Here is a 288,358-nt window from a genome sequence, read left to right on the forward strand (position 1 = left end):
TTTGACAGGCAGGATATAAATATGATATGTTTTTTATCAAGTCATGAAGATATTGACACCTGCTTTTGAAAGGCATATCGTGTACGCTAGAGTGTGGAAAAAAAATGCTACTATTTCTGTCTCTCAAGTTTTCACTCTTACTTTATTCTCTCTCTCCTCTTTATATCCGGTGCGCAACGCTTGTCTAAAGCAGCCCTGTAAATCTTCAATACAGCAATAAAATTAATTCTTTTAAATGGTGTTCAACAATCAATCCAATCCACGCATTCAAGTCCTAAAAGATGACTATGTGAAGAGTTTTTTGTCATAGTGTTTGAGTGATTTTTGAGAGAGGATTCATGCATCTTTGTTCATTCTGTCATTCAATTCTGGGTTTCGCTGATCACAAATTAACTTTCAGTCATGACTTGTGAACGAAAAACCTTTCAAGAGGTTGACCAGGGAAAAAATTACTTTAAAAATTTTGGGGGCTACTTTTCAAGCTTGCTTGCATGAAAATAACACTCTTTAATTTGTTTTGCATTGAACTCTATGCAAAATTTTGGGGCTCTTTTATGACTTTTGGGGGCTCTTTTTGGCATTTTGGGGGCAAATTTGCCCTGAGCCCTGTGTATTTTTTTCCCTGTTCCAATCATGACTTGTGAATGAAAATCTTTCACGATCGAGGCTCGATCGGAGCACGAACGAATCCCACAACTTTCAACCGCCATCTGGTGGCATCCATCTCCCTCTCCTCCCCTTCCATGTACAACACCAAACAAACACCTCCTGGACGATTGTTAGGTGTCTCTCCTATTGATTCTGTGGCTTACCGTTTTCCTTTGTCTAGACCACATTGATTGGACTGCACAAACACTTTGAGATTTGACAAGGTTACCCCTTGTAAATTGCTTGGCTCTTTAACGACTTAGAGGAGATTCTTTAGCGTGAAAGGGATGGAACATGAATGATATATCTTGTTGGTATTGTGACAAACATTTTTTCGTAAATGCAGCCCAATTGGGTTATTGTGAGATCTTGTAGATTTTTCTCACTCGAGATGCTATTGACAGTGTTTAAACTGAAAGTGAAATCAATTGATTTTCATTTTATTGGGAAGGTAAGAGGAGAGCACCCCATCTGGTATTATACTCTTTGAATTACGACAATGTTTCTCTTTCTCTCTCTCCCTCTCTTTCTCTCTATTTTATTTGTTCTAGCCATGTTTTTCTCTTGCTGAAGTAAAAAACATTTTTTAGTGTCACCTGGTGACGTAGACACAAATACAAAGTGTATCGAGTTATCGAGTACATTAAATACATATCCACGTAGGACCATAATAAAGTGTTTACTTTTGGGGTTGAATCCATTTGTGCGGGCATATTTTCAAAATGTTTCATAACTGTCATTGCAAAGTGATATTTTTTTTTTGTCGTACTCATTTTTCCTGATATTTCTTCCAGCAACCACAAATATTTTACTCTGGTTTGAGAAGTCAAAAAATTGTAAGGAACAGCTGCATTTTACTTCTCTTATAATTGATAGATAATGTCAATTATAAATCATTTTCACTGCATTTTTTCTCCATTCAGCTTGTGCAATTGAGTTCATTTTTGCTTTCTTTTTCTTCTTTTCGAAGTACAATATGAATAAACACAAGTTATAGAATTATTTGAAATGTCCTGCACCTGCTTCACTCTATTTCCTGCCTATTTATCCTTTAATAGCGCTGAATGAATCGAGACCGAGGTCCAATAGTGTAACTCCAGACCTAGCCACTCGTCGTAAGTCTTCTGAAATGAAATTGCTTTATTTTGCTCATGCACTTCACCTTTTGCTTGCATTCTCTCACATTAAGTCTCATAGTAGCTGTAGATTTAATTTTCTTTCCTTCTACTTTTGATTTGATCCAGTGTAATTTCACTTCTTCTATTAACAGTAATAACATGTGTAACTACTTGTGTACTGATTCATGTCTTTGCTGTGAGAACATTTCCTTTTTTTAAATATTTGTATTTAGTAATTGTAGTATTGTAACCCTATTTCATTGGGTGAGGATATACTGCTCTAAAAACTCATTCTAAATACTAGTATGTATTATTTATACTTTGAAATGATCTGGTAGTGATAAATATTAACAAGCTACTATATTAAGTTCTTTGAGTAATTAGGCATAAAACTGCATGCAAAGAATTCTGCCTTTATGAATACCGTTATCAGGCAGGAATATGATTGGACCAAAATACATGAATTCATCCATAATCATGATTCCTTTAAAACTAACAATATTTTCACCCTAATTTAATATTGGATTATACAACTGATTTTTATGAGATACCGGTTTACCAATTGGGCATTACTGCCTTCAATCATACCTGAACATTGTTCAGAAATGTCACTTCAGCAAAGTTTGTGAGACAGATAAAAAGAGAGAGACAGAGAGACAGAGAGAGAGGGGAGAACCAAGAGAGCAAACTTAACACGCCTGCTCCTTTGTCAATATAGGCATTCATCCTAATGTATGATTAAAAGAACAGATTTATCACATACCAGTAATGACTTCCGTCATTGCTCCCTGCCATCATTAGGTTATGTCATGTACGGAAATGTCACTTATTTAAGCAAAGTTTGTAGAGAAAGAGAGAGAGAGAGAGAGACAAGAGAGCAAACTCCATAGGCATCCTGGCCATTATCAATATAGACATAACCTAATCGTCAATGGCAACCTGAATAAACAGTGGCTTATCGATTGTTTGTGATGCTGTGTACATATCATGAGCCTTGGGGCAGCTAGGAAGAATAAATTTGGTTGGATTGAGATTAATTAGTGATATCGAATTTGGAACCAATAGAGAAAAGTAACCCAGGCATCAATTTATTCATCAATTATTTCATTACAGCCTTTCACCATCTAATCAAGCTAATTGATAATAACAATCTTATTAATGCTAGATCGCTTCTATATAGGCAAGTAATGAGAGTAGCTATTTGGAGTGCATTGCTTACATATCTGTAGTTATGTATAGTGGTGTACAATTATTTCATATTTTTAATAGAAAGTGTACATACAGTAGGCCTATGATGAAATGAAGTTTTGCATCTCCGATATTTTTCTTCAAATTAATAACGTTTATTTTAAAACACTGGAAACAGGATGTATGTATGGAAATCACACACATGAGTCATAATGACAATAATTGAAATAACTATAAAATGGGCATCAAATCATCAATATATATACTCATGTACTTGTATATGAAATTTATCAATACAATGGTAATATTTGCTACTTTGACCAAGTACATGTATGTAATAACTTGTGTAAAGTTGAAAATGCTTTAAATGTAGATTTTGTAGAATACACTCGAGATCTACTTGTAGCTGAAACTTTGATTGATGTTGTAAGCTTAATTGCATTATAATTGGGATACCAACTCTGATGTGTGTTTTTCTCTGATAATTTTCTGACACTAAATATTTTGTTGTTGCTGTTTTTTATCCTATTTCTCTGTTTCAAAGGCATGCCAATGTATATATGTACATTCAAGTATATCTGAACTAACAATAATTTTCTGAGATATACACATGTAGCCTCATTTACCTGGTTTTGATGTGCCTTGTTTATGAAAACACATTGCATATTTTATTTCATTGCCTCTACGAAGAGTATAAGAAAACTGTTATTTTGAATGATTACTTGTATAAGGATCCAAGATATCTTTTCCTACATTTTCTCCTGTATGTACATGTATGTGGGTTTTAGTATCAAGGAGCTATATAGTATATGATCTGGTTTATGACATAACATCAGGGAAGATTTTGAGGCTTTTGTTTGAAGTGCCAAGTTTAGTAGTAATAAACTGTTAAACCCAGCCTTTATTAATTTATTGTATGACCATGCATGTACATGTACATGTACATATAAAAATTAAGAAGAAAAATCAATATAAGTCGCAAGAGAGATAGACATTGTTAGATATACATGTAGATACCAGATTCCAATCAGCCTTTAATGGTCCTTCAATATGATGCGTCAAACACGTTTCTAGACTTTCTCAATGTCATTTTACTGATATGTTATGAATACTCCAAAAGAGAACTTATATGAGATAGATTTTGACTACCGGTAGGTCAAATCTTTGGAAAGATGCCTAGCAAATACGACTAATCATAAGTATACTCTCTTTCCAGCTCTTATATCTTAAAGTACAAGTCCCCTCCAAAAATAACTTACTTTCAATAGAAGCAGAAAAGCAGACAAACCTATCGAAAAAAAGTTTGAGCAAAATTTGTCTGCTTCTATTGAAATTCAGTTAATTTTGTAGTGAACTTGCCCTTTTAATAAGTGGAAAGAAAAGCATTGGTTAGGAAAAAAGAGCTCATATTTAGGATAATTAAATGATCCCTCTAAAAAAAATTACCAGTAACTAAATTTTTTCTTGACTGTTCTTGTAGCTCGCGATTACTGGAAGAAGCGCTACTATGACGAGAAGAAGAAGACGGCACCGATGGAAGAGCAAGTCAGTCGTGTGAGGAACCAGCTAGACCAGATGCATCGTAAGCTACTCAGTCACATAGAGGGCAAGAAGAAAGGTGTCTCCGTCAAGGGCCCACCCTCCAAGAAGGTGCGATCTAGCTCATAAAATATCTTTTCAAGGGAATGGACCCTTTAACCACTTAACTGCTATTGGCTTAAGACGTGTTCATACCCCTGTGCTACAGCATTTTTGTACTGGTCAAAAACTGTACACTGTACACAAAAAGGCCAGATTTTTTTTTAAAAGAGCGCCAGCTACTGTTCAAGACCTGTATAACGTCACAGCAGGGCTAGGCATTATGCAGTACTACAGTCTTGAAAGTGCAATGCCCTAAGCACGTACATGTACAAGGAAAGCACAGGCATGCAAGAGCGAGAACATACGGTCCGCAGTCAAGTGGTTAAGGCTTTTTCAGATATGATGCGATAAACCGCCGCAAAAAAAAAATGCAGCATTTTTTTAAACGTGTAAATAAATAGTAACTGCATGCAACGAAGGACTTTCGCGTGGTCATTGAGCTGTGTTATAAGATATAGAAGTGTGACATTACCTCATAAAAACTTGCTGTGGTTTTGTCGCTTCATATCTGAACAAGGCCTTAGTCTGGTAATAGAATAGATATTTTGTACATTATATTGTGTGGGTAACATAATTTTGAATAATTCTCTCTTACTGTACTGCAGTGTGAATTACTCTACATTTATAGATATGGTGATATTAGAAGAGTGATGTGAAAGGACTTCCATATGGCAGAGTTGCCGCCCCAAAAATCTCAATCTTCATATTAAACCTGTGAACTGATTGTACAGCATGTTTTTACAAAAGTTTTGCAGTACCTTTGAATCAATATCATTCTCTCATATCTGATTGGCTCATGTGGAAGATCAAGATTTTAGTGTTTTGAATTAGTCCTATGGCACATCCATAGGACCTGTGACAGTGATGGTGTTAGTGGTATCCAAGCCTGGTGAAATCTGTTCAGAAACATAGTAAAAAAAAAATAGGACGAAATCTGGTGACAAAAAATCTAAGTCGAAAAGAATAGAGAAAAATAGCAAGAAATAGGTAAAAAATAGTTATCAAACCACCAATTCCTAGAAAATAGAAAAAAATAGGCAGTCATATGCTATTTTAAATCTATTTTTAATTTTAAAAAATAGTGTTTAAATAGGGTACATTCATATAAAAATAAATAGTAAAAAATAGCAATTTTTTTTTTTTTTTCCAGAGCCCATTTTGACTAGGGGGTCATACACCATCCTGAAGAAATTAATCAACAAGTGTTTTTATGTACCCATCATCGTTGTTTTTTCTTTCAGAATGACCATAAGATCAACATCTTGAAGATGCAGCATGAGCTGGAGGAAATCAAGAGAAAGGTGGACAAATCTAGGATGAAACTCACCTCAGAAATCAAGGTCAGTATATATACTCATCATCTGGTACTTACTGTAAACCAAAAAACTTTCTTTTCCATGTTATCTTTCATGAGTGGTACAGATTTGGAAAACAACTAATACCATGAGAAGGTGTTTCACAATTGATGCAACACTCAATTTTTGAGATTTGTGAGAAGGAAAAAATTTGCTGAGAAAATAGCCATTCTCTCTCCTCATTATATCTGTTTTACAGTAATTCTGTATGTGACACCAAGTTTAAGATAACTCATCACTGCTTGACCTTCAAGAGTCAAATGCTGGGTTTTAATGTTGTGTTTCATTGTTAGGTTAGGCATGGAATCACTTCCAAGTGAATACACTATACTGTGCACCTATTTTTGCTCAGGAAGGAAGAGAGAAAGAAAATTCTTAGTGCAAACATGTAATAGTTCATCCCTTGAAACCATGGGCAAGATCGCTGTCCGCAACACAAAAAAGGTTTGACAAGTGTCGATAGCCCACACTAGAGATGTTGTAGCTCTGAAAGAGATATTTCAAGTATTACCCTTTGACAGTCTATGTCAGAACAGGGATATGTATGAATAAGATGTGATAGAAAGCTAGAAGGCTACTTCACTGCATTGATTCATGACTCCCATCCTCCCTTTAGCCCTATGTGGATGTTGAATTTACGTTGTCACAATCATTGGCGTTGGTGTTGCTGCTGTTGTTGCTATTAGGCAGAACTAGGGAGAATATGGGGATTTTTTTGTTAATTTATAATTATTGTAGAGGATTATTCAAAGTAAATGAAATTCAGTTAAAGGTATAGACCAGTTCTGGTCATGCGATTGCATCGTGAAAGAAACGTTGTGGAATCAATCAGAAAAGGTTGATCATCTAGCATATAAGTATTGGTGTGTACTGCAAGTTCCTGGAATCATCAAAATGATAAGAAATTTGGCCCAGTCTTGATAAAGTTACAAGCACTGTACACATAAAGATGTATAAGGGACTACGCGATATCTATCCAGGCCTGATAGATAATTTACCAAATATATCAACTAATAGGCGGTTTCCTGCAAAATGTGTATCATAACATATTAATCAAAACATATCCTTTTACATGATTGGTAATAAGAGCTTCCATTTTTTTTTGAGAGAGGGGGCGTTTCCAAAACTGGTCTATACCTTCAACAAAACTATTTCATGATATTCCCTCTTCCTTTCACAGCTACGCAATCAAGCAGAGGAGGAGGTCAGAGGTCTAAAGAGCGAGGTCACGCAACGCAAGATCAACACGACCCTGATCAGGAATCAAAAACTAGCTGCACTGAAGATGGGGGATCACAAACTCCTCTCAAAGACCCCAATTCCAGCCCTGGGCAAGGGACCCCTGTCCTTGTCTGCCAAGCGATGATCGAGGTAGGGAGGGAGCAACATATCGGAAAGAAAAGCAAAACATCTCCAGGGGTTGTGTAAAACAGTTTACAGTAGGTACTTAAATTGGCCAGGGACCTCTTTCCATCATGTCTGCTAAGCGATGAGGAAGGGAGCAGCAGATTCTGAATGAAAGAAAAAGAAATAGGACTGTCCAGGGGACTGTTGCATTATACTTACCATTGATGGTAACTTTGCCAACAATGGCAACTACCATGGTAACAGGGCTCAACAGCCAATCAAAATCAAGCTAGGTTTCCATGGTAGTTAACATTGATGGCTAAGTTACCATCAATGGTAAGTTTTGTGCAACGGGCCCAAAACCGTTGACAGTGGGTATTTAGTAGTACTAGAAGTCATTATGGCGACTGCGTGTCAAGTCTATGGGGAAAAAATTCAGGAGCCAATGAAACAAATGTTCAGGAACATTTTTTTATTTTTATTGTGTACAAGATGAATGGAAGCGAAATTATGGAGATGATGCTCTTTTAACACGTATGTCCATGGTGGGACGTGGAGTACCATAGTAGTCACGGGGAATTCATTTTTGGGGGATTGTGTACAAAATGAATGGAAGTTATTTATGGAGCAGAAATTCTTTTTAAGGTGTATGTCAATGGTGGGACATCATCAAATTATTACCCCTCTCACTCTCCATCAAATATATACCTCTCTCCCTCTTCAGCAAATACATACCTCTCTTCATTCATTGAATTATTACCCCTCTCCCTCTCCATCAAATATATACCTCTCTCCCTCTTCAGCAAATACATACCTCTCTTCATTCATTGAATTATTACCCCTCTCCCTCTCCATCAAATATATACCTCTCTCCCTCTTCAGCGAATACATACCACTCTTCATTCATTGAATTATTACCCCTCTCCCTCTCCATCTCCATCAAATACATACCTCTCTTCATGTTTTATTTGATTTGAGACATGTGGAGGAACGATGAATAATTTGAATTGTATTTAACCTGTTGACTACTGAATTGTATAGGTCCCATAGGCTTAGCATGGGGACCACCAGGTTCCCGTAAGCAAAGGGTTAAGTCAAGGAGTTAACAAGGTAATCTTGTCATATTTTTGTAAATGAAGAAATTGTAGCGTTACAGTAAAAAGTGAAATACTAAAATTCAGTTCATTGGATTCAGATTAAAATTCACTTCAAATATAAACGTCAATTCATTCAAATGAAAACGTCAAGAAAATCAGGCAGGTAACACAAGGTTCATCTAATATACATGAAAGAAATGCCAAAATATTCACTCTGAGACACTTGAGTTGGTGGAAGGTTAGATTTTAATTGAAGACACAAAACAGCCTCTGTGGAAGCACAAGAGTGAAAACAATGTAAATTAAAACATCATAAAATTCAAATAACCAATTACATAATTTAATACTTCAAGATCTGAATCAACAAATAATCATCACTATTATTTCCATGATTTCAATGAATAGGTTAAAATAAATATATTATATATCTTTTCTACAATTACTGCCGAAGGACAGGTTACTTTTCATTTCACATATATAATGCCTTACATCACTTATAAGTAAATCCCAGATTTAAAATAAAAGACTACATACGTTATCACACACAGACACATAAAGGCACACACCCTCCCAGATACACTCACACACAAATGCCTGGGACTTCAATTTAAAATATATAATATATAAGTTTATACACTGTCTAGTAGAGATGAATAGTTGATTACACTTGCATTTCTACAGTTGAACACCTGAGATGGTTTAGGTTGAACATTCTCTCAAGGTACACTTCCATCAAACAACTTGAACCTAGCTGTATCACCATCTTGAAAGTTGGAGGCATTCTCTTTATGTTTGTTGTGAACTTGACAATCACATTGTCAATACGTGTACAGTCCGAAGGCCACCCACTAGATTCCTGCTTTAACCTAAGAAATAAGTTAACATTGTCTGTGAATAATCCACCTTTTGCCTTCTTTACATCGTACTCGCCCGATTTGTCAAAATGCCTAACCTCAAAGATCTTCTTTATTCTATAACCCAACAATAGGGGCTTTTCACTTCTTCAGTGCACCATGTGGCAAGGCACAAGTTCTTTAAAAGTCATGGATAGCATACATCTATTGTTGATCATGGTCAAAGAGCCTTTGATCTCAAGCTGCTCACTTCAGATAAAAGAATAAGGAGATCACTTGAGAGTTCACTTCTTGATCCAGAGATGGATGTGGTTGCCCCACCTCTTTGTTCCATCTGCTTTGGAAACCTTAAACAAAAATGTACTTTGAATGAACCATGTGCAGGCGAAACATATGTCTGCACCTTATGGTCGATGAATTGATCCCATTCTTTCACTTCGGAACTCATACCAACAGGTGTAGGATAGAAGAGAGAATCATATTGTTAAAAGTTCCTTATATGTACATAACGTTCCCCCTCAAATGAAGTACTGGTCAGGAACACTCAAGATGGTTTGGGTTGAACATTCTCTCAAGGTACACTTCCATCAGACAACTTGAACCTTGCTGTATCACCATCTTGAAAGTTGGAGGCATTCTCTTTATGTTTGTTGTGAACTTGAGTAAAGTTGGATAACAAATGAATGAGCTTTTCAAAAGTTTTCATAGTGAGGAATATGGAACTTGGTGTAATTATTATCACACCATCCTTTACATCAAATTGTTGAAAATAGACGAAGGGATGACCTTCTCACATCCTATCGTAGAAGACATGTGGTTCCTTGATATATTCTGTCTATGGTAGGTTACTTCTTTGACCGAATTTTCCATAGAAAGCATTCAGACAAATCTTTACCACTGCTCTTTAGACCTTTATTGATTTTAATGGAATCATGATCTAAACGAATGCCTTCATTTTCGTAGTAGACTAGATATTTCACATGACTTTTTCTGAATCCTGGAAGAATCAACGGTTGTATTGTCAATAGTTGTACAGTCCAAAGGCCATCCACTAGATTCCTGCTTTAACTTCAGAAATAAGTTAACATAGTCTGTGAACAATCCGCCCTTCTTCTTTACATCGTACTCAAGTTCAAGTTGAAATGAGGTTTTATTCAAGACTTGTCAAAAACTCCAAAGACTAAAAATGCAAGTTTACATCAAACATACAATCATATGAACAAAGCATTCAAAAACATATTTATATATATATATATATATATATATATATATATATATATATAAAGAAGACATAGCAAATGAGAACAAATATATACAAATGAATAAATGTTTACAACAAAACATCAAAGCAGTAACAAAACAAAACAACAACAAAATGGAAGAAAAAAAAAGATATAAAATATTGCTAGCAAAAATGAATAAATGTTTACATCAAAACAAATAAAATGTATACAGATATGTGAATTTAATTAACTGTAACTCAATTTGTCTAAGTGCCAAACCTCAAAGATCTTCCCTAGTCAACACCATGAGGCTGTATAGCCCTGACCTCCCCCCGGCCAGCTAGGAAGGTCTAATTCCGCTTCCAGACCTCTCTGGGCATTCTCGTTTCCAATGTCCTTTCTGGCCACAATAAAAACATGCTGAGGACAAACCTCGCCAGAGTCCACCAGTTTGGGATCGGCCCCTCCTTTTTTCCATCACCTCCCTGAGTAACTCTTGTAACCATTTGACCGATTCAGGGGTTGGCAGCATCCTCTCCTCGTGGGGGTTTTCGTTGGAGTTCCTTCCTTCCCGAAGAGCTCCTTTCAGAGCCCGGTCTTGAGTCTCCTCCCCAGCGGTACTGTGGCGTTCTGGACTGGGCTGTGTACCCTTTGTGAAGAGACCAGGGAAGGTCAGATCTGCTTCATGTTTGTACTCCGGGTGGTAGACTCTATAGTGGCTGATTATGTACCACCTCTTGGTGTAGGTGTAAGGACATCTTTTGCAGTAGAAAGTCAGACCAGAAGACATAGATGATGCCATTTTGTAACTGTAAGAGAATGAAAAAGTTTAGAATGTCCAGTTCAAAGTTTGAGGTAACTGATGAGGATCGTTAACGTCCTTGGTTTCAAAAAACAAATTGAAGTTTGTTAAGGCGTCACGCTTGGAGACTGAGAATTGGTCATGTGGTACAAGTCAACCAATAGTATACTGAAACAAAATCATAAGTTTGAATTGGATCCTTGTCCTATCATTGGTTTTAACAACAAATATAAAAGTTACCTGCAAGCCTAATAAAAGTTATTTTTAAAGCTTCATATGGTACATGTCATATGAGGCTGGACAACAGTATTATTCTAACTATGAAGGAAGATATTGATTCGAGAGAGAGAGAGATAGAGAGAGAGAGAGAGAGAGAGAGAGAGAAGGAGAGAGAGAGATCTTACCTGATCAAAACTGAAGCTTATGAGACTGTTCATTCATGAAACAAAAACTTCTGTCAGAATCTTTCTTCTCCACCTTACACTGTACCGGTACTCCCTGTAGAATGATAAGACTTGTTTCCAAATCATGCATTCGCTTCCAACTTTGCTAAACTGATATGTTTAGTGATATGTCTGGTAGCTGGTCGATGAATCGATCCCATTCTTTCACTTTGAAACTCATACCAACAGGTGTCATTATTATCACACCATCCTTTTCAGCAAGTTGTCAAAAATGGGAGAAGTGATGTCTCTCTATAAATAAACATTCATTTTGTGCAAACCCCAAATCAATGAATTCCACACGATTACAATGCTACCTCCACGGCCCACAATTGACATAAGTGTTAAAAGAACGTCAGCTCCATAATTTTGCTTCCGTCCATCATGTATACAATCCAAAAAACCATATGTTTCTGAGCATTTGATCTCATCGACCCCTGCAGTACTCAAGGATTTTTCTCCCACAGATAATAACACAAGGTCGCCATAATGACTTCTAGTGCTACTGTATTTGTAGATCAGGAAGGTTTTGTGTGTGTGTATATATAGGCAAGGGTCCCATGGAATATGTAAAAATGCAATTACCTTGATAGTATCATGTGTGTCGGTACCACCTTTGTGGACATTTAATTAAAGAGATCGATGCGCATATACCGGTATACTCAGCCTTTTTGTATGTTTACACAGATGGGGTTTATATTTTTATAATTTTGCAAACACATGGGAAACAATAATTAGAAATGATGTTACATGTCTTTCTTCTCACAAAGTTGAAATTATATGTTGAGATCACCTATACACATCTTGGATGTACTCGTATGAACCCAAACATCTATCAGAAACATAAATGGCAAAATAATTGGCAATCTAATTGAGTCCCTCTTTCCTGATTTTCCCATGTAATGAATTTTGAGTGGGATGGTATTGAACAAAAATGTTGATGATATCAAGCTTTTATAAAATATAAGAGAGTACCGGTAATGAATTATCACCTTGAAATATAATCATATTGTATGTACATTTTTATTATGGCTTACGTGTCAACTCGTGTATCATATTCTTACAATGTACGCATTTAATATACATTAATTCATGAAACCTTGTACAAAAGGTCACAATGCATAATGCAGAATAATGCACAATGTATAATGCAGAATATAAATCGTATTGAAGAATGTTTATTTGTTTGCAGTCTTTAGGATGTGACATGTATGAGTCTTTTAGTTCGAATATTATTAGGACTTTTTTAGGACTAATTTATATTATATGTAATAATCATATTCATGAATCTGTTAATAATTCATTTTATAGTGCATTTAAATGCCAAAAGCAATATGTTACTTGCGCTTTCATTGTAATTGTGTAATCTTTAATTAGCTATTGCGAAATATTTCTTATACTTTCATCAGTCACAAATTTCTGCAAGTTATCTTAAAAGTGCATTTTTCAATTTATCATTAGCATTTAATAAATTGTGTAATAGATTTCTGGCATTATATATTACCTAAGCAATGAACAGTGCCATATAAGACTAAAAAACTATTCTTTTTAATGTGGTATGGTTTTGATCTTGGTTCTCTTTAGCCTATGCTTCAAAAAATTATCACAGTCATTTTCTTTTTCACTAGTTTGATACATGAATAATATTATGTGTACGTCTTAATTGAATTACGTGGCATGAAGGAAACCGTTTGTTTTCATAGGACTCTAACCAAAGTGGAATACTCTTGGGAAATATTTAATACTAGAAAGCTTGCTGTAGCAAATTTAACAAGTATGTCCTAAATGTCATTCATACATTTATATACAGATCAATTGTATTATAGTACCATATACACCAATATTATGTATAGCCAAGTCATTATTTCTAAAATTATTATATCCAAATTGTTAGGTTGCTAATATTTCTGATGATTGTAGCATCTTTATGGGATTATACAAATGAATTTAATAGTTTAATGAATTTCAGAGTAGATAAGCATGGAAATTGAATGTGCCAAAGTTTGCAGAAAGGACAAGGAGAGCATGAATAAATTGATTTTTGGTTTGAGCTTTTTCATCAATTTCTTTATCACTGATAATATATTCTCATACTTAGGCCTACAATGCTTATTGATAATGAGCTATTGTTGATTAAGATTTTTTTTGGTTGTTGTTGCAAAATACAATTTATATTTGATGTGCTTGAATGAATGATGTCGAGTATTAGAATACGTAGATCAATCCCCTTCTCTCTCTTTTTTTCTTCTTTTTCCCTTTCTATCTTTATCTCTCTACCTCCCTCTCTCCTTCTCCCTCTCTTTCTCTTCTGTTCTTCCGATCATCTTACTCTCTTTCTCTCCTTCCCTCTTTCCCTCTCTCCTCCCTTTCCCCTCTCTCTCTCTGTCCCTCTCTATATCTTTCTTGTAGTAGCTTCTCTTCAACAAAGCATTTTTCAAAGAACATGCTGTTCCTACTTTTCTCATTTCCATGTATAATCAATACTTTGTGAAACCTATACTGTACGTGTCATAATGAAATGATTGATTTCGCACTTGTGTTGTTATGAATACTAAGAAAATATGTTGCTAGAATTTCTTGCCTGTCTGCCCTTTGTGTTTTCTTTTCTCTCTCTCTCTCTCTCTCTCTCTCTCTCTCTCTCTCTCTCTCCTCCCTGCTAAGTGCTGAATGCACATTTGCTATATAGCCTGGTATTTTCATTATTCTGCTTTAAAGAGTATGCATTCTAGCTGTTCCTCAAATTATCAAGTGATATGATATATTTCAAGTTTCAGTTAGCATATTTTACCTCTAATCGACATCTTAGGATCAAAGATCTTTATTAAATCTCAGATTAGTGCAGTGATATCACAGCAGCATATAGAAGTTGTGATAGAAATTACTGTTCCACAAAATGTATAAAAGCCATCTTATATTTGTGTTTCGTTGGTTTGTTTGCTAAGTCTTCAGTTTTCAATTTTATTTTCCCATTTCTTTGTACCTTTTTTCTTTATATTTACTGCTGTCAGCAATTTTGTAGCACTTTTATTTTTGTTGTGCCAATTGTAATTTCACAACCCTGTTGATGTATTCTGGGACATGACATGTAAACCATGATACTAATGGAGATCTATAAAAACCTTGATTTTATTTTGTGAGTAGAAAATTATTTATCTAAGAAGTTCATATGATCCACAAAATGAGTGGCAATATATTGATGTATATGAATGATTTGATGTTACAATGATTAATAAAATGATTTTATTTATTACATGAAGCAACTGAATCTGTATTAAGTGTGAGTTATTGATGAAAAAAAAGGGTTGAGAGAAGGAAGAGAGAGAGAGAGAGAGAGAGAGAGAGAGAGATAGACAGAGAGACAAGAGAGAGAGAGAGAGAGAGAGAGAGAGGAAGAGAGAGAAGAGAGGGGAGGGAGGGAATACAAATAGGAAGAGAGATACAGACAGACAGACTAGAGAGAGAGAGCAGGGGTGGAGGAAGAAAGCGACTCTAACTGAAACTGACAACTCGTAATATTATTCCTGTTACCCTTAGACAACTACTTCATGTATGGGGGGGGGGGGTAATAATAATATGAATAATGATGATTATAATAACTATGATGAAGATAATGCTATTGATGATGATGATAATAATAGTAATAAATGATAATAATAGTAATAAATGATAATGATAGTAATAATGGTAATAATATGATTTGTTTACCTAGTGTAGCCTCATCAGTATTTATACTGTTCTCCCTGAGGGTCCCTGCAATCGGATTATTAAATATTACCCCCGGATTCACTTATGTATTTTGGTATTTAATAGAGAGAGAAGGGTGAGCATATTCATGATTGTACATGTCTATCTTTTATTTAAATTATTGATTTGAAGAGGGAGTAAAGAAGAGGCGAGAGGCGAGAGGGAAATGATATTGCTACATATATTCTAAGATAAAAGAAAGAAGAAGAACAAAAATCAGGGAGTTTGCCGTTCATGGTTGTTTGGTGGCTGCTGTATTTTAGAAGTGATAGCTTTGTCTATCCTAGTAACTAGTAAGCAAACAAATTTACAGAGTTCAGAAGTTACTGGAAGTGAGTGTATTCCAGAGGCGGCGATCCCGGGGACAGGCCCCCCCCCCCCTCCCCCTCACTTTTTAGGGGGGATCGTTCCCCCCTGTAAATTTGAAAAAAAATGCAAACAAAAAATGTATAGCAAATACTGACTAAAGACTGCAACACACTTTTAAGCTCTGGAGGGCCCAATAGTGTAGCGTTTAGACTAATAAAACTGCCCAAATCTTCTAGCTCGATCTCTACGCTCCCTCGCATATTTGTATTCCGTTGGTACCACTGTGATACCAACGGAATACAGATTTTCCCTATAGCATTTCGTCCCCCCGGTCATGAAAAGAAATCGCCGCCCCTGGGTGACTAAGCCGAAATTGAAAACAGACAATTTTACATCATGATAGTGTGAGATCCCCTCCCTCTCTTCTCAATTTAATTCAAAACTTTATGTTGCCCGACTAACCACCCCCACCCCCTCAATATTTGAAAAGTAAGTTTTCAGCTTCTAAAGTTGGTTGAATACATTTTGGAAATACAGATACAACCTCTCTCAAGATATAATTCTGTAGGTCAATCGTGCAATTTTTCCATTGATAGCTAGTACAAGGGCCTTTTTAAATGATTTTTGTTTCTCTAAATGTAAAAAAGCATTTCGAAGACTTTTTCCCGAATTGCAATTCTTTTTTTGTTGAAAACTTAACCAAATTTAGATTTTCACTTTGAATTATATTTTCTAATTGTTTTTTTAAAATTCGTATTTTTCAATTGTCGGTGTATCTTCTTCCAACGCTATTAAATTCTTTTGTAATTCAAGTATTTCAGCTTCATCTAAACTCTTCTCGTTTTCTTTTTTTTTACGAATATGTAATAGTGGCTGTTCTCAACTCCATGAGAAATGTATCAAAAAAATTACTGTTCGTTAGTAGAAAGTAATATTCCTCTTTTCTTATCTCTCCGATCTCTTTACCTTGGATGTATTCTTCATCTACATAATGCAATACAATTTCTTTTATCTTTCATAACACTAATATATTCAACATCTTTCAACAAAAAATTGTTATACTTCCAGATTCTGAGGTGATTATATAGTGATTAGATCTATCCATACAGATGGTCACTTTTTGTAATCAAAGAAAAAAAATCTGAGACGGAAAATGATCCAGCCTATACTCTGTTTTAGAGATGTGGGTCGTTTTCACGTGTAACTACTTTTCTACGAACTCAAGGGCCCCATTTCACAAAGCTTGTCATCAGTGACAAATGACAGTTTTTGTTATAAGCTAGTAAGATCCTTGCTTCTGATTGGTTATCAGCAGATTTGTCACTGATTTTGTCATTGAAAAAAGGCTTTGTGAAATGGGTCCCAGGATTGAGTTCACGCCAGGTATCTAGTAAATTTAAATCGTTCTTCAGTTCTACATTGCGTATAAAAAGGAAGTGTATCCGACTTTGGTAGCTATTAATTGAGAAATCATAACCAATATTACTTTGAAATTGGTTTCATGATGAAGAGTAACCTACTTTATGTCTAATGATACCCCATTCATAATATTTCTGCCACGGGTGAATGGGGATGAATGAGAGCCTGGCCCTTTAAAAAGTGTTGTCAAAATCGCCTTGTTCCAAGTTTGGGCTTAAGGAACCAATGTGGGTCAGGCCATTATGCATGTGCTTCTTCGGTTTTCAATCATTTTAAAAGTTAAATTTTGCCTTGTGCTTGAGTGCTTTATTGTTTACAATTATGCAACGTATAGCTTTCACAGAACCTTGTTTCTATCCACATAAAAGCCTTTAATTATTTGAAACAGCCTACTAACTTCTTGTCTCATGATATCTCAGTTCTCCCTGCATGTCTTGTCATCAATGTCAGCATAAGGTGTTTATGATATCGAATAGCGTATGAAAACTCAAATGTTACTAATTCTATAAATGCAAGAAAGAGCACATGAATTATGATGATAAATATCAAAGAAATTGACAGCAGACTTTTATTAAAAAAAGATAACATTTCAAATAAACGCTATCCATTTTGTATCGCTCATTGCGAACGAAGTCAAGATTGTAACCATCATATTCATACAGCAAAGAGAATATCATAAATTATGCTTGTATTAAGCATTTCCTTGAGTATTTTTCTTCAACTGCCTAATATTCAATGTAAATAAAATAATGAGCAATTGTTTTGGAATGAAATAACACAAACACGATGGCTTTTGACCTACATTCATTGCTTCAGCCCAAACTTGGTATATACAAGAGGATTTTGACCAAAAAATTTGAAAAACCAGCTGTTCATTCATCCTTGGCAGCACAATATGAAAATGATATCATTAGACAGGTTATTATTTCTTCTTTACAATGAATGTTATTTAAGGTCACATAGGTTATAATTCTTTAATTAGAAACTACCAAAGTTGGGTACACTGTTCTTTATACACACTGTATAGTACCTATCTATAGGGGTCATCAAACTCAATATGATTAGTTTTAAATTCTTCATAGAAATCAGGAGAATCATCATTTGTTCCATGCAATGATATCAGAGTTATGTTCAATAATTCAATACGAATACTCAAGATAATGAAGTTATAAATCTCTAATCATAAACTAAAAGGTCTGGGCCCCGTTGCACAAAACCTACCACTGTAACTTTGCCATCAATGGCAACTACCATAGTAACAGGACTCAACAGCCAATCAAAATCAAACTTTCCATGGTAGTATATTACGATTGATGGCAAAGTTACCATCAATGTTAAGTTTTGTGCAACGGGGCCCTGATCAGATGAACTTTGCCCGGATCCAAGGCTTCCGACCACGTTTGCCAAATCACGAGTTATTTATGTTTGCATTTAACACACAATGCCATGTAGACCTAGTATACGGTTCAAGACCGGCATAGTAATATATCCGGATATAACAATCAGTTTATTACATGTATTTCACATGGTGTTCACAAAGAATGACACGAACCGTCTGCAGGCCGTGGTATAGATTATTTTCACCATATATAGAGACTGAAATTAGAGGGTTGTCTGGACTCTGGAACGTACACCAGTTGAACTCCTTTGACACCTTGCTATCAGTCATGTGTGATATACGTCATGGTATATATTTTGGTTTCTGTGATCGATAGATGGCAGGATAGTATTGTTGTTAACTCACCGTGTTATCTAAGTTTAAAGGTCCCTTGATCAAGGGATGTGCACACCTCGTCTACGTGTTTGCTTGTGTCCTAGCTGATTAGTGTCATCGATACGCTCTTAATATACAAGGAGAATGGATAATCATTTGAACTTGAATTAGCCTCCAAATATTTGCACCAAGATGATCAACACTCTTATCACGTGTAGTTTGAAGGCCCATGACCCCTGCTCAATTCACTGGGTGGGTATGTACAAATTATTATAAATGTTGATTGCCCGTTGATTTCATGCATTTTTAGCCACACTTTTAGTTAAAAGGGGTGAAAACCTCTGAAGGTGCATAATAAGGGTCTAAAGCAGACATGTCCACATCTTGAGTGACAAATGGAAAACCGTTTGGGATATTCCGTGATCAGAAACTTCGAATATTCTCAACCATTCGAAGAAGGCGTTGTCAACGAAGGTTGGAAAGAACATCAAAGTTGGCACATTACGAGCAAAACCTGTCTCGATTTATTCTTGCCATCGGCAAATAACTTCGCCAATGCTTCACATTCTGCAATTAATCTCATATATGGGAAAGAAGAAGTTTATGAATCTACACAGCTGCAGACGAACCATGAAGAATTGGGAAACGCCGCGACGTCGCAGGTCCTCTCTTACGGAGAAACAGACTCTGAGATGATATCATCGACGTCCAATCCCCTCACAAAATCAGTTACTACAGGAGGAGAGGATGCAAACCTTGGAAAGCGGGTCAGAGATGAAAGATCTACCAAGAAGGGCGGAAGACCACCGCCTCTTATTGTCTTCGCACATGGCGGTGGATGGAGACGCGGCGATAAGCAGATATGGCGTCATTACATCTCTCGCTGGGACATCAACTTGGGTGTGGCCTCCCTAGTTGGGCGTGACCGTATCAATAGCAACGTCGGGGAGAGCTTCGCGAGTCGAGGGTTTCCATGCGCTGTTCTGTCATACCCACTCGTACCGACCCCTTTCCCGATCAATCTACTGGAAATCGGGAGTTCATTTTTATTTTCCCTAGCATTCACCCTTTTTATCACCTCATTATTGGGTTTGGTGCTGGAAGCCTTGCTCTTCTTGATGTCATACCCATCACCTATGTACAACATTTGGAGCTTTTTACAAGATCATTCATATTGTCCGGCTCTATCTGTAACGGCAGCAGTCATCATTCTATCACAGCTGCTAACACTTGGGATCATAGTCTCTCGAGAGCTTTACCTCAAGAGTCGACATCAATCTGATACCAAGTGGTCTGTTTCGAGATCAGTAGTTGCTCTCACTGCTTTTATGACAATCATCGCGTCAGTATTAACGTTGGATATGTACTTCTTGGGTTCCTACTTAGCAAACAACAAAACTTGGGGCTTTCAATCCCGGGAGCAGTTGTCCTGTTTGTCCAGTATCTTGTCTACCGCTTTCAGCAGAAGACGACAATCGACCTGGAGTCCAAGAGATCCTCTCTTGTCGCCACCCCACAGGGTCAAGCAAAATGTGTAGCACTTGCCTTGAGATGGCTTGTGGACTATGGACGGTCAACTGGCCACTTTGATCCAGACTCTATCGTCTTGATGGGTCACTCAGCTGGTGGTCATCTGGTATCCCTTGTAGCCCTTGACCATCGCTATTTGACAGACGCCGGAATTTCCCCTGGAGTTGTTAAGGTAATAAAAGTCCCGTTTTACACTCCTATTCGATAGAGTCAATAAAATCTTACAATCTTACAATCGATTAAAATAAATTAAATATAGGAAATTTATCAATCATACTTGTATGACTGTTAACAAAAAATTAAAAAAAACTTCCAGTTTAATCTGAATTATTCATCATCGTCATACTGTTAAAACTGCTTATGCTCTCGTTTTGCACGAAGACCCATTCACCAGCTGTTTAGTTATTATTATTGTGTCCATTTTAAACTGAAACTTATCTCTTTCTATTTGTTCTTTTTGTTCTTGCTACCTTCTTTTTTGCGCATGCTTTCATTCAAACGTGCTATAAGCTTTGAATTCCATCTTGTGACTTCCAATTATTTTCAAACAGGGTGTCATCAGTTTGTCAGCTGTCCATGATCTTCGTACGATGAGCACAGGATTCACTTATCATATATACTTGAAGCCAGCATTTGGAACTGATCCTGAGTACTGGAAGAGCATGTCTCCTATCGAATATGTCAAACTGGGTGAGAATAACAAACTGGCTTCTGATTTCTGCCAGTCACCTTTGTCTCAGCTGCCTAGTCCTTCCGTCTTCTCCGCTTCATCGTCCTCAACAACCACTTCGACCACATTTTCTTCTCATCTTTCTGCTTCTTCTACTACTCTTACTCCTCCTCCTTCTTCTTCTTCTACGTCATCATCATCATCATCATCACCATCATCACCATCTTCGTCGTCGTCATCATCAACATCATGTCCACTATCAACAGATGCGTCACCACCACCATCACCTTCACCACCACAATCATCATTATCCTCTTCATCATCGTCGTCGTCTCATATTTCTTCTGCCTCTCATCGTCCACATTTCCTCCTCATCAGTGCTGTCAATGACTTTGGTTACATGATCGAAGACTCCGAAAGGATGCACTCTGTTCTTAAGAGCAGTGGATACCATACCCAAAGGAACTTTATGCAAAGGAGCAACCATTTCACAATAGTGAGGAAGTTTGGTTGCCCGTGGTACCAGTACTGGACCGGCCGGATTCTAAGAAAAAGTTGGAGCTGGGAACCAAGTGATGGGGAACTGATGTGTTGGGACTTTGTTCAACAATTTTGGGACAGTGAATAAATATTATACTTGATTTTTTTTTTATAGAGAATTGAAATCGTAACTATACATCAAATGTGATGAAAACAATTAATATAGTAAAAAAAAAAAGCACTGCAATTTAACAGAGGAAAAAAAGGGGAAAAGAAATATTTGCCCTGTGACGTCTCCGTAAATTTATAAACCAAAGGTGGCGTCCTCTTATAATGAGAACCAGAGCCATCTATACACAGAGTTTGGCCAACTTGGTTTCACTGCGTCACAACATGTCGTATATTCTTTTGTTTTGTGATTGCCCAACAAAGCAGTAGTCGCCATATTGTGTCCAACTCGAACCGGCTTGGCCAAACTCTGTGTATAGATGGCTCTGATGAAGACGTTTGTTAGCCCATGGTATTAATACCGGACTGATCAGGTTTTGGGGAAGAAAGAAGGAGACTTGGAGGCGAAAAATGGTCAACCATTTTGGAACAATTATTGATGGAGTAAATACAAGTCATGAAGTTCTTAAATCGGAAACATTTTGAAATAGAAATCATAATGTATACAATTATTTCTCACCAAAATATAAGTAAAAGACGCCCTGTGAACTGTTCGAACATCTGTAGGCTTAGTGGGTCCCATTATTATACTATCTTTCATTTCATTCCATAGAGTATATTCGGAATTAAAATATGTCATATTGGGAAAATTAGGTCTAGACAAAAATGGTATACATGTACTTTCATAAACTAAGATCCAGTCTTCTAACGAAAAGGAAAGAAAATGGGGGAAAAAGAATTAATTGCTGAAGGACCTTTGTGATGTATCATCAAATACAAAGCTTTCTCTAGCAGTTTGGTACATCTTGACTGTTGCAAATGACAAATTTTGTTAGTTTACTGTCATGTGTAACCTGCGTGTCATAATAATTATTTGGTCTATGTTGTGGGGGAGATGGGGTCCATTCGCATCATTTGGGATATTTACATTGTATTTATGATATAGGTAGTATTATATTTTTGATTAGTGAAATCCTGTTCAGTGATTGGTCAACATAGCATCATGTGACCAAACATAACATTGCTATGATGCTACCGATGACGTCATCCATAGTAAGTACACTATACCATGGCACTATACCATGGATGACGTCATAGATATGCGATCGATCAAGATCAATGTGATATTGGTCTCGGCCCGGTCGCGGTACGGTCGTCTGCGTTGCTCTCACTTCACTCTTCATTATATTTCAGTGACAGTTTACATTATTGTTATTATTATTATCATTCTTATGAAGGTTGGTTTGAAAAATATAAAACAAATATATCATGCACTATTTCAAGCCACTGGTGAAATTATGGATTCCTCGGCGACAGAAATAGCACTATTTTCTTCGAGGCTACGCCGCGCCCCCAGAAAATAGTGCTATTCCTGCCACCTCGATCCATAATTTCAACGAGAGCCTCTCAGTGCATGGTATATTTGTTTACTGCAGGCCTATGCTCTATTTTATCATTATTATTTTGATATCGAATCCAATTTTGCAATTATTTACATATAACTCGATTATTCTATTTTGTTTCAATTATCATCATTATTTCTATCACTTATAATATTATTTCATATGAACGAATATATAAGTTTTAGCTATGTTATTTCATTTTTATGTGGATGTTGTCGTACAATGTCCAGGTCGGGGTAGAAGGCCCGAGGACTATAGTGATCAGTTTTACTTTTTGTTTCCATATCCCAGGAATGCACGATCATTGTATGGTCTACATGCATTATTCATTTTCTCTATATAGTGTGTATTATATCCTGCATCAAAAATTTGTTGGCTTATAATTGGTTGAGAGATCGTCACATGACCAGAAATATTTGACCTATTTTTAGAAAGTACTATATGAGAGTACTATTTTGGTTTACTATTTGGGAGTTGGACAACAAAAAAAAATTAATCTTAATTTAATGAAAACAAAATTTTTCAAATCTTTTTAGATAAAAATTGACATTTTTTTGTCCTAAATTTTATTCTCCCAAAAATGTTTTTATTTTTTTGATTTTTTTTTTTTAAATTAATTTTTGATGCAGGATATAAAACAAATATACCATGCCTTCTATTTGAGGTACTGGTTAAACTATGGGCCTCGGTGACTCCAAAAGTACCATTTGCTTCGGGGCTGCGCCCCTCAGCAAATAGTACTATTGGAGTCACCTCTTGCCCATAGTTTTAACCAGAACATCTCAAGGCAGTGTATATTTGTATACTATCTTGCTGATTTTCTGTTATAACATGTTGAAATGCCGAATAGAATAATGATTTAAAGAATAATGATAATAATAATCACAATAATGATAATAATAGTGGTGTTATTAACAGTCTATTTTATTATTTTACAATCTGTTTTGTATATGTAAATATTATATATTGCAAAATCTCCTTTCAATGAAGCTTATATGATCATAATTCCCTATCGAATTTTATCGGCTGATTTACAAGCAGGAAGTACTTCATATAATAATACTAGTAATTTAGAATAACTAAGATCCAAAAATAATCCAATTGAAATGATTGTAATATACCATTACACGAAATTTCATGATGTGATGTCTCGGTGAGTATAATGACAAATAAATATTTTTGTATTATATAGAACTTGAAAAAAAATGAGTCTAATAAAATTCTTACAGTAAAATGAGTTGTTTGGAGAAAGGTCAAGAGAGTTTGCGATCAAATCACGTCGCTTTATAATCGGTAAGAAAACGAGGAGAAGGTGAGAGAAAGGGTGAGAGATAGAGATGACTGGCTTGAATAGGAAGAGACAAATTAAAGAAGGAAGTATGAATTATTATGAAGGTATAAACTGGCTTATAATAGCAAAAATGCTTAGGTAGACTCTTGAGGTTGCGAAGAGGAAGTGCTGTATGAAAAGCATATATTACAAAAATAGCAATAACGCATAGCAATATACGGCATGAACGTGGCACACAGAAGAATCGAAACCATTCAACAATAGACTATGCAAAGAAACCATCAATAACCACACAACTGTACAATGGTTTCCACATTTTTTTTTAACCATATGTCCATCGCACCGCTGCCAGCAAGATTGAACGACAGCATGAATAGGCATTCTTGCATATCATCATGTCTGACTGCCATTCACGGAATTTAATTAGTATCAAGTACTATTTGCGAACGTTGTTTGCCTGAGCTATTAATCTATAGAGTGGCTACATAGTTAGCCAACATATACTTTTAAGTGTCGTCTGTAGTATCTGCTCGTTATCATTGAGTTGTCTTTCTGCTTGGTCAATGTGTGCATGGAGAGCCAGTGGAGAGTACACGTGTCTCAGTAATGTACCGGAACATGTGCATTATACGATGGACCTACTCGGTATATATTATGTGCATGATTATACGCGGGGAGCCATGTTAATTATGGTTGTATGAAAGAGTACGTACATTGAGAAGTATATTTGGATGCGTTGCCCGAGGCAGAATACTATTAAAGTGCCTGGATGAATCGTCAAGTACAGCGTTGAAGTACCACTTTTGCATACCCAATTCTGAGGCCAAATCTGATTATAGACCTGATCTGATAATCGACGAATATATATAAAAGTGCCGGGCGATCGAACTCCTGAAATATTTATGTCTATATAGGCTATAGAAGATCAGGTAGAGCCTTCCGACGTCAAACATGGAAAACCGTTTGGGTTATTCAGTGCTCAGAAACTTCGACTACTCTCAACCATTTGAAGAAGGTGTTGCCAACAGAGGAAGAAAAGAACATCAAAGTGTGCACATCCTTAGCAAAACTTGCCTCGATTTATTCCTGCCATCTTCAGGTAATCCAATTTCTACTGTCGAGAGCAAGACAGTGTCTGATGATTTTATAAACGATGGCCGTAAATTAGAAGGACCTTCTCTGGACAGTGGAGGAACTTTAGGTGGAAACGTCGTTGTTAAATCTAAAATGCAGAAATCACAAAACAGCTGCAAGAGCACGGAAGACGCTGAGGTGGAATCGCCCATCTCTTCATGTACTAATGAATCAATTACCATTAAAAAAGAGGAACAATTTTCGGACAAAAATGTGAGAAAGCGTGACGCAAACGGTGAAATTGGAGGCAAAAGACCACGCCCACCACCACTGGTGGTGTTTGCGTATGGCGGGGGATGGCGACGCGGAGACAAGCAGACTTGGCGTCACTACATGTCTCGATGGGAATGTAACTTCAGTCTAGCAGCCATGGTCGGTCGTGACCGCTTGTACAGCAACATTGGAGAGAGTTTTGCTAGTCGGGGATTCCCCTGCGCCATCTTGTCCTACCCGATCGCGCCGACACCGTGGTTGATCAATCTAATCGAGATGGCGATCTCATTGTCGTATGCTTTTGCCTATTGGATGCTCGCAGCCCTTTTACTGTTTATCGTCCTGGAAGTCCTGCCTATAAGTTGTAGTTCTTTGGACAGTCACCTAAGAGTTCCTATCATCCCCCTAATGGCAGGAGTGATTATTATAGCGCAATGGATTACTCTCGCCATCATGATATCTCGCGAGCTATACTTAGAGAGACGACATCAATCGGGTACAAAGAAGAACATTTCAAGTAAAATGCCGATTGTTGTAGCACTTGTAGCGACAATCGCGACAGTTTCAACATTAGACATTTCCACCTTGGCAGAAAACAATACTCTAGCGCTTTCAATCTCAGGAATACTAGTCTTTACCGTTCAGTGTCTTATCTTTTACTTTCGACAGACAACGACCTTTGACCTTGGATCCAGTCTTGTTGCTGGCCCCAAGGATCAAGCAGAGTGTGTAACACTTGCCTTGAAATGGTTAGTTGACTATGGACAGTCAACTGGTCACTTTGATCCAGAATCTATTATCCTTGCTGGACATTCGGCCGGTGGTCATTTGGTATCCCTTGTAGCCCTAGATCATCATTATCTGACAGACGTCGGGATATCTCCACAAGTTATTAAGGTAAGGAAACTCCTTCAAAATGGCTGACAATTCTCTCTGTATTAGTGAGAAGAGATAGGGCTCTTTCTAACTCTCAACATATTGTCAAAGTGTTGTTATTAAAGTCTATCCTGTAATCTTTCCTTTTCATTTTTCAATTCTCTTTTTATGTAAAATCATTTGCCGAATGAATCAGAACAACCATTAAACCATAGAAAAAGTTAAATTACATTAAATTTAGTGTTCAGCTTTGGTCCTGACTATAATTTTAATTTATCCTGTAGCTTATTATATACTGACTGGTGATCACTTTAACCAAGCCATTTATGTGCTTTTCATGGTCCTCTTACTTCAGACACCTCATTAAATAATGTTGTATTGACGATTCTATAATTTTGTTTTTATCTTGACATGGAAATAAATAAATGAAATGAATTGCATGCCCATAGTACAGTATGATCCGATGGATCTGCTTTTATGTTGACAAATCCTGTTCCCTGTTCTTGTCTCTCTAGATTTAATTTTTCTTCAAATTTTTAAACAGGGTGTCATCAGTTTGTCAGCTGTCCATGATCTTCAAAGTATCAGTAAAGGATTCAACTACCATATCTATCTGAAACCAGCATTTGGAACAGATCCTACGTACTGGACGAGCATGTCTCCTATCGAATATGTCAAGCTGCTTGATGAAAATAAAAATCCAACTCCTACATCAACATCATCTGAAGAAGAAGAATCATCATCATTACCAACATCATCAGCAGCAGCATCATCATCTACCTCATCATTAATATTACCAACATCATCATCAACAGCAAAAGCAGCATCATCATCTTCGTCAATGCCATCATCACCACCACCATCACTCTCATCATCACAAACATTGTCAACACCACTACTACCCACATCTTCTTCAACTTCACTCCTACCAGTAAAATCATCACCACCATCTCCATCTCCATCACAACTCGAAGTCACATCATCATCCGAAATGACGCAAACTCCATCAGCCCCTCATCGACCCCACTTCCTCATCATCAGTCCTGCCCAAGACTTTGCTTTCATGATCAAGGATGGCGACAAGATGTGCTCGGTTCTATCCAAGAATGGATACATTACCCAGAGGAAATGGATGGAGGGATGCGGTCATTTCAACGTGGTGAGGAAGTTTGGTTGCCCCTGGTATCGGTTCTGGACTGGGGTTCTTCAAAAGAAAGGAGGATGGGTGCCTTGTGATGGTGAATTATTTTGTTGGGAGTTTGTCCGACAGTTTTGGAACAAGGATGAGAATTCTTCTCCACATTAATAGTCCGAGAGCAATAATTTGCAATGATTAATGGAATAGATTTCTTAATTACCTACCAGTATTTTATTATTTGAAAAAAGGAAGATGAGTCCCTAGTAACGGTGAACTGATATGTTGAGTTTGTTGAAACAGTTTTAGAGCAAGAAGTAGAATCCACATCCATAATAAAATCCATAGGTATTATCAATACAAATGACAGATAGAAGTGTAAACATTATTTCATTTTTCAATATATCTTTCATTTATTACACACATGATACATATCTTGTATAATATGTATCAAAAATAAAATTCCAATCACCACGATATATTGTGTAATTGAGAAGTTTCTCAAGAATACACGCCTGTAAGAGAATCCTATTTCAGAAATAAACTTAAAGTTAGGTGAAATAAAGATATAGAGAATACCAAGCAAGATTGAGCTCTTTCAAAAATCATCAAATGATATTGTGACATAATAAATCGATATGAAATATATTTGTGACATTTTTCTGAAAAGATGTTTAAATTGTTTTTGCCATTAAACCTTACCTAACTCCATTTACAAAGGGAATTCCTTTCATTGATTATTGCATTCAAACTGTTGACAAAGACAAAAGAAAATGGGCACAATTCCACTCGAGCACTTTGAGAAAAAAAAGATTGTTATTAAATATATTAGATGTTTGTAGCCTTCACTCACTTTTTATTCAAGATTTGTTTCTAGACTACAAGTACCATAACCATCTTGTATTGTTAAAACTTTGTTTTCAATAGTGTAGGAGTCTATTACAGAATGTTAAAAAGAAAACAATGTCGAACATTATCATTGTGATTTTATCAATTAGTATGATGAATATTAAAGGATTTGTCTTTCTATGCATTTTGTCAATAAGCATTGCAATATCAGCATTTAGTTTTAAATGCATTTGAAGATTAATTTTTAATTCTTTTTTCTTTTTCTGTTACCTTGATGTGTTGTTTGACTACATTAATTATACTGGATATAGCAAACTCATGAGTCCAGTATAAAATAATCAATGTTAATTATATGTTAACAATATTCTGATTAAATGATGCATTTAATGCTAAAGTTAAATATCTGCCATCTGTATTTTGTTATCTTTATACAAAGTTCAGTAATATACTCTACTTTATACAGACTGTGTGACCTTTTATTACTGTATTTACCATTCCTATCATCTTCTACAATAAAAGCCGCGCAGCCAAATTACCCCGCAGGAAGGCAAAACTTATTTCTGGACATTTTCTAAATCGGTTTTTTTTTAAAAAATGAATGCAAGGAGCCTCTCTAAGATTGCCCCAAAGGAAATCTAACTACAAGTATAACACTAACAACGCAAAATGGGTTTTCCAGAAAAGACCCCAAGGAAATGGATAAAAAAACATGAAACGTGATGCAATCTCCACAAAAACCATTCAATAATCTTAAAAGTGTAGGATCTATAGCGCTTATACATAATATTTATCAAACTATAATCAAAGAATTAGCTCAAGTTAAACCTAAAATAACCCTTGTGCCAAGAATTCCAGTTAATTTATCTTCATATAAATATCTAAAAAAGCTCCCCTGAGACCTGAGTAAAGAATTTAAAAAAAAACATCCAAATATTTGCAGAAGGTGACTAGAATGTTAATCTTTGACACAAGATTAAATGTTTCAATACTGTTCACATCTTTTTGTATATATGTTGTAGGGACTACTACAATTGTTCCTGTTTACAAGTACAGGTACATATCTTAAACTATATGTATTTACATTATTGCATACTTTCACCTTTTGATTCTACTGAACTGATTGGATAGTTAATTACTTCAAATAAAAAGTTACAATGAAAAATTATATATTTGCATTGTATTATATTATGCCTAATTATGTGAACTAATGTATGGACTTGGTACACAGAGAAAGGTGAATTTCATCTTACACATACACCTGAACTGACACAATTCATTGATTTTGCAGCAAAGCACACTTCAAACTTTGGTAAATTTCTGACAAAACAAAATTTTTAGAAATCAATCACATAATTCTACAATGATTAGTTTTTACAACTATCAAGCCATATTGGAAAAAAAAATCCTCCACACAAAGTTCAAGGGAAAACTCCATAATTCATACAAAAGCGCTGGCTTTGAACTAGTCTTAATCAAGCACAAGGGTGATTTAACAAAAACATCAAGATCTAGAAAAAGAAATCACACTAAAAACTATATATTTTTTGTTTTTAAATAAACTATATTTTGTTCATTAACAAAAAAGTCAAAGAAGGACCTACCTGAATAGAAAAAACTGGGTAATTGTGTTACTAAATCCCCCCAAAAAATTTATGTGACCATAATTAGTCAAAATGACCAATCCAATCCAATCCGAAACATATTTTACCTTGCAGTTACAAAGTGCGGCACGTATTGTTCCTCATATAAATATCATGATGTAGCATTGTTGACTTTTCACACAAATCTGACTGTAATCTTTACAAGAATACCAATCGCATACGGTTCGCTCAGAATGGCTTTTGGCTTTGTAGTGACATTCAATTCAATACTAGCAGTACCAGTCATATCTGTCAGTAGTCTCAAACTTCTTGCAGCGATAAAAAAACATAGACATGATTCTCTTAAGCCTCGTTCAGATATGCCGAGGTAAACTGTTCCGTTTTTTTTTAAATAATGAGGTAATTGTAATATGCTCCACATACCCATATCCTACACCACAACTTAGAGAATACACACAGGACCATTCTTGCACACAGTTACCATTCATTAAAAAGCATTTACCTCTGCATATCTGAACGAGCCTTGATAAGTTTCAGCAATTCCATTTCATTCAGTTCCAATTAATTCATGTAGCGATCAAACATAGACATGATTCTCTCGAGCCTTGTTCAGATATGCGATGGTAAACTGCTCTGGGCCCTGTTTCATAAAACTTGATATCAATAACAAGTTACAAGCTACTGTTATAAGCTACTGAAATCATGGCATTTGATTGGCTGAGAGCTAATTTGTCATATAAATTTACCATTTGTTATTGATAACAAGTTTTATGAAACAGGGCCCAGGTCTTTTTGAATAATGAGGTAATTGTAATACACTTCACATTCCTGTATCCTACACCACAGCTCAGTGAATACACACAGGTCCTTTATTAAAAAAAGGTTTACCTCTGCATATCTGAACGAGCCCCATAAGTTTCAGCAATTCCATTTCATTCAGTTCCAATTATTAACAAATGGGGTCACCTCAGACTTGTCCCATGGGCTTAAGATCTTCAGCAACTTCAAACTCGGCTTCGGTGTTCTCGATGATGTCCTCGATAGTCACACCGTCTGCGATCTCGATCAGGGTCATGCCTTTCTCACTGTCGAGGTCAAACACACCCTAAATGCAGAGAGGAAGAAAGAGAGTGTTTGGTCATACAAATTATTTTGAAACTGAAATTGCATGAATTGGGTACCTTACATACATATCTTAAATTTTGAAACTGATGAACTGATTAGTACACTGGTAATGAGGTAATAGCGAATAATATCGCTAGTGACATTCGTTTGCCTCGCAATGTATGGTCAACAAGGGATCTAAAAGATCATAACGTTTCGTGTGCCGCTGCTACACTTCGTCAGGTGATAAAATATCTTGTAAGCAAGCGTGTTTCATACTCTACCCGTAGAGTATAAAACATGCTTGCTTACTTTGCTTACGAAGATTAACAGACAGTGTTTCAGATTTTCTGTGATGTTTTAACCAATCTTAACTCTAAAAAAGAATAAGGTAAGAGTTCTTGGTAGATTTTTGTGTCAACTTGGTATATAAAAGATATATTGACTGCTTTAATGTTCAAGGTCTGGCTGTTTCTATACTGGCTCTCGGGACGTTGCATCCTGCCATGACCCGAGGCACGTAAAAAGGGGCCAGACCTCTCATAGCAGTTGATATATCTATATCATTATGCTTACCATTTCTGTGATGACTCTATCCACGCATCTCCTTCCTGTCAGCGGGAGGTTGCATTCTGAAAGCAGCTTTGGCTTGCCTCCCTTAGCAGCATGTTCCATGGTCACAACCACCTTGGTCCTAGGAGAGGAGACCAGGTCCATAGCTCCTCCCATGCCCTTCACCATCTTACCCTGCAAGTGCAAAGGGTGAATAATAATAATGAAATTAAAAATGGCTTCATATATAATGCTCTTATCTCTCACACTGTGATGCAAATAGTGCTTACACACACTTACACATTATTACCTCCAGTTATTGCGGAGTTGCCAAAGAAACTAGGAGCTCAAGCATATCAGGAACCCACTTACACTTACAATGTCTTACCAAAAGATGTTAGTGCCGGGCAGGGATATGAATGCTATCCCTTGTGTTCTACATTCTGGAGACGAATCCATGAGATCACAACACCTCTACAAAAAGAACTTTACAAGTTTTATCCTTGTCAGAGCCACAGACAGTTTCAATCATCCATATTTATATTGCATATAATAATCAGGAAAATTTCTTTTGTTGTGTACCGTAGTCAATTATCATGTAGCAATTTATCTAGAAGGACAATGAAAAAAGGAATAACAGTTGGAACCCTCCCACAAGCACGAAAAAAAAAGTTTTAGAACTATAACTAAACAGATCAAAAATTCAACTAGGCTTAGTATTCACATCCTTCTGCACAGCACACAACAATTTTTCTCTTGAGACTTGAGAGTTGACTTACCGGAATCATCCAGTTGGCAAGATCTCCATATTTAGATACCTGCATGGCACCAAGAATCGTCAGATCAACATGTCCTCTGCAAGAGAAAACACACAGACAATGAAATACAATGATTTCTTTTGCTGCATTTGGAAACTTGACAAAAATTGCTGTAGAAAAAGATCACTTTGGATTACATAATCAAAGTACACTTTTATTGCTAAATAGTATGCACACATGAGCACTCAAATTCTACCTCCAGAACCCCTCCCCCCTCCCCCTCAAATCATAAATTTCAACTAGGGGCTTATACACACAAAGCTTATCAGGTCAATTCAGCTGGTGTGTAGCCCAACTATAAGTATGATAACAGTTAAAGTTTGAACCAGGTGTGTGATAGAAATTGAAATGCTCATCTATTCCAAATTTTTGCCAAATAAAATACATTCAATATATGTAGTCAAACCTGTCTATTAAGGCCAACCAAGGGAATAGAGAAAAAAGTGGCCACTGCAGACAGGTGGCCTTTATATTTTAGGGCTAGTAGCATTTTAGTTGCCCTTGTAAGGCAATCAATTCTCTCACATAGGGGCATTTATTTGCCCAGGGTACCTATGGCATTTGCAGATTGTGTATCCTGCATTAACACTTTGACAACTGGATTCTCAGATCCCCATAGGCTTAATACATGAGATACCCGGTTCCAGTGGGCAACGGGTTAAAGCCCATCTGTACTAGTTTGGCCAGGGGGATTAGACCTCCCTGCAAGGTCACTGACAGGTGGTTATCTCATCAAATTAGCTCTCAATTAACATAAGAAACAGGGGATCATGGGGGACCAACAGGCACCAATTAGGCATTGTGTGCTATATAGAGGGCACAAATAGCTATAAGTAGTACAGTGGGGCTTTAAAAGGAAATGCTTCCTGTGAGTTCTCACCCTCTGATCATGGAGAAGGAGTCGTCGCTAGAGAAGTAACTGGAACCTGGAAGCACGGTGACTGTTTCTTTACCAGCATTGATCAAGTCTGGATCCTCTTCTCCCTTCCTTGGGAATGGACCCTACACAACAAAACAAATCACATATCATCACAATTCTTGAAAGTCATTCTTATGCCCTTTTTCCTAGGATTATTGCATATTCAAGAAAGAAATGTATCCCCTGAAATAGCTATTATAGATTTATATGATTATTTAATCAACTACTTGAAAATAAACTTGCTGATAAACCCACTTACTTACATGGCATGCTACAACATACAGCATCAATGCATACCTGGGCTCGCCTCACTTATACAAATACTATAGCAAGATTACTACCTTAAACTGGGAAATGAATCTAAACACAGAAATTTAACATATATTTATTATTCTCCTGCTCCAGAATAGAAATTCTATAATTTTTTAATCCAAAAAAAGTTGTACGCAATGCACCAAATGGAATTGTCTATCTTACCATCAGACTGTATTCTGCACCTTAAAACAAAGCAAATTTGTTCTTCTGTAATCTTCAAGATATAAACTAATAGTATTGATGTTGAATTTCTTACCAATCCAAGCACTCCATTCTCACTTTGTAGATAGACTTTCATATCTGGTGTGATGTAGTTACTGGCTAGCATGGGCATCCCAATACCAAGATTAGCTGAACACATTAGCATTAAGGATAAACATGGTTGATCTTGGTTGGAATCAGATTCATAAAAAATTAACTCTCTTCCATTGTAGAATCAATTCAACAGCTTACAAACTTCTTTTTTTTTAAAGAGAAGAAATGATCTTTGACCTTTTGACCTGAGTATTATGTCTTAGTGTTTGATATACTCATACAGACTTGAAGCAAGTTCAGTGAATCTAATCCTCTGGCTTTCAAAATCCATATTTAGCTCATTCTTTAAATCCTACACTAGATTGGAAAACCAAAGAAAATCAATTCAGAACTTAAGTAATATAATTGAAGCAATGGTTATTCATCTCGTGACCATCACCTTACGTCAAGTTTTTTAAATGATTCTTGGACCAAGGCGGAAAAAAAAATGAAGAAGGTAAAATAATGTAATTATTATAATGTGATTATTTAGAACAAAATCAAAGTCAACACAAGGTACACATCAGGAAATTTTTACACTGACATATTGAGAAAGCAAGCTAAATGACAAGAAATGGCACTATTTAACTAACAAAGTATGATCAGCTCTGATGAGGGTCATTATAACGACTGGGGTAATAGTATCAAAAGTCTTTTGGAAGTGCCTAGAGACGTTTATCTTGATGTGATATATGCCCTATACAAGAATGGCATATTCTAATTATTATTATTAAAGGATACCATACATTCCATTTTCAAATTCTAACGCAGCTCTCCTGATAATTCTTTCTCTCATAAGTGCAGCTGGACTTTTAGCTTCGTCGCCGGATTCAGATTCTTCTTTGGACAATGTCAGCCTCTGTGATAAGAACAAGAACACATACAAATGATCGATTGTAAAGAACACAGCGATTACTCCAAGATGATGTCTTCTGCATGGGTCCAGTCATTGTGGGGGGGGGGGCACTGGAATGTCTTATTGAATGGATGAAATACCAGCTGACAACGTCTTCCGATATGGGCAAAATTGTGGGAAAGGTTTTATAACTTTTAAAAAAAAATTCTTCACCCTCTTGCTCCTTCCCCCCACCCCTTTTTTTCTCTATTTATTTGGTTAAGTGGTACATGCCCCCACGCCCTGTGTATCTATGCCACTGATTTTCTGCATAAACATGTTTGTCAACCATTTATAGACCCCTAGAAGAAGATACTAAGATATGTACTCAAAACCTTTCCTTTTGCTTACTAAACCCTAAATATACCTTGATATGCCCACAAATCTTCATCCACAGCAGAACAAGATTTAGAGCCAGAACTTGTGGATGAAATATGTAGAAAACAAGAGCTCTTCCTCTTCTTCACACACACACACACACACACACACAATTTTCAAGAGTCGTATAAAAACCATAGAATTGGTCGTATTTTCACACACTACTACTTCTTTTGGTAAGACATGAATCTACATTTGCCACACTCTACCCAGGTGAGGTAAATTGGTACTCAGAAGAAAGAATTTTTTTGAAAGCTTGAGCGCTTTTTCATGGTAGGTCAGCTAAAGCCGGGGTAATAATATGATTGCAGGGCCCTCAGGGAGAATAGTATCAATACTAATGAGGCTACCCTGGGTAAACAAGACATATTATTATTAATATTATTATTATTACAACTCAACTGTACTTGATTTCTCATACCTCTATCCTCTTCTGGTAATTCTTTCCAAGGACGACCTTCTGAACATATATACTTGGTACATGAATATCCTCAGGTGCGAAGGCATCTACATTAACTATCTCTTCAACCTAAAGTAAACAAAATTAAAGAAAAAAGAAAAAAATATTAAATGAAAATGTTAGCATTACCTGGCTTTAAACAAAATACTATGGGTGGCGAAATTGTGCTTTTTTTTGTCATTAAAAAGAAATGGCATTGTCATAATGTTTAAAATCAGCAATAGTACTTATGTAATCATTTAAAAATATTTTAAAAAAGCATGAGGGTCTGTGGGAGTCAATAGTATTATTTGTTTGAAAAGGGGAAAGCTGAGTAATACTTTAGTTCTGGGGATGTTTAACAAAAACTAAGATCGACTTTAAGATGGAGTTAACTATGGCAGGCCGTTCATGCCACTGTTTGCTCTTACCATTTACTGGCATTGGTCTCTGAAAGGATGTATAAATCTTGGTCACAAATCTACAGAATTTACATTTTTTTAATTTAAATAATATCTAAAGATCATAATTGAGAGACCAATAGTGAGAGCAACCAGTAGCATGAATGGCCTGTCATAGTTAAGTCCAACTTAAAGTCGATCTTAGTATTTGTGATACACTCCCCAGGAAAGCTCCAAAAGAGCTCTAGTGAATATCAAATAAATCATATAAATTAATGCAATACTATACTACATGCTCTATACCAAGTCCAAAAAAAGTTCCCATACATCCAAAAACACATTTGTCTAAAAACAGTAGAATAAAATAATCATCATATTATCATTGATGTATCATAAAACAACTAAATATGGTCTGCTTACTTCAGCAATGGTGATCTTGGCAGCTCTAGCCATAGGTGGGTTGAAGTTTCTGGCTGTTTTTCTGAAGATGAGGTTGCCTGCTCTATCGGCCTTCCATGCCTTCACAAGGGCATAGTCCCCTACGATAGCATTCTCCATGATGTAGTCTACGCCATTGAACATCCTTGCCTACAAATAGGAGAGATAAAGGTCAAACCATTTTATTTCCCTTTCAAACACTACACCCACACATTTATCAACCTTTCAAGGCAAACAAAAAGAATACAGTCATTTTGTATACTTTTTACACAGAAGTTTTACAAAAGAAAGAAATCTAGGATCCATAACATTAGTTTGAAGGCCAAAAAGTAGGAATAATTCCTCCAAAACAGGAACGGTTGCCAGCTATGCACCAAGGTCTCTTATTGGACAGGAAAAGTATTGATCATCGATGGAAAAGAAAAACTGAACCTTGGGAGGTAGAGGAGGGTAATGACACTGTGAAAGTTTAAAGGGATTGGGCAACTTTGTCTCAGATTCTGAAAAAAAATCCTGGATTTAGCTCATGCTGCAATGATAATTATAAACCTTTAGGTCAGTCAGGAACTCCATGACTTTTACAAGCCGATCACCTGTCCGATTATCAAGATAGGATATTAATGATTGGAAATCGAAATTTCAAAATTGGTTTTCCTAACGGTTTTTATAACACTACAGTCTATTGGGGAAAATGAGTATGGTAAAATCGTTCACTCAAAGATTTTTACTTTTTGAGGCACTTCATGATCATTTTGAAGCACAATTTTTTAGGGCTTCAATATTACACCATATCACAGACACTGATCACACGTAGGGCCATGCATTTCAGATTTAATATTGTTAAACTTTAAAACTGTTGTAATACCTCTCTAGGGTCACTGGTGATGGCTACCGATCCATCGTCATTGTATTTGATAGGTGATCCACCAAGGTGTACCAGGGTACCGAAACCGGTAGGGGTGAAGAAGGCTGGCACCCCTGCCCCTCCTGCTCGTATCCTCTCTGCAAGTGTACCCTGTCAAAAAAGTAAGATGATTGATATCTTGTTCAGTGTTTGTGGCAAACAAATAGATATGGCTCCTCGGGTGTAAAAAAGCATGTTTTCAAAAATATATTAAATTTCAGAGACATATCAATGAGTAGAGTACTTTTTCTTCCTGAGATATCAATTCCAAAAGAGAATGTCTGCATTCAAGTTGATTGAAAATCTATAGAACTTAATTGCATGTAGTAACTCTACTCCATTAAAGTTGGCTTATAAAATGTCAAGTTGTCAACCAGCCACCCAGAAAAAAGAGAAAAAGGAGAGAGCGGGAGAAAATCTACTCTCTATGAGTGTAAGGTATCTTCAACAAAGATCCTTAAAATGAGGGGCAAGCCATTGCTCAAAAGTTTCTACAGTTTGGCTTTTCAGGTAAATAACATTATCTGTCAACAAAAAATTAATAAACCAGTTGAACAGCAATTTTGATTCTTTTGATTCTTTGTACATTTGTAAAATGTGAGCACAACAAATTTCCAATAATAAACAATAAATTGAAATTGATTGATTGAATTGAAATACATCTCTGAGAAGCACTTAATGATGTGCTGAGCAAAATCAATTTTATGGTAAATATTTGTCAGATATGATGACTTGTTTACATGAAAATCACCCGCTTATATGTACCACTAAAACTATGGACTCTCCACAAAGAGTGCACTATACCTGTGGTGTGAGCTCGACTTCCAGCTCTCCAGATAAATATTGCCTTTCAAACTCTGCATTCTCACCGACGTATGACGACACCATCCTCCTGATCTGCTTCGTCTTCAAGAGTAGACCAAGACCAAAATCATCCACACTGTCAGACGAGACATGTATACAAACTTCAAAATTGAATCAAATCTACATGTAATACCGTACATTCAATATACTTTTTTTTCTCAATCTTTTGAGGTTGAATCGTGAATGAATCTGTTCTAAAATGTTTCTCTTCATACTTTCAACTGATTTTAAATCTTTTCAATTCAGAAATGTATATCCTACATAGAAACAATTATTACTACTGGGCAGATGGACTAACTAAACATTTGACTCAATCTGTATAATTGCAGTGCAAAAAGAGATAACTATCTACTAATTACTATTCATTCAACTGACTCATAGTGAGATGTGACCCTGCCCCCCCCCCCCCCCCACTCCGGAACGGCTCGTAACAAAGAAAAAGATCTGCTCGTATTGACTTTACACACCGGACTTATGCTGAAAGGGCGGGGGGGGGGGGGGGGGGGGGGGGGGTGCTGGGAACACGCGTATGCGTACCCTGAATAACACTGAGTGGGGGGGGGGGGGGGGGGGGGGGGGATGTGACACACACCATGTTATACTCCAAGGAGTCCAGTCACATCAAGGAGACACAGAAAAACTGAAAAAGTGCATTATTTCTAATGGCCAATAGTTGGTGGACTTAGATTCGATCTAGTGGTGCGATTGAGTTACAATATGACAAACATATGTCAGGGTCAAAAACAGAACCTCGCGTCTCTAACAAGCAATAGATTTACTAAGATATTCAAATGTTATGCATACTTTTTAATCAAGGCTGTTCTTGAAAATCTGAAAGCTGGCCAGAGTCTTGCTTGCAATAGTAACAAGTATTGTATGCAGACTGTATTCCAAGTATTGCAGTTCATTCATTAATAATAGGTTAATGGAATAACTTGTCACTAGGTCCCCAGGTAAGAAACATCCATACATTTTAATATGTTATTAAACCAGTCCATTGGATCAGTGGGTCAAGAACAGCATATGACTTACCCTGCATTATTACTGACTGCTGTTATATCCTTTACTCCTGTATCCAGTAACCCTTGGATGAGGTTCTCTGGGATGCCACACAGTCCAAATCCTTGTGTTCAAATATAAAACAGAATGAAAGCATGCCATTACTGATCTCAGTGACTGGTCACGGAGATCAGTGATCAGTCACTGCTTAATGATGAGAGGCATCAGGGGTGGGAGGCAAGGCTGATACTGTCAATGTTGCATAGAGGAATATTCAAGACTATTCATTAGACATGAATAATGATTTTTTTTTTAGAACTTTGAATATAATATTTAGGATTCCATTATCGCTGAATTTTGTTTTCTTTGTGGAGTTTGAAATAAAAGAATTACAAAGTTTGAAACTAGAAATCCAACATAAGTTTGGCAAGTATCAGGCACACAAGAACAATGACATTAAACAAGTCTTTGACATAGCCTTCTCAAACAAGCATCCTGAAGAACCACCCTCTCCCCCCTAGGATTTCAAAACTGGGTGTCCAAATTGAAAAATTGACCCCAGGCAACAAAATAAGGGACATCGATTATTGACATGTATATTTGGATTCTCCCCCCCCCCCCCAAAAAAAAAAAAAAAAAAAAATTGGGCATCTTTTGGATACCTAGCCAACACCCTCCTTGCTAAAAAGCCCCCCCCCCCCCCATGACAGATTTGTATTCAGATGACTTACCTCCAACAAGAAGTGTTGCATTATCAGGTATCTCACTGACTGCTTCTAAAGGATTCTCACAAAACTCCACATTGAGACGTTGAGTTGTAGACAGGCATCTTGCTAATGGCTGTCAAACAAATAGAAAAAACAATTTAACAATCAATTTGAAAGTAATTAGTTTATTATTTATCTATCAAAATCAATTTTTCTGATTTTCTTGTACTCTTTGTCTAAATACGTATTTCAATCTCATTATCATAATCAGCAATATCATCATTCAAGAAAATATCATCATTGATTGTTCATCATCATCGTCATTTATCTTCATCATTGTCATCACCATTATCATCATCAACAACATTGTCATAATCATCATCAACATTCATTATCATCATCTTCAACATCGTCATCATCATCCCCATTCATCATACTGTCATCATTATTCATCACAATCATCTCCACCAGTACAACCATCATCACCAACATCATCATCCATCAGCTTCAGACTATAAATGAAAGTCTGCAATTCAAGTCTGTGCACCAGAACTATACAGCGTGGAGCTTAGTTAATCTGTAATATGATACCTGGATTTCACTTGAATTCATTTGTTTATCAGTTTTATTCATAGTAAAACTCACTTCAGCCTCAAGAGGTATGTCCTCATCAGCTCGATATTGCCAAATAGCCCGCTATTTCTGATTTCAGAAATAAGCCCAAAGCTACAATTCATGTCTTAATCAGCTCGAGACTCGACCTTGAACCTAAAGCTCAGGCAATTAGATTGAGATGTTTTGCTCAGCGTTCGCGCATATAGTGCTAGTCTTCGGGCTGGTGAAGATGCACCAGACAAATAGCAGGATATTTTGCAAATTAGCCCAAGACATCTTGGGATGAAATCTCAAAAAAATATCCCGCTAATCGCAACTGCGGGCTGATGAAGACGCAAATTATCCAGTTAATTTGCGATTGGGATATTAAGATAGCGGGTTATTTGGCAATCTCGAGCTGATGAAGACAGGCATAAGGGCAGTTTTTGTTTACAGCATAGGTCATTAGGTATACATTATATTTACAATTGTACATCCATATATATACCGCTAGGCCAATACAGTACATCTGACTTGGAAATGGATATCTGATTTCCAGTGTTATGTTTTGTCAAGAAGGGATTTAGTTATTTTAGTACCACTTGCTTATTATGCAATACATTTGCACATGAGCTTTTGACCCTTCAGTTCACTCTAATAGATTTTTTTTTGTAATGAGGGCAAGCTAATGAAGCTACCCTATAATAAACTGTGTACAACTCAACTGAGAAGCAGCGAACCGATCCATTGGCCTATTTGGGACTCTTCTTAAGTTACAGGGACTGCTGGTACATGTATGGCCAGATGTCAACAATCATGGATCTGATGAATCCTCAAGTGGCTATTGCTCCCAATTGCAAAATGTACATAAAATATTTAAAAAATAGAATATATGCATATGAATGAGACGGTTTCAATTAACTTCAATTCAAGGATAAGATTTTCAAGATTATGTAATAATTAGATGGTGGATAATTTGATATTTTTTTTTTTTAAAGTTAGTCATCAATATACATGTATGTATTCATCAATGTATTTATTTTTTTCACAAAGAATGATTAGAAAAACATGCTCAGTAAATAGATCAGTTAATATGAAAAAAGGTAATACAATAAATAGTAAAGAATATTTAAATTAACGTTAGGAAAGGATGATAATATAGAACATAATACAAGAGAAACATACGTATAGACTTACAGTATTCAATAAAAAATAGTATAAAATCATTTAAGTAATGCATATTACATCAAGTCATTTTATATCTTATTAAATAATAAATATCAAGTATTATAAGACATACGGTCAGCCAAAGTAACATCTCTTGAGGGCTACATTTACGGTAGTTAGAAAATAAAACTAGGATTAGGAAGCACATTTGGAAATGAGAGGCAAAATAAGTGAACCATCTTGCCTAAAATCAGAATTCCCTTTCAAAATATGGGTGTAATTACTTGGATGCCACTCTGAAAATACCTGCTCTCCCATTGAAAATCACCATCTTTAACGTTAATCCTCACTTCATCAAAATCATCATAAATATTCAACAAAAACATCTTCATCATCAAGACATCATTGAGAAAAAAATATAGGCCTAATCTCTAATCTCTAATCTAACTCTATGAATACACTTTGAAATGCATAGATTTTGAATCATCATTTTTAATCCAAAACGTGTAAAAATGAAAACCAACAATCAACATAACAATTAACATGACCAACGTCCAACCAAGGCAAAAAGTTACTTCATCTCATTTTTTAATAAAAAATTTAAGTTTAACACTCAAACAAACATAAACGCCTCTTTTAGGCTGATTATTCCAACAAATTTTCAACTCCATCCCTCCATCAAAGCATGTATTTAAATGTCACTTTGATACACTAACAGTAACACTTCTTTCACGTCAAACTCAGTCAGCTCAGAGCGATGGGCAAGACCAAAATCTTTTAACAACACACACAATTATTCAGGCATGGGACTGAAGACTTAAATACTAGATTCAATTACCCTGTCATTATCAAATCAAAAAGTAATCTATCAATCTAATTTTGTACAAAGATAGGAAATAGTAATGTCACCTGCACTTGAAACGCCTTGCTCACTTTGCTGGACAGGCCAGGGTGGAATTGCGAGATAGCTCTGTTGATATTGCGCAGAAAACTCGCCATGTTGATTGCCGACATGTTTTACAAAATGAACTGACACTGTGCATGCATGCGCATATGCATGCTACAGAGCTAGCTAGCTAACTGGATGATGCGGCACTGGAGGGAGAATCGTATATTTGTTTGATTGATTGATTGATTGATTGATTGTTAGTTTCGTTTTGCATTTGTTATGTGCCGTTATATTTAGTGTTTGGGTGGGGGTGGTGTTGGCTGTTATTTTTTTTATTTATTTATTTTTATTTTTTTTATTTTTATTTTTTTGTTTTGGGGGGGGGGGGGGGGGTGGGGGGGGGGGGGGGGGGGGGGGGGGGTAGGGGAGGGTATTTTTTATGTGTAGGACTATAGGTGTACCGCATCAAAAAATCTTTTGGCAGGTAGATTGAATATGCAGTATATTGTGAATTGAAGTAAATTGTCAACATCACAATGATGAGTAGTATTGGTGGGCCGAGAGGAGGCAGGCGCCCCCGCCCCCCCCCCCCCCCCCCAACAGCAAAAAAAAAAACGGTAAAAAAAAAGATGGTAACGTTAATTTGACCTCTTTTAAACAAAAAACTAAAGTTTAATATTGGGTTTATGAATATTCATATATCACTGGGTCAACGGGCTGACTCGTACGTGGTTATTGGACGCTTATTCACCGGCCGACTGAGTCGCTGGTTATTTTTCACAATTGAACGCCCCCCCCCCCCCAAAAAAAAAAATATATATATATATAATAAATAAATAAATAAATAAAAAATAAATTAAAAAAATGTGCTCGTACCCCTACCCCGCTTATTCACCGGCCGGCTTCCTTACAAATTGGAGACCCCCCCCCCCCCCCCCCCCAAACAACAACAACAACAATGTGGCGGCGGAGCGACTTCCAAAGTGGGATGATGAGCACCAACCAAAAAAAGGGGCACTTTGGGGGAAAAAAGGGCACCTACAAAAGGAAATCTCAAAGCGAATATGTTCAATTTGTAGACATTGGTATATACCCCTACATTGTGATTATATAATCAGGAATGATTTCAATATTTGTTTCTGTTTTTACAACAGACAAGACATTGCTTAATTGCATCATACTTCGCACTTATGTAATGGTCTAAAAAATAATTTGCGAGCGAAGAATTTATTTTTAAATTTGTGAGGTCGCAGTGCCAAAAATTATAAGCACATTCTCAGAAGACTGAAAGGACCTTTTTATAAACGCGAGCGAGCTTTGGGGGAAATTGCTCTTAGTCGCTTGAAATAAAGGGCGCGTTTAATGATGACAGGAAAAGGGGACACTTCGTATAGAACATTTATTAGAAAAGAAAAGGATCACTTCGTGTTAGGGTACAAAGGGTTATTATCAGTGTTAGGGTACAAAGGGTTATTATCAGAGGTGAAAATGGGGCACTTCTGACACTTTACCAGGGATTTAAATCGAGGCACTTATGATTATGGGAAATGGGCATTTGTCGACGGAAAAGAGGCACCCATCAGATTTTGATAGGGGCATTCATAAGAGGTGAAAAGGGGCATTTATGAAAAGGGGATAGGTCCCTTATATGAAAGGAAAAGGGCACGTATCATTATTTGAAGGGAAATTATCAGAGGTGAAAAGGGGCTCTTATCGCACCTGATATGAAAGGGGGCACTTATGAGAATAAAAAAGGGGACACCGATCAGATTTTAAATAGGGGCATTTATGGGAGGTGAAAGGGGGCTTTGATGAGAAAGGGTGGAGTGGCTGTTATTCAAACAAAATAAGAGGCACATGTTAAAATTAACGCGGCAGCAGAGATGAAAAGAGCGTAATTATGAAAAGGGGTACTTATAAGAAGGAAATATCATATATCAGATAGGAAAAGGGACACGTGCCAAAATAAAAGGGGCAGTAGGTGAAAAGGGACACTCATCAGAGATGAAAAGAGCACTTGTCAGGAGGGGAAGGGGCACATGTCAAAGTTAAACAAGTATCTCTCAGATTAAAATAGCGCAATTATCAGAGGTGAATGGGCAAGTTCTCGAACCTGAAAATGGCGCTTACTAATAAGAATGGAAAATGGGAACTTGTAGACGGAAGGGACACTTGTACAAATTAATAGGGGCACTTGCCTAAGTAAAAGGGGCACTTTTCCTATGTTAAAAGGGGTACTTGAAAAAGTGGGAACTGTGCCTCGCCCCCCCCCCTCTTTCTCTCTCTCTCTCTCTCTCTCTCTCTCTCTCTCTCTCTCCTTCTCTCTCTCTCCCTCTCTCGATCTTTCTCTCTTCACATCAGCATTTCCCATTCGATTAACACGCCCTCTCAATATGTATACCCCAATTTCTTTGGGCGAACTTTTTTCTCCATTTAATTGCATGCTATGAGGCTTGACGTGGAATTTACATCGTATATGCCTTACAATAGGATGTCCGATCAAAATTCTTTCAAGATTTATCAACATCAATGTCTTGTCTGACTTCCTTTTTACTAAAAAAGAAGAATAAGTAAATGAGGCAAATCTCCAAAAGAACTAGGCCTATAGTTTTGATGAGGGGGGGGGGGGGTCTAACTGATGAGAAATAGAAAGGATTATAACATCAGACCGATGCATGACTTGTAATTGGAGGATGCTTCATTAATGACTTCGCTCCCGATGAATAAATAAGTTTAGTGAACCCTGTTGGATTGCCCTGCTCGTAATTGGCATGCTTAACATATTTCTTGCTTTTCTGAAATAGACGCCTTTATCTTTTCAAACCCATTGTTTCCTACTGCCGAAAAGTTGCATTCCGATCAAAAGAAGAGAATACGTAATGCCTCATCGGGTATCCTACAAGAGTGTCAGTTTGACTCTTGAACTCGATCTGGAGAACCATTACAGGTACCGTACAATACTGGACAAGATCACTATCTCGTTGGTCCTCAAACTCTCAGACGACAGCATGATCAATGATACTTGACATTGAAGGAATTGATTTCATAGATGCCTGATCACTGATATTTGCTGATTTTTCAATCATCCAAGGAAAGGTAAAATATTATATTTTTTATTTCGAATGATCAAGATGGGATTGAATATGCTTAGATTTTTGCTTTTCCAATATGGTGATGTTTTTGTTCTTTTTCTTTTTGTTGATGATGATAATGTTATTGTTATTGCTGCTGTAGCTGTTGTTGTTGTTAGTATAGCTTAAAAACGAACATCTTCATCAACAACATCAGCAACCACAACCACAACAACAAACAACAATCAAACAAACAAAGAAAGAACGCAAGTGTTTGTAATTAAATTAGTCTATCGAAAAGATTAAACCATTATCATCATCAAAACGAATATTCATGACCACTATTATGATATATTTAAAGGCCTGAGATTTATATATTTTTATATAGCGATTTCACTTGTAAGAAAGGTTTGGTTTTAAAAGAAATTATTTTATTTTTAACAGAAAATTCGGAGTATGGGTCGTTCGGGCACAAAACGTCAGTTAAAATCTCGACGACCACGGTCTTGCCAGGCTTGCTTCGTGCCCTTGAAGCCAGTTTTATCAAGCGCTGACCGGTTCATTCCCCATCGCCATATCGATCTTTCGGGGTTTCTACTCAATTCCAGAGCGAGTCGGATTCAGACGGAACACAGACGATGGCAACTGTCATCATCGTCGTCGTCGTTGTCGCAAGCCGACGACTCGACGGGAGAAAGCTTTACGACGTCGTTGTCTGATGAAAGCATAATGTCTGCATCGACCTCCAGCTCCATGTCAACGTCGTTATCCGAAAACAGTTTTAATGACACGGTAAGGACGAAGTTATTAAGTTTTTGACGAATTCTTTTTCTTCTTTTTGTTATCATAGATTTACAGTCATTATCATTTTTTACATATATCTCTGTCCAAAAATTGTTATTATAAAGAGAATTGTTTATTCGTTACGGTGCACGTATCAGATTATGGAGAAATGGCTAATGGCTTATATAGCTGCAGTGTGCCATGATCTGAGCAAAATCAATGCAGGCACAGTGAAAGTTGGCGGCTCTGTTGTATTTAAAGTTATTTATATAGATACTGTAATCATTGAAGCAGATAATACTGAGTATTTCATGCAAATTCCCTTGTATATACTTTCAATTTTGATTATTTATTCGTTTACTTGTTTTGGGTTTTCGTTTTCTATGTTAATATGGTGCCTTTTCGAAGTCATTCTGATCCATCATAATTATATTCTCACTAATCATTTAGACTTGCCACGATGATGTGTTCAGTGGGCAAGTTGCATCTATTCTTTTCGAGGGTTACGAGAAGGAAAATGAAGACATATTAAATTTCAAGCACGACGAAAAGCAAAACAGGTAAGATATTGACACGCCAAATTTGAATCCGATTCAGAAATAGTTTAAGATTAGGAGGTGAGGGCCCCTCCCACCACCACCACCAGGGGCGGATCCATGATTTTCCAAAGGAGGGGGGGGGGGGGGCTGGGGTGAAACTAAATTTCGAGCGCGAAGCTTATACGGCGATAATGATAATGATAATACGAAATAAATATTATCTATCATCCATCAATATTTTATATTTGTATTATCATTTATATTTATTATTATCATAATTATTATTAATATCATTTTGATTTGTATTATATTATTATCATCGTCATCATCATCATTATCATTTTCATATTTTTCATCAAAAGGGGGCAGAGATTCCATATTCTCGTCTTCACGTCACAGAAATGGATCGGATAATGGTCGGACGATTACTGGCAGACTACAAGTTGACCAACGCAGCAGATTTTTAGATAATCTCGCACCAGAGACTATCCTTAGTGCAGATCATGCTGCAGAACGTAAGTTCTTTTTTCCTTTCTTCTGCATGTTTATGATATTGCTACTTTATATAAGTTTGAGGTCAATATCTGTTTCCTCCCCAAACCAATTACGAGACGGGGTTGGGAGCTGCACTGAGCCTCTCCCCTCTTCGTCTTGAGACTTTATAGATATATTATTTTAGGTACCTATCACATTATGGTCGGGTAATGTTGGCGCTCTTGTTGTTGTGATCTGTGGAGGTGTTGTAGTCCAGTGGACAGGTCACCTGAGTGTGGATCGAGTACAAGGTTCGAATCCCTGCCACGGTGCTAATAATTATGTCATTTGGCAGAGATTAATCTTATTTGCCACACTCGACCCTGTATGGCTACCGGTAGGATGAAATACCTTCAATTATTCAGCTCCTCCCGATAAGGGCAGCTATATAGGCTGAGCCCTAATAATAATCTGAAGCTCTTTGGAAGCCTATATTTGACGTTGTTCAATATGTATGCGATATATTATACAAAATTCGAATATTATCATCATCATTATAGAGGTGTCGTGGTCGAGTGGATATGTCACCGGACTGTGGATCACAAAGTCCCGCCGCGGCACTAATGTCCTTTGGCAAGACATTGATCTACATTTGCCACTCTCCACCCAGGTGTTAAATGGGTACCCGGTATGATGCGAACGTTAATGTGGTTGGATTAGCAAGTGCGCTCGTAAAATGGCGACTGGCTGGAATGCTCCACAGGGAGTTGAAAATGTGCATACATTGTGTTGCGTGTAAGCCTGAATCCGATGACAGGAGTATATGCTGCGCCTAGAAACAAAGTATTAGGCGCATTATAAATGTGAGCTATTATTATTATCACCAACCTCCTCTTTTGTCATCTCGAGAGCAGCATTAGATATTCTCGATGTCCACAGTGAAGGTGATGTCCTTCTCGTTAACGACGACGCCGTCTACACATGGAACCCTCTGGAGCCCTCAAAATTCTGCAACCTATACGAGCCGAACATTGACAATGTAAAAAGTGATTATGTCCAAATCAGCTGCGCGGGATGGCATGACAGTGCCAGGTTGATTGCCACTGGAACAACCATGACACAGACCGGGGCTTTGTTGTAAGTGCTGGGAGAAATTGAAAACATCAGTTGTTATAATTATTTGTATTGATATTGACTACATGTATTGATAGATAGATTTTTTAATAAAGACGACTAACAGTTTTAGGCCATTACTGTGACCTCCTTCATCATTTCTTTTTCGTTTTTTTTACCTTTATTTGAAATATAAAACAAGAAAGCATTTAATTCATCTTTCTCTTCTATATGAAGTAAAACTGGTAAAAATTAAGGATGAAGAAACTGGTAATGCGTTTCAAGTTTTATACATGCTTTATCTAAAGTAGTGGCGTATCTAACGGTGACTGTTTCTAAAGTGCGCGGAGGGTAGGGGTTGGGGGTTAGATGCACTTCGGCCTCCCGTCGGGGGAAAAAACCCACAACCTGAAAACAGGATTATGTACTGTGTTTACTTAGTTATACCTAAATTATGGCATTGGAAACAAAAACACGGATAATTTATTATATTTTCTTTCTACACAACAGACGCTGACGAACCTAGAATCGAGTCTTCAACGCAAGTACTATGATGAATTCGAACTTGAGTCATCTCCACTCTGTATCCAATGGAACAGAACCGGCGTTACATGGTGAGCTCCATCTGTATCTGTTACTGTAATCCACTAACAATGATTTTTGTTGGACTTATTTTCATAATCATCGTTGATACTGCTAGCATGACAATACAGATAATGACGGTGGTGGTGACGATTGAGATAAGGAGGAGATAAGGACGAAAAATGGTCTTCATCAGTGTTATCATCATCATCATCACCAATGTTATCAAAACCATCTCTTATTATCATTATTATCATCGTCACACCCGCCATCTATAGTGACGGGGTGACGATAATGGCAAGTGTTGGGAGGAGGAGGAGGAGTAGGAGAGAAATGAGGAAGAGGAGGAGGAGGAGGAGGAGGATCGAGGAGGAGGTGGATCAGCTTCACCACCGGTATCATCCACCAGTATAAGTCGCTAGAATTAGTCGTTACAACATCCGGTTTGTATAGGCTTATCAATAATAATTTATTGTTTTACACTCGTGAACCACGAAAACCGGGCATGGTGGCTCAGTGGTTAGAGCGCCCGCCTCATGAACGGGAGGTCGTGGGTTCGATCCCCGGCCGAGTCATATACCAAATACTTATAACACTGGGACCTTCTGCCTTCTAGCTAGGCGCTCAGCATATTAGATTGGTGAAGGGTAGTAATAACATATTATGTTATGCAGGGCCCGCTGGAAGAGCAGTTTTATAACTGAAGTGGCTACCCTGGGTAAATGAAACGTTATTATTATTATTATTATTAAAGCGGATGCGAGGATGGAGGCGTCTACCACTACGACGACCGGTGCAGATCGAACAAGCCTGTATTGATGTTCAATGGACACTGTATGCCAGTCATGTCCTGTCGTATAACAAAGCCGGAGACCTCCTTGCCACCGGGGACTTCATGGGTGACTTGTTGATCTGGACAAAAGACAGCCGAAGGAACCTGTCAACAGTTTCAGAGAGGCCCATGCAGGAATGATTGTGGCAAGTTATTCTTAAAAAGATTGATCAGGGGGGCGTTTCACAAAACTTGTCATCAGTGACAAATGACAGTTTTGTTGTAAGCTACTGAAATCCTTGCTTCTGATTGGTTATCAGCAGATTTGTCACTGTTTTTTGTAATTTGTCATTGAAAAAGGGCTTTGTAAAACGCCCCCTCCCCCAGGACCTTCATGTCTTGTCTCCGCCTTCTCTCTGTTATCTCTCAAAATGTCGTGAGACATGGCAGGGAACATTGAGACGGATACAAAGTTGAAAAGAGGGCAAGAGGACAGCGAATTGTTGTAGTGGTGGTGGACGAAAGTATAGGAGGCTTTAATCATAACTTGTTATAAAGAATATCTTAGATCCCAATAGTAAAAACTTACAACATTTCCAAGATATTCTGAGATCCGCCATGACATTGAGACATAATATAGTCAAAGTTCACTTTATTTCCGGCAAGATTTTATAATTCAAATATATTGGATGTATACCAATGACCTTCTGGGTAGCTACGTTTCACACGATCTATACTTCCCTGCTTTCTATATAATTCTCACATTGCCATCGGTCTCTATAATTATGTTGATCTCCTTACATTTCCAGGCGATGTCTTGGTGCCCATGGCAACAAGATCTCCTAGCAACCGGCAATGCACGGCAGCACCAACATTGAAGTCTGGAACCTCAACACTGGACTAAAGAGTAGGGAGCGACGAGTGCCACACGAGGTATTGCTTTTGAAAGACAAGGCTCTGTTCATTCAGACAGGCTTAAGCCTGATTAATTTCAACCCCGAATTTTTAGACCCTATATATGTTGGACTTCAGTGTAGAGAATGATGGGTGTAAGTGTCACACGATGTAAAATAAGATATTTGGTAAGATAAGAGACATTCACTTTCGAGTCTGATTTACTTTATTCCTCTACTTCTGCTTTCCTCAGTGAGTTATCACTTTTGTGGTTGAACTTTACTGGTGGCAGCGGTGGGATTGCATGGGGAACGACTGTCAAACGACGTAAATGATCAGGTTCTATGAGAGAAGAAAGTCCGACTCTGTTCTACCTTCAAGATCTTGGACCTACTCCAAGGCCTTAACGGTCGGGTGAATTCCAAATATAAGTTGATTCCTGTTGATGTGCAGGGCTGGATACAACTCATATTTTTTTCAAACATCTAAATATATTTCGTAGATTTTAAATATTTGTTAAAATTATTTTCTCAGGCTATAAGCTCCATCCTAAAAAATGCTCCAGATCTCATTCATCTTATGACATCATCTGTCAATCATTACTCATTTAATAGTGAGCTAACAAGATAACAGTGGTATGTAACTTCCCGCAGCTCAGCACACGCTCTCAAAGGAATTGCTTTCTTTCATACAATACCTCCACATTACCTTCCTTTTCCTGGTGATACAGCACAGAGCAGCTCCTATGTTGGTATTGTATGGTCTATTGTAAACTGTGGTTGCTATGCAGGTTGAAAAGTTGTCTTTATTGGTGGCAGCGGTGGGATTGCATAGGAAACGACGATTATGAAACGAGGTAAATACGTCGCTGTTTTCACGAAGTGACGGTAGTGAAAAAAAATTGCAATGCTCCCCAGGGAGTGGAGAAAGTGCATACATCGTGTGTGGGCAAGCCAGATCCGATGAGCGGGGTAATAATGTAAAGCGCTTAGAAACTAGGACATTCCCGACGTATTAAGCGCTATATAAGCAAAAATATTATTGTTATTATAATTATTCTGAATTTTCTTCAGAATTGAACAGCCCTTCTTATTATAATGCATTTATTTTTCAGATTACCCTCTGTTCAGTGGCTCGAGACTGAGCGGGAACTTATTCGAGTCACATGGGTACTTCAGAAGGCATCGTCATTTGGAAGTACCCTTCACTGAAGCGTCGAGGAACCCTCAGACGTAAAAATGACGGGTCCTTGAACATAGGAAAGATCAAGAAGTCAAGCAAATTGGGTAAGATTGGAATATGTACGTGAACTAGTATAGAAAAGGAAAGAGTTGATTTAACAAAATGAACTTTTTCCGTTTTCCCAATTTCGTTTCTTTAGGCACCACTTTCATGTGTAAGGAAAAGCTTAAGCTCAAGTTTCGTTAGATTTCTTTTGTTCTCTATTCCCCCCCCCCCCCCCAAAAAAAAAAAAATCTAGTCAGTTCAGAATTGATAAGTAGAATAAAATAAGATAAAAAGCAGCCTTTCATTAGGTGCACTGGCAGAACAAGAAAATGTTATCATGTCAACAAAGATAATCAAAGACAGCTTGTTTCCTCTTCACGACAGTCTCTATTTCTGAAGACCATTCCATGTACGTCTGGAATCTAGACCAGTCCGGGAGGTCCTCAGCCATGATGTCACAAAGAAGACGAACATCCACCGTTCTTACGGAGAGAAGATCGCCCTTTCAGCTGGGACTCATGCGATAAAAAGACATTCTCCTGTGGCATAGATACAGGGGATACGAGAGGGACCCTTCGATGGTCATGGTCTCTCGAATGGTTTGACCCACCCCCATGTCACCCTACTGCTTAATCTAAATTGATTAGATATTGAGACATATAATTTCAAGCACATTGTAATAAATTAAAACATTATCTTAATGATATCACCGGGTCATGCTAACAAGAAATTGAATGACCATGATGACAACTACGTTAAATCTTCATGTACTGAAACGATGATTCCATATTCATACTGAAATTTCGATAGACAAATTTACAAGGATAGGCGCATTTATACTGTCAAATACCTCATTTTGAAAAGTCGCGATGTTTCGTGCACCCGGTTACACTTGTGCTGAAACATCACCGACGGAGCTGTTCAGCGATGTTTTGGCGTGTTTCGGTTGGTAATGCGCATGTGCAGTCTTCCCGACCTTTGACCCCGGCCTGCTATAAGATTTTTAGCGCGCGCAATTTCCAGCTAGCGCTATAGCTAGCTAAATAGCGATACATCCCATGCGCATGCATGCGATATGTTTTGTTTATCTCGCGTGTAGTATTTGAGGCAAGAGTGGATAAGTTACGAAGTACGGACTACGGCTGCTGATTCAGTTTTCCCAAATTCAATCGAAATCTAGTAGTAAAACGATATGGGAAGGTTAAGAAAATCATCGTTGTTAATTGGAATTATGGGAATTCGCCGACGTCGTAGGGAAAGTGATCGTCGTGCTCGTTTTTTTAGGTACTTTATGAGGCGACAGCAAGAGCTCACCAACCTCATTTTGACCCTCGTTCTTCTGTACCCACTCATTTCTCTGAAGCCCTTTTCCCCACGTTTGCAGGGACGCTTGGAAGTCTGGTGGAGGAGCTCTCCCTGCCTCCACATCGAAATCAAGAACTTCATCTCATCATTATTTAGTCCAATGGGAATTGTTCACTTCCATATTAATTAATCTAACAAAACACTCAAATACTACTACTAGACAAATATGGCCAGACGGGAATAACGAAGATTGAATAAAGGATGAGTTAACGGAATTGGAACAAACGGAGCTGAATGAACGGATAACACGCGCGACGATGGAAATGCTATAAATATCACACGGGAAGAACGTGGTTTAAAAGAGCGCGGGTAACAATCCGGAAGTGCCGGAAGTCACGTGCCTAACATCGCGATGTTACAACTGCGAGCGGTTATACTTGCCAAACACGCCAAAACACGCCAAAACACGCCAAAAGATCACACTTCGTTTTGGAATGTTTGGGGCTTGGCATGTCTGCCGGTAAAGCGTAGTTGCCCTTGGTAACATCGCGGCCAGGCTCCGGTTTGGCATTTTTTTGGCGTGTTTGGATGACAGTGTAACTGCCCCTATTGTTGAGTTTGACATGGTTGGCGTATAACTTAAAGCTTATCTGCCATAGTTTACAGGAGGGATTAGAGCGCCCTGCAAGGTCACTGGACCGGTGGTTATCTCATCAACTCAGCTCTCAGTTAACATAAGAAAAAGAGGATCATGGGGGACCAATGGTCACCGATTAGGCATTGTTTGTTATATAGAGGGCGCAAGTAGCTACAAGTAGTGCAGTGGGCCTTTAAGTTGTCATCAGCGATCTGTTGACGACAGCATAGTAAAACCCTCATTCATGACTGAACTTTAGGACCTATGTGTGATACAAAATAAAATGTATTTCTTATCCATAGTATTAGAATGAGCCGCAACGCAACGTTGTATTGAATGCTGGAAAGTGAAAAAATGAAGCTCAAAGTCTAACATTACATTTACAATACATGACAATGGTTGGTTGAGCTCAATGTATTTAATTGTTCTGTACTACCTTAATTATTGGTCTGTTGCTCAATTGTCATTTTATACTATAAATTATCTTAAAGAAGAACGATTCTTTCTTCAACCTGTTCAAGGAATGAAAACTTGAGTTTGTGTAAAATTTAATTTTCGAGCGACTTTAAGTCGAAAATAATATTTAATTTTCGTTTTCCTTTCAAGAGAAAGAAAATATCAATTTCATTTCATTTATATTTGATTATTTTTTTAGAAAATGATGAATCAAATTCATTATTTGCTCATGAATGAATTATGAATCAATAACGACAAAGTCAATAAATTCATTGAAAACATGAAATGTCAAAACGAACCTGAATATTATAAATTGCTCATTTTTTCTTCTTCTGAACATTGTGTCGTTTGATTGTCAGGGTAAGAGGGATGATAGGTAAGGAGAGATTGGAGAGAGAGTGGGAGCGGTGAAGATAGAGGGAGGAGGTGGAGAGAGAGAGAGAGAGAGAGAGACAGAGAGAGACAGAGACAGAGAAAGAAGGATAGAGAGAGAGAGAAAGAGAGAGAGAGAGAGAGAGAGAGAGATGTGCAAAAAGAGGGAAGGGGGCGAAAAAATTTGCATGACGCCCTGACCAAAGTCTTCTTGCATACATTAACAATTGTGATAAGATAAACGCAAATTTTATTATTAGGGTTTAGTTTTGGAGTTTATTTCACTGCAATATTCATGCATTAAGATCCCAGGTCATAAAGAAAGGGTGAAAAGTAATTATAATTTAGCTTTTTTTTACGATTCTATATTCAGACTGATTACTACTATGTAAAGTGCATTCTCTTTTATACAATCCATTTGAGTGTGTGGAGTTGTGCGTGTGTGCGCGTGTGTAGGTATGTGTTGTGGTGGAGTTCATAAGTCGCCTTAAAAATCATGCCATGATTTCAATGGATAGAAAATGCAAATCGAATATTTCCCTACACGATGCCAGCAAAATAACCAACGTATAATTTAAAAAGGACACTAGTAGTACAGTGCTTCATTTGAACAACTTTATTCAGAAGTGAATTAAAGAAAATAGACCAAATAATTCCAAACGAAAATCAACACTTATCATTCTGTTAAATCTGTTAAATGAATTGAAACATAATTCGTGAACACAATTAAGAGAGATTTGCCTCTTACAAAAATAGAAAATCATATCAAATCAAATTTTAAGATTAATCACCAATAATATCAAACCGTTTTTTTTTCTCAAACAAATAGTACGATGAAATAGTTTCTATAAGGTAACAAGAGGTGACAGAAAAGGATAACCCCAGTCTTTACAGAAAACGAATTGTGTAAAGCCAAGTACTTTGAATTTAAAAAAAAAAGTATAACAACTCAGGAGAAATAAATAGAAGACATAAAATAACACTAACACAATTTAAAGAGAGGATTACGTTGAACATGATCGCAAAGAATTTCAAGAAATCAAGCTTTATAGGGCCATTTCAGTACCCCTATTATGGCGTCTGTGTATATAAACCATGTTCGGCTTGCGAAGTATGTCACTGTAATGTTCACACGTTTTAAACAGGTGGCTCACAAGGTTATTAGAATTGCTTTGCTTTGCAATCGTGAACTAATTTCTTATTCGTATACAGTGTTCAAACGAAACATAAAACGGGACGTGCAAGATCCAAGGTCCAAGAAAATATGACCATGATTACAATGAACGAAACTATCGCTTTAAACAAGAGATTAGAATTCTCTTATCGTGTAAAAGACAGTGTCAATAATAAAGAGAAACCGGCTATTTATGCCGTTGCGAAAGATCTCGTTATCCTGTCCACAATCTGGATACATTTTGCAATTTTTAACTAAAAAAATACACAATTGCAATTACTTTCGAAATATCAAATTAAGAAAGTTGCGATAGCCCCGTCTAGCTGTCATCTTTTGAAACGTACGAACATGACAATGATGTACATGACTTGTAATACGTAATCCGACATTACAAACATGATTTATTAGGACATACCACGGGTTATATATTGAAAAAGCTCTTGACTTGATTTTTCGAATGTAGTTGCGATTGTGTTTTTAATACCAGAACTCTTTTTTTAAATCGACAGTGCACAATAATTCCATCAAAATAAGTAGTGATTTTACGTGTAAACAGCTGTTTTCAACACACACACATATTTTTGCAGCATATTAGTAAAACTATGTCCATATTAACACATCGCTTAATTATATAAGCTCACCATCAGAAATCAGCACTATTTACAATATTCGTTATAATCATCATCAGTTCTGAACACGTTTCCGAAGTTTTCAAATCCGGATTTCATGTTAGAAAACCCGTACATATCATAATCATATAGCATGAAGAAAAAAAAGGAAAAAACAAATTATAATGAATTGAACACATGACTGTTTTTAGTAAAACTATGTCATATTAACACATCGCTTAATTATATAAGCTCACCATCAGAAAATCAGCACTATTTACAATATTCGTTATAATCATCATCAGTTCTGAACACGTTTCCGAAGTTTTCAAATCCGGATTTCATGTTAGAAAACCCGTACATATCATAATCATATAGCATGAAGAAAAAAAAGGAAAAAACAAATTATAATGAATTGAACACATGACTGTTTCAACTTTCAAACGTTAACGTTAACGCGTACTTTACGCATGGCAGGTTGCATATAAACTCATCCTACTATTAATCAACTTGTCGCTGCAAGATCAAAACAACCACCAATTGGTGAACAAGCATTCCATCAAACCAAGTTAAATGCACGTAAACGCACTTAAAAACGCACTTAAAACAGAAAGTAAATGCACTTAACGCAAAATTGTAAACAAAACAAGGATATGATAGTAACAAAAGCTCATCAACACATGAGGTGTTGTACATATTAATTGACGCAAACATTTAGCGTATAAAATAAGTGTCACACGGCGTTTGCTCCATCATGAACGATATAGCACTATACATATAATACATGTTTGCGAGTGCATTAGTGAATATGCACTGCACGTCAGTGGCGGATCTAGAGGGGAAAAAGCGTGTAAAAACACGTGAATTTTACTTTTTGGGGGAGTTGGGCCCCCTCCCCTGGCTCTCAAGGGGGGGGGGGGGTGCTATTTTTCAAATTTTTGAGGGCCAAAACAAAAAATTAGTGCTCACTACCCCCCCCCCCCCTCCCCCCCCCCCCCCCCCCCCCCCCCCCACCACTGAGCGAACTATCGGCTGTTTCGCCGCCAAATATTTTCTCACGAATTGACGAATTGGGCCCCCTCCCCTGCTTCCAGCTGGATCCACCCCTGCTGCACCTAGGTTAAGTCACTGTAGGACAATAAATGAGACTTTTCGAGTAACTAATCGAGTTCATCATCCTGACTTAACCAAGTGCAGTGCATATCACTAATGCACGAGCTAAAAACATGTATTATTTGTGTTATAAGATCGGTCTACAATACGAGTATAAATTCGAGAAATTGACGATCCCGGATGACGATTGTTATGACCAAAATGCACTCCCCATACATGCATATGGTAAAAAATTAATGCACGCTCACGTGATCCATTTCGACGCTTCTCATTGGCTACATTCTTGAACCCATTTTATAATGAGGCTCACTACATACATAAAGACTGATAACACAACAAATTACGTTCACGACGGCGAATCGAGCTGCAGCATCTTACAATTTTGCTTTATCAAAGCCAAACCAGAGAGGTATTTCGGCCATATTCATTCAGTAAACAATTATATACTGTTTAGTCATGCAGCTTGTAGAAGTACTGATGTAAGTGTACTGCTAAATACGATTATGTTAACACTGGATAAAGCAGCTTATATTGACGTAAAAACGTACTTTAATAGTCATCATTTGTAACTACAAAAAGTTGGTTGTTGTCAGTGAGAAAGTTCAAAATAAAATATTCGTGACATTATTATACGTGTATGTGCAATTTCTCGCTCGTGATTACATAAATATTAATTTTGCTGCATAATGGAGTTGAAATCTTCAATCAACTGCTTGGTTCTAATTATTTTATCGATAAGGCATTTCATTATTATTCCCGTCTAAGCGAAACGATAGTTCCATTTCCATGAAAGATTACCCCATTTTAAAGAGAAATGGCTTTTCTTGATGAAACACCATACGATTAATCCTCAAAATTTGCTAGTATTATCTATTTTTAGCTCCCTATATTAAAGAGCATCAACAGTAGTCATGAATAAACCAAAAATTTAAATGTACGGTCAGGCTATCCGATATTCGTTAATACTCAGGACTTAGACCTTTTTATCACCGATTACTGTGTGATTAATTAATACCACTGGTTTTAATAAATCAACCTTGGTCGAATAATCAGATTTAGGAGTTACGTTTATGGAAGGAAAACAAAATTACCTGTAAGATGCCCATGATAGAAAAAACAGATTAATCGCCAAGTACTCCCAGTCTTCCAGGTACAATTCCTACCAATACATGATCCATCTTTATCCGTTATTCTGATATCAGATTTGCAATTATACCAACTAAAAGCTACTGCCACTACTATTACGGTGTCGTTCTAGACGACGTACTCGACTTCCTAGGCGACTTAGCTTCCGTCTTTGGAGGTGTGACAACTGGTGCTGGAGTCGACATGTCTAACTGCGGGGCCGGGTCGGTGGGCGATGCTTTCGGTGTTGGTGTTGATTTCGCCTGCGAAGTGACCTTGGCGGACTGGGACTCAGTTTTGGGCGAGATGTCTTTGGCGCGAGTAGCAGTCTTCGGTGGCGATTGCTTTTTACCGGCTTCAGATGGCTTTTTGGGCGGCGGGATGGCTTCGCTGCAGGACCGGAAGCTTTTGTCTTGCTTGGTTTTCTTGACGGAGAAGGAGCCTTCGTTGATGAAGTGGACGGCTTGCTCTTTGTGGAAGACTGAGACAAAGACGACGACGACGACGAAGATTTTGATGTTGTTTGCAGCGATGATTTGGTCTTTGCTTTAATCGGAGAGTCTTTGGCTTGTACTAGCTGGAGCTTGCTAACGATTTCATAAATCTTGAGGGCGGGGCCAAGCTTGAATGACAGGCCAGTCAGGACGTCTGAACGTCGCAGCAAAAGAAGCGCATGGCCATCGATTTCCTAATGGTACATAATAATATAACAAACGAGAATGGAGAAACGTTAATCCATGAAACCAGTTATCTCAATATATGAACTTATAGCATGATCGTCATCGTCAATAAATAGATTTGGTAAATACATAAAATGGGTTATCGTACCCCCCACTAAATCTATAACTTATTTTCGGAAAATCCGTTTAAGCAGGCTTTAAAAGAATCTTAAACCCCATTCACAGTGGCCTCAAACACCGCGACAGCAGCGGGACTGTCCCGCTGCTGTCGCGGTGTTGTCTTCAGTGTGAAGGCTCGGACCCGTTATAAACTATCGCGGGATAACACCGCCTCGCGATAACGCCGCGACAAACTATCGCTAGGTTCGCCTAGCTACAGCAGCGGGACAGTCCCGCTGCTGTCGCGGTGTTTACTCAGTGTGAAGGCTCTCCGCTATAACACCGCGACAAACACATGTGATTTGTTTACTTACCTATCACTGACCTCTTTTCTCCAGCAATGGGGAACATAAAGTGAAATAGAAATAAAGTAACCAGTGGATTCAAATTGATTTTATTATTATGTAGATATTATAATTATCCAAATAAACATATTTCACACTTCAAAAAATTAAAATATTCTGACTGGAAGCAATAAAAATGCTAGTTTTTTAAAAAGTAATATGATCGAGGATACAAAAAGCAACTTGACATGTTTACCTTTTGCAAGCTTGCCTCAATCGAAAACCCCGCGCTGAAGTATTTCCGGTCATATCGGGGTCACTCGCGGGTCATGAGCCATGCATACACGTGTTTGTTACGGAGGTAATAAAAATCACCCGCTGCAGCGTGAATGGGTACATGATATTTATCCCGCTGCTGCAGCGGGATAACTTTTCTACTGTGAATGCATTTGTAGCGGTGTTATGGCGGTGTCGCCGCTCCGCTACAACGCCGCTACAAATTTCAAAACCACTGTGAATGGGGTATTATATTAACCCTTTTCGACAAACCTGTCGAACCCCCTAATCACCTATACAATTTAATTCGGCAAATCCGTTTTTAAGGGGTCTTGATTGATCTGAAATGGAATATTTTTCGGCTAACCAGGCTGTCGAACACCCACCGGCTTCTTTCCCATTTAAAATGATATGCCGACGATCCCGAACACATAATTTTTCAAAGTTTTCCTTGCATTCTGTCCGACCATAGACCCTATACGCATGGTCCGACTAACCGAAATCATAGGAACACATACATCGAAATATTGGCCGCACATCACTCTACATTGCATTGATAGAGTGGGTTTCCATGGTTTCCATGGTTTCCATGAAAAAATCTGATGTTTCGAATCGGCCGGCGCGTTCCAGTCGCACACACAGCACTTCCTTAAAATTTGCAGGTGTTTCAACTAAAATGGGAATATTGTGTAACGAATACAGTGTATTCAATATTGCAACAGCAGGGAATACGCGGAATTGTCGCTCTCATCAGCTGAGAAGTCATGAATCACAAGAATTTCATGTTTATACTTTAACAGCGGTCGTCTTAAATTCCTCCCGTGTTTATTCATTCGAAAAACTATAAACAAAATTCTAAGAACTGCAAGCAGCCTCGCACCTTCCGTTGATATACAGTGCTTTGATTTTTGTTACTCAAAATACCGCAATGAATCCTTAAAATCTAATCTAGTCTACCTGATCCCTAAAACTTTCTGCTTGCTCCTTAAACCCTTTCTCCTGAAGGAGTTTGACGACATCTTCGAGAGACCAGTGAGCTGGATGCTTTGGATGGCTGGTCCCAGGCGGTGAAGAGGATGAGGTATTAGCCTGAGCTGACTGTACGGGTAGGTTGGCTACTCTAGATTGGTTGGGAGTCGCGACGTCAGGAGTAACCTGACCCGATGTTTCAGAAGATCTGGTGAACAATCAAAGAAAAAAAAAGAATGGAAAATTTAGGATTATTGACATTTTTACGTAGCTGTATGATCATCATTCGGCCTATCCTCATCAGCTCGAGATTGCCCAATATAATAATCCCGAAGTAACAAATCGCGTGTTCATCAGCTCGAGACTTGTCCTCGAAACTTGAAACTCGAGCTCGAGAAATTAGCTGGAGATATTTTGCTCAGCGTTCGCGCATAGTGCGAGTCCTCGGGCTGGTGGAAACGCACCGGACAATTAGCGGGATATTTTGCAAACTAGCCCAAGATATCTTGGGATGACAATCTCGACCAAATATCTCGCTAATTGCAACTTCGGGCTGATGAAGACTCAAATTAACTGGATAATTTGCGATCGGGATAGTTCAAATAGCGGGATATATGGCAATCTTGAGCTGATGGAGACAGGCCTTCTATCATCAACATCAGCGTCATCACTATCTGCATCACCATCATCACCATCTTCATCGTCGGAATCTTGATAATCGTCATCAACATCATCATATTATCCTGGGTATATTCATAATCCTTCAAAGGGAGGGGGAGAAGAGCTTTAAGTGCGCAAAAAACACAACATTTTCCCGATTACTTTCTTTCGGAGAATCATTTTCCCCCATTAATCCTGCCGGACCTCCCGATTCTCAGAAATGATGGGTCGCCGGCCTTATAAGATACAAAAAGATTTTTAAGAATCTGGGCCCCATCTTGTAAGCTGGCGATTGATCGCGACTCATTTGCGATTGATATCAATCGCAACAATGTGCATAAGAGAAAAGGGACTACAACTTGCGATTGATTGGAGGACTTTTCATGAGACAGGGTCCTGGTCAAATTAACATTCAGCTGGGGGGGGGGGGGGTGCAGAGAGAGAAAGAGGGAGAGAGAGGGGCGGGAAAGAGAAAGAGAGAGAGAGAGAGAGAGAGAGCCGGGGGGGGGGGGGAGTAGAGGGGCAATCGAGGGATGCTTACTCTTTTTTCACTGAATCATTTTTTTCTTCTATATGAGAACCGGCGCTCCCTGAAGACGAGATAACCGAATCTTCATCTAGTAAAAAAAACAAAAAGTAGAACAATATATTTCTTTAAATTAAAGAATAACAATTAGCACCTAAAGCAGACACACTGCTGATGTTATTGTTGTCACTGATTAATAACAAATTATAAAACTAAAAAACAAACAAACGGAATTGCCGTGATAATTATTAGCAATAAACCAATCAACTCTCAATTATTTATTTTCATGTAAATTCAGACGAATTGATGATTTACCCAAAAGAGATCCTATTATCAAAAGTTGATTTATTTTTCAAACCACATTTGTATGTATTATTGCCAATGTAAATTGGCAATAATTCAGCCATTTTGGCTGCGAAGTGCAATCATAATAAAAACCTTTTCAATCAATCAAAATCAATCAATAGAGCGACGGAAAAGATATAATCACTCACCTGTAAAATTACTGCCGATTTCCATGTCTTCACTTGCACATAACTCACAAACCCACCTTCCTGTATGGTTAGATAGTTATAAAGCCAAGCAAGTGAGTCATGAAGAAAATTTACTGAGATTTTGTTCAAATTCAACTCGTCGGCAACAAAAAGTTCAAAGTTGGGTCAAGGGGCAAAAGATTCTAAAAGAGTTATCATTTTGTTTTGTTGTCTGTCAATTAATGCTTCTGTTATAAAGAATACAACATTCTAGTAAAAAATAGTCAACACATAACACTATGTCCTCCTCATCCCCCTCCCTCCACTTCGTATCTCCCCCTACTCTGTTCATCTCTTCCTTCAACCTCCCTCCTTCTCTCCCTCCTCCCCTCTCCATCTGCCCTCTCACCACCCCTCCCTATCCAATTTGTTAACACAGTCAAAGTTCAATCTAGAAACTAATCAACGTCGATGCCATTAACATACTGCCCTTCCTCCATCCCTTCATTTTTCCACCAATCCTTAAAGGGAGTATCTCACTGAGCGGCGATTGCTTGCTAATGTAGCGAATACGGGGTTTCGCCAGGGTTCGTAAAAGGTCCCAAATATTCACAAATAGTGGCAAAGGATTGGCAAATAGTTGCTAATCTTGGCTAATATACTGTCGCTAACATTTGCTTACAGTTGCTAATAGTCGCCAACTGCCAAAATTCGCAACGTTCGCAAGCATTCGCTGCTCAGTGAGATACCCCCTTTACCGACCCTGTTATCACGAAACCATCGACCATCCTTACCGAGTGGTTTCTCTTCCACTTTGGGGTTGTGGCATGCCATGTGGTAGCCCTTATCACACGAGTCGCAAAAGAGTAGAGTATCCTGCAGATCCAAAAAAAATCTATACATTGTCAACCGCCGATCGTACACAACTTTTTAATCTCTATCTACAATGTTAGCAGTTAATGTTTCTGAACTGAAAAGGAAATACATGTATGAAGTCTTATACTTGAAAATCGTTTTGACGGATCTATACATAATTATACGACAGTCCGATATTTGCAATCACCAGTTATTGCTTTCGATAATCATTTTGAAATTGGATTTTATTAAATTCCTTGTAATATCTGAGCCTCTCCGCCCCCTCCCCCAGTGCGCCTGTTGATGATATAACCATTGTACGTAAATCATAAAAACAAAGAATCACACTTAGTAGCATTATTATTGATTTTTAAAAAGCAAGCTAATACTCTTCACGCAGAAATAGAAAACGGCAGCACTGCAAAAAGGAAATAACTACTTGCTCCTGAAGTTGGAAACGTAATGGTTTTATATATACTGTTTATTATCTACCTTTTTCGATCACAAAAGTGCACGATTTTAATGCAAAACATATGTTATATACTTAATTACTTTTAGAGCCCACAAAAATGCGGTTACCCTTAGGTCTGTATTGGCAGCCCCAGGGGCGGATCCAGCCGGCGGCAAGAGGGGGGGGGGGGCCAAATATTTAGCGGTGAATCAGCAGCCGGCGAACGGCGAATGAGGGGGGGGGGGGGGGGGGAGGGGCCCAGTTTTTTGGGGACATTTTTGCGCCAGTGAATAAGCGGGGCGGGGGGGGGGGGGGATGCTGGAGTGGAGGACTACTATCTTATTTTTTTTTTGGGGGGGGAGGTGAAGCGCCATTTTTACATGACTTTCTTTTTAACTCTCACTTTCACCTATTCTAGATAACCCTAAGTTTTTTGTTGCTGCTTTCTATGTAGTTGATAATGCAAGATTAAAATAAATAGAGAGAGAGAAAGAGAGAGAACCACCATCATTATGCGATGGTTCAGGTTTTGTGTAATGTATATTTGAAACCATTTCTTAGCGTTAAACCCTGAAAAAAATAGCGAAACTATTTTTGAGGAAAAGCATTATACTGAACTGAATAAGGAATAATAACTTTATATTGGCTCATACTAATACTGATACGGGCTAAAGACAATGTGGTATCGGCACAGTAAGATCGGGTATTTTTATAAAGGTATTCCAAAATAACATTCTGATAATCAACATTTTGTTCTGTATTCATTATGTATATACGCATAATACAACCGATCTTTATGATTTCTTAACGTGACATAGCTTCTTCTCCCCCTGCAAATAAAAAAAGAAAACAAGGTTATTTGATAAAAGGATCATGCGACAAATAATCATTGCGATTCAAATTGATACAAAGATGTTGTTTTGAATAAGCAATGCTTTTCACCAGAATCTTCTTTGTAAAAACGACTTATACAAATCTCAGGCATGCAATTCTGCCACTGTGCTGTAAGATCACTTTCAGATTAGGAGAAGTGTATTCTTTAATGAGTATTTCAAATTGAATGGAACGTCTCAACTCAGTAAGCATGGCTGAGATTTGTAAAAGTTGTTTTTACAAAGAAGATTCTGGTGAATAGCAGTGCTTATTCAAACAAATATTTGCACAATTTGAATCACAATCATTACTTTTCACGACCTTGTTTTCTTTTTTCTTTCTCGTTTGCAAGGGGAGAAGAAGCTATATGTCACGTTAAAGACATGATAAAGATCAGTGTTATTTGCGTATATAATATACACAGGCCCCGCGGAACGTTTATCAAAGTGCGGGGCTAAAGTATTTACGATCAGGTAGAGGGTAGCGAGCGAAGCGAGCGGAGCGTAAATTGATGTGAGGGGTTCAGGGGACGGAGCCCCCGAAAGCTCGGGCGTTTTAGGCATTTAATTACGGTCAGAGAAGCACAAATATTTTGATGCCGCATTTGAGTCACTGGCAGGTCACAATATTTTTGTTGAATGAAGTAAATCATCGTCTGAAGCAATATTTACTCAAATGAGACACTTGCTAGATACTAAAAAATTCAATGTTGACCATTTAAGTACATTTTTATAGGTGAAAATAAAATTTCTGTTTAAAATATAATACAAGCGAGTACCGTCTCTTCTCTTCCTCTCACATTATTGGTAGATTTGTTTTTAGAGCAATATATACATGTCTAAGCAAGTGCCGCTGAAAGTTCCGTTATTGCGTCCTGGACTCAACAAATAACCAAATCTCACGCACGCACGCACAAAAGCAGTGAGTAATTGCGTCCCATAGGACGCAACAAAAATTCCCAGGTTGGTATCCGGAAGTTGGAGAAGAATCATTTTCGCATCGTATACTGGTTATAATTTCAATGATTTACACATCTATCCAATCTGTCCATATAGTGTAACAGTAACGACCCATCTGTGACCAGGGGCGGATCCAGCCGGCAGCAAGAGTTTTTTTTTTTCTTTGGGGGGGGGGGGGGGGGGGGGGGCGTGGTCAGGTTTTTTTTTTTTTTTTTTTAAGGTAAAATTTACATTACTATCCTATTTTTTAAAAACCGATTTTGGAGGCTAGGGGGGGGGGGGGGCCAGGCCGTTAGAATCGGCCCGTGGATCCGCGCCTGGGCAGCCCCCCCCCTCCCCCCTCCCCCTCATAATCCAATATTCCGGGTCCATCACATTCCACTGAACGTTATTTTGAGAAGAACCCTAGCTACATTTTCATCTCCTAAATGTGCTCCAATAGCGCTGCGCTCCCAAGTTTTCATGCGCTGATTGTTTTTATAAAAAAACGAAAATGAAATATTTTTTGGATATCGGTACGCGAGCACAAAGATATGAAACCACTAGAGCGCATTTGAAATTAACGAACTTGACATCGATATCGTTGATGAGTCAGACGACCGTTTATTTCTTCCTATTTCACTTACCGCGTCGCCTGCATCGTTACACACGTGACACGTCTTGCAATCGATGCATTGCCATGGTGATAATCGTGATCGTTCTGCGAGTTGGCGGGAATACTTCATGCACGACGGATGAACTGCAAGGGTGCGAAAATTAAGGAGAGATATGAAAATAAAAACGAATGGACTCAGGAATGCGTGCATAACGTAATGATTGAATTGAATAATTACAACGCGTGAAAACATGAATAGAGCGGTAACAATAGATTGATTATTATCATATTCAAAATGGACCACCAACTGCATTTGCGTCTTCACTATTCGACCAGCTGTTACAAGCTGATTCACAATAAACAATGGTGTTCCATAGTACTGCGCATATCTCTCTAAACGTTAATTGTACAATATCCATTTTTACGAATTAGTGACCATGTACACCTGCAAAGTCCAAAGTATTTAAAGTAGTTAATTATTGGCCTATGTGTACGACCGTACAAGAATGATGAAGATTAAACAAAAAGTTTTATATGAAAAATGTCTTTTCCCTCTGTATTTGGTCTGATCCGAACTCTAGTAGGCGTTCAATTCATTTTAATCATCAGGTAAAATGAAATCATTGATGACATCGGTAATGGTGTGTTTTTTTGTTTTCATTTTGTTGTTTTTTGGTAAATATTTATTTATTTATTTTGATATATTTTTTCCAATTTGCTATGTTTTCCGTATATGTTTTTGAATGTTTTTTTTAATATAATTTATGTATGATGTAACCTCGCATTTTTAGTCATTGGACTTTTTGACGAGATTGAATAAAACCTAATTTGAATTAAATTGAATTGAATTGAATGTATGGAAATGTGACGTGGACCTGCCCGTATATTTCCAGTTCAATTAAATGTAATGCAATGGTTTTCTTCATATTCTCACCGCGGCAATGCGTTGCCGAATTGTGAAGAAACATGTATTAAAAAATTAAAATTATACATAAAAACACATCAAATACATAAAAATACAATACTCAGCCAGAATAGGCATATGCAATAACAACGCAAGTAAGATGCAAGGTTGACATAACAATTTTAAACCAATAGATAAAATTAATTTTCAAATTGTACTATTTAAGGAGGTTGGATAGCAAGATGATTGGTCGGGTCTATTCGGCAAACAATATGATAGAGGGACATGGCGAAAAAGTGAAGAGAGAGAGAGGAAGGAGAGGGGTTGTGTGTGAGTGGGAGATAAGGATCGAGGATAAGAGAAGCAGGCAAACGAAAGGAGGAAAGTGGACAGAAAGAGTTTCAAGTATAGAAAATGGGTGAGAGAATGACGTCATCGCAACTTGTAGGGGTCACCTTTTATAGTGCAGTCCTTGCAGACGAGAAGTTCCTCTTTATCTCCGAACTTGTTGCAGCTAGCAGGTAAAGTGCAGTAGTCACATCTTTGGTCCCACATGGAGGTTTTTATCAGGGGCTCCTGCTCGAAGTCTGGGCCATGTGTCTTCCTGATGCGCTGTACGTTATACGAATAAAATATGGATGATACATTAAAAATGTGTTTATTTATCTAATTTCATTTCTGCTTATTTTCTTTATTTCATTAAAAAAGGTTAAGATAATCATATCAATATTAATCTATTAATTATACCTTAATAGTTGATAAACCATTTTTAAAATTGAAAAATGCACGAGACCTCCATCTTAAGCCCGAGCTTAAATCAAAATTGTTCAAAATATTGTTATGTAAAACTGGATAATAATGATTATCATCAGTTACACCATTATGTAGATCCATGGTTACACCATACAAAGTAAAAGACAGAGCCGGAAACACAGACAGCCCGTGAGATTAAAAATTGGACCCAGAGAAAGAAAGTATAATAGAGTGAGAGAGAGAGAGAGAGAGAGAGAGAGAGAGAGGGGGGGGGTAATGGGTGGAAGAACTCTATATATCAATTAAGGAAAACACATGGGAGACATAAAAACAAATGCATTTGACGTGGCGTGGCGTAGCCAAGAGGGGGGGGGGGGGACCCCACGTCAATTGTGAAAAAAGAGTACAGTCAGGATAATCCATAACACAATATAGCATTATTTATGCATTCTATATTACAGTATCACTGTCAAGTATTTTAATATTTTAAACTTCAATGCATATTAATTTTTCGCCGGAAAATATTATTCTAAGCTCCATCACCATGACCACTGAAAAACCGCGCGCCGCATACAAGAAATTTCCCCGCCACGCCGTTTAATATAGATCGTGTAAGTCGAAAGCCAAACGCACACCGTAATTATAATAATCCTACCTCGATCAGATTTTAAAAAAAAATGTTATTAAATAACATTAGATATTAAAATCTAAACCATTGCCATCTTCCGAAATGAGGTTCTGAATAATAATCTCGCTTAATAATCTCTACTATACCAAAGCAAGGCAGACAGCCCAGTTATATTCCACAATAATTAAAGTAAAGGGCACCTTAAATTTCGAAAATGGGGATGGGTACATGTATGGTCCAACGGGTACATAAGACAGGGAGTAACTAATCAGAATCTGTGTTTTTTTTCTCTCCGAAAGGGCACCATTTTCAAGCTATTAAAGGGCACTTTTTAATTAATCGAGAGATATTTATTGATTTTGGAAAAATCTTAGATTGTTTGCCCAAGGCCTCAGAAATTGGTATTCACCTCTATTCTTAGTAACTGTTAATTTACCCCCCCCCCCCCCCCCCCCAACTCCGGGGTCGGAATGACCGCATGCGTGTTATTAAAATGTCCGGTAAAGGGGTACTTTTCGTGCGACAAAGTCCGGCTCGAGAATTCTAAAAAAAAAAAGGGGTGTATTGACTTTTCACCCGGAGATTTCTTTTAAAAGAGATGTTTTTTTTTCTCTCTCTCTCTCATCTCTTTGGACTCCTGAGAAATTATTCCGAATTTAGGGGGGTACATTGAACATTTTCCCGTATTTAGGGGGGGGGGGGGTCTCCAAGGCAGGAAAAGCCCGCGAAAGGGGGGTTCGGAAATGTTGGCAGTCCTCAGATAGGGGGTGCTTTCAAAAAGAGGGAACGAGCATACGCGTACCCTAAATAACACTGAGTGGGGGCCCGGGTAATTTACATGCACATCATCACGTCCGGATCGAAATTCTGCATAAACATAGCTATACATTTCCCTAACAGTATGTTCGCGGTACTAACATTTTCACTGTGTTACCAAAAATGGATTTTGACATGCCATTTCAACACAATGCTACTCGGTGAAGCATGTATGGATTATTGCAACTATTGGATCATTTGAGAGCATATTATTTCTACAAGAAGGCATACGTTATTACGTACAGCTCATAGCTTTCTCGCAATTAGATTTTGTTTTCGTTTGTTATTCCTTTTTTTTTCAGGGACGCACTGTGAGCGATAGAGGGTAAACATGTATGGTGACCCTATCACGTGATTTAATGGTGACCTATACAGCTATAGCTGTGCAACTGCTACAAAACTATAAGCAAAATGCATTGAGAGTGAAAAATACCATAACCATTTTAAAAACTAGTAAAGCATTAAATTGCCTATATACAGCCTCAACAATGATCTGTATGTATTCTACATGACATGTATATTTATTCGAGTCAAAGGTGGACATTAATCATAGAAGTACTTGTGTAGCGATGTAAAGGGTAAAGTTGTGAAAATTCAATATAAAACACATTAAGATTGTATATGTTCGTCCACTTACTCCATTATGCATAGGTCTACATGTCAAAGTGGGCATATATCTGGTGCATTCACATTCACGAAGCTGCTAACGCTATATCAAGCAAGAGTTGGGATGAATGCGTAATGAAGTGCGTTATTTTGATTCGTTTCAAGCATTGGAACCTAGTCACGCGCGTCGATCGATCGGTGAGGCAGCTGCCCCCCCCCCCCAAACCCAACTTTATAATTACGTTGACACTATAATACGACGTACACAGTCCAGAGTTAATGCGTGTGTGCCCCTCGGACCCCATCCAAAGTAAACCCTGAAGATTATCGACGCCCTTTGGGCCTTTTCTATCAACCGCCCTCGCTTGTCGCCACCCCCCCCCCCCAATTTGAAAGACGAACAACAATATTGGTCTCTCTTCACATACACAGTTTTGCCAAATAACAGCGCACCCGGTATTCTAGTCCCCCCCCCCCCCCCCCCCCCATATCAATGATTCCCATAGCTTATTTGTGTAGGCCTACATGTGCATGTATTAATCATGAGGGTTTAGGCCTATTTTCAATTTTCAAAACACGAGTTAAGAGGAGTGCCAAAACATTAGAGGGGGTAATATAGGGGGAGAAGGAAAGAGAAAAAGGGAGAGAGAGAGAGAGAGAGAGAGAAAGAGAGCGGAAAAAGTGGAGAGAAGGGAAGAGTGGAGAGAAGGGAAGAGAAGTATAGAAGAAAGGGGAACGAACGAAACAGACTACGCAATGCAGAAATGCATGACTGCCATGAGAACTGTACCAAGAAAGCAATGGAAGGTGTAAGTTCAAAAAGGAAAAGGGCACGTCGGGTTTATTACATTTTCCGCATAAATATATGCTCTTTCCACTTCCCCTTTCATAATCATGTTGGCGAATTGACATAATCGTCCTTGTGAACTTGACCCCTTGCTCTTGAGTAATACAGTAGCACAGTCAATAAAAACGAGCAACCCCCCCCCCCCCCACACACACCCTGCCGGTCTTTTATAGGGTCATTTTTATTTAAAAAAATGCCTTCAGAGATCTCGTGATGTAGGCCTACATAGTACGTTTGCAAAAGTAGGCGTCTCTCATAGTTATCAAATTAAACATTATTACTAAAAACCAGGTAGTTGGTTAAAACCATGCGATGTATGTACTTCCGGGTCTAGTTTGGGTATTTCCACGAATTCAAAGTTAATGGTGCATTCACTTAACTGACGTAACTTCTGCATTTCATACAATTTCACATGTTTGTTTTCATTAGGAACAAATAACTGTATACATTATCATACAAGGTCGTGAAAAATTCATTCAAAAATTACAGAAAAAGTAAACATTGATTTTTTTAATTTTTTTTTTTTTTTTTGGGGGGGGGGGGGGGGGGGGGAATGCGAGCTAATTGCGGATGATCTAATCCGGTATCTACATCCGCTTTCATCATTGACCGAAAACTTGATCAGCTCCAAACGGGGACATTAGAGAATATATTCAGCAACTAATAAGACCTTCGTGTTTTCTTTTGATTTTTCTATTTGGTTTTGCTCATCCTCCTCCTCTTCCTCCTCCTCCTCCTCCTCCTCTTCCTCCTCCTCTTCCCCCCTCCCTTCCCTACGTCTACTTCTACGGCTTCTTCTTCTTCTTCAAAAACATTTTGTCAATATGAAAGTATATGCCTATACAAGCTTCCACATGAAAAACAAATTGGCCATAATGATGTATCTGCTATGTAACGTCAACCAACAAGCGTTAAACTACTCACAAGTTATATTGGCATTTGTTAATGTTTTTTACAATGGTTAGAATCTTGCTGAGCACATACCATGTTACGGTATGTGACCATCGCTTTTCATTGAATTATGCGCCATGACAAATTTTATATTGGTTCACAATCGTGCAGAGCCGGTCTGCTGAGCATTATTGATTCTATCTAAATACGCAGATGGCTTGTGCACTATCGAGAACCGATTGCTTATTATTTTGGGCAATAAATCGCACCCCAGTCGGGGTGACCCCCCCCCCCCCCCCCCCCCCCCCCCCCCCCCCCCCCCCCCATCCCTCCCTCCGACTACCACGGATATACCTAGATATTTTGTCCGGCGGGCATTTACTGTCGGCACATTCAATAATAATGTCGATAAATTTGTCAGCATACTGGGTCCCCCTATACCCATCGTCACCGACATAAAATAAATTATATAACATTATTATCTAATCAAATCAAATCGCTTATTAACATTCTGACATAATAATAATAATTTACGACTTATCAGAAGCAACAAAAAAAAGGAACATGGAGCCCAATCTATTTTCTACTTCATTGTTATTATTTATGGTATATCGGCCATTTCTTCATTTAAAAAAAAAAAGAGTAAAACTGGCTAAAAGATCTATCCGTAAAGATTGTCGTTTGTAACTAAGATAAAAGACATTGTATTTCTTTTCTTGTCTGAGCGTGTAATTTACGTGAGATGATACGACCCAGCATTACCATCCCCGCTCGGTCGCTTTGTTCGATCTCATATCATCTAGCTACAAGTTCCTTATGGTGCACCCCTTCACGACTATGGACACACGTTACGTCATCGGTCCCTATATACTACGATCCGGTCGACATTAATGTACATACATGTAGCTTTCTGTATAACCTGAATAATCATACTAGTCTTATTTTCTTAACTGAATAATATTGGATTTCTGATTTTTTTTTTTAAAAGATTGGAATAATATAAATTATGATCAATGAGACCGATTGAGAACGCCCCCCCCCCCCTCCCGAAAACATTTTTTTTTCTTCTTTTCAGTTTACACGGAACTTCTACATTAATGTGTAGGCCTATGCGTTTGCGTGTGCCCCGCCCCCTGTAATCGCCTTCTTTACATAATGATATATCTCCCGACATCAAAACTGTAATATCATGTTTAAGTAGATTACCCCATACGCATTAGTATTGACCACTATAAGCTTTGCTAGAGTGGATTTAATACCCTGGATTTGTGAATTCATTCATTTCTCCACACTCCAACCCACACCACTCGATCTCACTCAATCGCATTATCATTGTGCTTAAATCACCTTGTGAGGGCTCTACTTTATGGTAAAACTATGATGTTTATAGAGGCGATGAAGAAATATAACTCGAACTATCTTTTATTATACAGCATGTCACATGATATAATCTACGTAATTTCCATTTTCTAGGCCTTTATCTAATCATAACTTGGACAAATTACTCCCTTAAACGTTACATGTTTCAAGAATACGCAATCTGTTTATGGGTGGGACCGTCATACATAATGGTGCACGCTTGAACACATTCTGAATGATGAATCCGCCTATCTGCCTTGTGTTTTTACAAAGGACTGCTTACTGTTTACATAACACAAAAAAGAGAAGAAAAAACTAGAACGATCCTAACTTTAGTTGACCAATCTAGTTAATCATGAACCTACATGCCAACATCGCATGGACATGGTCTTGTTTACTTCCGCGCTGAACTTGTAGTACTAAACTTATAAGCCGTTATAATAAAACTAGAGAGAAAAACATGTCCGCCAGAGCACATACTGTAAAACGGTATAACTAGCTTTATCTTCAGTTCAAAGAATAACGCGCCTGGATTGCGCGAATTATGGGTACCGATTTGGCTTTCATGTTCTTTTGCGGAAGGGGTCTCCTCATTATTATAATTGTATTGGTCACGTAACTTACAGTTTGTTGAGTAAAGGTCGCATGCAGTATCCTGACATAAATTTAAAACCTGCTTCGTTTAATTTGAACTCTGATCACAATTTCCAAATCATGTCAAAGGAAAAAAGTGGCGCGCGATTATTATTATGGACACATTCGTGTGCGATTATAATACAAACCTTTCGTTTTGATGGCCGAGGGCCCCGTTTCAATTGAAACGACTCTTTATCTTCATAGGAAACGGCATATTTGGCCAGCACGTATTTGTTGGTGGGACTGATATAGAGCCTTCTTGCACCAACTTCTCTCTTGAGAGCCTCCTCCAAGTACCTCCTAGTGAACTTGGTGTCTGGATTCTCATCGGCAAACGACTTCTCAATGTCCTCCAAACTTGCGCCTCCAAGCGCGTTATTTCTTTTTGTCGGCTCGCCATTCAGGGTGCAATTATCATCCTCTAAAACTTGACCAGGCTCTTTCATTGACTCCGGGACGGTCAATTTCTCAATCGCTGCCAGAATGGACCTTGTAGCGTCATTTGAGTTGAGTTGGTACCCGCCCAAGCGACTTTTACACCACTTGGCAGCATTTCGGTAGCTCGTATTGCCTTTGTAATCCACTTTTATGACAATATCTTCGTCGACCAGTCGATCTAACTCTGTAATCACATCAACCCCGGTCAATCCATATTTGCGTTCCACCATGTGACAAATTCGCTCCAAATCTGGCCGAGCTTTACGCCTTCGCAACGAGTCAATTGAATCGAGAATCACAGCTTGACGATCTACTTCAGCCATTGGTACCTTTGTTTTTATCTAAAACTGCTTCTATGTTTATAAAAACGGTGTTAAAAATGCTTCTTCTTTTTCTCCAAAAGCGTGCACACTACTCATCGAGCGTTTGCCAGGCCGCTTGCGCTTTGCTAGATCACACGTATATACGCGACCATACTATTGAATAAATTACGACAGCGGCGCGGCGTGTATGTAGTAAACTGTATAGTTTGTGTTCAATGCTGAAAATATACATCAAAGTAAATCGAAGAAGATTAGTTGTGCGCATGCGTCATGGACCGCAGGCAATGAACTGTATGCGTGTAACGGAGGCCGCAATAAGTACACCAGTATAAAGTACACGGAATTTCTACATACAAAGGGCAATGCACGTTACTACGTTTCTCGTATTTACAAAAAACTTCTATACTGGCAAACTATAAACAAATTATAAATCATATAATTTCCACAGTACACTGGCATAATAAAGATTGAAACATAGGCCTGTACATGTTACTGAGCTGTGTTTTCTTGGTATAAAATATAAAATATACCCCAGACGCGAGTCGGGCATTATTGTGTCGATAATTCTTTCTCCATTTTAGGCCGACATAATATTCTACCCGAAACAATGCACACGTGAATCATTTAAGAAAATAAAAAAATTCACACGCAAGTAGTCTTATTGTATATGAAATGCGCATGCAGTCCTACTGGGGTGATATGGCGTCACTCATGATCAGCAAAATGGGACAAAAGTGATTAAACGCTGCACGCCGCGGGCAAAATAAAGCAGAAGTTCTAGATACACTGAGGCAACTGCCGCTTATAGACAGCTAGTAGCGGTTCTAAAGGTGGGGCTGGCGGACTCATGCTCGCCCCCCCCCCCCCCCTACGCAGTGTTTTTTTTTAGGGTACGCGTATGCATGTTCCAGCCGGGGCGGATCCATAGACCGACGGGAAGGGAGGGAGCCAGAGAGGAGGCCCAATTCGTGAACAAAATATTTAGCGGCGAAACAGCCAGGGGGGTGGGGGGGGGGGGGGGGCGTAGGTATAAGCTGAGCACAATTTTTTTTTTGCTCAACGGGGGGGGGGGGGGGGGTATGGGAGGGGGGGGGTAGAGACCACTATTGTTTTTACTCAAAACCCACCCTCACACCTTAACCAAAAAAAAAATAGTGCTCCTTTTTTGGGGTGCCTGGGGAGGGGGCCCGTTTTTTTTTTTTAAACAAAAAAAAGTTAAATTTACCTGTTCCCCCCCCCCCCCCCCCCCCCCTGGATCCGCCACTGGCATGTTCCCTCCCTTTGAAAGCACTGTCTCCGCGCGGTGCGTAAAGTCAATACGGGTCTGATTTTGTTGCGTGAATTTGGGGTACACGAATGCGGCCCCTCCGACCCCGAAGTGTGTGTGGGGGGGGGGGGGCTTCGCCCCCAGGCCGCCCCCTCCCCCCGGACCAAAAATATAAACAAATCGAGAAGTAAATGTAGAAAATGAATACAAGAACCGACGAGACCAACGCCACAAGCCTCCAAAGCTCCCCCCCCCCAAAAAAAAAAAAAAAAAAAATAATAATAATATATATATAAACATATGTAAGAACAAATAAGAACAAAATATATAAATAAATTAAGACTTCTAGAACCGCGCTCTTGTGTGACTGTATAGGCCTGATTTAAGCATATACAAATACAGTTATAGCCTTGGTATAGGCACAAAAGTAAAACATACGGGTTTGGTTTGGCCCGTAATATTTACTGTAGTCTTCATTTCTGTGTTTCTATTTATTATACTTTGTGCACATACTGTATGTGATTTATAAGTGCGCCTTGAGCATTTGTATTGCATGTGAAATTGGCGCCTTCAAAATCTTAAAAATAAGGCAAAATCAAGTGTGCATGACTAAAGACCGGATTACTCAACTCAGACCTGACTCCACTCAAAGGTTATGATTGGCTTTATAAACACCTTTTAAAAAGTAAGAAAGGAAAATTAGATTCCCTTCTGGTTTATTCGCTCGACTAAAATCGGTTCGGTCAGTTGTACGTGCTTGCGCCGTGTCAATACTTTTCTTACATACGGAGTGCAATTAAGAACCATACGTCCCCCCCCCCCCCCCATGGTACGGGAGGAAAGGTAAAGGCATCAGGGGCGGATCTAGCTTTTTGCTAAGGGGGGGGTTGACCATAATGACGATGCGGAGCATCGTCCACGAGCCGCGAAGCGGCGAGCCGATTTTTTTTTGGGTGTTTATTTGAACCCCGTAAGTGATGTTTTCCTGGCATCTATTAACACAATGGAGACCATAAAAAGCAGTGCATGATAACGTCTTTTTAAATCGAGTAACAGTTAAATACACAGTTATATCCAGAGTTATCATGTGTTTGGTTAAGTTACCAGATGAGTTGAATATCTTCTCACAATATTTGCACTTGAAAGGGTTTCTCTCCAGCGTGCGTTCTTTTTTCTTTCTTTTTTTCTTTTTTTTCTTCTTTTTTTTCCTTTTTTTTTTTTTTTTTTTTGGGGCCGCCCAATGGGGGGGGTTTAAACCCCCTAACCCCCCCCGTAGATCCGCGCCTGGGCATGGTGGTATAAACGAAAAGGGAGAGAGGATGAATATGAAGATGGGTGGGTTATTTGGGTTTGTATTTACTGACGTAGACTGACTCTGCAAGAGCAGAGGTCCATATAACATATTTACATGCAGATATAAACAATGAACTAGATAAGAGGCCCTCGGGGGGGGGGACATTGAATTAAAACTGACATATGTAGATAATTAACAGTCAACAAAAAAAAAGAGGGGAACACATACAGATATAAGAGAAACAAAACTGAACTACTTTAATCAACCTCTGCCGACTGTGACAACAAGCTACTAAACCAAAACTAAGTCTGAGGTGAATGAATGCAGTATCTCAATCAGATTTATGTATGGGAACCGACTTTTAACGTCACCATCCGAAAGACGTGACTCAGACTGGAACCGGGGTCCGCTGACTCAGAGAGAAAAGGTACCGTGAATATATCTGACCCGCTCAAACAGCATGCACCCCTTTACCCGCCTTTGTATCTACTTTGTAGTATAATAATGATCCGCGCCCTTCCATTCCTCGGATACCTTTACCCCATCAGTGACTAGATCCATATGCCACGTCTAGTGACAAAATAATTCACATTTTTATTTTATTGAAATATATTTAATCAGGATAACAAGAATCAGATATACATTAAAGATACAAATCTGTTTTTCATCCTGGTCCTGACAATATTGCACGATCGAAAGGTCGGTCGGTTTATTCCTTTTTCAATGGCGAACCAATGTGACGGAGTCACGCGCCCCTTCCCTTCCCTCCCTTCTGTACACAAAGTCCGTACTTTGGAGGTAATACCGTATTTTTGTTGTCGGTTATTTCTTTATTCTTTTTCATGGATTTCCCTACCAAGAAAAATCCGGATAATCGTTTCATTTTCCTTAAATATTTTATCTCAAATTATCAATAATATTGTCGAAAATAATGTCTGTAACAAGTAAAAATTAAACAAATTTACTTTATTAAATAAAGTTATCGTATCATCAAGGGCCATTATTTCTGTGGATTGGATGCGAAAGGATGGCCGCGCTTTTCTTTCACCATTGAATAATACTGTTTTGCCTGTTTTTCCCGGCGGATTGGTGGGGGGGGGGGGTGTTCCCCCACCCTGATTCTAATTATCCGTTTAGCCTGTTTGTTTGTTTTTATTTCCGAAACCCATAATTATACAAGTTTTAAAAACATACATTATTATAAAGCACATTTCCATATGATAAGAAGGTATAAATGTGGACAGTCAGTATATAGACAAATGGTTGGATAGCCCAGTTTAGGCCCATTTTTGAAATGGTTCTATTTTTATTGGGTCCATAATTATGTGACAGTACTTTAAACAACCAAAAAATTATCCCCGGGTCAGGATTTCACGAGGCCAGGAGGGCTGTAGCGTATACATCTTATGTGATAGAAAATGAACGTAATTCTGTACAATTCGTTGATATTCTATCTTTCATTTCATTCTATTGTTAGATTTTGGGAGCTATTTATAACATAAATCTATCACTTGCCCCCAAAACTTGTTCAAGTTACATCATTTGATCAGTCCATTTATAAACTCTTAGATAATTATTTTGTTCACTGTCTTATTTGTCATAATGTTATGTAGAAAGAAAGACAGACATATAACTTCTGGTATGTTGTATATAATGTATATTGAAAAGAATCGAATCGGTAGCATAATATATCTATAGCTAGAGCCGGTGTAATGGAATTGTAGTATTATCATCATTATTGTTATCAAATACATTATGTATTTAACTTCTTTTAACTGTGTCATACAGTCCGGTCATTTTAAAATATCTGAAAATGGTCCATGCATGTTACTCAATAACACTATCATCAACCACAGACAAAATAAATTCAATTTGATAATTGCTAGTGTGATTTATTCAGTACATAATGTCAGCCGCTCAGTGCCTATTTACTTTTGTCAATTCGAAACAATGGAATGGTTATTATTTCTCTAATCCGTTTCTTTGCTCAACATAATAGGCAACTTATTTCTGTTGATTTTTTTTAAAGGGTGTTTGAAAATTTTGGAAATCGCGCGGCCCGATATTTCGCTCAAGGGGGGGGGGGGGGGGGGAAAGAAATATTCATTGAAACAAAAATGAGGGGGGGGTGTTTAACCCCCCAAACACCCGCTGCGTACGCCCCTGCTGATAATGATATTTCATCCGTGTTCATGGTTCATGCCGAAAACTTTTTTTCCTTTTTTGACCCCCCCCCCACCCCCGAAATTTGAAAATCGCTCCGACCGATATTTCGCTCAAGGGGGGGGGGGGGGGGGGAGGGGGTAAGAAATAATCATTTTGTTTTCAAACAAAATTGAGGGGATGTTTAACCCCCAAAACAACCCCTGCGTACGCGCCTGCTGATGATGTTATATCTGTGTTCATACCGAATAAAAGAATGAAATATAATGATATCGAGTACACTGTTGTATGTATATTATTTAGGCCTATACCAGTTATTGTGACTAATTAAAAAGAAGCTATTATCTTTTTAAACCACGACCCTTCATATCCGCCTTGTCCGTCACATTCTATTTCCGTATTTGCCCTCTCTTATATATTGCTCTGCAGGAAACTGGTAATTTACTATTTGAACGTTTCTTGGTTAACAAAATATTTTAACGTAGTACAGTTATATTTCGCTTATATTTAAAAGAGGATGAATAGCCATGAGCATGGATCATTTATCGACGTCATATTAGCTTCAATATTATATACGGACCCCTCCTTTTTTCTTCTCTCTCTCTTTTTTCTTCTCTCTCTCTCACTCCCCTTCATCTCCCCCTCTCTCTCTCTCTTTCTCTTCCTCTCTCCCATCTCATAATTATATATTATATTTTCTCTCAAATTTCTCTCGCTGCGCCCATTATCTCTCTTCTCCATACCACATCATCATGGTTATTTCTATTTGCAGGCAAAACTATAATCCGTTTAAGGGCGTGTGACCAATTTTATCGACAAGCTTACTGAGAGAAAATCCAATTTTGTTAAATAGCAATGACAAAGAAGGTCAAGAAATACACATTTTGGCGGTAGCAATTTTAAGCGTCTCAGCTAGCTGTCACTATCACCAAGGAAACCTTTGCCGCAAGGAAGGACTTATTACAGTGTTTCTGCGGGGAAATTTCCGTCAAACTGGTCTGTTGGAGAGTCCCGAGCAGTTCATTATGGAACGATTAAGGGAAGTGTTAACAGTCTGACATAATTATGCATGATATAGAGTTGCACGAAATGAGCTCCTGTGACAATTGCGGGTCAATGTTTAACACTGTCCGAAACTCCGAATCCCTAACTTCAATCCTTGGCCAAACACTAATCTAACCCTAACGCCAAAAATGATCTCTGACCCGGATGCAACCCCGAACTCGAACCATATACTTTGATTTGACGTAATGAAAACCCGCCGAGAGAAATGTCTGATCACCAACAAGCATACACAAATAGCCAGATGAGCCTACAAAAATGAATGACGTATAAAATTAATTCTTGAGGAATCATGTAAAAGCTGCATCCGGAGAAAGTTCCGATGATACAACCGACCCGGGTTATCATTCTGACCTTGCGTCTAACCATTACCGAAAGTGACAACAAAGGGCACAACAGACAATTATTATTCGATTAATGTGATGTGTTCGAATTTGCGTCATCAATGAAGTCATCGTGGTGCCAAGGTTAGTCATTGAAACTTGGCGTCGTTGTCTGCGTCGTCATCAAGCGATGGAGAGAATTTTTTTCTTATACTTGTGTTTTTTATCAAAAATAAATTATGCAAATACATTATCGATTCCGTCAGAGAACGAGATGGAGAGAGAGAGAGAGAGAGAGAGAGAGAGAGAGAGAGGTAGATAGAAAAGGAGAGAGAGAGAGAGAGAGAGATAGTGTAAAGGGTGAGGGGTACATAGACAGTGGAGCTGGAAGAGGGGAAAAGGGAGAGAAAGATAAGGATATTATGACATTGTATATACACATTTTCAATATGGATCCAACTTCTTCTTTTTAATCTATATAGATGGAATCTAAAGGTTGAAATGCAAAGTAAATGCTAACTGTTTTGATCAATTACTCTAACCCCCTTTCTCGAATGTCTCTCTCTCTCTCTCTCTCTATCCATCTCTCATTTTATGGTTGTCTAGTCTTCTCTCTCACTCCCTTTCCACCTACATGTTTTGTTTTACATCATTTGAATCGTCCCCATCCCCACTTTATTCGTTCTCTATTTAATTCTCTCTCTTTCTCTCGCTCTCTCCCTCTCTCTATCCAGCATTCTACTATACACTGTACCAAAACTAAGACCTAGACGTGATATCTACTTTAACCTCTAACAACAATGAACAAAGTATAATCACTGATCAAAATACTTAAAAGTTTATTGACATAAAAATGATTCACATACATGACATTATATCATTCATAATTGAATGTTGTGGATTTGGCACAGATAGTTTCAACTTTGTGACATATTTGGGGAATTATACATCAGTCAAATTTGTTGGGAACGCAAAAACTAGTTTGACTTATAAATGCAAAATGCGACTTAGAAAGTGACAATTACACATTTTACATACGTTAGTTTGGTTTAAAAAAATGACTGGGAAAATTTGACCTCTGCAAGTTATGTAGAGTTAACTGTATATCAATGTAAGTATTACAATGAGTTAAACTATATTGAGAACATGAGCCAACTAACAAAACCTCATTGTTTTACCATAGCAAATCACAATAAACAAGATTATTATTCCTTGGAGTGAAAGACATACTGATTGCACCACACCCTTTCCTGCACTGACAAGCAAAAATGTTACCAGAATTTGGTACTTATGTTCTTTTGATGGAAGAATACTAGCACAAAGTTCAGTACAAATAAATACAAAGCAACGATGCCAAAGGCTGTCACGTCGGGCTGATGTATCGTGTCTATCGATAGATTAACAAGACCTGTCAGTACATTGGCCAGTAAGAAATACAGCAGCTGATTTCGACCAATCGCAGACACCAATAGAGAGAGCTGCCGTGATTTGTCTGTAGGTGAAACAAAAGAAAGCAAAAGGAAAAAGATCAAAACATGTCAGGGAGATTGACAGTTGCAAAAATTGACAGGCATTTTTTCTTGATGTAGTCCTACAGAACACTAATATAATTTGCAACATTACAAAAGGAGCTTGAACTCTATATTAAAGATTTTCAAGACTCATAGGGGTACATATTGAAGTCATTAACTTGTGCAAATATAGTACAAATCATATTCAAATGATGGAACATATTCTATTTGAAAATTAATTGTGCAGCAAATATCTTTGAGCTGAGAATGCTTATTTAGCATGTGTATAGTATATATAAAGATTTGAGCACTCACCTTTAGCTAAATAATGATGTCTAATGATGGTCATTATGATGTCAATGAGGAGAAAACCGCAAAGCACATGTAAACAGTATGCAACCTAGATGATAGAAATAGTGGAAACGGTACAAATATATCTTAGGGTACTTTCTAAAGTTTTCTTGTTTTTTATCTACAAATATGGGCATGAACAGGATTTAAAACAGAAAGTTGGAAGGTCCTTGGGCCCCCATTTCATATGCACTTTAAAGTAGTAGACCTTGGACGGAAATAATGTCATTTTTATATTGTTTTATTAATTTTTTTGATTTATTATTTTTTTAGATGCAACCCTCACAAATAACCCAATTTCACGTATACTTGTATATCCATATTGAAGATTGCTTCTTCTCTGCTATAAGACAAATCATTTTTTACAAATGCATCACATTCAACATCGATTAATTGGGTTAAACACTCCATAAGCAAGCCTTTTAAGTTGAAAAGAGTACTTTTTTATCCAAAAATACCAAAATATATGTGCAAAGTATTAATGGGTAAGCCCAAACTCTATATTCCATACATTACCAGCCATAATATATAATTTTCATAGGCCTACTAGAGCATAGATCAGGGCCCTGTTTTTTTAAATTTGTTTTCAAGAACAAGTTACAATGACTGTTATAACTTATAAGCTACTGGAATCATGGTATTTGATTGGCTGAGAGCAATTTATCATAGAAATTTAGCATTTGTTATTGATAACAAGTTTTATGAAACCTGGCCCAGAACAACTTTGCAGTGTATTGGACACCAAATGACCAAATAACATCCTAGAAGTCTCCAGAACCTGAACTACCCATTATGGGGATCGTGCATTCATGCATGTTGCACCAGTCCTCTGGAACAAGCTGCCAAGTGACATTTGAAACATTCAATGCCTAGAAACCTTTCAGAAACATGTTACAAAGGTTTTATTTACTCAGAGTTACTAATGATACTTTGTTGTTAACATTTTGGAGAGAGTTTGTGTATTTTGTTTTGTATAGCACCTTGAGTGAGTTAATAGATAATTGCACTTTATAAGTTATTATTATTATACAGTCAAACCTGCTTTAGTGACCACCTGTCTACAAAGACCACCTGTCTACAAAGGCCACATTTTTTGTTTCCCTTGAAAATGGTTTCTCATTGAACCATGTACTAAAAGAACCTGTCTACAAAGACCACCTATCTACAAAGGCCACTTTTGGTGTTTCCCTTGGGTGGTCGCTATAGACAGGTTTGACTGTATCATCATTACTTCACAAGTATAATATACAGGTATATTGCAAATAACATAACTTACATTCCAAATGACATATGGGAGGTTGGCCAGCCGTCTACTCGTCAATCCTTTGCGAGCTTCTACGTGTTTAAGGGTGATCCATAAGATAACATCGGCTAAAAGGAGATATGCCAACACTTTCAGCCACTCGCTAACAATTTTCCTACAAGGACAAAAACATACTGTACAAGATAATTATATCAACAAGAAACATAGTCTTGAAGACGTGAAGGTAATACAAAGTTTTGGGAAATTTGGAAAATTTGGAAAATTGGGTGGGTAGTGATTCTTTACAATTTTGATATATCTGGATGCCCCTGTAGATGTATTATAAGCACTAGAAAATTTATCCCCTAAAACACTTCTGCTTTCGAGAAAATTGAATATAAAAATTAACCGGTGCTCCCGGTAAATTTGATAAATTTCAAATACATGTAGCTCCTACGACCTTACAATAGTAGCTGCGACGATGAGAATTTCAGAATATGTAGTTGTGGTATATAATTTCCAAACGGGAATAGGTAATCGGTCGATTTTAGTCAAGACACATTGTTTTATAGCTTTATTGATATCTTGACCTTGAGAGGGAGCTATACAACATAAAGAGATAGTTATTCATAATTTCATAACTTCAGACTCGTTTTCAACCGCGACAACGATCACTGAATATTGTAGGATTGCATATGCTTCAAATATGTTCATTTGAACCAAATCCATGACCCCATACCAAAACTGTGTATTCCCTTTAAAGAAACTATAGAATACCCCACCATACATCAGTACCATGTATTAGAGATAGGGTTAAGATTACGATCAAGGGTAGGATTTTTTTTTCTTTATAGGGTTAGGATTATGGTTTACTTGTGTAATGGGGTTTTCTAAATAAAACATCTGCCGTGGTTCCAAAAATTCACCTCCATGTCTCCAGAACACCAATATTTTGAGAGAAATGACATCTATTCCTTACCTTGGCTGCAGCAGGTATTGGCCGAGCCTGACACCAGCAAAGTAGATAGCCACATACCCCAGACACGACACCAGACCCTCCCTGTTAGCGTTGAAGAACCCTTCCCTGGAGTCGTTGAGGTCTGTACCATGCAAGACCAGGTCCTCGAGGCCATGCTGGGTCAGGAGGACCTGGTAGCCTACGGCCAGGGAGAGAGATATGACCGCACTCCAGCTCACGGGGGTGAAGAGGAGAATCAAGGTGCATAGAATCTAGGATGGGAGAAAACATAAAGACATTTAAGTAGATCAGGGACCCATTTCACAAAGCCTTTTTCCAACTACAAATGACAAAAATCAGTGACAAATCTGCCGATTACCAATCAGAACCAAGGATTTCCCTAGCTTGTCACCAATGACAAGTTTTGTGAAATGGGGCCCAGGTTTGTAATTTAAAACCCATACAATTTTGTGCATGAAATGATGACAAATTTTGCAGGCTGTTCAGATGTGTGAAGTTTTCATGCTGTGAAATAATTGAATCACAATGGACTGAACTAGACTTATTACACCTCCCAAAGTTTTGTTGGCATGGTAATGACTGTCCTTGACAATATAGGGAAGTTTCTTCAGATCTTCTCTGTAAAGATGGCACATTTCTTTGCATTTTCAGGAGCCATGGATGTTTTCTGAGGAGGGGGAGGGGGTGGCATGCGAACAAGGATATTAGTCTCTTCCAACCCAGGTTCCTCGGTTCCTAATTTTTACTACAAATCCTAATGTACAAGTGCAACATAGTCCTTTTATCCCTTAACGCTTTCCTATCTCATTCCACAAAAAACATTGAGCATTCCTGGTAACAAAAAAGGAGAAAAATATGCTTTAAAGCCTGTCTGTACTAGTTTGGCCAGGAGGGATTAGACCATCCAGCATGGTCACTGACAGGTGGTTATCTCATCAACTCAGCTCTCAATTAACATAAGAAACAGAGGATCATGGGGGACCGACAGGCACCACTTAGGCATTGTTTCTATATAGAGGGAGCAAGTAGCTACAAGTAGTGCAGTGGGGCTTTAAAATCATTACCTTAGTAGCAGCCAGCGTGAAGAAGAAATTCCAGTGTAGCCCATACTCAGAGACATGCTCATGGTAGTCTATCCCTTTAACAGATACCAATCTACCAAGACCGATGACCAAGAGTGGTAAAGATGATGTGAGAGACTTCATTATAGGCTTCAAACCTGACCTGGACACAAAACAGTTCAATAACAGATTAGGCATCTTATTGTAGATACCATTCATCCTAGAAGGGAATTAGATACGTAACTACATCATAAAATTAGAATATTGTAAATAAAACGTTTCTCCTCAGAGTGCATTGGCAATCAAAAAGGGCACTATTTTTCTTCTTCAATCATTAAGTTCTCTCCGAGTAAATGATTTGACAATATCATTAATAAACTGTTTATCCTGGAATAGCCTTGGAATTGAAAAGAGCAATATTTTCCCCCACTTCAATTTCATAAAACAGGAAGTCCGTCTGAGTAAATTACTTGATAAAACAGTGTCAAACTAACCTCTGATACTGCCCCCTAGCTTCAGGTGAAACAATTGCATTCATCAGAACGTATGCACCAACTCCTCCATCCATGATACCAGTACCGAATGTCTCTGTCTTGGCGAATCTCCTAGGGAACACTACAAAGTCCACTGCCAGGATGCCGACAGCAACCCCGATATTATTCAACACTCGGAAGTTTGTGATGAAAGGGAGTCTGCCTTCCATAGGTGTCTGGCCGAGCTGCTTCAGAGGGATATATTTATGCTTTGTACTCTTGATTTGGATTGCCAGAAAGAGCAAGGAAAAGGAGAGGGCAACCTCGGTGAGGAGAATATGTAGAGCGCCATCGCTCAGGAGAGTGACCGACAGGCACAAGGGTAAGGTCAAGACTGCAAAGTCCAAGAAAACCTGAAGTCTGTGGGGAGAAATAGAGAGATATCTGTTAATAAACTTTGACTTTACTCGAAACAAACTAAATTATTATTAAAATGATCCATCTGGTTAAATTACAATCTATTTTGTCCTAACATTGAAAGGGATCAATGGCAGAACTGTTTTATCAGTTATTAAATGTGATGAGGCATTTGAACAATAACTTTTTATTTCCTATTGTTTTATTTTGCATTTAATGCAGGAAAGATAAAAAGGTATAGATTCTAATATAGTTGAATAATTTTAACATTGCCACAAATCTAACTACCCCCTCAGACACTTAACCACTACCGGTAAGCATATGACATAAAGGCAGTTGCAAATATTTTTTGTCAAATTCTGTTCATCCTCAAAAGAACGAAGAAACATACATGAGACCTTCAGTGAAGCCAAAGGAACACAAGAGAAGCTGTATGGAGGCCCTGAGAAAGACGGATGCTGGGTTGATGGAGAGTATAAGAGATATTTCGCCTTTGGAAGTCCCATTCAGATCACTGTAGAACGTTGCCTTGGAGAGAACTGGGGATTCAATATCGTCAGCCATTCTGCTGTTCTGGGGAGTTGTAAAAGGACCAAGAAAAAATAACGAGTTGAAGATTACAATTTTACCTTTTCTCTCTTTTCTAACAAGGAAGATAGATCTATGACTGACCTCCCCATCTTATCAGATTACAAACACCTAGAACTAAGCATAATTAATTGCTCAAACAAAATTATCTTTTAGTTTTGACTCAATGGGATGTAGACGTCCATGAGCTTTGAAGTTTGAATATAGACTATGACGGTTTTGAGAAACTATGTGATGTACAAGAAGTTGCTCTGAATTTATTTTTCCAGTCAATCTGCATGCGCAGATGAGGGAGTTTTTAATTTCTTTTCAATTTTGGTGTTAGTCTACTGTTAGTTAATTAATTGCTCAGTTTTGTATCAAAAAATGTTTTTGCAATAAAGATTTGCATGCCATGATGTACCGTCTGTGTATTTGGAAAGTTTGATAAATTTAGTTCCGGTGACAAACTTTTCCCATACCAGACGGTTATTTCTGAATTCTGCCCGACTCCAACACGATCATCGGCCTAGCCCGAGGTCTAGCGCCTCGAACTGGGCGAAGGCGAATTGGCGAAATCATGACAGTGTCAGTGACACACCCGGAACTTCCCGGGGCAAACTCAAGTGGATAGTCGATGGCAATGCCTATTTCACTTTTGCGAGCCTAGTTCATCTCTTTCCTTTCTGGCTATGGCTAATTTTCACGACAAAAGAATACTTAAGGAAGCAAATATTGCAAAATACCAGAAGTTAATACAAATTAGAGGTAAACAAATTAAAGAATCTTACAATTCTCATTCGAAATGCGGATTGCTTCGCGTCGCGTCGGTCTGCTGCAGATACGACTGAAATTGCGGAGAGAAAAGCATGATTTGGACTGCTATGGTATCGTAGAGTAAAAAAAAGGAAATAAACCCCTGGTGAAGCCGCTTTTAAAATCAAGGAGTTACCCCTTGTATTGCCTCATCAAATTGTGTGCCCTCCGGAGGAACTATGCAGGCGCGGATCCAGGATTTCTTAGGGGTAGGGGCCCAAGTTTGAAAATAATTTGAAATGTAGTGTGCTGAAATATGAAAATCGTGCCGACCAATATTTCGTTTTTTTTTGTTTTTTTGCTCCCAAAATTTTGAAAATTGCGTAGGCCGAAAATTCGCTCAGGGGGGGAGGGGGGGGGGGGGGGGGGGGGGGGGGGGGGGGGGTAGTGAGCACTTTTTTTTGGTTGGCCCCCTTGAACGCCAGGGGGGGGGGTCCATCTCCAAAAAAAGGTAACATTAACGTTAAAAAATGTTTAAATACTCATTTTTCCCAGGGGGGGGGGGGTCCAGGGCCTCCGACCCCCCCTGGATCCACCACTGTTCAACTATGTGCGTGATTTTCTATACTCGGGCAGTGGCGGATCCAGGGTGGGGGTATTGGGGGGGGGGCAGGGCAGGGCCCCATCCCAGGCAAAACCAAAGTTTTAAAAAAAGATGGTTACGACAATTTTACCTCTAAAAAAGACAAAAAAGGACAGGCCCCCACCCCTGGAAAAAAAGAAGTAAAAATAATAATGGTATTTAACATTTTTTGTTTGTTTTGCTCAAGAGGGGGGGGGGGGGGGGGTGTTGAGTACATTTTCCTGGATTGAGAGTGGATTCAACTTGAAGGAGACCAGACTGTCCCTAAAAATGATGACTCAATTTTTAATGGTGGTGGGGGGGGGGGGCGATGATGAGGGCCGCAAGCCAACATTTCGGGCAGTTCGGTGCCAGAATCATATTTGGGTAGCGGGGTCATGCCCGAATATCAATCTTTGGGCAGTGAGAATCCAGAATGGTCCTTTCTCTCTGGCATGGGCATGGAGTGCCCGAAAATGCAGTCAGTAGAGTACCGAAGCTGTGACATCATACAAATCTATTTTGGAATTCCTTAATTTTGTCTTCATTTCCTGAAAGAGCATAAAAAAATAATGTATAAATGTCGAAACCAATTGAATATGTATAGTAGTATAGTAGGGGGGGAAGAGGACAAATATATATATTTTTGGTCCCAAAATTTGAAAATTTGCCGGGGGGTTCCTTCAACCCCCCCCCCCCCTCCACCCCTGCGTACGCGCCTGGGCCCACGTTTATCTAGACTCACCAAACTGAGAAATAGCTTTTGGAAGAGGAGATCATGCAGGCCCTACTTTCAAAGTCTGAAAGAAATCATATTTATTTAACGAACGTTATACCAGGCAAATCTTCATAGGCCTATACGTTGGATTATGCCTTCCAACAACTTTTGGTTACAGATATCGGATGCAACCCTAGATGCATAAGCACCTCTCCCCTGAGCTCTCTCTCTCCCTCTCTCTCTCTCTCTCTCTCTCTCTCCGTCTCTCTCTCTCTCTCTCTCTCCTATTCCTCTTCTCTCTCTCTCTCCCTCTCTCTATCTCTCTTCTCTCTCTCTCTCTATATATATTCTCTCTCTTCTCTCTCTCTCTCTCCCTCTCTCTTTCTCTCTCTCTCTCTTGGCATTCGATTTATTGCAGAAAATAACACCCTCGGCGCTACGTCACTGTTGGTGGCTAAAAATGATGTGACAAATTAAATTTACACTTATATCAGTCTTTTAAGGATACCGTGGATGTTTTCGTTAAATTACGCAGATAGCTAGTTGGCTGTAAACTTCAGTTTCATCTATTACGCAATATTAACATTGACTTTTGTCTGCAGTAGAGACCGCGGTGAGGCAGAATCCTCGAAAAAACCAGCAAAATTTGATGAGCAGTGACCGAATTCACAATTGAATAATCAAAATGGTAACTATAACTCCCTGACTGTATTTAAAGTTTGCTGATGAAATTATGGCCGAAATTATTAGATTACGCGTTGAATTGTGCAGAGTGAGAGTGTGATTGAAAAGTGGCCGTGTAATTCTGCACCGTGATGCTCGCTAGTTACAGCCAGGCCGGTTGGCGCGGCCGGTTTGGGCTGGGCAGATCAGGGGCCCGTTCCTAGAAACCGTCATAAGTCTAACTTCTTGACTATTCCATTGAAACGTGTGTTATAGAATTAACACGCATTTCAATGGGATAGTCAAGAAGTTAGACTTATGACGGTTTCTAGGAACGGGTCCCTGAGTCGTATAATTTGACAATGATGGTCTGGCTGGCTGGTAGATGATCCTCTCTCACCAGGCCAGATGAAAATCTGAAATAGGATATTGATATACTTAACCTGAATTGGCATCCATACCCATGCGCAAAGAGTAGTGCAAACAAAAAACTTAATTATAAATCAATGACTTTGTAATTGCCCATTTGCATTCCCACACGTGACAAACCTTGGATTTTCTGTATACCACCTTCTGAGTGCGCTAGTGCACAGAGGCTGCTGAATTTAGCGAACTCCAAGTCCACCTCTTTTAAACTGACGTACATGTACATGCTGATTTTTTATACACCAGGCATAAGCATAGACAGTGAAATTAAAGAAAATAACAAAGCTTCAAAGACATTAGGTAACACAAAAAAAAATCATCATCTGACTATAGTATTGGACAACTACACATCGGTGGCAATGCCATACATCAAAACCAATCCAGTAAATCAATGAAATGCTGTAGGTAAAGTTTGATGGCGATCTTTGCTCGAGTTTAATATCTTACAATTGTCCTGTCTTTATATTTCCAGAAGGATGAAGGACCACAGACAATGCTACATGAGTTCTATTCTCTGCAGGAGGAGAGAGTCAAAGTCTACAAATTATTAGATGAGTAAGTGAAGAAGAGAGTGAAGAGATGATTGACAACTACCATTACTCAAGCAATGCTTAAAGTGACTCAGTAACATTGTCTCAGATTCTGTAACAACATCCTGGATTTAACTCATGCTGCAGTCATGATTATAAACATTTAGGTCAGTCAGGAACCCCATGACTTTTACAAGCCGATCGCCTGTCTGATTATCAAGATAGTTATGATTGGAAATCGAAATCAAATTTTCCATTTTCCTAATGGTTTTCATAACACCACATTCTATTGGGGGAAATGAGTATTGTAAAACCGGTCACTCAAAGATTTTTTACTTTTTTGAGGCACTTCATGATCATTTTGAAGCGCAATTTTGTTAGGGCTTCAATATTGCACCATCACACAGACACTGATTACACGTAGGGCCATGCATCTCAGATTTAACGTTGTTAAACAATGCCTTTAAACACTGAAATAAAAAAGACAATTACATTTACAGTATGCGCCTCACTTGAATATCATTAACTTGTATGTCTCTCTGTTTAATGTTTTATTATCATTTCTTTGATGTTTTTCCAATTACAAGATACAAGATACAATATATTTTATGTGGTCTTTGCAAACAAGTTACATAGAAAATTGTTTTCCACTGGGGTTACAGTGAGTCATACAGTCATAATTGTTTGTTTGCATTGGTCTCCAGGTAGAAATACTTTGCTTCTTTAAATCAGATGGAATTAAGAATCTGCAGATTTCTTAATGAATAATTCTTGGTAGTATGTTATCAGTTACATTTTGTTTTAATGTCAACATTTCTATTATTATTGTATTGGGTACACATTCAACAAAATTGTTATATTTTGTATTATGTTTGTATCAATAATCACTAAAATGTAATTTGATTAGTATGGTGCAAAAAACAACAACATTCAATTCAATGATAATTATACTTCAAATGTTTGCAATGTAATGTAACTGTTTGTTGCATTTGTAAATGTTTATTTGAAATGTACATTACTAAAAAGCAGCATGTATATTTTGACAAGGAATTTCCAAGCTTTATAAATGGTATTGAAAAATTGTGGAAATAAGTTGATTCATTTGCAATAACGGTATATCATTCCTGCCTATGAAATTAAATCTTAAATTTGCCAAGCAACGCAACAGCAGATTATGTCTTCCGGTATTAAATTTGACATTATTTTATATCCTTGCCTTACTTCCCAACAGAGGGCATAAAGCATACTTGAATACATCACCAGACTATGACTTTGAAGCATACCGTCAGGTAGTACATGACAGAACAGAGGATTTCAAGCGTATCTCCCAGAGAATCATCAGCATTGAGGCGGCGTTTCGAGAAGAGTACCAGAAAGTTGCCGTTGCTGATTGCTTGAAGAAGATACAGGAAGCAGAACAGGACAAACTTGAAAAGGTTTGAGGAATATTTCATGTTTTTCACCTAGAAAAACCCAACCCCTCATGCCTTATTTGACCCAAATAGACAAACTTTCTCTATCTTGTCAGCTTTTTGGAGACATTTCTGAAAACAGGATTCACTCTCTATTGGCTTACATCTTTACCAAAAACATGGTAATCAAAGCTTGGCCTGAGTTCTTAAATGGCTAGATCAATCAGATAAGTTGATGACAAAATCTAAATGAGTCTTTAGTTATCCATCAATTATTATTAAAAAATCAAATTATTTAATTATTTCCTCTTGGGTTGACTAATAATTCATTGCACTATTATTGTCAATTTTATTCCTTAATGTGTGTGTTATTATTATTATTATTTTTTTTTAGACTGCAGCCTTTCAACTGACAAAACAGAAATTGCAGGATGAGCCTGGTTGTGACGAGTTCAAGAGGGAGGTTTCTGATCTGAAAAACGGGTAAGTTGCACCGGCTGATCTGAAAGGTTTTGTGCAAATGGTTCTGCCCCCCTCCCGACACCTCTCTCTTTGAATGAAGAATAATTATGTTGTTCCTGCTACGTATAGATCTCTTACCGTCACATTTCCGTTATTTGATTAAAAGTGTTTCCAGCAATTTGATTTCAGTTTCATATGTTATGGATTGTGGTGGTTTTATATATATATATATATATATCTCCAATACCAATCAAGTTCATACACTTGGCGTGTAAACTGAAATAAATATAGATGGATAGGAATGTTAGGTAGACTGAAGATAGGCTGCATTCCTTTCTTCTCCTTCTTGTTCTCCTCCCTTCTCGTTATCCTCCTTCATCTCCTTCTCATTCTTTTTTCCCACCTCCTTCTATTTCTCTTTTCCAAAGAAGGCTTTTGGACTGAGACTTTTCACTCCTTGGTGATCTGTAATCCTACAAAACCTCTAAGTACTATTAAAATATATTTTGCTATGTACAGTTTCATAATTTTATTTATATTTTATAATGCATTAAAGTTAAAGAATGTTAAGTATTTAGCTTTCGTTTGATCCGTCTAACTTCTGGGTGTGCTGAGAATTTTATCCTTTTCATAATTTTTTATTTAATTTGTCAGATTGGCACAGGTAATGGAGAAGATAACGGATGCAATGGAAGATATGAAGTATGAAACTGAAGGCTTATGACAGCATCTCCTAGACAATGAACAGTCAAATCTACTGCAGTAACGACCTCTGCAGGAAAGACTGATCAGATTCCTTTGAGAAGTGATTCAGGGGGTCATCCTGCTTCTCTGGTGCAGGGTCTCGGCCAGGGGGTTCCCCCATTTGCTTCTCTTCAACTAATATGTAAATCCAATATTGGATTGAAGTTTCATCTAAACTAACTTTGAGTTGAACAAAAGAAGTTGGACCGTGGTCTAAGTCTTCTCTTTGTTTAAAAATGACTGGTTCCTAGCACCGGTTCAAATTGATAGAATACGATTATGGACCATTCAGATCATCAGGAGAACAGGGCTTTGGCAGGTGCAAACGGAGTTGGTGTTCCAGTATCGTTTCCACCTCAATGGGGACAGGGGTTGTTCAAATCTGTTGCAATTTCTTTTTTTAGTTTCAGCCTGCAGAAATAAAACAATGTCAGTTTTCTGATTTCTGGAGGTTAAAGGGATAGTTGAGTTCTGTTTTCAGAGTGCAAATGCCTTCAAAGTGCATGGTTATTGCTCTTATTCTTATCTATGACATTTCTAGTGCCCTTTTAGGACCTTAAATTGCTATGAAGGTAATTTTAGACCCCAAAATGTGTGAAATTTATCCAATACGATCATACCAATTCAGCTCCACTTAAAAAAAAAAAATATGGTGACCATTAATTAATTAAAAATAACAATACATGGGCCGGCTGGTTGTGCGTAATATAACCAACACGAAAAAGCCAACAGAAAAGCCAACATCGGCATTGGCTGAAACGTAACGTAAAAGGCGCCATTTCGTTTTTTTCAACGGCTTTCAAATTATTGAATATTTGTGGTGGTAAACAAGTATTAGAACTCATTATATTTATGGATATTTCAGCCGTCTCTGAACCGATTTTGATCAAACAAAGATGATTTTGTCATTTAAATTGTATGTTCTTTCAAATTTGACACTCAGTTTTTCATTATCTCACAACCAAATTATTTTGTGTAGTGCCCTATGCAACAGAACTCAACTATCCCTTTAAAGGGGAAATCTACCCCGATTTCAAGTTGGTTTTAATAAAAGCAGAAAACTAGTGAAAGTTTGAGCAATATCCGATTCAAAATAATTTATTGTTCAATAAAATGAAGCTTGTAAAAAAATTGATCCAATGACAATTCATTTTCTTCGAGATGTGAATCACACTCAGATGTGCAGTGAGCATAATTTGAGTGTTTAGAAAGGGGGAAATTCAGGTAGATTGAGCTGGACCTCTGGAAATAGACGCGTTTTGTTTTCCATTGGGATTTGTTTGACACTCCTATCGCAATCCATAAAGTACTTCAACTGTTTTACCTTTTGTATGAGAATGTGCATATATTATGTACAAAATAATTTGTTTATGTTATTGTTACGTGTATTTGTTGTGGAAGCAGGACTCCCAACTTCTATGGACCAAAGTCTCGAACGGCAAACCTAACCCTTGCCCTAAATCGAACTTAAAATCAATCCCAAACCTAATCTTTGGTGTAATTTTGTTGTCAGCTAGCTCACCGTATTCAGTCTATTCTGATGGAAAGATAGTACGTGTACAGAAAACCGTGTATTCATGTGTAACTAAAGAAGGAGGAATCCACTCGGCATGATATTGTAAGCTGAAAGTAGGACATGAATTTCTTCAAATAATAATTTAGGCAGCGTTGTTTAGGCCATGTTTAAAAAAAATTCTGGCCACAAAGATCTACACGACATACAAGTACAAAAGGAAAAGAGAAAGAGAAAAGTTGTGTTTACAATGTACAGTGTACAACTGTTTTGTACTTTTTATTGTACTGTTACTCACCAAAAAATGACTTAAATGCATGCTACATGTACATGTTTTTAGAAAAAATGTCTATTATACAATTTGATGAATAAATCATGAATCTTAGATCCATAAGCATAATTATTGTCTTTTTTATGTAAATCAGAGCAAACTTATTTCTCCCCTCATCTCATAGTCATTTGATAAATTACACTGCGACTGTCCCATTGGTTAGTAAAGAAAAATACCTTCAAAGCTCCCTTAGCAATGGTCGTATCCAAGATGAATTGAATTTGAAAGCATGCTTTTTGATGCATTAACAAGTCCTTTTAAAAAGAACATAGCTTCTCATGTGCAAGGTATGAAAAATTGTAATAAATAATCATTTTTAATATTCAATAATCTAGTTGTCATCACCAATTGTGCATTTCCCCCTTCTGCATTGGGTTATTCATTAGCTATTATCTTTACAAAAAGTAGAAGCTCCAATGAACTTTCTCCATACAAACATTGGCCAGCTTCAGAAAGATTAAATAGACCAGCCTAAAATCAGAAACTTGACCATGCAAGGGATGTTCACACACTTGAAGAACGGTTCAGATTCGCAAGTCTCTTGCGAGTTTCTTTAAGTGAAAGTGGCCATCCTTAATTTGCAAAAGTTTCTGGTTTTATATTAATGTAATCAAATAACATTCATACCCATAAAGGACTGAATGCATGCCATGGAATCAACAATACACACAGTATTTATTGTTAGAAATGCTCCTGATTTTCACCACTAATTATGTCTAAACATTTTGAATCATGTATACAATTCAAATTTGTAAACTTGTTAAACTAGTACTTATTGAAGCAGCGATTAGTCTCAATTTGCATCAATCCTTGCCAACATCGGAAGGAAATTAACTCAATTGCAGAGTTGAGACAAATATGTGTGCAACGCTTTCTACCAAGCACAACCACATTTTCACCACTAATTATGTCTAAACATTTTGAATCATGTATACAATTCAAATTTGTAAACTTGTTAAACTAGTACTTATTGAAGCAGCGATTAGTCTCAATTTGCATCAATCCTTGCCAACATCGGAAGGAAATTAACTCAATTGCAGAGTTGAGACAAATATGTGTGCAACGCTTTCTACCAAGCACAACCAAGTGGGTATGAATTTGAGATGCCATCAAGACAGTTAGTGTGCAAGCCATACTGCAATGTTCATACGAAGCAATTAAACGTTCAATTACATTAATAAATTGCATACAAAATTCTCAATGATCTCCTGCAAGTACAAGCTAGCTTCTTGTCGCAATGTTCCAACACAGTCTGTTTACACATAACTTTTGAGGTATGAGCAATGTTTAGAGTAAATATCTTGCGCAAATCTGGTAGGCAAATCATAACCATCCTCAATGAACACAAAAAAGGAAGTTATTTACATTGGATAAATGATGAAAGTGATCATTGGCTGGAGAGTTTGGTTTGAGAAGAACCCCTGGTCCCAAAAGAATTGGGAGAAAAAAAAGTCAACCTCCAAATATGTATATAGTAGGAGACCAGCTTATAGGTCCCGTGACCAAACTCGGGGAACAAAGGTTTGAAAGTGTTTTTGTGTTCCCTGATGAATACCGAACAATTTTGACTTGGGCTGCCCCCTTGAAAATCCCAGGCTTTTTCGTGAGGGGTCAACAAAGGTCACACAGGGATAGAAATTAAAATAGTTCCAATCGTATCAATATGCATATCAAATTACTCGTCTGGTCATGAGGATTCCAAAAATGTATAGTTTGCTATACCTCCGACCTTAAATAAGGGCGCTATGGTCAAAAACGTTGAAAGGTCAACACACTTTTGAATGGTAGTCAAATTCACCAACACAGTGAACCTTATCAAGTTGCATATCAAATTACTCGTCTGGTCATAAGGATTCCAAAAATGTATAGTTTGTTATACCTCCGACCTTAAATGAGGGCGCTATGGTCAAACATTTGTTCCAAGAGATTGGTCACGGGACCTACAGGCTGGTCTTCTACTAATATCCCATTACACTCTAACATCTTGACAATCACATGTAAAGAAAACATAGTAATATCATGCAATCATCTAATACCTACTCTCAAGTACAAAATATAATTAAAATAGAGGTGCCTCTTGAGGAAATTCTTAAAAAATTAAATACAAAAAGAGACATTTTCAGTTTAATACAAAAATTTTGCACACCCTTTTTTGCTTTCTGCACCATTCTGAAGGAACCTAAAGCTACGGTCACAAAGGTTTGTACGATCGATGCACTCGTATGAATCTCCGTTTTCCATGATCTTACCGAATCTCCGTTTTCCATGATCTTACCGAATTTCCTTGGTCTGAAAATTGTTCGTACGAAGTTCGTAGCAGTTCGTAATGGCATTTGTGACCGAGGCTTTAAAAGGCAACCATCAAACTTGAATAAATTGAAACCCAAGGGCCTATATTTAACCAAATTGCCAATAGGCCTGGCGCTGGGCCTCAGTCACGTTTAAAATCATTTGCAACATTCAGCTTTTGATACAAAAAATCCGCAGCAATGAAATCAATTATACATGTAGTCGAATGTGGGCTAGGGAATTTCAACTACTAATTGCCATCAGTGAACTATGACCAACTAACTGCCCAGGACAGTGGAATTTCATAGGGGGGATGGTGATGGGTTTGCTTCAATGATGATTTTTCAAAAGCTCCAAAAGAAGAGACCAATTTAACAAGTTCATAAAAACAGGTATTGGTGCTGATCTGGCAATAAAATTGCCTCACAAACTTATTCTTTTGAGCAATAAACTACCTCCAGTCCTTTACACTAAGACATTACACATACATGTAAATGGGAAAATTAGAATACAAACTAAATACCAAGGATTGGATGTAACATATTAAATACAATGTATTCTTAACTACAACTGAAACTAAACAAATCTTTGCATTGGAATTTATGGATTGTAATGCCAACTTCTTGAATTATTCACGATTTCAAGAACGTTATGAATCCACCTGATATTGCAAATGATACTAGATATAGGGGTTCGCACCAACCAATTGAAGACATGGCCTGTGAGGAGTGTTTCTCTTGAAACATATTCTTTGTAGTGGAGCGAATCCGAGGTATTTTCTCTCGTGAACAATTAAATTATATGCGTTAATGTATCCGATAACTGTATGAAGTTGATAAACACTATCATGGCTTGTATCGGGCCCAATATGAAAAAACTTATACTTCTCATTTTAATTATCAGTTTTATATTCCATGAACTTCTAGGGAAAAAATACCATGTACTTGCGAAGAACATGAACAAAATCTTGTATTGAGAGAAAAATATTCCATGTACGGAAAATCCATGGAGGCCGTCTACACAGAAAGAATGACGAGGTATCTCTCCCTCGACTAAGGGGGTCAAAAAAGAGCTCAAAACTTTGCTCCTCTTGATAAATGGGATGAAAACAAATGTCAGTTCTGTGCCTGACAGAAGTCCAAACTGGCCCAGGCTCTGGGCAACAGTAAGAAAGTCCGGTAATAGATCAAATTCTTGAGAATGTTTCCACGCTTGGCTGGTCTCACCGCAAAGCTGGTCTTGTTAAGTGTAGTCCGTGTTTTAGGGACTCTCTTAGGACTCCTGCTTGGACAGGGCATCAAAGTCTCCAACCAATTCTAAGGGTTAAAAAAAAGATGAAAATGGAAATCAATATTGAATATATATTTTTTTTAAACAAGATTTTGCAGGATTCTAAAAATATCATGCAAGATATTGTCACAGTGTAATGTACCGGCATGTACACAAAGCTGATTGATGCAAAGACTGGATTGTTTTACAACAATTTCACTACTCATTGAATATTCCAGTTGGTAAAGAAACATTCACACCAAAATGTACACTAACTTTTGTTGAAGACCTTTAACTCTCAAATTAAAGAAATAAGTTTTACAAGTTATTCATATGGGTCATTCCATGTCAAATCACCCAAAAAATCTGAAAATCTTAACCCGACCATTTTTGATTTTGATGAAACTTAGTGTACTTGTTGAGTGTGATCTCACAGCACCAAATCCAAAATTTTAGGTCAATCGGGTGAGGGGTTTGGGAGATACGGCCCACCAAATTTTGAGATTTTTTCAAAAATGGGGGTGGCGGGCCTACCTTTGAACCCTTGTATCTCGGGACCTGATGGGTCAATCTTCACAAAATTTGTATTGTTGGAAAGGGTATTCAATAAGGATTCCAATTCTGCCGCCATTTAGAAGATTTGTACATGTTGGGGTACTTTGACCTCTTGACCTCAGATTTGACCTTGAAATTGACCTTGTGGATCACGTAACTTTGACAACATTTTTTATGAAATGTAATCTCTGACATGTTCACTAAAACATATTAAAGTTTCAGAGATATAATATTTTTTGTTTAGGAGTAATAAGGATTGAAAGTATCCATGCTCACAGATATTCACAATAAACCCTATTATACTGTATACAATACATGCAATATGCACAGTACAACATACATCTTCCACATGCTTTTTTGTTTTAGTCACATCCATCCTAAATGTCAGCAGTACTTGAATAGAAATAAAATGACAAGTTCATATAGGCCTAAAGGGTTAACAGGATGTATGGCTTTAGACCTCTGAGTCGGTTCTAGGATAATTACCCCCTGGAAAATTTACCCCCGGAAAACTACCCTCTAAGGACAATTACCCCAGAGGTCAATTACCCCCCCCCCCCCCCCCCCCCCCCCCCCTATTCGTTAAAGTGGAAGTCCAACCTGATAATAAGGTGGTTTTAATCAAAGCAGATTTATTTTTTGGGGTATATTATTCTTGAGGGGTAATTTTCCCGGGGGGGGGGGGGGGGGGGGTAATTGTCCTAGGGGGAAATTGTCCAGATGTTGATTGTCCTCGGGAGGGGGGGGGGGGGGGGACAGATTGTCCTAGGAGGTAATTTTCTGGGGGGTAATAATCCTCTGGGTGTGATAGTCCTTGGGGGGTAATTGTCCTCAGAGGGGGGGGGGGGGGGGGGGGGAATTTCCTGAGGGTTAATTTTCCAGGGGGGTAATTATCCTAGAACCGACTCAGAGGCCTAAAGCCATACATCCTGTTAATCCTTTAGGCCTATATGAACTTGTCATTTTATTTCTATTCAAGTACTACTGACATTTGGGATGGATATGCCTAAAACAAAAAAGCATGTGGAAGATGTATGTTGTACTGTGCATATTGCATGTATTGTATACATTATAATAGGGTTTATTGTGAATATCTGTGAGCATGGATACTTTCAATCCTTATTGCTCCTAAACAAAAAATATTATATCTCTGAAACTTTTACATGTTTTAGTGAACATGTCAGAGATTACATTTCATGAAAAATGTTGTCAAAGTTACGTGATCCACAAGGTCAATTTCAAGGTCAAATCTGAGGTCAAGAGGTCAAAGTACCCCAACATGTACGAATCTTCAAAATGGCAGCAGAATTGGAATCCTTATTGAATACCCTTTCCAACAATACAAATTTTGTGAAGATTGACCCATTAGGTCCCGAGATACAAGGGTTCAAAGGTAGGCCCGCCACCCCCATTTTTGAAAAAATCTCAAAATTTGGTGGGCCGTATCTCCCAAACCCCTCACCCGATTGACCTAAAATTTTGGATTTGGTGCTGTGAGATCACACTCAACAAGTACACTAAGTTTCATCAAAATCAAAAATGGTAGGGTTAAAACCATTGGGTGATTTGACATGGAATGACCCATATATCTCTCCACTCCCCTGCATTCATCTTACTAAGAACAGAACCAAGTCTTGTCATTACAGCACAAAATTGCACATTTGTAATACAAAACAAAACACAGAAACATTTAAAAATTCCAGTGGGTGTAAAGAAGCAAAATAGATTATTTTTTAAGAACTTACCCGGTACATCCTCTTCCTCCTCATCAATAGTGTCTGGTTTAACTACGGTTCCCTTGCCTCCTGTCTCTTCTACGGGCATGCTATCTGGCATTTTACTTCCAAAAGTTGTACCATCCATGCCCTGTAAGGTAAGCATGTATAAAACAACAGATATATTACTAATTTAAGCATATTTAAAGAGATTAGTCACAAAAACAAAAAAAATTGTTAAATTACATTACAGGAGGAGTCCTCTTTTCTTTGACTGCATATTGCTGTATCATCATTCTTCCACAGATCCTCATGAGTGGAAATCGATGCAAAATAACAAACACCGTGAATACATAGAATCTTCATATTACGGGCCAAATGCTTTTGAAGCTGCACCTTAGAACAAACCTTGCCAAAGTCTGATTTGCTTCAAACTGAGCTTTCCATAACCGACCAGGACTTTGCAAAATGATACTTTTGTAAGTGGTTCATAGTAAGGACATCGCGAAAATCAAGGGGTTATATTTCACTCTTCTGCTCACATCTCAAAGAGCAATTCTTGGACACTGTTTGTTAGTTATTGCTGACACAATACCTACCCTCAGACCCCGGCCCGCCCACTCCGTGAACGGAGGGACACCATGCATGTTCCCAAAATGTCCGGTAAAGGGGTAATTTTCACCCACCAAAGTCTGGCTCGTAGTACACAAAAATCCAGCCCGTATTGACTTTACACACCGGACTTAGGGGGGTGTTTTCAAAAGGAGGGAACATGCATATGCGTACCCCAAATAACACTGAGTGGGGGGCCGGGCCTCGGACCAATCAGTGCAAGAAATGAGAGCAAAGTTGGTACTTCCTCAACTTACCAATTGGTTGATGATGCTAGGGAGCATCTCTGCTAGCTGCTTGTTCTCAGCATGCCCACTGATTGCAAACGTGTTGGCTGCTAATGATGCCTGAACTTTAGGGTTGTTGAAGTGAATCACAGTACCATCATCTTTGATCATATTTACCTGTTGGTATAAAATAAGAACATTTTCTTGATGTTACAGATGCAATATACCGTAAATCTCCTTGTATAAGGCGCACTTTTTTTCCGTCGGCAAAAATCAAAAGTCAGGGGGTGCACCGTATACACAGGTACAGGATATTTCGAGTTCTCAAAATGCTACTTTTTAATGGTTTCCGAAAAATCTGTGTGTCTCAACATGAACTACATAATGCAAATAAAGAATAGGATCTACTTAAGTTAAACTACGTTCCTAATTTGAAGGGAAGAGAGTTTTTTTTTTTTCAGTCTCAATAAATTATGCCCCTTCACAAAGCACTTTGCCGGCCGAAGCTCTCCCGTGTCTCCAACTCACTCACCTGTATCATGCAGCTCACTCACACTGGGGATATCGAATCACCACTCGAAAACTAGCCTGTCTAAATTTCGGTTTGGACTCGGGAGGACAATTTTTCTGTCACCTTTAGTTTTAAAAACATTGTTACTATTCTTTTTTACTTTGACTTTTTGACTGTAAAGTCGTAAAATAAATAAAAAGTCCTTCTCAATTTCCTGCATCATGGCTTTGGTTTCCGAACCGGGAACGCACGCTGAAATAAAATACGAGTCAGTTGGTGTCGGCAAAAAAGCAAACCCAAAAGGAGGAAAAAAAAGAAGAAGATTTTTTAATTTTTTTTTAAAATCTCAAAAATAGGGGTGCGCCTTATACACAGGTGCGCCTTATACACAGAGATTTACGGTAAAAATATCTATGGGTGAGTGCAAGGTATGCTCAATAGGTTCCAGAGTATGCAGTTAAATCTGCATACGTTGAATCTGTTAGGACCGCATAAAATAATTTGACTTGTGCCACTTCAACTTATATTATGGATATATATAATTTCAGACAAAAAATATATGGATATATTTTTTTTGAGGGGGGAGGGGGGGGGGGGGGCATCTATTCTATTTACAACCAATCCCATCCATCGGCAAAGTGAGAGAAAACATGAGGCGGTCTCGCCTGCATAACGCAATTCAATATGATAACCAGAACGTCAATGACGTAGCGCTCATCCGCATCTTGCAACAGCATGTATCGTAAATTTTATGTGGCATACTTTTGAACTGGTCAGAAAATAAAAATTTGATGCCCTGGAAGGGACATAATTTCATTTCATTTGCATAAAGTACCATAAATAATCAATGGACCAAAATCTCACAATTCTGTGTAGAAGTTTAGTGTTCCAAATTTAGCTCTACCAGATAAGGCAAACCAAATCAAAATCGGTCAAGAAATGAGGGAAAAGAAGCAATTTTTGTTATTTTTAGAATAAATTTGCATAAATTACCATAATTAATTAATGGGGAACAATTTCAAAATTCTGTGTAGAATTTTAGTGTACCAAAGTTAGTTCTACAATATAAAGCAAACCAAATCAAAATCGGTCGAGAAATGAAGGAGAAGCTTTTTTTGTGATTTCGAATAAATTTGCATAAATTAGCATAGATAATGAATTTCATGATTCTGAGTAGAAATTTTAAATCCCCCTCCTAGCCCTATCATATGAAACAATCAGAATCAAAATTGGTTGAAAAATAACGAAGAAGAAGCATTTTGAAAATCTTGATGTTGACGCCACAACAAAGTCTAAGTTTGTTGACCTTAAATGACCTTTGACCTTAACTTAATGACCTGAAATTCTACTCACATGATTGGGGAGACTTGATAACCTTAAAGTCCAAGTTTCATTGACTAAGAACTTATACTTTCAAAATAATATCAAAAATTCAAAAACTAAACCTTAGGTTAAGTTTTTGATGTTGACGCCGCTGCCGCCGCCGCCGTCACCGTCACCGTCACCGGAAAAGCGGCGCATATGTCTCGCTTTTTGCTACGAAGGCGAGACAAAAATCGGGAAACCGATTTAAATCAGGTTTTCATCAGGCCTGATATATCCAAGGAACATGTTTCAAACTATAAATAAAATGTCAAACAGTTTGCATACCAAGTCACAGAATACTGCCTATAGTCATACCCCAGTTTCAAACATAATTACTTCTCATGAAGAGAAAAAAAAACTTTGCAGAGTACGTTCTTCCTAAAAGATAAATCACTTGCTCATCTTTTAATTATGAAGTCGGAAAAGAAGACACCGCTTACCTCTTCAATACCTGGTATATTATTTACAGCTAATTTTTTTAACGATGTCTGTAATTTCTTGTCGTCTGTGGTTGCGGTTTTGTGGAGGACCTTCCTTTTTCTCCTGATAGTACCTTTACCACCTATTCTGACTTGCTTCTGGAGCTTTTGTAACTTATCGGGATTCATCTTGGCTAATGTGATGAGGTGCTAACAGCTGACTCCTAATATCTGACCTGTACAATACATTGGAGGACAGAAATATGAAAATCCTGGTAATAATTTGGAGGAATACAAATAATATTTAGCGGGATAACAGTAACAGTAATTACAAATCACTCAGAAAACAAGTACATGTATAAGTTGGTACATGTGCATATAATGGGGAGGGAGGGGGAGGGAGGGGGGAGGGGGGAGGGAGGGGGAGGGGTGGTGGGTATAATTATGACACTGTCTCAGGATTGAAGCCATCTTCAGAAAATATTTATTTAACCAGGTAAACTCTGGATTTTAAACATTTTTCACCATGGTTTTGATAGAAATGGTGTTCTCTTTCAGTTTTCCCTCTCACTTTGAGTAACTGTAGCTATCAGGCTCAAACCAAATTAAGATTGACACAAAAATTGTCTTCTATTAGGGTGTCTGATCGCGCACCCAATGTTGTGTGCTAAAACCCTTCCCATAGAGATTGTACGCTTCCCTATGTGGTCTACGTGCATTGCGCGACCATCCAAAATTGGTCAATGATTTTATGAAAAAATTTGAAATTCAAACCTTTATAACAAATGATCCTGAAGGTGAAACTCAATAAATGAGGTGTCATATGAAAGAGCAGGTTTTTCTCCATATTCCCCATCGGGGGCCACCCCCAGAATTCTAAAAATATCTTGGTCAAAACAGCGATTGAAATGTTGTTTGCATCCTAGCTCCAAAATTTGCCACTTTCCTGAGCTGCCGCCCCGCGGCTTAAGCAGGGCTAGACGTAAGGATAATATCCAGATGCTTTTTTTTTCGCTAGCCCCAAGGGATCATTTGTTATAACAGTTTGAAAATACCCTTCCCACATTTTTGGAATCAGCTAATTAGGGAGGCGTGAGCTCCGCTCAGTCCAAACCATGGTTACATCGTAACATGTGCGCTTATAGTGAATGAAAGTATGGGTGGCCGATTCTCGCCATAGAACCCGGAAGTGAATACACGTTGTAGTCAATGGCAATATCGCGGAGATTGTCTCCGCGATATTGCCATTGACTACAACGTGTATTCACTTCCGGGTTCTATAGCGGGAACGGCCACCCATACTAGTCAATGGCACATATCGCGGAGACAGCGTGGCTCAAGCTTGCAAGTCGCGCATTGGCTGAGCAACTTGCGTACGATATGCATACGCTTGCATATCGCGCGATACAGCTGTTTGGCTAAATTTAGCAAAACAACATAACTCTGCGTGTACGTCTTTTTCGTCGATTCTGAGCAAAATGCTATGAATATTTCAGCATTTTGAAGGGGCTGTATCTTTTGATAGAAACATCGGCGAGACTTGAAATTTGAAATGTATTATTCTGATTACATTTTTAATTCAAATATCAAACAAAAATGGTGAAAAACGATCCCAAATTGAAAATTGAAAAATCGTTCAGACACCCTACTTCTATCTTATCTATATTTTAATGTCCATTTCGTAAAAATCTGTATTTAAAAAGACATCTTTTTTGTTTATATTTTCAAGTGGCATTTTTTGTTAATCACTATCAAAAAGTTCTTAGACTGTAGTTAGATCCCATATTTCTAAGATCTACCTCTTTCGAATGAGAAGGATTTTAGTGACTCAGGTTTTATCGTCGTCGGTCTTGTCACTCACTTGTGTGGGCATCATATTCCTTCTGCTACAACAATTATTGCAAACCGCTGCACATTTACAATACAATTGCATACTGTAACCAGGTGTGCTGGTCCGAGAATAAGGATCGTCTTCATTTAAACGCGGACTGATGCGTTCTAAAAAAATGATAGTCTGCATTTTCGCAGACGTTTCAAACATTTTTGATTGGCACATTGGCGATGCAAAAAATGGATTTCGTAATGATTTTCTTGACGCATTTTACATTGTTTTTGTACAGAGATCTTCACATTATGAGCAATAAATCCTTGGGAGTTGGGAAGACTGACAACCCATGAAAGTAGATGGAGAAATAGGGTTATTTTCCCCCGGGGAATCCATTTTTGGCATCGCTAGCGGGCGGTTATGCAGAGCTACCAAGTATCACGCATTAGGCGTGACATCACGCATTTCGAGGGTCTGAAAATGCTCTTATGCACGACGCGCATGCTAGATTTTGAAAAACGTTATACCTTATACGTGTGTTATACCCTCCCACGCCAAATCATGAAAATGTCACGCATTGCCGATCTTTGAACTTGGCGTCTCTGGGTTATGTAACCCGAAACCCGCAGAGCGCCAATAAAAAAAGACGTCTGCAAAAATGCAGACAATCCTTAAATAATTGGAGGACGCATTTTGTCCACGTTTATGAGGACCAGCGCCCCTAATAGTAATGGCAAGTGTGCGTGAAGTTATGGTTGCTGTGACCTGTGAGAAAGTGCATTTTAAAATGTCTTCGTTTAGTCTAGACTATTCAAGGAAAAATACAGCAAAAACAACTTTAATCATGGCCAAGGCATAATCTGAACGATTCAATTGATCATGGAGATTAATTTGATTTTTAGATATATCTCCACGCCGGAGTTAACGGGTAAAAATGGATACGAAAGTACACTAGCCAGAATCATGGGCATCCGCTATCATGCGCATGCTGATATGGCATGGCGCGATGGCGCGGCACGACTACCATAACTGATATTGGCCCTGCTATCTACGCACTGAGAACATGCCGGGAGCTACGGCGGACCACCACGGTCACAAACCCACTCGAGTGTAGCTTCACGTGCACACAAATGCACACTTATTCACATACACACCCAGGTAAAGTAGTAAGTTTCAGTACTTTAGAATTGCTCAATTAAAACTTTGACATAACGTACAAGTTGCACTCAAGATAAATATTAAAACATGATAATGTTAGTGTTAGCAAAATAACAACAAAGATTGAAAACTAGACATTAACAAAAATATACCACTTACCGGTATGTGACCACGAGGCTTCGTGCAAATCCAAAATGGTAGAATGTGACGTCACGAGACTTTAACTATTTATCAATCTAAATTCTACATTTTTACAAATAATTTACTAAAATACTTACAGTTAAAAATAAAAATTTGAAGTAAATTAATATTTTTACATATTAAATATATTTATTTAATAAAATTTGTGCGTTATTGAATTAAAATAGAAATAAAATTCTTCTTTTGAATTTAAGGTTCTAGAAAGAGTCCTATGAATATTTATCAGATGAATATTCATATAATATTCAGACTTTGTGATATTCCTTCCCGGAAGTAGAAATTCATATAGTAAAGAGAAAGTCATTTGATTACTTCTACAGCTCAGTAAAATATCACTGAGCAGTGAAAATTCCCAATGAAAATCATTTTTTCAACATAGCTGACAGTTTTCCGTCACATTGTAGGAGTATAAGTGTTCATGGGTGACTTGAAAGCTGTAAGTTTTCTTAATGGAAGAGCTGGCGCGCCACAAATACAAAGTAACGCGCGAAATATATAAGCAGCTGATCCCGAGATCCCGTCTGTCAAAATCACCAACTACGCGACTCGCCCGAATAGCAGAATCCAAACAGAATCGTTCCCTTCCATCGAGTTAATATTACCGCTTTTCTCTGCATCTATATTTAGATATTATATCGGAATAACTTTATCATTCTTCCTTAGCAATTGGTATTAATGAGATATTTTGTTTTTCTTAAAACCAACAAAAAGATAGTTGGGTATCCAGGCGCGTACGCAGGGGGTTAGGGGTTAGGGGTTGGGGTTAAACCCCCCCTTTGACTTTTTTATGTGTGTGTTTTGTGGGAAAACCCCCCCTTTTTTTTATATAAAAAAAATAAAATTGGTGCCCTAAAAAATCAGACCTTACCCCCCCCCCCCCCCATGAAACGAAATATGGATCGGCCAAATTTTCAAATTTTGGGACACACAAAAAACAAAATGTGACTGGCTGAGTCTTTGCGAAATTTTCAGCGTGATTTTCAAATTTTAAAACCCCTCCCCCCCTCCTCAAAAAAATCCTGCGTACGCGTCGGGGGGTATCCATAAATAGCCCCGTCTCTTTAACAAACAAAATGATAAAAATAGTAGATGGGATCAAGCGAAGTATTTTTTCCCAATGCATCATGCATGTTATATTCTTGCGGGAATTTGGCTGATTCTCCGAGCCCTCGATGGGGGTGGAAGCAAGAGCAAGCTTTCCCATCATTGTTTAACAGATTTTTTCCAGGAATTTTGCAAGTTCTGGTCAGGATCTTCATGGGCCACCTTTTTCAAAAGTTGGGTCTGCAGCCGCTGGCAAATATGAGACATTATGTCATTAATAAGTTAATTTAGTCAACAAAACCACACCATTATGAGTGGAGGGTCAAGCCGGTCTGCTCCCCCCCCCCCCCCCCCACCACGCACACACACTCAATGTGGGCTCTGTGGAACTAGAAGCTGAAGAAATCAATCTCACTATTGAGGTACGAGTTTTTGATCTTTTGCAGAGTTATCTGGGGGCGAATCCTTTGTTATACATCTAGACGATTCAAACGTGTACAAGTAGTGTGCATAACATTCAAATTTTCTCGTGAGGCTTCATTGAATTTATTCTTGCATTGATACCTCTCCTCTCCATTTAAGCCGGGGTTACCATTGACATTGTACTGAATACTGAGGTCGGAATGTTATCTCTTTTCACAATTTTTTGATTAGAAGTAAATAGAAAAGGAACACTCTACTCGATATTGAGGATTAAAACGGAGTGAGACACTAGAGGTTAGACACAGGGTCAGAGACCGGCTTCAGCTTCAGCTTCCCTCATTCAATTCATGAATTACTAAACCGGATTGAGTTTTATTTCAGCTGAACTTCACTGTCCTCATTGATTCAGCTCAGAATCGTCGTTGACTTCCACAAGTGCGAGTGAAAGCATCAAGAGTCATTACACGCACGATTTTAGGCTTTAAAATACATCCAAGTCTCATTTAGTCTAGACAGGTTCATCCTGCTCATTTCACTCACACGCACGCACAGAGCTTTACAAAAACATGTTCGGAACGGAAGAAGACAAACCCGGATCGAGTTCAGCCGCCGACATGGCAGATTTAGAAGAAGACAGCGGGTAAGCAATTTTGATTTCTTGCTCCAAGTCTCTATAATCTAGTCAAATGATGAGGATCACTAAACTTTCTAAACACCAGCAGTGAAAAATAAGCAGGTTTACACTTTACAGCCCAGGATTAGGAAAGTGGAAACGATGTTGATTAAAAAAAAAGAATAAAATTAAAAACTGATTGGTTGCTTCTTCTTCTTCTTCTTCTTCTTCTTCTCCTTTTTCTTTTTCGGGGATACTCCTCAACGTTCCGTAAGGAACCAAGTGAGGAGGATGAGCGGGTGCGCACTGTGCTTGTTAATTAGTTCTTATTGCTTGCTGTCTCGGCTCATGTCCATTTCTTTTTGTTGATTACAATTTATACAGTCTAAACTTTGACAACTAGGGTCTAGACTACACACACTAATGCTCCAGGTCCAGGACCAAAAAAAAAGGGATGCCTTTGAAAGTTTGATGGTAACTTTGAAATATATTTCAAGTGAGATTTCTCTCAACAAATTTTTTTTTTAATAATCCAGTGACTTTTGCTTTTTGACACTTTTTCTCTTTTATTACAGGCCAGAAGAAGACGTTGATGCCGAAGCCTTGGAATTGATGGGTCAGGGCAAGAGGAATCTAGTGGTCGGTGACCCTCCAGCTGCAGTCCAGTGTTTTCAAGAAGCCTGTGAATTGCTGTACGATCACATTTTCAGTAGACTTTTTTTTTTTTTTTACTACCGACAGGTCCTTGACAAATTCTGAATAATGTCTAAAGTTGAACAATCTTCCATAGACCATATATATTAAATTAATGTCAGTAAAATAAGACTTTTCGGAAAAAGAAGGAAAATTGAGAAATGAGTAGATTGACCTAAATACAGATTAATTTTGGTCAAATATGGAAATGTAGGAGAAGTAAATTGATTTAATTGTAATTGAATCCCCTAGGTAAACATGCATTTATTATGACAGGTCTTTAAAAAAAACTTATTTGGAGTATCCCAAAATCAAGAAATTTATGAAAGTGAAGTTCACCAGTTTTATAAGCACCATGATGATTGCAGTAGATCACTAATCAGGTACATTCAACATTGTACCCTTACAACCTTGTACATTGCAGAGCCTCCAAATATGGTGAGACTGCTGAGGAGTGTGGTGATGCTTACTACCAGTACGGATGCTCGCTTCTTGAGCTGGCTAGCATGGAGAATGGTGTCCTTGGCAACGCCCTGCAGGGGGTCCCGGACGAATCCGCAGACTCCGCTGACTCGGACGACGAAGAGGGAGAACAGAAACCCAGTGGAAGCAATGTGGAAAGTGCAGACAAGTTAGAAGGTAAAGTTAACCCTTCAACATGGAACTTCTGCGAGAGAGGGAAACTCCCAATTCGGGGCTATAAAGATGGATGTGATTTTTCTAAGGGGATGAGTTAAAGTGGGTGCCAACATCAGCTTTTTGTGAAGTAGCAAACAGCTCATTTAAACAAATATGGAACTGATTTTGTCATTTTACCCAAAGGAAAAGCTATGATCATCAAACTATAAAGATAAGAATAAAGAAAAACGTGAGAGAAAGAAAGTCGACACATTTATCTGAGTCAAGGATGTGTAGAATTAATGGGAGGTTGGTTTTTTAGAATTCCCTGGTAATTGATGGTTGTGATGATTAGCTGTATCAGGTAATTGAATTTCTTTTGTCAAGATAAAATAGCTTTGTGTTGCCAGTACCAAATTGTCTACTGTGAAAGATTGCAAAGCAGTAACTATCAGTTGCTTACAATGCTTTTTGGGTGTGTCATTAACTTGGATGTGACATTAACAGTGAAAACCCTGTAGTTTCTTTGAACATTTGGGACAAGCATTCATTTGCTCCCTCTTTCTTATTGAGATTAAACCAATCAAGATCCTTTGTATGAGGCTTACTAATACTATTGCAGTGAACATAAGCTTGAGAATGTAATCACATGTTTGGCATACTTTTGTATGAATTGAATGCCGGAATACAACATAGCCATGTGTTCTTTAATAACAATGAGATCTGCAGTTTGTGTGACCCTTATCCTTTCTTTGAAGTGATACTAGAGTCTTGCCAACTAACTATGGGAATGTGTGCATAGGCTTCTTGTTGTTATTTTCTTCCGTGGAACATTCCTTTTCATTGTTGGAATGCATTACAACAATCTTTTATCTAATCTCTAGGTCTAGTCACATTGTTTTCTGAGCATGATGAATGAATTGTTCTTTTTCCAAGACTTAAGTTCTGAATGTAATTTATTGATGTTTGCTCCTGTAGAACATACCATTAGTAATACTTCTGATGTACTCATTGTTTTGTAGAAATCGATATTACTTTTTATTTTATATATTTGCATGTGGGTCAAATCTCTTCTTTCCTCAGTTTTTTTCTCCACTCCTAGAGAGTTTGTATTGGCAAGATAACATTATTTCTGTATACATGTACTGAATTCATTGATCATTACCATAGCTCAATGTTGATCATAGACTACCATACTTGCATATATACCTACAGGCAGCATAAGTGATTGCATTGAGCAAAGAGTAAGACACAATTGCTCAATTGTCAGTTATCCTTGATTTTGACACTGGATTTTGCAATACCATCAAACTCAGATTTCTGCATATAGCCACATGTTATTATTTAATCTGCTTTTATATGAGAAGGTTTGATTTAATATCAACTAAAATATTATGAGAACTGCCTTGAGCACAAGATTGTAGAGGCTCTTTTCACTATAACAACCTCTCTATTTTGTCCTTCCAAATTTACTATTCTCTCTCTCTTTCAGCCAAAGAGAGAGAAGAGGTGGCCCAGCAAGTTAAGGATGCCCTTGAGGCTAACTGTGAAAGTGAAGAATCCGAAAAGGAAGATAAGGGAAAAGATGGGGAAGGGGGAGAAGATGAGGAAGAAGATGAGAAAGAAGATGAGAAGATGGAGGAGGGTGGGGATAATAAAGATGCAGAAGCTGCAAAGAAGGGAGAAGATGAAAAGAAGGATGTGAAGAAAGAAGAGATAAAGGAAGAGGAGAAGAAAGATGAAGAGAAGGTGGTTGAAGAAAAGGATGCAAAGAAGGAAAAAGAAAAATCTAATGAAAAGGAGGCCGACAAGAAAGACACTGAGAAAGTAGATAAAGATGATACTGTGAAGACTGATAAGAAAGAAGAGGAAGGCAAAACTGAAAAGAAAGGTATCAATGCACTTTTATTAGATAATGAAATATCGATGTGCCAAATTTCTGTAATGCACCTATATTTTTAACCTCAAGAGCAATGCAATTAATTCATGAAAGCTATTGATCCTTGTCACAATTGTATTTTATATGTTTGATGTCTGTTTTTAATTGTGTAAGCTGTGAACTTGTGAATTGACTTCATTTGCATGAAATTGTCTGCCTGTGAAGTATAGTGTAGGGTCACACTCGAAAATCATAGCTTGACCTTGACTCATCGACCCCTTGCTACGATACAGTTTCCAAATTTGTTGCTACTTTGCATAATTTAGACCCCAAAGAATGAGTTATGTAATATTTCACCATGATAAACAAGTTAACAAAATGAATTTAATCAAGTTTAAAAAAGAATTCTTTGAATTTTCTGTCGAGAATGCTTGTGAAAAATAAATTAAATGAATTAGGTTAGGGAATTAATTAATTAGCAATACAATAGTGATTCAAAAGAATGCAGATTCCACACTATTGTTGCTATGTCAAGCAAACTATGTGACAATGGAAAAACTTCAAAGGTTATATGTGTGAATCTGTGAATTGCTTGTGGACATTGAGATATCCTTCTAACTTCTAATTCACATACTTATCTTATCTGGTGATTTTCTGTTATTATTTGGGCGTTTGTAATTTTTGTTGTTCTACACTTCCAAACAGTGATGTGTCACAGTACAGTTAAGAAGTTACATCTTATGATTTTATTTAATATTTTGTTCAATTTCTCAAATGTGCATGTTTATACATATATTTTTCTGGTCGTATTTTTGTTATCCTGACATCCCCCCACCACCTGCGTGAAATAGTCCCGCTTTGTGTTGTTGTTGACATGATCAATATTAATAGAATTTTATTTGTTAATTTTGTTTCAAGTTTCAACTGTTCTCATTTAGTTACCAGTGTTTCATATGTTGTTTCTAATTCTTAAAGAACAAAAATTACTCATTACTAACTACAATAGTGTATGTACTACAAACTAACACACTTTCATTTGAAATATGACATTGAATTCAAATTTACATGGGTGTTGTGAAGATTAATTTATATAGGATTGATGCCAATCATGCCATGCATCTGCATGTACTATCCTCTTTGCTCTATGCACTACCCCACCCCCCTGAAAAATGAGGGAATAACCAAAATCATATTGATTGAGCAGCATGAAGTCACATTAGGTTTTTTCAGTATGACACTGAAGATGGTGTGAGTTTTTCACACCCCCTCCTGTGTTCAAAGTCATCCATGAATTTGTATGTTAGTATTTTTACCCCCAAAATATAGATATTAGTAATCAGTGATAATATGGTCTCAAACCAAATGAAATGTATTTTTTTTTTAATTGCTGCTTTGTTTTCAAATATTGCAATTTATGAACCAGTTGTTTTTTGTTGAGTCTGTGCCATGTTGATGTTTAATTTCCTCTTTAATATTTGACTACCTTGGTAGCTCTTTTTCCTTGATCTGTTTGACATCCATACTTTTATTTTTGTAGAATTTAGGTGGTTAAAAATGTGCTACCTTTAAGTGTTTGAATTTAAATAGCTGGATTTTTTAAAGAATATTGTTTAATAGAACAGACATTGTGTTATTTTTCATTATACATCGATAACTACAAAATGGCATTTCAAAGATTGTAGCAAGCCATGCTCTTAAAGCTACTTCTTCACTTGGGGTAATGGTTGAATTTATAAGTTTTAAGAGCTTATCGGAGCTTTCCACTGCTTATGTGCTTAACATTTCATGTATTTCATGCATTGCCTGTTAGGACAGATTTTAACTACATACATATAAGTATTTTCTAATGGAATTGACTATTTTTATTACTCGTTGTACAGACGATGATGATGATGATGATGATGAAGCTGGGCCGTCTGCAGAAGGTGACCAGGTGAGTATTTTCTGCTTTCTGTATTTTTATCCTTCCAGTAAATCTGTGGAATCGTATAGAAACTCAATGCAGGTTACCTCAATGTACATGTACAGTACTATAAGGCCATTTGCTACTTCTGGTGGACCCCTAGTTCTCATAATGTGTTTTTGTCTAATTACATTGTATTGTTTTCTATTGATGATACTCTGTTGTGTAAATATTGTATGTATGTTTTCTTTTATTGAGAGTGAAAATAAAGACCGAACTGAGATAGAGACTAAACAAAATTTGAAACTACTACACTCTTTCATGTCTAACATAAATAATATCAATGTGACAATATGCTTCTTCATCTAGTAATCTTCAAAGGGCTATGCAGCCTATTATCAGGGAAATGAGAGTTTAATCTCCCTGCTATTATGAAGATAATTGCAATAGTGAAGTTTGTCACAGTTACACTTATATGCAAGGTCTGCGTTATCACCTTGCGAAACACATCTATTTATTACTGCTTCTCGTAGAGCAAAGGTATTTTATAAATGAAAGTTTTTCCCAACAGTCAGAAATTATGTTTTCATTTTTGAATATTATTCTTTGTTCGTTTGTTTTCTAGAAAGAAGATGGGGATGACATCTCAAATTTCCAGCTGGCCTGGGAGATGTTGGAGCTTTCCAGAGTAATCATCAGCAAGTAGGTTCTTTCTATCTTTAGAAATTAAACCACTGGATCTTTCTATTCATTACCTCTTTTGTATTACATTCCAAGTAGAGCATATTTTTGTGTGAAATTTGAGTCTAATACAGGGAATGTGAATTTTCTAAAAAAAATTAAAAAACTGAACTGTATCCATCTTTAAGTAAAATCTGTGCAAAATATGAATATACCTAGGTGTTTTACAAAAGCAATCCAGATCAAGCCCCTTGTCGCCATTGGTGACTGAATTATATTGAACTTAATTTTTTTTTTTTGTAGGGGCCCTATTTATAAGCAATTTGCTTCTTTGTGGTCCTGATCGTATATTTGTTTTGTATTTTGTATGTTTTATGTATTTTATTTTCTATGGTATGTTTTGCTTTTATATGCATATATGGTCAATAAATTCAATTCAATTCAATTCAATTCAATTGGTAGAGAATTCATGTCTTTTGAAACATTTTTGAGCAAACGGACATTTGCAGTGTAGAAGTGTCTTTATCCATATTTTATTTTAAACATGGTATACTATTACCCAGTGCACCTAGACATGATACATTAAGGAGAAATTAAATTGTAGTTTTTGTTTGATTTTCTCCAGGAAAGAGGATGAGGAGAGTCAGATGAAAGTATCTCAGATCCATCTCAAGCTAGGAGAGCTAGGACTAGAAACAGAACAGTACACACAGAGCATTGTAGACTTCAAGGCCTGCCTTGAGATCCAGAAGAAGTACCTGGACCCAGAGAGCAGACTCATCGCAGGAACGTATCTTTTGAAACATATATGACTTCAGATTCTTTTTAATGTTACTGAGGATTCTAGTTATCGGATCCTCAGTGGAAGATCATCCCAAAGAGATGGCGCTGCAGAAATAAACCTTTTCTCCAAGAGTAGACATGGTTCTTTGGACTGTTAACTGTTTAGTACCAGAAGAGCGGAGATGTCTGCATGGGACATATTCCGTGATGAGATTTCGCAAGTATTGTGGAGCCTGACCATACATTACTTCCATGTATGGAGTAAGATTTTGAGCTCTGTTCTTTTGGATAATGGCAGCCATTGAAGACTTTTCAGAACTGGGGTAATGTGGAAAAAAGCGAGATGTTCCACTGAGCATGTATTTAGCATGTACTCGCTTCCAATTTATTCTCGGCCTGTGGCTTGGCTGGAGTATAATAGCAATCAGGACAAATCTGAGTGTAACAGTTTTTTATTTTGTTTTATCAAACTTCAGAGCATGTAATAATATTCAACTAATGCTTATCCGAGGTAGTAAAAAGCAACAAATTTTGAATGGCTTCCATCTGCAGAGATGCCCTCTTACAAAAAAAAATGAAATAAAAAAGTTGTTACTAAGGGCTTTTGGAAGAATTACGCTTGAATTGTAATCATAAACTTGTCTATTTAAAATTTAACAAACCAATAATCCTTGACCAAGCGTGACAGACATTACAACCTGGGCCTTGCTTGCACCTTTGACCAGAAGTTTGATGAATCTATTGAGGTGAGTTAATTTCTTTTTTATTATTCCAATAAAAGTTTTAAATGCACATACTCAATGAAATTTAACCTTTAAAAAAAACTACCAGTGAAAATAAATATAATTTTTAGTTTTTCCCTGTACATCTATGAAACCAATATTGTAAATGTTATAAGGTAAGTGGCTAGATATTTACATATTGTAGATTTTGCATTATACAGGTATACTGTATATAAAATCTAGCAGCTGCTAACGTTGGAGCACCTTGAGCACCTTGCATGATGGATATGTTTGGTATAAAAATATCCATTATTATTAGTGCTATAATACAAATGTGACTGTTATCATTATTATTAGATTTGGGGAAAATTAGTCACTCCTCACTTCTTTTTTCTTCTTCTTCATACAGCATTACAGAGAATCCAAACAGCTCATTGAAAAGAGACTAGCTAGCCTGGAAAAGAAAGTTTCAGAAACAGAAGGAAAAGGAAAAGGTATGAATATCTTATTTTATTTACTTGAAGCAAGGAGGAAAAAAAGGAGGAAACAGCAGTGGTGGTGAGGGTAAAGGTCATAAATGTAAATTTCCTTTAGAGTCGAGCATGCTTACTATACTAATGTTTGGATTCAGAGTGAGCAAAAGAAAGATAGAAGTATCATTTTAGATGTTTTCCTTTTAACTTTCTTATAAACAAGTGAAATTCAGAATGTTGTTGTTTACTTTGTTTGAATATGTTTTTGTATGGAAAGATGTGATTATGTTAAAACAACAAATAATAAAATCTACTTTGGCAGGATCAAAGCAACCCTCCCCCCCCCCCCCAAAAAAAAAAAAAAATTATATACAGCATTACAAAAAGAGGAGAAAGTTTGATTTGTATCATTGTGAAATCCTACAATTTATTTGGAAAGACATTTTGTATTTGATTAGTTAATAATAAAGGAGCAAAAATTTAATTCATTTGTTTTATTTCCACAGAAAAAGCCGATGAGAAAGACCCCATAGTCTGTGCCCAGAAGGAGATTGATGACCTCACAGATCTACTTCCAGACATTGTTAGCAAAGTGAGTACAGTAAGACTTGTCTATAAAGACCATCCAAGGGAGACAAAAAAAGTGGTCTTTTGGGTAGGTGGTCTTTATTTACAGGTTCCATTTAGTACATGTTTCAATGAGAAACTGTTTTCAAGGGAAACAAAAATGTGGTCTTTGTAGACAGGTGGTCTTTCTGTACAGGTGGTAACTAAAGCAGGTTTGACCGTAGTTCATACAAGAAATTCTGTAATTATAAAAGATATGATACTCAAGTGCCTAATGCTTTACACCACTGCTCTTCATGTTTGTTACCATTCCTTATTCTTTTAAAATCAAATAGAGATGTCGTAGTCTAGTGGTTAAAGCACTTGACAGGAAATGCAAAGGTCTTGGGTTCAATCCTCGACATGGCTTTTGGCAAGACACCAATCTACATTTGCCACTCCATACCCAGAAGAGAAATGGGTAGGATGACGAAGGCCTTTTGGATAAAAATCGACATATGCCCTTATGGTTACCACATGGTAGGGATACTCCCCAGGGAGTGAAGCTGGTGCACACTGTGTGTGAATGAATCCGATGACCAGGGTAATAATGATATCTGTAAAGTCTTTGGAGACAGTATTCCATATTTAGCGCTATATAAAGTCAGATGTATTATTATTATTATTATTATTCAATTTAATTTTTGTTTAATAGCTGGAGGATGCCAAGGAGATGAAGCTTCAGGCCGTACCATCAGACGGAGCAGGACCTAGCTCATCATTGTCATCCTCTGCCTTCGCCCCATCATCATCGTCTGGTTTTGATTCACCGTCTTCTGCCTTTGCCCCATCATCATCAACAGAACCAATCCAGCAGGTAGGTTCAGGCCTGATAATTACCCGATTTCAATCGGTTTCCTAATTATTTTTTTCCCCTTTTTTTTTAAAAACGTTTTTCTTTTACCAATTTTTTTTTCTTCCTGATTTTACCACCATTTTCCTGATTTTTCAGATTTTCCCCTTATATTCCACAAAATGTTTCCACATTTTAAGGGGAAAAAACACCTACCTCTGTAGGTTACATGATGAAGACCATTTTCTATGGGTAGTGGAGTGCGTTGGAAGGGTTTTAGGACACCCTAAGCAAATTCTGAACTTCGATACTTCAAACACTATATCTAACCCTAAGCTAAAACCCAATAGTAAAAAAAAAACTCGGATTCTAGTTTATCTCTCATGTAATAAACCTATAGCAAATGTCGCAGGAACAAATGCCATGTCACTGAACAAAGATTTGTTCCTTTTGCGTAGGCTATTACAATTCTTAAATTTTTTAAAGATTGTCATCCCATAGTGATGAAAATATTATTTCAGATTAAACAGACCTCCAATTTCAAGTTCTGATATTTTGATTTCCCATTGGAAAGCTTGTAGAATTAATTTTGATGCAACCTAAACAAAAATTCATATGCAAGTCCTGTTTCCAAGCTTCTTAGGGCAACTGGGCTGAAGCCAGGGTGATTGAAGCACGGTACTTTTGTAAAAAGTCCCCTTGGATTAATATGTCCTGGGGGGGTGAAGATTGACTTTAAGTTGGACTTAACTATGACAGGCCATTCATGCTACTGGTTGCTCTCACTATTGGTCTCTCAATTATGATCTTTAGAAAATATTTTTTCCTTCAATAATGAACTATCAAAAAATGAAAAATTCTGTAGATTTTGGGCCATGATCTGTACGTCCCTTGAGAAACCAATGCCAGGAATGATTAGATAAACTAGTGGCATTAACAGCCTGCCATATATTAGTCCCAACCTAAATTCAATCTTAGTCTTTGTGAAACACCCCCTGGATATTTAAACGTGTTGTGCTCTGCTGGATGGGTCATGAAGGAGTTTGAATTCCTGCCATGGCAGTCTTGTGTCCTTTGGCAAGACATCAATTTTTATTTTTCATGCATGAGGTGAATGTGCACCCGTTATTGAATTTTTGTTATGCATTAGTGTTGGAGGTAATTATAAAATATGGTACTTTGTATTAAGTGCAGTAGTTTAAATTTGGAGAGTAGTTTTACTAGTAATGCATGTATTATGATAAATTTTAAAGCTACGTAATTTCTATCCTTTCAGATCGCAGTCAAGAAAGCCGACGGTGCACAAGTCTTGGACATCTCACATCTGGTCAGGAAAAAGGTTAGTATACATGTAGATGGACAACCCTAATAACTGGACAGAAATTTGTGATCCTTAGAAGGGATAATCATAGTCATAAACATAGCTGCCAAGCATTCCTATTTTGGAGAAATGATTCCTAATTTTTTGGCCCTCAAGCGATTGTTTTGAACCCTAGATTCCTCTTTTAAAAAAAATTATTCTGTGTGAAAAGTATACAAAATACAAAATTTGATATATTGCGAATTTTTGCTGAAAGGTTGGCAGGTATGGATAAATCGTTGAACCATTAAACATTGGATACCAGACATACGGGTCAAATGCTTAGGAAGAGTGGGGAAATAGTTTAATATAGCTAGCCTGAATATGGGCATTACATATCAAGGTGCAAAATGGAAAAACTGAGCTGGGCAGCCAATACCTACACACAGATTGTTCAAGGAATTTGTTCAGGGAGCAATTTACCTATGTTTTAGTCAAGAGAGTGTTCAAAGGGCACAGGTGTTGGGCATAGATCTGAACAAAGCAGTCAAGGCTAGAAGTTGTTGTAGAGTGTACCTCACCATATACTTCTATATAATCTTTTTAACTACAGTCAAACCTGCGTTAGTGACCACCTGTCCACAAAGACCATCTGTCTACCGGGACCACATTTTTTGTTTCCCTTGAAAATTGTTTCTCATTGAAACATGTACTAAAGGAACCTGTCTACAAAGACCTTTTTTGTGTTTCCCTTGGGTGGTCGCTATAGACAGGTTTGACTGTATTTGTCTATGCATGCTCTAAAGATTTGTGTCATATATTCATATTATGATGTGTTAATTGCTTTTGGCATGTTGTTTGCATATTTTTGGCATTGCTTTGTTTGAAATGAGTTTGGTTGAGCTAGAGTATGTTTCTGTATGTTTTGAGCTTGAGTGCAAGAAATGGCCTGTTCCTTCTATCCATAATTCATTTTGTTATCCCATCTATATAATCATTATATTATTCAGTTCAGTTCATTCATGATATCAATATTCTAAATCCTTCATTCTTTCCATTTAGTTAATCTATCATATCATTTATGTTATTTATTTACAACTAATTGGTTCATCTATCATTTGCATCATTAATTCTGACGACGGATAGTCAACCTGTCCTACCACCCATCCTCTCCAACCGGCGCTATAGTACTCCTTAGAACTATAAGCTAATATAGATAACACACTCAAGAAAGAAAGATTACAGAGTCAGGACTCCCAATCCTCCCCCTCTCTCACATGGTGCACCCACAAGCCTACTGTATATCATTAATCTAGTTAGTCTATCCATACCATCTGAAAAACTTCTGGTAATAAAATTTTTGTGATTTTTTTTTTTTTAAACTGCCACTTATATGATTTATGCTAATCATTTTGCTATTCATGTATTTAATCCATCCTTACTCTTCTTACTAATGCATGGTATGTTATATGTTTGTTCTGCCATCTTGTCTCGTTCTTTGTTATGTTAATCCACGATAAACCTGACAGAATTGTCCCAAACCACCACCATCACAGAGAAAACCAGAAGAGTCCGATGCCGCCGCAGCCGATTCCAAGAGAAGTCGCCAGGAGGAAAATGGTGAGAAGCCTGCCGTCAATGGCTCTGGAGACTCCAAGGTTGTCAATGGCAATGGTCACATGGCCAATGGCGTGATGAATGGGGATACGAACGGAGACAGCAAGCACTCGCCAGAGAAACCATCAGTGAGTGTTAATTAGCAATTGAAAATAAGGGATGACTGGCTAACTAACATGGCTTGCAATGGGTGGGACTACACTATTGAAAGATATTGAATACTGGATAATAAGCAGCTCTGTAAGTTTTCATGTGATGCAGTTCGTTTAACTACCAGTATTGTTATACAATTGTTTCCCGTTATGAAAATAACTCAAATCTATATATGTTTCATTAGAATCCCTAAGTGACCCAGGTTTTTTTTTCTTATCATTTTGATTAGGCTGTTGGGTCAGTGGGTAAGAAAGTTCAACCTTTAGACACTTGTTGCCTTGATGGAGTTGGCCATGTCAAATCTATCTACCCCTCCTCCCTCGAGAATTGAAAAAATAAATATGAAGTTCTTATTTCCCTTCCCCCTCCCTCCCCCACTATATAGCATACATAATGTACATCATTGTTTATTCCTCCAACTCGAGAATTGAAAAAACAAAATAAACATGAAGTTGTTATTTCCATTATTAATTGGAAGAAATTTACAGTCATTACAGATTGTAAATTTCTTTAAACTTTGCTTAAATTTTTTGATAAATCTCCCAATCTTCTATATTTTATTAATTTCTCCAGGAAATCAAAACCAAGAAGTTAGTATCAGATGGAGCGGCCCCTGCTGCTATGGAAACAGCTTGAGGATGCGGGAAGACCAAGAGATTCCCTGTCATGAGTTGAACATCAAACATTCCTCAATTTTTTTTTGTTTCAGAGAAAAACTTGAACAACGATCATGAATATATGACTTAATTTCTTACTGCATGGGCAGTGGATTTTGTTTTTATGTAGTGTAAAATCTTCAATATTTGATGCTAAGTTTAATGTTTCAAATACAGAATCAATGTGATTATTGGTTTGATATCAGTTACAGAAAAAAATGTGCAGGTTATCAGTTCTCTGATAAATCTTGAATTTTGTAAGGATAGGAAGGAGAATCCTTTAATATTTTGAAAGAAGTAAAATGCATTGAAGAGCGGTAGTAGTTTCCACACACACAAAAGAGTGTTTACAATGAAATTGTTTCTGTTGCACAGTTCTAATGCTGGAAGTGGCAAAGAACTAAATTAGCTGAGTGGAGAAACCATTTATTTTTTGCTTTTAGAACATACATACTTCTCTTTTCTTGACATATCTTCAATTTGCAAAGCCACATTTTGTAGTTGCAGATAGTAGGTTAAGAGAAGAAGAAAAAAAATCCTGTAAATTATTTTGTACATTTTGTATAGTTTTATGTTCTTGTATACGTCTTTGTTCATTGCGTTTCCATATCTATAAATATGCCAAGTCACTGAAAGCAGCATTTTCACCTTTACATTAAAAAAAAATGATAATGCATAAAATTGAGGCACATTTCAAATGTCAAGTTTAAATGTTTTGAAATAGGTACACTAGATCTTGTATACAAAAGAAAATTTTGAACTAATTTAGTCTGATTGGTTGACAGATTTTAGGCATTTGAAGATTAATGCCATAAAATGCTTTACAAAAACAAAGAATGAAAAAAATTATCAATAATATTTTCCTAAATGATGTTTGTGGCATCTATTCATTTTTCAAGTGGAAAAATTATGTATTCAGGAGAAATGTTTCATGATGATTTTGTCGCAGTGACATGTGATTTTTGTTGCGCAAGCCAAGGAGGCTAGAAGATATGTCTTGATGCGGTCTTTGTGAATGTCATTTTCTATGTTGGAAATAAAATGATAATGTACAGCAAATTTTTGCCATTCTTTTTGTTTGTTAAATTCCTCCTTTGTGTGTAAGTTTTCATACTGTCTGTGATCTGAAAATTTTGCAGCGTAGTTTAATTTATGGATGTGGTGCTGGCTGCGATCAATTCTTGAGAGAAGTGCATTGTGGGTGAGAACTTGTTTACCGGTAATAGTTTTTATTCTAGGTGGTGATGGGAAGTTACTGTAGGAAAGGTAGCGAAATGTAGTGGCGTGGAAAGGCACATCTTGAATGTAAAAATTGTGGTATTGGTGAGCAATGGTGACTCGGATCTTATGTTTGAAGTTGGCATATCTAAATGACAGTTTTTGTAATTTAGTCTGATCAGTGTTATAGAGGTATTTTACCAGCACTGTTCTATAAAGATTTGGTTATATTTCTATGCCATCAAACAATAATTTTCAAAAATTATGGTAAACATTTTGCATGCCACAACATTTCAATCAGCTACCTTTAAAAGTCGAGTGGTATTATGAGCGTTGATTTAAAAGCTGCTCAAGGTTGGCAAAAGTTGGTAAATTCAATAAATAAATGGGAACAAGTAAAGATTGAAAAGGTAAAGAGGACAGATGCTGTTTGATGTTGAATGAGTGAAGAATGAGAAAAATTAATGATGGCTAGTTAAAAGATTTTTATTATAAACCTTTCTTGTATACCCTCGTTTTCTTACCCTTTCTCCATTTCTTACCCTTGTCTCGATCTCACTCCTTTTATTTCATTCTCTCTTCCTCTCCCTCTAATGAAATATGATTCATCTGTATCATCTCAACTTTGAATATACCGTTACAATTCTCCTCCATATTCATAACTCGTCTTTCATCCTTCCAACCCTATCTTTCTCTTTTTCTTTCTCTCTCTACCTACCTACCTACCTACCTCTAGGTCCCTCCCCTTCTGTCTCTTTATTTCTCTTCCACTCCTAACAAATTACGCCCAACTTGTACAATTCATACTTTGACTATGTTCAGAAAGAACTAATTTCATCTAGTGAATACAAAAATGAGGACATGGACAGCTTTATATAATGAATAAGTTTAGTAACAAATTAAATACAAATGCTGCTCTTCAAATATAGTTGAATCAAGTTCATATTTACCATCAGTATGGAAAATATCAGGAGACGTATTTATTTTTTGTAGTGTTAGGTACAACGGAAATGGAACTAGCACAAAATAAAATAAAAACTTTATTTTATTCCTATATTTTGCTTCAAATAAAATAGGAAGTTCTTATCTTCAACATGAAACTTTGAAAATAAATCAAAGTAAGTTTGTAGCTGTGCATTCAAATTAACCATTCAGAAGTGGAATGTATTACACTTTGTTGTATATCATCATTGTTCATCAATGTAAATATTTCCAAGGAGACCAACAGTGGCGTACCTGGGGTACTCCGTCAGGGGGGGCAAGCGACCGAAACAAACAAAAAAGGCGATGCTAATTTTCAGTTCTGGCGAGCGAGCGAGCAAAAAAAAATCTTTAAGTAACGTTTGGTATATAAACTGGTATTGTTGCAAGTTGGGAGTGGGAACATTCACTTGTTAGCGACGTTAATTTCATTTTTTTGCAAACGAGCGTAGCGAGCAAGAAAAATATCACTTCTTTTTTAATAATTGCCACTTAAACTTGGTTCAATTGTCCCATGCAGGGCGCGGGAACAATATTGTGTTTAGGGTGATTTCATACCCATTTTAGCTAGCGAGCCAAAATACATCTTTCTCTCAATGAATTGCTATATAAAATTTGTTTCATTGTTGCAGGTAGGGGGCGGGCACAATCGTGTTTAAGGCAATGTCAATCCCATTTTGGCGGGCAGGCAACCCCCTACATTTCTCTTTTTAATGATATTGTAGCAGGTTAGTGGTGGGCACATAATTCCACGAGCTAGCGAGCGAGCGAAAAAAATCACTTCTCTTTTATAGGGAAAATATGGTACATAAAACTTGGGTTCATTGTTCCATGTCAGGGACGTGATTATTAAAAGCGGTGTTATTTCTATTTTGGCGAGCGAGCGTAGCGAGCGAGCAAAAAAAATCACTTCTCTTTTATAGGGAAAATATGGTATATAAACTTGGGTTCATCGTTCCATGTCAGGGACGTGATTATTAAAAGCGGTGTTATTTCTATTTTGGCGAGCGAGCGTAGCGAGCTAGCAAAATTTTTGTAATGATAATTGGTTCATAAATTTCAGATTTTTTTGTTGCAGGGCAGGGCTTACACAATCATGTCTAAGGTGATGTTAATTCCGTTTTGGCGAGCACGAGCACACCAGAACTTTTTTGAATAACGTTTGGTACATAATTATTAACTGGTTGTTGCAGGTTGGGGCGGGCACGTTAGCGGTGTCAATTCCATTTTGGCGAGCGAGCATAGCGAGCAAGCAAAACAAAAATTCTCTTTAATAGAAATTAATAAATAAACTAGTTTTTATTGGTGCAGGTCAGGATGGACGCAATCGCGTTTAACGCGATTCAATTCCTTTTTGGCGAGAGGGCGAAAAAAACTCTTCCATTTTTAATGATATTGTTGCAGGTCAAGGGTGGGCACAATTGTTTCCAAAGCAATATCTATTCATTTTATTCGCGAGCAAGTGTAGCGAGCGAGAAAAATGAATTACTCTCTTTTAGTAACATTTGGTACGTACACTGTGTGTTATTGTTGCCAGGTTGCAGGTCGGGGCCCGTCGGGGCAGGCACAATTGTATTCTAGGCAATGCTAATCCTTTTCTTTTTTCAGGGGGACGAGCAAGTGAAAACATTTAATACAAAATAGGCTAGCAAGCAGTTCGCGCCAGCGAAGATTTTTGGAATTGGTTATATCACTTATATTTTCCTATTTTCATTTGTCTTAATTTTTCAGGGCCGTATGCGGAATATTTTTCTGGTGGGGGAGGGGGAAAGATGCGTTAAAGTTTTCGAAGAATCTCAAAAGCAAAAGGAGTGAAGGGAGTTCGAGCGACCGAACTGGTCATGAGGGTACTTTTGCATTTTCAAAAGTAGAATTGAAGGATTTGGTATAGGCCAACACTACATTTTCAGGAAAAAAACTGTACGTTTTCAAAATATCTGGGGTCAACTGCCCCCCCCCCCTGATGCGTACGGCCATGGTCTTTTTTTTTTAAATTTCCCCATTTTTTTCCTTTCCTTTTCTTTTCCCTTTTTCTTCCTTTTCTCTTCTTCTTCCTTTTTTCTTTCCTTTTCCTTTTTTTCCTTTTTTCTCTTTCTTTCCTTTTTTCTTCCCTTTTCTTTTTTTCCTTTTCTTTCCTTTCCTTTCTTTCCCCTTTTTCTTTTTTTCCCCTGGAGCCCGTCAGGGGGGGGGGGGGCACTCTGCCCCCCCTGCCCCCCCCATAGGTACGCCAGTGGAGACCCCCCCCAGACCCCCCCCCCCTTCCTCAAAAAGGAGTATATTACAGTACCTCCAAATGGTTTAAGGGGAAGTCCAGCCTGATATTAAATTTGTTTTAAATAAAAGCAGACAAATGAGAGAAACAGATCAGTAAAAGTTTGAGCGAAATCCGATAAAGAACACAAGAGTTATGAATTCCTGTAATTGTATTCTATCAAACACAAATTAGCAACAATGTATCATACCTCGTGAGGCCCTCTCGAATATGCTCTGTATAGAAAATTTGATTTTCTTAGTTATTGATAATGGAATAGATTTGTTTAATACAGGGGTTGACATATTTGCAATAATTATATTTAGGGGGTGTGTATGACTGGAACTTAAGGAAAAAAATATTTTTCTAAACTTTTTTTAAATACAGAGTGAATTGGAAGGATCTCACAAGATATGTTACAATATGTTTGAAGACAATAGACAATTACTATTATTTGCTATCCCAAACTGACGTCACAACAGTATTTTCTTCCAGGCTCAACTCCTCAATATTACGGAACACCCTAGGAAACTCGGGCTAGAGTCTACAGAAAATCATGTTACACTGAAATAAAATCATATCCAATGGTTTAATCAATAGAAATTAAACTGTTAAATTGTGAAGATGTTAAATATGATTTTGGTGAACACATCTTTCATAGACTCTAGCCAAAATACCTCAAACAAACTGGTTGTCATTTCACCAAAAAGATGTTAAAACACATGGAATACTGTAGAACTTATTATTCAGTGGGTATAACTACATGGTCCAGCTCCTTCAGGTTAGGCACAACAGTATATTTTAAAGATAAAGGTGAGTTCGGGTCATCTGATTGCTTTGTGAAAGAAAAGGTGTGGAATGGATCAGAAAAAGTTGATCAAGTAGCATGTAATTATTGGTGTGTACTGCAAAGTTCTGCAGTCATGAAAACCATAATAAATTTTGCCCAGTCTTGGTAAAGTAACAAGCACTGTACACAGAAAGATGTATATGGGACTACACAAATAGTGTCGGAGCTACTAACCTTGATTTCCTAATCTTTCTATGCTCATTTCTCAGCCAGTATACATATTCTACCAAAATTGTTTGGCAAATGACATTTATTTGCAATCTTGAACAAATTAAGTTCTGTTTGATTCTGTGAGAATTCATTTTATATCTTTGACAGCTTGGATAAAAAAAAAAATTAGGCCAGAGGTAGTAATAGTAAAAATGGGTCCATTTATATAGTGCAGCTAATACATTGTATATGAATATACTCCACTGTGCTTCATACATATATCATTACCCCGGTTGTAGCTGAGCCGCCATGATAAGGTGCTAAAGCATTCAAGGAATTCTTTCCTATTGGGTACCCTTTTACTTCACCTGGGTGGAGAGTGGCAAATGTAGATAAATGTCTTGCCATGGGGCATTGTTGACGCGACGGCCTCTCGAACGGCTAACTATATGATCCACAGTCTGGTGATATATCCACTAGACCCCAACACTTCTACTTTGTAGGTAGTTCTTGTCACCCATCTATATCCTCATCTTGCCATCAACTTTATAATCATATCCATCTTGTCCTTATGCAGTGTGGACGTCTTGGTGAAGGAACTCTTGGCCACAGCTAAAGGATAGTCCTTACCGCTCAGGTACAGCTTATTGGTCAAATGACCGATGCCGCATCGCTCCATACAAGACTCTTCCTGGTCCAGCTGTCCTACCCTACTGGTGAGCTGTCCACCTTGCTTCTGTCTGGCTGCTGTACTCTGCAGTTTAGTAGCGCCCTCTGGTGTCTCTGTTGACCCGAATCTTGCAATGAAGGCTGCCGTAGCAAAACCAGTCATGAAGGCATCAAACCCGGCCCGATGACTCCCGCTTTTCTTTGGTACAATACCCTTTGGCTCTGTCCTCTTAGGCCCATCGGCACCGTTTGGTAGAGGACCCGACTCAGTTGCGCCTTCAGTATCATTTGCCTTGTTAAGATCATCAGGTTTATCACCATCCGCCACTGGAACACTTTCTTCTCCTACTGCTTCGTTTCCTTCAGGTGCAGCGCCGGCTCCGTTCATGTTTTCCTCTTTTTGCTTCTCTTCTCCCTCACCCTCTCCATCTTTCATCTTTTTCTCATCAGTCTCTCCCTCCACGGCATCCACTTCTTGGTTTCTGTTCTTGCGATTTCTCCTTCTCCTCTTACGCTTACGCTTGTCCTCAACGATGATCTCCTCAGCGTCTAAGATTGCGTTAGGGTCATGTGACTTTGGACAGTGGATCCCTTTGCCACAACATCCATGGGCCTGATGGATCATATGAAAATGAAAACAAGAAAGTATAATCTGAACTGTTAATAGAACAGTGTACAGGCTTAAATAATGAGAACATTTTCCCATATGATGATATTTTAAAGATATAATTCAACATTATTACAAATTACTCAGATCTGATCTTGAAACATGAGAGAAAAATAAAGAATAAAATATAACAGTGATAACACTTTTCAAGTAATACAGCATTTAATGGGAGGCCTTTGGCAACTTTGCCAAGATTTTCATAATGATCATAATTTTGTTAAACTTATTACTTTCATGAAAAGAAGGAAACAGAAAAGGTTTGAACGACTCTGAAGCCACATATAATACTACAGTGAACCTCTATCCAATGCCCATAATATCCTAATCAAAGGACAAAAACTTAGGCCACTTTAGTCTGGCTTTTCTGCCCTACTCCCTGACAAAAGGGAACCACCTAAAAAACAGTGCTTAAAATATGCCTTGTACTTAACATTGATACAACAGATACTTATACTGACAATCGACCACATACCGCATAAATTTCACAAATATCCGTAGACTTGTTTCCAGGAGTTCCTCCGTTTTGCCTATCTGCGAAGTCCGGTGGTAGCAGGTAGCTCTGGTATTCTACAGCATTCATCTCAGGAGAGTACTGGCAGAAGACTACTGATGCATGGTGGAGCCCTTTAGTCTTTCTTATGGCATTGTCTCTTTGACTGAAATAAGAAGATGCAAAGAAATTAATCTACTCTGTATAAATTTCATAAAAAATTGACAGGGCATATAAAACGCACTCTCAAGGATTTCACCTTAAATTCCAATATTAAGTCTTTAACATTACTTCCCAAAGTCTCAGATTGATGATTATCAAGTTACCAATTAAATCAATATTCTTTTTGTTTTATATTTCAATATTTTGAAGAGGGGAGGGAGGGGAGGAGCTATCAATCACGATTGCAGGTATTGCATGTGAAGCAAAAATGTGATGTATTCTATAAAATTGTAGTCAATATGTAATTTTGTACTATATAAATCATGTGAAAATAACAATGTTATTATCACACAGCACATGTAAAGGCCCTACAATATCATGACTATAAATTCTAAGATCTAACAACATTCTCCCCATTTTGAGTAAGAAAATTGGAAGAAAATTGGGGAAACTGGGGAAAGTAGGGAAAATAGGGGAAAATCGGGGGAAAATCGGGGGAAAACCCTCCCCCCCAAAAAAAAAAGGGAAACAGATTTAAATTGGGTAATTATCAGGCCTGTTTACCAAAGTGTATTGCTTACCGTAATTAACGTTGTATAAACCGCCCTCGTGTATTAACCGCACCCCTCTTTTTCGCCCTTTTAAAAAAAAAAAAAAAAATTTGTCAACTTTTTTTGCCGGGTCCGTGTTAAAAAAACCCACCCGGGAAGGCCTTTCATTTAACTGCGAGGTGCAGCTGAATGTGTAAGATCATTACCAGTAACGTAAATTAAAAAAACAGTAGAGGACCTAGGATAGGACCTTGTGGTACACCATGTAATAGAAGAAAAATTGGAGGAATTATTATTATAAACTACATATTAAGATCTATCAGAAAGATTAATTTCAAACCAAGATGACAGACAAATTTGAGTTTTGTTTTGGTTTCCGAGTGGTGAGTCAACACACCGATTACTGAGCTGGGAGACGTTGCCAGGCATAGCGCCATAAATCAAAACTTTTTTGTTTTGGTGTACAGTGTATAAACCGCACCCCTGACTTTGAATTTTTTTCGGCGGCAAAAAGGTGCGGTTTATACACCGTTAATTACGGTACTAATATCTAAGGGATCATACCTTTTCCTAAAGACATATTCCAGGTAAGACGACGGCATCCTAGCTTCATACTCTGCCACATACTTGGTGTCTATGATTCCACCAGAGTACATCTCGTAGAGGTCTGCAATGAACTGGGCGCTAGAGGGCGGGAGGTCTGTGTAAAGATTCTGGTACAGGAACACAAGGTCTACGAGACCATTGTGGAGGGTCAGTGGCTTCTTTGAAGCCAAAATGTTGTTAAAAAGAAGCCGCAGTGTCGGCCATGATTTGTCCTCTTTCTGGTATTGATATACATGTATGCAAGAAAATGAGAGAAAGAGAAAAAAAGGTTTTATATTATCACTTTTACATTTCAAGGAAACTAAATTTCATCTCAACCGTGTATAGCCAGAAAACTTATAATGAAAGGACTTATATCAATGGGTAAGCTTTTTTACAGCACCATCGTATTACCGACTTTTTTAATTTTAATGGATAAAATAATTTTGTAAAAGGTTATTATTTAAAAGAATGAGGGGGCACACCTCTCCCTATCCCTTACCAATCTACCTGAAAAAAAGTATAACACAACAATAGATCGTCTCTCTCTCTCTCTCTAAGTGCCATATCGATTGACTTTGGCAATCATGCTGTTCAACAACCCTTGGTTCCTAGCCTTCTCTACTTAGAACCACTCCCAGATCTTTCACTCCTCCCTCTTCCAACAATTTCTGCAGAAGATCTTCCCAAGATCATCCCAAGATCATCCCAAGATCATCCCAAAATCATCTCAAGAAATAAGTCCACTCCATGAAGATGACTCACCCTGTCTGGTCCCCTGCAGTATGGAACACCGCAGGAGTACTGCTTGTTGAAGTCAAAGCCATGGCCCACCAAGAACTGCAGAGCTCCTGGCTCTACCATATAGTCCTCATTACACAGGGTCAGGATGTTGAAGGTCTGGGCCAGGAACTTCTGACTGCTAGGACCTGGGCCTGGTGACGTCTCGCCTGCTGGACTGTTGTGGTCCTCCTCCTCATCCTGGATCTTGAAACAGGATAGTCCTAGAGACAGGATGGACCGTGTCTTGGCAACCTCGGCGATAGACTTGTATCTATCCTCAATGGATCTGTTGAAAGGAAGAAGCAAACAAAACACTTAAATAGTAGTGAAAATTTGTTCATATTAAGAATATACATTATATAAAAAAACAGGTATAATCATCACGAGAAAGAATATTAGGCAATACTGTTACTAGAGTCTAAATGAATTTACTTTTAATGCAAATTTTGAGAAGCTATCTAATTGAAATTCCTTACTTGACAAAATTGCAAAAATGGTTTGGAGAAAAAGATAACAATAATTGTGTAATTGTAATAATTTCCTAATGATTTGCCCCTCATTGAATATTGTTATAAAAACTCAACTGACAAAAAAGAGATAAGAAATACTCAAATAGGTCAGGGCTATGAAATAATGTTAAAAGTTTTGTTCATGAAAACAAGCAAACCAATCCACGCTACGCATATGTTTTACAAGTTGAAATTTGATTTATGAATTCTGAATATATTCTACAACCTCAAACACCATCAATCATCATCAAGCATAATGTATAATGAAACATATAAACGTGTCTTTAACTTTTAAGTTTAAATGCAATTCATTAAACTGAAAAGGAACATGAACTTAAACAGGTGGGATCAAGCAAAAAAAATAATCATACTTTGCCATAAGTTTTCGCCTATTGCCTAGACCACTGAGCTCTGTGTCAATAGCAATATATGATGCCGTCTGGATCGCTAAATTGATGGCTGGCCAGAAATCTTTGAAATTCTCCCGATGAACATCGATAATGGGTACATTTAATGACATCTTGATGTGAATTTGGATCGCATGCCCAGTTTACTTGCCAACGTTTGAGAAATGCAACAATCCAGATTCAAGGGTAGATCTTATTCATGACAATGGATATACAAAATAGAATATAAATCTAAATCAAAATCAATGTATCATATCTCAAAAAGGTAGTTTTTTATTAATTACATTACATATGAAACAGGCTTAAAGTCAAAGGAATAAAGATAAGAAACAAAGAATTATTTGTAAATTTTCAATAGCTTTTTTAATGGGACCCTCTTGATAGAGTGGACTCTGCCGGGATTTTCCCTTTCAACAAAGCGCGCGTCGACTCAAATGTTTCATAACGAAAGATACATGCTCTCGCAAGAGTTACACATCGGAAAATACAGGTGCGTGCATGCACTGACTTTTTGAGGAGACCTTAATCGAGTATTAATTATGTCGCTTGGACTGGTGTGAGACCAGGAGACAGAATTTGGAAATACCTGAGGATTCATCGCCCATCAACAATAGCAACCTTCAGGCTACATCCCCGACTTCTTTCCATGATGAAGAAGGCATCGAAAAACAACAATAATATTGGTAGGTTTTCTAGATGTGCATTGCATGATGCTGAAATCTGAATATTATATACACTGAGCCGAGCTATTTAAATTTTAATACTCGACAGTATTAAATTCTAAATCGCTCAGCTCAGCTCAGCTCAGTATATACTGGAAAATAAAATATTTTTTTCTCTTTCATCATTTTTCCATTCAGATACACAAATACGGGGTGCTATACACAGCTTCTCACAGACTGAAATCGAGTCATTGCGGAGGAAATTATTACAGTGGTATGATGTAAACAAGAGGGATCTGCCATGGAGAAATGTAAGTTATTCCAGAAGCGGATCTAGAGGGGGGGTTGGGGGGGTTGCAACCCCCCAAAAAAAAAATCCGGGGACCATTTTTTTAAATCTTATCTTTTTTTTTAAACTTGTAATTTATTTCATTCTATTTCTATGTATTTATTTCATTTATATTATTATTATTATTATTATTATTATTATTATTATTATTATTATTATTATTATTATTATTATTATTATTATTATTATTATTATTATTATTATTATTATTATTATTATTATTATTATTATTATTATTATTATTATTATTATTATTATTATTATTATTATTATTATTATTATTATTATTATTATTATTATTATTATTATTATTATTATTATTATTATTTCTTTTTGGGGGAGGGGGGGGGGGGGGGGTTGGGCGAACAAATGTCACAGAGTCCCTTGCCCCCCCCCCCCCCCCATCAGCTTTTTTGAGGACACGGGCCACCGCCAAAGTGACAAGCTAGGCCAGCGTTGCCGATTCTCATCCCCAAAATCCCCACATTAAAAAAAAAAAAAAAATTGGGGGATTGTTGAAGTCTTTGGGGATGAAAAATAAATATTTGGGAATGAAAATAATATTGAGTTTTATGAAAAACGAATTTGGGGATTTTCTGTCAAAATTTGGCAACTTTGGGGATATTTTAAGTGTCGTTTGGGTGGGGATTTGGTGAAGATTTAACCTGGCAACGCACGCTGAGCTGGGCTGCTCATTTCCTGGATTACTTGTTCAAGTTGCTCACTTTTTTATCAGTCTGGTCTGAGTGTAGTGACAAGCAATATGGAAGCAAACAGGGCAAAGAAGTTGCGGCAATCCAGTCTCGCATCTTTTTTTACTGGAAGGTATGTTTGAATCATGCAAAAAGTTGGCATACAGGGTAAATTACCATACATGGGGGTGTAATACGGACGTGTTGTAATACTACAATATTAGGAGCAGGCGCGGATCTACGGGGGGGGGGGTTTAGGGGGTTTAAACCCCCCCCCCCCCCTTGGACGGCCCAAAAAACAAACAAACAAAAAAGGGGAAAAAAAAGAAGGAAAAAAAGAAAAAAAGAGAAAGAAAAAAGAACGCACGCTGGAGAGAAATCCTTTCAAGTGCAAATATTGTGAGAAGATATTCAACTCATCTGGTAACTTAACCAAACACATGATAACTCTGGATATAACTGTGTATTTAACTGTTACTTGATTTAAAAAGACGTTATCATGCACTGCTTTTTATGGTCTCCATTGTGTTAATAGATGCCAGGTAAACATCACTTACAGGGTTCAAATAAACACCCCTAAAAAAATCGGCTATTGGTCAACTCCCCCCTTAGCAAAAAGCTAGATCCGCCCCTGTATTCAATTTATACTCCGCACCTGAAATGCCAAATAGTAGGACAGATCAATCCATTGTGGATTGTACTTTTTGAGAAGGAGAAGGGGGAGGAGGAGAAGAAGAAGAAGAACAACAAGAAGAAAGAGGTGGAGGATCGGAGGAGGAGGATTGATTATAATTTTGATGACCAGTAGAACTGGCTGTAGTCGATCTGAATGTAGTTATTTCACATCCTAAACTGCAAACTGATAGACATGTTTGTCAAATCATTCTATATTTCACATTACATTAATTATTTTATTATTTTTGTTTTCTTTCATTTCAGATAAAAGGAGAAGATACAAATCATAAAGCCTACGCTGTCTGGGTTTCAGAGATTATGTGTCAACAAACACAGGTTGCCACGGTTATAGATTATTACAACAAATGGATGAAAGTAAGTACATTTTTCTCTCCCCCCCCCCCCCCCCCCCCCACCTCCTAAAATAAGTATGAAAGACATTGAATTAAATTATACCTGTAAATTGTGATAGTGTATTGGTCTATGTAGGCCTACAGATCTAGACTGTTTGTCGATGAAGATTGAACATATATACTTTCTTAATTCATAGATAATATATGGATGAATCTGTGGTCTTCTTAAAATAATTGTCTGTTCAAGGAATGGAATGAAAAGAGTGAAATATCATAGAAAATACATATATAAATAGCAATGCATCCTATGATCAAGATACATGTATATTCCAAATGATGCCATTTCTATTGAATTCACTTTTTTTTCTTCAGAAATGGCCAACTCTTGAATCTCTTTCAAAAGCATCTCTAGAGGTGAGACCAGTTTTATTACAAACAGTTTAATATAGGTAAAAAAAGGGCATAGACGGGACTCAAACCAAGTTTTTGCGAGTATATTTGTGTTGAAATTGTATCATTGTTGTCACTAATAGTGATATTTTATGTAGTCTATGTTTAGATGATAACCTGATAATATTTGCAATAATTGTCACTATCCAGCACAAAAGATGATTGATAAGTCTGTACAATAAAAGACAGAAGAATAATGTAAGATTGACTGGGGCCTTTGGCATGCAGTGTCATGTTAACAGTATTAAGTGCTTTAGTGCTTGCTGTATGAACGCAGATAATACCACTGGGGTGGAGAGTTGTATACATTTCTAGTTTGATAGAATATTCAACTGGGTGTTTTGTTTTTGTTGTGTACTGACTTACTGCAAACAACTTTTTTGTATTTGTTATTATTATTTCTTTATTGCAACTAAAACTTCAGGTTGGATTTCAAATAAAAATAAAAATACAAACAGATACATATAAAAATGGTAGAAATAATGTACAAAAAGTCAAAGAAACTGTCAAGTCTCATACTTAACTATGTGCTACAATCAAATTAATAAAAAATCATAAAGTAACTTAAGTAATCTCATGAGTACAATATTTCATAATGAGTTTATACAGCATCAGAATTTCTTAGGGTATGTGTGTCTATAAATAAAGCAGTATATTATAAATTGATGATAATAAACGTGGATATAATATGTGTTTGGACTTTGGACATGTATTTTGTTCAATAATAACGTAATATGTCATATGTAATATCAATGAATTTATTTTGATTGATAGGAAGTACGAGAGGTCTGGGCAGGTCTTGGGTATTACTCTAGAGGACAACGTCTCTTTGAGGGAGCCTGCAAGGTTCAGAATGAACTAGACGGTCAAATTCCAGGAACAGCAGAACAACTGCGGAAGGAGCTACCAGGTGTCGGCCGTTACACTGCAGGTGCGATAGCTTCAATATCCTTCAGCGAGGTTTGTGAACAGACTCTTTTCCACATTTGTTAAAGTCTTTATAACTGTTTCATTGTTAATGTATTTATGCTAGTGGACGATGAACTTTTTGCTACTGTTCCTGAATGAAATGTTTTTTTATGCAAGTGGAAAGAAAATAAATAAAGCTTGAATCTTGAATCTTGAAACATACAAAGTCAAAATGTGCCTTATCTAAAGCTTTGAACATTAAAACTGCTATTTGTTCCCTGTTAAAATGTAGATCTAATGTTTATGAGCCAGTGGACTGCATCAGATCTATGTATCAAGTTGTTGTTTGTTATATTGACACAATGCTAGAAATTACTTATTACCAGCCAACATAATTTACTTGACTGATCTCTGAGAAGTGTCTAACTTTTGTTTTTAAGCGGCCCAAACATTGTGGAGAGGTGTGCAGTGCTTTGTAACTGCAAGGAAACGGGGCTTTATCAAATATCGTTTGGATTGGATTGGAGATGACGCAATAGTTTGGAAAAATACATTTCATTCTATGACTATTCTCTACTTTTCCTACAAAATGGAATACATGTTTATATTTTATCACAGAGCTAAGACAGCATGCTTTGGTCAGAATTCATGAAGGCACTGTGTGTTATAAACCACTGTAGACAGTTCACATCACAATGAAAGTAATGAAAAATAATGAAACATGTATGTAGAAGCGCTATTAAATTTCATAATTACTGAAACATGTGACTCTAACACAAGCAGACAATCTCTTTTTCTGGTGTCCCTCAGGCTACTGGCGTTGTTGATGGCAACGTGATCAGAGTTCTCTCTCGTTTGAGGATGATTGGGGCTGATTTCACCACTCAGAATGTCATGACAGCAATATGGTAATGCCCTAATGGTGATCTGTATAAATCTGTATCATGGATGCAATATTTTAAAATAGATCTGCATTATTTATAAACCTAGTCCTTCAGTTATCAAAATTTTGAAGATACAAACACTTGTGTTATTTTCTGTTTTTCTATGTACTATGGTTGTTGATACCATCACTGATATTTCAGTTATCAAATTATTGAAAATACATACACTTGTGTTATTTTTTGTTTTTCTATGTACTATGGTTATTGATAACTAATGTTTTAATGATACAGCCCCTCCTGTTGACTAACTTGACATTTACGGAAGATGTTGCAGTTTGCGTTTTGTATCTAAATTATATTTGAATTATTTCTCTTAGGAAATACCAGTTCAGATTTGACTAGGACCTTATACATGTATCTATGGTGTAGTAAATAGAGCTATTATCAAGCTTTTACCCCCTCTTTAAACATCTAGTAAGCCCTCGATGTTCATGCCTATTGACAGTTTAAAGTTTATATATAATACTGATAATATTTACAAGCACATTACTTAAGGTGATATAATTGTCCTTGATATTACCCTTGTCTGGTATATTCTGATATGTTTCGTAAAGTCACTGTTAGATTCCAATCCTTCTCCACCCAGGGACCTTGCCAATGCCATCGTCGATCCAGACCGACCCGGAGACTTCAACCAGTCCATGATGGAGCTAGGGGCGACAGTCTGCCACCCTAAGAGCCCCCAGTGTCCCTCCTGCCCCGTCCAATCCCACTGCAGGGCTATACAGCAGATGGACCAGCTGACCAGAGACTTGGCCACCAAACTGACCAAGAGCAATGGTCAGTCCTTACCAGAAGAGAAGGATATTGTAGACATTGAATGTGGTAAGGAAATAAGAGATCTGTATCCTCTTCTTTTTATTATTTTATTTTTTATTCCAGTGCTTGCTAGACAGCCCTCTATTTCAGAAACTAGATTTAAATTGTAAATTACTGTATGAAATCTACTGTAAGTATTAAACAAGTTTAATTTTAGAATCTGCAAATTTAATTTTTGGATGGGTTTCAAGTGAATTTGGTCAATGATGTACGCTGTTTCAAAATTGCATTGGTAGTGGTGTTGTGGCCTACACAACCTATATAACTGGTATAATATAATTTCTGGAAAATACATTTATTTTGTATGAATGTACAAGATGTGTTATTTGTAGTTTTCTTCTTTTTTTCCACATGATTGTGTATAAACATGTAGCTGCTGATGGTTGTTCACTTTGCATGGATGGACCAGTGGATGCTAATTTAGGTGTGATGAATTACCCTAGGAAACCAAAGAAAAAGCCGTTGAAACAGCAAGTTGTAAGTTTTTTGTCAGTTAAATGCATGTGCTTTATATTTCACCCAGGCAACAAAGTTTCTGCTGGACATGAATGGCAGTTGCACATATTGGTATAGTACCTGGCAGAATTAATTCCTTGAAATGCTGGAGCGCTGTAATGGCAGCTAGGCTAAAGCCAGGGTAATAATAAGTGCGCCTAGGAATAGAATTTCTAGATAGACGGCGCTATAAAAATGCCTATTATTATAATTCTGAGTAATATAAGCAGTGTATATTGCAGTTGTAATTTGCCCAAAAGATTTGAGGACATTTGGTCCCATTAGATGACAATGCATTGACTTGACATGTTTGTCAGGTTGCTAAATTAGTATGCTTAACGTTTTTCTGTGTGTGTGTGTCTCAATAAATCAATCTATCAAAGGAAACGTAAAAATAATATTCAAATAATTCTCAGTTTGTTTTAAAAACTAGATCTTCACTGTGATGTAAGGTCTTTTTTATTTGCTTCAATTAATTCTCCTCTATGTGATTGGTTGACAATGCTGAAACTAAAAGGTGGACTGGAATCCTTGTAGCTTTAATTTTGCATTTATTTGATTGTTACAGATTGCTGTATGTATTGTGGAGAGAGAGACTAACGATGAAGAGGAATATCTCATAGTACAACGACCAGACACAGGTACTTTTTCTTTTTCACCTCACTCCATTTTCCTGTTTTCTATCCATCTCCATAAACATATTTTTGTATTATGTGTATTTTATCTATCAATTTGTTTATCTTCATATGAATTATACATCTACATACTAACTTTCCTTTTTCCTTTTACCTAAATATTGCTATATATGCCCTATTATCTTTTGGTTGTAAATTTGCGAAATAAAAAAGAGATGCCACTAATTGAAAATGAAAATACTCAGAAAAAAAAAGGGAAATCAGAAATAACACCAATTTTCTGGCTGATTTTTGTGAATCCAAGTTTATCTTGTGTGCTGCCCTTGTCTGACTATTATGCACATTTTTAGTTAACTGTAATACTTAGAACTATGCAGCATGATGGTGAAATACATCTGGTATTCCATCGTAGGACTTAACAAGTCATAAGTTATCGTCTGTGCAAAACTTGTTGTGTGCACCTTTACTTAACAGAGACATATATGTGCAAACGCCAGTAAGAAGCGTTAGATCAGTCCAACTTCAGATTGTAACCATAAACATGATTTTCCTTATCATAAAATATAACATAGTTTTCAGAATATTGCCCCAGCTCGTATTGATTGCCTTTTTTTTTTTTTTTTTTTTTTTTTTTTAATAATTTTTTTTACTGTAAACAATTATCAACCTCTAACCATTATTGTTTTTAAACTGTGGGTTCTATGTAGGTCTCCTGGCTGGAATGTGGGAGTTTCCAAGTATTGAGATTGCAGAAGAAACCTCTCGGCAGAAGAGCAGAAACAAGATGGATTCCTACCTGAAGGACACCTTGAATATGACCTTGAAGAATGTCAAGGACAGGAAGCACATTATACAGGTAGGTCGATGATCTTGGGGGGGGGGGGGGTGTTTCGCAAAGATCCTAAGTCGATATTAACTCCAAGTTGGACCTGAAGCATCTTTGAAAATATTTCATAAAAGTTATTGTAAAGGCATAAAATTTTGATTCAAATCATTCATATTTTCTATTATCAAGGAGATTTCGTGTTCTTGATGTGGAATTCATGAAAAGTCTAAAAGTCTTGAATTTTTGCTTTTGAATATATTTTATTTTAAGGCTACAAATAGCTCTCCATAATGTTTAAGTCCAACTTAGAGTTAAGTCTCTTTGTGGAAACACCCCCTTGTGTAGTAAAACATTGTAGGATTGATTTTCCTTTCACTTTTGGTTTGGATCCACACTTTCCCATTATTTTTCTCACCTTTTTTCTTTCTTTCTTAATTCCTCTATAAACATTCTTTAAAAAGCCATCATTGTTGAAACATATCTTAATTACCAACTATGAATCTTTATGGTGAACAATTATAAGCTCCTATTTCAACACAAAATGGCATTATCATTTTTTGACTATGTTAAAATTATGCATTAAAATTAAATGTAACTAGCTTTGGATACAGTGATAACCAATAGTGTTTGTAAGTAACCTTTTCCTAACTGATGTTCCCCAATGATACCATTGTCCTATCAGTGGCTGGACCCAGGACCCTGTTTCATTAAACTGGTTACAGTAACAAGGTATAACAACTGTTATAAGCTACTGAAATCGTGGCATTTGATTGGCTGAGAGCAAAATTGTCATAGAAATTTAGCATTTGTTATTGATAACAAGTTTTATGAAACAGGGCCCTTGATTTTGATTGGCTGTTGAGCCCTGTTACCATGGTAGTTGCGATTGATGGCAAAGTTACCATTAATAGTAAGGTTTATGCAACAGGGCTCTAGTGACACCGCTGGAGATAACCGTTTCCCTTTTCTCTCTCTCTCTCATTGTCAGTTTGTTCACATGTTCTCCCACATCCACCAAACCTATGAGCTAGAGACAATGAAGGTGGAGGAGGAGGAGGAGGAGGATGTATCCGATAAGTCTCAAGAATCAGAAGACATTCCCCATCATCAGTGGGTTTCACGAAGTGCTTTCGAGGGTCAGGCAGTGTCTGCTGGTATGAGGAAAGCTTTTGATGCATATAATGGCAAGACAATTAAAAAGGTAATGGTATATCTTGAAGCTACAAATCTAATAGTTTAAAGCCCGTCTGCACTAGTTTGGCCAGGGGGATTAGACTTCCCTGCAAAGTCACTAACAGGTGGTTATCTCATCAAATCAGCTCTCAATTAAGATAAGAAAAAGGCGATCATGGGGGACCAACAGGCACCAATTAGGCATTGTTTGCTATATAGAGGGCACAAGGAGCTATAAGTAGTGCAGTGCATTGGGGCTTTAAGTTCAAGTTGACATTTGGTCCATTCATTTATATGAAAAACAGGTTTTATGGAACAGATCATAAAATAACAATGCTTGAATGAGAAGACAGCTTATAAAAGGCAGGAGCCTTATTATCTCCTCGGAGCCTTTGGAGATTATAGTGTGCTACCAACTTGAAGTTATTTGCTTAAACTCAAGGAAGACATTTAATTTCATCCTAGGTCTAAATCATGATTTAAACTTCAACCGTGGACTAAAATAATCCTGAAGCAGGGTACATATGTGTATGCCCATACTAAGCTTTGAAATTAAAACCAAAGGTTAAAATAAATATCTTTTGTGAATTTAGGCAGTTTTTTGTAATTCCTCCCAGAAATACAGAAAGACTTGTGAAGAATACAGAAGGTTGTATCATACAGAATCTTTGTTTGTTTTTGTTTTTTTTATGTCATAGTGTAGCAAGATTACCAAGCCAAGCAAATATTGTCACAAATTATCACAGCCATTATATAAAATGGTTATCATTATTTCAAAGACCAAAATTTATCAGTTTTATTCTATTTTCTAATCCTCTATACTTTGAACGATTTCTTTCTTCTTTGTCTTTTTTTATCAACAGAAGTCTGGAAAGAAATCTAAGAAATCGGAAATTGAAGATGAGAATGCCCCCAAGCAAAGGAAACTAGACAGTTATTTTACAAAGAAAGAAGAAAAGACATCAAGGTATTTTAAGAAAGAAAAAGAAGACTCTTGACTTTTCCCTTATGGCAGTCCAAAAAATCTTCTCAAGGTCAACCCTATTAGTCAGAGGCATGGGTGGGGGGGGGGGGGGCAGCTAGAGGAAGGCTAGACCGAAAGCTTCAGTCTATGATATCGACGGTTGTTCCGCTGAGACTACATCTGGCTCCGGCCACCTCGATAAAGAGACTGAAGTATGTTGTATGGGGTAGTCAGTGGAAGGAATGGGTTAGTTCGGCTGGACCAAGAGGAATCAGGGGCTACAATTTTTTCTCACTCTTTACGTCTTCATATATCCACTTTGGCTGCAATATCACACTCTATGTTATTGTGAAAAATAGCAACTAATGAAATATTCAGTTTGACCTAATTGACCTAATTAGATAGCTTGCTCATTTAGCTCCTAAATTAATTTTTAACTCGAAAAAATTGTTGTCCACATGAATTGTTGTCCATCTAGATTTGAGTACAATAAATGTTCCAAAAAAAAAGTTTTCGGACATCCAATAGCTACGTACAAGAACAGTCTGGCTGACCTATTGATAGTTTAATATTCATCAACCCAATATCGAAGGAATGATCTGATTGGCAATTGGCTTTGTTTTGGTACATTGACCCGGGAATATATCAACCGGGTCATGTCATAGATTACAGTTTGAATACATTGAACGGTGCAACTCACTAGTTCTGAGATGAAACTGGATAGTTGGCAAGTTGACCATGAGATGGCGCTGTGCAATAAATAGTATGCTAGGGCAGAAAGTTCACCAGTTCAGTATCACTTCAATTGATGTAAATAAAATTTTAACAGATAGGTAATGTTATAGCTGCACGAGGAAGACAATCAATTTCCAACCATTTTAATCAATTTTATATGTACATTGTGTAACATTTACATTCGTGTGTGAGTTAAGCCACTCTATAGTGTTGGCCGGGAGCCCCAAAAGTTTGATGGCAATATTTCACTTAAATTGTATCATAATGTGAAAAAGGATGTCATCTAAGACACATTTCTGCAAGGATTTTCAAAACTAGTGTGTTTGAAGTCAAAAATTGATGACAGAATACAAAATTTAAGTTTTCTGCGTACATCAGAACCCAAATTCATCAATATTTGTCTTCAAACACTTTTTTTCAGGGGAAATCTTTGCAGAAGTGACATGATCCTCTTTCACACTATGATACAATTTAAGTGAAATTTTGCCATCAAATATTTTACGAATCTGGGGCTCCCAACATTTTAGAGGGGCTTCAAGTGGATAAAATTGTTAACCAAGTTATATGTTGTATGTTGTTTTGTTGTTATATTTTTTGTGTTTTTTGTTGTATTTCGTTGTATTTTGTTGTACTTTTGTTGTTGTATTTATTGTATTTTTGTTGTATTAGTTGTAGTTTTGTTGCATTTTTGTTGTACTTGTTATATTTTGTTGTATTTTTGTTGTATTTGTTGTATTTGTTGTATTTCTGTTGTATTTTTAAAAACCATGATTCGTTTACCCAGGCATCACACTGCAAATTATTAGTAGTAGTAGTTCGATGGCACCTTATATGTATCTCCTTGGATGGATATATGACAGTTTCTTTTAACTCAAATTTTTATTGTTGTTATTAATTGTAAAGAAAATGTGATACTTAAAAGTGTTATTGCCTACACAGTATTTTTCCTATCGTGTATATTATTCGTTTGTCTCTGCCAAACAGACTGAGCATACAATTATTTTTAATGTAATAATGAATGTAATTTAATTTCCTCATGCGGGCATAGTTTTATTTAAGTACAAGGTTATTAAGTATGAATCATGATTTCATGATGTATATGTTTTACCCTAAGGCCTAACAAAAAAGATGTTGTATTGTCCTTTGCGACCGACCCAAAAATCTTGAAATCTACAGTCGGCTTTTAAAAAAAGGTTTTGTTTTTCGACCGTTTAGAAAAATATTGTATTACTGGTAAAGCATTCAAAACTGAAAAATATTAGCCCAAAGAGGGAGAAAAAAAGAAGAAAACAAATTTAGAAAAAAAAAGATCTCCGACCGACCGACCCATGTTTTAGCACCTAAAGGGCAACACAACATCTTTTTTTTTTTGTTCGGCCTAGTGGTGCTTGTAACTTTTTTTCAATTCATGTTAAAAGAATGATTTTTTTGGTTTTTTTATATTTATTTTTGTATAGATGTAAATAAAGTTAAAGCAAGAAGACACTGGAAGAAGATATAAGAGCATCTGGCACCACCCAGATGGATGCTAAAGACCGGAAGACTTGAAGAAGGGCCAAAAACAAAATGAAATGTCCAACTCAAAAAAAGTGTGGGAAAAGCAGATGCTGAACAATTTAAGATGATGGTGGTGGTGATGATAATGATGATGATGATGATGATGATGATGATGATGATGGTGATGTTGATGATGATGTTGATGATGATGATGATGATGAAGATGGTGGTAGTGGTGGTGGTGGTGGTGCTGGTGCTGGTGCTGGTGATGATGATGATGATGATGAAGTGATGATAATGATGATGATGATGATGGTGATGATGATGATGATGATGATGATGAAGTGGCGATGATGATGCTTATGATGATGGTGGTGATGACGATGAAGACGATGATGATGGTGATGGTGATGATTACAATGTCCCTGTTCTTCATCAGAACTTGTAGGAAGCACACAGATAGATGTACATACATGTAGTTGAAAAAGTTGTAACTCAAATTTTGTGTGCAAAAGTTGTGTGTGAATGTAATTCAGCCATTATACTTAGAGATTAAAGAATAGCCTGTATTTTCCTGTTATTACTAAGACTTGTAGCATTTGTGTTGTTAATAATTTATTCATGAATGAAAAGATGTTGATTTCATTGTGCTATGAAATCAACATCTTTTCATTCATGAATTAATTATTAACAAGTGAATAGAGATTTGCCGTATTGGGGGGGGGGGGGGGGGAGATTATGTAAGAACATGGTTAAAAATAATTTCTTTCATTTTATTCAGAAATGAATTGTGATAATGTAATTAACATTTGAAGTGTGAGAATGTTTTAGGGGCACATACTTGGACAATATTTTTCAGGTACTGACTATTGTAATCCAATCATGAACTTTATTATTGATTATGAAAATCTTCACCAATTGGCATTCTTCCCAATATAACAGATTTCAGTCATACAGACATTGATATGATAACAAGGATCTATTTGACCTGTCCAAAATTCCTCATCACTTTCACTCAGGAAAGGTAGAAATGTCAAATTAAAATCGTGTATTACAAATGTATTTGTATTTTTTATTTCAACATTTGTAGAAAATATTGTCACTCAGGTTATCTGCACATTTCTATATACATGTATTTTTCTAACCATTGTTTTAAATGAAAATAAATATGAAACAATCACGATGAAACAAATTAAACATTATTTTATTGTTTACTCCTTTCTCTTGTCCTTTAGATTGTAGATACATTGAGTCAAAGTGTAGGCCCCCGTGGAGCTGTGTAAGCTATTAAAGAAATGTAGATCGTGCTTTGTCTGACATGGCTTTGTCAATATAGACCATTTTCGTAATAGTAACCAAATTTAAAACATGTTGTTGAGGTAGAGGCTACTAGAGGGTAAACCATATCTGGCAAAAACTTATGTATGCTGTTTGCATTCTGACTAGTGAAATTCAATTACATGTATTTTGTAACAGATTAATTAAATAATTTGTGGCAAGGCACTTCACAAAGTCATATGCATTAGATTTGGTTACATTATGAGAATGGTATATTTCCACGATTGACGTGATCCATTGTGCAATCAAAGTTTATGATACTTTCATGTAACATCTCAACTCTATCTCCTTTCTCTCAATTCTCTCTCTCTTTTCATATTTCTCTCGCTCTGTCTATCTCTCTCTCTCTCTCCCTCTCTCTCTACACACACACGTACACACATCGCTCTCTCTGTGTGTCTCTCTCTCTCTGTCTCTCTCTCTCTCTGTCTCTCTCTCTCAATAAAATGGAAAGTACAATTTGAAAGCGAATATTCTACTATTATTAAACTTCATATGATTACATAGAGTATAAAAGACGCAGAAGTTGAAAGTCGTGTGTGTGTGTGTTGAGGGGGGGGGGGGGGGGGGGAGGGGGACTGGGACATAACGGGCTCGGCATAAATTTATAGTGGAACGAAACGGTTTAACGCAATCATCTGTTTGCATGCTGTTTGTTCTTAGTCTATATTTTGAAGAACATGGGAAATACTTTTACTTTCTTGATTATTTGATCAACTTACGGACGTGACGTAGTCAATCCTTCGTTCAAACATCTTTTACATCATGTGTATTTTGAGACCTATAGTTGTCTGTATATTTGCTTTTATTATCACTGAGCTTAAAAACAAGTCCTTTAGATCATGTCATAAAAGTACCGGATTGGAATGAGCATCATGCAAGAGACATATGATGAAGATAAAAGAGAGAGAGAGGGGGAGAGAGATACTTTTACATTCTTGATAATTCGATCGACTTACTTGAAAAGATGAATCCAGGGGGTGCGGACGTGACGTAGTCAATCCTTCGTTCAAACAACTTTTACATCATGTCTATTTTGAGACCTATTGTCTGTATATTTGCTTTATCATGATCACAGCTTGAAAACAAGATCTAGGGGTGTTTCGGCGGTTTAACCCCCCCCCCCCCCTTGGGCGGCCAAGTGAAAACAAAGAAGTAAAACAGTAAAACGGCGCGATTTTTGGAAAATCCTGGATCCGCCACTGGGTCAACCTCCCCCCCCCCCCCCCCCCCCCCGACAAAAAGCTAGATCCGCCCCTGATTAAGATGAAAGAGAAGGAGAGAGAAAATTGAGGGAGATACTTTTACTTTCTTGATAATTTGATCGACTTTAATTCGGGAAAGAATCAAATCAGGAGCGCGCGGACGTGACGTAGTAAATCCTTCGTTCAATCATGTGTATTTTGAGACCTGCCTGTCTGTATATTTGCTTTGTTATCACTGAACTTAAAAACAAGTCCTTTAGAATCTTGTGATAAAAGTATTGCATGATTTGATGATGAAGATGAAAGAGAGAGAGAGAGGGAGAGAGATACTTTTACTTTCTTGATAATTTGATCGACTTACTTTAATTCCGGAAAGATGAAACCAACGGCGCGCAGATGTGACGTATATTAGTCAATCCTTCGTTTTAACAACTTTTGCATCATGTGTATTTAGAGACCTGCCTGTCTGTATATTGGCTTTTATTATCAAGTCCTTTAGATCATGTGACAAAATTATCGGATTGGAATGAGCATGCAAGAGACACATGACGAAGATGAAAGAGAGAGATGGGGAGGGAGAGAGAGAAGGTGGAGGAGGAGGAGGATAGAGGGGAGAGGACGTATAAGGATCACGGAGTAGAGAGGAAAGAGTCCCGAACTTAGAGGGGAAGAAGAAAGAGAGAGAGAGAGAGAGAGAGAGAGAGAGAGAGAGAGAGAGAGCCATGGAAGGATGGGCAAGAATAAGGAGAGAGGGGTGAAGAGATCGATATAGGGAATGGAGGAGGGAAACGAAAGTGAAGATTGAGAGGAAGAGGGAGCGAGCGAGCAAGAGAGGGGGAGAGAGGTGGGAATTGAGGAGGGATCGAGAAGAAAGTGAGGTTGGAGGGGGAAGAGGAAGAGAGAGAGAGAGAGAGAGAGAGATTTGCTGGTTGTTTGTGTTAGTAAACTTCATCGCGTTGCCCATAGTTACATCGTGAATTGACACTCTATACAGTTTTGTCAATTTTGCATGGCCTCAAAACAGCAATGTATAGTTACCATTACGTAGTCTCAAATTCTTTTGTTACACTAAAAACCAAGTTGTTTTAAGAAAGCTAAAGCACTTCGATTTGCAACGTGTGTTCATTTTGGAACGCCATAAAGAATAAAAATCAAAACATTTGTTATCTCTGCAAGCGGTTTACAAGATATTTATCAATCCTTTACCATTATAGATCCAGAACCAGATATAATTATTTACAGTCATCATCATGTAAATCGTGTAGGTCATTTATAAAGTTTATATATATCTATTTAAAAAAAATTCACGTCAGTACAATTCCGCTACAAATACCTTTTGTTTTATATTCTTGTACTTGTTGTTTCAGTGTGATATAAAATGGTTAATAACGTCAAATCATTCAAACACTCAGCGTGCACGTATACCATTATGAAGATAACAAATATACTTACAATTACATTCATCTACATTCTAAAATCAAAATGACGACTAATCGCCTACTGCCAAAATTCATGGTGAAGAAACGTTATCATAAATGGCATCATTCAAACACTATATTTTAATGAAAAGTGTTCCAGTCAGGCGCGTACGCAGGAGGGGGGGGGGGGGGTGTTTGGGGGGTTAAACCCCCTCCCCCCCTTTGTTATTTGTATGTGTGTAAACCCCCATAAAAATCCCTAAAATCCCCCCCCCCCCTTTGGTTTTTTTTATTTTTATTTTTTAATTATTTAAAAAAAAAAAAAAAAAAAAAAAAATCACCCCCATGGCTGACCTAAGAAAGGTGACCTTACCCCCCCCCCCAACGGAGCAAAATGTCAATTTTTCAAATTTTGAGACCAAAAAAAAAAAGTGTCCTCTAACCCCCCTATTATTATTGTTAATAAATGTATTATTGTAGTTCAATAGTCCGAATGAGAACAACATACATAAGTTTTTGCCAGATATGGGTTAGTCGTAGCGAAATTTTTGGGAGTAAGAAAAAAAAAAATATGTCCTCTTACCCAGAAATCGTGGTTCTAGATAGGATGAAAGGGAGTAATGCCCAGTAATGGAGAAATATAGAAAAAGGGGAAGGGGACAGACCCTGGAGAGAGAGAGAGAGAGAGAGAGAGAGAGAGAGAGGGAGAGAGAGAGAGAGAGAGAGAGGGAGGGAGAGCAACTGAAAAGCAGAAACAGAGAGCGGTTCTGCTCGGGGCCATTCCAGTAGGCAGACATGGCATAAGAGCATGAAAATATAAATGAGAAGAGTGTTCCAAGCTCCGCTTCATCGACGGCCCTCGAGACCGACAGTCTACGAGATCGGCAGCCCATGAGACCGGCAGAGCTAATAAATGTAAGGGGAAGATAGAAATGTGTCAGTCTCGTTGCCTGTCGGTCTAGAAATATTTTAAATGTAGCAAACTCTTGGGAAATGTACAAAGCTGTGCCCTTTCAGGCTTCCACGCCACCACATTTCGATGCTGCTGTTATAAATTTTAAAGATAAGGGCCCCGTTGAATACAATGTACCATTGATGGTATCTTTGCCATCAATGGTAACTACCATGGAAATCTTGATTTTGATTGGCTGTTGAGCCCTGTTACCATGGTAGTTGCCATTGATGGCAAAGTTACCATCAATGGTAAGTTTTATGCAATGGGGCCCAGATGTAGCATCAAACCTTTTTAACATTCAGCCATAAAGTGTATACAAGTAATTAATTTTGTTCAGAATGTAAGAATTTAATTCGTTTATTTGACCAGTCATTGTTGGTATACACACGAAAGGTTGTCTATATTATCTCGTATATTTTGTTGCCGGGGCTACATGATGAATGTGACATCACAAACCCTCTCTGGAATGCTAAATCTTTTTTCTTACGTCATAGCGGAAAGAAAGAAGACTTAAAAAACCCATAGAATTGCCCCCCTCCCCTTAAAGACGTTGTTACGCTTGTAGACATACTTCAAACACATCTGTAATTCTTTTTATTGAAATAAGACCTTCACGTTATTTGCTCGAGACAAACTATGTTCATCACGACATGAACGAGTGCTACACCTCTTCCATGACATCATAGTACCCCTGAGATCATGCCACGCCCATACATCTTCGGAATACCCCATGGATGTAGCCTTTCATCTAAGCTTGGGTACTTTTATTTCCGACCTATAAATGAACACGGTTTTATTTATAGTCTGAATCAAAGAGTGAGAAGAGTTCTTTAAAACAAGAGAGATGTGAGATGATGGTTAAAGCTTATCTGCCGTAGTTTACAGGAGGGATTAGACCGCTTTGCAAGGTCACTGGACAGGTGGTTATCTCATCAACTCAGCTCTCAGTTAACATAAGAAAAAGAGGATCATGGGGGACCAATGGTCACCGATTAGGCATTGTTTGTTATAAAGAGGGCGCAAGTAGCTACCAGTAGAGCAGTGGGCCTTAAGACTTAAGAGAGATCAGTAAAATATTGAGCAGACAAGATGATAGTATTTCGAGGAAGGGTTCGTTTAGATGTATTTAGCTATTACAAGTTATATTTCTGTAGTGAAAATGCTTATTGTATGTATCAGCGTTACAAGGTAAGGCAAGGTATCCAACCATGCCAGTTTGTATTCCGTTAATGAAACTGGTGAATGAAATGATTCATAATTTTTTATTAGCATTATTAAAGAAGTCATTTCCAAAAATCAGCCTTAGCCAGTCAACCGGTTCACTGTCATATTCATATTTTTAATGCACAGTTTTTGCCCGAGGCTTGCCTGGCGTTGCAACAAATAATGTATGCATACTGTTTTCCTATAAATGTAGTTCATTTATTCATTGATAACAGGTAATGGAATACCTCGTAATTAGGTCCCCACGAAAGAAACATCCCTGAAATAGTTCATTTTGGAACAGTTTGGGCACTGCGATAATTCAATCACCCTCGCTGTATTCATTCAAGCGTAAACTCAAACTTCCTCTTGGAATCATACGCATAAAGCACATTATCGTTATTTTTTAAATTTATCTATGTCTGTTTTCTTTCTTTTTTCACCTGTATGAATTGTGTATCAATTATATGTCCCGGATTCGTCTCTCTTCATTGAATTGGAATTGTTGATACAGTCATTGGTATATGGGAACCTGTATTATACAAGCATTGCTTTTTAATAGGTTCCTCATATTTCACGTAACAGATTATAATTTACTGCCATCATTGTTTTTTGTCATTATGCTTTATCTTGCTGACTATTGATAATAATGTAAACTGTTATTTTGCGGAATGTGAAACAATACAAATTAAAAAATATATATATTACCGGTCTATTACAAGCCTTTCCATCACCCTTTGAAATTTGTGAACATTACAAAATAATGACGTAATCCGAACATTATTTTTCTTTGAGATCCAGAACGATATGGTATTGGATTTGAGCTAGACAATTGAAATTGACCTTGAGTTGATTTTTAGAAGTCTTTGCGAGTCGTGTTTAGAATAAGACGTCTTCGCCTTGACATCAGACTAACTCTCGAGACAAGATTCACTCTACCGTGAAGAAGTTTGCTGAGAAGTTCATTACATAACCCTAAGAAAATTCGTTTCACGCATCATCCCACTCTTGACTGTCTCTTCGTCAATTCGTGGCAGTCTGTGGCAGTCTCCCCGTGCCGGTCGATCATCCACTGGAACGGGTCTTCTTCGAGTTCTTCTCCAATCCCGTTTTGAGCGTTCTCCATCTCATTGCGTCCTTGATCCGTGGTCATTGACGATGTCGACCAAGACCATGACTACCCTCGATGTCTCGTACATTTTGAACGGGAGACAACCAGGGATGGGACAGTCCTCATCCATGGCATCCCGAGGAATCACTCGTCAAAGTAAGTTAACTATAGTTAACGCTAGCAGTCGTTTTGCTTCATCATTCATTCTTATTACATTACCCCTTATTCCAATTAAATTTAACATTCTCCAACTTACAATCTGAAAATTTGATTAGGATACGAGTTATAAATTTTAGTTGGTGCAAACGCTAGCAGTCGTTTTGCTTCATAATTCATTCTTACATTTGTTTAATTTACCCCTCCAGGAAGAAAAAGAAGTAGAAATTTGACACTTTTGATCGTTGATAAAAAAAATTGCTTCAATCTTAGGTTTCCAAACTGTAAAGTTGAAGGATGTTATATTTATTTGAAGTAAGATCTTAAAACAATGCTCTAAATATCTAATTAGATTTTCCCTTTTTGGTTTTGGACGATAATTAATTTCACATGATGAATATAATTACTATTAATTCTTCTATGGCATGCATCCAAAGTACTGCAATTCTTGTAAGAAGTTTTCTTTCCAAGAAAGAATTCCAAAACACTGTTTAGGACTACTTTTTGGTGTAACCGTAAAACTTTTCTTCTTAAAGTTTTGTTTATGAATAGTTTATGAATAATATTTAAATTGTTCTTGTAATCTCTCATATTTTGTTTCTTCTTTCCAAGAAAGAATTCCAAAACATTTTTCTTAAGGACTACTTGTTGGTGTAACCGTAAACATTTTCTTCTTTAAGTTTTGTTTATGAATAAATACATGAATAATAAATTGTTCTTGTATTCTTTCATATTGTGTTTCTTGCTATATTACATGTTCTATATTCGGTCAATCAAATCTCTTGTAATTTGCCATGTTAATGTTTTCGTTAGCGCTTTGCAGCTGCTCTATGAAAAGGCGCTATACAAATGTTTCGTATTGTTATTATTATCATTATTATTGTTCAATTTTGTTGGGCATTATTGATTCATTGACGATGTTGATGATGATGATGATGATGATGATGATGATGATGATGATGATGACGTATAGATGATCGAATATAATGACGGGCTTCCCGAAGGTTCTTGCGTATCCGAGGCCTTTTCGTATAATATATCCTTCGCATATTATGTCCATGATTTAAACAAGAAATAATCACAGAGATATTTTATTATTGTTATTTTACATACCCTCTTTTTACTTCCGCAAGAATCGACAGAATGTTTAAATGGACGCTAATATTACTTTTTGAATATTTCTATCATTTATAATAACACGAAATAATGTGCACTTGCGTTGCCCATCGCCTATTAAGGGAGTTTACAGATAGCACATGGTACAAACGCCCCAAATATCCACAGATCTTTTACACATAAAGAATTTCCACTTTGAGCATCTTAGAATAATAACTGCCAAAGTCCTAGATGTGCTTCATGAATACCTTTTGTTTGCCCTCTTGAAAAGAATACTTCCACCTGCGTATCTTAGAATGTACCGTTGGTGCATAAATGAATAATGCTACATAACTTTCATGAGCGCATAACCAGTGTGCATCTCTGTGGGTTTTACCTTTTTGGTATAAATGACCTTATCTGCTCATGCTCAGACTGCAACCGTAAACTGGCTTATTGAAACGTCCCATCGAACATTACAATGGATGACGCACGGTATATGTTACGTAATCCGAAATGAATTTCTATGGATGCACAACGGGTGTTTTCCCCTGGAGTTAATGCAATTGAGATTAGAATAAACTTTTTTTTGGTGGACAGTTGCTAAAATCGATTTTGATTGATCATTATTGATTTACCAATAGAAGCCATTGGTTTCTAACAAATATAGACCGGTTTACTAGTATATTCAAATTCATAGACAAAATGGCCCGCAAAACTTGTGGACACCTATGTGCTCTATACGTAGATAATATTTTGCCCCAAAACGATCACCTTTGGTTTTAACAAACATTGTCCATGTTGGATTTGTAATTGCCTGAAACTTGGTATTATAATAACTGATGTTTTGTTGAGTTTTTTAAAATATTGTTTACAATGAACGATTTTGGCCTTAGCTAGGTACGAATCTTCTTCTTCTTCTTCTTGGTTTCCTCCAGGTTTGGAGAACTGCGGAGTGTATCCTTTCGCAGATCGAGTAAATAGATAATAGACAGACAATACAAAACTGGGTATAATATCAAAGATCACAAGATGTGCAGATGACAACTTATGCAGGAGCTGCTTTGTTCACAACAGAATGTTTCAAGTGCATATCTAAGATGAATGTTAGGGATGCAGCATGGTAATCCAGGGCCTGGGCAGTTATGGGTGGGTCATCGGTTGACTCCAAGGAGGATGAGATTTGTGGTGACGACGGCCACGAGATGAGAAGGAACTAATTGTAATAGGTGTTGAGTGAAAGTTGATAGGCTCATGATGAAGTTTTCCCTTTCATCATTATATAGGGGATATGCCCCTATTAGATGATTGACTGTTTCATCCGCAGTCAGGCAGGGACATGCTGGACTCTGTGAGCCATTTGACAAGGTAGCCAATCGTTGGTTGGTTCGGTACATGCCGCAAAGTAATTGGCATTTGATGGGATGACTTGTCTAAGGTGTGGAAACGGGGTTTTCCTGGGAAGTAGGTGTGGTGTCTCTGAAGGGTGTAGGCTGGCCATAATGTTGAGAGTCGATTTGGTGGATGTAGCAGATGCTGTCTTTTCATGTCTATGCTCTGTGACGGTGGATTTGACCGTCTTCTTCCAGGAGAAATACGGGATCGGCGAGTTCAGAAGCTCCTGTTTGGGAGTTCGGGAGTTATGATATCACACATCGGATCTGATTAGACCATTTTCGTTGTGTTTCCAAATTCAATGCATAATTTTGTATACGTCATTTTGAAGTGCCCAAATTTCATTCACCTGTTACGAATAAAATATGTACCTCATTAGTCAGAAATTAAATTGCATACATAACTTTTTGCTAGGTAGGGCAAAAACATTATAGCTTGCCCTACCTAACATCACGTAATAAATGCAATTAATATTCTGACTATTGAAATGAAATTAATATTCGTTACAGGTGAATGAAATCATTTGTTACGAAGCACCTAACAAAGATTTGTGCATCATATTAAAGTGAATTCGGTTACATTACGAAAATGGCCTATTGCAAATGAACGGTTCCCCACAGCCGCAGGTTCTTCCAACTTTTCATTATTTCGTAACGTTCTTATTAATGGCTGGTTTATCTCAAAAACGATTTTATTTCCTCCCCCCCCCCCCCCATTAAATTTTATAAGAAACAAAAAGAAACAAAAAAAAAAAGAAAGGGAGAAGAAGAAAGACAAAAAGGATTAAGGAGAAAAAGAAGAAAAGGAAATAGGACAGCTAGAAGAGAAATGGACTTAATTCACTCCTATTGGTTGGTTTCTCAGATGTCCACGTGATAGCCAATGTGCCGCCTCAAAATGTGCATGCACGTAGAGTGTGATATATACAGATCGAACTTTTTTTTGTTTTCAAAGTTTGCGGAAAGGATCAGCCCAAATTGACGTCATATCCGACCCTGCACCACCAGAGTGTACAACCGGTGTGCGCATATGCTCACAATAACCAGACTTCAAGAGAGTGTCCATTATATTGTGCTTGATTCTATTTTAAGCGATGATGATGATGACGATGGTGGTGATGAATTGGAGCTGCATTAACTGCACCCTTGAACAGTTAAAAGACGGTGAACCATTACATATTAATAGCCCATCGCTAGTTTGTCGTTCCATTGTCGCAGAATGAGTCTGCAAAATTAAGCCGTGTTACACTTTCTCCTGTTAAACATTTCGATTAACATGATTGCCCCATGTTTGGTCACAAGTCATGCAGTTTCCATTCGAAGTGATTTTAATTTGATTACGGGAAGCAGTACGGAGCGTTTTAATAATATATATTCAGTAATGAATAAATTCTCTAAACACAAATTGGAGGAATACTGATGTAGATAAATCTGTCTGGTTACTGAGATACTTCCAATTATAATATTCTACTAGTTCGATCATGACGACGGATATATAGTCAACTGTTCGAAACGTCGAACCACTCCTACTACCCATCCTCTCCAACCTGTGCTATATATAAGAAAGATTACCGACGGTCCTTTCCCGGTCTCCACAATCCCCCCCCCCTCTCTCTCTCTCTCACATGATGCAACCGCAAGCCTACTGTATACACCGATCCTGTTTTGAACGAACAACATCATAAACCATATTAACCATAAGATATATATCGACTTGTAAGCTGACTTTCCCCTCTCCTCTTTACCGAAAGGCACAACAGTAAAGGTATGATACAAAGATTTGGTATAAGGTCATCATGAATTTTGTTCAAATGAACATAATGGAAGCAAATGAGATCCTACAATGAGTGATCGTTGTCGCGTTTGAAATCGAGTCTAATTTGACGAAATTGTAAATAATAAACTCTTTATGGTCAAGATATTAATTAAGCTATAAACCAAACTAAAATCGACCGATTTGCTATTCCCGTTTGGAAATTATATGTCACAACTACATATTCTAGGGTTTTTTGGTCGCAGCTATACCATTGTATTGCCGTAGAAGGTATTAGGATTTTAAACAAGTTTACCAGGAGCATCGGTAAATTTTTATATTCAATTTTTCTCGAAAGCAGAAGTGTTTTAGGGGCTAAATTTTCTAGTGCATATAACACATCCACAGTCATCGTTATATATCAAAATTGTAAAGAATCACTATCCACCAAATTTTCAACATTTTCTAAATTGTATTACCTTTAAGTATGCATTATTATATGGTTTCTAGTTTCTACATTACCTGCGCACTGTTTACTCCCAAACACGGTAGAGTGTGGGAAGGGGATTGGCTAGGACAAAAATGTAAGACGTTAAACAAACATTTCTAACTGCATCTCTTTTTTAAATTGTAGAATATATAGTGTCGAAGAGATCGCGCTAGATCGCTAACGTATATAAAGAATGTTTGCGCAAGGTGTTTTGTTTTCCTTTAAGTTTTACATTTCTAGTTAAGCCAGGGTCACCGCAGCTATGTACATTGCGAAGTTGCTTAGTCATCATGGTTTCAACTTTAATTTGATATTATCATCTTACAATCTTAGACAATCAACCAACATTAGGGAATATTCTTTAATAAGAGCGTCAGCACTGAGTATGATGAGCATAGATAGAGCCGCACTTTAATCGAAATGTCAAAAGATTTGTCCTTAAATGTATAGGGGCCGTGTACCTACAGGAAAGGCCAATTAAGACATCTTAAATTATGATCATGAACAGAATTATTGCCAGCTGTATCTGCATTACATTAATACATTGACGTCTTATACCATGAACCTACTACACGCCAATTTTAGTTTTCGACCGTGGATCTACCCAGATCTACCTGCAGTAGGTCCATGCACATGCTTCGACTGCCCCGGGTCTTCTTTCAGGTAAAGTCCCCCCCCCCCCGGCTTCAAGCATTCGAAAAGCAAATTCTTCACGACTTCCCCACGTTACTGCCCCCCCCCATGTCCATTAGATTCATTTCCCAGAAGGTATGATCACATCTATTTGATAGGTTGACTTAAAGGGCCCATGACATCGAAATACAAGTGTATTCATGTTGGTGTGCAGTCCTGCATACATCTCATATTTTGAAATGTAAACTTCTGAATTTGTTTCATAGATTTTAATATTTTTGAAATATTTGTTTTTCAAACTTGCTAAGCTCCACCTCAAAAACCTCCAGATCTCATTCCCCTTGTGACATCATCTGTCAGTCATCAATGAGCTAACTTGAGAAAGTGGTATATATGTATCTTTGTCGAAGTCCGACCTGCTACAATACGTAATAGCAACATACAAGTTGCTATGTCAGACATGCTGTAGCATCACCAAGAAGACAAAGGCAATGATGATGTATTGTACATGAAGCATGCAACTCTATTATGAACGTGTGCTAAGCTGGGGCAAATTACATATTGTCCATTCTAGAATATTAGTTTTGTCTGACATATCTGACATAGCAAACTTATACATGTAATATGTTGCTATTGTTTGTGGTATTGTAACAGGTGGTCAACTTTGGCAAAGTAACATGCCACTTTCTCAAGTTAGCTCATTGATGACTGACAGATGATGTCACAAGGGGAATGAGATCTGAAGGTTTTTGGGGTGGAGCGTAGCAAGTTTGAAAAGCAAATATTTCAAAAAAATATTTCAAAATCTATCAAACAAAGTATATCAGAATATGAGATGTATGCAGGACTGCACACCAACAGGAATACACTTGTATTTCGATTTGTCATGGGCCCTGAGACTGCAAACAGTTGGATGCAAAGAATCCTTTGTGGCGATGAATCGTCTTTAAAAAAAAAGTCTGTAAACGAATGCTTGCCAAGGCCCCGGGACAAAAGTTGGCCCGGTTTCCTATTATTGTACCCTTTGTGGGGGGCAATGGAGGTACATCTAGACATTACGTAACCCTTTAGGAGTTTACGTGGGAATATATCTTTGCTTTGAATTACCTTATCTCGCGATGAGACAAAATACGGATAAGCCCAATGTATTTCCAATACGTTACCAACTATAAGGGCCCATTATTTAATTGTATCATGGGATTATGAACACAGATTGGCAAAAATTATCGATCAGCTTGATAGATTTATCATGTTGATGTATACTGAAATGTTTATCTTATTTAACGTATAGGACAAACAATCATACACAACTGGTTTACATTTTTTCTTCTCAAATGAACATTCCATACCCTATATGGCAATGAATGTGCAATTATATTTGGCCAACATAATTTAGTAATATCGAGGCGTGCTCGACTCATCAATAATGAATGTTCCATACTACAGTCAAGTGGCCACCTCTCCATAAAGGCCACCCGTATATAGTAGCCATGTATCTTGTCTCCCTCCAGAAAGAAAGATGTGTTGTAGAAACTGTCTTGGGAGGTCACCCCTTGGATGACCTTAATATACAGGTTTGAATGTACATTACTAATATCGAACATGATCGCAAAGATTTGTGAAAAATCAACCTACCGCAATTTTAATACCCTTTTATATTTTACCATAATAATCACATTTGGAATAGTTATGTAATATGCCATTGTAATATTCGCACATCAATAAGGGATGGACATGGATATTGAAATTGTCTCAGATTGATATTCAAAAGTCTTTTTGAAGGTTGCAATGAAAACCCGTATATTAATAGTTATATTGACTGACCATTCGTACGTCAACCAATTTACACCATTTTCGCTGTGATTAATTTTTTCGTATCTCAAATTTCCCTTTCAGATTTGATGAAATGGCGACTGTCCGAAAAGAACAAAGTTCAGTTGTTTGGAGTGACATGTCTTGGGATCTTCACCTATCTAGCATGGCAGCTCTTGTTTGGAATCACACCAACATATCTGTTATACTTCTGCCGAGGTAAGACTTTGATTGTTATATAAAATCCCATTAAATTAAACATTATACACTGTTGGTCATAATGGTTGAATAATTAGTTTTACCCCAATTTATGGAATGATTTTGACAATAAATTACTCCTAATAGATCTAGATAATAGTATACATTCTCAGATTTTATTGAATAATAATTTGTGAGTGTTTGTTTTGCGTGAATGCTAAAGCATGTGTGTGCTATTATGCTAATCAACTAGGGGATCTACGTCCTTAAGTCATAATGGACAGTAATGAGGATTAATGCCTCACAAAAGGGCACTAATCTAGCACATCATGTTTTGATCATTGGAGCTCGCACAGTAACAAGGCCACTGCTTAGCCACTGCTTAGCCACTTAGCTAGAATACGGGGCTGCCCCACAAAATAACAAAGAAAATGCAATAAATTATCAATAATTCATTGTCAAAATCATTCCATAAATTGGGGTAAAAATAATTATTCCACCTTTATGACCAACAGTGTATAGAATACTATTACGGAGTGGGGGGGGGGGGGGGGGGAGGGGCGAGGGAGGCAAACATGCAGTGTCTTTATTATGAAGGATAAATTGTGTATGATCTCAAATAAATTCATGTTTTTTTTATTATCTTGAATATTGATGGGAAAGGGTACAATGGCTCCAACCCAATACTCCACAGGAGAACATGATCAATTTGATAATTCATGACAATTTTTGGAGGGTGTAAAAACCTTAGGAAAAATTCCTTCTAAGTTCCCAAAGTTTTATATTATGGCATCAGCAAGCACAAGGATGATTTATTGAGAAATATATAGTAGCCATTGGTTCCGACCTCTGTTCCATACTGATAACATTGTGTTGCTGTAAATTTCTCGGTCGCAATTGCTCTTTGTGGACCTTGCATGTCATCTTATGGCATCTCCAGCCCTACTCTATTTTGTTGTTATTGACATTATTTTGACGTATTTTCACACTAACAGTTTCAGTCCTGATCGGTGCGGCTCTCGGAGTAGCCATTTCAACTCACATCTCACTCTATCTGGCGCCACACTGCACTCCCGCACACATCATGATCATCCAGTACATCTTCTTCCAAATACAAACTCTCATCGGGACCTACTTCCTTAGGAAACTGGGACGCGACAGCGCTAGATGTCAGCAAAGCCAGGAGAACTTCCTCATGAACCAGTTGAGGATTCGATCCCATTCTCAGTACGGGAGGGACTTCGACTTCGGAACAATCAAATCAGTGGCAGAGTTCAGAGAGAGGCATCCTTTGACAAGATACTCGCATTACGCCAAGTACATGGACCGGGTTGCTGCAGGGGAATCCGACATTGTCATACCTGGTTTCCCATCAAGGTTAGGTATTACTTCCGGTACGACTGGAAAACCTAAACTGATAGCCATTTCAAAGGAAAGGAACGTTGCTTTTCTCTTCAAGATCATGCCCATGGTCTTTCATTTCGTTAAAGTGCAATATACGCCAGCGTTGACACCGTTACAGAAGAAATGCTTGCTCTATGTCCATACTGACCCTCTAAAATCTCCCGGAGGACTTTCTATCTGCCCAACATCTATGCTTTCCCTTCCTGACATTCTTCATCGGATTCAGTTCAGTACTCCACCGGCAGGGATGCGACTGACGAACGAACGATGCGCGCTCTACATACATGCCCTCTTTGGACTTAGGGACCGTTGCCTTGGTAACCTCGGCACCATATTTTGCTCCACAATGTTCACGTTCTTCCAGCTGCTCGAAAATGATTGGCCCAGCCTGGTCAATGACCTCCGACACGGACAAATCGCCAAGCACATTCAGTTGGAGGACAGTGTCCGAGCAGCGTTAGAAGCAGAGCTCCAACCCGAGCCGGAGAGAGCGGATGAGGTGGAGAAGGAGTTCTTGAAAGGTTTCGATTGCATTGCCCGTCGTCTTTGGCCACATCTTCAAGCGATATTTGCTGTCTCATCTGGAGCAATGGTAGTCTATGCTCGAAGACTCAAAGATAAGTACACCAAAGGTAAGATTGATTCACTAACTTTCTATTGTCTTCAAATCATAAAATCGTGTACAAATAATTTTTATGTAAATGTTATCGTTTCAATATCGCCACGAACGTCACAAGAATAATATTTGCAATGATCAATGGAAATACTTAAACAAAATAGGACCACGGTTTTAATGATATGATGGGGAAAGGGAGCCGACTTGGTTTAGCAGTGGTATTTGTCATCTTCATAGTCATTGGCAACGATACGAATTTCAATCTTCGCGTTATCAATATTAACGTTTTCTTTTACTGTGTGCCTTTTTTGTTTTTGTAAACTTTGCATGTAGAATCATTTTGAGGAATGACGACTATTTTTAGTTTATATCAGTCATGATTAATGCGATTCTCGGTCTCAATTCTTAAGTTCAAGTCTAGCTGTTACTTATATACAGAAAAGTTTGACAAAGCTTATACTAAATATTAATGTTGATGAAGATGGTATATAGCAGGGCTTCTCAAACTCCGGACCGCTGTCCGCCTCCGGATTTATATATATATATATATATATATATATATATATATATATATATATATATATATATATATATATATATATATATATGTATAACCCTACATGGTACATTAAGCGGACATCATAAAAATCCTAACCCTAACCCTAACCCTAAAACCTAACCTTAAACCTAAACCTAACCCTAACCCTAACCCTAACCCTAATCCTTACACTAGCCCTAATGTCTACTTAATGACTCATTTTTCACTTAAAATGTCACTCCAATGACACCTTTAGTGGAATTACATATTTATAGAGAGATATATAAACAAATTTGGCCTTCTATGAGAAATAAAGCGTAAAAAACGTTAAAAGACACCATATTGTCCTTCTAATGACAATGTCTACTTAATGACTTATTTTTCACTCCAAATGTCCCTCTAATGACGCCTTTAGTAAAATATATTTATATATAATAATATATATTATATTATAAAAATCATTTCAACACGTTTCAATTACTTGTTTCCAAACAGGTCTACCGATTATATCAAGTGTATACAGCTCAACTGAAGGCACAGTGGCTATGCTACATGATGTCAAAGGACTAGACTCGAAATACATCATGCTACCATCAGAAGTATTCTGTGAATTCATCCCCATAGAAAATAGGTAAATCTACCTCTCCATAATTTTATTGTTATTCTCTAAGGCATTTCCCCCTCAATAATAACGTCGAGTGTTCTACGCGTCACATGCATTTCTCTGTCTTATAACACGTAGGTCAGTGAATTTCAAGGGAGTAAAAGAGAGTAGACTTTGCTTGAAAAACCATATTAAAAACATGGAGTCAAATGCCTGCCTCTATAACACACCCCTTTCCACAACCGTATGATAAAAACAACGTAATACATTGACCGTGTATATAGATTCTTGCAACCATCTTTAAGGAAAAGCATTTTCGGAACCTATTTTTGGAGAAGAAAAAAAAATGGTACTTCTTCACCTGATGGCCATTGCATAATAGTCTCACTATATTTAAACAAAGGAGTATTCAATATTTCGACCCAATGTTTAGATCTCCCCTCCGTTGTGTTGGCTTTTCATTGTGCCCAATTCTTCTTGCGTGTTTGTTGTCAATCAAGTAGCATTTGTTTGAGACATACAACAGTGTGGTCAAAATCAAACATTGTATTACCATGTTAGGATCTAAAGGTCTTCTAAAAAGAAAACCCATACTCCTCTTATCAGATACAATTGTGTCTGGCGGGTTGATATTACAGATGTAACTCAACTGATCAAAGCTGACCTAATTTGATAATATTTTAATGACCTGATGTTTGTTGTCATAGCGGTTGTTGATGTTTATTTCCCCTAATAAGCTAACAAAAGCGAACAATAACCCTTTTTTGTAATCCACTTTTATGACCCAAACTCACAAGTGGTTATAAAGGGGTTTATGGACTCTAGCCCTTCCCCATCAAATTCTTGATTATTAATGAATTCGAGAGAGGCACAAGTAGAAATACAAGAATTCCTAAGACACCGCCACCAGTAAAAAAATAAAATAAAAAATTATTCTTTTAGAACCGCTCCTACTCAAACTCACCCCTGGCCATTTTCCCGTAGACCCAAATTGCTCAATTTGCAAAGATATCAGATTGGACATACCGAACATTTATCCCAAAACATCAGTGCAAAGGTTTTTCGTTATTTATGTGTATCATAGATGTTTTAAAACGATTCTTTTTTGGGGGGGGGGGGGGCGGGGGAGGCACCAGTCAGTCTAACTCAGAAAATGCCAAACGCATTTACATGGCTATACTGATCAGGGGAGGGTTCGAGAAGTCGTCTAGGCGTCTTTTCCCTTCTCTCCATTTTCACTTTTCCCTCATTCTCACCACTCGATAGGGGAGGGGGGGGGGGCACGTTTCCCTCGTGCCCTCTTAACCTACGCCACTAGTATTAACATTTCAAAATGAAACAACTTTCCTCTAATTCCTATACAGTCATGAAGACCAGCCACAAACCTTGTTAGCCGAGGAGGTGAAAGCCGGACAGTGCTACGAACTCGCCCTCACAACCGTCGACGCGCTCTACCGATATCGAATGGGCGACGTCGTGAAAATCGCTGGCTTCCACAATAAGACGCCGCTGCTCGAGTTCCAATACAGGTTGGTAGTGTTGTAGAAACAAACAGACAAAGGCCCGGAGATTTGTTCAATAAAACTTTCTTATTACCAACAAGCGCTTAATGATTATACCACATAATTAATATTTTCACAGCCAATCAAACACAGGGATCTTAGAAGCTTTTAATAGTTAATGTACCTTGTTATTGATAACAGATTTTTTTTAAAAAATCAAACTGGACGTATAAGGGTGGGGTTTGAGATGTGGGGGGGGGGGGAATATTCTTGAATCTCTGTCACAAAAATCATGGAATCATGGCGCAAAAAAGGTGTGTCGCTAGAAATTTAAAGATTTCTTTCTGTCGGCATTTTTTCAAAACGCTTGTTTGAAATGAAATCGGTAACCTTTTCACTAAAAGCCTCGAATAGTTTTATTCAAAGCGATCTTGCGACGTCCCTTGATGCTGGTTTTGAAGATCTCATAGACTGCAGTATATACTTTTACTTTGGGCTCTTGTGAATCCGATTTGGCTACCATTCCAAAAGCAGTATGTGAAAATTACCAATAATTACCAATAATTGACGTCAAATCAATAAAATCAATGAAAAGGTTGTGATGGTAAAAAATGAAACTGGAAAATATAATACGGCAACACAAAAACTGTTTATATATCGTATCTTAATATTTAGGACGGGAGAGGTATTGAATGTGAGATCAGAAAAGACACCCGAAGCCTCGGTAGCCGGCGCCATTACGGCTACCATGGAAGAATGGAAAGGATTGACGCTCAGCTTGGTGGATTTCACGGCTACAGAAAGCCCTTTGTACGAAGAAGCAATGGGTAGGTTTTTTCTTGATATATTTTTATATAGTTTGTTTGCCAATTTGGGGTTGTAATCTCAGAAGGTATATAGTGAATGATTTAGTGTGTTGCTCAAGCAAGTTCAGAGTTTGTATGCACTTGAAATTCTAATCGGTCGAAACTATCATCTGAAAAATAAACAATGTTGAACTGTGCCTTGTTTATATACCTACAATTACAAATATATTTGTTTAGTTCCCAATTCTTGTTATAACAATTGACTTAAATCGAGAACCGTGTGAGCTTCTGGTTTATCACTGAACGGTTAAAAATAAATATAGAAACACACTATTCCTCCACAGCACTTTTTGTTGTTGTTATGGATTTCCGTAATAATTATAACTAATTCGACATCTTCTTTAGATCTCTACTCAGCTGTAGATTGCGACATAATCTCCCACAAATTCATGTTCAGTAAGATTTATAAAGAATTGCCTATTACAGTATTCAGATCGATATGTTCCTCATAATCATCAAGACTCAATTTGGTATATCTATTTCATCCTATTTTGCATTGAATTTTGATCATTTTTTATCATTGAATTTTTTATCATTTGTTATCATTGAATTTCGATCTTTAGGTATCAAAGACTGGAGTCCGTGTGGATACTACTTGATTTTCGTTGAACTCGTCGAACCATTCGCGACGTTCGGGAAAGACCTCAAACAAAGAGAAAAGGTAAGCGATTGCGCCCTGAATACATTTGCTTTATAAAAATGACGTTATGTTCGGAATATGTGAACTGATAATCAAGGATTAGCAGGATCCGTGTACTGTAGTAAACAAACATTTTTTTGGGGGGAATGCATGCAAGTCATAAATGTGTCTATGAAATGGAGTATACGAGCATGAATGAATTCATGAGGAAAAAAATAACGAGTAGATGAACGTTACGATGGTGATGAAAAAACGCAGTGCCAGTAGTGTCTGTGGAAATGGTAAAGTTTTTTAAAGGTCATGGAAAGGTCTCAAACAAACAAAATACATGTATAATCATTGGCGGGAGTTCGATATTGTAGAAGTCTGTCTCTATAGGAATTATGTATTTTGATTTGATGATGATAAAACAATATTGCATGATTTATAGCTGGAGGAAAAAATATAATGAACAAGCTACATAAAACTAGTTTGTAATTTCCTTATTTATTCGGAGTATCATATTATCATCTTGTTATAATAATAACTCTTTTTCTCAACAAATACGATTGCAAACATCGCCTCAAAGGTAATTTCAATACCCTTTTGTATATTCCATATAGTTATGTTCGGGTTTATTACTTTATAATGCGTCACTGTAGGGGCAGACCGAAAGTTCCAATTTGTTAGTTGGCTATATAATGACACGACTTGGGCAGATTTTTCTCGAGTCTCTGGGATCGTGTTTAATAACGTTATCCTGCAGTTATGAACATATCATTCATCCATTTTTTTCCTTGTGATTTTCTCGTATCCACAGTTCGCGGGCGCGTTGGAAGCCAACCTCTGTCTCAAGGCCCATCGCTACAACCACTACCGTAACATCAACGCTATCGCTCCCCTACGACTCGTCTTCCTGGAGTCCGGCGCCATCGACGAGCTCCGTCATTACATCCTGGATCATTCATCGGCTACGAGTCAACAGCTCAAGCTCCCGCACAAACTGCGCAAGACAGAGTGGATCCGTTTGTTATGCAATCGCAAACTTTAACCAGGGATATGAGAAATAGTTTATCTGCAGGTACAGGGGCGGATTGGGACCGACAATTGATCCGGAATTCCGTTATGACGGGTCCACTCAAGTATAAGCTTTTGATAAGTCGGCCGGCAGTCGAGTCCAAATATCGAGCCTTCTGTGGGGATAACTCCCCTAGCTCCCCAAGGCCAGTCCCCCCTGCCTATTATATCAAAATATTTTTGAAAGGTTACATTCAATCATCGACTGACTAAAAAATTGTAAATAATAATGATAATAATGATAATAATAATCTGTGTTTATATAGCGCTCAACACAGAATACCTTCTCTAAACAAGGCGCCGTGACGTAAATGGCGAATGTACAGATCTATCTACACAGTGTAACGAACTTTTCTCCTCCCATCAATGATGGGCAAACTTTCATCACGTGATTTACTTTTGACCAATCGTAGAGCAAGATTCTTAGTATGTGGAATATAATCTCTCTACTGAATAAGTGCCTTACATTTTAGTGCTAGCTCTGCACAAATTTGACGCCAAGCAATATTACATTTCCGAAGAGCTGATCGATATGTCTTCCATTAATTTATTTCCTAACCATCAAAAAGGGTAAATATAACATCATAGTACATGTATTTGATTTTTTAGAAGTTACAACTCTTCCCACATCAATATAAAGTAAATTTCACATTTATGGAAATATATTGGCATGTGTCAAGTATATCATTCATCTCTAAAATTAATATTTATTAGATTAACACAGATATTTAATAAATGAATATCTGTTTTTGTAATAAATAAAATAAGAGAGTGTTTTTTAACGTAACCAAAGATAGGAATCAATCCTTCAATATAGGAACATTTGGCAGGTATGATACAGTAATCATGTCAAAGTGAAATTTCCATTTGAAAGTAATAATTATTATTATTAAGTGATTGATTCTGTTTTTGTTGCTTTTGTTAGAAGGTGCACTTCAGTTCGATTATATCAAATTTGTTTTATAAGATTGCCATAATGAAAGTAACTAATTAATATGTTTGGGGTCAGAAAGAGGAAGGCATTAACTCATCTCACCCATAGTTAACACCCTCCTGGCACTAAAGTGATATGACCATACTTTTGATAAAAAGTAGTATTCAACAGTTCACCTTGATATCATCAAATACTTCAACACAGCTGTTTATTTGTTATATTTCTTTCTGTAAAATATTCTTTCTCTACTGCATGCTACCCTGTATGATGTGAAACATTATTATATTTGCATGTCATTAGGATTGAGAAGAATATATTTGTTCTTCCCATAAATAAAATATAGTGTCTGACAAAATGTGTATCTAATATCCATATTAAAATCAGATTATGGAAAATGTAATTATCTGTTAAAAAGAAATGATTAAGTGTCATGATTGCCATCTAAAGAAAAATCTCATATTTTATCAACTACAACGATTTTTGTCAACATTAAATGCATGTTTTAACCTATATATATATATGTCTATTTATGTACTGGGTGTATTTTTCTGTCTAGCTGTAACTATCTTTTTATTATTAATCTATATCATGATTTTTAGTAATTATGTTACGTAAGATAAGCAAACTCAATTTCACAATAGTATATAAAAGAAAAATAAAGAAAACTAGAAAACAATTTTTCTTTCTCTTTGAGCTTTATTAATTATGTTGTCATTATGAGTATGTATGATATGTATTTTAAACAACAATTTTATAACATTTCCATCATGTTAAAAAACCTCTAATATTCATGGTAACAAAATGACATGGGATTTCTAAATGGCACTCATGAAAATTTGAGTAAAAATAAAATAAAAAGAAAGACAAAAAAACACCTTTCATTCCTTATGAAAATCGCCAGTCAAACATTTGGGGAAACGGTTTTGGAAGTCTGAAAAAGTTAGTCTTTTACACAGATGCATTTAGTTTTTCTTAAGGCAACAACATGACTGAAATAAAAGGTCATCAGATTTGCGAATTCGCAGAGAAAAAGTTATCACCAACATGTTTTCTTTAAAAAGGCCCCCACATACTGAAAATACATCAATTTTTCTTCTTGGTATTTTTAACATTCCTCTTACAGTAGATCATTTAATATTGATCACTAGTGCAAAATTTCACTTTATTTGGTCCTTGAGTTGAGATTAATATTTCCTTTCTTTGTAATCCTTAGCAGAAAAAAGTAATGCAACTAATTCACAATGTATTCAACATATTTCTTATATGTTCTCTGTAGTAGACAAGATTATTATACTGCATATTATGAGAGAGAAAAAAAATAAGAATGATAGCACTGAATATTTGTTTAATTTAGGGAAAAAAAGGGAACTGGAGATTGGTACAGTACATTACTTAGATATTTACGTCACAGAAGTGTTATTATGATCAGTCACACAAAGTCAGATTTTAGCAATTGTCATACAGGAACAGCCCTCAAACTTTCTTTTATATTTTGAGAAATGTTACTCCAAAAAGATTAGTACCCTCATTTAATTTTCGATAAATCGAGTAAATATACATGTAAACACCTCATCTGAACGTTAAAATGTTGCCAAGATCATTGAGTAATAAAACTGTTCCACAAATTTGGAATAAAAATTTGGAATAAAAAAAACTGGGATTCCAAGGAATCCCAGTTTAATATCAGGATTTCATTCATAATCTAACATTTGGACATATATTGGCAATAAAATACATGTAGACTGATTATCAAAAGCACAAGAAGCAATCTGGGCAATCAACGACCCTATCGCTTCATCTCTAGTTCAGAACATAACTAGATTTCGGGTTTAGAGTAGGACCGAAGGCGTGGGATGAGATCCTAGAAGTATTTTTGAAGCGGTTCTCCAAAGTCTTCTCAAGCTCAGAGACCACATCCTGACAATGCTGTTCTACTTCCTCAGACTCATCTGTAAACAAACAAAAATAGAAAAGATTGCATCAGTTACCAGGAAATACCAAGGTGGGTTTGCACTGCTACAAAAAGTTCCCTATACCACTATCTTCCATCATCTAACTGTCCTTTTCCCATTCTTAAAAAGAAGTTTGAATTCTGGGAAGAGGTGACAAATAATTTGTGAGCGTTATCATTGTATTATGCAAGTGTAGAAGAACATCAGATAAACAATGTTCCCTGAAAAGCATGGCTCTTCAAATGCTTTAATATTCTAAATATTGCATGTAACAGCATAAAAATCAGGACAAATTTTTATGCCACATGTTTGTGTAGTCCCATATACATCTTTCTGTATACAGTGCTTGTAATTTTACCAAGACTGGGCCAAATTTCAGAACCTTGCAGTACACATGCACCAATACTTATATGCTAGATAATCAAACATTTTTGATCGATTCCACAACGTTTCTTTCACAACGCAATCGCATGACCAGAACTCAACTTTATCTTTAAGTATGCTAACAGGACCAGTCCACACCGTCATCCTAAGGATTGTCATTATCTTTTTCCCTTTATATCTATTAATCATGTTTGTCTTGGGTTCTCCTATATAACACTCTGGATCAAATAATACTTTCAACACTGCGGCTGATCCTCATCTCCCCAAATTTCATATCTAAATGGATTTCTAAACGTCAACCCTGGGCCCAAGATGGTACCACAACCAAACCTAAAGCTAACTCTGAACCCAAGCTAAAATCCAATTGCATCCCCTAACTGTAACCCTGTACAAGGGCTTCTCAAAGTCCGGACAGCCCTGGAGGCTCCATTTTTTCTTTCTTTCTGTTTTACCACATTCAGTCATTGAAGTAAGCCAGCAACCCTATACCAGGGCCCTGTTTCACAAAACTTGTCATCAGTGACAAATGACAGTTTTTGTTATAAGCTACTGAAATCCTTGCTTCTGATTGGTTATAAGCAGATTTGTCACTGATTTTTGTCATTTGTCATTGAAAAAGGCTTTATGAAACAGGTCCCAGGGCTTGTCATAGGCAAGATGGCAGATCCTCCAGGGCAAGTCACTCTGGACTACCAAGGAGGCTTTCCCTTTTTTCCTTTCTTATATTTTGTAATACATTTATTGCTGTAATCAATGTTTCTCCTTCACTTACCCTCCATGAGTTCAGCTAAGAATGGAATAGTTTCAGGAAGCAGGGATAGGTAGTCTTCACCCAGCTGAGAATGAACGGCCTGCAGGACTGTGAGGGCAGCATAGCGAACCTATAAGAGGGATAATAATAATAGGCATTTCTATAGCGCCGTCTATCTAGAAATTCTTTTCCGAGGTGCATGTATATTACCCGGCTTTAGCCTGGCTGCCATTACAGCTCTTCAGCATTTCAAGGAATAAATTCCTGCCAGGTACCCATTTTTCTCACATGATTTCAATGCTGATTATAACATTCACGATATCAAAATTCTCTAATTTTACAATGATTTTTTTTCTTCTTCTTCTAATGGATCATTTAAGGAGGCATTTCACACACCAAAAAAGCCATGATGTCTGATGTTCTTGTGGATAAGCTGATTGTACACGCGACAAAACATACCAGACTAGCTAATTTCTTTTTAGTACAATGAAATTCCCTTAGTTTTCCATGAACTGACAGAAAAATGGACTTTCCAAGCTTTCCTTGATTTCAAAGATAGCTGGAAACCTATCATAATGATGATACAGCCAAACCTGCTTTAGTGACCACCTGTCTACAACAAGCAAATTTGTTGTTTCCCTTGAAAATGATTTCTCATTGAAACATGCACTAAAAGGAACCTGTCTACAAAGACCACTTTTTGTGTTTCCCTTGGGCGGTCGCTATAGACAGGTTTGACTGTACATGTAGATGGTTGAGAAGCCTAACGATGCATGCCACCCACCTTTGGGGAGGAGTTCCTCGTCTTGAGAAGGATTTGGTAGTTGAGTGGTTGCCAGGTCGAGGGGTCTTTAGCAGCAACCATGAACTGAACGATGCAAGGTGTCAGGTGACTTGTTATGCGGGCCTCGTATATTTCATCTCCTCCTTGTGTATTCTCAATCTACAAAATAAAATAGTTGCATGAAATGTGAAAGCAGGGGGATGTTTCACAAAGATCCCAAGTCAAACTTAACTCTAAGCTGGACTTAAAAACATAATGGAGAGCCATTTGTAGCCTTAAAATAAAATATATTCAAAAGCAAAAATATGCAAGTTGTCAGGTGATTGGTCATGCGGGCCTCGTATATATATCATCTCCTTGCGTATTCTCAATCTACAGAATAAAATAGTTGCGTGAAATGTGAAAGCAGGGGGGGGGGGGGGGGGGGGGGGGGGGGTCGTGTTTCACAAAGATCCCAAGTCGAACTCAACTGTAAATCGTACATAAAACATTTACGCCTCTCTGATCATTATGTAACCTACACAGAGAGAAATATACCTGTACAATGTTTATTTATTCATATGTGAAAATAAACTTAATAAAATAAAATAAAATAAAGTAAAATAAAATAAAATAAAATAAAAATATTTTGTGTTACTGCATGACCAAAACTCAACCTTATCTTCAATACTGATAAGGCTACTCTGGGTAAATAAGACCACATTTAATCATCATTCATGATTTTTTTCATCAAACATACACAAACAGTTAATACCTAAATTATTCATATCCTTACTAAGTTTTGTAATGTATTAAGTATGTGAAAAATTGATTTGTTTCAATTTTTGTTTCTTGAGAATGTGATGTATAAAAGCTTACATCTAAAAGTATTCAACAAAGGCCCTAATTCAACCAGTCCACCTTTCATTCATGAGTTAAGAAAAACACAACAAGCATCGAATTTACAAGGGGTATGAATAATTTAGTTGTTTACTGGAATTGTGTAAATACCTGATCAACAAGAGGCTGCATAAGCTTCTCAAATCTCTCCTTGCTCACAAAGTCTCCCTTGTCATAATGAAAGCACTTGTGTAGACAATCTAGAGCGTACCCCAGCAGACTGGCCGACTTCTCTTTACTCTGGGGGTCCTCCTCAAAGAATGGCTTGTCTGAAAGAGGTAACGAGTGGAAGAAAAAGGAATATTCAGGGAAAATCCTCTTTGAAGATCATTAAGTAATTATAAGAAATGCCTCTTCAATGTACTTTGGAGCCAATAAAAAACAAAAAACACACAGACACACAATCTGACATCTGAAAAGACATCCTAATTTAAGGAGTTTAAAGAATATATTAAAGGGGGGGGGGGGGGTGTGAGGCGAAATTGATGGGGGATAATGTATCAATTAAGAATTCCCATGCAACACTTAATAAAACCTGTTCTTTTCAAATAATTCCTTAAAAAAAAAAAATGTAACTGTGTCCATAAAATTTATATTCACAGGACTTTACCTCTTTTCTTGTAAATATTTACATTGAAATATCTTGTTTTTCAGAAATCATGATTACTTTTAATGAAAATAAGCAGCTAATGAAACTTCAAAGATATTTGCGCAATGTTGTCTCTTCTAAATATCTATACCTTAACTCATACCTACATACTGAATATATTCCATGGCCCCGTCTTACAAAGAGTTACGATCGTTCCAAATCAACCGTAAGTATTCCAATCAATCGCAAATCTGCAGTCTCCTATCTCTTATGTACATAGTTTCGCAAATAAGTTGAGATTGATGTCAACTCTTTGTAAGACGGGGGGGCCCAGGATTACAAAAATCTTGAGTTCTCCCTTCAAACGAGGCGCGATAGTTCAGTCGGTACAGCAGTGGTCTTGTAATCCGGTGACCGGGGTTTGAAATCAAGTCGATGCGCTAGTGCCCTTTGGTAAGGCATTAATCCTCATTACCAGGTCCCTCGGAAAAGGACCTAAAGCCGTCGGCCGTCTGGTTGCTTACTTACTAGGATTTATGCTTTCTTAGCAGTCAGGTAAAATAACCACCACTGTAAACCAACCTGTTTTAATGACGTTGTTTGCATCCAGGATCCCTGCAATGTTAGCTACAAGGTGACCTGCGAAGAGACAGAAGAGACTCTTAAGCTTCTCAGCTATGCCATCGGACAGACGGTAGAAGGTCAGCTGTCTGTCAGGGTTGCTGCCTCGCGTAGCCCACTCGTATACCTGCAGAAATAAAGAGTAAATGTAGAAGTACCGGTAATGACTAAATTCCAATTCTACACAATTTTAGTCTACCAACCGATCAGATTTTCTTATCTTGAACATTTCTGACAATTAAAAATGCCTCTGAAGTCGTAGCAGCCTGCTGATGCCCCCTGGAAATAATTTCCTCTTACTGAAGTTTTGCCATTTTCCTTTAAAGGACTACTTCGTTTTTTTGACCTGCTTTAAAATGGGTAGTCAGACATAACCAGACATATCCATATATCATGACGAAAGTTATTCTCGATGTACTGTGTAGCAAATGTGAACCTGGTAGGAAGAAGTTTCTTGAATGATCTGAGAGATGTAATGGTGGGACAGTATGATTGCACCATGCGGTTATTAGCAGAATGCAAGAAGCAAATATTATTATCAATAATACTGTTATTTGTGAACATCCCAAAAACACAAATATAAAATTATACGAAAAATGATGTTTTTTTTCTTCTTTCTATTCTCACCTTGAGAAACATAGGTCTGAATGTAGCCTCTGAGAGTTTCATCACCATGGTATTGACAGCATCAATCACATGACCTTCAATGGCTGATACCTCGTCCAGAGAACTCTGAATAAGATAAATCAGATGAACAACAGATTGTAAGTTGATAGAAAACTTGATAAGAATAAATCATGAACTGGTAAACCTGGTCTGAAAGAACTTGCAAGGGGGAAAAGAATAATGAGTGACCATTGATATAAGTGTAATGATATGGATATTCTCGTGTTTACGTTTTCCTCAAAGGTTCATTGACGTACATATACAAGGCAAATTCCTTGTATGCTATTTTTAACACCTGTTCCGAGACGTTGCGCTCTTAATTTTGGCTCTACTTTTTCGGCTTGGCCGATTGGATTAGGTGTCGCTGGGCGTGTCGCCACAGTTGACTTAAATTTAATCAGGCAAATTTGGGAAATAGATTTGTATTACAATTGGAAGGGTTTTTCCTTGTTGCCGGGTCTGTTCACACTATCGAAATAGTATGAGAGGGGAAGTGAGGATTACAGGTGTGTAATAGCCAGAAGCATGTGGGCTCGCTAGTGTGGACGGACATAGCAACATTTATCCCTTGTTATATTCCAGGGTTGTTGGGTCTCCGGGTGATTTGCATCTCTTGTTTGAGAGATTAGAATGTAAGAGACACAGGTGGGTGCGTGAAAGAAGTATGTGAGGAATAGAGATGCGGATCATCCGGAGCGCCTTATATCCTGGGGGTAAATTCGCCAAGAAATATAGGACCTGTTAATACGGAAACTAATTATGGGTGGATTGATATTACGCAATGCGTCTGTGTGACACGCCTCAATTTTTGGGTGCGCGAGGCGTGTCAGTTCGGGGGTATAAAAACCGAGTTGCGTCTCTAGAGCGGGACCTCTTTTCCGTTACGATCGACATGAGTTGCTAATTTGTTTCGATTGGGTTGCCCAGCCCCAAAACATGAACTTCGTGATTTATTAATTCTTCGTTTATTTTAATAAATCTTCAACTCCAATCAAGAATTTGTTTCAGTGACTTTGATTTATCTTCGTTTTCTACACTTCAAGAACTAAAGCTATACTTTAACATTTTCTGAGTCGGTACTAGGCGGGGCGGTTTTGGCCACCGGGCCGTCTAGCCGTGGATCGCTTCAATTGGTAGTACGGATGGGGTCGCGTGGGTGTCATCTTGAAGGGGCTCGCTGCTTGTGTCAGCGGGGAGGTGATATCGTCACTTCATTCATGGTCGGCGGCACATGCCTTCAGTGTTGCATGCTTGCATCGTTCCGGTGAATTAGAAGGCCGCGGTGCCGGGAAACTAGGTACGTTCAGCTGGTCTCGTAGCTGGTCTACGGGTTTTCTGCGTAGCCTAACGGTTCGTCCTGTGATCTCCGTAGACGTGAAATCTTGCAGTCAACTACATCGACGCGACACAACATCATCGCCATCGAGAGGGACTACAAGACTGTGTATCTACGGCGATCTAAGGCGTGTTCAGACATCATCTAGGAGGGAGTATTTCTGAGGGTGAAATTTTCTTCTGCTGGTGGTTTCCTGACGAGGGGGCCCAGGAGCTTATTTCCGCAGAGCTACAGCGCGACGAAGCGACGGTGGAAGCGTAGCTGGTGATTCTTTTATGCTGGGAAAACGGTAGTACTTTAGGGCCGCGTGGGTGTCATCTTGAAGGGGCTCGCTGCTTGTGTCAGCGGGGAGGTGATATCGTCACTTCATTCATGGTCGGCGGCACATGCCTTCAGTGTTGATATTAGACTAATTACTTAATAATATGTACGATAGATAATAATAGTTATGGCTGAAGAGTTAGTTAAAGATTTGGTAACGGGTTTTACCGAAGCCCTACAGGGTATCCGGATTACACCTACTGGTAGGACAACCGCTAGGTTGGATAGATTTTCAGGGCAGGGTGGTAGGTTATTAGAAGATTGGTTAGAAGAGGTTGACCTATATTGTGAACAGTCACAAATTTCAGAGACCCAAAAGGTCAGTGTGATCGAGGCTCATTTGGAGGGGCCGGCACGTAAAGAGTTACGATGTTATTTTGAAACACTAGATACAAATCAAATAGTTACTATTTTGCAGAACCACTTTGGTAAGACACAGACTGTACAGTCTCTGCAACAGGCCTTTTACGATCGTAATCATATCAATCCTCATTTGTTAAAGTACAATTAAATACTTGTAGTTCCCCTGTACGTGTGCATAGTGACAATCCTGACCAACAGTCGTTTGCAGAGCCTAGCTCTTCTGGCATATTTCCATCTTACACAAAAGATCAGTTAATCCAAATGCAGAAAGAAGACCCCGAACTGAAGTTTGTATGGGAGCGGTGGTCCCGGAATTGGGCACCCGGTGATGAATACTTCAAACATCCTTCAGAACCTGATGATGTTAAATCATGGTTGACTCATTGGTCTCGCCTTTCATTAAAAGATGGTTTGTTAGTAAGAAGAGGGCTAGACCCTGTATTTGGGGAGATATTCCAAGTTTTACTTCCTCAATGTTTACGTAAGAATGTGTTGGTAGGATGTGATGATGAATGGGGACATCAAGGTAGAAATAAGACCTATGAATTAATAAGATCTAGGGCCTTTTGGCCAAATATGAATACTGAAGTTGGTTCCTAATTTTGATAAAGTAGGTATAGATCCAGTAGCTAGGGAGGATGTAGCAGGGTTCCTAATTTTGATAAAGTAGGTATAGATCCAGTAGGGGAGGATGTAGCAGGGCGAGCCGGAGATGATAATGCTAATGTTCCAGGGAATCAGGATGGTGCCATCCCAAGAAGGTCGCAAAGACAAACTAAGGGTAGACATTCTAACCCTTTTAATTTACCAAAATCAGTTTTGCGCTGATTATCTACAAATTTTGAGATATTCTATGTACAGTTGGATATTTCGTATTTTTATTGAAGGGACCGTAATATTGACGGTTAATTATCACGGTAATTAGTCGTTTACATCAAATTGGAGAGTTAATAATTTTAATTATCAAACTTTTACTGTTTTAGGGCTGGGCACCCGTCCTGATTTTATTTGGGGTCATTTATGGTTATGGTAATTTTTGCCTAATTGTGTGCTGAAATTGGTTGTATATTCCATAGGTCTGCATATTACACATTTTTATATCTTGCTGTTTATATTTTTCCAGTTACATGTATCGTTGTCTATTCCAGTGTTCGGAGAATGTGCATGTATTATCACTAGTATATTTCAATTTTTAAGTAATTTCTGATTACATATGGATGTTTACAAGTGGCAGGAGAAGTCCCAACAACCGGTTGGAGGAGGTCTGGGGTATCCGGCTCTGACCGCCGGGGTTGTGACACTTCCCTAAGCTTCGCAAACAGTTTCAGGCTATAATTACAAGTAGTTGGAGACATGATAGTAGTAGGTTTCATAGTCTGCTGTAGGGAAATTTGGACGTTTTTGTTAACCATGCAGGAATAGGACACTCGAGGAGTTTATAATAGGTTTTTGGATTAAAATTTTAATTTTGTTATTGCCTCTTTAGGCAGGACCACATGATTGGTTAATTATGTGGATGAAGAGAGGAGGAAAAAAAAAGGAAAATTTTGGAGTTTGAGGGTTTGTTTAATTGACTATTGAGTTAAGGTTGTGCATTTACTTGCAAAATATTGACATGCTGTTTTAATATGCAAAGGGTGTCATTAATGGGAGGTGATATTTCTAAGTATGTTTGAACTAGTGGGTATTTTTGTGAGTTGGATTACCAGTTTGATATGTGTGTTTATATATTGTAATTTGGAAGCCATGTTGGCTTTATATGATGTATATGAAGTTATTGTAGATGTTTTAGGGCTGGGCAGCCATGTACGTGTGTGTAACTTGGAGGGGAACGTATATATGACGAGAATTTCTATTTTTTTTGTTGCGATCTTATGGGACAGATCGTTTCAGTAGGGGAGTTTGTAATGATATGGATATTCTCGTGTTTACGTTTTCCTCAAAGGTTCATTGACGTACATATACAAGGCAAATTCCTTGTATGCTATTTTTAACACCTGTTCCGAGACGTTGCGCTCTTAATTTTGGCTCTACTTTTTCGGCTTGGCCGATTGGATTAGGTGTCGCTGGGCGTGTCGCCACAGTTGACTTAAATTTAATCAGGCAAATTTGGGAAATAGATTTGTATTACAATTGGAAGGGTTTTTCCTTGTTGCCGGGTCTGTTCACACTATCGAAATAGTATGAGAGGGGAAGTGAGGATTACAGGTGTGTAATAGCCAGAAGCATGTGGGCTCGCTAGTGTGGACGGACATAGCAACATTTATCCCTTGTTATATTCCAGGGTTGTTGGGTCTCCGGGTGATTTGCATCTCTTGTTTGAGAGATTAGAATGTAAGAGACACAGGTGGGTGCGTGAAAGAAGTATGTGAGGAATAGAGATGCGGATCATCCGGAGCGCCTTATATCCTGGGGGTAAATTCGCCAAGAAATATAGGACCTGTTAATACGGAAACTAATTATGGGTGGATTGATATTACGCAATGCGTCTGTGTGACACGCCTCAATTTTTGGGTGCGCGAGGCGTGTCAGTTCGGGGGTATAAAAACCGAGTTGCGTCTCTAGAGCGGGACCTCTTTTCCGTTACGATCGACATGAGTTGCTAATTTGTTTCGATTGGGTTGCCCAGCCCCAAAACATGAACTTCGTGATTTATTAATTCTTCGTTTATTTTAATAAATCTTCAACTCCAATCAAGAATTTGTTTCAGTGACTTTGATTTATCTTCGTTTTCTACACTTCAAGAACTAAAGCTATACTTTAACATTTTCTGAGTCGGTACTAGGCGGGGCGGTTTTGGCCACCGGGCCGTCTCGCCGTGGATCGCTTCATAAGCTGACCTTATTCATTCCCGATCCTGCCTCAAAATCTTGGACTGACCATCAACATGTATAGATCTGCAAGTGTTTTGTTTTAAAACAGACTTGCTTGTAGTCCCTCCCAGCTGAACCACCCACTACGGCGATCAGGAATTTAGAAATGTGGAACCAGTTATGTAGAACAGACTTCCCAGTGACATCAGAACTATCAACTGTCTTACTTTATTTCAAAGGAGAATCAAGCAGCTTCTGTTTACCTCGAGTTAGTAGGTAACTTAATATCACATGTCTGTTATTTTTTCTGTGTGTTTTGTTAAGATAACACTGAAGCATTATTATCATATTAATTGTAGCACGTTGAATTATATTATATCAGATTGCACAGTAGAAATACTTGTTATTTGTTAATATGATGTCTGACTATCCCTTTCAGTGAAAGTACTGTTACAAGTAAGGCTGATCTCTCAAAAGTAATACAGTTTGAACGACACCAGATTCAATCAAATGTGCAGAATGCTATGCCTGCAGTGTGACTCTGTTAAGGATCAGTAGATAAGGCTCAAGAGCACCTCTGGCAATACTTACCTCTGTGTGGCTTGACCGATAGTCCAGTGCTTGTAGGAAGAGACTGACCATAGCATGATGGTGGCTCAAGAGATCCTCCTTGGGTAGCTGGTCAAGATGGTCACTTAAGATGGACATCAGAGGACCGATGCTGGTCTGAAATCAATCAAAAGCAACAATTTAAATTTTTTTAAGAGGCGATTTAAAACTCAAATGTGGCTGCTAAGAAAACATAAATGCTTGTTAGTACGCAACCAGGCAGCCAACGGCTGTAGGTCCTCTCTGAGGGACCTGGTAAAGAGGATTAATGCCTTACCAAAGGGCACTAGCGCATCGACTTGGTTTCAAACCCGGGTCAACGGATTACGAGACCACTGCTCTACCAACCAAGTTATCGCGCCAACCTCAAGTTGTTGATGTGTTAATACGTGTTGGCTTACAGTCTGTTGATATTCTTGTGAAATAAGACGTGTATACAGTTTGATCAGGAGATTTGTCCCCTGGTTGCTTTCTTACATTTACAAGCATACACATGATTTATTAGCAGTCAGGTTAAACAAACAAAAAGTAATAATAAACCACATTCAAGTGCTTTATCTATTCATTACTCCATTATAAGGTAGTGACTTTAGTCCTACCTTGCTAGTTGACACGTTGGTCTTGTAGCATTCGCTGACTGCAGGAATGAGAACCCTAGGGGGCAGCGCTGAGGAGAGCTGGTGACGACATGCCTTGAGACGTAGCGTCAGCTGAGACTTCTCTTCATCCTGACGATAACCAGACAGACGACACACCTGGGAAAAATAGTTTGAAGAAATGACATTATAATCAGGCTTCCAAGTTTTACAATAAATCAGTGTATTCAATATCTTTAGCGCAGTAGCTGGATGACTGACCAATATTGTTTTCGTATTGCTTAGTCATCTGGGAACTTCAACTATCGATATCGATATCATGGCGATATTAAAATAAAACACGAAAATTAAGCCATATTTACTGAGGTAAGTCAAATGTTGTTATTTCACTAGTCAGACTAAATACACCGGTAGATAATAATAATAATAATATTGTATGGCTTTGTTTTCATGTGATACAAGAATATATTGCTCTCGATAAGACAATATTAGGCTCGTCTTTGACTTGTCCAATATTGTCATAGCTCGAGCAATATATTTTTGTATCACACTCAAAATCATCCAATATTATATAATGATCTGCACTTCCCCAAAAAATAAAAACTTGCAGGAATATAGATTATCTTATAAACCTGAATTGTAACATGGCGTTCTGGCAAAGAAGGGCCAAAAGAGGAGTGCCAAAGGCCGTTAATTAGGACTGCCTGGAATGCTCTCAACATAATGCAGAGGATACACTGAAAGCGCATTAATATAATACATTCCTATGACCAGGGTAATATAATAATCATCTTTAATCACCATCTGAAAAAAATCTTTAAATCAAAACTGAAAGCACATCTTTTCAATTAACTGTAAATCTAAGCATATCAGGAGCTTTTGTAGCGCAGTAAAACGATTTGAACAGATTTCAAATGCATGTAGTATAATATACAACAGTGTCACTAGCAGGGTGTACAAGATGCTTGCCAGAACCACACAACAGAATTATATAAAGCTACAAATTACCTTGCAAGAATCTACATATATCATTAGTAATTGGAAAAAGTGCTTCACGTAGACCAGTAACCCGTTTCACAATGCCTTTTTACAATGACGAATGACAAAAATCAGTGACAAATCTGCTGATAACCAATCAGAAGCAAGGATTTCACTAGCTTATAACAAAAACTGTCATTTGTCATTGAAAGAAGGTTTTGTGAAACACCCCCAGTAATTACCTGTTGGAGCAGTTGACCAAGGTACGGGCTGAGGAAGTGAGGGAGTGTCTCCAAGATCTTCTGAATGGCCGTCACTGTGCTCAAGAGATGAAGGTCAGAACTGGAAGAGGGAAACAACCACAGACAATCCAAATTTTACCAGTATTTCTTGATTTAAAGCCTGTCTGTACTAGTTTGGCCAGGAGGGATTAGACCACCCAGCGTGGTCACTGACAGCTGGTTATCGCATCAACTCAGCTCTTAATTAACATAAGAAAAAGGGGATCATGGGGGACCAACAGGCACCGATTAGGCATTGTTTGCTATATAGAGGGCGCAAGTAGCTATAAGAGGTGCAGTGGGGATTTAATGAGGGACATGTCATAAATCACTTCACCGAGGAGGTATTCTTGAGCAGTCAAACTAACCTTGTGACATGGGTCTTGCTTGCCAAGGTATCCAGTAGAGGTGGCATGAATCGACTCAGGTACGGGATAGCATGGGCCTTCAGACTACTCACTGCTTCAGCTAGGCAGAGCAAGCCACTTGCTATTACCTATCATAAAGGAGACCGGGGGGGGGGGGGGGGGGGGGGGATGAAAGTTGTTACCATAGATTATCAACTTCTGTGAAACTAAACATTTTGGCAAAAAATATATTTACATAACAAGGAATAGGGTATAATTTTTCACTAACTGCAGAAACCACTTTAGAGATTACAGATTCATATTTGATTGTGTTATGAAGAACTTAGTCCACATCCAAGAGGTAATTCTGTGGCCTACATTGTTTTTACTTTTTCCCACAAGCAAGATTTGACCATTCTTTCCTTTTTGAATGATAGCTACTTAAAACCTTACAAGGATAACTTGGTTTGGGTTATGAGAATATATATCTAAAGTAAATCATTATGAACTAGTAAAAATATCTGCTTTATTGAACAAGCTACCACATTTCTTATTTGCTGTCTGAAGACTTTATTTGAACATTTCAACAGGAATGAAATAAATGGCTAAAGCCATCTCACAAACTGACTGATGCATTCCTACCTGGTTATTGCCATGCGTTTCCATGACGACACCGAGAGCCACATCCATCACCTTGGTGAACTCCTTACGATGTTCACTGCCAAACAGCTTGCAGAGTAACTTCAGACTGTAGAGGGCGGTCTGTCGATTGATGTCGAGTTCGTCTCCTTCGGCCTGGTTCTCCCTGGATGATTTGGCTATGGCCACCAGGGTATCCAGCATACCAAGGAGCATAGTAGTCTGTTGGAATGAACGATGTATATACAAATCACACATGAACACAAGATGGGTTTAGACTGCATAGAGTTGTATGCAAATAAGAATTTATCCTTTGACATGACACCTTTGTATACACATCATGAACAGTCTTTATCAAAAGTATATTATTTAAAACTTGATTCTACAGGATGATGCTTGGATATGATATTTGCATACACATATTATGATGCAATCTGCTTTCATTATAACATTTGTCTCAGATTTATAGCAAAAGGACAAGTGTAAAATAAGTGTATGAATCAATGCTCTTCTTCACACTTCTCTTCATATAAATATATCACTTTATTTTTTACAAACAAGATTGTGTAAAAAAATACTTCACACGTATAAGTATAAACAGTATAGTTTGGAGGGAATGAGAATAACAAAAGAAAGAGAAGTAGTAAATGAAAATTTTACCTCTTCCTCTTCAAAGCCATCCTTGTTTTGGATGAGCTTGTTATTGAGCAACTCCATGGCTTTCCTCCTGACGGTAGGGAGACGGTTACCTATGAGACCGGATACCACTCCAATGAACACCTTGGCAGGTAGCAAGTAGTTGACCTGGTTACACAAACATTACAAAGTCATTCATTCAATGATCAATATTATCATTCATACGAATGAACATTTATTTCTTCCATTCAATTTGGCAACATATTTGACATCTGTTCAAACAATACAATTTATACGTAGGAACATAAATATAATTTAAGAACTTGTATTACAAGGAAGGAGGCCCGAATCCCAGTAAGCATATCATCAATGTTATCTAGTACAATAAGTAAGACTAATGATAAAAGTAGAACCATATACATGTAAATGTATATATCTCTCTCATAGACTCATCATATCATTTTTTAAAAGACACACAGTAGCATAGAGAATTTTTGAAAATTATCCAAATCATTTTTTAAATCAAGACTATAGAACAATCTAACATCTGCAAGTGTGCCTGCAGTGTAAAGTATACGAGGCAGCGTCCTTATGGCTCTAGACAGAGGATATATCCTTCTCTTTCTTCATGATCAAAGTGTATCACATAACTGATCTCCTCCAAACACACATTTTGTCCGCTGAGGGATAGAAGGGTGATATTCTATAAATTCAATTTCCCTCTGGCTCTTGGCATAAAAGTTAAATTTTGCATTCTTTTTGTTATAATAAAAAAAATGAACCTTCCCATGTCAAATACTTTGATCAATTGTAGAGATCATGATGCCCTATTTTTTTTTTTTATTCATCTACAAATCCCAGAGCTTCCAAAGCCTTTAATATGTATGTATGTATCATAAATATGATTATAATCCATGTCAAATTCAGTCATACATGTATGACCTTGATTATGGACGTTTCTCAATAAAACCTCTTAACAACAACCATTACAAAAAAGAAATTAGAATGGACTGACGCATGTCAACTGTACCTTGTCGAGGACATCATAGGCCTTGTGCAGGAGAGCCCTCCAGAACTTGGCCGTGTTTGGATCAGCGTTGTCCTGGATACAGTGAGCTACATGGGTGATGTAACACAATGTCTGCTCCAGAAGCCTGTATGGAACATGAACAGAGATCCTTGGTGAGGACATGTTTCATACGCAGTATCTAAGACTGCTGCTCCTAAAACTCTTTGTTAATGGCAAAACATTGATCTACATTTGCCACTCTCCACCCAAGTGTGTTAAATGGGTACCCGGTAGGATGCGAAAGCTAAAAATGTGTTTAGATTAGCAAGTGTGCGTTTGTAAAAATGTTGCCTGGCTGGAATGATTCCCTAGGGAGTGGAGAATGTGCATACATTGTGTGCGGGTAAGCCTGAATCCGATGACCGGGGTAATAATATATATATATCTGTAAAGCGCTTTGAGAGGGCCTTTTGTCCTGAAAAGCGCTATATAAGAACTAGCTATTATTATTATTAATCTCCAAATGGCTGTGATATGTTCTTGCTTTTGTTGCTTGTAGTGAGTTTTCTTGACTAAATCTTTTTAAACAACAGTTATAAAATTTCAATCATTGGTCATAAGACTGCAATTCCTAAAACTCCACAGTTAATCTCCAAATGGCTGCGATATGTTTTTTGTTTTTCGTTGCTTGCAGTGTGTTTTCTTGTCTACGCAGCCTTTGGTCTGGTGTATCATTTATACCACAGTTATAACGTTTCAATCATTGGTTAATACGCAGCACCAAAACTTGCCTAGCTTTGTATAGCGTAAACAGACCTTTTTCTAATATATTTTGTACACAATGCATTCATTAGTGACATATATGCAGCAGATTAAGAACTATTTGTGATATTAAAACCTCACAGGCTTAGTCATTAAAAAAGGTTGTATCAATAAGCTAAGTTTCAAAACTTTCTTAGACTTAACATCACATATTAATATTGACAAAACATATGACCTCTGTACTCACTTCTGATAAAGGGCTTGCATTGAAGCAGATTTCTCCTCAGATAGATTGACAAGCTGTAAACATAAACAAAGTAAAACATGATTTTTAAAATAAATTAATCAAATAAATTAATAAATAGGAGTAAAAATCAAGCAATTAAAATAAATTAAATATGTACCTGTCATAAACACATAAACTCTCTATATATGCAATAGAATACCAAAGTGATAAAATCAGGAAAGTCATTTATCTTTTTTAGCCCTTGAATCTTTCTTTCCACAAAACATTTCAACATTTATATTTATAGCTTCAGCAGGTGGATTTGGAAAGATATTGAGAAAAAATAATGAACGTATATCACCATGGAGGGTGTAGGAAACATGGTCCTGCGACAACTGCTCCTCTGTAATTTTCTACACTAAAATAATTCATAACGCTAACTCTGAACACAGCATTTTACCTAACCTACAGCCCAATAGACCACTCTACAATTGTATGCACACCTTTTGGACATAAGTTTCTCTTGACAACTAAAACACTTGCCAGAGGCTTGCCCAACATGGCAACAACTAATGTATGAACGGTGGATTCCATTTATATACACGCCACTTATTCATAGCATTTGAATGAAACAGTTGGTAACCAGGGGTTCACAAGAGAAATATGCATGAATTGAAATCCATTAGTAAACACATCTATTGTAACCCTCACTCTATAATTTGCAAATTTTGGATCACCATCTTGTCAAGGAGCTTCATTAACACTTTTAAATGTAAATAATAAAGTTACCTGAGCAATGAATGGATCACTGGTAAGGAGTTGAGACAAGAATCCCACTGAGGTGAACTTGAAATGTCTCAGTTGCCTTGGACTATGAGACTCTTGATCAAAGATGAGGTCTTGTGTCGTGCCCTTTGACCCTGGAGTCAATCCCGCTGAACGTGATGACCTGGAATAGCGAGATGGCGTCTTGACAACACCTAGATGAGAAAAGAATTAAGGTATAGACTTAAAGTCTGTAGCTTTTCATTTTATTTTAAATAAGAAATTTTTTTAAAGTCAATTTCTCTGTGTTTTATGTTAGTGTGAGCCTAATGGATACCCACTATGTTTACAGAAATCATCAACATTATCACTGTCTAAACATAATGATCCATTGTTCAACAACTTGGCAGATGAATATCTGCACAAAAGCCTCAACTGCGAACATCTTTATTAAAAAAACTTTATCACCACCAACAGCATTCTCACTGCCAACATTGTCATGATGAACAACTATCACCCTCAACATATAAACACATAAACCTCAACCCAATAGCCATCTTTTCCCCTATTATTCTTCTGTATGAGATTACCTTCTTTCTTTCCTTTGAGGGTTGCTAGGTAACCCAGCATCTTGGTAAGACTGATCACTTGGACATCAGGATCAAAATGATGACAAAGCGTCAACCAGAACTCAAGGTTCCTGCCAGGACCCTGATTAGAGATGAGAATAGGTGAAAAATGCACTTTTAATGTCGAACCTATAGATACTGTAATTATAGATATATTTACAGTACTGATCTATCAATAAGAAAGGGGCTTACATGTTTGATTCTAGAATCTAAATGACGATAAGTTTCATCACACCTGTGAGCAACCCTGTCCAAATTTTAGACAGTCAATATCATCGTGAATGGGTAGAAGAGAAGACTGAACCTTGAATATTCTTGTTTGAACAAATTAAAAAAACAATTCTTGAATGGCCTGAACACTGTATGTTTCATACTTCCTGTTCCTTTTCTATCAAATCATTATGTGAAATATAAGGTGAACTAAAATAAATTCTGTGATTCTAATGAAGCTACCTTGAAAGAATCCCAAGACAAAGGAGCACCATTTGTTTGACATTGACCAGGGCCCTGTTTTATATCACTGGTATCAATACCAAATGCTAGACTTCTATGACAAATTTGCTCTCAGCCAATCAAATGCCATGACTTCAGTAGCTTATAACAATTATTGAAACTTGGTATTGATGACAGGTTTTATGAAACAGGGCCCAGCAGTCAACTAGATGTATTTCGAACTAGATCTATTTCAGGGAAGATCTGATGGTTTTACATGGGCCGCAAGATAAAACTCGATGTGCAGACAGAAAAGGAAACTGAAACATAAATTTCAGGCATGCCTCCTCAGTGAGGACAAACCAGACTGGGAATAAACATCTCAATCATACCTTAGTCTCTGTCTCTTCGGGAAGCATGGCCGTCGCTCCTTTGGTCGCATACCCTCCAATCAGCAGCAGGATGACCCTCCAGAGATACTCCATCCCGCCCACAGACTGCACCAGGTGGGTGAAGAGGGGCAGACGACGGTGCTCAGGGATGTGAGGGAAGGCATCCACAAAGGTCTGCATCACCATGGTTACGACATCCTCCAGGTTGCCTGCTAGGGAGGATGGGAGAGACTGGTCCTTGCTTGCCTGAATTCATGTTTGAATGTGGGATGAATAAAAACATAGTAAGGTGTTACCTCTCAATGTAATGCTTTTTTTTTTTAATCAATAAGTTTCAATAATTTGGATGCTCTTCTGACATCATTGGTAATTTGGGGCTCATTTTGTGGTGTGGTGATCTCAATGATACATCATGACATTTCTAATTTCCTATGTTAATGATGATTTCAGTAATATGATCCAATTGCTCATCACATTTTTTAAATATTTTGTTTATTGTATCAAGAATGAATATCCCTATCTCTTAAATACTAATGTACTCATCCTCACTATCACTATGATATTATCAGTTCAATCATATTCACATGATTGCGATCACCATCTTCACCTCAACATCAATATACCCTGCATTTTCTATTAAAGATATCTGCCAAAGATTTGTGGGAAATCTGCACCGGATCATCATCAGAGTTGAGTCTCTTACTCTGATTGTAAGAGGTTATAATGTTCTTGATTTATTGTCTCTCACTGTGTGGGTTTTCAAAAACTTGCTTTCCCATGGGCTAAAATGAGTTCCTCTTCTTCTTTGCTATAAGTACAGGCCGCCTTCGGGTGTATCTCGTACTGATGTAGGTGCTGTGCAGTTGTATATACAGTGTCTCAATAAATGGTCTACAATGATCTATGTGCAGCTAAAAAGACATCCGTAGCTTAACAGAGCTGGATCCCGAGTACTTCTCTCTCTTAAAGGTTGGCAGAGAGGTACAGGTGACAGCGACCTGCGGAAGCACGAGAGTTAGTGTGTCTCTGCTTACCTTGACAAGAGCGGGTATAACGGTCTGCACTGTCTTGTGGATGATCTGGAAGCTATGACTGTCATCCTGCCGTAGAAGGCTCGCTCCCATGAATGTGAAGATTGCCATGATGTTATGCAACACATGCTCCTAAAAAGATCAGGTAGAGAAATCAAATGAGTTAAATGGTGTTAGTTGTCTTGTTGGGTATACATTATATCAGGTAACTAAAATCTCCTCTGAATACACGGTTTATCACTCAATACTGCAATGTTCATAAAGTGGGCAGTTAAGAATTTAATAAAAATGATATTGGGTATACCATTTATAATGCTAACATTTCTGGGGGTGTTTCATAAAGCTGTTCGTAAAGTTACGCATGACTTTACGAAAGACTTGTATATGAAGTGCCAGATAGGATGCCCAAAGTTTTTCTGATATTTTCAATAACCTCAATTAAATTATGGCAAAAAATATACTTTGCATTAAAAATGTTTGTTATCATAAGAATGTTAATCTACATCTGCACAGTTCAACTTTAGTTGATGTATTTAATAATGGTTGAGCATCCCATTCGGCTTTTCATACACAAGTCGTTCGTAAAGTCATGCGTAACTTTACGAACAGCTTTATGAAACACTCCCCACGTGTCTTGTATATTCATTCATTGTAAATACTTCAATGATAAATCAGGGTCCTGTTTCATAAAACTTGTTATCAATAACAAATAATAAACTTCTATGACAAATTTCCACTCAGCCAATCAGATGCGCCAATTTCAGCAGCTTGTAACAGTTATTGTAACTTGTGATTGATAACAAGTTTTATTAAACAGGGTCCAGTGAGTTGTAAACTTGTAAATTAGCTTCCCCACCTTCGCAAAACCACTAGTTGGTATGATTTAACCTCTCATTAAGCAAGGTTCACATTTCTGCATGAACAGCACTAATGTCCTTTGGCAAGACATTAATCTACACTTGCCACTCTCCACCCAGGTGTTAAATGCGTACCGGTAGGAAGGAATTCCTTAAATGCTGTGAGCACCGAAATCGGCAGCCTAGCATAGCCGGGTAATGTTGGAGCGCTTTGAGGACCTTGCAAAGTCGATACGTGCACTATATAAGAATCCAATATTATCATTATTATCATTATTATATAAAATACACACTTCTACAAGGCTACCTCTTACAAAAGTTCATATGAGTGGCTTCTCGAGTCCAGTATACATACATTATGAGGATGGGAAGGAGAGCAAAAACAATAATGGTGAATGAACTTACAGGGAAGAGTTTAGCAGCAGTAGCCAGTAGAAGCAAAGCATGGTTGTGTGTTTGAGGATTGTCTGAGGTACGAATACACTGCACCACCAACTCAACGCTGAACTGCTCTTCTGTTATAAGCGGCCCTGAAAAATTACGAAGGATTACAAAAAAAGGGTTATTTTTATTCAATTAAATTAGTACATGAAGTATGATTACAGGTGAAATTTTCCATGGAATACTAATTTTTTTTTTTTTAAAGTGCAGCCCCCAAACATGTCCAACTATTGTTGAAACACAGGATGCATCAAATTGATCAAATGACTGCCTTTTTTTCCAAATAAGAATTGAGATCCATGCATGCACTAATTTGACCAAAACAGCCACACATGGCAAACAAATAAAGATTGAGCATGAAATGTAATATAGAATCAGAAAATTGCACAAGAGCTAGCTACATCTGGCTCAAGATTAAAATTGTTTCCACGGATCCAGATGAACACACAGTAATCTTAGTTTACATGGCATTGACAGGTCTTTTAGCCCTCGGCAGACAACAAATGTGGAATGTACATTTAAAGCTTGATGCCTGAGCTTGTCTTCAAATATGCATGAAGACAGCTAAATTATGTAATTTAAGGAAACCAAACAAGCCATAACCAAATAAAAATCAATATAATGTATGATTATCATTTTGTCATCACCAAAATGTATCCATATATTGTATCCTATTGATGTCCTTTGTAAACTATGTCTGAGCCTTTATATTACATGTGAGTGAAACATACAGTATTTCCATATTGAACTTAGTTTGGACACATAAATACATTGAATGAATTAGATGGTAGTTGTTTTGGTTTGTAATTCTAAAACTGACAATTTAGGACATGAACAAAATGCAGTGTTGAGATCATACCTGCTTCTTCTGCGTCTGTATCGCCCAGATGATCGCAGATGTTGAGGATAGTGGTGAGAAGGAGTTGCTTTATGTATTCAGTAGATCCCTGATCAGTAGCAGGTAGCTCTAGGCACCTACATGTAAGAGCGGCAATGGTAAAAATGAGAGTATAAAAGTGTGAAATGCATGAGAGGTCTTTATTCCACATAATAATAAAGATAGATTTATTGAGCGCATAATAAACCAAAGTTTCTTTATGCTTTACAAGGTAACAAACAATCAAGTACAATTATATTCAAATAGTTACAAATTACCACATGACTCTCCATGTCTCAGGGAGATTTTTATTTCATTTTACATGACTTTCAAGGAGAATTTATTTTACCATGACTTCCCAGGGCCCCATTTCACAACACTTGTCATCAGTGACAAATGACAGATTATGTTATAAGCTTGCTTCTGATTGGTTATCAGCAGATTTGTTGCTGTATTTTGTATTTGTCATTGAACGAACGCTTTGTGAAATGGGTCCCAGGTTCCAGGTTTTTTCCATGACCCTGTGAACCGTGCTGTATATAAAGGCCCTCTGTCTACAGCAGCTACTCTCTCTCTCTCTCGTTCACAATAAGGGCCTCTATAGATAAATTTTGAATGTAAAGTCAAACCTGTTTTAGCGGTAAAGGCCACCTGCATATAGTGGTCACCTCTACTGCTTCTCACAAGTAAGAAATGAGTTTTCTAGGACCTGTCTATAAAGGCCACCTGTCTGTGGAGACAAGTTTTCCTGTTTCCCTTGGGTGGCTTCTATAGACAGGTTAGAATGTACAGTCAAACCTGTCTATAGCGACCACCCAAGGGAAACACAAGTGGTCTTTGTAGACAGGTTCCTTTAGTACATGTTTTAACCCTTACTGTACTGGGCTATTTCGAGCACTCTCTGACTGGGGGGGGGGGGGCCTGGGAGGCCCCCCCCCCTATGATCTCGGCCGTTGAATGTCCGATGAACGCGAAAATTTGCATGTTTGTAGATATTTACGTAAGGAACAAGATGGTATAATTAGTTTTTTCCTAATATGCAAATTTTTGTCGTTATAGCCTAATTAATTATGCAAAATGCTAATTTTATGCATTTTACAGAAAACTCTACATATTTGTCCGTAGACTTGTGAAGAATCTTGAAAATGTATTGAATAAATGTTTCCTTCATCTCAAATTCATGAGGTTTCATTATTTTTATGATATTTGAAAATGCATAGGTTAATTTGCATAAATTATGAATATGCATTCATGAATATCAAAATCTGGAAATATATATAGGGAACTATAATCACTACAAAAATTGTCAGACTCCCCTTTTTGAATGTTGAAACTCATTATTCATATAAAAAACTTCTTTTCTTACACAAAACAGTTATTTGATGTAATTAATAATGATAATTTATGCAAATTTGATGCGATTTTCAACTATTTATTTTCTTATGTATTTTATTGTTTTTTATTTCTTATTATATCTATTGTTTTATTTCTAATGTATTCTTTTGTTCTGAAATACATCAAGTTACTTTGAGAAACATATAAAAGCAATTTGATATCAATTCATATCTTCACATTTCTGCTTGTACATGAATATATGCAATTATAGCACTTTTTTGATGACGTGCGCATACTAATTGTTATGTAACACCTTACAGGTATATCCGATTTCGACGAAAATGGTATCAAAATGTGCGTAAGATTTGGGGGAAAAAAGTCATGAAACGACAATTCAAAATTCTGAGCGGTTGCAGCGCGATCTCCGAAAATGTTGAGGGGGGGGGGGCCTCCCAGGCCCCCCCCCCCCAGTACAGTAAGGGTTAATGACAAACCATTTTCAAGGGAAACCAAAAATGTGTTCTTTGTAGACAGGTGGTCTTTATAGACAGGTGGTCACTGAAGCAGGTTTGAATGTATATGCAATGAGAACTTACAGGCTGAGGATGGTGAAGAGCGTGGGTACAATGGTATGCCTGCCTTCCATCTTCCCTAGTTTCCTCTGCTGTAGGTTCTCCAGGATAGTCATGACCCTCTGCCACACCCGGCCCTCGCTTGTTGCCGCCTGCGATGGATCGTCCACATTGGCCGTCTTCTGCTTTTGCCTGAAAGTTAAATCAAAGAACGGGGGTTCAAGAAACATTAACTGTTGACTGACCGCTAGTCTAGCCGCTTCCAGGTACGAGATTTGAATTTCTCCCGAGAATTTGAACGCTGTATCACATGTTTAAATTCCAAATAGAGTTAATTTCTTGCTAAAACTTTTGTTTCAACAGTTCATCCTCAACTTCTATGAACTTTACAATGAAACAGAGAAATAAATATTGAATAAAAATGTTTATGTTCAATAATGATTTTTGTGAACTAGGTGATTTTTTTTAATGTGTGTGCAAGCTTTTGACGAATTAAACTTAAAATAGCATTTGGCAATGTTTTCTGTAGCAACTATTATACATTTACAAAAAGAATGGCAACTATGAAGTTGAAAAATATGAACTACAGAACATGGGGCAGAAAGATAGAGCAAAGTAGGATATAAATGTTATTATACTTGTACCAAAACAAAAAGATTGATTTACCTGACTCTTCTGGCATCCTTGACACTCTTCGGCTTCTGACCTGCTGTGATTTGGGTAAGCTCTTTCACAACCTGTGCTGCAGTCAGTGGAAGCTGAATGCCAGACAAAAGTATGCATTTAATTCATATCACATGTTTAAGTTGCTCAAATTTCCTTTGTCTGATCAAACTTAAAGATAAAGTTGAAAGAAATGTTGTGGAATCGATCAAAAAGGTTTATCCTCTAGCATATAAGTATTGGTGTGTAATGCAAGGTTCTGGAATCATCAAAATGATAAAAAAATTGGCCCAGTCTTGGTAAAGTTACAAGCACTGTACACAGAAAGATGTACAAGGGACTACACAAACATGTGGCATAAAAATCTGTCCCGATTGTTATAATGTTACATGCCATATTTGGAATATTAAGGCATTTGAAAAGTCATGCTTTTCAGGGAATATGTTTTATCTGATGTTCTTCAACACTTGCATAATACAATGATAATGCTCACAAATTATTTGTCACCTCTTCTCAGAACTCATCAGTCTCTTACAAATGAAACAATTTCCTTTTACTACACTAAATTTTAATACAGGTTTTTCATTTAACACACAAACACACTCTCTCTCTCTTAGACTTTTAATTCTCTCTAACTGACCTTCTTGAAGACCTTAGCTAGATGATTAGCTGTAGCTGAATTGTGTGTGTCCACCTGCAGGTCAATCAGTCTGGCCAGTACTGACTGCTGGACATCGGCTGTTGGAAGGGCTGTGAAGAATGCTCCAGTCATCTGAAACATCAACATCGTCACATCATTAATGAGTATGTAAAACAAATTCTAATGCTGGTTGTTGATTCAGAAGGACAAATCGAGTTGAAAAGTTCAGTTGATGAAATACAATTATATGCATGTAAATAGCTTATCCAACTATAGTACTTAAATATTACAAAATGGGGACCAGTTAATGCATGGGTGTACATCAACATCAATACCGATTCAGGTCTTTTGCCATTTTGTTGCAATGGCAAAAATGTCCAAATATTAATTAGATAATACTTGGTTACACTCTTTATCTTGAACTATAAACATTCAACTTGTTATTTGGTCTACGTTGATTCCAAAGTGCTCTAGGCAAAATACCTAGACTGGTGTATATTATATTCAGAAGGGCTTATAGGGGGTTAAAGCATTGCAGACAAAATGGCAGAGCTTAAGGTGCCTGGAAAAAAAATGAGCCAGTCGGAAATGAGAAGATCATGAATCTAAAGATGAAAGACGATAAAAGGATTGGAAATCATTTGACCTACCTGTTTGAGAGCCATCTCTGATGGGGAAGCCAAACCTCCGCAGACTGGCTTCTCCCGACTCAGCACCTCCAGCAGGAGGTCTAGACTCTTCTGCTCAGACATCAGGTGAGCTGTCTCAGGGGTCAGGTGACTCAGGATACACTGCAAACTGTGTGTCTGGTCGACACTGAGGGAGCCCTCCTCGACGAAGGCCTGGACTAGGAGGTCTTGGAGAAGGTCTAGAAGCGATGATAGCACAATCTGTAAAGCAGGGAGAAGGGTACTATTATACCGGCAGTCACAACAAATAGTATTGTAGGGAAATCGGGGAGGGGGTTGGTTTATAGAAATCCCACCGCTGTCACCATTGTAGTGAAATCATCCCAATCGCTATATATAACTCTTCTCCTGCCACTATTGTAGCAAAAACTATTAATATAGGGAATACGATAAAACAGGTCTTATTATTATTATTTTTTTTTTTTTTTGGGGGGGGGGCAGAATTACATGATCAGCATTAATTCAACAACATTTAGAATGCGGAAAAGTAAATCTATGCAGAATAGATGCTTCCTATCAAAGTAATATAAACAGTTCAACTGCTACTGGTAGATGTTCATAAATTCAGAATTAAAGTGAATGGCAACCTCATGGTAATCTTGTACCCTGCACATCTTATTTATGAACTTACAAAATGTAAAAATATAGTCAGATATATAGTAAACAATCTAACTGTAAAATAAAAATTTCCAAGCAAAACCAGCAACTTACTTCTGAATCTACTAGCTCAATGAGCTGAAGAAGTGATCTCTGCGCATGATGTGGAATGCCCTCTTGCTTCACATAGTCTAGGATCCATTCCAAACATTGCCTTGCCTGTAGGGCTGAAGCTCCTTTCGCATCAGGTTCTGTTTTCTTCTGCTTTGGGAATGTGACATCTGGGACCTTGTTGGCCTTCATGAGGGAGTTCCCAAGGGCCTGAATCCATCAAATTGAAATAATAATAATCACCACAATACTATCGATTCAATACATGCTCAGCTAACTGAATGTTAGGATTGTTCCTGGAAAAGAATGGGTATTGCTGCAGGTTCTTCCTTTTGTCATCACGAACACTTATATGAGAGACAAAATTTGAAACCTAATTTCCTCTTAGAAGGGCAATATGAGCCTTACCCATGAAATGAAATATTTCATGGATCTAATTGCATTTGCAGTTAAGATGCTTTTAACAACGGATACATTTGTTAAAAATACTGATCAATAAAATGTGACACTGTGCAATTTTATTAAATACGTTAACAACATTGTTTGCAGTAAGTCTGACCCTCATTAAAAAAAAATGATCTAAGGTTAATTAACAACAGCTCAATTCTTTTCTTCTCCCTTACACACCTGTTTGATATATCCAGGATCTAGCTCAATAGATTCTGTCTTCTTGAGTAGTCGGTGGATGAGCCAATGGTAGGGGCCGGCACTGTCTCCATGGTAACCTTCACTGATTGTCTTCAGGCATCCATTCGTCACAGCTCTTACTGGCTCCAGCTGACTGGACAGCGCCATCAGTAGACATGGTAGAACTGCAAGAGAGTGATCAAGAGGCACACAACGAACGACATTGATTCAGAGTTAATTTGAACACATACATGTCATGTAATAACGCAATGAAATTGAAAACCTGGGACCTGTTTCACAAAGCCTTTTTTTCAATTTTCAAATGACAAAATGACAAAAATCAGTGACAAATCTGCTGATAACCAACCAGAAGCAAGGATTTCACTAGCTTATAACAAAAACTGTCATTTGTCACTTATGACAATTTTTGTGAAATGGGGCCCTGTTCTTCACAAGACCCAGGAATACAATAAAAAAATTCACCATTATTTTTCTACCCTTGCATTACAGTTTATGTATAATGGCAAGCGTCATAAAAGTAATGAAAAAAGAAACCAAAATAAACTATGAACTTACCAAAACTCTCCTTCCCCAGAAGAGAATGGAGTTCATCTTCCTCCATGGAGCCAAAGATAGCGGAAGCCATGTTGAGACATCGCACTTGAAACAGCGGTGAAGGCTTGAATCCCATTGGCTGAGAGGGTATCACATGACCGATCCATCCAATGCTGAGCAGCTTGAGGAAACTGGTGGACTCTTTGAACAGATTCTGTAATGAATCAAATGAAAACCAGTGGAATCACATTGGGATAAAAGGTAATAAACAACTTGAGATAATCAATACACTCAGTATCATCCTCACCATGTTCTATTTGTATATTTTGCCGATAAGTACAATAATAATTTTGTTAACCCTGGAAAGCCTCATCAGCATTAATGCTATTCTACATCAGGGCCCTTACAAAGGAATCAACAGCTACACTGCACCAAGCTTATGAAAGAAATTTTTGAATTTACAAATATCATTTCCATAGTCAAGTATTTTTCTGAGAATTGTATTACACAGAATATAATGACAAGAATGACGTATTTTGCAATTATCATTGGATAAAAAATGAAAAAGAATTTAATTTGTATGTCAGTGTGCTAGCATTCCTCCACAAAATGAAAATATTATTCATAAAGAGAAATGGTCAATAATTATTAGATAACTATACCTTGATGACACTGTGTATGATATTCCTGAATCCTTGTCTGGTCTTGTCCTTCAGATGACACTCAGACGACCCTCGGGTCAAGAGGTCAACAAGCTGGAGCATGAAGGTCACAAACTGACCTCCGACATGACCTGCCTCTGTTCCAGGGACCCACCATTTTGAATCTGTAAAAAAATAGTTTCATAAGATTCATAGGTACATAATACATGTTATTGCCTTGCATTCCTAGGTGACTAAATATACTAGTGAGTAGCTTACTCCACATCGAATAAACAAATTCTTGGCTGATATCGGTGACATTATTTAAACAAGAGTGCTGGTAAAGCAAAAAGTAAGTTCAATGCCTTGCAAAAGGGCACAAACTCATCAACTTGATTTTGAAATAGTAACAACACAACTGCATTAACAACAAAAAAGATTAAAGTACCTTAAAATACATTCTACCTCTCAATCATAAGGTCTAACAATCTTATCAGCTTATGAAAATACACTAAATAACAACATTTCCTAGATACTCACCAGGTGTTAGGGACGACACCGTCGGTGCAAGAGAGAGCACCATGCTCTCCAGTGCCCATACCATGGCTTGTACCTGAGATGAATGAAGGTATACCGTGCCAGCTACACGGTGCTTTCTCTTCAATGTGAGCAGGGCTGACAGGTGAGTGTGTAGCTGGGGTGGGAGACCTGTAGATGGAACACCTGTTGCCTGGAGGGAGCCATCTTGCTCTTCTCCATCCTCCCCCTGTGAGTTTTAAAAATTGTCAATGAAGATAAGAACATTTAATAAAAGTCTTTTTCTTTTGTGTATTCACATCAAGCAAAATGCTGTGATATTTCTTATTTAGTTCTTGAACTCACATAAAGGAAAATTGAGGGGACATGTTACAATTAATTGTAAATTCCTCCAGCTAATCATTACTCTATTTTTAAGGACAATCAATGGCAGAATAACAATAGCAGGTCAGATTGATACTTGAAAAATAATAATACAGACACACACAAATTTGAGCCATTCTCATTTCTCTTTATTTTTTACCTTGGATTAAGAAGGGCTTGAAAGCATACTTCAACAAAGAGTTTATGCCCTTCTGGCTCTGAACAAACAAAGTATGAATCATTACATTATCAATTATTCAATTATTATTAAATCCTTCATCATTTTTTTTAAATCACTTTTTTCAAAATTGCAAATTTAAAGGGTTACAGGTAGTAACACCATGAGACATACCTGCTCCATCCTGATTAGTTCAATGTTCTTATGACAAGTCTTCAATGCATCTACTTCCAGCACTGCAAGAAGTTTCCTGGCCATGTACAGCTTGGATACATTGTCATGAATGTGTTGCAGGGCTCGTAGGAAGACGGTGGTTACGATCAGCCTGTAAGCCTCGGGTTTGGATGTGGCGTCCAGATGAGAGAGCAGAGATGAAACCTGGGCAAAGGCAACAGTTTATTCAATAAGCCAACAGGAAATTGAACCTTCCGCATTCAATTTTTTTGATCAACAATTCAAAGTCTTAATGGTGATAGAAAAACTATATGGACCTGGGGATGTCCAAGAAGTTTTATGATGTAAATATTGTCTCATCAAGTATTATTTCAAATAAAAGAAAGTGTAACATATATAGTATATGTGTGCAATAAAAGATGACAGAAGCACAACACCATTTGTTACAAGTCCCAAGATATGAAAGTTTGACAACTTACACTATGAGCTCATTCAGGACAAAAGCTTTCAATTGGCTAAGATGTATTTTGAAAGTACTGTAAAACTAAAAGCGTGTTTAATTGCCATTCTTCCTACTCATGCATGTCACCAATTGACCCGTAAGGAAACATCTAATACCCCATTCACAGTGGCCTCAAACACCGCGACAGCAGCGGGACTGTCCCGCTGCTGTCGCGGTGTTGTCTTCAGTGTGAAGGCTCGGACCCGTTATAAACTATCGCGGGATAACACCGCCTAGCGATAACGCCGACACAAACTATCGCTAGGGACGCCTAGCTACAGCAGCGGGACAGTCCCGCTGCTGTCGCGGTGTTTACTCAGTGTGAAGGCTCTCCGCTATAACACCGCGACAAACACGTGTGATTTGTTTACTTACCTATCACTGACCTCTTTTCTACAGCAATGGGGAACATAAAGTGAAATAGAAATAAAGTAACCAGTGGATTCAAATTGATTTTATTATTATGTAGGTATTATAATTATCCAAATAAAAATATTTCACACTTCAAAAAATTAAAATATTCTGACTGGAAGCAATAAAAATGCTAGTTTTTTAAAAAGTAATATGATCGAGGATACAAAAAGCAACTTGACATGTTTACCGCGCAATTTCAAGCAAGTATTTCCGGTCATATCGGGGTCACTCGCGGGTCATGAGCCATGCATACACGTGTTTGTTACGGAGGTAATAAAAATCACCCGCTGCAGCGTGAATGGGTACATGATATTTATCCCGCTGCTGCAGCGGGATAACTTTTCTACTGTGAATGCATTTGTAGCGGTGTTATGGCGGTGTCGCCGCTCCGCTACAACGCCGCTACAAATTTCAAAACCACTGTGAATGGGGTATTAGATTATCAATCAAATTTGAATATTTTGACCTTCTCTTTAAAGCGTCTCTGCACTAGTTTGGCCAGGAGGGATTAGACCTCTCAGCATGGTCACTGACAGGTGGTTATCTCATCAAATCAGCTCTCAATTAACATAAGAAAAAGGGGATCATGGTGGACTAACAGGTACTGCTTATGCATTGTTTGCTATATAGAGGGCGCAAGTAGCTACAAGTAGTGCAGTCCCGCTTTGAGGGTGTGGATGAAATCTTTAACTAAGAATGGCTAAGAGTAAGATGAGACTTTCATGAAAAGACACTCACCATTTTGTCCAATTCTTCTTGCTTCATGGCAGCCATGTTCTTGCCCAAAAGATCTAAAACCTTGGTGGTCGTCTGCCTTTCATTCACTGTTTTTTTGGATGTCAAGGCTATAGGATATGGGAGTAAGGGATAAGAAAGAACAATCTTATAAAATGGGGCTGTTGATTAAATATTGGGATCATATTATACAGTACATTGGTCCAATCATCTGTTCATTCATTTTTTTTTTCTTCTCACAATTAGACTATATTTTCTCCTATTTTAAAAATAAATCTTACTCCTCTTAAGCATCAAAAGGGAATTTGTTCTACCAATGGATATTTTTTTTAATTCACACCTTTAAAGGCAGGCTTCATTACTTCAGCCAGAAGGAATTAGACCACCAAGCGAGCCAGCGAGGTCACTGTGACAGGTGGCTATCTCATTAACTCAGCTCTCATTTAACATAAGAAAAAGAGGATCATGGGAGACCAACAGGAACCGATTGGGGAAGTTTTCTATATAGAGGGAGCAAGTAGCTACAAGTAGGACAGTGTGCCTTTAAGTGTCCCTTTGAGGTCAATATAATATTTACTAAAAGATACATTCATGTATTATAACTTCTTAAATGTTTAAATGGTGATTATCATTTCTCTTCTGCTAAATTCTTTCAATTTTTTTCTTTAAAATCCAGAGTAAAATCCATAGCATGGATACCAATATCAATATCCATTTGCATCAAACACTGTCTGTAATGCAAGACCGATGGCACCATATCAAAAGGATCACACATTCAAAATAATTAACACAAATACGATATCAATATTTATTCACAGTAAGAAATAACAATGTGTATAATTGTAACTCACCAGATTTTAAGCCTTTCATCAGTGGATGACTAGTGACCAGGTGGGATCTAGCAATTGCAGCTCGAAGCTCCAACTCCAAGCTAGAGTTTGCTTGGGTGGTTAGGAAGATGTGTGGTATCGTCATGGCAACCGCATCATCTACCAGGTGAGGGGCCTTGGAGACGAAGGCTTGGCTGGTGATGATCTTGATTGCTCCTTTGACCATGTTGCCCCTAATAATAAAAATGATGATAAATCCATCTATATAACACTCGTACACACATTAAACAGTTTCCCATCAATTTACAGACATTAATCAAATCAGCTTAAAGCCCGCCTGTACTAGTTTGGCCGGGAGATTAGAGCACCCAGCATGGTCATTGACAGGTTGCTATCTCATCAACTCATCTCTCAATTTACATAAGAAAAAGATGATCATGGGGGACCAACGGGCACTGCTTAGTCTTAAGTTTGTTTTCTACATAGAGGGAGCAAGTAGCTACAAGTAGTACAGTGGGGTTTTAAAGGTAATACAAGTTTTGGGAAATTTTGAAATTGGGTGGATCATGATTTTTTACAAATTTAATATAATTGGATACCCCTGTTGATGTATTATAAGCATTAGAAACTTTAGCCCCTAAAACACTTCTGCTTTCGAGAAAAATTGAACATAAAAATTTACCGGTGCTCCCGGTAAATGTTGATAAATTTCAAATAGCGCCTACGGCTGAATTATGGTACATGTAGCTACGACCATGAAAATCTCAGAATATGTAGTTGTGATATATAATTCCCAAACGAAAATAGCTAATCGGTCGATTTTAGTCAATAAACATTATTTTATAGCTTAATTAAAATATTGACCTTGAGAGGGAGCTATACAACATAAAGAGTTAATTATTTACAATTTCATAACTTTAGACTCGATTTCCACCGCGACAACGATCACTGAATATTATAGGATCGCATATGCTTCCAATATGTTCATTTGAACCAAATTCATGACCCAATACCAACACTTTGTATTACCTTTAAATTAACAGAAATTCATGATCATCGTTGCATAGATGAATTTTGAGAACCTGCTTATAAACATCCAATGAAGAAGAAATGTAGAATGAAGAAACAAGATATAATGATTTTTCATTTCATTCTCATCTGAAGTCTCTAAAAGAGTCATAAGAAATCAGAGAAAAGACTTGTATCAAGAAATCCAACCTTTTCTTTGAAGAATCCTCATCCTTTGATTGTCTGTATACAAAGCATCACAGAAAGGCATCATTGTACTGCGATAGAGAAGAGAAACATGTTTGGAATCCTACACCTGAGTTGATGTCATATGAATTGTTACTTACCAATCATCACCATGCCTCTTCTTCCTTTTGTTGAGGAGTTTCTGGAGAGCTGCAAACACTGGATCCGCAGGGAGCAACTCACAAAGGCACTGAAATAGAAAGCAATGATAATAATGTATGACTAGGTGTAAAAATGCACTCCATACAGCAATGATTCAAACTTGTATCACAACATTTAAACAAAAATTATATTCAATATTTATATCCTATTTGGTCATTTGTTTGTCACTGGTATATTTTCACAAAGAATGATTAACAAATAAAGTCAAACCTTCAATAACAAGCACCTGTATAATAAGACTACCTGTCTGTATAGACAACACTTCTAATTTCTCAAGATTGATTTACATTGACAAATATATGAAGGAACCACTTTTCGTTGCTTCTCTTGGGTGGTTTTTAGTTACGTATATATACAGGTTTCACTGAGGAAATTAATCCCAACAATTATTTATTATTATTATTGTTTGCTCAAACGTTTACAACATAAAAGAATGATAACTAATAAACTGGAAGCTGATCTTATTCAAGCAGGATGAGTTAGAAGCAGATCAGATAGGGAGTAAAAGAAGTCTAACAGTGATAAGAGGAGTGCATAAGTACCAGAGAGGTAGAGGAAAGAGGAGGATATAGGAAATCAGAGGTAGGGAAAGGAAGAGAGTCACATGGTGCATACAGAAGTTGAAATTGTAAGCCTTGAAGTTCTTGTTTCTTTCTTACCTCATCAATCTGCAGGACTGCACCTACTACAGAGAGGGAATCATCTTGTAGTCTCTGAAGCAGACTCTCCTGGAAAAATGGCTCTAACTCTCCTCCCTTTAAGAGAGAGAGAGGGTGGGGTGAAGAAAAGAAATTATAAAAAAATGTATATATGACTGCATGATTATTGAATAGATGCGACTACTGCTTATCTTGATTTAGCATTAACATTAATCACAAAATTAAAATATAAATGGTAAATCATAAATTCATATGGAGAAGAACCCACTTCTTCCATGGGGTTCTATAACTATTGACTAATACTAATATCAATGTAAACAAATTCTTAGGCGTACATACTCATAATGATCCCAGAAGTTTTCCTCAAATGAAATTGTATTGCTTTAAATCTACCTGTTCTAGGATATGACAACAAGAGAACAATCTTAACTAGATGGAACTTTGACTGCGTGCAGTCGAAAATGATGCCTCCGCCAAAGAGCGATTTCACAAACCAAAACAGAAGCAATTTTTCAAATTCAAGTTTAATAGTAATCCATTCGGAGGTTCTCAGAATATCGTGATTACAAGCTATTTTTCATATACATGTACAGTATGACCCTTTAATATTTGACCTCATAACCCTAAAATCTAATCAGTTCATTGGCTTTGCAGATACATACATGTCTTGAGTTTGATGGTAATTCATCCATCGGTTCTGATGGTAATTCATCCATCGGTTCTGATGATAATGCAATCACAAGCTATTTTTGCATTTATAATGATTAATGAGCCCCATGACCTTTGACCTTTGACCCTCCAAATCTAATCAGTTCATTGGCTCAGCAAGATACATACATGTCTGTGTGTGATGGTAATCTGTCCATCGGTTCTAATAATGTGATCACCAGCTATTCATGCATACATAATGAGCACTGTGACCTTTGACCTTTGACCTCGTGACCCCAAAATCTAATCAATTCATTGGCTCTGCAAGATACATACATAACCTAAGTTTGGCAGGAATCCATCAATCGGTTCTTGAGATGTACGTACAGACGGACGGACAACCCGAAAACATAATGCCTCTGGCTACTTCGTAACGGAGGCATAAACATAAATAACTGGTAAGACAGCTACACACCTGTTGAATGAGATTGTGGATGTGATTGACAGCCATTCTTCTCACATCTGGATTGGCGTGGTTAAGACTCAATACCAGGCTTGTGTTAGCTTCAGGGAGAAGCTGGGAGGGTAGAGATCAGAAGATGAAATGTTAAATCATACCACTTATTGAAATGCTATCGAAAATTATATCTATTTTGATTTTTTACATGAGGAGACTATCTTGACACGATTGCCTTGGTCTTTCATTGTACCCTTAATTCCATGTATAATGATTTGCATCTCTGCTGCATTTCTGAGTTGTATGTGTATATGCTTTTATTGGAATTAAATAAAATTACACTTGAGCTTGAACACTCAAATAAAAAATACAATAGATCCTAAGTATAATAAACAATAGAGAAAGATAAAAACAAAGTGAAATTGAAATTTGAATGACAAGAATTAAAATTGAGATTAAATAAAACAGAGAAGTAAAAAAAGAATTCTCAAAATCAAAAGATACCTTTGAAAGCTACCATAAGCAAATACAGAACGCTACCTTGTATTTCATGATTGCTTTAAGACAGACAAATTAAAGGTTATGAGCAAACCATGCAATAAAACCAACCACGATGATAGAGAGAGCTGAATTTGTGCCCTTTTTCTTATGAGAATTGCCATTGGTCTCAATGAATTTGCTAGTGCAATTAATCTAAAACTTTCCCATCTTACAGGTATTGCATGATATCACAGAGTACATCAGCAAGTATTGGGAAAAGAAAAATTAATTAAAAAAATTACCTGATGTTTCATGCCTCCTGAGTACATAGAGACAAAATCCTGGACATACTGCTGCTTATCCTGATCCTCCACCTCCGCTAGGTAAGACTCAAGAATAAAATCCATTGCTTCGGGAAACCTTGAAATAAAGGCAAAGAAAAAGTATGGTTGAAAAAGGTAGCAAACTTAGTTTATGATTGCTGATACAAGGTTGAGCAATTTTGAAACAGATTGAATTTATACAGGGGTAGAAGTGTTGTGGTCTAGTGGATAAGTCACCAGACTGAGAACCACAATGTACAGGGTTCAAATCTCTGCCAAAACATTATCATGCTAATATAAATCAAAGAATGCCACAATCAACAAGTAAGGTAAATGGGCACGTGGGCCCATTTCACAAAGCCTTTTTTCAATGACAAATCACAAAATCAGTGACAAATCTGCTGATAACCAATCAGAAGCAAGGATTTCAGTAGCTTATAACAAAAACTGTCATTTGTCATTGATGACAAGTTTTGTGAAAAGCCCCCTGGTAAGATGATTCCTTGAAATCCACTGTGTGCTGATGAAAGTGGCTGGAACTCAAGCCAAGGTGATAATATCCATAACTCTTTGGGAGAGCATAGGTACGTTACAACATCATAATGTGATATACAATGCATAGGAACAGAATATTATTATGAACACAAACTTTGTATTACCTCCTTTCCAAGCTCTGCACTACAGGAGCGATCTTCTCTCTGAGGTCTCTCCTGCGGTCGTCATCGAGGCCATCGGTACATGCAGACACATACCCATGGAGAAGACACCTATTAACCGAATGGGGAAATATAGAATTGTTGAAATAATGATGAAATAAAACAAACGACAAAAGTAGATTTTATAGAAGACATTTCTCTGAATGATTTTGATATCTGTTTGACCGGCCCTACTCTGACCCTTTCACACCATCTAACCGCTTTTCCTCTCCCCTCCATCCCTCCCACTTCTCTTCTCTTCTCTTTCCTTTCCTTCCACTTTGCTTTATTATTAATAGTGGCTCTTACCAAATAAGTTCTTAAGAATTTTTTGGCTTCAAATGGTCCTGCCCTTGTCAGCCCGAAATCTCATGACAGAGAATAACCCTAATGACTTGCCAAACACAAAGAAGTAATTACATCTACAATAGATTTCAAACAAATAATACCAATTGCAGGTACATAGAAATTTTAATTTCAAAATGCATTTTCATCACCTTGCAGTGTCAACCACAATGTGGCTCTCCACATGGATCTCTCTCAGGATTCCAGTCAGGGAGGCTATCAAATCCAGCTCCTTGCACCCCTCTGGAAATTCAATTTCCTCACTGACTTCTGCATTGATAGCTGTGGTAGTCAGGTGAGGGAGCAGGGCAGCGAGCAGAGGGGTGATGTTGTGTGACTTAGACAGCTGGGCGAGGGAGATCAAGACCTTCGGCAAGGCACAGATCTGGAACATCACTCTGAAAGAGATTACAAATTGCGAACAATATATCTGACCAAGCACTTTAACAATGTACAGAAATTTTCTCTTCAATCAACTGAAATTTCAATTACTTTGCCAGATTATCTATGTAATATACACATTTTATTGTACTGTTACGTTATTAAAAGCCATCCATTTTCTTTAAAATGTCCTGAAGAAAGATTGGAGCATTTGAAATCGATATACAACTGACAATTATCTTCAGTAAAAATCGTTTGCTTTCATGTCTCTTTACACTCATTGTGTACTTAATACTCGTTGAATTTAGGGTTACCTTTAAAAAATAAAAATAAAATTATATTACCAATTAAGTTGCAAATATGTTTACTCTGCATAAAATATAGATATTTATTCCAAATGGTTATTAAAGCTTATCTGCACTAGTTTATAGGAGGGATTAGACTACCCTGCAAGGTCACTGGACAGGTGGTTATCTCATCAACTCAGCTCTCAATTAACATAAGAAATAGAGGATCATGGGGGACCAATGGTCACCGATTAAAACATTGTTTTCTACATAGAGGAAGCAAGTAGCTACAAGTAGGACAGTGTGGCTTTAAAAGATAAATTACATAACATCTCTCCACTTACTTTCCAGGAAGCTGTTTGATGTTCTGAGTCCTACACAACACTGCTAAGCACCCTAACATCTGCTGGATCATCTCAGCATTCACATGCTAAAAGAGAAAGAATAAATTTCAAAAGTTTAACAACAAAAAAGTTCTCTGTCTATTATCGTGTTTTACTTATACCCATGACTCCACATTACAAACAAGTATAAGGGGATAGTTTTGGGTAAGAGTTAAAATAATGAATGTTTTCATTTAATCTCGGGGGCCCTTGTGTATAAAGTCATGGTAACAAAGCTGACATTTGTATACTCACATAGATAAAAGTAACATGGACGAGAGTTGTAAGAAAAATTGGTTGCAAACTACAAGTATCACAAACATACAAATTGCAATGCTGCTATCTCATGGACATTCAAAGTAATCCAATACTTTGATTTATATAACAATTGATGATACAAATTTCATCAATAAATAGGCTTCAAACTGAGTAGTAAGCTGATATACATATTTGTTTGTTAGGTCTGGAAGATGTTGATGCAGAATGAACATGTAACAAAATAAATTGGCCACTTCAGGCCTGTTAAGATCTTGTTCTATCATCAACCTCACAGTGACAGACTTTATAATAATATAAATACATTATATTTATAAAGCCCTTAATACTTATGTTCTAAGCGCAAGAAAAAGAAGAAAGGAAAAGGAAGGAAAAGTGAGAGAAACCAAAGGAACATGTTAAAAACATTGAATTACAAGTAACAGCAAAGAAGAATATGAAATTACACATAATAATGACTACATCAGAATTTAAAATTTTAAAATTATAGATATACCAGATATGGACTCAGAATTATTGAGAAAGTATGCACAAAACGGTGAAAATAACACAAAAAGGCAGAGCGATAAAAGAGTGCAGCCATGAGGAAACGGCGCCACGAAAGTGATTATAAAGAGCCCGTTACCCACCTGGCACATGGCTTCCATGAGGGGCTCCAAGAGCGTGTTCTTGAGTGTTGCAGACACACCGAGCTGGCAGACGATCATGTAGGTAGCGCCATTATAATCCAGGTAGTCCAGCTTTAGACCTCGGAGGAGGAACGGGAGGATGGAGGCCAAGAAGACTTCCTTGATCGCCCCCGGCGACGAGATGGCCGAGACCACGGTGGCGGCATAGAAGGTGAACATGACACGGAGAGGGGCGTTGGAGGGTGGGTTAGGGGAACCCCCAGGAAGGACAGTCTTCTTGTGAGCCTAAAATATGGAAGGATGTACATAGAGTCAATGGAGTGGTGATATGTAAAAGAGTTTAAGAAAATGAAATTAGTGTTGCAATTGTTAAAGGCAATAGCAGTGTGGCACATCCCACATTGTAGCTTCAAATGGGTATAAAATGATAAAACAGTCACCCCATCCAACTATCCTCCCTAACCAAATAATGAGGGGATACTCATTGCTGTGTATAATATACGCACTACTGAAATAACAGTTTTATTTCCATACAAGGGTAAAAGGGTGAACTTGCTCATAATCATACATTTTGAGAGTATTATTAGAGGGATATTTACAAAGAAAACAATGCCAATTATGACATCAATTTATCCCTTAATGACTTGTTTCTATATTAATGATGCATGACAAGCATTATTAAGTCAATAATATAATTTTCAACTGAGCAAATATGCATATTTTTAGACTCTTAATACCTTGATTGCAAGCAGAGGGAGTTCACAGATGAAATGGAGAAATCCTCGGTCAGAGATGCAGTGGGTGACAAGGGAAAGCCTTGACAAGCTCACACCTGGTTTCTGAAAATTGGAAAACAAACAAACATAGCAAACGTACAATACCAAAAGAACTGTATGCAACTGTAACAGGGCAAGTTTATACTGAAAAAAGGGTTGTCCCTTTCCATGTACAACAGCCCTTTCCCCAATTTTACTTGTAAAGCCATCCTGTAAAGATCTTAAATTTCTTATTTCTGTCAACCAGCAACTCCAGAAGAAGGGCAGGCAGAGAGCACCTCAAAAATTGCTATAAGGTTGATACATGGAAACGGTTCATTATTTGGGAAATAGTAACTCGGGGGCAGGTCCAAAGGATATTGGTACTCAAGGCCAGCCAGATTGCTAGGGCTTAAAGGGGGTGTAGCATGGCAAATACTGGTTAACACCATCTACGACTTCTTTTGGACAACTGCACGTAAAGGAATGGACTTGATTAACGGTCAGCATGCGCTAGCATTTAAGATACAGACCGAAGTTCTCCTCACGCTTCGGTTTCACGAATGTGGCACTTACGTTAAAACTGAGGTTGAGTCGTCCGTAGTTTTATTATACCCCATTTGCCCTGAGTCAGGCCATGGGAAAGACACAGAGTCTCGTCATGCTACAACCCCTTTAATTACATCTACTTTATTTAGTTTACACATCACAACAAAAGGCTGTGAAATACTTACCTGAATACGCTCCAACCAATTCCACTTGCTTTTCTTATTCTTGAGGTTGAGAAGCTGAACAGCTCTGACAAAGATTTTGGTCTCATGGTATGGAAGCACACACATCATCAGGTCATCGGTATTGTACTCCTGGATATGAAACCTTTGAGGTTAAAAAAATGGATTGAAAGAGTACCGGATTAACAAAATACAACTAAAAAACATATTTATAAGACTATTGTACATGATGTAGAAGAATTCTGATCCATGTATGTCAATGAGTCAAGAAATAGAAAACTTCTAACATGCTTTCAAAAGAAGATGGGAAATTTCATAATGTTCATAATTGTTGTCACTTTGTTGCCTACAGTAGACCCTCTACCCCTTCCAAGTGCCCCTTTCTCTCCCCTCCCAATGTCCCTCTCAATCCCCTTTGTCTGTGGTAATTATTCCCTTAACTAGAATCAAGATCATCATCACATTTCACTTAAATTTGTGCATCAAGATATCTAACACTATCTAAACAATCGGTATGGGATATATTTGTTATAGTTGGAAGTAAAATGTAATATTAACTTAGTGAAGTCAATTTTGTCAGTATATATTAGAATATTTAATAAAATATGAAGTAACTGCTACTTAGAACGTCTTAAACAAGCATAAGAATTTAAACAGACCTGTAAACTAGCCATTCAATAGCCTTCTGCGCTGGTTTCAGGAGGAAGTAGGGGGAGACGGTCAACAAGAATTGCCTGATCTTCTTGTCTAGTTTATCGTTGATCTCCCTACTCTCAATGGAACGTTCCAGTGACTTGGATGCCTCATCGAATAGAAGACTCTCAAGGTCGTGGAATCGCGGATCGATGCCCTGCAACTCTTGCAAACCATTGACACCTTTTCACAAATATTAAAAATAAAGAGAACAATGACTGATTGAATATATCTCATCATTTAATAGCTACTATCAAAGGCAAGAGCGTAAAATATGGGAAATCTAGCTCAGGTGGCATACATATACTTTTATCTCTTAGTTCAAGACATAAACATCAGACCAACTGTCTAAAGAGACAACAAGTTTTGTTACCATTGAGCAGAGTTTCCCTTGACACTTGTATTAAAGGAACCTGTATATACTGCTTTTAAAGACCACTTTTCGTGTCTCCTTTTAGTGGTCTTTAAATAAATGTTTCACTGTATCATGGATCTGTATCTAGATTTTCTTAGCTGCTTCACAACGTCACCAAATAAACAAATAACATGACACTTTTTAATTATCAAGTAGTTTCATGATTAACATTTATTTTAGGAGCTGATTACACAACGAATATATTTGATGCAAGACTTTGTTTTCTAAGAAGGATAGTGATTTGGTTGGTAAATCTGGGAAGGGACTATATTTGTAGTACCAGGAATTCCTCTCGACCGAAAGGTTAACAATACTTATTTCCAGTGTTTCCACCATAGCTGTTTTCTATACTGGATGACACAAATATTACAGCGGTTGAAATAATCAAACAATCAAATTTCAATCAATTTTCAATTTCAAGACTGAAATACTTACCGATGGCATAGAATGTATCTTTGTCTAGTCCTCCGGCCTCGGCAGGGTCAAAAAGTAAGGACTTTCTGTCTTTCCTCTGAGCAGTGACAGCAGCCCTTGCCTCAGGTACAGCCAACCTCTGAAGCTGCTGGGCTAAAGATGTCATGACTGCTTGCTAACCTAGGAAAGAGATTTCAAACATGGATGCTATTGTTATAAATAGGGGCTCGAGTACGTCATCAGTAACAGTTGACAATTCCAATGATCGAGAACATCAAAGATTTCACGGTTCTGTGCTTTGTTTTTAAAGTAGGCAAATTCATGCAAAAAAATATATTCAAAAAATTGACTTGAAAACACATCAGACAATTAGTCTGAACCGAGTCAGGAGCAGATTTGAAGAAATTATATTTTTAAATGTTGTAAAACCAAAGATATAAGAAGAAAACTGACCAAGTATCTGTACTAAAAATCGTACATGTAAAATTGGTCGTACACATTCGACAGCTCTAAATGACGCGCACGGTTGCGTTACGTGCGTTCTCGAATCCAAAATCATACCTCACACACACACTCTCACCATACCGCGAATGGTCCGTCGTGGGGAGCTAGCCGGCTGAGAGTTTGCAGCGATACCAACGCAGCTTCGGAGCTCCGCAGCGCGCCATTTTAGCGGGACTCGGAAAGGTTCGCGGTGGGAAGGCAGCGGCCTAGCTTTTTGCCCAAACAACGCTAGATCGGCTGCTGGCAAAATGAAAATAACTACGATCGAGAACATTGTCGGTTTCTTAACTTTTCAGTGAGATAATTCTGAATTCTAATTGAGACTATATAATAAATTAAATCGACAAAGAAACCTCGGTAGAACTCTTATAACTATACAAAAGCTTGTTTATTTCTTCATTTGACATTTTGTTTTTGACCATTTTTTCGTGCGCGAGTCAATGCAAACTATGTATTACCAAACTTTCAACACGCAAGGAACGGGGAACACTCGCGGACCTCGTATAAAATTTGTTGCAAAAAAAAAAATCAAGGGTGATTTTGAAGCAGTGAAGAATATTGGCGCTGCAATGCGCAGAAATATACTTGAAAGAAACTTAAAAAATCATACCTGAATTTTCAGAAAATCGTATTTGTATTAGTGTACCTAGATGTGAATTGTTTATAACTCAGATTTTATGAAGATTTGTCGGGAAAAAATGTCAATTTTTTCCGTTTGGTGGTCATTTCTAGGCTAATATTTTAAAAGTTACTTCAGTAATGGTCCCGATGTTTCTCTTATCATACTCGCATGTTATTCCTACATAGATTAAACATAGGATGGTTAAGGGTAAGACCGGATAACATTATAAAAAAGATATATCCTTCCAACCTCCCATATCCAAGTTTTGGGCTGATTATTGCCGACCCACCGCAGCAAGGCCATTCAGATTTTCGTACGCGACCGAAGCGCCCTCTAGTGCCCCATGAATGTGCCTATTTAAAGAGGGCCTAATATTACTTCATACAGTAGGGCTTTCATCGAAAGGGTGCGGTGCGGTGCGGCGCGGTGTGGTGTGCTCAACGCACCCATTCGATAAAAGAGGGGGGCCTTTTATCGAAAGGGTGCGTTGAGAGCGGAGTTCCGTTTTAACACACCCTTTCGATGAAAGCGGGGGGGCTTTTCTCGAAAGGGTGCGTCGACTAGTCTTTCGCATCAGTCGTTTAAAATGAGGATCTCGGACAGAAGGTAATAGTTGCCAATTTAAGTATATCGAAAATGTATTAAATAAAATGGAATGGTCTTGATTACAGAGTGGTCTCTTTCGTTATTACTATGTTGATGGGGGAGACAGAGAGAAGGAAAAAAGGGAAAGAAAGAAGAATAAGAAGAGAAGAAGGAAAGGGGGCGAAGGGCTCTTGCCTCCCCCTGCCAACAAATAAATAAGAGAGAGAGAGAGAGAGAGAGAGAGAGAGAGAGAAGGGAAAGGGAAAGAAAATATAAAAGGAAAGAAAGAAGAAGAAGAAGAAGGAAAGATGGATAGGGGGAAGGGCGAAAGGTTCTTACCTCCCCACCCCCCCCCTCCCGCCAAAAAAAAATAAATAAGAGAGAGAGAGAGAGAGAGAGAGAGAAGGGAGAGGGAAAGAAAATCTAAAAGGAAAGAAAGAAGAGGAAAAAGAATAAGAAAAGAGGGAAAGGGGGCGAAGGGCTCTTGCCAACAAAATAAATAAGAGAGAGAGAGAGAGAAGGGAAAGGGAAAGAGAAGATAAAAGGAAAGAAAGAAGAGGAAGAAGAAGAAGAAAAGAGGTAAACGGGGGCGAAGGGCTCTTGCCTCCCCCCCCCGCCAAAAGTAAATAAGAGAGAGAGAGAGAAGGGAAAGGGAAAGAAAATATAAAAGGAAAGAAAGAAGAGGAATAAGAAGGAAAGAGGGAACGGGGAAAGGGCGAGGGCTCTTGCCTCCTCCCTCCCAACCCCCCGCCAAAAAATAAATAAGAGATAGAGAGAGAAGGGAAAGGGAAAGGGAAAGAGAAGATAAAAGGAAAGAAAGAAGAGGAAGAAGAAGAAAAGAGGGTAACGGGGGCAAAGGGCTCTTGCCTCCTGTCTTTCCTATTCTCCCTCTTTTTCGTTTTTCTCTTTCTTTCTTCTCTTTTCTTTCCTTTCTTTTCTTTTTTCTTTTTTTCTTTTCTATTTCTTTTTTTCTTTTCTTTCCCTTTTACTCTCTTTTTCCCCCTCCCCCTTTTCTCTTTTTTCCCGACGGCAGCGCAATTTTACAGACAATATCCTGACAGGTGGGGGGGGGGGGGGGTGTCGCACCCCCACACCCCCCCCCCCCTTTGGAGACGCCCCTGCCTACGCCACTGTTGGCGACCACAAGGCTATCAATACAAATTAAGACATATTAATGAAGATTCTTTTTTAATGTTGCAGAGAGGTATTTTCTATATGAACTTGTTTAATGGACAATAAATAATATTAAAAACATGAATACTATAGCGGTATAATGATGAAAGAGATGATTTAAGTCATACTTTTTTTCAATGTGATTGGAGTGGACTTGAGGGTGGGGGGGGGGTCCCCCCCCCCCCCCCCCCCCCCCCCCCCGTCCTTCTAAGATCTCGGCCGTTTCACAGCCGATCGCCGCGAAAATGCATATTTATGGTAATTTATGCAAACAAGGTCAGAGAATTCACATTTTTACCCATAAATCATATATAATTCATATTCGAGCGTTCTTTTTCTCTTCTTATATGCGTTAGAATAATAATACGACAACAAAGTTGGAAGAGCCAGTTTATCCCTATGTTATCTCTTGTTTTGATAATTTGTATTTATGTATTATATTATTTTGTTATTTCATTTCATTTCGAACCACAATTCAACTATTTTTACCCAAAATCAAACACATTAACTTGAAACAAGACCAAATAACCAATGTTTTCTCTTTTTTTTTAAAGAATAAATGGTATTTCCATATGTTTGGTACATAAATCACAAAAATGAGCGATTTTAGGGCTGACATGCAAAAACAAAAGGTCACGTGACTCCGCAATTATACGTCCGATTTTCAACAAAAAAATGTTTCAAAAGATGCGTAAGACTCGAAAGAAAAAAGTCATGAAAGAAAAACTTTATATCTGCCGCGGTTCCGGACTTATCTTTTTGGGGGTCCTCAAAATTTGAAAAATCGTACCCCCCCCCCCCTTGAACGCCAGGGGGGGGGGGGGTATCTCCCAAAAACGGTAAAAATTAACGTGTTTTTTTTACACGTTTTTTTCACAGGGCGGAGCCCTCAGAAGCTCAGGGGTATTAAACATCAAAATTAACGTCGGATGAGCATAATTTTATACCTTATTTGTGACAGTGGCAGGACACAATTTGGTGTTGGGTCCAGGGGGCGGAGCCCTCAAAAGCTCAGGAGTTTTGTCCATTAAATTATTATTATTTTATACCTTATTTGTGACATAGGGGTCACGAATTGGCGTGGGGTCCAGGGGGTGGAGCACCCGGAAGCTCAGGGGTTTTGGGCAATAAATAACGGTCAGATGAGCATATTTTTATATCTATTTGTGACACTGGCAGGACACAAATTGGTGTTGGATCCAAGGGGCGGAGCCCCAAGAAGGTGAGGGGTTTTATACATCAAATTATCGTCAGATGAGCATATTTATATATCTATTTGTGACACTGGCAGAACACAAATTCTTCTTCCTCTTCCTCTTCTTTCTTTCCTTTTATCTTCTCTTTCCCTCTCCTTCTCCAACATAAGATGCAAGACGGATATATATCGACTCACCTTCTTTCCAAGAACCATACGGGCCTGGAATTTACTTTCCCCCCCCCCAGCATCTTTGCCTGCGACGCAGTCGAAACCTTTAAAGCCAGACTCTGGGAAGCCATCCAAGGGGGTAATAATCATAGTCCCTCCCCACAACTGCAATGTGATTGGACTTAATTCTAAAATGTTCTAGAAGCAACAAACACTCTCTCTCGAACGATAACGTTCTTATTGGTCATCTTTATATCCCTCTTGAGGATCAGGACCAGGATCAGAACAGATTCTCTCTCTCTCTCTCTCTTATTTATTTTTTGGCGGGGGGGGGGGGGGGAGGGAGGAGGCAAGAGCCCTTCGCCCCCGTTTCCCTCTTTCTTATTCGTTTTCCTCTTCTTTCTTTTCTTTTATATTTTCTTTCCTTTTCCCTTCACTCTCTCTCTCTCTCTTATTTATTTTGTTGGCGGGGGGGGGGGGGGGGGGCAAGAGCCCTTCGCCCTTCCCCCGTTTCCCTCTTTCCTTCTTATTCCTCTTCTTTCTTTCCTTTTATATTTTCTCTACCTCTCCCTTCTCTCTCTCTTATTTATTTTTGGCGGGGGGGAGGGCAAGAGCCCTTCGCCCCCGTTTCCCTCTTTTCTTCTTATTCTTCTTCCTCTTCTTTCTTTCCTTTTATCTTCTCTTTCCCTTTCCCTTCTCTCTCTCTCTCTCTCTCTTATTTACTTTTGGCGGGGTGAGGCAAGAGCCCTTCACCCCCGTTTACCTCTTTTCTTCTTCTTCTTCTTCCTCTTCTTTCTTTCCTTTTATATTTTCTCTACCTCTCCCTTCTCTCTCTCTTATTTATTTTTGGCGGGGGGGGGGGGGGGGGAGGGCAAGACCCCTTAGCCCCCGTTTCCCTCTTTTCTTCTTATTCTTCTTCCTCTTCTTTCTTTCCTTTTATCTTCTCTTTCCCTTTCCCTTCTCTCTCTCTCTCTCTCTCTTATTTACTTTTGGCGGGGGGAGGCAAGAGCCCTTCACCCCCGTTTACCTCTTTTCTTCTTCTTCTTCTTCCTCTTCTTTCTTTCCTTTTATCTTCTCTTTCCCTTTCCCTTCTCTCTCTCACTTATTTATTTTATTGGCAAGAGCCCTTCGCCCCCTTTCCCTCTTTTTTATTCTTTTTCCTCTTCTTTCTTTCCTTTTAGATTTTCTTTCCCTCTCCCTTCTCTCTCTCTCTCTCTTATTAATTTTTTTGGCGGGAAGGGGGGGGGGGAGGTAAGAACCTTTCGCCCTTCCCCCGTATCCATCTTTCCTTCTTCTTCTTCTTCTTTCTTTCCTTTATATTTTCTTTTCCTTTCCCTTCTCTCTTTCTCTCTCTCCTATTTATTTGTTGGTGGGGGGGGGGGGGGGGGGGAGGAGGCAAGAGCCCTTCGCCCCCGTTTCCCTCTTTCTTCTTATTCTTCTTTCTTTCCTTTTATATTCTCTTTCCCTTTCCCTTTCCTTTTTCTCTCTCTCTCTCTCTCTCTTATTTATTTTTTTGGTGGGGGGGGGGGGGGGAGGGCAAGAGCCCTTCGCCCCCGTGTCCCTCTTTTCTTCTTTTTCCTCTTCTTTCTTTCCTTTTATCTTCTCTTTCGCTTTCCCTTCTCTCTCTCTCTCTCTCTCTTATTTATTTTTTTGGCGGGGGGGGGGGGGGGGGGGGGGGGAGGGAGGAGGCAAGAGCCTTCTGCCCTTCCCCCATTTCCCTCTTTCCTTCTTCTTCTTATTTCTTTCCTTTTATATTTTCTTTCCCTTTCCCTTTCCCTTCTCTCTATCTCTCTCTCTCTCTCCTATTTATTTGTTGGCGGGGGGGGGGGGGGGGGAGGAGGCAAAAGCCCTTTGCCCACGTTTCTCTCTTTTCTTCTTCTTCTTCCTCTTCTTTCTTTCCTTTTATCTTCTCTTTCCCTTTCCCTTTCCCTTCTCTCTCTCTCCTATTTATTTGTTGGCAGGGGGGGGGGGGGGGGGAGGCAAAAGCCCTTTGCCCCCGTTTCCCTCTTTTCTTCTTCTTCCTCTTCTTTCTTTCCTTTTATCTTCTCTTTCCCTTTCCCTTTCCCTTCTCTCTCTCTCTGATTTATTTTTTGGCGGGGGGGGGGGGGGGGCAAGAGTCCTTCGCCCCCCCCCCCCCCCCCCCCCCCCCCCCCCCCCCCCCCCCGTTTCCCTCTTCTCTTCTTATTCTTCTTTCTTCCTTTTATCTTCCCTTTCCCTCCTTCTCTCTGTCTCCCCCATCAACATAGTAATAACGAAAGAGACCACTCTGTAATCAAGACCATTCCATTTTATTTAATACATTTTCGATATACTTAGATTGGCAACTATTACCTTCTGTCCGAGATCCTCATTTTAAACGACTGATGCGAAAGACTAGTCGACGCACCCTTTCGAGAAAAGCCCCCCCGCTTTTATCAAAAGGGTGTGTTAAAACGGTACTCCGCTCTCAACGCACCCTTTCGAGAAAAGGCCCCCCTCTTTTATCGAATGGGTGCGTTGAGCACACCGCGCCGCGCCGCACCGCACCGCACCCTTTCGATGAAAGCCATACAGTAGAATAGAGTGAGAGGGATTATAAAAATACAAAGTGAGTTTTGAGAGTGAAATATGGCGTGATTATAGAACTTAAACTTGAACAAAAACTTGCCTGTGGCTTTGTCTGAGAGAGAGAGCGAGTGGGGCCCTCAGCACCTCGCTCTACGCCTAGCCCAGGAGCGAACAATTAGGTATTCCATGTAAATAATTGTCTTTATCTCTTTGTTAGGCTGTATGATTTTCTCTCTCCATATTGCCTTTAGCTATAATGTTAAAATACTCTATAAAGTATGCACCAGATCACACAATTTCACCTTGAAAAATAAAAAAGCTCTAGCTAGAGGAGGGGGGGGGGGGGGCGGGGGGACGCCCCCCTCCCACACCCTCCCCCACTCCCGCTCTGCGCTCGGTCGGGCTTGGTCGCTTCACTCCTTCGTGCTAATGCTTCTCATATAATCTCACTCTCAACTGCTTTCCAATGTTGGCAGCTCTGCCTTTTCCACCTGTTTTATTGACATTCCACCATGGCCATGTCTAGATTAGAAGTCTACATGACATTGTTTTCAACGTGTGGGACCAGAGAGAGTCGTCAGTTGAAATTAATATACGAAAATATCGATATACATACGCATTCCTTCATTATATCCCAGACTGTAATAATAATACATGCAGTAGTAACAAAATTACATTTCAAATAGCAAGATTTAAAAAACAACTTACTCTTTATCGGTGAATAAAGATCGAAGATGACCGTACACAGCACAAGCACATGTTCCGCTAAACTCAGCCGTCTAACAATTCAATGTCAATTTTGAAGTGCAATGACATTGCCAAACTAAGAACTTTAAATATTATTCCACTTTATCTGATCAATTTGAACATTTTGAACTTTAAAATATCTTTTTAACAGCAAAAATGTATTTTTTTGATAAAATTATATATAAAAAGCTTTTAATTAAAAAATACGTATATTATCATAGTCGTTCAAGAATGATTGTTAATATTCCTTAGCAAATTGTCAACTGAACCTAAAAAAAATTGTAATTTTCATTACAAAAAACAAAACTCTGGTGAAACGTTCGATTTTGTCAATCAAATAACGATATCTTCGAATCATATTAATTAAAAGGATCACATTATGGATGAAGATTTAGAGGAAATGCGGGCACTTCGAGGTAGACTAATGAAAGTTATACTTTTGATGCTATTAAATGATTTTGAATAGTATTTTACGCATTCAAAGATTAATGTAGGGTCTAGATCTAGTCCCAACCGTTCGAATTCATGTATTGTCATTTTACTATCTACAGGAGATCGAGAAATCATTGTAAGAGTAAGACTGGCCAAGAGTCTCTGATCATTAATTGGCCGATGGTATTTTAATATTTTAGAGAAGTAATTCTACAGATTCTGGTCAGATTAGTAAAAACTTCCAGATCATTCTAAGTTTCTAACCAAAATGAAAATGACTAAAATTTAGAAACTAAAACTAAAGTAAAATGACAAAAAAAATAATAATAGGTCTAATACCGTTTTTGATAAACTAGTCCCAACTCCAAGCCAGGTTAACACCAGAGCTCGAATTGAGGTGTTTCTTGAGGAAAATGCAATCCTTTTCCTAACCGTGTATAAGCGTGTGTAAGTACGTACGGCTACCAAGAACTCCTCGCGAAGTGACACAAAATAGCAGTAATCACGGAAGAATCCTGGATCGATGAACAGGCTTAGACCTACAACATCGTGTTTTAAAGTAAAGTAAGTAAGTAAGTATGTATGAAGTAGGGCAGGGTGCAGCCGAGAAGTGGAGGTATGGTATCCCAATCTCTCTGCTACCCGGCCACACAGTTAGAAAAACGGTTGCATTGTTCTGAAAAATTCGACCAAATGAGCTTGACCTTGGTGTAGAAAGAGGCAGAAGGGCTAATTTAAATTGCCTATTCATTATAATTCCATGAGTTATAATTATAAAAGCAATTTATTTATTGTTTATTTTATATCTCTCTCACTCAGCTGCACGTTGGGATCAGCAGAAGATCGCACCAGCAAAGAAGTCTGCTGAAAAGACGTCTTCAACTCAATTGGCGACACACTCTCATCCCAGACCAAGCAGCTCTGCAAGCTTAGAAACTTCACAAGAATCTGAAGATAGTGACATGGCTAAAATGATGGGGTTCTCCGGTTTCGGAAATGGTATCGGTAGCAAACTTTTCTACTTGCATAGCTATAGACAACTGATAATTCTAAATCTGTCTATGTGTTTTGTGGTAGATCTTATTAAGAATGGAGCCCATGGCCCTCGCGTACACAGATAACGCGTGGCGCGCGCGCCACGCGTTATCTGTTGGGCCCTACATGGCGCCACGCATTCTTTAAAAAAAAAAAAAAATTAATTAAAAAAAAAAAAAAAAAAAAAAGAAATCAAAATTTCGAAAAATCAGAATATTCCAGATTTTCTGGTCCTAGAAATTCAAAAACAGAATATTCTGAATTTCTTCGTAAGGGTTGGCAGGTATGGTATTAAAAATTCATCAAATTACTTGTAATACTTGTAAAAAATAAATTTAAATTAAAAAAAAAAAAAAAAAAATCAAATTTTTACTTTTTTTTTTTTTTTTTTTTTTTTTGGGGGGGGGTCAAATTTTCTCTTGGGTCGCGCCACGCGTTTTTAATTTCTTGGCGAGAGGTCTGATGGAGCCACCGAGGCTTGTATGTTAATTCATTGTACAGTCAAACCTGCTTTAGTGACCACCTGTCTACAAAGACCACCTGTCTACAAGGACCACATTTTTTGTTTTCCTTGAAAATGGTTTCTCATTGAAACATGTACTAAAGGAACCTGTCTATAAAGACCCCCTGTCTACAAAGACCACTTTTTGTGTTTCCCTTGGGCGGTCGCTATAGACAGGTTTGACTGTACCAACAAATTTACAATAGATGCACCGATTTCTAGGCTATTTAGCATGATATATCTTAGAATTTCAATTGAATAACTAGTAATGAGGCATAAATAACTAGTTGAAATAAAAGATGTCATTACAAAAATATACAAATGAAAATTTTGAATAAGAATAAGAGGGTATATATATGCCATAAAGAGAAAAATCAACATCATTGCAAATGCTAGAAAAAGAAAAGAAAGAAAGAGAGAGAGAGAGAGAGAGAGAGAGAGAGAGAGAGGAAAGACAGCACAAAATCTGAAATAGTGAAATTCTGTATTATATGAGATTAATCATAGTACAGTGGCTTTTAGTTTTTATAGAATTGTTTAAAGTGTAAACTTCTTAAGTTCTTTTCAATCTACACATTAGATCAAGTATATTGCAAGTGCTATTCCCTATTTTTTGCCTTGGGCAAATGTCTTTCTAAAGTTCTGATACTACTAGTTGTCGACATGGAGCCATCAACTTATCATTATGTAGCATTTATTTACACTAATGCTCTTTTAAATCTCATTTTCTTGGCAGGTAAAAAAGCAAGAACTTTTGACCTTGACAAAATGTTTGAACAAACTAGAAGAACTGCACAAGAAACGTCAAAGAGAAGTAGCAAGGATGACAGTGGTGATGATGATGATAATACCGATAGTAAAAAAGATGACCCAAGGAAGAAAGCTGGAAACAAGTCGAGGCAAGATGACAATGGTGATGACGATGACGATGACATGATTGGTGAGTTTGTACTTTGTTAGATTTTTCTATTTCAGCATGTCACATAATACAGGCCTGACAAAGGATTCATAATCTGTACAGAATATTTTAAAGTTCAGTTTGAAACCTACCATCAAAGTCTTAGCTTTAAATTCAACATTTCAAAGTTTGATTGTTTAGTTTATTTAACCAGACTATATTTTCATATGTTCAATTGAACCAGACTTGATTATGATTCATGCTATTTTCTTAAATTTTGTTGTTAATACTTGTGACTTTTTATACATTTTTTCTTGTGTTGATTGGATTTAAAAAAAATCAAGTTCAATGTCTTTATATATTGGCAATAGTTCTTTTGATCGTTGGTTATAATTATTACTCCCTTTATTTTAAATTTTCACACTAAACATAGGTCCGCCATTGCCACCAGGGTTTAGTCGACCTTCTACCTCAAAGAAAGCATCCGGTGCTGACAGTGATGATGACGATGAGGAGGAATATGAAGATGATGAAGAAGACAACTTGGTAATGCCTTGTTTGTTTTCATATACTAATGATATCCAGATGGCCAATATTGTGCTTCATTTTTCACAGAGATAACCTAGATCAGTGCTGTAGGTGGCAAGTGCCACCCAAGAATATTACTTCCTACATTATCTTTGGATGAAGAAAAGCTATTTGTTTGTTCTGAAGTAGATACATTGTGAAGGATGTTCATATGGTAGATATTTCAAGTCAATACTCCATTGGGACAAAGGTTTAAGACTTATAATTGGACTCTTGTAACTCCAAGGTTGCCCAACACAGTTTATGCCAAATAGTGTCAATAAAACCCAATCAATTTCTTCTTTTGAGTGCCTACATTGTTAGGTAATATTTCTAAGTAATATTTCTATATCATTGTTTTCCAGCCTCCAGAGAAAAAGATTCCTGCTACCCACGAGATAGTCCTGAATCATGGCAATAAATCTGTGAGTATGATTTGTCTCATTGCCATGGCAGCTTTGTTAAATGTTGTATAATTCTCAGTCCCCTCAATTTGAAAAGGGGCACCACATACACAGATAAAAAGTATTCATTAAGGATTGTGATTACAATGTCATAATTTCAGAGTTGTAAGTTTAGGGATAGTTTTAGGGTATAGTTCTAAAAATGTTTTATTACTCTATGAGGTACTTCTGAAAGAGTTTCTAACTGCTGCTTCTTGTGATAAAAGAAAACTGGAGTGTCAGCTGTAACGTATCTCTTGTACTATGCGTCTCTAAAATTAAATGATTTCCCTCTCAAATTAAAAAAAAATAGGATAACTTTTCTTTGACACAATGTTTGGTCAAATAGTTGTTCTTTCCTCCATCATTCTCATCCAGTCTCCGTCGTTTCCTCTTGAATTCTTCTGGTGCTTTACCTGGTGATCCAACATTTTCCCTAGCAACTATTGCATCAGGTTACATGGTTAGGCTGAAGTTTGCCATTAGTTTAGGTTTAGGGTTAGGTATAGTGTTAGTTGCATGGTTGAAATTAACAAAATGGTTAGTTTCTGATATTGACAGTGAAGCAATAGATGCTAACACACGAGTTGTAAAATTACTTCATCTTTATGCTATCTACTCTCAATCAGGTATCTGCCGTAGCTCTGGACCCGTCTGGTTCTAGGCTTGTGACTGGAGGCTATGATTTTGATGTGCGCTTCTGGGACTTTGCAGCGATGGATCCGTCACTCAATTCCTTCAGGTCCTTCCAACCATTTGAATGGTACGTCTTTGCTCTTACCTTATTTAGAAGAACAAGATTATTGCAGATTAGCCCTTACTGCAATGGGCTATTTTGAGTAGTAAAGGTTAAGGACAGATATACCAAAAATGTCACTGCAACATGCTTTTTTTTTCTGTACAGTTTGAAACGAAGTGTCCTTCTGGATAACACACACAAGATAGTCCTGAATCCAAGTCATCCCATTTCCGAGCACAGTTTTGACTAGTACAGAATTACATCCTTCTGCTCATGGACTATTGCAAAAAGACTAATCTTTCCTTTCAAATTTCCTAATGACCTTATGAATTGTAAAGTTCATTACCAGGGAATGTTATTTGTATGGTGACAATTAAGAAATCATGATGAAATAGTTGTGCAATCTGACCTGTGGTATATGTATGTGAGCTTGATGGCACCATAAGGCTAAGAGTGAAACTGGAGTTGAACTTTTGATTTCTTTTGCTCTCTCCAGTCATCAGATCCGGACATTACAGTACAGCATCACAGGAGACAGAATACTCATGGTGGCGGCCAAACCTCAGGCAAAGGTCGTTGACCGTGATGGCTTTGAGGTCATGGAATGTGCCAAAGGTGATCAGTATATCGTTGACATGGGCAAGACAAAGGTATGTCACTGTGGGGAATCCATTGAGCCATTAAAAAAATATTGTTTTATGCTCCCCTTGTAGGATAATATGGAGTTCTAGTGTTGGTGGAGAGTAAAATCTTACAAAATGAAACAAACTTTCACTGAATATTTGACAAATATGTATTGATGACATCTTCTTATTGTTTGATTAAATAAAAAAAGCTATATAATTTTCTGATTAAATGAGCAAAAAAAGCAGTAGAAATTTTATGTCAAGCACTAGAAACCCAGTTACTGATAATTTTATTTCTATAATTTTTTTCATTTATTTGTAAATTTGCAGATCAAGAAGAACCTACTTACTGTATGATGATTATTCAGAATTACTTTGATATCATCCCTGTCATTGAAAGGTATATTTCTTTATATGTTTTAGTTCTTGTCTAAGATGCATTTTACTTTATTTATCTATTCTAGGGACATACAGCAATGTTGAATGGGGGTGCTTGGAATCCGAAAGTAAAAGAAGAATTCATCACATGTGCAAATGATGGGTAAGTTGGCAGTTTGTGTTTTGTTTCATTTTCTTACGTTTTGTATAATGCATCGTTCTCCTTTTCATTTTTTGTTTGCAGCTGGGTACCATTTTATCATTTTTTAAAAGTTCATTTCTGACAATTTTCTCAGGTTGATATAAGAAGTGGTCATAACTCTATGTAGAGGCCTCTGATGTTGTGTGCCACTTCTATTCTTTGGAATTGTCAAACATAAATAAAATGAAAACAAAAAACAATGAAATGAAATGTTGATGTCAATTTTTATTATTTATTTATGGACAAAATAAATCAAATGATATATAATATAGTATTATAATTAAATCAGTGTATATATTGATTTTGCTGTACGTGCAGTATATTGATATATACAATTCATCAATTATGATTCAATATCAATAAAATCATTTACAAGGACTGTAGTAATAATACTCATCTGTTCTCTGTTCTACCTTTGGATAGGGATGACAAATCATTTACTTGATTTTCAAAGCTCAAACGAATCAAATATCTTGTTTTTTTTAATGTTAAATTGGTACTGATTTCATTACATCTTTCCAAACCCACAGCACAGTGAGAGTATGGGATGTCAACCAGGCATGGAAGCAGCAACTGGTCATCAAGTTCAGAAATCAAGGCGGTCAGAAGACCAATCCCATGTGCTGCGTGTACAGTAGAGATGCTAAGCTCATCTCAGCAGGATGTCTGGATGGCAGTATACAGCTGTGGGATATGAAGAGGCCGTTGGTAAGATGGGGTCAAGCTCGCTATCCATAAGGACCATTATTCATAAGGACTGCTATTCATAACGAGTGAATAAATGAAAAGCTGTCTTTTATAAATAGTGGTCCTTATAAATAACGAGCAAGCCATAGATAATTTACCTCGCTATCCATAGCGCGTGACAAAATGAATAGCGATCCTTTATGAATAGCGGCCCTTATAAATAGCGAGCAAACCATAGACAATTTTCCTCGCTATTCATAAGGACCACTATTCATAAGGACTGCTATCCACAACGCGTGACTAAATGAATAGCTGTCTTTATAAATAGCAGTCCTTATAAATAGCGAGCAGGCCCGGGTAAGATGATTGGAGAAATATTATTCCAATTCAATGAAAGGTGACCAACAGCTTTCTAGTAGTAGTTATGTACCGGTAATTAGTTGGATTACTGATATACATTGAAACCTGTATATAAAGACCACTCAAAGGAGACAAAAGTATGTTGTCTTTATATACTGGTGGTGACTTAAAAGCAGGTTTGACTGTGCATGTTCATCATTTAAAAAGTACTATGCAACATTTTATGTGGAAAATTCAATAATATAACTTGCGCTGTCTTTGAAGATGCTTATCGAGAACTTCAAGATTATCATTTTGGCATTCTAACGATTTGGACTGACTGTGTATCATTGATCAAAAGGAATTAAATAATACTTTCAAATGATTTATAAAATCAACTGGAGCTAGCAACAAGAAAGCTTACAAGTCAATATTGAACATATTGAATCCGACTTCATTTTGATTTAAAACCAAATTTCCATAGAACAATGTTGGAGTCATCTGATGCATTATGGTGTTCAATGGGTTAATGTTGGCTCTGATTAAAATTGTGACCTTGGGGGGGGGGGGGTGTTTTACAAAGAATAAGATCAAATTTAAGTTGGATTTGACTATGGCAGGCCATTCATGCCACTGTTTGCTCTCACCATTTACTGGCATGTACAAATCATGGTCACAAATCTACAGAATTTACATTTTTTGATAATTCATTATTGAAGTATAAAATATTATCTAAAGATCATAATGGTGGGAGCAAACAGTGGCATGAATGGCCTGCTATAGTTAAGCCCAACTTAAAGTAGATCTTAGTCTTTGTGAAACAATCCCCTGGAATGTTCTTGGCTTCATGTCTGTTTTTTGTTTTGTTTTTTGCATCGTAGGTAAGGCCAACTTTTCATCAAAAGACGGCTCATGGAAAGGGTACAGAGACATCCTGCATCACTTTCTCATATGACAATCAGATTTTTGTTACAAGAGGTGGTAAGTAAGCCTACTAGATGGTGGATAAATTTCTAAAGAGAAGATATCTTTTATGAAAAGAGGCATAACACTTAGAATTATTAAATTGCATTTGAAACTAAATTGATGTTTTTCTTTACAATATGATTCATGTTGTTGCCAAATGTTGATCAGATCTATGTAATTAAAAGTTTTAAACGTGTTTTTGCAAGACCCTAATAAAGGGATGTGACTATGATTTCTCAAATTATTCTGGATGAAAAGCTATTCTGCATGATGACAGATTTAAAGACCGTCAACACTACTTGGCCAGAAGGGATTAGACCACACAGCGAGGTCACGGACAGGTGGTTATCTCATTAACTCAGCTCTCAACTAACATAAGAAAAAGAGGATCATGGGGGACCAATAGGCACCGATTTGGGAAGTTTTCTATATAGAGGGAGCAAGTAGCTACAAGTAGGACAGTGGGGCTTTAAAGTTGATATTAAACATCTAATAATGACATAAATTTGGTACTGGTATTTGATTCAAAATAAGAAAGTTGTACAATTTCCTCCACATTATTTTGTTTGTGTTGTCTATAGGTGATGACACAATGAAATCCTGGGATCTGAGAAACTTCAAGAGACCGGTCAATGTGGTGACTGGACTGGAGAGCTTCTACCAAGTGTGAGTAGTATTAACCCTTTGCCTACGGGAACCTGGTGGTCCCTGTGTTAGTAGTCAACAGGTTAACTCTAACATTGCCACACATATTTCATGAATTTAGGGATCAAGTACACACCTGTACACTGTTACAAACCTCGTATATATGTATGTTCATTATGCGCATGAGCAGAATTCTACGGAAAGGGGTGATTTTTTATTAAAACATATGACCGTGTTTGTCACAGGTATTTTATCATTTGTTTTGTATTAATACTGTTGCTACTGTTGTGCTGTGAAGTGCAGAAAGATATGGGACCCATTGCATAAAATTTACCATTGATGGTAACTTTGGCACCAATGGTAACTACCATGGTAACAGGGCTCAACAGCCAATCAAAATCAAGGTTTCCATGGTATTTACTATTGATGGCAAAGTTACCATTAATGGTAAATTTCGTGCAACAGGCCCATGATTTTTATAATCTGATGTCACCTTTTTGTGTCAACACAATAAAATAGCACTTAACATAATTCTTTCAGTATATAACTAGAGTTGGTGTTGATGCTTGTTGTTGTTGAGATCACCTGACTGCCATGAAAGCAACCCAAAGACCATTGTTTTATCTGAGGAACTTTTGTAATAAAAGCTCATTGCCTAACCAAATGGCACTAGCAAGACGACTTGGTCCCAAACCATGGACCTCCTGGTTTTTCAAAACCTCTGCACTATCCACTGAAAAATCCTGCTACCTTGTGCAGAAGCAGCATTTCATCATCAGCCAAAATTGAGAATGGCCTTAATTTTATGTAAAATAGTAATAGTAAAACCATTGGGTCGTCACTTTCAGTATATGCAGAAGGTCATAATTCACTGACACCAGATTTGGAGGAAATACGATTAATGGGTGTTAACGTCTGCACACAGCAAACTTAAGGTCAATCAAGAATCGCCCCACTCATCTCTCGGAGAGTCTTTGGGTGATGCAAATGTCAAATAAGGACTTTACAATAAGGGGAAAGAACAGAGCATTTATACATGAAGCCTCTTGGTCATAAAACTGAAAGTTAATCCTGGTGATTGACAATACCCGTTGTTCGGTCAACACACGGATGGTGTCAAATTCCCCTATGAGATCGAGAGCCCACCTCTATGTGTCTTTAACAGCCATTTGACTCTCAGCGGATTGTATAATAATTTCCTTCTTATGATATGAAATGTAATTTTCGTGCACAGATCTGAATGTTGCTTCAGTCCAGATGATAAGATGATTCTGGCTGGTCAATCAGTGAGGAGAGAACAAGAAGGAAAGCTTATGTTTTACGACAGAAACACCTTCAACAAAATCACTGAATTAGAATGTGGACAAGGGGTATGTATTTGTATATAAATTAGATTGTAATTTCAATTCCTAATCCCATGTAAGAAATTAATCAGTTATAGATCTAATAATAATAATAGTTAGCTCTTATATAGCGCATTTAATTACCGAAGGTTATACCAATGCGCTTTACAAATGTAGAAGACAATAGAAATAAAGACATATATAGAAATAATTACATATAATTATAATCAAAACTTACAAGTAGGCATACGTTATACATTAGAAAAATCGAAAGTAGCTTCTATTAAAGGTGATACATGTAATGTTTGAAAATGATTATAATGGTGAGGAATGTGAACATAGTGTGTTCTTTGAAATATCGAGCATTGTGATATATGAATTACAGGATTAAGAATACATATCTATTGTGGAGTTGTGGAAAGGGTTGAAAGGTTCAGGTGGTACTGCTTTTTGAAAGTAAAATGTTACTGAAGGGAGATTGACTAGACTTCAGGTGAATGTCTGAGTACTATACTTCATGAGTCAATTACAAAGAAAAATGCATTCTATCAAATAAAATGTTATGTTCCTTGAAATGTATTCTTAATCCTGTAATTCATATATCACAATGCTCGATATTTCAAAGAACACACTATGTTCACATGTATATTGGAATAACTAGATAATACCATTATTATGCATTTACAGCACTAGGGGGTGTTTTACAAAGATCATAAAGTCAAACTTAACTCTAAGTTGGACTAAACAATTATGGAAAGCCGTTATAGCATCTTTGAAAATATTTTGTAAAAGTTATTTTAAAAGGCATAGTAAAATATTGATTCAAATCATTCATATTTAAACAAGGAGATGTGGAATTTATAAAAACTCTAAAATACTTGAATGTTTGCCTTTGAATATATTTTATTTTAAGGCTACAAATGGCTCTCCATAATGTTCAGGTCCAACTTTAAGTTGAGTTCAACTTGGGATCTTTGTGAAACTTTCCACTGGTGTTTGCGCTATAAAAAAATAATTGTGTTCTTCTTTGATGACAGAGTGTAGTGAGATGTCTATGGCATCCCAAGCTGAATCAGATCATTATTGGCTCTGGCAGCGGACTGGCAAAGGTCTTCTATGATCCCAACAGAAGTCACAGGTACACACTTATTTTTCCACTTGTGTATATTGTATATTAAAGGGAGATGGTCATCAGTTTCCATGTGCAGTAGGTCATTATTTGCTGACACCAGACTTAGTGGAAATACCATCAATGGGTATACAAGTGTTGCATATAAACCCATGGTCCCATCAAGAAATTGTCGCCTGGCTGGCAGAAGGGCGTTAGCTCAAATTTCAGCTCAATAATGAAACTTTAAGCAGAAGGGTGTTAGCACTAAATCGCCTCAAACTTTTTTAAAACTGACTTATTTCCGAGAAAAAAATTGTGGCCGTGTTCTACTACAACATTTCTATTACTGTAGTCTTTTTATGTTTTAAATCAATTTTCGGGACAGAAAGCAGTTTAAATATAAAACAAATCTTTAAATGTGAATAATTCGAAAAGAAGATTTTGAATCGCTCGCACGCTAACGCCCTTCTGCCACCCAGCAGACGAAATACCCCCAAGTCTCTCGGAGAGTCTTCGCTTGATATAAGGCTTGTTGGTCATAAAACTGAGGGCTAATCCTGGTGATTGACAACACCTGGTGGGTAAACACCCGAATGGTGTTGAATTCCCAAAGAGAGCCCCCTCTTTGCGTCTTTGAGAAGAGGGTGGGAAGCTGCAAGGATTATTGAAAGCCATTACCGGTAATGTGATACAATCATGCCTAGGCAAGTAAGCACCTAGATGATAATTGCTTCCCTTTTATATTTTTGTTAGTTTGTTCAAGTTTATGAAAGCAAGTAGATTAATTGCTGAGAAGGCATATTGAATAAGAATAATGTGCATCTTTGAAAGTGATGCTAATAAAAGCAGGTAATATGTAAAGTTTGGTCACTTTATTTCAGTACATGTACCATAAAACCTGCTTTGAACAACCGTCTGTATAGAAAGAGCGCCTGTCTGTAAAGACCACATTTTTGTTTGCTCTTGAAAATAGTTTCTCATGGAAACTTGTACTAATAGAACCTGTACATAGAGACCACCTGCCTATAAAGACCGCTTTTCTAGCCTGAGTGGTCTTTATATACAGGTTTCACTTTATATCACTTGGTTATAATATTGTTATTTTACAGAGGAGCCAAGCTGTGTATGGTGAAGAAGAGGAGAAACAGAGTGGAACCAGACATAGTCAAAAGTGAACACGTCATTGCTCGTAAGTTTGAATTCAAATACAATTTTTAGAAGAAAAAGGTAGAAAACTTACAGAGGGCCCGTCTTATAAAGAGTCGATTTCGATCGTAACTATGTACATAAGAGTTAGGAGACTGCAAACTTGCGATGATTGGAAGACTTGCAATTGATCCAAATCAAACTCAACTCTTTATGTTAAAGACGGGGCCCAGGTTAGAAGAATAAGGGAGTTACAGATAGCACATGGTACAAATGACCCCAAATATCCACAGATCTTTTACACATGGAGAAGTTCCACTTTGAGCATCTTAGAATAATAACTGCCAAAGTCCTAGATGTGCTTCATGAATACCTTTTGTTTGCCCTCTTGAAAAGAATACTTCCACCTGCGTATCTTAGAATGTACCATTGGTGCATAAATGAAAAATGTTACATAACTTTCATGGATGCATATCCAGTATTCATCTCTGTGCATTTTACCTTTTGGGTACAAATGACCTTTATCTGCTCATGCTCAGACTGTAAACTGGCTTATTAACCCGACTCTTAGTGTATATTTCTGGATTTGTGTAGATGAAAGGTCCCGTGTCTGTTTTTAAATGATTGTTCTATTATTGAGTGAAATGGCTTTTTGCATTGCAAGAACATAATAATGCAGTGTTTATGTCTTCAAAGTGTGTAGACTTGCGCCCCTCTTCCAGTGGAGGGAGATATGGGGGGCTGTTAGGATCCCCCGAAACCCTATTCCCAATGCATTGTTTTGCCTCCTAATGAAAATAAAGAAGGAATACTCTTAGGGGAGTGTAGTTGGTGCCCATATTGAATCCATTCACCAAGCCCTAAACACCTTCCAAACAATTAGTTGTTTAATAAGCAGCGTAGGATAATCAGCTAATCAAATAATCAAGGGCCCTGTTTCATCAAACTTCTCATCAATAATAAATGTCACATTTCTATATTAAATTTGCTCTCAGCCGATCAAATGCCACGTTTTCAGTAGCTTTTGACAATTATTGCTACTTGTTATTAATGACATGTTTAATGAAATAGGGCCCAGATTATTGCTGTTGATTACATTGTTATTGATACTTTATGACATACTTTGTTCTTCTATATCGATACCTTCAAGCTATCGTCTCAGTTGATGACAATATTTATTCAACAGGGCCTAGATTATTGCTGTTGATGTTATTGATACTTAATTACATATTCTTGTTCTTCTATCTCTATACCTTGTAGCTATTATGTCAAGGAGAGGCAGACATCGTAACAAGGAGGAGCCGATGGAGATGATGGCGTACAAGAAACAGATGAAAGACAGGCAGGATCCCGTCAAATCAAGGAAACCTGATTTACCTATCAAACAAGGTGGGTCCTTGCTTGGAAATGTCCAGTTTTATGTATGTGTCACTATCTGCGTTCTGATTCATTCGTCTGTAAAACAAGAAACAAAACTTGCTTGTAGTCTGGATTTGCATAAGTTTTAGGAGCTATAATGGCTCAGTGGTAGAGCGGTGGTCTCGTAACCAAGGGGTCCCAGGTTCAAAACCAAGTCAATGTGCTTGTGCTCTTTGGTAAGGCACTAAACCTCATTACTAGGTCCCTCGGAGAGGACTTAAAGGCGTCAGTCCCCTGGTTGTTTACTTACAAGCATATACATGCTTTAGCAGTCAGGTAAAACAATCATCAAAGTTTCATACCAACATGCATTCATAGAATCACATTTGAATTTGTGCATTTTGCCAAAATTTATGATGCTGAGTAGCTATAGAATAATGAACTAAAATGGTGTTCAATGACGACTATTGATTAGAGGCATTTCATAATCTTAGAAAATTTGCTCTCTATTAATGACATGCTTGATAAACAAGAAACTTATTTTGATGTATCTGTAGACAAAATTGCCATGTTTGAATTACCGGTACAATCATGATTTTGGTTGTCTAGAGGAAGGGAATCATAAATCAAATCATAAAGTGATGGAAAGTGCATCATGGTTTCTTTGTAATAGTCTATTAAAGTAACTTGCACTTTAGATACCTCACTGCTGTGTTATAAGAAAAGAGCTCGTTTTATTTTGAGAATAGTCTCTTTTAACCCTTACTGTACTGGGGGGGGGGGGCCTGGGAGGCCCCCCCCCCTCGACATTTTCGGAGATTGCGCCGCAACCGCTTGAAATTTTGAATTGTCGTTTCATGACTTTTTTCCCTCAAGTCTTACGCACGTTTTGATACCATTTTCGTCGCAATCGGATATACCTGTGAGGTGTTACATACAATTAGTATGCGCATGTCATCAAAAATATGCTATAATTGCATATATTCATGTACAAGCAGAAATGTGAATACAGGTTTAGATGTATTCCTTCCTAAGTGGGTGATATGAATTGATATCGAATTGCTTTTATATGTTTCTCAAAGTAACTTGATGTATTCCAGAACAAAAGAATACATAAGAAATAAAAACAATAGATATAATAAGAAATAAAAAAAACAATAAAATACATAAGAAAATAAATATTTGAAAATCGCATCAAATTTGCATAAATTATCATTATTAATTACATCCAAATAAATTTTTTGTGTTAGAAAAGAAGTTTCATATGAATAATGAGTTTCAACGTTCAAAAAGTGAAGTTTGACACGTTTTCTGTAAAATGCATAAAATTAGCATTTTGCATAATTAATTAGGCTATAACGACAAAAATTTGCATATTCGCAAAAAACTAATTACACCATCTTGTTCGTTACGTAAATATCTACAAACATGCAAATTTTCGTGTTCATCGGACATCCGGCGGCCGAGATCATAGGGGGGGGGCCTCCCAGGCCCCCCCCCCCAGTCAGGAGGTGCTCAAAATAGCCCAGTACAGTAAGGGTTAAAGCTTGTCTGCACTATAGTTTGGCCAGGAGGGATTAGACCTCCCTGCATGGTCACTGACAGGCGGTTATCTCATCAAATCAGCTCTCAATTAACATAAGAAAAAGGGGATCATGGGGGACTAACGGGTACCAAAGGGTACCGCTTTGGCATTGTTTGCTATACAGAGGGCGCAAGTTGCTACAAGTAGTGCAGTCCCACTTCAATTTGTAATAAAATGAAAGCCATCAAATGCTTCAAAATATATTATTCCCAGGACCCGTCTTCAACCGTCTACTATTCATTCTCCTCTCCCCCTCTCTCTCTCAACCCTCAGGTCAAGGAGGTCGTATTGCGGCTGGAGGTAGCACCCTATCTCGCTACGTTGCCATCCAGATCGCCCTCACTAAGAAGGTTGATCCTAACATCGACGCAAGGGAAGCCATCTTGAGACACGCAAAGGATGCTGAAGAGAAACCTTTGTGGATTGCACCAGCCTATAAACAGTGAGTTATATTGAATAGGGAATTTTTTAAGTGAGCTTCTTACTGGCTGAAAACGTGTCATGTGACCCTCAACATTACGTTATATGTGGAAGAGCATGCAATGTCACAATCCTGTTTTAGACGATATAATGCGTAGAAAAGTGAATTCTGATAGACAGCGCACCTCTCTTCCCTGCATATTGTTAGAATTATTACATTGATATTATTTATATCGCCTACACAGTTTGTTTTTGGAGAACTTGCCATTTTAGTCATGAGATTTCGATACAGCAATTTATTTGTGGCCTTATGTTTTACAGTGTAGTAAATGATATGATTCACTCTGTGACCTGAATACCTTATCGATAAGAAAAAGAGGAATTGCTCCAGAGCAGTATACAGTGTGTAATCGATAGCTTGAAATAGAATCCTTTTTTTCAAATATGCAAGGGATTACATGACCAGGTGCAGAGCTCTTTGTATATACAGCATTTTTTTTCCTTCAAAATAGGAGTGTTCAACAATCAATAAGTACAATGTTTGTAGTGTGGCTTTGCTTGATAATTAGGTGATTCATATTAACCATGAAAGATATAATCAAATACTGTGGCTCCTACATTGTTAAATCTAACCCATAATTTTTGTGATCATTTTCCGGATATAATCTTTCATCGGGTTTACATTCTTCAAACATGTTATCCTTGCCAATATCCATGTGATGATATGAATTGCATTAAATACAGCTAAAGCAAGTAATACTATTAGTCAAACCTGCTTTTGTGACCACCTGTCTACAAAGATCACATTGGGCAGTCGCTTGTATATATTTTTTCTTCTCTTTGCCACAGAAGTAGAATATAGGACACATATTTCAACATGCTTTCAAATTCCTCTTATTTTTTTTTCTTCTCAGCACCCAGCCCAACCCCATCTTCCATGAATCAGATGAAGAAGAAGAGGATGATGAGAGACCTAGCTGGGCGAAGAAAGCTAAGATGGACTCAGACTCCAAGAAATAGCCCAACTTTTAAGCATTAGCTAGGCCCAAAAAGCAACAGAGGACTCAAGAAATTGCCCAGCAGAGCCCTCGCCGGGCTAAGAAAGTGAAGATGGACTCCAAAAAATAGCCCAACCGAGTCCTAGCTGGGCCAAACAAGGAAATATAGACTCCTAGAAATAGCTTCCCCCAAGCATTGCTTGGCAAAAGATGTAGCTTTTTTTAATAGTCATGAATTGGATATTGCAGTTCAGAATCTGTTGCATGCATGCTTTATAATTGAAATAAATCATGGATAGAGAAAAGTTACTATTTTGCCAGTTCCATTCCTTTATTAAAAACCAGTGGTTTACTACATTTCAATTACCTATATAAGTATACATTGCTTAGCTCAATTTTGACTGTTTGGAGAATAAATATAAATAAAATCATAATTCAAGTTCATGGACATGCATAGTGATTATTGATCACTGTCTTCAAGTTAAGGGTACTATGTCCCATTTGCAGGACCAAAAAATGAAAAGGTTAAATTCCAACGGCATTTGAAAGACAACACTAATTTAGAACTTCGCTAAAAAAAAGGAGGCTTGAAAATGTTTTTAAGTGGAAAAATAACGACTATTTGTTGTCGAATCGACTTAAGAGCTATAGAGCCAGTAAGTAATAGTCTGATTTTTCAGACAATTGTACCAAATGGTCGTACGTTTTATGCTGCGCAAAGATTCAATCAGTTTAATTTTGGCCATTACAAGAAGTGGGTTATTGATGTAGACAAATGCTCATGTACCCTTTACAGCTCATGTTATGTATGTTATTACCAAAGATGAAAAAAGCTAGTCAGTCACTCAATAGTGTCTGACAGTGAAGTCTAGCAAGTAAACGGGTTTCCTTGCATAATTTGAATATTAGGACACTGCTCAAGTTTAAATTTCACAGATAGGACATACCTAACATATTCATAATCCCTGCAAAGTTCTACAGAATTTGATGTTGGCTGCAAAAGGGACATAGTATCTTTGATGTAAGAGGCAAATAATTTTGAAATGGCAGAAAAGCCAAAATCCACTTAGAAATGTCAATGTAGAGGTGTCGTGGTTGAGTGGATATGTCATGTTGATCACAAGGTCTGCGGTTGAGTCTCAAAGCAGCACTAATGTCCTTTGGCAAGACATTAATCTACATTTGCCACACTCGACCAAGGTGAGGTAAATGGGTACCTGGTAGAATTATTCCTTGACATGCACTGTGCGCTGATATCAGCTGCCGGAGCTAAAGGGTAATAATTTCCAAAGCTCTTTGGAAGTGCAGAGAGATGTTATATAATGTGATATGCGCTATACAAGAACAATATATTATAATTGTACTGCTATTTCTCATTCAAGTTGTCACCATTTTCACATGCATGATACCTGTTACATATCTCTCTTAAAATTAAATAATTTTATATTTGACACTAGAAAAGACCCTTTTTTCAGACAAGGAACAATGTACATGTACAAGTATAAAAGAACATAATTCATTCAAACTTAGAATGATATCTACCTTTTACAGATTCATATAGGATTCATTGCCACAATGAGGATTCATAGTGAAAATGTGGTTTGTATTGACATTCGTTTTATTAATGTCTCACTTGTTAACTCTGATTTTGTATATATGTAAATACAGTATTTTGTAATAAATAATTTTATATGAATATGAATGATTTGCTTTTCTGTTATATTCTGTTGTTTTTCTAATATATTAGACTTTGTTAACTTCATCCTTTTTCTACCATTTCTCATATTCTTTTCATTATTTATTCCTGCTCTTTTCTCTACATTCTCTGCCTCTCTTTTTCCATTATGCTACCTGTATAATAGGTCATCAAGTGAATAAAGAATAAGACAGAATTAACAGACTGCTACAAGTACTTCCTCAAATCTCTTTCACTTCAGATCTTTCCCCTCGATAGACCCTTTTCATAATGTAATCAAATTTAATGAATAAAACTTTTAAAGACTGTTTTTCAATAGCCGGAATGCGAATTGCATACCGGTACATTAATTGCTGCTTGGTGGGACAAACATTATGGCTAACAACAATAGCCTGTTCAAATGAACTGATATTAGTGAACAAAGGCAAGAAATATAAGAATTGATGGACTTCTAGCTCTCCATCCATATCAATATGACCAATAACTGAATTAAAAAAAAAAACATCTTCCTATTTACATGTACATGCCTAATACCTAGTTTCACCCCTTTTTTGTTGTGGTCTACCCCCCTCCTTCTCCCTTGCGCCCCACTCCCTTCATCCCTCCTCTCCAACCATCATTATTCACACATTAAAATTCATGTATGGTATATAATTATACTTCAGTGCACTCCCCCTATCCATACATACAGAGTGACCATTCAACGAACAGGTTACTAGAAAAACAAAAGGATGGATGGAGTTCAAACAACAGTGCCTAATTCATTTTCATTTTATTTAGCTCTTCATCAATAATGCTTTAGGGACAATCACTTCATTAGAAGCACTTACATACATAATTGCACAAACATTGAGATCTGTAATAACTACACAACATTGACAAACATTTTGACCAATTTCTTTTAACATTGCGTGGTTCAAAACTTCCAATACAGGAATTGTATAACAATTGCAATTTTCATATGGTTTATGCGTATTTGTTTAAGTATACAAAACCCAAAATTTATAAAAATATTTCTAGCATAAATAGGCAACATATACAAACAATTTCTAAAGCCGGCTTTGCTTTGCAATACACAGAGAGATGCTGCATTTCAAACAATGCATACATTTTCATTAATACATATAATAGGCACCTAATGAAATATGTGGTACATGTAGATACAACGTAGTAATAATTTCAGAAAGGGCAGTAAAATATATGGGCATGTTCAGATATGATTCTATTCAAAATTGAATTATATGTATATATATAACTTTTTGGATGTTTGCTGTTTCGAAAGTATTTGTCTCTTACAGTATTACTTGAAGATAAATTGAGCTAGTGAAGGTTTATAGAAGACGTTGCAATGCAGTATATTGGGTCTATCATCATATCTACATATGTATAAGTCTACACAAATTTGATGGAGATAGATGTGGTAGGTTTAATACTGCACTTCTTTTCAAATTCTTAAGAAAAACATTTGAGAGCATTAATGATCCTTTTGAACATTAAAAGATAACATTGACTACACTGCATTATGGCGTCTGTCAAACAAATACAGGAAACAAGGCAAGATTTCATAATTTTATAATCTTCACTTTTTCAAAGAATATGTCAGTCTACGATTAAACCTTTATAACCACTTAGATTTGTTAATGTGTATTTCATCTATATCAAATAATTAGGATATTTTAAGCACCAGCTACATTGAAAGAATAAATCTTTCAATGAAATAAAATGAAACCAAAAAGACTTAAATTAATTGTAATAGCATATAAAGAATTTACATGTAGATAATGACACTGGCCTATTAGAGACACCAATAAAGAAATCGCTAAGTGGAATAAAACCCTGAACAATTGATACCTCTTACCCACAATAATACCACTTAGATTTGTAATCTATAATAAATTAATAAGACATTTTGAGCACCAGCTGTTACATTGAAAGAATAAATCTTTCAATGAAATAAAATGAAACTAAAACAACTAAAATTAATTGTAAAAACATATTAAGCATTCAAATGTACAATATGACACTGGCCTATTGTGCTAAGAAATTCGAGACACCAATAAAGACATCTCCAAGTGGAATAGAAACCTGAACAATTGATACCATACCCACAATATACCACTCTAAGAATCATTACATCACAGTAACATTGATTATTTCATAGTGTTTTCTTGCTTGCTGCATTAAATCTAATACATAAAGGCTTTCATTTTTTGGAATGTGTATTTCTTGGACATCAATTGAAATTGGTATCTACTTTCTGCCTTCTGACAAATGTTTCCTTGCAAGAGTCACTCACTAATTAAGCAACAAATAATTTACTAAATGCCATTTTGAATAGTAGCTTAAACAGCACATTTAATTTAAAGTAGATAATTTAGTAGTTGTTAATGCGCTACACGATCTACCTACAACCTATGAACTCTTTTCACCAATTTCTCTAACTTATTGCCAAAGGCTCTAAATGAGAAATTGTTGATGACTCTATCTCTCCCTGCTTTTCCTAGTCTATTCTTCAGGTCTGGCTCCCGCACGAAACGCTCCAGTGCAGGCGCAAAACTAGCTGCAGAAGGCTCGCAAAGAAACCCTGTCTGTTTATGAGCGATGGTTTCTAGCGGACCCCCGCTATTCACCGCTATAACCGGACGATACATGTACATGGCTTCTATAGGGACGATACCAAAGTGTTCGTTTGATGGAGTGTAGAGCAGGCAAGTGCAGCTATCAAGGAGAGTGAGCTTCTGAGCATCGCTGAAGGAACGGATAAAGGTCACATGATCAGTTAGCTTAAGTTCCTCAGCACGTTGGACGAGCTCTTCGTAGTGCTCCAGGTTTTCGGTGACACGTCCGTCGTAGCCTCCTGCCATGACGAGGTGGACGTTCTGCCATTCATCCTCCGACAGCCTGGATTTCAATTCACCTGAGGAAAGAAAAAAAATAAAGCTGTCTTTTAAAGGCCTACTGTACTACTTGTAGCTACTTGCTACCTATATATAGCAAACAATGCCTGAACAGTGACCATTGGTCCCCCATGATCCTCTTTTTCTTATGTTAATTGAGAGCTGAGTTGATGAGATAACCACCTGTCCAGTGACCTTGCAGGGTGGTCTAATCCCTCCTATAAACTAGTACAGATAAGCTTTAAAACGGCTCTTTTGTTGCTTCTCATACATAAATTAAACTTTGGTTGAACATCTACCGGGTAGATATAAGGAGAGTTCCAATCAGCACTAGTTCCAATGTCAGATCGTTAGTTTTGTGTGCTGTATTTTTTATGGGCATATAAAAAATGGGAAATGTCGTGCTAACAAGGCACACAATATCATGGCTGCTACAAGTGTACACTATTAACGGGACCTATATCATTTCAATCCTGCTAAAAAAAAATTTGCAAATGAAAGAAAAAAAAAACTCTTGAGAAAGCACTCACCCATAGCTTCTATCGCCAATACAAGGTTCTTCTTTCTTTCATAGCGATTGATCGACAGGAAGAGTGTCTTGACCCCTACTGGTATGAGGTCACCTGCAGGCTCTACGCGGGCGTTGAAGGCGCTGAAGTTGAGGGATGGGTAGAGGACATCGGGCTGGACGTCCTTGAGGGTGGTGAAGGTCTGCTTGAAAGTATCCGCTGTAAGGTCAAAATTGAAGAAGTGTATGTTGTTTAAAGGCCAGTTGTACTAGTTCAGTTAGAAGGGATTAGACCACCCAGCGAGGTCACTGACAGGCAGCTATTTCATTAACTCACCTCTCAATTATCATAAGAAAAAGAGGATCATGGGGGACCAACAGGCACCGATTGGGGAAGTTTTCTATATAGAGGGAGCAAGTAGCTACAAGTAGTACCCGGTACAGTGTGGCTTTAATTTCCATTGTTGAAGGTGGGTTGCTATGTTTGTTTTACCTGACTGCTCAGAAAGCATGTGTATGTTTGTAAGAATGCAACCAGGAGATTGATGGCTTTAAGTCCTCTCCAAGGGACTTGGTAATGAGGATCATTGCCTTACCAAAGGGCACTAGCGCATCGTCTTGGTTTTGAACCCGGGTCACCAGATTACGAGACCACTGCTCTACCAACTGAGCTATCACGCCTCCTTAAATGTTGCTTAATTTCCATTGTTAAAGGTTGGTTGCTATGTTTGTGTAGCCTGACTGCTATTAAGAAAGCATGTGTATGCTTGTAAGTAAGCAACCAGGAGATTGATGGCTGTAAGTCCTCTCCAAGGGACTTGGTAATGAGGATCAATGCCTAACCAAAGAGCACTGGTGCATCAAATTGGTTTCAAGCCCAGGACCTCCCAGTTACGAGACCACTGATTTACTACTGAGCCATCGCACCCAAGATTATTTGTACTGGAGGCTATCATGAAATGTGTGTTTTATCAATTTAGTATCTAACAGGTTAACCTGTACAATGCCATGTTATGCACCATGTAATACAAATTATGATTTGAGACAAGGTGAAACTAATGGTTCTTGATCTCTTTAATAATAATAATAATATTTAATTTGTGTATGGCGCTTAATACAAATGTCTCTAAGCGCTTTACAAATATACTATGTTCATCTTGATAAAATTGGTGTTTCATAATACAAACTGTAATGTATAAGCCCCTTTTTAATTTGTCAAATAGAAGCTTCTCCTCATGCAAATACATTTCATAATACCGGTATGGTAGAATTTAGGCAGTTATATCTGCTATGGTACCTAGTCATATGCGCTGTTCAACTACTGGCTTTCTAATACCCTGTCTATGCAAAACATTGGAAATCCAGTCTTTTCATCAATTTTGGTTTCTACCAATATGAATTATGCTGGTACTTCTGTTACCAATCAATAGCCATTCATATGTAGAGATCCATTATACGATACTCTTTCTCCCTCCCCCTCCCAATATCCAATTATTATTTTGTACCATTCGTTGCCCACAAGAATCAAGGCTGTTTTTTCTATCCTTGATAATACACAGCATTATTGTTGGCAGTCAACAATATTCTTAACCTTCTCTGCTCTTTTGTAGCTTAGCCAAATGTAGTGGCACGAAAAGACTTGTCCTGAACACAAAATGCATAATAGTTAGAGACGCTTGTTTACAAGGTCTTTTTTTGACATATATCTCAATGAAAGTTTAGGTAACGTTAAGACCATCACACAATCAAACTAAAGCTTACATGAAAGCAAGAAAGAAGCAAAAAGACAACCCCCCCCCCCCCCAGAAAATTAATCACAGAGTCTCACAAATACAACATGGAGTGGAAAAAAGGAGATTGAGAAAAGGAGAGAGAAAGAATAGGTACCTTAACAATAGCCTGACAAAAATGCTTTTACTATATAGTACCTCAAAAAGTCTTAATGAGTTTAAACAAATTGGGAGGAAAAAAGCCTTTCTATTCACACTCTTTGGAATGCTTTGAAGTAAAAAATAAAAAATACCTACCAGTGAAGTTACTGTTGACCACTATGCAATCGGACATGCCGGTAGTCTTCTCCTCCAGCCAGTCTATAGGAGTTCGGTACAATTTCTTGAGGAAACTCTGTCGCTTCGTCAGCAACAGATCCGGAAAGTGACAATAGAACAGCACCTATTACAAAGATATGATTTTGTAAGTCCCTTTTGGATTCATATTCATAATAGATATCAACGATCACACAAAACATTGGAGTCTCAATAAAGCAAAACTAAGTCATAATTCATAAGTCTCCTAGAAGGCTACATCATGAATACAGTATATCTTTTCACTGCTATAAATTTATTTCAAAGAAAAGAAATATAGAAACATTATGATGGACATATAACAAAAAAGTGAAAACTACATCAAACAAAAAAACAATCACGATATGAAAGCCTTTTGTTGATTTAAAATCAAACTCACTTTGGATCTACCCAGCTTCAGGAACGGAATACAGGCAGAAATCTGATCGCAGATGATGACATCATACGGTTCACGGCTGAACAGGAGTAAATAGAGGGCGACATATATCATCCGGATGTAAGCGCAGAGTGCGTAGCAGGATCCAAAAATATTTCTTGGAAGCCAGTCTCCTGCTGTCACGACCTGAAAAGGTAATTCATGAAAATAAACAGTTATAAATAGTCTTCACTTCTCTTCTCACATTGAAAAAAACAACGATTGGAATGAAAATCTTCTCATTTGTCACGTCAAAAATGAACAGTCAAAAGTCTGAAGTGAGGGATTAGATATAGAGTCTAGTCTATTTAACATGACAATAATAATGCCATATATTTTAAATTTAACGTCAGTGTAAATACTCTTTCAGTTTAAAGTTTCCACGACACATATGATGAGAGCAACCGACCCGCCGCCCCCCCCCCCTCCCCTCTCTCTCTCTCTCTCTCTCTCTTGATCTATCTCTCCTTTTAGTTTTATTACATTTTCACTTACATAAAAATCAGTATCTGGGACTGATTTCCTCAAAATTCATCAAGTCAAATATTGTTCACTTTACATAATTGTTCTTATCACACTCTCTTTCAAAATCCAATTAAAAATTAAACTCTTTGATTACCTCAAGAGTGCCATCACTTGTTTCCTTGAAACAATGAGTGGGGTCGTGGTGGGCAGTGTAGATCTTCACAGAATGTCGCCGGGTCTGCAGGGCTAGAGCGGCATCAACGACCAGGCGCTCGGCTCCTCCAATGCCCAAATCAGGATGCAAGAAAATTACCCGCACCATTCTCTCTTTTGTACAAAGCTCAAGCGTTTATAGCACTCAGGACTGATCAAATCCCGTAAAGAGAAACTTATTCTTGCATGTAAATGACAAAAATGGTAGAATCTTTCTGTCACAAAATTAGAAAGCAGTATCGGCATGGGGATAACTTCACCAAGATCAGAATATTCGTATTCTCAGCTAGCAGTATACAGCTAGTGCAGTGATGACGTAGGCGCACGTCGCACGCAAGCAGATTATGCAAAGATCAACGTCGAGTGCTACTAACTCTTTGGTCCGAGTGATTGTAATAAAAAATGTATATGGAATGAAACATAATATAAACCGTGTATCGAGAAATGCTATTGAACTAATAAAGGACATACGTTTTACAAATTAGTATGCACATCTCTTCCTTGTCATAGTTACATTCAATTTTTGAAGAGTTATTAAAGTGATCATTTAATTTTTGACAATATTTGTAGAGCTAGATCAAAAACCCTATTGTCTAGGTTTATTAATATTCCAATTACCCGGTTTCTACAAGAAAAATTAAAGAAGGAAAATAAAGAGGAAATAAAGCTAAAGAGAAAAAAGAAAAAAATGGAAAAATTAAAAATAGAAAAAAAAAAGTCTCTCTCTCCCTCTTCTCTTCACCCCCTGCTCCCCCCTCTCTCTCTTTTTCAGGAGCAGTTAGAAGGAAGGCACTAAATCATAAATTACATCGTTCAAAATGGATTATGTCAAGCTCACTTGATGACTTACATGAAAAAAATACTTTCCATACAGAAACGACACCTGTAAAGCACATATAATTCCTTATCAAATCTTTTCGTATTTATTCTTCCACATATATTTCATTAAAAATGCATTGCATAAGACACATATGTTTATTTAATAAGAAATATTAAAAGTTCTGTCATAGGTGACACACCTATACACCAGAACCAATATATTTTGTTGAGAGATTATTCTGTAAAATATTCTTAAAACTCTTGGGGTTGTGATGCACTCCCAAAAGTCTTCTTGGCTAGCTAGCAGGTAGCACCCAATTTATGTTTAACTCTTCTCATTAACAGCAATGATCAAAGTTTCTCAAACACAAGAACAAGAGTAACTGAACCTTTGTCTAAAATCATAATTCAGCTAAGATATTTAATCCAAGAGGTTTACTTAGTGAAGGAAATTTGGTGACTTGATAATATTAAAGCTGATATTCTAAGACAATCTCAAATATTGAGATAATTACATCAATAGGAAGCTTTTAACCCCCAGAATAACACTAAATGGTGTCCAACTGACATAAACAAGTTTAGAATGGTGAATTTATGCGAGTAAACTCTACCAAAATATCTAAGTCTGAAACTCGGAAGTGCATGTGGAGTCGGGCCTCTATCCGTGACGTCACGAACGGGACTCGTGGGCTCAGTGAGAGTGAATGGCAGTGATATCCCTACGTAAATGCTATCCTGTCACAGCTGAGAATTTTTGTTGTTAATGAGTATATTTGATGGATTTTCTGTTTTCATTTGAATGGAGAATAACGAAGCAACATTATCCAGTCGTTGATTTCTTTTTATATCCTCATATTCACCCATTTGGTAGAGATTTAAGACGAGTTTACTGCTTGAGAAACAAGGTTAAATCATGCACGTATGAATAGGCGGGTGCATTATCTCAGTGTCATCATATAAGGTACAGGAGCAGTTTTTTAAAACGAATAGGCCTAGAACTGTGATAGTACTTATCATAGATGTGTGTGATAATCACATATAGTATCTCATGAGAAAAAAAAGCTAAAAATAGTCAAGTCATTTGTTCTTGAACCAAATGTATGGTAAAAATTATTGATTTTTGCTATATTTTTACTTCATAAAATAAACCTCTGTATCTGTTTTCCTCACAATGCCATACTTCTGATATTCTGAATAAAGACATACATGTACATGTACAGTTTATTCCATTGTTACACCACACCTGCAACATGAGCGTTTAAAAAACAAAAATATTTACAAACCCTTGTTTCGATTCCTTGAAAAACAAATTTCTGGAAGATGATAAAGCATTCACAACAAAAGAAATAAACTCTCTTAAAAACCAATTAGTACATGTATAGGTTTAATATAATCATGTATACAAGAATATTATTTGTGCGCTTCAAATGCAGTACAATTACATGTATTTATCATTGGTGTACTTTAGCTTACTGCATGTTGTACATCTATTAGTATACTATCAATGTATTTACAGTCATTGCACAATAATAGCTTTATTGATTAATTTCATAATGACATCATTGTATTTAATGACACCAAAAAAGATCAAACAAGTATTTCTGTTAAGAATAATTAGATGTTATTCAGAAATTGAAGTACATACCTGGTATTTACTTTGATGATTTATTGAGAATAAAGAATTAGCAACATTTTTCCAAAGAAAATATTCTGGCAATGAGCTTGGGGTAAGAATATAAAAATCATTTATACTGGCCATAATACAAGCATGCATGTAAATACTGGTAGATTGAAAACAGCACTGCACTTTGAACGACACTAGAAAACAGGTACTGTTTGTACTTCATAGTCCAAGATGCTTCTCAAATTCTTACGCTTACCATACTCAGGAACAAACTTATTCTAACAAAAGATACAAACGAGAGAGCAAGTGCCTCGATTCACTATCTCTATTAGCAAGGTGCTACCAATAATTCTTTCAGAGGCTGACAATAATTACCCGGTGGTATATTTTTGTGCTCATCAATTGTTGAAATATCAGTTTGAAAGCGGAGCTAAATTTATGCATTCATCCACTGTAAATTGTAAAAACAGATGCATACGTAAATGAGCAACAATAAAAACTAACATTGTGTATGCATTCTCCTTTTATATTCTTGAGACTATATATACACTGTACCCATTACCCTTGAGTAGCACACAGATAGCCAGAAGCAAATCATTTGATTGGATTTCCCCAATTTGAGGGAAATCCAAGATTATCCAACCTGAATATGGGGTAGACAGTAAATATTATATTACAAATTTACTACTTGTTTTACCATATATGTTATTGCATCACATTTTTATTCACATTAATCAGGTATTCATTCCTCAGTCACACCAGCGAGACTGACACTAGACTGACATTAAAGTTAGACTGAATGAAAATGGTTTAGTGGTGTGACTGAAATATCATTGGGGGAAAAAATCTTAACTATCCCTTTAGGTAGGATGCGACCGTCATTGTTGGTCAAACAGTTTTCGAGCATCAAGTAACGCCTGGCTGGAATGCTCCCCAGATTGTGCACACAGTGTGTGCGGGCAAGCACTGAATCCAATGACCGGGGTAATAGTATATTTGTAAAGCGCTTAGAGACATTGTATTAAGCGCTATATAAAAGCTAAATATTATTATTATCATTTAAGATTGACTTTAATATGGCCCCTGTAGACATTTTGCAGTAGTCGATATAATATCAAACCCATTTGTGTAACACCACCATGATTATTATACATGTAGGTACATAATACAGCTTGTTCATTACAGGAAAACATCCTTCAACTTTCTTGCACATGACTGAGGTTCCACACTGTTCAAGTATTGTCAAAAGAACGAACAGGATGCATGCAGTACTTAGATGTTTCCAACAGGTTCTTCTTCCAACCAAGAAACTCACAATATCATCGTTCCAACAGTCATCATGAAGAATGTTCAACATAAAAAACTCTTCCTCTCTGACCCTGTTTCATGAGACCCTGCATGACCCCACGCATCAGCCTCAAGGTCATCTGAGCAGTGAAGGTCAGTGGGGCTGGGGTACATGTCCGTCTACATAGAAATTCCTAGTCGCTTTTGGGAGCTGCACCACCATGCCGTCCAGCTCTTTGCTTAAAATAATTTGACAACCTGTAACGGGTGAGAGGAGGAAATCAAGGACAACTAATGTAAGCTAAGTATGTTCTCAAGGAGAAATACATAAAAATACATTCATTGTTCATGATTTGTCATTAGGGACTTTTAGATTTGTACGACTACATAGTGGACTGCTATGTGTGACGTCCTTATAGGCACTGTGATGTCCTTTTAAGGCACTGCCAGTACCTTATAAGGACGTCAGACGTAGCAGTCCACTTTGTAGTCATACAAATCTAAAAGTCCCCAATATCACAATTTCCACTTTTCAAGGACTGCTTCATCCTTTGTTTTGCTATCAAATAGTAAAATATGCCGAGCTGTCTTTCACATCCACTCTCCGTAACTCTATGTCTCTCTGTCTCTCTCTGTCTCTCTCTCTCGCTATCTCTCGCTCTCTCTCTTTCTCTCTCATCTCAGCATAATCCACTTTTCTTTAGAGGTTCAATACTTGCCCATTTGACCATGTCCAAGAACTATTAAAGACAGGCAAGCAAAAAATTAACTTATAGGGCATTTTAACATAACAAGTCTGACTTGAGGAATTATAATTTGGGTGGTGGGGTATTGGGTTGCAACACTCCAGCATCAATCACCACATATCTTTTTAGTTGTGTTCATTCATTCATTTGATTCAAAATGTGAAGAAATATTCTACTTGACATAAGCAATTATACTACACTTACTTAATCTTGATGTTGACGTCAGAAAAGGGGCAAGGTCCAACATGTCTTCCTCTCTGAAGAAAAATAAAATATAAAATAACGTCATATTAACTGCATTTCTGTTACCAAGAATACCACCTTAGTCATTTTCTGTTCTCAAGTAGCTTGATTCACAAAATATGTTATTTTGGCATTCAAATATATCATAACAGAACTTTATGTACGACACAAACAAATAAAAACTAACATTCAACATCTTTTGGACTGTGACGAAATATCAATTAAAAGTTAGATGCTGCTTTTAAGTATCGGCTTGTGTGGTGATGTAGATATACAGTAGGCTTGCGGGTGCATCATTGGTGCACCCTCCAGCCCACTGTATACAATTTACAGTTGTTCAATGTTGGGATATCTAGAAAAACCAACCAACATTCATATATTTACGCTGGATGAAATATTGGTCTAGGGAAACACCTTATACCTTCTATAGGAAATTTGCCATTTTGTCTTATCAAAACTTATTTATCATAGAACAGAAATAGGGTATATATGGTGTATATTAAAAAAAGGGCAATTGACAATTTGTCTAACACACAAAAGTATGCTATACATTAACAAAAATGTTAACAATAAGAACTCATACATGAAACTGACTTATAAAAGAGAAATTATGTGAACTCACTCTTCTGTTGATTCTGGTAGTATATCATAATATGAATCTTGTAGGACAACATGACAGGTACAACATGCAAGAGAAGCCTCACAAGCACCTGTTAGAAAGCAAAAGAAAACAGACAATTCAACTTAAAAACTAGTGAAGTTATTTGCTCCTCATTCTATTTTACTCTTAATTTTTTTCCAAAACCTTTTGAAAACTTTACCCCAAAAGGAACTGAGTATACATTGATATTTTGAAATATTTTTGGATGCAAAACTTTTCAATCAAACTATTTTTTCTTTAATTCTGTTCCCCTTCCACCTTACAAAGTAAGAATTTTTCATCATGCTTCAAGTTTGACACATAACATAATAAAACTTTTTTTTGGAATGGGGAGGGGGCGGGGTGCAATTTTCAGATGCACTCCTGACTATTCCCCTATTGCCATAACACCCCTGATTATAAAAGGTACATACCGGTATACAAAATAAAGGTATGAAGAAATGAATGAACAAGACTGATGGTAAAAATAACAAAAACAGAATATCTGATGATCTAGACATAAAGCCAAATTGTATCCTGGTTCTCAGTTTCTCATCCCTCCCCTTTTCCATCCACCTGCCAGTCTCCTTGTTTCCATGTGACTCTCTCGTTCGTACATGACACTTATTAACCCATTAGCAACTAGACATTTTGTAAAAATGGCCTATTACACACTGGAAGATGTCGCAATATTGCTCTCATTTTGACATTGTTCTGAACAATATGAAACATGCGCTATGTTTCTATGCAGAATCCTACTGGAGACATCGTAAGGACTACGCACATATAACATTATCATGGTAGACCCTAGAATGGATACCATTTACAGTGAGTAAAAGGAGGAGCTGTTTAGTTGCTAATGGGTTAACACAAGTAAATTATTCTCAGACTTACAAAGGCACTGTATAATGAACTTACCTTCTACTTCAATAGCATGTCTGTGAGCTAGATACATGACATTGTCACCAACTTTTCCTTTCACTTCTATTCTCTCATCATCTCTCGTCACATAGGTGATGGTTACTCTGGAAGGACAACGGGCGACACAAAAGATGATATTAGTCCAAACTTCAATATTCATACAAGTGGGAGTTCATCATCATTCAACTATAACATGATTCAAAATTTCTACATTTTTCTTTCATGATATATAAATATATGTATGCCTTCATACAGTTGGATCAAATAATATGCTCCCTGGACTCATACATTCAATATGATTGCATCAGTCAAACCAAACAAAACTTTTAAACAAACTAAATCTTGCTGGAAAATCATTTGAGCTCGACTAAAAAATAAAAATAGATTCAAAATGATGTGGGATTTTAAGAATATTGAAAACTGGCATTTATTTGTTATGTTTATCTTCTGCCACCTTTCAAGTTTCAACACCACCAAAGTGATATTTGATATAAGATTTTTCATCATATACATGAACATACTTTTGACAATTCATAAAAGCAAATGTATTGGCCTTCTCCAAAAAAAAAAAAGAACTTGAACTTGAACAAAGGCATTCACAGGCTTAAAAATAACTATACCAGTGAATATTTTTACAAATATTTTGATTGATATGTAACAAATTCAGCTTTCATTTTGTTGAATAAAAAAAAAAAGACAGGCATTTTGGAAGGCCCACTTTTTTTAATTACATTAATATCTACTCTTAATTAAGCATTGATTGCTTAATATCATATTCCTTCACTAACTTACACGTCCTCAGGAGACTTTGGTTCTTCATATTCATAATCACCATGCCTTAGTCCACCAGCTGTGCATTGAAAATAAATAAAAAATAAAGCTTTAATCCATATTAAATGATATTCAAAATAAGAAATATTATTCATTTACATTTTTCAAAAGAAATGTTCACAGGCTCAGCCAATATATGAGTTACACTGTAAGTTAAGTTTGCTGGAGTGTCCCTTTCAAATGTCCAAAGTGTCTAACCCAAACTTAAAAGGCATACATTTAATCATATTTCAACTTTTAATACACTCTAGAGATCAAAATCCTCGCTGCTAAACTAACAACGGCAAGTATAAGTTGAGAGTACGAAAATATGCTAATTACTTCCGAATTTGAAAGTTATCTGACACTGCAAGCTTTCACTCCAGCAAAGCATAGAGAGTCAATGCTAATGCATATTGAGCTTTAGCACTGCACTACGTGTTAATAGGCAGCATTGGAATACATGAATAGTCAATACACTCACAACACACAAATGCACACAATCATGCCGATGCTGCTGATCGATAAGTTTGACAGTAGACTCACAATTTGAATTTATAAAATTATTCTTTCTAACGTCAGTGTCAGAAAGTTGTAAAAATTGTATTTGACCGGTACTGCTATTTAGGTGTCATCAATCGTCACTAACTACCTATTTTTAGTGAAATCAAATGAGTTTTGTACAGTAGTAACAGCCACACATAGGAGCATTACTATCCTGGCTGTGACAGCTGTGCTTTTGATTCTCAATATTTCAAACACCACTGTACAAAACTCAACTCAAAATCAGTACTTTAGTGACAATTGATGACACCTAAATAGCAGTAAAATACACCTTTTTTTTTTAACTTACTGATGTTAAAAAGAATAATTTAAAAATTCAGATTGTAAGTCTAGTGTCAAACTTTGCTTACAGCTGCATCGACATGATTGTGTACAGTCTATGCAATATTGTGTGGTGTGTGTGTATTATGTGTGTAGCCTATTTGTGTATGGGTCTAAAAATACCCGCGTCACAGCAAGCATGCAGTGCTAGAGGTCAATACACGCTTTGGCATTGACTCTCTATGCTTTGCTGGAGTGGTAACAGTGGTGTTTGAAATATTGAGCCCCCCCCCCCCCCCCCCCCCCCCCTTGGATCCGCAACTAACGAGTAGACCTAGATCTAACAACACCTTTCTGGGAAGTTAAGTTCTTGCTCTCAGTTGAGTTTTGTACAGCGGTGTTTGAAATGAAGAGAATCAATAGCACAGCTTTTAATACACAGTCAGCTCGCGCTCGGATGTAGTAATGCAGCTACATGTATGTTAGGTATGTGTGCAAGTCTCGTCCAACCGTACGGCAATTACTATGGCTGGGACAGGGTGAAAATGATCCATCAGGATTGACACGAAAAAATAGAAATACGTACCAATTGCAGCATGAATATGACGTAAGACAACCGTTGAGTGGGTTATTTTCATGTGATTATTACTGCTAATCGAATGAAAATGATTTGTGAATAATTGTTTGGTGCTCAAGGAGCGTACAACAGTGGGTAAAATATTACGAAATCGGCACACAAGTTGCTTCATGGGCAGCGCCATCTTGAATTATGACATAGAGTCTAATCGACAATGTACATTACATGACGTAGAGTCTATGGTAATTACAACAAAATTAAAATATCTCATAGAGATATATACTTAATAAGTGTTAGTAGCAGGCGCGTACGCAGGGGGGGGGGGGGTGTTTGGGGGGTTAAACCCCCCCTTTGGTATTTTTATGTGTATAAACCCCCCTAAACCCCCCCCCCCCCCCCGCTTATTCAGCGACCGGTGTGACCGCGCCGTTTGTCCTACCAGTTTCGTTTGTCCGTCGGACATAATATGCGGGTTTTCTGCTCGCACGGATCGTCCGTGACTCGCACGGATCGACGATCCGTGCGGTATGCTATCCGCACATTCTGTCCCCCCATTGTTTTACTTGTATATTTGATAAAAGGAAGCAACTCGGCAAATCAATGTATTTAGACTCATTGTAAATCATGTGGTTGACATTTTTTCTAGAAATTACATAATAATTACTCTACAATTTGTTTAAAGCAAATGGCCAGTCCTTTTGAAAGTAGAAGTGAATATTTTCTTTAAAACTTTTATTCTATGAAGGCATACTCGTAATATCGGCCCCACAACTGTTGTAATCGATTATACTTTTAAACGTGGCTTCGTACTTCAACCAACTCACTGGGGGAAAGTGGGGCATAATGGAACACTTAATTTCAAACTTGCAATATGACGTCATCAACGACAAAAAAACAGTAAAAATAACAGTTTCAGATAGATGTTGTATGCACTTTATTATGTCAACGAAAAACCGACAAAAACCACGGTAAAATTGCAGAGAAACTCGAAACGAATTTTACAAATGAAAAATCCAACTTGCCCCACCCCTGGGGCATAATGGCACTCCCCCTGGGGTAAAATGGATCTGCGGATCCATGCATTGCCCCATCAGAACTCTAACGTTCTATATTGAGTAATGTACCTAAAGTAACTTTAAGCATACTTGGTGGGCAGAGCTGCACAATGAAAGCCTATAGTAGTTTCAAACATTTATGGGGCAAAACTGGAAAGGTAATCGTAATAAAGCCTGGTTTAAAAGTAGAAGATGTAGACTTGTAAAATGTGCACTACACTCTGAATTTCTTAGACTGTAATCTGGGTCAAATTTTCGTTCTGATAGAACCACTAGTCACGTAAACCAACTGCTAGGCACATACTTTGAATTCAGCTAACTTATACATCTAAAACTGGCTGGGAAATTAGAACAACTATCGATTGTTTTATGAACCAACTGTACTTTCAGAATGGAACATGAAACATTGGTAAACAGGCCCCTATAAAAAGGGCGGAAACAAGATATGTTATTTTCAACTGGGGCAAAACGGAACCCTGTTATGTTATTTTCAATTGGGGCAAAACGGAACCCTAGCTGTTCCATTTTGCCCCGTACCTATATGGTCCATTTTGCCCCAATGACATATTTTTTAATAAAAGTTTGCGTAGAAAATCCTTGAAGCATAGTTGGCATGCAAACAGGCGAGTCTAACGTTGATATCTTTATGATTAATATATACAAATATTTGATTAGAATCGATACCAAAATTACCAAATTTCAGCCATATGAACACCCCCTTATCTTAGATCATGAGGCTGTAATTTTTTGGATGGGATCTTACTCCGATGTGCCTCGATGTAACCGGATGAAAATTCAGTGCTGAAGTTAGTTTGGCATCTTCTCTTCTTCAAAGAATTTGCACAGCGGGCGACCTTTTTTAACATATGCTAATTTCAAAGTTCCATTTTGCCCCCCGGGTCCGTTATGCTCCACTTTCCCCTACTAGTATAAATATATATATATATATATACTCGTGATACACGCCCCGACCCAAGTGAAGGAGTTAAATGGGAAATAAAAGTGATTAAAAATGGGGTTCAAAGTGAGTGGGGGAGGCTAGAGTATTTAAGATAGGGTAGAGCGTAGCACAAATTGGCAGATGCTCACGGGGTGTAGGGGCATTTAATTACGGTTAGATGAGCATATTTTAATACCTAAATGGCGTATGGTCCAAAGGGTGGAGCCCCCGGAAGCGCAGGGGTTTTAGGCATTCAAGTTAAGGTCAGATTAGCATCCCAGATTGAGCCCCCAAGCCCGCCGTTCCACGGGACCTTACATGTAGGCCTCTAAATATTAAATAGGCACATTTCTTGCCTGACTGTAAATTTTGATATTTGTCATTCTCCAACAAACGCATAAAAAGTATAATTTACTAAAAAGTGAGGAAAAAATCCCGGCCAATTAGGCCAGTTTCAGCAACATCTGTAAATCACTGGTAGCAAATTAGAAAAAAAAAAAAAAAAAAAAAAATCGGACCTTTAAGTTTCAAAAAGTAGACTTCATTGACCTGTACATAGGCTTAGGAACTGGGGGGGGGGGGCTTGGAGGGCACCCCCCCAAAAAAAATATATATATATTGGGGGGCTCAGGTACAACAAATCGTCTTCTTTTCATAATAATTTAATGAAACGTCTAAGCTAGGGAGGCCTTTCACCCATCCCCTCCCCCACCTAGGGAGCGCTTTGCGCGCTCTTTAAATGATTCGCTTGCTCAATACCGCCCCTCCCTAAAATAGCTACGCGCCTGCATTAAAATATATAGCTATGATGCTTACTAAGTTGACGAAATAATTTGTATATTTATGTCGTTGACGAAAATGACCATTTGTGCATAACAATTTAGCCGTCGGCCCCGGGTATATAGGGTTAAATTTGTAGAGATTGGGACAATTAATTTTGTCCGTAATTATTGGTGGCTTGTTTTGTCGGTAATCGTTGGCCTCTATACCCCCCCCCCCCCCCACACACACACTGAAAAAGGTCTAGCGACGCCCCTGACGACACATCAGGCCTATACTTGCGTTTTGTGAGAGGTTCAAGTATCCGGGCCAGCTATTTATAGTTGAGTAAATTTTGAAGAAAAACAAAACGAGTACACGCTCTCCAATCGTATTGGTTGTTAGGGAATTTCGAATGTCATCAAATATGTTTTTTTCCTTTTAATACAATGATTGTTTTGCGACTAAATTCAGGCCCTGACTAAATATAATTCTTTTCGTAAGGCAACAGACAAATAATTTAGTCATATACCTTATTAACATTTGAAGATTTCCTACACTAATGCTTGGCCGTGCGTAACCCATATTTGAACCCTAAGTAGCACCTGAAATTGCAACATGTGCATTATAAGCTCCAAACGCTTTCTTTCATACAAATACACCAACAAAAATCCCCAAAGCTTGAATGCATACTATTTCACAAGATGTAATTAAACAATATGAATGATATTAATGATACACTTACTTGTACATGCAAATGCATGATCATTTTTGCGCTTCTTGCTCCAAGCAAGATAGTTTCGTTCTACATTTAATTTTGTTACTGTTATGAGTTTATATTCATATTTTTGTTATCAAACAGGAATAAATAAATGAATATATAAATACATTTGTACAATGATGATAGAAGAACCAATAAAAAATCGCAATTGATCTTCCCTAATTCCTTTTCTTTTCTTCCCTTTTTTTTTCCTGTCCCTTTCTCTCCTCTTTCCCTTTCGCTTCCCTTCCTCGTCTCTCTCCCTCTCTCTCTCTCCCTCTCTTTCTCTCTCTTTGCTGAGGGGTGGGGGTGGCGAAGGCCTTTCGCCCCTTATCTCCTTCTTTTCCCCCTTTTCTTCTTCCTCTTCTTCCTTTCCCTTACTCTCCACTTTACCTTCTCTCTCTCTCTCTCTCTCTCTTCATTTTTTGTTGGCGATTAGGAGGTCAAGGCCCTCTGCCCCCCCCCCCTCCTGGATCCGCGCCGGGAAGACCTTGTCATCAGGCGCGGATCCAGGATTTCTTAGGGGGGGCCCAAATTTGAAATTATGGGTCCCCGAAAAAAAATCGCAACGACTCAGCCAGCCGCTGAATAAGCGGGGGGGGGGGGGGGGGGGGGGGGGGGGGGGGGGGGGAGGACAATTTTTTCGGGGGGGGGGGGTCCCAAAAAATCGCAACGGCTCAGCCAGCCGCTGAATAAGCGGGAGGGGGGGGGGTAAGAGGACTTTTTGGGGGAGGGTGGTCCCGAAATAGGGCTTTTACGTTTCATTAAATCATTAGAGAAAGACGACGATTCGTTGTCCCGTTCTCGACTCTTAATCCTCGTCTGAATTCAGTTCCCCCACCTCCTGCGCGAAGCGCGGAAGCTTTGACATTTCATTTAATTATTAGAGAAACAAGACGATTCGTTGTACCGTTCTCAACTCTTAATCATTGTCTAAATTCAGTTCCCCCACCTCCTGCGCGAAGCGCAGAAGCTTTTACGTTTCATTAAAATTATTTAAGAAAGAAGACGATTCGCTGTAACGTTCTCGTCTCTTAATCCTTGTCTCAGTTCAGTCCCCCCCCCTCCTGCGCGAAGGCTTTAACATTTCATTAAATTATTAGAGAAAGAAGACGATCGGTGTACCGTTTTCGACTCTTAATCCTTGTCTAAATTTCAAAAAATGTTTTTTTTTCTGCTCCTTTTTCATCCTACGTCCTCTTCCTTTTTTATCCTCTCTTTTTTTGGCCGGCTTTTTTTTTTGTGGGGCCGCCCCCACCGCCCCCTCGTCACGCGCCTGCGGTCAGATGAACATATTTTGATACCTTGTCCGCCCCCGGAAACTCAGGGGTTTAAGGCAATAAATTACGGTCAGGTAAGCATTCAGGGTCCCGCCTTAGAGCCCCTGGTGGGGTCGAGGGTGTGGAAACCCCGAAATCTCAGGGGTTTTAGGCATTTGATTACGGTCAGATGAACATATTTTTTTATACCTTATTTGTGACACTGGCAGGACACTTATTGGCGTGAGGTCCAGCGGGCGGAGTCCCCAGAAGCTCAAGGGTTTTAGGCACTAAATTACGGTCAGATGAGTATCAAGGGCCCGCCTTAGGGCGCTTAGTTGGGTCCCGGGGGCAGATCCCCCGTAAGCTCAGGGGTTTTAGGCGTCTAATTGCGGTCAGATGAGCATTTTTGATGTCTTATTTTGTTGTGACACTGGCAGTTAACTATTTTTTCTTTCTTGCTCTCTTTCTTTCTATTTCTCTTTAATATTCTTTTTCAAAAAATTCGGGGGGGGGGGGGGGGGGGAGCTGTAGGCTCGCGATCCCCGCAGTTCCGCGGGCCCTGACATGTAGGCATCTCAAGAGGCATATTTCTTTCCTGACTTTAAATTTAGGAATTTGTCATTTTACAACAAACGCATAAAAAAGTATAATTTACTAAAAAATGAGAAAAAATCTCGCAAAATTATGTCATTTCAGCATTATGTGTAAACCACCGTTATGGAATTAGAAATAAACCACGACTAAATTATATTTCCCACGAGCCCCCCCCCCCCCCACCTCCCCCGATCTACACTTTGTTGGCGGAAAATCGCAACTGATCTCCCCTATATACCATTCTGCTTTCTCTTTTTTTCTTTCCCTTTCTCTCCTCTTTCCCTTTCTCTTCCCTTCCTTGTCTCTCTTTTAGGTTTGCTTGGAGGGGGGGGGGGGGGGGGAGGGGGGAGGCAAGGCCCTTTCGGCCCCCACCCTTTCACACATGTTGTTGGCGGATTAACTGCAAATGATTTATTTCCCCTTCTTTTCACCCTTTTTTTCTCTTCCTCTTTTTCGGCCCCTTTTAGCTCTCCTTTTTTCCTTTTCCTTCCTTCTCTCTTTTTTTTAGCGGGGGCGGGGGGAGGCAAGGGCCTTTTGCCCCACCCCACCCCGATTCACAACTTGTTGGTGTGAAAATTGTTTTTTTTTTATTGGGGGGGGGGGCCCCCCCCCTTTGATGTCCTTCTTCCCCCTTTTCTTTTCTTCTTCCTCTTCTTTCTTTCCCTTTCTCTTCTCTTTCCCTTCTTTTCCCTCTCTCTCTATTTCCCTTTTTTACCCCTTTTTTTTTCCTTTTATTTTTTTTCTCCTTCTTTTTTTTCCTCCTTTTTTCCCCTTCTTCTTTTTTTTCCCCTTTTTTTCCCGGGGGGGGGGGGGCGGGCCCCCCGCCCCCCCTCCCCCTGCATCCGCCACTGAGTGTCATCCCTAGCTGAATCCCAAAGCTGAATATGGGTACCAGTCGTTTCATTCATTAAGTATAATTATACTTGTATTGAATATGTATACGTGTGGACTAGAGTACGGACATTCGGTGCGACAGGCGGACTATTGGTGCGAGACCTCTTCCGCACGGATTGTCCGTCGGACATTTGAGGCGCGCACGGAATGTCCGACACGGATATTCTGCGCGGATAAAATCCGCACCGATCGTCCGCTCTCGATCGATCTCTAATGGGGGGGACGATCGGTGCGGGTAACATTCTACGCGGTCACACCGGCTGAGTCGTTGCGATTTTTTTTGGAACCAAACAAAACAAAAAAAAGTGTCCTCTTACCCCCCCCCCCCCCCCCCCCCCCCCCCCCCCCCCCCCCCCCCCGCTTATTCAGCGGCCGGCTGAGTCGATGCGAAATTTTCGGCCCGATTTAAAAATGTTAACCCCCCCCCTTGAAAAAATCCTGCGTACGCGCCTGGTTAGTAATATATATATCTCTATGAAATATCTTTATCTACTGTCGGGTGTAAGGTACACTATGAATATGACGGACAAAGAAAGCGGACAAAATATACAGTTCCTCTGGTAGAAAAAGGAACATCCCTTCACTGCTATTATAGTCCGGCAGCCATCTCGATATACCTTGTTTTAGGGTCTATAGTTTTTTTTTCTTCGGATTATAGTTCCTTAGACCATCAATTTGAAGAATTCGATTGCTGACACTCTGTCAGCATTGAGCAATTTGAGATATGTGACGTCATACAAAAAGGCCGCCAAAATCCCCTTTTTAACCAAAATTAATGATATAAAAAGTTTTAACAGCATTTTACTACATTAAATGGCAGTCAAATATCTTGATTTTTTTCTAGAATCATCACTAAATAAAAATTGCGATGCTGTATGATCACAAATGATATGCAAATTTGCATAATTCGGAATGGCGCCCTCTATAGACACATTAACTTGCATAGGTTAACTTGCATAGCATCATTCGCTTAGCGTAATATCCAGTCTACAGGATCACACAGAACTCGCTCTCAACTATCAATCATCAATATCAAAATGATGGCCAAATACCAATTTCTAACATGAGATTTTCATATGTCATGAGTCAGATGCACTGGATACAGTGAGTAAAGATAGTGCTGCACATTTATTTTTATTTTGTAATTTGATACTCGAAGAAAACACGGTTGAATTTTATGCTCTCTGTCCCATAGATATGAGGTGGCATACGGTGATAAATGCCCATTTTCAGTGACAGCGTTAAGAAACTAGATTTGTATTCTAAGCTACTAGATTCTTTTAAATTAACCTAAAAATTACGAACTACCACTACGATACAGGACTATATCCGTTTATAAGTTTGCTTCAAAATCTTGAAATTTGTTTAAAAGCCCTCTAAAGTGTTGGGAACCCTAAAATATTCCATGCGGAAGAGGGTGTCATTTAACACTTAATTCTGCAAAGTAAGGTCGTGACTGTAATGCGTGCTTCCACACGCATGTTTGCAAATGAGTTCTCTTAACATTTTCTACAAACGCTTCAGTAGTTTGAGGTAGTGAGGCAAGGTTTGGGGGTATTTGGAGCTCCTAGTCTTCGGACCCTTGATAGCCACACGTTGATACGAGCCTCTGACATTCAGTTGGTTGTTGACTGTCCATAACATGAAGCAAAGCATTGAGTAGGTTGAGTGATGACATATGACCATGCTGCATCAACATTGCCAACTCAGTCCTAAGGAAGTCGAATCTTCTGCTTCATCACTTTCAGCATTGTACCCTATCCAATGCCAAAGTATGCCCCAAGAGTGTCGCATCCCGTCAACGCATGTCCTGCCAACATCGATGGAATGATATCTCCTAACTTGTCTACATTGGCAGGAACATCAATAACAGTTCGATTTGTAAAGGGGCGTCTCCATGGTCATTGGCGTTTTATAAGTCCGTCATGTAGATAATGATGCAAAAGTAGTACGTAGACGTCTGTGTCATCCACTAGGACCCTAACATACATCTCATTGGCATCAATTCCAATCGCTTGCTGTTCTTTGATGTTGCCTGCTTCATCATAACTATGTTGTGGACAGACCTTTCCTTGGCATGACATCACTGCCTGGAATCACTTCAACAAGAACCTCATCTTGACGGTAAAGGCCTGCTTGTGCTTTTGCCTATTTCTGAGCACCCAATCATCCTGCAGACTCGCGCATATAATTATGATGTCGATCAAGTAGTTTGTTGTCATGAAAAGATAGTGAAGTTAGCAACACTAGAGACACGTTTCAACAACTTCTCTCCCTAGCTTTATTGATCTTTCCAAAGCTTTTGACTGCGTACAACATAAACGCCTATGGAAGATTATGAGCTAGATGGGCTTTCCAGCACATATAATTCAACTCATCCAGTCGCTCTACCAATACCAAGAAGCAACAGTAAGAGCAGAGAATGGCGACACCGAAAGGTTCACTATTGGTCAAGTTGTCCGTCAAGGCTGCAACCTATCACCATAAATTTTCAACATCTATGCTGAATTCATCATAAGGCATTTTATGGTCAAGTTTCTGTTGGTGGACGAACGATCACCAACCTAAGATACGCCGACAATACAACACTCTCTGGTGTATTAATGGGGAAGGGTATGGGGGGGGGGGGTTGGGGACAGTTGAACCCCCAAACAAAATTCAAACTGTTTCTTTTTATATATTCGATACCAGTGATTTACAAATGTTGTTGAAATGTCATGATTTTCCTGGGTTTTTTCTCACTTTTTAGTAAATTATTATTTGTTAAGCGTATGTTGGAAAATGACAAATCCTAAATCCACAGTCAAGCAAAAAATATGCTTATTTAAAAGCCTACATGTCAGGGTCCGCAGAACAGCGGGGCTCAGGGGACTAGAGCCCCCCTCACTTTTTGTATAAAGTATGTTAAAGAGAATTAGAACTAGAAAGAAAGAAAGTGACCCGAGGTGAAATGAGGTATCAAAATATGTTCATCTGACAGTTAATAAATGCCTGAAACCCTTGAGCTTCCGGGGGCTGTGCCCCTTGAACACCACGCCAATTTGCGCTCCCCTCTTCTTGATCGTAAATACTTCAACCCCCCCCCCCTCACTCCGCTTTAAAAAAAAAGTTCCGCGGGGCCTGCATGTAACATGTATGAGTGGTGGTGATGCAGATTGTTTTTCTGCCCCTCTAAGTGTTTTTGCTCAGTATGCCACTGACAACACTTATAACAAGAACATCAGAAGAACTACTAGAACTCCTTAAAAAAGAGTGAAGGGTGCAAGTGAATAACTTGGACCCTACCTCAATGTGAAAAAGACCAAGATCATGATTGGTGGAAATTAATTACATGCAACAGAGCATGGTGGTTGATGGAGAAGAAGTTGATCAAGTGGACAAGTTTATATAATGTTCTTGGGTCAATGAGTGTCAAGGAGGGTGGAAGCTCGGCAATATCTGCCTTTGAAATGTGGTGTTGGAGGAAGCTACTTGGGATATCATGAAGAGATTACAACACCAATGGACACAATTAATGTCCATCATCGGAGATCAACCGCCACTTGCTACCAGGATTGACAAGTACAAGCTACAATAGTTTGGTCACGTTAGCAGAAGATCAGGAGACAACCTTGACAAATTATCATTCAAGGTACCTTTGAAGAAACACGTAACAAAGGAAGACTCAAGCTCAGATGGACTGACGACCTTAGGGAAATCACTAGCCACCCTCTAAATACTAAAGACACTCTATCGGATTGCAGGAGACAGATGCCGATCAAAAGGTCTCATCAAACGGGTCACAAGGGTGAGCCATGATCTATATGACAACGACGACGACGACGAACAGTAAGAGATAGTTTCTTGGAGGGCAGCAGTGACGCGGGACTCAGTTGGAAGACTCTTGACCCGTTATGACCTCTAAATACTCTCGGATCTGTCAAACACCAAGCAAACATCATCAGATTTTCATCCACAGCAGAGCACAACCATCAATGACTGTACAAGGTTGTTCCAGTGTCTCATGCCTGGCTGACATCTCAACTTTTGTCAAATTCTATAAGTCCGTCTTTGACATGGGAGTGCTCGTTTCCAGAATCATCAAAAAGTGCTGTTGGGACTGATGAAAGCTCTTATGACAAAATGTCCTTGACATTGACCTCTCTAGAACTTGTCTGCAGTCCTATTACTCTGGAGTAGATCAACTTTTCATAGACTTTCGTACCCCAACATTGACTTCTTCATGGCTGCCACGGTTTGAACATTCTTGGAAATTGTGACATAGAATCCACCAGGTAATTTCTTTTGAAAATCATGCATCTGTCTAGTATAGATGTCAACTGCTTTATCCACATTCACTGACGTTGGCGCAATGCTGGTCTAAATAAAGCCTATTAATTGAATGATAATGTGTGCCGTAAAACCACTTCTCACCGATTTGTTGAAAAATAAATTCTTTCATAGCCATTTTTTTCTTGACATATTTAGGGTAGGTGTAGGGAATTGGAGACCACCAAGCTTGAACCCATCACTGTCTGTCCGTGTTGGCTCCAATATTGATATAGCGACATATGTGGCCTTCAACAACACTACTGCATATATCCAATTCATTTCGAAGACTACAGTGCGTTCTCTCTACGAGAAAATTGGCAAAATTGACCAAGATAAGCAATTTTGATCGTAAAATTTTGCTCTGATATAAAAACACAATTTTCACTGAATGTTGTGGTGTATGCAGATATTTAGGGGTGGCTCTTAAAAAAAATAGTTTTAAAAGGAAGTTTATGAAATGTGCCAACCATCACAGAAAGCTTATGGCCACTGTGTGTTGTGAATGGGTGTTGCAATTCACATTATGAATAGTGTCTGATCAGAAATGTGTGTAGGTAATGGGGGACACCAGGTCCAAGATGGGGGCCTACTTCTCCCCAGTTGTCCATTTCATGTTGAAAGGCACTATCATGAAACATATTTGGTTGTACGTGTCACCATTCTAAGTTGAATGCATTTAATTTTAAGAAGTTGTTTCTATGCTGTGAGTTTGATAAATGTAAAAGTCATATTGCCAGAAATATTCTGGGCCCCATTGTTTTAAAATCGTTTCAAAATTACAGTAAGTTCATTGGCTGCATGTTTATCTTTCAAAAAGTGTTTGAACTAACTATAACAATCCCATTTTCATTCAAATTGTATTTAAAATGTCTTGATTTGTAACTGTCCCTTATTACCTACACATGTAGGTAATGAGAGACCTTTGGTGATGACGTCATTAATCATTGTTATCTTATTAATCAGTTACATCATCACCACAATTTCGTTACCAAATAAAGAGAAAAAATACTAAAGAGAATACAAAAATGTCTGTATGTGTAACATTGTTCATGTTTATGTAAATTATGCAAATGTGCTTAAGGGTCTTCCATTCCCCACACCTACCGTATCTAAATTTGTACCAAACACGATGAAAGATTAATGCAGCACAACTGCAATTGTTTCCCAAAAAAGCATTTAATATGATTTCAACGTGACATAGATTTAAGAAATTGGCATTTGGCTGGCACACATATTTTATTCAAATTAATATGTTTATAGAGGGCGCTATTTCAAAATATGCAAATAAGCTGGTCATCTCTGGCCATGCAACACCACGAAACACATTTTTAGTGATGGTTCTAGAGAGATACAGACATTTGGCTGCCAAAAATTGTAGAAAAAATCCTTATTATATATTTATTATTCATTTTTAAAGGAAAATCATGTACTTTGGCGGCCATTTTGTATGACGTCATATATCTTAAATTGCTCAAGGCTGACAGAGTGTCAGCAATCGGATTCTTGAAATAGAAGGTCTAAGCAATCAAAATCCATTGAAAAAAAAAACTATAGACCATAAAACAAGGTTAGGCCAATAATCTGGATTTGGCTGCCGGACTATTGGCGTGAAAAATCGACACTGATCTCTACCTATCTGTTTTAAGTTTGCTGGAGGAGGCAATAGGGACTTTTAGATTCGCACGAAGACAATAGGTCTATGCTACGATCGACGTCCTTTTAAAGCACTGCCGTGAATGGAAGTACCACGTATCAGTCCACGCAGATTTAAAAGTCCCTAATGCCCCTTCGCCCCCCCCCCCCGTTCTACACCTTGTTGGCGGGATTATTCGCAGGTGTTCTCCCTTCTTTAAACCCTTTTTCTTTCCTTCTTCCTCCTTTTTGTTTCTTTTAGCTCTCCTTTTTCCCCTTTTCCTTCCTACCCCCTTTCGGGGTGGGGGAGGGGGGCGTGGGTGAGGGGGGGGGGGGGCAAAGGCCTTTTGGCCGCCCCCAAACTACAACTTGTTGGCGGAAAAATTGTAACTGATATCCCGCTCTTCTCTTTTCTTCGTCCTTTATTTTTTCCTTCCCTTTAGCTCCTCTTTTCCTTTTTTCTTTCCCTTTCCGTCCTTCTCTTTTATTTTTTTAGCAGGGGAGGGGGGGGGGGAGTTTACAAGTGGGAGGCAAGGCCCCTTCGCCCCCCCCCCGATCTGCTTCCTTTCCCCTTTTTTTCGTCTTCTTCTTCTTCTTTCTTTCCCTTTCTCTCCTCTTTCCCTTCTTTTCCTTCTCTCTCTCTTTCTCTCTCTTTTTTTTTTTTGCGGGGGTGGGGGGGGGGGGGGCAAGGCCCCCTCGGCCCCCTGGATCCGCGCCTGCCTTTAAGGGGTATCTGCGCCTGTCGTCGGATAGCTAAAAGTATTACCAACTAAAAGCACAGTGATAACAACTAAATGTGAACCAGGTAATCGCATTGAGCCAAAGTGGTCTCGTGGATAGGCGACCGCCTAGTAAGTAAAAGGTATCAGGTTTGATCCCCAGCTAGTGTATTTTTTTAAGAAAAAGAAACAAAAACGGCCTATGTTGAGGGGGAGCAGTGTAGGAAAAAAATGTAAAGGGAGCCCCTTTGGGTTTTTTTTTTTTTTGGGGGGGGGGGGGGGGGGGTGGTCAGCTAGCTGGCGGTCGTCAGCGTAGCCGGTGGCCGGTAGCGTTAGCCCCAAAGTCATGTCCAATTTTTAAACTACATTCAAGAGTCCCTTATTGCCAGGTTAAACAAGTTTTTTACATTTTCAGTACTACTTTCTTCCTTTTATTCACTCTCTACACTCCCATGCTATCCTTTTCCAGTCTGTAAGTTACTTTACAACATGAATTCAATGATGGGCAAGGTTTTACTTCTCATATGAAAGCGCCCAAACTTCGCGAGGTGAAACAAAGGGTCTTTCAATTCAAGTCTATTCAAGCCCAATATGGGTAACAACTGGCCTGCATACCCGAGCAGAATCATTTTGTGCTCGACAAAGACACACAGCCTTGGGTAAAGAGGTCCATTCTTATTATTTTTTTTAGTTATATTCTTTCATTTACAGTATACTATTAAATATCAGAAATATTGGATGCTCTGTTTCAAATACAGTCCAGATTGCCGAGCAATGAATTTTCTCATGCTTCTTGTTCAAAAACCATATCTAACTGGTTTTTAAAACGGTATCATTTTAATTTCCATTTCCCAGCATTATTTTGAACTGTCTTGAACTGAAGTTGTTTTCCTTTCTTTAAATGAGACTACAGTCCCATTCTATCCTTTTTCTATGGGGATATTCAAAGTGCGTGTCCTCCATGCAGACAAGGAGAAAGACCTCCTCAGTACCTTTATGGACAATACATCAACATAATGCGGTCATTGTCGCAATGTCAGAACTTACCTCTTATGTAATCCTCGCAATTGACAAAAATATTCCGTCAATGAAGGGAGGGTCGGGTTTTTTTTTCTTCAATTCATTAATTGATGCCATGTCAGAAAGAGCTGAATAATTTGTTACGTAACTATTCAAACATTGCAGGTGCAAGCTATTGAACACGGAATCTAATAGCCAAGCTTCCCTATTCATTGGTGCCCTGTTATAGAATTCGTAGCATATCCTAAATGGAATAGATCCGTGTTCTGTTCATTATGCTATGTCAGGGCAGTGGCCTATTTTCATATCACTTGAAGTTTAAGTCAGCAGTTTGCAAAATAAATGAAAATAACATAAAACCTCACTATTATATCAGAAATATCAGTAACTGAAAAAAAAACATTTACGGGCAATCTTGACAACATCGGACTGCAAAAGTATGAATAATTATGCATCCCGAAATCGTTAAATCAGTAAATCAACATATTAAAGTCATTAACATGCAAAAAGTGCTATAAGACCAAAAAGCGAACCAGTTAGTAGCAGTGAGGCAAAGTGGTCTTGTGGATAAGACTGATCGCTTCATAACGCGATGTATGTATGTACTCGGGTTCGACTCCCAGCTTTTTCTTTATACCTCATGTTATTTTTTTTTCTTTTTTTTTTACCCCATGATATTGACGTTTCCATCTCCTTTTTTAAAGGGGACACCTCCCCCCTCCCCCCCACCTCCTCAACAAAGGATAAAATAAAATTTGATACTCTTTCTTTAACAAGCGACTCTCTGAATTAGTTAGAATACCTCTTTTGCTACATCTACAACAATAAATAGTATCAATATGAAAAAATACATGGAGATTACCAGTGTGACACATCAGTCTAGTGGATAGGCAAACGCCTGGCAACTGGAAGGTATCGGGTTCGACTCCCAGCTAGTGTTTTTTTGTATAAATCTTTGAAAAAGAAAAACTAATGTTAAACCCATTTTTATCTCACTCAAAGAGTGATAAAATAATTATTGTTGGTAATGTTGATGTATGGGAAAGGGTTCCAAATCTCAATATTTCAATGGATTCCTCAAAAAAACTTGGAAAAAGGGCCTGTGGTGAGGGGGGAGCAGCTGAGTGTAGGAAAAACTGTAAGGGAGCCCCTTTGGGGGTCTTTTTTTTTTGGGGGGGGGGGGTCTTTTTTTTTTTTTTTGGAGGGGGTAGCTGGCGGTCGTCAGCGTAGCCGGCGGCCGGTAGCGTTAGCCCCAAAGTCATGTCCAATTTTTAAACTACATTCAAGAGTCCCTTATTGCCAGGTTAAACAAGTTTTTTACATTTTCAGTACTACTTTCTTCCTTTTATTCACTCTCTACACTCCCATGCTATCCTTTTCCAGTCTGTAAGTTACTTTACAACATGAATTCAATGATGGGCAAGGTTTTACTTCTCATATGAAAGCGCCCAAACTTCGCGAGGTGAAACAAAGGGTCTTTCAATTCAAGTCTATTCAAGCCCAATATGGGTAACAACTGGCCTGCATACCCGAGCAGAATCATTTTGTGCTCGACAAAGACACACAGCCTTGGGTAAAGAGGTCCATTCTTATTATTTTTTTTAGTTATATTCTTTCATTTACAGTATACTATTAAATATCAGAAATATTGGATGCTCTGTTTCAAATACAGTCCAGATTGCCGAGCAATGAATTTTCTCATGCTTCTTGTTCAAAAACCATATCTAACTGGTTTTTAAAACGGTATCATTTTAATTTCCATTTCCCAGCATTATTTTGAACTGTCTTGAACTGAAGTTGTTTTCCTTTCTTTAAATGAGACTACAGTCCCATTCTATCCTTTTTCTATGGGGATATTCAAAGTGCGTGTCCTCCATGCAGACAAGGAGAAAGACCTCCTCAGTACCTTTATGGACAATACATCAACATAATGCGGTCATTGTCGCAATGTCAGAACTTACCTCTTATGTAATCCTCGCAATTGACAAAAATATTCCGTCAATGAAGGGAGGGTCGGGTTTTTTTTTCTTCAATTCATTAATTGATGCCATGTCAGAAAGAGCTGAATAATTTGTTACGTAACTATTCAAACATTGCAGGTGCAAGCTATTGAACACGGAATCTAATAGCCAAGCTTCCCTATTCATTGGTGCCCTGTTATAGAATTCGTAGCATATCCTAAATGGAATAGATCCGTGTTCTGTTCATTATGCTATGTCAGGGCAGTGGCCTATTTTCATATCACTTGAACTTTTAAGTCAGCAGTTTGCAAAATAAATGAAAATAACATAAAACCTCACTATTATATCAGAAATATCAGTAACTGAAAAAAAAACATTTACGGGCAATCTTGACAACAGCGGACTGCAAAAGTATGAATAATTATGCATCCCGAAATCGTTAAATCAGTAAATCAACATATTAAAGTCATTAACATGCAAAAAGTGCTATAAGACCAAAAGCGAACCAGTTAGTAGCAGTGAGGCAAAGTGGTCTTGTGGATAAGACTGATCGCTTCATAACGCGATGTATGTATGTACTCGGGTTCGACTCCCAGCTTTTTCTTTATACCTCATGTTATTTTTTTTCCTTTTTTTTTTACCCCATGATATTGACGTTTCCATCTCCTTTTTTAAAGGGGACACCTCCCCCCCCCCCCCCCCCACCTCCTCAACAAAGGATAAAATAAAATTTGATACTCTTTCTTTAACAAGCGACTCTCTGAATTAGTTAGAATACCTCTTTTGCTACATCTACAACAATAAATAGTATCAATATGAAAAAATACATGGAGATTACCAGTGTGACACATCAGTCTAGTGGATAGGCAAACGCCTGGCAACTGGAAGGTATCGGGTTCGACTCCCAGCTAGTGTTTTTTTGTATAAATCTTTGAAAAAGAAAAACTAATGTTAAACCCATTTTTATCTCACTCAAAGAGTGATAAAATAATTATTGTTGGTAATGTTGATGTATGGGAAAGGGTTCCAAATCTCAATATGTCAATGGATTCCTCAAAAAAAACTTGGAAAAAGGGCCTGTGGTGAGGGGGGAGCAGCTGAGTGTAGGAAAAACTGTAAGGGAGCCCCTTTGGGGGTCTTTTTTTTGGGGGGGGGGGGTCTTTTTTTTTTTTTGGAGGGGGTAGCTGGCGGTCGTCGGTAGCGTTAGCCCCAAAGTCATGTCCAATTTTTAAACTACATTCAAGAGTCCCTTATTGCCAGGTTAAACAAGTTTTTTACATTTTCAGTACTACTTTCTTCCTTTTATTCACTCTCTACACTCCCATGCTATCCTTTTCCAGTCTGTAAGTTACTTTACAACATGAATTCAATGATGGGCAAGGTTTTACTTCTCATATGAAAGCGCCCAAACTTCGCGAGGTGAAACAAAGGGTCTTTCAATTCAAGTCTATTCAAGCCCAATATGGGTAACAACTGGCCTGCATACCCGAGCAGAATCATTTTGTGCTCGACAAAGACACACAGCCTTGGGTAAAGAGGTCCATTCTTATTATTTTTTTTAGTTATATTCTTTCATTTACAGTATACTATTAAATATCAGAAATATTGGATGCTCTGTTTCAAATACAGTCCAGATTGCCGAGCAATGAATTTTCTCATGCTTCTTGTTCAAAAACCATATCTAACTGGTTTTTAAAACGGTATCATTTTAATTTCCATTTCCCAGCATTATTTTGAACTGTCTTGAACTGAAGTTGTTTTCCTTTCTTTAAATGAGACTACAGTCCCATTCTATCCTTTTTCTATGGGGATATTCAAAGTGCGTGTCCTCCATGCAGACAAGGAGAAAGACCTCCTCAGTACCTTTATGGACAATACATCAACATAATGCGGTCATTGTCGCAATGTCAGAACTTACCTCTTATGTCCTATTTTCATATCACTTGAAGTTTAAGTCAGCAGTTTGCAAAATAAATGAAAATAACATAAAACCTCACTATTATATCAGAAATATCAGTAACTGAAAAAAAAACATTTACGGGCAATCTTGACAACAGCAGACTGCAAAAGTATGAATAATTATGCATCCCGAAATCGTTAAATCAGTAAATCAACATATTAAAGTCATTAACATGCAAAAAGTGCTATAAGACCAAAAAGCGAACCAGTTAGTAGCAGTGAGGCAAAGTGGTCTTGTGGATAAGACTGATCGCTTCATAACGCGATGTATGTATGTACTCGGGTTCGACTCCCAGCTTTTTCTTTATACCTCATGTTATTTTTTTTCCTTTCTTTTTTACCCCATGATATTGACGTTTCCATCTCCTTTTTTAAAGGGGACACCTCCCCCCCCTCCCCCCCCCCCCACCTCCTCAACAAAGGATAAAATAAAATTTGATACTCTTTCTTTAACAAGCGACTCTCTGAATTAGTTAGAATACCTCTTTTGCTACATCTACAACAATAAATAGTATCAATATGAAAAAATACATGGAGATTACCAGTGTGACACATCAGTCTAGTGGATAGGCAAACGCCTGGCAACTGGAAGGTATCGGGTTCGACTCCCAGCTAGTGTTTTTTTGTATAAATCTTTGAAAAAGAAAAACTAATGTTAAACCCATTTTTATCTCACTCAAAGAGTGATAAAATAATTATTGTTGGTAATGTTGATGTATGGGAAAGGGTTCCAAATCTCAATATGTCAATGGATTCCTCAAAAAAACTTGGAAAAAGGGCCTGTGGTGAGGGGGGAGCAGCTGAGTGTAGGAAAAACTGTAAGGGAGCCCCTTTGGGGGTCTTTTTTTTGGGGGGGGGTCTTTTTTTTTTTTTGGAGGGGGTAGCTGGCGGTCGTCAGCTAGCCGGCGGTCGTCAGCGTAGCCGGCGGCCGGTAGCGTTAGCCCCAAAGTCATGTCCAATTTTTAAACTACATTCAAGAGTCCCTTATTGCCAGGTTAAACAAGTTTTTTACATTTTCAGTACTACTTTCTTCCTTTTATTCACTCTCTACACTCCCATGCTATCCTTTTCCAGTCTGTAAGTTACTTTACAACATGAATTCAATGATGGGCAAGGTTTTACTTCTCATATGAAAGCGCCCAAACTTCGCGAGGTGAAACAAAGGGTCTTTCAATTCAAGTCTATTCAAGCCCAATATGGGTAACAACTGGCCTGCATACCCGAGCAGAATCATTTTGTGCTCGACAAAGACACACAGCCTTGGGTAAAGAGGTCCATTCTTATTATTTTTTTTAGTTATATTCTTTCATTTACAGTATACTATTAAATATCAGAAATATTGGATGCTCTGTTTCAAATACAGTCCAGATTGCCGAGCAATGAATTTTCTCATGCTTCTTGTTCAAAAACCATATCTAACTGGTTTTTAAAACGGTATCATTTTAATTTCCATTTCCCAGCATTATTTTGAACTGTCTTGAACTGAAGTTGTTTTCCTTTCTTTAAATGAGACTACAGTCCCATTCTATCCTTTTTCTATGGGGATATTCAAAGTGCGTGTCCTCCATGCAGACAAGGAGAAAGACCTCCTCAGTACCTTTATGGACAATACATCAACATAATGCGGTCATTGTCGCAATGTCAGAACTTACCTCTTATGTAATCCTCGCAATTGACAAAAATATTCCGTCAATGAAGGGAGGGTCGGGTTTTTTTTTCTTCAATTCATTAATTGATGCCATGTCAGAAAGAGCTGAATAATTTGTTACGTAACTATTCAAACATTGCAGGTGCAAGCTATTGAACACGGAATCTAATAGCCAAGCTTCCCTATTCATTGGTGCCCTGTTATAGAATTCGTAGCATATCCTAAATGGAATAGATCCGTGTTCTGTTCATTATGCTATGTCAGGGCAGTGGCCTATTTTCATATCACTTGAACTTTTAAGTCAGCAGTTTGCAAAATAAATGAAAATAACATAAAACCTCACTATTATATCAGAAATATCAGTAACTGAAAAAAAAACATTTACGGGCAATCTTGACAACAGCGGACTGCAAAAGTATGAATAATTATGCATCCCGAAATCGTTAAATCAGTAAATCAACATATTAAAGTCATTAACATGCAAAAAGTGCTATAAGACCAAAAAGCGAACCAGTTAGTAGCAGTGAGGCAAAGTGGTCTTGTGGATAAGACTGATCGCTTCATAACGCGATGTATGTATGTACTCGGGTTCGACTCCCTGCTTTTTCTTTATACCTCATGTTATTTTTTTTCCTTTTTTTTTTACCCCATGATATTGACGTTTCCATCTCCTTTTTTAAAGGGGACACCTCCCCCCCCCCCCCCCCCCACCTCCTCAACAAAGGATAAAATAAAATTTGATACTCTTTCTTTAACAAGCGACTCTCTGAATTAGTTAGAATACCTCTTTTGCTACATCTACAACAATAAATAGTATCAATATGAAAAAAATACATGGAGATTACCAGTGTGACACATCAGTCTAGTGGATAGGCAAACGCCTGGCAACTGGAAGGTATCGGGTTCGACTCCCAGCTAGTGTTTTTTTGTATAAATTTTTGAAAAAGAAAAACTAATGTTAAACCCATTTTTATCTCACTCAAAGAGTGATAAAATAATTATTGTTGGTAATGTTGATGTATGGGAAAGGGTTCCAAATCTCAATATGTCAATGGATTCCTCAAAAAAACTTGGAAAAAGGGCCTGTGGTGAGGGGGGAGCAGCTAAGTGTAGGAAAAACTGTAAGGGAGCCCCTTTGGGGGTCTTTTTTTTGGGGGGGGGTCTTTTTTTTTTTTTTTTGGAGGGGGTAGCTGGCGGTCGTCAGCTAGCTGGCGGTAGTCAGCTAGCTAGCGTAGAGCACTATTTTTTTGTTTGGCCCTCGAAAATTTGAAAAATCACCCCCCCCCCCCACATTAATCGCCAGGGGGGTCCCATCTAGACAGCTAGCTGGCAATCGACAGCTAGCTGGCAATCGACAGCTAGCTGGCAATCGACAGCCAGCTAGCTGACAGCGTAGCCTGGCGGCGGTAGCGGGTAGCCCCAAAGCCATGTCCATTTAAAAACTGCATTCAAGAGCCTCTTATTGCTAGGTTTACAACGTTGTTTTACATTTGCAATTATAATTTCCTAGTTTTATTCACTCTCTACAGTCCCGTACTATCCCTTTTTCAGTCTGTAAACAACTTTGCAACACGAAAACAATGATGAACAGGGTTTTACTTCTCGTATAAATTTATTAGAAGTGCCCTATGTCATTTTGCACGAAGTGATACAAAGGGCCTTTCAAATTTAAGTCTATTGAAAGCATTCCCCCACCTAGCCTGTATGACCGAGCAGAATCATTTAGTGCTCAACAATAAAAATCCACAGTCTTGGCTAAAGAGGTCCATTATTTGTATGTTTATTTAGTTATTTTATTTAATTGACATTGTACAGTACTATTAAATATCAGGTATATTGGATGCTCTGTTTTAAATACAGTCAAGATTGCCGAGCAATGAATTACATCCTGCTTCTTGTCCTCAAACCATATCTTTCTGGTTTTTAAAACGGTATCATTTGAATTTCCATTTCCAAGCATTATTTTGAGCTGTCCCGAAATTGTTTTCCTTTCTTGAAATCAGACTACAGCCCCAGTCTAAAGTGCTTGTCCTCCCAGACAAGGACAAAGAGCCTCTTCGGTAGGTTTAGGGACAATGCATCAAAATAACGCGGTCATTGTTGCAATGTCAGGAATGCTATTATTACCTCCTCTTTGGTAATCCTCGCATTTGACCAAACAAAAGTCACTCAATGAAGGGAGGGTCAGGTTTGTTTTCAATTCACTAATATTATTGATGCCATGTCAGAAAGAGCTGAGTAGTTTGTTACGTAACTATTCAAAAATTGCAGGTGCAAGCTATTGAAAACAGAATCGAATAGCCAAGCTTCCCTATTCATTGGTGCCCTGTTATAGAATTCGTAGCATATACTGAATTGAATAGACCCGTGTTCTATTCATTATACTATGTGAGGGCAGTGGCCTCTTGTCATATCACTTTAAGTTTAAGTCAGCAGTTTGCAAATTAAATGAAATAAACATAAAACCTCACTATTATATCAGTAATATCAGTAACTGAAAGAAAAAAAATACGGGCAATCTTGACAACATCGGACTACAAAAATGATGATAATAATGCATCCCGAAAGCGTCAAATCAGTAAATCGGCACATTTTGTAAAGTCATTAGCATGCAGAAAGTGTTAACAACAAAAAGCGAACCAGTTATCACGGTGAGGCAAAATGGTCTTGTGGATAAAAGTGATCACTTCACAATGCAATGTACTCGGTTCGAGTCTCAGTTTCTCCTTTATATAAACCCATGTTATTTTTTTTTCTTCACTCCATAATATTGACTTGTCATCTCTTTTTTAAAGGGGACACCCCCCCCCCCTCAACAAAGAAAAAATAGCATGTAATACTCTTTCTTTAACAAGCGACTCTCTGAATTAGTCAGAAAACATCTTTTGCTACATCTACAACAATTAGTGTAAGTATGAAGAATACATGAAGATTAGCAATGTGACACTTTAGTCTAGTGGGTAGGCAATCGTCTGATAACTGGAAGGTATCGGGTTCGACCCCCAGCTGTTGCGTTTTTTTCTTTTGCTACATCTACAACAATAAGTATAAGTATGAAAAAAAAACATGGAGATTAGCAATGTGACACTTTAGTCTAGTGGGTAGGCAATCGCCTGGTAACTGGAAGGTATCGGGTTCGACCCCCAGCTGTTGCGTTTTTTTCTTTTGCTACATCTACAACAATAAGTATAAGTATGAAAAAAAAACATGGAGATTAGCAATGTGACACTTTAGTCTAGTGGGTAGGCAATCGCCTGGTAACTGGAAGGTATCGGGTTCGACACCCAGCTGTTGCTTTTTTTTTAATCTTTGAAAAAGAAAAACTGATGTCAAACCCATTTTGATCTCACTCAAAGTCCATATTTATTGCTATTCTCTTAATTGATCTATACAATGAGCTTGCAATTAACTTGTAAGCAAGGTAAAGTATTATATTTACGAAGTACAAGAAGGACAGGAATCCTGTTTTATCTATTTATCAAACATTATTACATTCAATACTTTTTCAGTCCCAATGAGAGAGAGAGAGAGAGAGAGAGAAAGAGAAAGAGAGCCAGAAAGAGACAAGTGAAGAGAACCCAATACACCTCATCAGTGTAATAAAGTCTGATGATCTTAATCTACATACTTACTTCAAATATTTTGCCGGGCAGATATTATTATTTATAAAAACAAACCAATTTTTGAGTTTTATAATAAATATTATTGTTGTTGTTGTTGTTGATGTAAAACAATGAGAAAATAGGGACCTTTTGCGGGGGGGGGGGGAGCAATGTAGAAAAAAAAATCGTGCCGGCCGATATTTCACTCAGTGGTAGAGGGGGAAAGGGGAGGGGGGGGGGGGGTAGAGAGCACTATTTTTTTGTTTGGCCCTCGAAAATTTGAAAAATCACCCCCCCCCCCCACATTAATCGCCAGGGGGGTCCCATCTAGACAGCTAGCTGGCAATCGACAGCTAGCTGGCAATCGACAGCTAGCTGGCAATCGACAGCTAGCTGGCAATCGACAGCTAGCTGGCAATCCCAAAGCCATGTCCATTTAAAAACTGCATTCAAGAGCCTCTTATTGCTAGGTTTACAACGTTGTTTTACATTTGCAATTATAATTTCCTAGTTTTATTCACTCTCTACAGTCCCGTACTATCCCTTTTTCAGTCTGTAAACAACTTTGCAACACGAAAACAATGATGAACAGGGTTTTACTTCTCGTATAAATTTATTAGAAGTGCCCTATGTCATTTTGCACGAAGTGATACAAAGGGCCTTTCAAATTTAAGTCTATTGAAAGCATTCCCCCACCTAGCCTGTATGACCGAGCAGAATCATTTAGTGCTCAACAATAAAAATCCACAGTCTTGGCTAAAGAGGTCCATTATTTGTATGTTTATTTAGTTATTTTATTTAATTGACATTGTACAGTACTATTAAATATCAGGTATATTGGATGCTCTGTTTTAAATACAGTCAAGATTGCCGAGCAATGAATTACATCCTGCTTCTTGTCCTCAAACCATATCTTTCTGGTTTTTAAAACGGTATCATTTGAATTTCCATTTCCAAGCATTATTTTGAGCTGTCCCGAAATTGTTTTCCTTTCTTGAAATCAGACTACAGCCCCAGTCTAAAGTGCTTGTCCTCCCAGACAAGGACAAAGAGCCTCTTCGGTAGGTTTAGGGACAATGCATCAAAATAACGCGGTCATTGTTGCAATGTCAGGAATGCTATTATTACCTCCTCTTTGGTAATCCTCGCATTTGACCAAACAAAAGTCACTCAATGAAGGGAGGGTCAGGTTTGTTTTCAATTCACTAATATTATTGATGCCATGTCAGAAAGAGCTGAGTAGTTTGTTACGTAACTATTCAAAAATTGCAGGTGCAAGCTATTGAAAACAGAATCGAATAGCCAAGCTTCCCTATTCATTGGTGCCCTGTTATAGAATTCGTAGCATATACTGAATTGAATAGACCCGTGTTCTATTCATTATACTATGTGAGGGCAGTGGCCTCTTGTCATATCACTTTAAGTTTAAGTCAGCAGTTTGCAAATTAAATGAAATAAACATAAAACCTCACTATTATATCAGTAATATCAGTAACTGAAAGAAAAAAAATACGGGCAATCTTGACAACATCGGACTACAAAAATGATGATAATAATGCATCCCGAAAGCGTCAAATCAGTAAATCGGCACATTTTGTAAAGTCATTAGCATGCAGAAAGTGTTAACAACAAAAAGCGAACCAGTTATCACGGTGAGGCAAAATGGTCTTGTGGATAAAAGTGATCACTTCACAATGCAATGTACTCGGTTCGAGTCTCAGTTTCTCCTTTATATAAACCCATGTTATTTTTTTTTCTTCACTCCATAATATTGACTTGTCATCTCTTTTTTAAAGGGGACACCCCCCCCCCTCAACAAAGAAAAAATAGCATGTAATACTCTTTCTTTAACAAGCGACTCTCTGAATTAGTCAGAAAACATCTTTTGCTACATCTACAACAATTAGTGTAAGTATGAAGAATACATGAAGATTAGCAATGTGACACTTTAGTCTAGTGGGTAGGCAATCGTCTGATAACTGGAAGGTATCGGGTTCGACCCCCAGCTGTTGCGTTTTTTTCTTTTGCTACATCTACAACAATAAGTATAAGTATGAAAAAAAAACATGGAGATTAGCAATGTGACACTTTAGTCTAGTGGGTAGGCAATCGCCTGGTAACTGGAAGGTATCGGGTTCGACCCCCAGCTGTTGCGTTTTTTTCTTTTGCTACATCTACAACAATAAGTATAAGTACTAGAAATGCAATCGTGTCACAACGATGTGCGTGCAATGACGCCATGTTTCTACGTGTCAAACGAAAGAGCTTCTCTCGCCCTATCCAGAGCAATTTGTACGAAGTCTGTAGCTTCTGTGATATTGGAGATAGGTAGGGCGAAAGAAAGGCCTCAACAGTGACCTTGATGGGATGGTAGTGACTATGCCTACGAAGTTTGAAAGAAATTGGGATATGGGAAAGGACGTGGAAAGGGCTCGCAAGCACTGCGTGCAAAAACCAAGGGGATTTGGTGCATGTTCGTCATTGCAATTCTGGGGGTCAAAAGCGTGAACCCGATATGCCCCATAGACAATGCGTGTAATGCATGAGCGGAAAACGTACAGGATCTGTATTATGACCGGAGTTAAATTGTTTTTTCTCTCTCTCTTTATGTCTCTTTATGAGCCGTATTTGGTATCGTTAGAAAGAGAATTACATGAATGTTATTGTAAACCACTCTCTTTTTTCCCATGATAATCCTATCGAAACACGTGATGTAAAATAGATTTATAGGACAAAATGGCGTCTTAAATAGCCACATTGACCAATTTTAAAAATCCGGCCATGAGGTGCCCTGCGTATTGGAACTCGGCATGTCACTGCAAATTTTCAAGGAAAAAAAAGGACGTTTAAGGGGCGAAAAGCAGTCTGAAAAAATGACGTCATAGCCGATACGTGTTAGATTCGGGCGGAAACTCAGCGGAATTCGTGTAGTGATCTTTGTTCAAATGCGATTTATTCACAATTTTCTGTGTGAACATATACTATACTTGGTATCATTCGAAAGGGCACTTCATTGCGGTCAGTTTGACACCATTGTTATCTTCGCGCAATGTATTGCACGCATTTAACGCGCTATCACGCAATGCATAGTAAATACATCATTTTTTGAGATAACTTTGCGCTGACATAATCAAATTTTACCAAACTTTGCGGACAGTTGTCACGTATATAAATACATGTGTGTGCCAAGTTTTATTGACGTAGGTCAAAGGATCGTAATTTTAGAGCAAGTTGAAGTTATTTTGGAATTTTCTTGAAAATGGCGAATTTGGAGGGCAATTTTCTCAAATTTGGTCAGTGATAGGGTATATAATTTTGTATATGGCTGGAAAGGGCATATCTTCAAGTATCTAAATCCAAAAAAGGGTACGGGTTTGCCAAGCCATTATGGAGATACGGCCACAGAGAGAAAGCCAATTCCCAGAACTTTAGAGGGCGCTATTTATGTTGTGCAAAGTCATTGGAGCGTGAAATTTGGCATGGCTATGTGCAATTATGAGATAAGGATACTGTGAGATTTAAATACAAAACGGAATTTATATGAGAAAGTTATGGCAGTTTTAGTTTATTTAGGTGTCAATTTTTCAAGAATTTGAGAGATAGTTGACGGAGTCGGTTTTAGATTTGAATTTTGAGTATGAAGATGGCATTTTGAAGGGCAGGTTATACGTCGCAGATAAAAGAACATCTCTTAGACTATCTAGAGGAATTTGTTAGAAATGTGTAGGATCTAGGATAGTGGAGATAGGAAGGAAGAAAGAAAGGCCTTAAAATGGACCAGAAACGGACAAAATGGCGCCTGGACGGTTATGCATGAGTGATTTCGAAAATCGAAGAATGTAGTGACCTTGAAGGGATGTTAGAGACTATGCCTATGAAATGTGAAAGGAAAAGGACATGAGAAAAGCACCTAACTAGGAATAACAAACATTACGTGCAAAACGAATGCGATTTCCTGACGATAAGGAAAAGGAAAAGGAGGAAAAGGAGAATATTAATGGGGCAGAATGTGAACGAAAACAAGGCAATGACGAAGGTCGTCATTGCAATGAAAAAAAAACATGGAGATTAGCAATGTGACACTTTAGTCTAGTGGGTAGGCAATCGCCTGGTAACTGGAAGGTATCGGGTTCGACACCCAGCTGTTGCTTTTTTTTTAATCTTTGAAAAAGAAAAACTGATGTCAAACCCATTTTGATCTCACTCAAAGTCCATATTTATTGCTATTCTCTTAATTGATCTATACAATGAGCTTGCAATTAACTTGTAAGCAAGGTAAAGTATTATATTTACGAAGTACAAGAAGGACAGGAATCCTGTTTTATCTATTTATCAAACATTATTACATTCAATACTTTTTCAGTCCCAATGAGAGAGAGAGAGAGAGAGAGAGAAAGAGAAAGAGAGCCAGAAAGAGACAAGTGAAGAGAACCCAATACACCTCATCAGTGTAATAAAGTCTGATGATCTTAATCTACATACTTACTTCAAATATTTTGCCGGGCAGATATTATTATTTATAAAAACAAACCAATTTTTGAGTTTTATAATAAATATTATTGTTGTTGTTGTTGTTGATGTAAAACAATGAGAAAATAGGGACCTTTTGCGGGGGGGGGGGGAGCAATGTAGAAAAAAAAATCGTGCCGGCCGATATTTCACTCAGTGGTAGAGGGGGAAAGGGGAGGGGGGGGGGGGTAGAGAGCACTATTTTTTTGTTTGGCCCTCGAAAATTTGAAAAATCACCCCCCCCCCCACATTAATCGCCAGGGGGTCCCATCTAGACAGCTAGCTGGCAATCGACAGCTAGCTGGCAATCGACAGCTAGCTGGCAATCGACAGCTAGCTGGCAATCGACAGCTAGCTGGCAATCCCAAAGCCATGTCCATTTAAAAACTGCATTCAAGAGCCTCTTATTGCTAGGTTTACAACGTTGTTTTACATTTGCAATTATAATTTCCTAGTTTTATTCACTCTCTACAGTCCCGTACTATCCCTTTTTCAGTCTGTAAACAACTTTGCAACACGAAAACAATGATGAACAGGGTTTTACTTCTCGTATAAATTTATTAGAAGTGCCCTATGTCATTTTGCACGAAGTGATACAAAGGGCCTTTCAAATTTAAGTCTATTGAAAGCATTCCCCCACCTAGCCTGTATGACCGAGCAGAATCATTTAGTGCTCAACAATAAAAATCCACAGTCTTGGCTAAAGAGGTCCATTATTTGTATGTTTATTTAGTTATTTTATTTAATTGACATTGTACAGTACTATTAAATATCAGGTATATTGGATGCTCTGTTTTAAATACAGTCAAGATTGCCGAGCAATGAATTACATCCTGCTTCTTGTCCTCAAACCATATCTTTCTGGTTTTTAAAACGGTATCATTTGAATTTCCATTTCCAAGCATTATTTTGAGCTGTCCCGAAATTGTTTTCCTTTCTTGAAATCAGACTACAGCCCCAGTCTAAAGTGCTTGTCCTCCCAGACAAGGACAAAGAGCCTCTTCGGTAGGTTTAGGGACAATGCATCAAAATAACGCGGTCATTGTTGCAATGTCAGGAATGCTATTATTACCTCCTCTTTGGTAATCCTCGCATTTGACCAAACAAAAGTCACTCAATGAAGGGAGGGTCAGGTTTGTTTTCAATTCACTAATATTATTGATGCCATGTCAGAAAGAGCTGAGTAGTTTGTTACGTAACTATTCAAAAATTGCAGGTGCAAGCTATTGAAAACAGAATCGAATAGCCAAGCTTCCCTATTCATTGGTGCCCTGTTATAGAATTCGTAGCATATACTGAATTGAATAGACCCGTGTTCTATTCATTATACTATGTGAGGGCAGTGGCCTCTTGTCATATCACTTTAAGTTTAAGTCAGCAGTTTGCAAATTAAATGAAATAAACATAAAACCTCACTATTATATCAGTAATATCAGTAACTGAAAGAAAAAAAATACGGGCAATCTTGACAACATCGGACTACAAAAATGATGATAATAATGCATCCCGAAAGCGTCAAATCAGTAAATCGGCACATTTTGTAAAGTCATTAGCATGCAGAAAGTGTTAACAACAAAAAGCGAACCAGTTATCACGGTGAGGCAAAATGGTCTTGTGGATAAAAGTGATCACTTCACAATGCAATGTACTCGGTTCGAGTCTCAGTTTCTCCTTTATATAAACCCATGTTATTTTTTTTTCTTCACTCCATAATATTGACTTGTCATCTCTTTTTTAAAGGGGACACCCCCCCCCCTCAACAAAGAAAAAATAGCATGTAATACTCTTTCTTTAACAAGCGACTCTCTGAATTAGTCAGAAAACATCTTTTGCTACATCTACAACAATTAGTGTAAGTATGAAGAATACATGAAGATTAGCAATGTGACACTTTAGTCTAGTGGGTAGGCAATCGTCTGATAACTGGAAGGTATCGGGTTCGACCCCCAGCTGTTGCGTTTTTTTCTTTTGCTACATCTACAACAATAAGTATAAGTATGAAAAAAAAACATGGAGATTAGCAATGTGACACTTTAGTCTAGTGGGTAGGCAATCGCCTGGTAACTGGAAGGTATCGGGTTCGACCCCCAGCTGTTGCGTTTTTTTCTTTTGCTACATCTACAACAATAAGTATAAGTATGAAAAAAAAACATGGAGATTAGCAATGTGACACTTTAGTCTAGTGGGTAGGCAATCGCCTGGTAACTGGAAGGTATCGGGTTCGACACCCAGCTGTTGCTTTTTTTTAATCTTTGAAAAAGAAAAACTGATGTCAAACCCATTTTGATCTCACTCAAAGTCCATATTTATTGCTATTCTCTTAATTGATCTATACAATGAGCTTGCAATTAACTTGTAAGCAAGGTAAAGTATTATATTTACGAAGTACAAGAAGGACAGGAATCCTGTTTTATCTATTTATCAAACATTATTACATTCAATACTTTTTCAGTCCCAATGAGAGAGAGAGAGAGAGAGAGAGAAAGAGAAAGAGAGCCAGAAAGAGACAAGTGAAGAGAACCAAATACACCTCATCAGTGTAATAAAGTCTGATGATCTTAATCTACATACTTACTTCAAATATTTTGCCGGGCAGATATTATTATTTATAAAAACAAACCAATTTTTGAGTTTTATAATAAATATTATTGTTGTTGTTGTTGTTGATGTAAAACAATGAGAAAATAGGGACCTTTTGCGGGGGGGGGGGAGCAATGTAGAAAAAAAAATCGTGCCGGCCGATATTTCACTCAGTGGTAGAGGGGGAAAGGGGAGGGGGGGGGGGGGGTAGAGAGCACTATTTTTTGTTTGGCCCTCGAAAATTTGAAAAATCACCCCCCCCCCCCACATTAATCGCCAGGGGGGTCCCATCTAGACAGCTAGCTGGCAATCGACAGCTAGCTGGCAATCGACAGCTAGCTGGCAATCGACAGCTAGCTGGCAATCGACAGCTAGCTGGCAATCGACAGCTAGCTGGCAATCGACAGCTAGCTGGCAATCGACAGCTAGCTGGCAATCGACAGCTAGCTGGCAATCGACAGCTAGCTGGCAATCGACAGCTAGCTGGCAATCGACAGCTAGCTGGCAATCGACAGCTAGCTGGCAATCGACAGCTAGCTGGCAATCGACAGCTAGCTGGCAATCGACAGCTAGCTGGCAATCGACAGCTAGCTGGCAATCGACAGCTAGCTGGCAATCGACAGCTAGCTGGCAATCGACAGCTAGCTGGCAATCGACAGCGTAGCCTGGCGGCGGTAGCGGGTAGCCCCAAAGCCATGTCCATTTAAAAACTGCATTCAAGAGCCTCTTATTGCTAGGTTTACAACGTTGTTTTACATTTGCAATTATAATTTCCTAGTTTTATTCACTCTCTACAGTCCCGTACTATCCCTTTTTCAGTCTGTAAACAACTTTGCAACACGAAAACAATGATGAACAGGGTTTTACTTCTCGTATAAATTTATTAGAAGTGCCCTATGTCATTTTGCACGAAGTGATACAAAGGGCCTTTCAAATTTAAGTCTATTGAAAGCATTCCCCCACCTAGCCTGTATGACCGAGCAGAATCATTTAGTGCTCAACAATAAAAATCCACAGTCTTGGCTAAAGAGGTCCATTATTTGTATGTTTATTTAGTTATTTTATTTAATTGACATTGTACAGTACTATTAAATATCAGGTATATTGGATGCTCTGTTTTAAATACAGTCAAGATTGCCGAGCAATGAATTACATCCTGCTTCTTGTCCTCAAACCATATCTTTCTGGTTTTTAAAACGGTATCATTTGAATTTCCATTTCCAAGCATTATTTTGAGCTGTCCCGAAATTGTTTTCCTTTCTTGAAATCAGACTACAGCCCCAGTCTAAAGTGCTTGTCCTCCCAGACAAGGACAAAGAGCCTCTTCGGTAGGTTTAGGGACAATGCATCAAAATAACGCGGTCATTGTTGCAATGTCAGGAATGCTATTATTACCTCCTCTTTGGTAATCCTCGCATTTGACCAAACAAAAGTCACTCAATGAAGGGAGGGTCAGGTTTGTTTTCAATTCACTAATATTATTGATGCCATGTCAGAAAGAGCTGAGTAGTTTGTTACGTAACTATTCAAAAATTGCAGGTGCAAGCTATTGAAAACAGAATCGAATAGCCAAGCTTCCCTATTCATTGGTGCCCTGTTATAGAATTCGTAGCATATACTGAATTGAATAGACCCGTGTTCTATTCATTATACTATGTGAGGGCAGTGGCCTCTTGTCATATCACTTTAAGTTTAAGTCAGCAGTTTGCAAATTAAATGAAATAAACATAAAACCTCACTATTATATCAGTAATATCAGTAACTGAAAGAAAAAAAATACGGGCAATCTTGACAACATCGGACTACAAAAATGATGATAATAATGCATCCCGAAAGCGTCAAATCAGTAAATCGGCACATTTTGTAAAGTCATTAGCATGCAGAAAGTGTTAACAACAAAAAGCGAACCAGTTATCACGGTGAGGCAAAATGGTCTTGTGGATAAAAGTGATCACTTCACAATGCAATGTACTCGGTTCGAGTCTCAGTTTCTCCTTTATATAAACCCATGTTATTTTTTTTTCTTCACTCCATAATATTGACTTGTCATCTCTTTTTTAAAGGGGACACCCCCCCCCCCTCAACAAAGAAAAAATAGCATGTAATACTCTTTCTTTAACAAGCGACTCTCTGAATTAGTCAGAAAACATCTTTTGCTACATCTACAACAATTAGTGTAAGTATGAAGAATACATGAAGATTAGCAATGTGACACTTTAGTCTAGTGGGTAGGCAATCGTCTGATAACTGGAAGGTATCGGGTTCGACCCCCAGCTGTTGCGTTTTTTTCTTTTGCTACATCTACAACAATAAGTATAAGTATGAAAAAAAAACATGGAGATTAGCAATGTGACACTTTAGTCTAGTGGGTAGGCAATCGCCTGGTAACTGGAAGGTATCGGGTTCGACCCCCAGCTGTTGCGTTTTTTTCTTTTGCTACATCTACAACAATAAGTATAAGTATGAAAAAAAAACATGGAGATTAGCAATGTGACACTTTAGTCTAGTGGGTAGGCAATCGCCTGGTAACTGGAAGGTATCGGGTTCGACACCCAGCTGTTGCTTTTTTTTTTAATCTTTGAAAAAGAAAAACTGATGTCAAACCCATTTTGATCTCACTCAAAGTCCATATTTATTGCTATTCTCTTAATTGATCTATACAATGAGCTTGCAATTAACTTGTAAGCAAGGTAAAGTATTATATTTACGAAGTACAAGAAGGACAGGAATCCTGTTTTATCTATTTATCAAACATTATTACATTCAATACTTTTTCAGTCCCAATGAGAGAGAGAGAGAGAGAGAGAGAAAGAGAAAGAGAGCCAGAAAGAGACAAGTGAAGAGAACCCAATACACCTCATCAGTGTAATAAAGTCTGATGATCTTAATCTACATACTTACTTCAAATATTTTGCCGGGCAGATATTATTATTTATAAAAACAAACCAATTTTTGAGTTTTATAATAAATATTATTGTTGTTGTTGTTGTTGATGTAAAACAATGAGAAAATAGGGACCTTTTGCGGGGGGGGGGGGGGAGCAATGTAGAAAAAAAAATCGTGCCGGCCGATATTTCACTCAGTGGTAGAGGGGGAAAGGGGAGGGGGGGGGGGGGGTAGAGAGCACTATTTTTTGTTTGGCCCTCGAAAATTTGAAAAATCACCCCCCCCCCACATTTAATCGCCAGGGGGTCCCATCTAGACAGCTAGCTGGCAATCGACAGCTAGCTGGCAATCGACAGCTAGCTGGCAATCGACAGCTAGCTGGCAATCGACAGCTAGCTGGCAATCGACAGCTAGCTGGCAATCGACAGCTAGCTGGCAATCGACAGCTAGCTGGCAATCGACAGCTAGCTGGCAATCGACAGCTAGCTGGCAATCGACAGCTAGCTGGCAATCGACAGCTAGCTGGCAATCGACAGCTAGCTGGCAATCGACAGCTAGCTGGCAATCGACAGCTAGCTGGCAATCGACAGCTAGCTGGCAATCGACAGCTAGCTGGCAATCGACAGCTAGCTGGCAATCGACAGCTAGCTGGCAATCGACAGCTAGCTGGCAATCGACAGCTAGCTGGCAATCGACAGCTAGCTGGCAATCGACAGCGTAGCCTGGCGGCGGTAGCGGGTAGCCCCAAAGCCATGTCCATTTAAAAACTGCATTCAAGAGCCTCTTATTGCTAGGTTTACAACGTTGTTTTACATTTGCAATTATAATTTCCTAGTTTTATTCACTCTCTACAGTCCCGTACTATCCCTTTTTCAGTCTGTAAACAACTTTGCAACACGAAAACAATGATGAACAGGGTTTTACTTCTCGTATAAATTTATTAGAAGTGCCCTATGTCATTTTGCACGAAGTGATACAAAGGGCCTTTCAAATTTAAGTCTATTGAAAGCATTCCCCCACCTAGCCTGTATGACCGAGCAGAATCATTTAGTGCTCAACAATAAAAATCCACAGTCTTGGCTAAAGAGGTCCATTATTTGTATGTTTATTTAGTTATTTTATTTAATTGACATTGTACAGTACTATTAAATATCAGGTATATTGGATGCTCTGTTTTAAATACAGTCAAGATTGCCGAGCAATGAATTACATCCTGCTTCTTGTCCTCAAACCATATCTTTCTGGTTTTTAAAACGGTATCATTGAATTCCATTTCCAAGCATTATTTTGAGCTGTCCCGAAATTGTTTTCCTTTCTTGAAATCAGACTACAGCCCCAGTCTAAAGTGCTTGTCCTCCCAGACAAGGACAAAGAGCCTCTTCGGTAGGTTTAGGGACAATGCATCAAAATAACGCGGTCATTGTTGCAATGTCAGGAATGCTATTATTACCTCCTCTTTGGTAATCCTCGCATTTGACCAAACAAAAGTCACTCAATGAAGGGAGGGTCAGGTTTGTTTTCAATTCACTAATATTATTGATGCCATGTCAGAAAGAGCTGAGTAGTTTGTTACGTAACTATTCAAAAATTGCAGGTGCAAGCTATTGAAAACAGAATCGAATAGCCAAGCTTCCCTATTCATTGGTGCCCTGTTATAGAATTCGTAGCATATACTGAATTGAATAGACCCGTGTTCTATTCATTATACTATGTGAGGGCAGTGGCCTCTTGTCATATCACTTTAAGTTTAAGTCAGCAGTTTGCAAATTAAATGAAATAAACATAAAACCTCACTATTATATCAGTAATATCAGTAACTGAAAGAAAAAAAATACGGGCAATCTTGACAACATCGGACTACAAAATGATGATAATAATGCATCCCGAAAGCGTCAAATCAGTAAATCGGCACATTTTGTAAAGTCATTAGCATGCAGAAAGTGTTAACAACAAAAAGCGAACCAGTTATCACGGTGAGGCAAAATGGTCTTGTGGATAAAAGTGATCACTTCACAATGCAATGTACTCGGTTCGAGTCTCAGTTTCTCCTTTATATAAACCCATGTTATTTTTTTTTCTTCACTCCATAATATTGACTTGTCATCTCTTTTTTAAAGGGGACACCCCCCCCCTCAACAAAGAAAAAATAGCATGTAATACTCTTTCTTTAACAAGCGACTCTCTGAATTAGTCAGAAAACATCTTTTGCTACATCTACAACAATTAGTGTAAGTATGAAGAATACATGAAGATTAGCAATGTGACACTTTAGTCTAGTGGGTAGGCAATCGTCTGATAACTGGAAGGTATCGGGTTCGACCCCCAGCTGTTGCGTTTTTTTCTTTTGCTACATCTACAACAATAAGTATAAGTATGAAAAAAAAAACATGGAGATTAGCAATGTGACACTTTAGTCTAGTGGGTAGGCAATCGCCTGGTAACTGGAAGGTATCGGGTTCGACCCCCAGCTGTTGCGTTTTTTTCTTTTGCTACATCTACAACAATAAGTATAAGTATGAAAAAAAAAACATGGAGATTAGCAATGTGACACTTTAGTCTAGTGGGTAGGCAATCGCCTGGTAACTGGAAGGTATCGGGTTCGACACCCAGCTGTTGCTTTTTTTTTAATCTTTGAAAAAGAAAAACTGATGTCAAACCCATTTTGATCTCACTCAAAGTCCATATTTATTGCTATTCTCTTAATTGATCTATACAATGAGCTTGCAATTAACTTGTAAGCAAGGTAAAGTATTATATTTACGAAGTACAAGAAGGACAGGAATCCTGTTTTATCTATTTATCAAACATTATTACATTCAATACTTTTTCAGTCCAATGAGAGAGAGAGAGAGAGAGAGAGAAAGAGAAAGAGAGCCAGAAAGAGACAAGTGAAGAGAACCCAATACACCTCATCAGTG

The 288,358-nt window shown here is 37.7% G+C and overlaps 16 protein-coding genes across 19 annotated transcripts in view; 7 read left to right on the plus strand and 9 right to left on the minus strand.

The window, feature by feature from the left end:
* The window catches only part of LOC115918099 (trichohyalin-like), a 26,850-nt gene extending 19,264 nt beyond the window's left edge, over window positions 1-7,586 (plus strand). Inside the window, exons 10-13 of the mRNA XM_030995962.1 lie at window positions 1,707-1,763; window positions 4,435-4,604; window positions 5,837-5,935; window positions 7,131-7,586. Of these exons, the coding sequence (XP_030851822.1) occupies window positions 1,707-1,763; window positions 4,435-4,604; window positions 5,837-5,935; window positions 7,131-7,316 (512 nt within the window). The 3' untranslated portion in view covers window positions 7,317-7,586. The remainder of the gene's footprint in view (window positions 1-1,706; window positions 1,764-4,434; window positions 4,605-5,836; window positions 5,936-7,130) is intronic.
* Window positions 7,587-24,684: 17,098 nt separating this feature from the next.
* On the plus strand, window positions 24,685-27,409 carry LOC115928794 (the record flags this gene model as incomplete). The annotated part of the gene is made up of 2 exons (XM_030996701.1): window positions 24,685-26,688; window positions 27,212-27,409. Coding segments are annotated over exons 1-2 (1,491 nt in total), but the record flags the coding sequence as incomplete, so codon positions are not given.
* A 3,534-nt stretch (window positions 27,410-30,943) lies between these two features.
* Window positions 30,944-43,072, minus strand: LOC115918988 (succinyl-CoA:3-ketoacid coenzyme A transferase 1, mitochondrial-like). The gene is made up of 13 exons (XM_030996436.1): window positions 42,950-43,072; window positions 40,304-40,412; window positions 39,606-39,696; window positions 38,514-38,649; window positions 37,671-37,820; window positions 36,788-36,955; window positions 35,949-36,056; window positions 34,996-35,113; window positions 34,217-34,311; window positions 33,607-33,728; window positions 32,688-32,763; window positions 31,933-32,103; window positions 30,944-31,357 (listed from the first exon to the last, which is right to left on the minus strand). Exons 1-13 carry the CDS (start codon window positions 43,052-43,054, stop codon window positions 31,220-31,222), a joined length of 1,587 nt encoding a protein of 528 aa, XP_030852296.1. The 5' UTR covers window positions 43,055-43,072; the 3' UTR covers window positions 30,944-31,219.
* Window positions 43,073-59,290: 16,218 nt separating this feature from the next.
* LOC100893490 (histone acetyltransferase KAT6B) lies at window positions 59,291-75,344 on the minus strand. Its single transcript, XM_030996702.1, has 9 exons — window positions 74,521-75,344; window positions 68,294-68,450; window positions 66,966-67,078; window positions 63,996-64,077; window positions 63,223-63,282; window positions 62,744-62,819; window positions 61,531-61,750; window positions 59,527-59,862; window positions 59,291-59,437 (listed from the first exon to the last, which is right to left on the minus strand). Exons 1-9 carry the CDS (start codon window positions 75,133-75,135, stop codon window positions 59,291-59,293), a joined length of 1,806 nt encoding a protein of 601 aa, XP_030852562.1. The 5' UTR covers window positions 75,136-75,344.
* A 6,715-nt stretch (window positions 75,345-82,059) lies between these two features.
* LOC586643 (phosphatidylinositol-glycan biosynthesis class W protein) lies at window positions 82,060-88,692 on the minus strand. Its single transcript, XM_786416.5, has 8 exons — window positions 88,638-88,692; window positions 87,671-87,852; window positions 86,884-87,282; window positions 86,393-86,552; window positions 85,329-85,579; window positions 84,383-84,524; window positions 83,071-83,155; window positions 82,060-82,736 (listed from the first exon to the last, which is right to left on the minus strand). The coding sequence occupies exons 1-8, from the start codon at window positions 88,644-88,646 to the stop codon at window positions 82,516-82,518; spliced, it is 1,449 nt and encodes a 482-aa protein (XP_791509.3). The 5' UTR covers window positions 88,647-88,692; the 3' UTR covers window positions 82,060-82,515.
* Window positions 88,693-90,509: 1,817 nt separating this feature from the next.
* On the plus strand, window positions 90,510-94,723 carry LOC115928893 (required for excision 1-B domain-containing protein-like). Its single transcript, XM_030996955.1, has 5 exons — window positions 90,510-90,630; window positions 91,504-91,586; window positions 92,793-92,997; window positions 93,368-93,456; window positions 94,090-94,723. The coding sequence occupies exons 1-5, from the start codon at window positions 90,628-90,630 to the stop codon at window positions 94,157-94,159; spliced, it is 450 nt and encodes a 149-aa protein (XP_030852815.1). The 5' UTR covers window positions 90,510-90,627; the 3' UTR covers window positions 94,160-94,723.
* Window positions 94,724-98,662: 3,939 nt separating this feature from the next.
* LOC115918973 (transcription factor BTF3 homolog 4-like) lies at window positions 98,663-108,166 on the minus strand. The gene is made up of 5 exons (XM_030996026.1): window positions 108,128-108,166; window positions 105,007-105,221; window positions 102,721-102,867; window positions 101,882-102,002; window positions 98,663-99,628 (listed from the first exon to the last, which is right to left on the minus strand). Exons 2-5 carry the CDS (start codon window positions 105,172-105,174, stop codon window positions 99,585-99,587), a joined length of 480 nt encoding a protein of 159 aa, XP_030851886.1. The 5' UTR covers window positions 105,175-105,221; window positions 108,128-108,166; the 3' UTR covers window positions 98,663-99,584.
* A 1,543-nt stretch (window positions 108,167-109,709) lies between these two features.
* On the plus strand, window positions 109,710-124,185 carry LOC115928668 (histone-binding protein N1/N2-like). Of its 3 annotated transcripts, none has more exons than XM_030996341.1 (14): window positions 109,710-110,276; window positions 110,825-110,941; window positions 111,367-111,581; window positions 113,053-113,451; window positions 115,320-115,372; window positions 115,968-116,044; window positions 116,649-116,813; window positions 117,495-117,552; window positions 117,938-118,022; window positions 118,508-118,593; window positions 119,263-119,424; window positions 120,677-120,739; window positions 122,257-122,445; window positions 123,044-124,185. In XM_030996341.1, the coding sequence occupies exons 1-14, from the start codon at window positions 110,203-110,205 to the stop codon at window positions 123,104-123,106; spliced, it is 1,806 nt and encodes a 601-aa protein (XP_030852201.1). In that variant the 5' UTR covers window positions 109,710-110,202; the 3' UTR covers window positions 123,107-124,185. The 3 variants fall into 3 exon arrangements, with proteins under 3 accessions (XP_030852201.1, XP_030852202.1, XP_030852203.1); XM_030996342.1 differs by lacking the exon at window positions 113,053-113,451 and adding an exon at window positions 114,683-114,685 and having other exon boundaries at window positions 109,713-110,276; XM_030996343.1 differs by lacking the exon at window positions 113,053-113,451 and having other exon boundaries at window positions 109,713-110,276.
* A 4,532-nt stretch (window positions 124,186-128,717) lies between these two features.
* On the minus strand, window positions 128,718-133,559 carry LOC115919011 (target of EGR1 protein 1-like). The gene is made up of 5 exons (XM_030996917.1): window positions 133,364-133,559; window positions 132,466-132,769; window positions 131,680-131,939; window positions 130,385-130,568; window positions 128,718-129,858 (listed from the first exon to the last, which is right to left on the minus strand). The coding sequence occupies exons 1-5, from the start codon at window positions 133,510-133,512 to the stop codon at window positions 129,106-129,108; spliced, it is 1,650 nt and encodes a 549-aa protein (XP_030852777.1). The 5' UTR covers window positions 133,513-133,559; the 3' UTR covers window positions 128,718-129,105.
* Window positions 133,560-133,894: 335 nt separating this feature from the next.
* LOC586497 (adenine DNA glycosylase) lies at window positions 133,895-145,763 on the plus strand. Of its 2 annotated transcripts, XM_030996844.1 has the most exons (13): window positions 133,895-134,082; window positions 134,260-134,372; window positions 136,042-136,152; window positions 136,503-136,544; window positions 137,355-137,540; window positions 138,300-138,397; window positions 139,020-139,258; window positions 139,626-139,729; window positions 140,316-140,388; window positions 141,090-141,238; window positions 142,197-142,409; window positions 143,245-143,348; window positions 145,538-145,763. In XM_030996844.1, the coding sequence occupies exons 1-13, from the start codon at window positions 134,046-134,048 to the stop codon at window positions 145,545-145,547; spliced, it is 1,479 nt and encodes a 492-aa protein (XP_030852704.1). In that variant the 5' UTR covers window positions 133,895-134,045; the 3' UTR covers window positions 145,548-145,763. The 2 variants fall into 2 exon arrangements, with proteins under 2 accessions (XP_030852704.1, XP_030852703.1); XM_030996843.1 differs by lacking the exon at window positions 145,538-145,763 and having other exon boundaries at window positions 143,245-143,446.
* Window positions 145,764-152,685: 6,922 nt separating this feature from the next.
* Window positions 152,686-169,010, plus strand: LOC115919014 (jasmonoyl--L-amino acid synthetase GH3.5-like). The gene is made up of 7 exons (XM_030996985.1): window positions 152,686-152,963; window positions 160,225-160,359; window positions 161,334-162,374; window positions 163,392-163,527; window positions 164,865-165,029; window positions 165,678-165,829; window positions 166,432-169,010. The coding sequence occupies exons 1-7, from the start codon at window positions 152,855-152,857 to the stop codon at window positions 166,563-166,565; spliced, it is 1,872 nt and encodes a 623-aa protein (XP_030852845.1). The 5' UTR covers window positions 152,686-152,854; the 3' UTR covers window positions 166,566-169,010.
* A 170-nt stretch (window positions 169,011-169,180) lies between these two features.
* Window positions 169,181-200,902, minus strand: LOC100893561 (HEAT repeat-containing protein 1). The gene is given in 32 exon segments (XM_030996703.1): window positions 169,181-170,388; window positions 170,391-170,447; window positions 171,607-171,715; window positions 172,370-172,528; window positions 173,360-173,517; window positions 174,420-174,585; window positions 175,086-175,190; window positions 180,549-180,683; window positions 181,166-181,321; window positions 182,383-182,482; window positions 182,790-182,917; window positions 183,411-183,629; window positions 184,068-184,211; window positions 185,074-185,197; window positions 186,062-186,114; window positions 186,830-187,020; window positions 187,396-187,516; window positions 188,259-188,504; window positions 189,293-189,421; window positions 190,552-190,676; window positions 191,447-191,562; window positions 193,396-193,563; window positions 194,038-194,129; window positions 194,675-194,806; window positions 195,325-195,564; window positions 196,075-196,281; window positions 196,699-196,883; window positions 197,275-197,467; window positions 197,916-198,079; window positions 198,435-198,660; window positions 199,147-199,350; window positions 200,801-200,902. Coding segments are annotated over 32 exon segments (4,617 nt in total). The 5' UTR covers window positions 200,837-200,902; the 3' UTR covers window positions 169,181-170,359.
* On the minus strand, window positions 200,902-219,198 carry LOC115928795 (HEAT repeat-containing protein 1-like). Its single transcript, XM_030996704.1, has 15 exons — window positions 219,120-219,198; window positions 211,636-211,794; window positions 210,752-210,968; window positions 210,096-210,237; window positions 209,344-209,445; window positions 208,607-208,891; window positions 207,663-207,748; window positions 206,803-207,048; window positions 206,270-206,377; window positions 205,590-205,707; window positions 204,826-204,927; window positions 203,703-203,798; window positions 202,983-203,071; window positions 201,614-201,860; window positions 200,902-200,907 (listed from the first exon to the last, which is right to left on the minus strand). Exons 2-15 carry the CDS (start codon window positions 211,778-211,780, stop codon window positions 200,902-200,904), a joined length of 1,989 nt encoding a protein of 662 aa, XP_030852564.1. The 5' UTR covers window positions 211,781-211,794; window positions 219,120-219,198.
* Window positions 219,199-219,458: 260 nt separating this feature from the next.
* LOC583554 (WD repeat-containing protein 70) lies at window positions 219,459-236,146 on the plus strand. The gene is made up of 17 exons (XM_030996621.1): window positions 219,459-219,574; window positions 220,410-220,589; window positions 221,864-222,067; window positions 222,459-222,571; window positions 222,958-223,017; window positions 223,665-223,798; window positions 224,271-224,424; window positions 224,865-224,941; window positions 225,511-225,688; window positions 226,888-226,987; window positions 227,554-227,638; window positions 228,852-228,987; window positions 229,998-230,098; window positions 231,181-231,260; window positions 232,478-232,606; window positions 234,435-234,603; window positions 235,496-236,146. The coding sequence occupies exons 1-17, from the start codon at window positions 219,538-219,540 to the stop codon at window positions 235,599-235,601; spliced, it is 2,043 nt and encodes a 680-aa protein (XP_030852481.1). The 5' UTR covers window positions 219,459-219,537; the 3' UTR covers window positions 235,602-236,146.
* Window positions 236,147-239,075: 2,929 nt separating this feature from the next.
* LOC589943 (alpha-1,3/1,6-mannosyltransferase ALG2) lies at window positions 239,076-244,183 on the minus strand. Its single transcript, XM_789570.5, has 5 exons — window positions 243,799-244,183; window positions 243,144-243,326; window positions 242,708-242,852; window positions 240,703-240,900; window positions 239,076-240,192 (listed from the first exon to the last, which is right to left on the minus strand). The coding sequence occupies exons 1-5, from the start codon at window positions 243,964-243,966 to the stop codon at window positions 239,681-239,683; spliced, it is 1,206 nt and encodes a 401-aa protein (XP_794663.3). The 5' UTR covers window positions 243,967-244,183; the 3' UTR covers window positions 239,076-239,680.
* Window positions 244,184-245,969: 1,786 nt separating this feature from the next.
* LOC589968 (adrenodoxin-like protein 1, mitochondrial) lies at window positions 245,970-252,559 on the minus strand. The gene is made up of 6 exons (XM_030996749.1): window positions 252,359-252,559; window positions 250,930-250,987; window positions 250,135-250,241; window positions 249,199-249,286; window positions 248,538-248,590; window positions 245,970-247,845 (listed from the first exon to the last, which is right to left on the minus strand). Exons 1-6 carry the CDS (start codon window positions 252,531-252,533, stop codon window positions 247,742-247,744), a joined length of 585 nt encoding a protein of 194 aa, XP_030852609.1. The 5' UTR covers window positions 252,534-252,559; the 3' UTR covers window positions 245,970-247,741.
* Window positions 252,560-288,358: the final 35,799 nt, after the last annotated feature.

The sequence above is a fragment of the Strongylocentrotus purpuratus genome, unplaced genomic scaffold, assembly GCF_000002235.5.
Source record: "Strongylocentrotus purpuratus isolate Spur 01 unplaced genomic scaffold, Spur_5.0 spur5_scaffold_3, whole genome shotgun sequence".
Classification (NCBI taxonomy): domain Eukaryota; kingdom Metazoa; phylum Echinodermata; class Echinoidea; order Camarodonta; family Strongylocentrotidae; genus Strongylocentrotus; species Strongylocentrotus purpuratus.

Excerpts from the sequence above, each read along its gene's own strand:
- LOC583554 (XM_030996621.1), top strand. The coding sequence starts at position 219,538 with ATGGATGAAGATTTAGAGGAAATGCGGGCACTTCGAG. Across the intron at positions 223,018-223,664 it reads TGAATCATGGCAATAAATCT|GTATCTGCCGTAGCTCTGGA; the intron begins GTGAGTATGATT and ends ACTCTCAATCAG. Across the intron at positions 232,607-234,434 it reads TGATTTACCTATCAAACAAG|GTCAAGGAGGTCGTATTGCG; the intron begins GTGGGTCCTTGC and ends CTCAACCCTCAG.
- LOC115919014 (XM_030996985.1), top strand. The coding sequence starts at position 152,855 with ATGTCGACCAAGACCATGACTACCCTCGATGTCTCGTACATTTTGAAC. Across the intron at positions 162,375-163,391 it reads CAAAGATAAGTACACCAAAG|GTCTACCGATTATATCAAGT; the intron begins GTAAGATTGATT and ends GTTTCCAAACAG. Across the intron at positions 163,528-164,864 it reads TTCATCCCCATAGAAAATAG|TCATGAAGACCAGCCACAAA; the intron begins GTAAATCTACCT and ends ATTCCTATACAG.
- LOC115928893 (XM_030996955.1), top strand. Across the intron at positions 92,998-93,367 it reads AACAGGACAAACTTGAAAAG|ACTGCAGCCTTTCAACTGAC; the intron begins GTTTGAGGAATA and ends ATTTTTTTTTAG. Across the intron at positions 93,457-94,089 it reads GTTTCTGATCTGAAAAACGG|ATTGGCACAGGTAATGGAGA; the intron begins GTAAGTTGCACC and ends TTAATTTGTCAG.
- LOC115928668 (XM_030996341.1), top strand. The coding sequence starts at position 110,203 with ATGTTCGGAACGGAAGAAGACAAACCCGGATCGAGTTCAGCCGCCGAC. Across the intron at positions 110,277-110,824 it reads GATTTAGAAGAAGACAGCGG|GCCAGAAGAAGACGTTGATG; the intron begins GTAAGCAATTTT and ends CTTTTATTACAG. Across the intron at positions 122,446-123,043 it reads ACTCGCCAGAGAAACCATCA|GAAATCAAAACCAAGAAGTT; the intron begins GTGAGTGTTAAT and ends TAATTTCTCCAG.
- LOC586643 (XM_786416.5), bottom strand. Across the intron at positions 84,525-85,328 it reads CAATACCTGCTGCAGCCAAG|GAAAATTGTTAGCGAGTGGC; the intron begins GTAAGGAATAGA and ends TTGTCCTTGTAG. Across the intron at positions 83,156-84,382 it reads TCCCATATGTCATTTGGAAT|GTTGCATACTGTTTACATGT; the intron begins GTAAGTTATGTT and ends TCTATCATCTAG.
- LOC115918988 (XM_030996436.1), bottom strand. The coding sequence starts at position 43,054 with ATGTCGGCAATCAACATGGCGAGTTTTCTGCGCAATATCAACAGAGCT. Across the intron at positions 34,312-34,995 it reads ATTTGAAAATGGAATGTATG|CTAATCTTGGTATTGGGATG; the intron begins GTATCCTTTAAT and ends TAATGTGTTCAG. Across the intron at positions 32,764-33,606 it reads TCCTTCTCCATGATCAGAGG|AGGACATGTTGATCTGACGA; the intron begins GTGAGAACTCAC and ends TTTCTCTTGCAG.
- LOC586497 (XM_030996843.1), top strand. The coding sequence starts at position 134,046 with ATGATGAAGAAGGCATCGAAAAACAACAATAATATTG. Across the intron at positions 139,259-139,625 it reads TATTGTAGACATTGAATGTG|CTGCTGATGGTTGTTCACTT; the intron begins GTAAGGAAATAA and ends ATAAACATGTAG. Across the intron at positions 141,239-142,196 it reads ACAGGAAGCACATTATACAG|TTTGTTCACATGTTCTCCCA; the intron begins GTAGGTCGATGA and ends TCTCATTGTCAG.
- LOC115928795 (XM_030996704.1), bottom strand. The coding sequence starts at position 211,780 with ATGACATCTTTAGCCCAGCAGCTTCAGAGGTTGGCTGTACCTGAGGCA. Across the intron at positions 210,238-210,751 it reads ATTGAATGGCTAGTTTACAG|GTTTCATATCCAGGAGTACA; the intron begins GTCTGTTTAAAT and ends TTAACCTCAAAG. Across the intron at positions 206,378-206,802 it reads ATTGTGGTTGACACTGCAAG|GTGTCTTCTCCATGGGTATG; the intron begins GTGATGAAAATG and ends TTCGGTTAATAG.
- LOC100893490 (XM_030996702.1), bottom strand. The coding sequence starts at position 75,135 with ATGGCTGAAGTAGATCGTCAAGCTGTGATTCTCGATTCAATTGACTCG. Across the intron at positions 61,751-62,743 it reads AATGATTCAGTGAAAAAAGA|ATCTTCTGAAACATCGGGTC; the intron begins GTAAGCATCCCT and ends ATTGTTCACCAG. Across the intron at positions 59,863-61,530 it reads CAGAAAGTTTTAGGGATCAG|GAAATCGATGGCCATGCGCT; the intron begins GTAGACTAGATT and ends ATGTACCATTAG.
- LOC115918973 (XM_030996026.1), bottom strand. The coding sequence starts at position 105,174 with ATGAATCCCGATAAGTTACAAAAGCTCCAGAAGCAAGTCAGAATAGGT. Across the intron at positions 102,868-105,006 it reads ATATACCAGGTATTGAAGAG|GTAAATATGATCAAAGATGA; the intron begins GTAAGCGGTGTC and ends TTATACCAACAG. Across the intron at positions 102,003-102,720 it reads CTAGCATCATCAACCAATTG|GGCATGGATGGTACAACTTT; the intron begins GTAAGTTGAGGA and ends CTTACCTTACAG.
- LOC589943 (XM_789570.5), bottom strand. The coding sequence starts at position 243,966 with ATGGTGCGGGTAATTTTCTTGCATCCTGATTTGGGCATTGGAGGAGCC. Across the intron at positions 242,853-243,143 it reads TGAAGCTGGGTAGATCCAAA|GTGCTGTTCTATTGTCACTT; the intron begins GTGAGTTTGATT and ends TCTTTGTAATAG. Across the intron at positions 240,193-240,702 it reads ATTGGCGATAGAAGCTATGG|GTGAATTGAAATCCAGGCTG; the intron begins GTGAGTGCTTTC and ends TTCTTTCCTCAG.
- LOC589968 (XM_030996749.1), bottom strand. The coding sequence starts at position 252,533 with ATGGCGCTGCCCATGAAGCAACTTGTGTGCCGATTTCGTAATATTTTA. Across the intron at positions 250,988-252,358 it reads TCATATTCATGCTGCAATTG|CTGGTGGACTAAGGCATGGT; the intron begins GTACGTATTTCT and ends TTCAATGCACAG. Across the intron at positions 249,287-250,134 it reads ACATGCTATTGAAGTAGAAG|GTGCTTGTGAGGCTTCTCTT; the intron begins GTAAGTTCATTA and ends GCTTTCTAACAG.
- LOC115919011 (XM_030996917.1), bottom strand. The coding sequence starts at position 133,512 with ATGTCATTAAATGTACCCATTATCGATGTTCATCGGGAGAATTTCAAA. Across the intron at positions 132,770-133,363 it reads AGGCGAAAACTTATGGCAAA|ATCCATTGAGGATAGATACA; the intron begins GTATGATTATTT and ends TCCTTTCAACAG. Across the intron at positions 131,940-132,465 it reads ACTGCAGGGGACCAGACAGG|AAAGAGGACAAATCATGGCC; the intron begins GTGAGTCATCTT and ends TATCAATACCAG.